The following is a 284,647-nucleotide window of genomic DNA, read 5'->3' on the forward strand; positions in this document are numbered from 1 at the left end:
AAACGAACAACTACCATTTCTTCAGTAGTTCCAAACCAAAATAGGAATCTCACCTCTTACAAAGACTAGGTGGAGCTACTGCAGTTCTTTGGTGGACAGTCCATAAACAACAATCTGAAGGTTGATTTATTCTCACATGGTAGCCCAATTGCTTCTTTGGAGATAAATCAACTGTCATTTCATACATCTTTAATTCTTCCACTCCTTCAGTCCCAGCACTCCCTCCTCTCTGCCTTTGGCATTCCTCTTTTTCAGTCCCTTTTTCCCACCCTCTAACCACATATTCCTCCCAGTTCCCCAGCTGTTCCTTATCACATTGGTCTACGCCTTGGTATTTTTGCAGGCTCCCAAAAACCTCCTTAACTTCAGAAGCTTTGTTTGTCTATGGGCGGTGTCCTCTTTACCCCTCATGGGCAAACTTTGGCCCTCCCTCCAGGTGTTTTGGACTTCAACTCCCACAATTCCTAACAGTTGGTAGGCCTGCTCTAGAGCAGTAGTTCCCTCCTTATAGAGGCCCAGATGGCTTCTTCTTGGATCTCTTTCCATCAGCAACTGATGGACTGGAGTGACTTTAAAAAACTAGGGCTGGTTCCACACAGGGAAAATCCACACAGGGGCCACAGCTGGAAAGACCCAGTCTTCTGAAAAACTCGAATCTTTCCATGTGTCAAATTAATTTGTTTTTACCCGAGGCATCATTTGGAGACCACAGATAAAAACACTGGAGCTCGCACAGTTTGCGAGCTGTTTGGAATGTACCCTAAATGGGATGGGTTTTTAATCATGTGTTGTGTTATGGTTGTATTGCCTTTTAATGAATGTTAATGTTTTAACTATCAGGGTTGTTGTATGTCTTTCAGGCTGTGTGGCCATGTTCCAGAAGTATTCTCTCCTGACGTTTCGCCCACATCTATGGCAGGCATCCTCAGAGGTTGTGAGGCATGGATAAACTAGGCAAGGAAGGTAAATATATATCTCTGGAGATTCCAGGGTGTGACAAGAGTCCTTTGTCAGTTGGAAGCCAGCATGAATGTTGCAATTAATCACCCTAATTAGCATTGGAAAGGTTTGTCTCTTGCCTGGGGGGCATCCTTTGTTCAGAGTCATTAGCCGTCCTTGGGCTCCTCTGCCCTCAGAGTGTTGCTTCCCACCTACTGTTCGGATTTTTGAGTTTTTTAGTACTCTTGTCACACTCTGGACTCTCCACAGATATATATTTACCTTCCTTGCCTAGTTTATCCATGCCTCACAACCTCTGAGGATGCCTGCCATAGATGTGGGTGAAACGTCAGGAGAGAATACTTCTGGAACATGGCCACACAACCCGAAAGACATACAACCACCCTGTGATCCCGGCCATGAAAGCCTTCGACAACACATTTTAACTATCAATTGCTCAACTGATTTAAAACGAGTTTCGGATACCAGTTTTTATTTTTAAAAATTGATTACTTATTAATCTGTCTTGTTTTAATGATGTAAGATGTCTTGTTATTACTGGGATAAAGTTGAGTTATAAATAAATACAGTTGGCTCTCCATACCCATAAATTCAAGCATCCAAAAATCTAATACAGCAAACCTGGATTTTGCCATTTTCTACAAGGCTCACCATTCTCAAGGACCATCATTTTACTATGCCAATAGATATAATGGGATTTGAGCATCCATAGATTTTGATATCTTGGGGGATACCCTAGTGGGTCTACTTTAAAATCAACATTATCAACATAATCCATGTATTGTTGAACTTGGGCACCAATAAGCCTCTCGTATTATAAAAAGGGCGGCAGTACAATTTTATAAAGGTCACCCCAGAAGTAATCCCCTTTGAATTTTAATGGGACCTATGTTCAGAAAAACAAGAAAAAGAGCATTATCCCTGGAACAGATTTGTGAACGCCAAGCTGAAGCTCATTATAAATATATGTTTCCTTAGATATCAAACTACTGTAATTACCCACTCTTAAGTAAGCATCCTGAACCCTTGTCCCTTTACAATAATCATTGTAGGTACTTAAAATGTTTTCTTTGCCTCTTTTGAAGAATAAGTAGGAGTGATCTTCAGAATGCCTTCCGATAACAGCAGAAACAGTGTGTTGATTATAACAGAATGGAGTTCGCACAGGCTTTGTTCATTAATAGGATCACGATAAATGTTCAGAGAACAGTGGGGCTTTAAGATCTTTTTTTGAAGTATGTTATTTAATGCATATGTTTACTCAGTAATTCCCTGGGCACTCTTTTGATAAGACGTTTTTAAATTGCATGAAGTGTTTGTACATAATCCTGATGTATTAAACATTGCATTACTTTCAGAATTGTATTACATTTTCTGGATTGCTTCGAGCTGTCTGTAAAACAGACTGACCTGCATACTATTGTATAATAATAATAATAATAATAATAATAATAATAATAATAACTCCTGACCTCACGATCGTGTTAAAAAACAAAGTATGGATTGTCCATGTCGTAATCCCAGGTGACGGCAGGATTGAGGAGAAACAACTGGAAAAGTTGACACGATATGAGGATTTAAAGATTGAACTACAAAGACTCTGGCACAAGCCAGTCAAGGTGGTCCCAGTGGTGATCGGCACACTGGGTGCAGTGCCTAAAGGCCTTGGCCTGCACTTAAACACAATCAGCGCTGACAAAATTACCATCTGCCAGCTGCAGAAGGCCACCTTACTGGGATCTGCTCACATTATTCGCCGATACATCACACAGTCCTAGACACTTGGGAAGTGTCCGATGTGTGGTCAAATTCAACAGCCAGCAGAATGTCTGCTGTGGACTCATCTTGTTGTGTTTATAACAACAACAACAACAACAACAACAACAACTTTATATCCCACCACCATTTCCCTGAAGAGACTCAGGGTGGCTTACAGAAAGCACACAATAGTGCTATAAAGCACATAAAATGCAAACATCATACATCAACATTGCAATAAAACATCTTCAAAGAACATAAAATAGCACTTATAAAAATAAAAGCCCAACTCAGTTTGAATAAAATAATTCAATAAAATGCAGCAATAGCTACTCGATAGAGAATGGGCAGCTCTAGTTTACAGATAGCATAAAGTACAGAGTCAAGATCAATTTAATTGACCAGACTGCCCCTGGGCAACGTCCTTGCAGACGGCCAATTCTCTCACTCCAGAAGCGACTCAAGTTGCTCCTGACATGGAAAAACAAAACAAAAACAACCATACTTGAGATGAAGGTGGGATCGAGAGGAGGGAGCAAGCTTGTTTTCTGCTGCCCTGCAGACTAGGACACGGAACAATGTCTTCAAACTACAGGAAAGGAGATTCCACCTGAACATCAGGAAGAACTTCCTCACTGTGAGAGCTGTTCGACAGTGGAACTCTCTCCCCCGGGCCGTGGTGGAGGCTCCTTCCTTGGAGGCTTTTAAGCAGAGGCTGGATGGCCATCTATCGGGGGTGCTTTGAATGCGATTTCCTGCTTCTTGGCAGGGGGTTGGACTGGATGGCCCATGAGGTCTCTTCCAACTCTACTATTCTATGATTCTATGAGAGGAGGGCCTCCTCGGCAGATTTTCGTGCCCACACAGGTTCATAGGGGTCATGAAGATAGGCTGGACCCAAACCATGTAGGGCTTTGTAGGCAATAAACTACACGTTGAATTGGGATCAGAAAGTTGTAAAGTCAACCCATTGGTTCAAATCTAAAATACCATGAGATAATATAGTAATATTTGATAGGATGTCATATTGAAAATAGAACTGGCTTGTTATTCTCTTGTTCCAGAGATGAATACAGAACAATAGATTCAAAGTACAGGAGAAGAGATTCCACCAAAAAATTAGGTAGAACTTCCTGCTGAGAAGAGTGGTTCAGCCATGGAAGAAGCGAATGCCTTGGAGAATGGTGGAGTCTCCTTCTCTGGAGGTTTTAAAGCAGATTGGATGGCCATCTATTAGGGATGCTTTGATTATGTCTTCTTCCGTGGCAGAATAGGGTTGGGCCGGATGACCCTTATAGTCTCTTCCAGTGTTGTGTTTCCTTAGTGTGCACACAGAGAATCTTCCAAAACTGTCTCCAAAGGGATGCTCCCAGACAAGGATCAACTCCAGAAGAAAGGGTTCCTGGAAGAGTAATTCACTGGACTAAATAGCCAACTATTATGTTTTCCATGTCTCTTGTCTGATGAAAAGGTTGTTTTTTTTGACAATTCTCCACAACTTGGCAATTGGCCATTGTTTCCTCACTTAGACGTGCAGGACTTAATAACCAAATCTTTAATGAAACACTTTGGGAATAGTAAACCTTACTCCTGCTTGCTTGCGGGGATCTCTTATCAGCATTGTCGTAACTCTTCCCAATTAGTGCTTATTTAATGCAGCTATCTGCCTCCCTATTTGTTTTAAGAGCAATGATGATTAGTTTCTATCCTTCTAATCAAGCTGTTAATGAGCTTCGGTGACTGCACATTCCCTTATGCTGCTTTGATGGGATTCTCCTTGCATGCTACCTCCACCTCAGTCTTCTATGCTCACTTTCAACAGAAGATATTAGCTATTTCCCTAGAGTTTTGACATCCTAGAGACATCCTAAGTTCACTATACCCAAATTGCGGCTTTGATAGCATATAAATGCCAATATCCAATTAAATGCTTGTCAAACATGCATTTACTTTTTTAAGAGATGGTTACTATATATACTTGAAGATAAGCCGAGTTTTTCAGCCCTTATTTATGAGCCGGGGGAGGCTTATAATCGGGTCAAGGTCTAGCAGGCAGCGGAACCTGGAGGCTGTTGCTTGCAATTTATGGTATATTTATCTCTCATCTTACCCTCCCTTATCAGTGTTTTCTTTTCCAAAGCCTCCTTCACTCTTAACCAAGGGAATATTTTGAGAAGGGAAAGTAGCCATTGCAAGTCAGGAAGAATAATATATATATACCCATTAATCTTATAAAAGCATTTTCCCCTGAAATATTTGTTAATTTCTGCTACAGATATATAGGCATTTCTGCAAGCCTTTGCAATCCCTATGTACCTTTATATTTGTATCTATCTATCTATCTATATACATTAATTTTTTATATAAATTTCCCCCTCATATGTTTGCAAGTTTTTGCAAATCCTATAAACATATAGATATCTAGAGATTTCAATGTACCTGTATATCTGTATCTATGTGTATACATTATTTTATATATGAATTTTCACCTCAGAAGTCTTTGCAAATCCTATACAGATATAATTATCTATATATAGAGAGATGTCTAGGTAGATATATATGAATATAGATATGTAGGGCTTGCAAATATTGCAGGGGAAATGCACAAACACACATAGAGATTTCTAGATAGATATAAACATAAATATATAGGGCTTGCAAATATTGCTGGAGGGAAATGCACACATATATAGAGTGGATTTGCAAACATTTCAGGGGAAAATGATATGTGAAATGAGTGTATATAATTATAGATCTATATCTAGCTCTGCATTGTTTATGTAGGCATTGAATGTTTGCCTGTTACTATGTTGGAAGCTGGCCTGAGTCTCCATGGAAGATAGGACAGGGTACAAATGAAGTTGTTGTTGTTGTTGTTGTTGTTATTTTATTGTTAATACTACATTGCTTTTGTTGACCCTATTTTTCCACTAACAGAGCTAGTTTACTGTTTTTCTTTGAAATACGGTAAATATTGAAAAACCTTTAACCTACTGATGCCTCAATATAATTTCATTGGGATCTATTTTCATTTTGAAATTTACCAGCAGCTGCTGCATTTTCCACCCTTGGCTTATACTCGAGTCAGTAAGTTTCCCCAGTTTTTTGTGGTAAAATTAGGTGCCTCGGCTTATATTAGGGTCGGCTCATACTTGAGTATATACTGTATGTTTTTTTTTAAAAAAAGAGGAACATAAATCTTGTCCAGATTCACATAAATACCTAGGGACTGATGGTAGGAGTAAGCTTCACTTCTGTTTCTCTATGCATTTTCACTCCATAGTTGAATTCAGACCTTTTGCTGCTGAATTCAGACCTTTTGATGCTTAAGGCACACCAAAAAGTAGCACTCTACCCAAAGTATTGAAAGGAAAGGCTGAAGATTGATCAAGGGGCCAAAATCGAGCAAAACCATGCTAAAGGGAAAGTATTTTGAACCAAAGTGTGGTGGAAATCGAAACTGTAGAGTTCAGGTGCATCTACATTGTAGAATAAATGCAGTTTGATGCCACTTTAACTACCTTGGCTTATTTCTGCAGAATCCTGGGGTTGTAGTTTGACAAGGTCTTTAACCTTCTGATGCTGCAGCAAACTACAAATACCAGGATTCCATAGTTTTGAGCTATGGGAGCGAAACTGGTGCCAAATTGCCTTAATTCAACAGTAAACCCTTAGGAATATCAAGTTAATCATTACCAGGCCCTACTAATGGCATTTTTTAATCATAATAATCAGAAATGTAAGGGGAATGGTTAGTTAACTTGGTAATTTTCTATTATGGTTTCATGACTTGAGTGTTGGCTTCCAGTGCCACCAGTATGTGGATAACAACCACCTGAGGTATTTTAATTTTTTTATTTTAAGTGCAATCGCGCAATTCCAGCATTGAGGAAAATTCACCATGATTTATAGGAGTTGTAGGTATTGATATGTATAGTCCACCTTCAATCTAAGAGGACTGTGAACTCCACCAATGATAAACTGGAACTAACTTGACACTCAAAACCCTCATGATCAACAAAAAATACTAGAGGTCTTTGGGGAAAATTCACCTCGTTTTGAGGGAGTTGTAGATTGCCTACATCCAGAGCACATTATGAACCCAAACAATGATGGATCTGGACAAAACTTGTCATGCATACCTGATATGCCCAAATTTAAATACTGGTGAGTTTTGAGGGGAATTGGCCTCGACATTTTGGAGCTGCAGGTGCCGATGGATCTGGACCAAACTTGGCACACACACCTGATATGCCAAAATTTGATTACGGAAGGGGTTTGGGCGGAACTGACCTTCCTTTCTGAGAGTTGTAGTTCACCCACAACCAGAGAAATCTTGATTTCCTTCGATCATGGACCTGGCCCAAACTTGGCACACAGAACCCGCATGATTAACTCAACCTACTGGAGGGGTTTGAGAAGACTGACTCACCACAGTGGGAGATGTAGTTTACCCTACAACCAGAAAGCACACTGAACCCCACCGATGATGCATCTAGAGCAAACTTGCCCAACATCACAAACTTTAACCTGGCATGATTGTAGTCAATTGTAGTTAATCCACAACTTTATGTAGTTAATCCACAACTTTTCAAATAACTCAGGCTGTGGCACAGCTGGTTAGTAGCCAGTTGCAATAAATCACTACTGACTGAGAGGTCATGAGTTCAAAGTCCGGGTCGGATTGAGTGACCAACCATTAAATAACCCCAGCTCGTTGTTTACTTAAGCAACCTGAAAGTCAGTTGCATCTGTCAATTAGAAACATTTCGGGACCGCTTATGCGGAGAGGCTAATTTAACTAATTTACGTCACCATAAAAATGTCCAGCAGCATGCATGCCAGAAGATGAGGAAGTACTCCATCAAGGACTTGGTGTCACAGTGGATGATGAAACAGCAGCTCCCCCTGTGGCCGGGATCAAGCATACCCTCATCAAGCCAGAAGCTGGGAATGTTAAATAACCTCTGTGTCTCTGTCTCTGTGTGTCGTATGTCTATGGCATTGAATGTTTGCCATGTATGTGTACATTGTGATCCGCCCTGAATCCCTTTCGGGGTGAGAAGGGCAGAATATAAATACTGTAAATAAATAAATAAATGAATGAATGAATAAATAAATAAACACCAGGTACCCAAGGTAGTATATATATATATATATATATATATATATATATATATATATATAAAAGAAAAGGAAAACAATCAGCTTGGAAATAGGGAGAGGTAGTATGGAGGGGAGAATCCCACCTCTTGATGTCAATTTGCTGTCAGAACAGAAGTGGAAGGGACTCATCGTAGCAAGACAAGTGACAGGAACATTGTGGGATTGTGAACTATTGACAGGTTTTCTCATGAATCGCTAGGGAAGGGAGAATCATGGGGAGAGGCAGACAGGATGCACATGCCTGCCTTGTGTGAGAACGTCTTTCATCTTTAAGGTGCTACAAGATCCCCTTTCAGGCACAGAATCCCGTTAGAATGGTAAAATTCCTCAAACAGATGAGATTGGCATGGATAATTGGTTAAGTGTAAAATGGCGAAGAATATGATGAGGGACAAGATTGTGAATATGTGAAAGCCTTCAGGAATTGTCTGCATAATGACTTAGCAGGCGGTTTGGATAACTGAGTGATTAAGGAGAACCTGATTATAACCATACAAGGAGAATGTTACATGTTAAGTAGTTTGGAAAGCTGATGTTCTTACATGTATTAGTTATTGCCAAGCCTGTTAAAGAGCTGAATAGAGAGATAAAGTCCCCATAAATGGCCCGAACAATATGAGATGGGTATATGAATGAATCTAAGATGCCTTGTATTTTATTTATTATTTATTTACAGTATTTATATTCCGCCCTTCTCACCCCGAAGGGGACTCAGGGCGGATTACAATGAACACATATATGGCAAACATTCAATGCCAACAGACAAACAACATACAGTATAGACAGACACAGAGGCATTTAACATTTTTCCAGCTTCACGATTCCGGCCACAGGGGAGCTGTTGCTTCACCGTCCACTAGTGGCTGTACTTCCTCATTCCTTTCCTCATGTTTTGCTGGCAGTTTTTTTATGGTGTTGTAAATTAGTTAAATTAGCCTCCCGCATAAAGCGTACCTAAATTTCCCTACTTGACAGATGCAACTGTCTTTTGGGGCTGCATAGGTCAACAGCAAGCCGGGCTATTTAATGGTTGGGGGCTTAACCCAACCCGGGCTTTGAACTCATGACCTCTCGGTCAGTAGTGATTTATTGCAGCTGGTTACTAGCCAGCTGCGCCACAGCCCGGCCCTTGTGTGCATCACAATGGGATAATAATGCCTTGCGTATAACGCTATGTATGGAATATAATTCAACTGAAGTGCCCAGGCAATGCTATGTCTGTGATTCTCCCCGAAGGAACTGTTTATGTACATTTATAACGAACAGCTTAAAATAGTACCAAATGAATCTGTTCCTTCCCCTATAAATATCCTGGAAATCCAAGACTTGAAAAGATTTAAGGGAAGTGTTGATCTTCATCTGGTTTGTCTGACTTAATATAATAATATAATAATAATATAATGCATTGCACCTTGTTAACCTTATTCCTCACCCTTAGTCTGAAGATTGAAGTACCAACTATACCGCTCCAGGGCATTGAACATGTTTTAATTGTTTTTAAATTGTTGTTGTTGTATGCTTTTTCTTGATGCATTTATTGCTGTGTTTGGATTTGTTTTTACTGTTGTATTTTTATATTGTTTGGGCATGGTCCCTTTGTAAGCCGCCCCGAGTCCCCTAGGGGAGATGGGGCGGGATATAATAATAATAATAATTATTATTCTCATAAACTGGGGACTTTGGTGACCAGAAGTTGATAAAATCGACCCTAGATTGGACCCAGAATTAGCTGGCAAGTAGCAAGTGTCAGTCTAAGAGACAGGCGTGTGGAGCCATGCCTATTTCATTATTATAGGGACTCCACATTAGAGAAAAATGTCCAAAAACTCCCAAAAGGGAATGTTATGCCTGTATTTGTCAGCAACAGGATACCTGGATTGTGGGTTATTAAAACTGAACTTTTAACAAAAAGTTAATTAAAAAGAATAAAAAATGGATCAAACTGGTATAAAGTTATTCCTAGTGATAATTCTGTATCAACTTCTTAGCTTACTTAAATATAGTTAGGTAAGTACACTATTTATTTATTTATTTATTTATTTATTTATTTACAGTATTTATATTCCGCCCTTCTCACCCGGAAGGGGACTCAGAGCAGATCACATTGTGCACATATAAGGCAAACATTCAATGCCATATAACAGAGACAGACGTAGAGGCAATTTAAACCTTCTCCAGCTTCCATCTTCCTGAGGGTATGCTTGATTCCGGCCACAGGGGAGCAGCTGCTTTATCATCCACTGCAACGGCAACTTCCTCATTCCAATGGCGGCTGGATGATTTTTTTATGGTGTCATAAATTTGCCTCCCCACATATAAGTGGTACCTAAATTTCCTACTTGATAGATGCAACTATCTTTTGGGTTGCTTAGGTCAGCAACGAGCAAGGGCTATATTTTTAATTTTTAAGTGCTGGGTGCTCACCCCAACACGGGTTGGCCTCGAACTCATGACCTCTTGGTCAGAGTGATTTATTGCAGATGGCTGCTAACCAGCCTGCGCCACAGCCTGGCCCCTAATGGCGCTCCATGCAGTCATGTCAGCCACATGACCTTGGAGGTGTCTACAGACAACGCCGGCTCTTCGAATTAGAAATGGAGATGAACACCAACCCCCAGAGTTGGACACGATTAGACTTAATGTCAGCGAAAAGCCTTTACCTTTACCTAAATACACTAAACTACGGTAAGTAACTTCTCCTGGCCTGATCTCCACCAACCTGATGGAAACGCCATTCATTTGCTCTCTAATCAGTGGTCAAATGGATCTCTTTCTCTCCATGCAGCTGATGGAGTAAAGTAGGCTTGCTGGAAAGTAATGAGAACTGCAATAGTGACACAAGCATGACTGATTAGCAAGAGTGAATATCTAAGAGCTACCTAGCTTAGTTCTCTGTAACGGTTTCATATTCATGGCTGCTATTTAGATATGATTTTAGCACTATTGGCATGATCATAATGCCCTCAACAACATACTTTGATGGGCATCAGCTACATTGGAGAAGAAGGTCCATTCGGACAGTGATGAAAACGTGGGTCAATGATGATTCCATTGGGTTTCACAGAAGTTTGGCCAGAAGTTACTTAGTTGAGTAATTATCCAAAATGCTTGAGACAAGACGTGCTTTGGATTTGGGTATATTTTTCCGGCTTTTGGAATAACTGCATTTTGAATAGGTACATAACTAGATAACCTAGAGATGGGACCCAAGTCTAAACACAAACTTCCTTTATGTTCTACGTACAACTTACATATATAGCCTGAAGGTAATTCCATACAATATTTTTAGTAATTATATATAGGAGGCAAAGTTTGTGTCCTTTGAATTCCCAAAAAACAAAGGTGTCAGTATCTCTGTGAGGACAGTTTTGGAATTTTAGATTTCAGACTTCTGGATAAGGAATGACATTATTAAGTAGCTGATACAAGATTACAGCCAATATCAATCCATTTATAATCTTGTCTATGGCTTTCCAAGGGCTCGTGTAGAGGTTTATTCATACTGTGCTCTAGTTTTAAATGTTATTGTTATGTTTTTAAATGATTTTACATTTAATGGTGTTTTAATAATAATAATAATAATAATAATAATAATAATAATAATAATAATTATTATTATTATTATTAAGAAGAAGACCTGGCTATGGCTCATGAATGGGACCCTGAAGAAGGAGACAGAAGGCCTGATCCTTGCAGTCCAGGAGCAAGCCATCAGAACAAATGCAATTAAGGCCAAGATCGAAAAATCAGCTGATGACTCAAAATGCAGACTGTGCAAGGAAACAGACGAAACCATTGATCATATCCTCAGCTGTTGTAAGAAAATCGCACAGACAGACTACAAACAGAGGCACAACTATGTGGCCCAAATGATTCATTGGAACTTATGCCTCAAGTACCGCTTGCCAGCAGCAAAGAACTGGTGGGATCACAAACCTGCCAAAGTATTGGAAAATGAGGACGCAAAGATACTGTGGGACTTCCGAATCCAGACTGACAAAGTTCTGGAACACAACACACCAGACATCACAGTTGTGGAAAAGAAAAAGGTCTAGATCATTGATGTTGCCATTCCAGGTGACAGTCGCATTGACGAAAAACAACAGGAAAAACTCAGCCGCTATCAGGACCTCAAGATTCAACTTCAAAGACTCTGGCAGAAACCAGTGCAGGTGGTCCCGGTGGTGATGGGCACACTGGGTGCCGTGCCAAAAGATCTCAGCTGGCATTTGGAAACAATAGACATTGACAAAATTACGATCTGCCAACTGCAAAAGGCCACCCTGCTGGGATCTGCACTCATCATCCAAAAATACATCACACAGTCCTAGACACTTGGGAAGTGCTCGACTTGTGATTTTGTGATACGAAATCTAGCATATCTATCTTGTTTGCTGTGTCATACAATGTTGTTGTGATAATAATAATAATAATAATAATAATAATAATAATAATAATAATAATGTATTTTTAATTCGCCCTGTCTCCCTGAAGGGACTCAGAGAGGTTTACAGAAAAAAGTAACAGAGTGGCAAATATTCATTGCCAAAACAAACAAACAAAAACAACAACAAATTAACTGGAGCCGTGGCGGCCTAAGGAGGGGGATGACAAGGCTCTCCTAGGTCTGTCGATGCTGTGACATCAATAAGATGATCAATAAGATGATCAATATTTGGGGAATAAATGCATAAGTGAATGGATAGATAGATAGATAGATAGATAGATAGATAGATAGATAGATAGAACCTTTCTGAAGCTCTCTATTTCCTATATGAGAATTACTTTAACAGGACATTCCATTTTGAGCAGTTCTAGAGATGATTGTTCCTCTCTTTTAAGTAGATATGAATATTTAATGTATATCTGTGTGATATTGGGTCCAATAGTCCTTCAAAAATGAGGCGAGAAATGCTAGGCATCTTTCCTTTATACAGCACCACTTTAGGTAGTTGCCGGAGTGAAATTTGTAGAAGCTACTTTAAGCAACCAATACATTGTCATTTATCCAATTTCCATAATTATATAACAATGACTTGATGGACATAAATAATTTGCCATGATTCATAGGTCTGACCTTTGTGATGAAGGGATGATAAATGAGTCTTCTGGGCTTACATTCATGGAAAAGGGGCCCTGGAAACAACTGCGGAGGAGAAGTCTCCATCGTTGTTAATGATATGGAAGAAGTTAATCGGGGTTGAAGAAAAAAATAATATTGATTCATTCTAGAGATACAGGGAACACATCTCAGTGAGAAACAGTGATTAAATAAAACAGGAAGAGGCTGAATAGAGTGGTTTGTGGTTGTTGTGCATCTTGCAATTGTTTTCAACTTACCTCTATCATTAGGTTTTTTTGAGGTCAACCAATGGGTTTCCATGGCTCAGCGGGGAATCGTAGCAGAGCATAATTTTCCAGTAACTGATATAAGTATTGTTTGCTCTACACAGGTCTTATATCTGATCACATCACTTTCACAATGATCATGTATCTGGAATAATGTGAATGCAAACTTCCGTACTGGAGTATAAACTTCCACTTGTTTTAGGAGATGTGGACATAATGTAGCATCTGAGATTCTATATCAAGGTTGCACAATAGTAAATGTAATTGCGGTATGCAACCCTCATGTTGAATGGCAACATTAGACAACTGAACCATGACAACATATATATATAGCTGAATGTACATCCATGTACAATACATGCTCATCTCCCATTTTGGCAACTTGTCCATTATATATTGGGGGAAAAAAACCTCTCCAACTATTTCAGAGTTTCAACTACCTTCTCTTGCGTATCCTGCTCTTTATCTGAAGATCTCAGTACAACCTACAATAAAATCAATAAATAATTACAAAAGTTTTTAAAAGATTAAAAATGTAGTAAAGGTAAAAGTTTTCCCCTGACATTAAGTCTAGTCGTGTCCAACTCTGAGGCTTGGTGCTCACCTCTCTTTCTAAAGAGCTGGCGCTGTCCGTAGACACCTCCTAGGTTATGTGACCGGCATGACTGCATGGAGCGCCATTACCTTCCCGCCGGAGTGGTACCTATTGATCTACTCACATTTACATGTTTTCGAACTGCCAGGTTGGCAGAAGCTGAAGCTAACAGCAGGCGCTCACACCGCTCCCCGGGTTTGAACCCGGGACCTTTCAGTCTGCAAGTTCAGCAGCTCAGTGCTTTAACACACTTTGCCACTGTACAATCCTGTTATTCCTTTAGGCAGAAAACACAGTCACCCATGACCATCCCTTTCCTTGCCACAACGAACCCTTACACCTAACTCTGAACCCATCTCTGGCCAGCAGGAAGTGTCATGGTCTTTGCCTTTGCTTCTTCCTGAGAATCTATCCAGGTGTGCCGACACTCATTGTTTGGTCAGCCCAGAACCATTACCTCACCCGGACTGATAGGATTAAGGTCATTAGCACTCATCAATCTAAACCCTACTCATTCCTTTCACTCATGTACCTTCTATCCTATATAAGCATTTTGTGGACCTGAACCATAGCCCTGAATCTTTTCAAGTACAGATTTTAGAGGTGGTTACTCCACCCAGAGACATGGATTTCCAAACTAAACTCTTACAACGGGAATCCTTCTGGATCTTTACCCTGCAAACAGAACATCCAAAAGGGCTAAATAACACCAATTCATATGAATGTTTTTTTGTAACAGAGTAGGCTTTACCCCTAGGTAAAAAATTATTGAACCAATAATATCATCATCACCTGACCAATGGATTAGCTACATTAACAATGGTTTGAGCCATTTCTACCCTATACTCGCCACAGAATAAAACTCCTTGCAGAGTACATGGTTTAATAAAGACAAACTGTGAGTATCATAGCCTTCTTTGGGTTCACAGATTTTATATTCTTCTATATATGTTCTATTATTCATGTCATAATGTAATACTACCTTTAGCCACTATCTATGTCCCCTTAGGATCCACCTATTCAGAAAACTGATGGTGAATTTCTCACCTCAAAAGTTGAACCTTTGTTGATTATTGAAGTAAGTAGAGTGCCTGAATATACTTTTTTGTAAACTTTTTCGTAAACTTTCTGTATAAATTTTTTGATTGCATGTATATATTTATATGTATTATTTGTAGACCCAACCGCCTGACGAAGACTCCTGTGAGTCGAAACCGGTTGCAGGTTTGAGTCAAGTTATATGAGAACTGGAGTCTACTCATACGTAATAAAGAACAGGACATTTACTTACATGAAAAACTTGGCTTTATACTTCAAGAGAAGAACCGTTGGTTTCTACTTCTATGCGATTGGATCAGTCCTGTTTTTTGGATATATGTTATTGTAATATATACATTGAGTTTATTTGGTTATTTTCATATTACCACAAGCAGTGGATTTTGGTCTCCACAGTTTTAGGGGAACCCATTGTTCTTTTAGGCATCACTCAAACTTCTATAAATGCCTTTGCAATTATCCATTGCCTTTATGTCTGATTTGAGAGCGCAGACTCTCCTGACATCCACTTCGACCAAATGAACAAAGCCTCTGATCCTTGCCTTCAACCCGTTTGTGTTTCATTTGACCTTTGAAGAATAGGCATGTCGGGACTCTGAACCTGTGGTTCTTGCAAAGCTGAAATCACACATCACTTGAAAAACTACAACTCCATCATGGTTTCAAACTGCAGTCTTTTTCTAGTGCATTTGCACTCTTAGATGCATATACAGTCAGCCCTCCATATCTGCTGAGGTTAGGAGCTTATGAAGGAGAAAAATCACAAATTGCCTTTTTGAAATCTGAGATAACACTTCCGTAGAAATTTCTAGATCCTCAAGATTCCTAGATAGAACATTTTAAATCTGCAATGTACAAGAGAAATAAATTATTTTCTAAAGATGTTTAATTTAACTAATTTTCAATATCAGGTTTTCCTAAAACGTCTCTGTTCTTTCTTGGCTTCAGATCCCAAGAGTTCTTGTCAAAAGGAACACTCAGGAATGAATCTGTTGGACAGTTTTTACTGCAATGGCCATATATCTGGCTGTTCAAGATAATTTTATTTGCTTTTCTATTGCAGCTGGACATCCCGTTGGGTGAAATCCCTGGATTGAGAGATCATGGGGTTTTAGCAATCACCATGGGAACCAGGGAGGCTCTCAAAACGTGCTGGAATCATCCAATTGAAAGATAATTTGGTATTCAGTGGTTACTATAGAGACTGGAAATAGTATCGGAAACTAGAGTATGTGTTTTGTGTGTCAACCTGATTTTTAAAGAAAGCAAACTTTCTTTTTATTTCTTTTAGAAAACTAAAAATAAATAGAAGAATCCAACAGCATTTAATAAAGTGTGACATCTTCCCATTTCTATACAAGGTTGTGAAAGCTGGACAGTGAGGAAAGCTGATAGGAAGAAAATAGACTAATTTGAAATATGGTGCTGGAGAAGGGTTTATGGATATCAAGGATGGCTAAAAATATAATAAATGGGTCTAATAAACGGATCTAAGAGAAAATCAAGCCTAATTACTCTTTAGAGGCCAAGATGATTAAATGGAGATTGTCATACTTTGGTCATTTCATGAGAAGACAGGACTCATACTTGTTAAGAAAAAAGGCAGTGGGAAAAGACCACATTCTAGATGGAGAGACTCAATCAAGAAACCTATCGTCCTTGGTCTACTGATAGGGTTGACTTGAGTTGAAGTCAACATGAAAGTAATCAAGAAGAACAAGAATAGTCAATTAGAACCTTCTGAATGTAAGCATTTGTGAACACTGGACATAATAATCTAAAATATGTGATGCTCTAACCTTCAGGTTATCTTTCCCAAGAGAAGAAACATGGAAGGAGGATATGGGCTGGGCCCATAGTACCATATATGCTCACATAGAAGTCTACTTCATATATAAGAGAAAGGTAGGTTTTGGAGTCAAAATTGTGGATTTCGCTTTGACTGCTGGGTAAGTCGAGGGCAAAACTTAGGGCCATGCATTCATAGTTTCCTCTCCTTTTAAAAATACATAGAGAGAACATAATTAAGAAATGCTATAGAGAAGGAGAGGGTTTGAATATTTTAGGGGTTGCCATGGGGATGTAAATGGCATTGCTGATCTTTTAATATTAGCTATAATTAGACAAACACCTTACCTGCTTAATTGCTTATTTGAAATGGTTGCTGCTTCTTTTTGTTACCTCAGTTGCCCCAGATGGCTCTCTCATAAAGCTGTTAACTCTAGTTAGGACAAAAAAGGCAAGGAAGAATACAAGGCTGCCTTTTGTTTTTTTGGCTTGGGCAAGGAAGGCAAAATAGCTGGAAGCCCTTCTTGCCTCTGCTTCTTCTGCTTCTTCTTTTTTATTTTATTTTTAAATGTATTTTTATTGAGATCTTTTAATACAATGCTTAAAAACTGGGGAAAAATCACATTGCTTCTTCTGCTTCTTCTTAAATTATTTCTATCTCACTTTTCTCCCACAGTGGGACTCAAAGCCGTGTATCGCATGTCAAATCAAGATAATTACAAACAAAAATATAAACACGAACCCTAACGAATAAGAAATGAATAATATAAGACAGTAGTTCTCAATCTATGGGTTCCCAGATGTTTTGGCCTTCAACTTCCAGAAATCCTAACAGCTGGTAAACTGACTGGGATTTCTGGAAGTTGTAGGCCAAAAACATCAGGTGACCCCAATTGAGAACCATTGATCTTGCAGATGTTCTAGACTCTTCCCTAGCCCTACTTTCCAACACTCCCAATCAGTTCATACCTTCTCCATAGCATCAACTTCTCTCTGGTCTTCTTCATTAATCCTTCAATCTCTGTATCTCCATCTCCAACAGCCCAACACTCTGGCAACAAGGACTCTAACAGAGAATCTTGTGCTTTTTTATTACTCTTTCAGCTACTCCACTCTGGCTGTAAATTACTCAATGCTAGCCAGGTGATTAAATCCTTAATGCTTGCTGCTGGGGTGGTCCTGATCCTTATAATTACTTATTGTCACTTTAGAAATGATGAAATGTTGCAAAACTCTGACAGAGATGATCTCAGAAAAAGTGGTTTCTTAAGTCTGATGCTTTAACCAAGGTCTAGATGAAGAATATTAGAGAAAAGGATTCCAGAAACAGTGGTTTCTTAAGCCTGATGCCTTAACCCAGGTCTGGGTATGAAGGCTTGTGGCTTCTATGTGTTTGTGCTCTTTCTCTAACACAAGAAGCCTGAACCTCCCTCCACCCCCCCCCCAATATGAAAAGAGAGATATAGATATCTATATATATATCTATCTATATATATCATTATAAGGTGTAGCTGTGGTGTGAGTGTTGCTGGGTCAAGTGGTCAGGCTTTCAGAGGAGCAAAAGCCAGAGGAAGATGCAGAGGGAGATGTACTAGTTCTGAATATCAGTCAGATCCTCCCATTGCATACCTTTAGGGGTTTTTTTCTAGAAAATTTAATAATGTCCTTAAAATCAGGGGATGACCCAAACATTTTGAAACTGGGGGGGGCTGGCAGTGATAAATATGTCCTTCAAATGTGGCCATTTTCATCCCTATAGCCTTAAATATGACAGAAAAGGAAGCCTTGGAAGCTTTCCCCATTGCTGTCAATGGGCTGGATCTTCCCAGAAGTTTCGGCTGCTAGATTGAAAACTGCATTTTGCCCTCCTGAATTCCAGAAGCTCCCAAAAAACAGAGGCACCAAAACTGGGACACTGAAAATGGCATGGGGTTTACCCAAATTGCACACCTCTATTCTCTACTAGCAGCATATGGATGTTTTTATTGATGAAGTTGTTTTGACCAACATAGATTCTGATTTTTGTACCACAATTGAATCCCATTTTTGCTAGACCTCTAAGGCTTTGGGCATGGGATGGATACCAATAGCTGCAAGTCAAAGCTATATTTTTCATTTTAAAGGGTTTTCTAATCTCTGTAGGAATCTTTATTTCTCTGGCATAATCCTATGGTCAACATGTGGCAGAAATTGCATTGGATGATCTAGAAATTCCTAGAAAGAACATATTAAGCTAATATATGAATAATCAAGCTTGTGAAGCCCTATTTTACAGAATACTTGTGAACAATAACTCCAAATATACCAATACAAACCAACATAACATCACTGTTAAACCCGTATAAAATAACATAGAACCCTCTTCCTCCATTAACCACACGTTTAATAGAAACCAGTGTGATTCTATCACTGTATGCTCAGAATTACTATTTTTCAATGATATGGTGTCTTGACAAGTTTGGGAAGAAAACATTTTTAAAAAGACAGCAAGAACAAATTGGAAAGTTACCAAAATTCAATTGAATATGGACCAGCTTATTGAGCATTAACTGTCCAGCTCAAAAAGAGAGAAAGCATTAAGCAGAAAGATACCTGGCATTCAGAAAGATACCTGGGATTTGGCTGCGGAGAAGAGACCTGGCAAGCTGCATCCCTAAACATTAGCAACTGAGTTTACGCCAGAATTTCAAAAAGTTTGAGTAAATCAGTGGGAGCACAACTCTGTCAAAACAAATGTTCTCCGTGGCTTTTTGCCTCCTCTCCCCCCTTTTGGTCTTTCCATCTGTCATTTTATTTTGATGGGGTGGTACATCAAGCCATGATGTCCCACTTATTCCACGACTGGATATGAAAAACACTTCATCACATTTTAAAAATACAGTCGCTAAAAGTGTAAGATTGATAGCAACTTGTCTTGTGCTTGTCAGACAGTCTCTTTCACAGAACTCCAAGTTTGATTTTGGGGAGGGATTTTTGGTGGGGTTGGGCAGGCAGAGTTCTTTTAATGTAGCTCCTCAGTGTGTAGCCTGAAGTTGTTTTGTTTGCCAAAAACATGCTAAAACAGCGACACAACCAACCGCTGGCTGACTCAGCAGACTAATAAATAACATTTGCCATTTTTGCAGTAGACTTTGGTTCCTGTAGGAAACTGTTAATGGGGCTGTGTCACAAACATATCTGAAATTATCAACTTAGACGTAAATGCATTTGGTACAGGAATTTGTGGACTTCCTTTAGGATAGTTTTGTCCTTTCTCCCCAATTTCATTTTTCCTGTGTGTATCTCTGGATCTCTCCTTGCCACCACCACAAATATTGTGAATTTAGGTGAATTTGTGTTCCTGTAACATAAATTCACACTCACAAGTTATATGGCAAGAGTGCTATGCCATACTTCTGCTGAATGCTGATGGTGTTGTCATTGTGTGCCTTCAAGTTATTTATGATCTATGGCAACCCTAAGGTGACCTTTTTGAAAGGGTTTTCTTGGCCTGATTTTCTCAGAAGATTATAGTTATTACCTTCTTCTAGGGCTAAGAGAATCTGTGATGCCCAAGTGGGTTTCATGCCAAGCAGAGATTTGAACCCTGGTCTCCAGAGTTATATTCCAACACTCAAACCACTACATCACATAGTGCTGGCAATTGTGTAGCTGTCAAGGTACCTGCTTATGATCTCATTGTGAAATGGGAGATGCATAGTGGCTGGTTCTGCAATCCCAGTGAATTAAATGATACATTGAAGGCACTGATAAATAGTTATGCTACATCCAAGAATATGAAACTGAATATGTAATGGTTGGACTTGTGAAGCTTTACTTATGCAACACTGAACTGAACATAACCATTATGCAATGACCAAAAGAGTACTGTCAAATGTAGAAAGAAACTTACATGAGCATAAAATACCAAAAGGATTCCAGCCCCTGTTATAAAATCACCATTACAAGATGAGATCACCCAGTAACTAGGTCTTGAAATTTTCCTGCAAGGACAAGAGAATTTGGTTGGAAGTTTTGAGATCCGAATCAAGGAGATTTGCAAAGTAAATTGACAGGTACATCTCCAGTTGATGCTATCAGTCTCCTCCAGTTGTGCAGCCAAGCTGTACTTATTAAACCACCTAGGGGTAGCTACGGTGTTGTATATAAAGGCATCCAATGGTAGTGAGTGGAGTGACTGGTGTAATATTGTCTGATGTACAATGGGCATAAATGCACATTGGGTTCTTCCATGATGTGAACTTGGATAACATCTAGGAGAGTGGTTCTCAACCTGTGGGTCCCTGGATGTTTTGGCATTCAACTCCCATAAATCCAAACAGCTGGTAAAAGATTTTTTTTGTTTGGGATATCTGGGAGTTGTAGGCCAAAACACTTAGGGACCCACAGGTTGAGAACCACTGATCTAGGAAGTGCTGAAGAAGAACTGAAACACCCAATGGGCCTCAGAAGTACCTAATGCATGCTAGAAATACTTTATAAACTTTGAAGCATTGTTGCCAATGCTCGGATGCATATCTTCACCATTCACAGATCCCTCACCTGTTACTCCTGCACTGACAAGGGGTTGGATTGGATAACTATCAGGACCCCTTTCAACTCTACTGCATGTGTAAGGGAGATTGCATATACAGTAGAGTCTCGCTTATCCAACGTTCGGGATTATCCAACGCATTTTTGTATTCAATGTTTTCAATATATCGTGATATTTTGGTGCTAAATTCATAAATACAGTAATTACTACATAGCATTACTGCATATTGAACTACTTTTTCTGCCAAATTTGTTGTCTAACATGATGTTTTGGTGATTCATTTGTAAAATCATAACCTAATTTGATGTTTAATAGGCTTTTATTTAATGCCTCCTTATTATCCAATAGGTTTAATAGGCTTTTATTTAATGCCTCGCTTATCCAACATTCTTCCGGCCCGTTTATATTGGATAAGTGAGACTCTACTGTACTCATCAACAGGATATATTGGAAAAATATGTCCTATTTTTCCTCTATATTGGTTTAAAGTCTTGCACAGCACATATTATAATTGCTCCTGGAGCAACCTTCTTTCTCATGGTGTCAGAAACAAGATTCTTTAATGCTTGTGCAGATGTGAAACTTTTAGGAAGAGCTCAAACTATCCCAGATGATCTTATTTATAGTCTAGAGTATAGACAGATTAGCTAACCTTACCACTTCTATTGACATTTCTTTTAAAGGATTTTAATCAATTTAAGTAAGCTAGACATACAATTCAATAGCACAGCCATTAACTAGAATTTCAGCTGGAGACATTTAGCCTCAGAACATTTACTGAAGAAGAAAGAGTCCTCAGAGTATAGCAAGATGCTTGCTTGAGAAGCCTGAATGATACTGATGGAATGGTTGAATCCATGAATCTGAGAAAATAATAGATATTTAATTCAGACATATAGCCGGATAGGGACCAGTGAGAAGAATAGATAAATAGGGTTAGTGGGGAATGTCTACTGAGGATGCTCAGAATATGAACTCATGTGTCTTGAAAAATCTCATGAAGTCAGTTGCAGTCCACTTTGTATGGGACTCATTGCAAAACTGGGGTTTATACCCCATCCATGCCTTGTTGTGCCCATCACAAATAGTTTATCCTATTTTCCTCAGAGACCTAGAGAAAAAGAGAGTTGCCTGAGGAAGAAGGATATAGCTAAAGGCTGTGAGTATGACTCCTGATTAGACAGTACTAAACATTACAGAGAATCTTCTTAATGTCTGGATCATTGTCTCTTCTGAAGATCAGGAGACACATCATGATCCATGGCACGATTTCTAGGAGAGAAGTCAACTATATCTCAGACAGTGATGGCTGGTGGCTTCAATGTCAATGAGGTTGTGAATAGGTTCTGGGGTTCAGTCCAAAAGCTAAAGCAGCTGTCTATGGTCTGAATCTATTCTAGGGTCTGTTTCATCACTTTGTATAGCACTTCAGACATTTGGATTGAAAGGCAGAACAAATTCTCCACCCCATTCATTTCAGATCCAACAGTTAGTGCTGACAGTGGTAGCACTATGTAACAGTGACCCTTTCATGTTGACCATTGCCCCTTCTTCAAGAAAAAAACCTCTCTTGTTTGGGGAAAGCTGGGAACTAACTGGAAGATTTTACAACTTTGCTTCTTGAATTTCTAATATTGGTAGTTTTTTTGTATTTTTTTTCAAGTGCTCCAACTCATGCTGGTGTCTCATTGCTTGTACCAACAAGACAAAACCTGTTGAAATGATTGCTGAAAGGTTAGTCAACACTTAAATGAATCCTATTGATTCTTGTTGGGACTAGTAGTTGGGTTTAGGCCAAAGTGGTTATCAAGAGTCCTTAAGAACAGCTCAAGTAGGTTGGAGGGGCATGACTCAGTGAGAAAATTGTTTTCTAATCATAGAGCCATGGTACTTGGAGAAATTGCATTCCCCCCAACCTGAGCAACAGAACCCCATCCATTCCACTGGCTACAAAAGTGACTGAAATCCTTACAAGATGTGTTGTTTCAACATAAACTTTCCTGTTTTCCTTAACTCTCCTGGAGTGAAAAATGCAAGATGTCGTTAATCAATAATAGCCAAAATGCTTTTGATATCCTTCATAACATCTGACTAATTTTACAGGAGATTCTTTGCCTATATTTCTGCTTTTGTTTGTGATCTACCAACTTACACACCACTCCTCAAGGTCTCCTGGCCTGCAATAGGACTCTACTTCTCTCTTTCATGTGAATAGTCATGTGGAAAAGAGAACTAAATCCTTCAGAATCATTTTAACTTAGGGCACATCTACACTGTAGAATTAATGCAGGTTGACACTACTTTAACTGCCACAGCTCAATGCTAGGAGATCATGGAAGTTGTAGTTTTACCAGGTCTTGGATAGTCTCTGTCGAATTCTGTAGTTCTAATGCCTAACAACAACAACAACAACAACAACAACAATCTGCCTACAATGTTCAAACTGCTGACAGGCATAATGGCTGATCAAATCCAGGATTACTTGGAGGAAAATAACATCTTGCCAGTAGAACAAAAAGGCAATAAAAGAAGAACTAGTGGCATGAAAGATCAGCTTCTGATTGACAAAATGATACTGGAGAATTGCAAAAGCCGCAAAACAAACTTCTATACAACTTGGATTGATTACAAAAAAGCATTTGACAAACTGCCACATTGCTGGATTATCAAATGTCTAGATGTCATCTGGGTTTTTGGAAATATTAGAAAGTTCACTGAAAATGCAATGAAACAATGAAAAACTGAGTTGTTCATGGGCAACGGAAGCTATGGAACTGTTGATATCAAGAGAGGAATTTTCCAGGACGACTCACTATCACCACTGCTATTCATCATTGCAATGGTCCCTCTGTCCGTAATTCTACAGAAAACAAACCTGGGCTACCAAACAGCAAGAAATTCACCAAAATTTTCCCACTTGCTGTACATGGATGACCTAAAGCTTTACGGAAAATCAGAAACAGAAATCCAATCACTGACCAACGCAGTCAGAATCTTCAGCACTGACATCAGTATGGAGTTCGGCCCAGATAAATGTTCTACAGTGGCATTAAAGAAAGAGATAATTACTCACAGTGAGGGCATAGAGAAGCCAAATGGACAAACCATAAAATGCAATCAGCCTGAAGCCTATAAATATCTGGGCATACTACAGTTGGACAATATCAAGCATGGGCATGTGAAAAATGTGGTCAGCAAGGACTATATCCAAAGAATCAGAAAGGTGTTGAAGAGCAAATTAAATGGCAGAAATACGGTCACGGCTATCAACACCTGGGCCATACCTGTCATTAGATACACTGCTGGAATTGTGAACTGGACACAAGAAAACTGATGACAATCCACTACTCATTACACCCATGGCAGAAGGGTTTAACCCATTTTGCCACCACGGTCCCTTATCAAACTACAAACTGGGTGAGAGGAGTTAATTAAATACACATTGTTTTTGTAGTTTGATCTCAGTTTGCAGAGATTGATATAAATTGAGGACTAAAGAGAAAAGTGGGAGAAGAGAAACAGGGGCATATAAAAAGCTTCTGAAAAAGTGGGATGAATCTTATGCCTGAAAAATTGGGACAGGCTATCTGTGTGCTACATTTTAAGAGTATGTAGTCTATACACATAGCAATTCATAAACAAAATGAGATCATATAGGACTCTCTTTTTAAGGGCTTGCAATCTATAAATAGACTGAAAAGAGATTATAGAAGAAAGGGAAAGAAGAAAAAACTTCAACCACGAGAATATAAGCTTTATGATGTCAAGATATTGGGACAGTAGGCTGTGATCTTAGCTTGAGGAATGACAGTATAGCAACTACTATCACTAAAAAATTGCTTCCTGTGAGGCACTAAATTCATTGCTAGATTACTCCCCCTTTATACTTAAATGCAATTTTCATTTCCTGGGTAGAAGACAGCCTATGTGCTTAATTTGTTGATGAACATGTAGCAAACAGTCTTGTAAGGTTTGCAAACAACATGCCGAACGCAGAAGAGATGGCTGTGAACTTACAGGGAAAGCTCCTTCCTCCCCTTTTCATCCCTCTGAAATATCTTCCAACCCTGACACGCTGCCTCTTTTGAAGACCTTTGGAGTGAAAGCCGAGGGATGATGTCACCCTTCCTGCCACATGCCAGCTCTACAGGATGATGAAAAAAATGATACAGGGTTATAAAAATAGAACAGGAGAGACAATTCAAGCTGGACCAGATGCTCCTCACTGCCTCTACCTCGGCTGGTTTGAGATCAGGACCTGGCATCAAAGAAAAAGCATGAGAAATGCTCACTCTGGAATGGGTTGAAGACTTAAAGTTGGCAATAATTGAGTGATGAGAAAGAAAGAGCCCTACTCTCAGTTCTATTCATTCATAAACCAATGAAGAAACATCGTAGGGACAGCTGCTTGTTCAAGTCTTCGTCTCTGAGCGCATCTACACTGTGCAGTTAATGTAGTTTGACACACCTTAACTTCCACGGCTCAGTGCTATGGAATCATGGGAAGAGGAGTTTCAGAGGTTTTCAGCCTTCTCTGCCAAAGAGTGCTGGTGTTTCACCAAACTACAAATCCTATGATCCCATTGTATTGAGCTATGGCAGTCAAAATGGTATTAACTGGCATTAATTCTGCAGTGTAGATGCATCCTATTTGCATCTACACTAACCTTCCCTTTGGGTATATCTATCTACACTAGGTGGAGCCCCTGGTGGCGCAGTGTATTAAAGCGCTGAGCTGCTGAACTTGCAGACTGAAAGGTTGCAGGTTTGAATTTGGGGAGCAGGGTGAGCTACTGCTGTTAGCCTCAACTTTTGCCAACCTAGCAGTTCAAAAACATGCAAATGTGAGTAGATCAATAGGTGCTGCTCCGGTGGGAAGGTAACAGTGCCCCATGCAATCATGCCAGCCACATGACCTAGGAGGTGTCTATGGACAATGCCGGCTCTTTGGCTTAGAAATGGAGATGAACACTGACCCCCAGAGTTGGACACGACTGGACTTAACGTCAGGAGAAACCTTTACCTTTACTTATCTACACTAGAGAATTAATGCAATTTGATAGTATGTCTACCACTGTGGCTCAATGCTATGACATCATGGGAATTGTAGTTTGGGCAGTTATTTTAGTCTTCTCTAACAAAGAGGGTTGGTGCCCCACCAAACTAGAATTCCCAGGATTGAACCATGGCAATTAAAGCAGTGTCAAAATGCATCCATTCTACATATAGATGCACCTATTGACAGAGAAGGCTAAGGATTTTGTAGAACTACAACTCCTGTGATTCCATAGCATTGAGCCAAGGCAGTTAAAGTGGTGTCAAAGTGATGACTGCTTTTGAATCTGTTTCATAGCAAAGGTACTGGTAGTTACTGCAGTTATAAATGACTGCTGGCATTTGGGAAGGTATAAGTGTCTATCGCATGCGATGTTCAGGGTTTCAGTTGTCACCCTGTTTAGGATATGCAGCTTTTCAAAGGCAACATGAGGTAGCAAGTGCTGCATAACCAGCACAGAGTTCCATCTCAAGAGCAATTGCTGATAGTGAAGTATCCTCTTCAAGAGGTGAGTAACGTGGTGGTTCAACTCAGTCATTCAACTTAAATGATCTCTGGTAACAAGGTGTAAACATCCTCTACTGTAGAGCTTTTGAAGCTAATACTTAGCTTAGCCCAGAGAGGTTGGTTAAGGATATTTTATCTTCATATGAAAGGAAAATATTGCCACTCTATTCTCCTTTGGTCAGACCTCACCTGGACGCCACAATTCAAGAAAGATATTGACAAGCTGGAAAGTGTCCAGAGAAGAGCAAACAAAATGACTGAAGGTTTGGAAGCCAATCCCTACAAGGCATGGTTGAAGGAGCTGGGGATGTTTAGATTGTAGAAAAGAAGACTGAGAGGAAACGTGAGAGCCATCATTAAATAGTTGAAAGGCTGTCACATTGAGGATGGGACAGGCTTGTTTTCTGCAGCTCCAGAGACTAAGACACAATGGAGGAATGGGTTCAAACTGCAGGAAGAGAGATTTCACCTAAACACTAGGAAGAATGTGTTGTCGAAGGCTTTCATGGCTGGGATCACAGGGTTGTTGTATGTTTTCCGGGCTGTATGGCCATGTTAAGGAAGTATTCTCTCCTGACGTTTCGCCCACATCTATGGCAGGCATCCTCAGAGGTTGTGAGGTATGGAGAAACTAAGCAAGGAAGGTTTATATATATCTGTGGAAAGTCCATGGTGAGAGAAGAACTCTTGTCAGTTGGAGGCAGTGTGAAAGTTGTAGTAAATCACCTAAATCAGCATTGAATAGCTTCATCTCCTGGCTTCTTCCTACCTGGGGGCATCCTTTGTTCAGAGTCGTTAGCTGCCCCTGATTGATTCACGCTGCCCTCCAACTGACAAGAGTTCTTCTCTCACCCTGGATTTCTCACAGATATATACAAACATTCCTTGCTTAGTTTTTTCATATCTCACAACCTCTGAGGATGCCTGCCATAGATGTGGGAGAAACGTCAGGAGAGAATACTTCTAGAACATGGCCAAACAGCCTGGAAAACATACAACAATACTAGGAAGAACTTTGTGATGGTAAGAGCTGTTTGACACTGGAATTTACTGCCTTGCTGTTTGATGGAATCTCCTTCCCTTGATGATTTTAAACAGAGGCTGGATAACTATCTGTCAGGAATGTTTTGATTGCATGTTGGATGGCAGGGGATAGGACTGGATGGCATTTGGGATCTCTTCCAGCTTTATGATTCTAAGTCAGTCTACATTATGGGAACATTTTCCATGGGGTTGTTGTATGTTTTCTGGGCTGTATGGCCATGTTCCAGAAGTATTCTCTCCTGACGTTTTGCCCACATCTATGACAGGCATCCTCAGAGGTTGTGTCTAGGCAAGAGACCTCACAACCTCTGAGGATGCCTGCCATAGATGTGGGCGAAATGTCAGGAGAGAATACTTCTGGAACATGGCCATACAGCCCGGAAAACATACAACAACCCTGTGATCCCGGCCATGAAAGCCTTCGACAACACATTTTCCTTGTCAAGATTTATTCAGAGAAAGGTTTATCATTGCCTTCCTCTGAGGCTGAGAGTGTGTGACTTGCCCAGAAGCATCCAATGCTGAACGGAGACTGAAATCCTTGTCTCCTGGGTTTCTCACTCAGCTCTCAAACCGCTCCGTCACACCGGTTCTCCTGGCAGTAAAATGACCTGCTGGCGCGAGGAGCGCAAAGCCTACACTATAAATCTATGATTAACCAATTACGCTGATTGACTGATCAATGCATTTCGCTCTGGGGAAAGAAGAAAGAATCTTGTGCTGAGCTTTGAAATCTAAAAGAGCAGAGCAAGAGCAGAGGGAGAGAGAGAGAGAGAGAGAGATGTCAAAGCTCTGCTTATATATATTTTTGTTTTTCTTTTTCCAGGGAAAGAGGGAGCGTTTATTTCTAAGAGGGAACATACTGTGCCATATAGCATTGGGTGATGCGGATCGGCCCCCTCAGTGGCGTCTGGGCCTTGCTTGCGGGACATGTTTCATCCCAGGAAAGAAAAGTGTGTGTGGATAATCACTCAGGGGGACATTTTCATTCCAGGCTGATGCCTGCAGGTTGCATTCTCAGGCCTGAGTGCTATTTTTAGCTCGGCTCCTTCGTTGCTATTGATCCCAGTCACCCTTTGTTAATTAGATACACACAACACACGCAGCATTTCCAACTCATTTATCAATTCTCCACGGTGCCTCCATCCCCTGAGATGCAATTTCAAGACCTCCTTGAGACAGGCTATTGATCGGCTCCACAACTTTACTCTGGGTTGCAAACTATTTATAGAATGAGATTGTAGAGCACCCTCCTCTTTTCTCCCTATAGCGGGACCAGAAATGGCCCACATAAATCAGGTGGTGCGGATTGAAAAGTGGGAAAGGAGAAGGCTTTGATTATAGAGGAAAAGGGCAGCAAGTCTCATTTTAAATTGCTTGCAGAACCTTCAGGGGCAGGAAATTGGAGTGGAACAGCAGGAGTGGGTGGACTGTTTGAACAGAAGTCTTAGAAGAAAATAAGGAGATGCCCTTGGATTGACTCAACCCTATGGTTCATTGAGTTTAATAGGTTTCTCCAAGATGGCAGATTCCAGATATGTTGGCCTATAGCCACCATCTCCAGACAGGATGATCGGGGAAGGCTGGTTTACTCCAAATTATCTATAGTTTCAGAAGTTGTTGCTGGACCTAAGGATTCCAGGGATTGATTTTTAGACCTGTGATATGTCAAACATGTGCCATTTCACTAAGCTTTTGTCTGTTGTCTTGCTGAGTGAATCCAGGTGTAGAGATTTCAGCCAGGACCACTGATAAGGAGGTCCTTACCCAGTGAGATTCCACTAATCCAGATCAGTCCAGATTGAAGACAAACACTCTGGGCTGAAGGCAAAGCTACAGAGGTTTGTAACAATTTGGCCAAATAGAATGCAACTACAACTTACTTAGGCGATCCCTTGTTTTCCAAGTATTATGGCCTTCTAAGTGCAGTGTCCTGGCAGTGGGTACATAGGTGACTGTAGAACCTTATTCTTGACCTGCACGTTCTTCCACAGTGAGGGCATCAGTTTCCAGGTGGAAGTCGGTCCAGGTAAGGGTTGGCTTGATGCAAGTATCTCCCTTTCGCCTTCCATTCATGGTTCTTCAAATTCCACAGCGCTGCTGGTCACAGTTGAATTCCAGCTAGAGCACTCAAGGGACAGAGCTTCTCAGTTCTCAGTGTTTATGCCACAATTGTTAAGGTTGGCTTTAAGCCCATCTTTAAATCTCTTTTCTTGTCCACCAACATTCCATTTTCCATTCTTAAGTTCGGAGTAGAGTAACTGCTTTGGGAGACAGTGATCGGGCATTCGAACAATGTGACCAGTCCATCGGAGTTGATGTCATAGGAGCATTGCTTCAATGCTAGTGGTCTTTACTTCTTCCAGCACACTAACATTTGTCTGCCTGTCTTCCCAAGAGATTTGCAGGATTTTTTAGAGGCAACACTGATGGAATCATTCCAGGAATTGAGCGTGGCGTCTGTAAACAGTCCATGTTTCACAGGAGTATAACAGGGCTGGTAGGACTACAGGTATCCCTATTGATGTCCCGATCCTCAAACACTTTCTGCTTCATTTGTAAAAATGCTGCACTTGCAGAGCTCAGACGGTGTTGTATTTTAGTGTAAATGTTGACTTTTGTGGAGAGGTTTCATAGCAATGGACCATAACAGCTAAAGTTGTTAAACTACATTATTCTACAGTGTAGATGCATCCTAGGTTTCCTGATGAAAGTGGTTGAACAGCCACAGTTGAGTTCAAAGTTACAGAAGCAGAGGTCCATATGGGATACTATCGCACACAGATGAACATGGTATATGGATGATAATGCACATTAAGCATGAATATGCATTGTGCAATCATACACATGTGCATTTGGTTGTGCATATTTGTTGTCTTGGTTCTATGCTATTCAGTTATCTAATTTGTGTTGACAGCTATTATTATTTCTGGTGGAAACATAGAGGATGCAGGAAACTTCTAGAGATGACATTTTGTTGAATGTGGATAAGAGAAACTGGGATACTGGTCTTATGTATACGGGGGCCATACTGTACTTCCTCTACCCATTGCAGCCTCCCAAAATTGCCCTTTCTTTCTCTGGTTCGTGTGCGCGTATTAAGGAAAGCATTATATTTGTCTTGTTTTGTCTTTCAAGAACCGCCTTAAAACACTGTGGTAAGTATATGAAAACTGCTTTACTTCAGCAAAACATAAAGTACAGCACACTCAGTGGAATAATGCAAAAGGAAGCAAGGAAGTCTTAGGGTAAACACAGTTCTTAGTCTCAGTTAAATACCCATATCAAATAGCAGTCTTACTTCAGACAAAGAAACAGCAATAAATCCTCAGGAGCAGTTTCAAAGATGCAGACTTGAAGCAGGCACAAGGGGAGCGAAGAGTCAGTTTGTTACCAGCAAGAGCTTGCTGCACCTGCTCCTGCTTTATAGCCCTGAGTCCCCTCACAGCTGCTAGGGCAGTTCCTAATTACTCAGCTGCATTCCTGGCGGCTCTTCTAGCTGAACAATGTCTCTGCTCTGTTTCCTTTCACCTCTCCTGAAATGTGGGTACTTGCAAAATCTCCTCCTCAGATTCCAACTCAGCCTCAGATTCATGAATTGCTCCCCTTCCTCTTCTGAAGAAGAGGAATCCCTAACATCATTGCCCTTATTTCTAATCTTATTTTATGTCCTTATTTTTGAACCTCTTTCTGCCATCTTATCCTCCACATATCAACACCCAAAGATTCTCATTGCTTAATTCCAAAATCTTGCAGCCTTTCAGCTTTGCTCATTTTGACTTATTATTTCCCTGCTGCAAAGTGCTCCTGCAGGTTCTTGTTTGTTTGTATTTTGCATGTACCGTTTGCCATTTATGATGCTCTACCATAATATTTGTGATTCCCCAATGCAATTATGGTGTATCTTGATTGCAGTGTATCCAATAAAAAATTCCCCTCTCAGAGAGCTCTGTGCGAATATGGTTTATGGAATCCAATTTGCTGTAGGTACATCATTGCCAGTGTCATAAGATATCCTAAAGGCCTGTGTACTCAGAATACACATGAATTCAGGTGTGCTCAGAGAGCATACCAGGTCATGCTATAGTGTGGTGTTTTGGTGTTCACAGTCTCTCTTTGCATATGTGATTTTCATAGATAGGATGGGTCTAGCCCAAGTAGTCCATAAGTGTTTTAGATTCCCCCCTGTACATACACAATGAAATCTCTTGGAGATGGGACTAAAATACAAACACAAAATGCATTTATATTTCATAGACATCGATAAATTTGGGAACTCTGTCTGAATATCCAGCATTATAAGCCCAAGTGATTGTTATTTTTCTGTTTGGTGTTTTGATGCTGAGTTGTCAGCTTGTCATTGCCTTAGTAAAACCTTCCTCTCTTCCAGTCACTGCAGAAATTCATTACCAAATGCAGGATTCCAGCTCTGTATTTACCTAAACAATCTCCACTTGAAGATATCTGTATTTCCTTGGTGGTCAGTGCCTCCTTCCTTGAAATGAAAAGCCTTTAGCAATCTATTCATAGTTCGTGATATTCTTTAAAGACATCCTCCTGCCATATGTCTCTGGCTCCAACCAAGAGGTCTTTTTTGGTCCATCAATAGCTGTCTGGTACTTCAAATCCAGTCTATATTCTGGACTATATTCTGGACCTCCTGTCTATATTCTGCACTTCCTAGGTCAATGTGTGGACCTTGTGTCTACATTGCCTTTATTTCTTAAAGAGGGAGGGAACGAGTCTGTGTGGAAGTATTATGCTGGTACAAAACCACCCACAATTAACTGGCAGGGAGAAAAGTCCTCTTTGAACCACTCTTCCTTTGTTCTGTTCCTTGATATAGCAGTGGGTTTATTGAACCTATCTATGAAGTGGAGCATCAATTGTATGGCTACCACAAAACTTCAGACTCTACTTATATAAAAAGGAAGAAAATAGTAAGGTGGGAAATCTACTTGATTTGCCAGGGAGAGTATGAAAAGGAGAGAAAAAATATGTGCAGAGAGATAGAACATATGAGACAGGGTTAATCCATATGTGAAGGTACTTTGATATGGCTTTTGATGACTCCCTTGTGATTTGAAGATCCCCATGCGTTGTTGGGCAGAAAGAAACAACTGCCATTGCCTCGTTCATTTTGCTACCATGATCGAGGAATGCTATACTGAAAACATGGGTGGCTAAGATTATTGGCCAGTGTCTTCTTAATTGCTGTTAAATCAGAAAATGAGGACTTAGAAGGGCAGCTATGAAGGAATGAGACCAGATCCTGAAGTGTCAAGATATAGCATTACTAAAGCTAGGATTATCCATACCACCATACTTCTAATTTCTATGTATGGTAGTAAAAGCTAAACAGTGAAGAAAACTCATAAGAAGAACTTCAACTCATTCAGGAGCTCCCAGTGGCACAATGGGCTAAACCCTTGTGCCGGCAGGACTGATGACCGAAAGGTTTGAGGTTCAAATACGGGGAGCAGGGTGAGCTCCCACCTGTCAGCTCTAGCTCCCCATGCAGGGACATGAGAGAAGCCTCCCACAGGATGGTAAAACATCAAACAATTGGGCATCCCCTAGGCAACGTACTTGCAGATGACCAATTCTCAAGTTCCTCTTGACACAAAAAAAAACCCCTCGACTCATTTGAAATGTGGTTCTGGAGAAGAGTTCTCCAGAATCAAATAAACAGGGCCTAGAGCAAATCAAACCCTGAATTCCCTAGAAGTAAAAATGACCAAACTGAGTTAAGTCATGACATGATATAACTCACAAGAAAAGACACAATGCTTTTCAAGGCAGAAAGCAAGTGGGAAAAGGAAGATTGCTTCCAGACGGAATAGACCAGACATCGGCATGGGCAAACTTGGGCCCTCCAGGTGTTTTGGACTTCAACTCCCACTGTTATCGGCTGTTACGAATTGTGGGATTTGAAGTCCAAAACACCCGGAGCGCCCAAGTTTGCCCATGCCTGAAATAGACTCCATCAAAGGAGCCACATCTGTCCTGAGTCTGCAGAATCTGAGGAGACTTTTAGATTTCTCATTTATGGGGTCGCCATAAGTTGAAATTGACTTGACAGCAGTTAATTACAATAAATTGCTTGGAAGCTCTGTTGTAAGTGGGACCAATTGTACCAATGTGTTCCGGACACTGCCCTCCCGGTGGCGCAATGGAAGTTATGCCAATTAAGGAAACAACAGAATTTTGTTGAGTGTTTCCCATGAATCTCAGATTAGAGCAATTAATGGGGAAAATAGTAATAAGTTTTTGTCTTATAAAGCTGCAATTGCACGTGCATCACACAGTATAGAATATGTTACTAGTAGTGTGGAATACACAGAATAAACCACTTAAAATTCACCTGACTTTGGAATGACAGCAGGGAGCATGCTTTGCTTTAGTTGTTTCATCAACTCTTGCAAGTTGATATAATAGGAAAAGAGCTGCATAAACCTTGGGTTCATCTCTGCAGTGTTTTACACTTCTACAGCTTTCTTCATGTGTGCCACTCAATGGAGATGAGTGATGAAGGCACATGTCCAGAATGCCCTTGCTGGCATGACCACCATGTTCTGCAGTTAATCCTTAAAGCACTTGGAATGGCTGTGAGTTTTGCCCATCTCCTTCCCTCCAGGGCAAAGGTGCGGGATCTTTCTTTAGCTCATGCTGTGTTTAATATCTGAAAGGATAACATATTGAGCAGGGAGCAAGCTGGTTTTCTGCTGCTCCGGAGATTAAAGCATAGATCAATGAATTCAAACCACAAGAAAAGCAATTCCACATAAAATTGGGAAGAACTTCCTGATGATAAGAGTTATCTGAGAGTAGAAAATGCTTTTGCCTGGAATCTAGTCTCTCCTCAGGAGGTTTTTCAAGAGAAGCTAGATGGCCACCTGTTGGATTGTGTTATATCTAATGCTTTATTTATTTATTTGTTTGTTTACAGTATTTATATTCTGCCCTTCTCACCCCGAAGGGGACTCAGGGCAGATCACATTGTACACATACAAGGCAAACATTCAATGCCATATGAACATAGAGACAGAGACAGACAAAGAGGCAATTTAACCTTCTCCAGCTTCCAGCTTCCTGAAGGTATGCTCGATTCCGGACACAAGGGGAGCAGCTCCTTCATCATCCACTGTGAAGCAGACTTCCTCATTCCTTTCCGCACGCTTGTGGTAGTTTTATGGTGTTGTAAATTTGGTTAAATTTGGTTAAATTTAGATACCACATAGTGGTACCTAAATTTCCTACTTGATAGATGCAACTATCTTTTGGGTTGCTTAGGCCATCAACGAGTAAGAGCTATTTTTAATTTTAATTGTCGGGTGCTCACTCTGACACAGGCTGGCCTTGCCTTTGAGTCCCTATATCAGGGCTTTGAGTCCCTATATTAGGTGTAGGCAAACATTGGCCTTCCAAGTGTTTTGGACTTCAACTCCCACATTTCCTAACAGCCCACCAGCTGTTAGGAATTGTAGGAGTTGAAGTCCAAAACATCTGGAGGGCCAAAGTTTGCTCATGCCTGATCCACACTGTAGAATTAATGCAGTTTGATAGTGTTTGACTGCCATGGCTCAATACTATGGAAACTTGGGAGCTGTAATTTTACTTAGCCCATGCCTGCCATATATCAAGAGAAAAGTGGGATGAACACAAAGTAAATGAATGCAGAAATACATATGGCAGGAGGTTGAACTGGATGACTCTTGAGGTCTCTTCCAAGTCTATGGTTCTATGATCACTCTTCGGAGCATCACTGCCAACATGAAAAGTGTCCTACCTTGTCCTCCAGATTTTGGATTTTGTCAGGGAAAACTACCCAAAAATACAGCAGAGCATCCAAAATACAAACAGGATACTTATAGCTGAGCATTCAGCTCACAGCAAGCAGAGCTTGAAGTGTTGTGGCTGGAAAAGAATTCAGAGCTTAGGAGGCAAAGATTCAGAGTTCACTCTTTAAAGTTACAAAAGGGTTATTTACAAAAATAATAACTACATTTCTTAATAGTAAAGAACTGGGTCTGAGCTTCTCTCTAGGGTTCAAAAGAAAGGGGGAAATCTCCAAACACTACATCTCTCCTGTTACACACAAGCAGAAAGCGGTCTCAATACATTAAGATTGGTTTCTACATAACCAATCAGAATGAGATTTACTTATCGTGTCAGAAGCAAACTGAGGGTACACTGCACTTTAGTCTGAACTCATGCATGTAAGAGACTCAGTCAATCTGGTCGACAGGATTAAGCCTTCTTAAAATTTGGGCTATTTATTTATTTATTGTATAAGAAGCAAAGTGAGGGTACAGTTGTAATGTATTTAAAGACAGAAACAAAGTTTTAAAACTTGGCATTATAGTAAATGTTCTTTGACCAGTAGCTGGCCACTTAGAGTGCCTCTGGTGTTGCTGTAAGAAGATCCTCCATAGTGCATGTGTCAGGGCTCAGACTGCATTGTAATACGTGGTCTGTGGTTTGCTCTTCTCTGCATTCCCATGTTGTGGACTGCACTTTGTGGCCCCATTTCTTAGTGTTGGCTCTGCATCTCATGATGCCAGAGTGCAGTCTATTCAGCGTCTTCCAAGTCGTCCAGTCCTTTGTGTGCCCAGAAGGGAGTCTCTCATTCGGTATCAGCCATGGCTTGAGGTTCTGGGTTTTAGCCTGCCACTTTTGGACTCTCGCTTGCTGAAGTGTTTCTGCAAGTATCTCTGTAGAACTTAGAAAACTATTTCTTTGGCATGCCAGCTTTGGCATGCTGGCCAGAGCCAGGGAATGGGCCAGAAATGTCACTGCCTTGATCTTTTCATTACTGGCTGCTACTTCCCGGCGAATATCAGGTGGTGCAATACCAGCTAAACAGTATAATTTCTCCAGTGGTGTGGGGTGTAGACATCCTGTGATAATGCGGCATGTCTCATTAAGAGCCACACTCACTGTTTTAGCGTGGTGAGATATATTCCACACTGGGCATGCGTATTCAGCAGCAGAGTAGCAAAGCGCAAAGGCAGATGTCTTCACTGTGTATAGTTGTGATATAGTGCATCAGAATGAGAGCAGAGAGAGAGAGACCAGAACAAATAGATGCATTCAGGACTCAGGGGGAAGGGATTCCCTTAGCCTATTCCTAAACTAACTAACTGTTCCTCGTTGAGGACTGCAGACTTGAGCAGTGTGGAATTGAATTCCCAAACTACTTGTCCGAACGTATCTCCTCCTATGAACCAACTAGGTTGTTAAGATCATCTGGAGAGGCTCTGCTCACAGTCCCACCTGCCTCACAGGCGTGGCTGGTGGGAACGAGGGACAGGGCCTTCTCGGTGGAGGCTCCCCGGCTGTGGAATGCCCTCCCCAGTAGTGTTCGACAAGCTACGACTCTCCTAGGTTTCAGGAAAACCGTGAAGAAATGGCTATGTACTCAAGCGTTCGAGGAGTAACATCTGAGGTCGATATGATGTGAATCAAGGTGCACACGAATGTATTAGTGGACGAATTTAACTATACATGCATTTTAGATTTTATAATTCATGGTTTAATAGAGTCTAATTAGAGTTTTACTTGATGTGGTATCAGGGCCGTAGCCAGAAAAAAATTTCGGGAGTGGTTTTGAAAATTTCGGTGGGGGGGGGGGTTGAACCCCTGACTCACCCCCCCCCCCGTTCAGACCTGTCAATATCTGCTTGAGATAGTGCCTGGAGAGACTCTTAATTTTTTGCGTCTCATAGACTTAGCATGGGGATTTGATTAACCAGTTAAAATTCATGAGTAAATCAAGTTTTTTTTTTTAACCTTAAAAATTTCGGGGGAGGGGGTTGAACCCCTAACCCCCCCCCCCCCGGCTACAGGCCTGTGTAGTATTGTTTTATTGTTATTGATTCTGTTATTGTTTTATTGAATGTATTTTGGGCAATGTAATTTGCTGACTGTTGTACGTCGCCCTGAGTCCCTCCGGGTGAGAAAGACGGGGTAAAAGTAATGCACATAAATAAATAAATAAATAAATAAATAAATAAATTTCAACAAAAAGAAGGACAGAAAGGAAGGAAGGAAGGAAGGAAGGAAGGAAGGAAGGAAGGAAGGAAGGAAGGAAGGAAGGAAGGAAGGAAGGAAGGAAGGAAGGAAGGAAAGGGGATGGTCCTTCCCTCCCACCCAGCTCAGCCTTTCCTCGCAGATTTCCCCTCCCAACAATTAGAAGCTTATTTAAAAGAGGGAGAGCCGAGTGGGCTTGGCCTTCGCGAGAGGTGGGCGGGGCCAGGGTCTGGAGAAAGAGAGGGAGAAAAGGAAGGAGTGAGGTTGTGGACGCCAAGAGAGGAGCTCCGGGTGGAGGGAGGGAGGGAGGCAGCAGACGGCGGGTCCGGCTCTGTTTCCAGACAAGGTGGGTGGCTGAGGAAGGGATCTCTCTCATTCCTCCTCTTTCCCCTCCTTCCCTGCCTTTCTTTCCCTTTCTCCCCCTTTCTCTGGGGCTGCTGGGCAGGGATCCCAGCAGACAGACCAGCAGGCATCCACAGCCCAGACTCAGACTCAACTCTGGCGCCCATCCCATTGCTAGGCTTGGAAAGGGGTTGGAAGGCAGGGGAGGGGGCTCCCTAATCACCGCTCCTTCCTTCCTTCCTTCCTTCCTTCCTTCCTTCCTTCCTTCCTTCCTTCCTTCCTTCCTTCCTTCCTTCCTTCCTTCCTTCCTTCCTTCCTTCCTTCCTTCCTTCCTTCCTTCCTTCCTTCCTGGGGATCTGATCAAGCCTTGAGAAGGAGGTGGGGCTGCTGCTTTGTCCTTCTGCCCAAGGTAAAGAGGAGCTTTCCCGAAAGCCAAGCCTTCTCCTCGTTCCTGCCTCCCAGGGACCCCTCCCCGCCCCCCTTCCCTTGTTTGAGCCTCATGCTTTGCTTCTGCTTCTCCCCAGGGACTTGGGAAGAGCTTCTCCTCCTCTTCGCCCGAAAGGACAGAGAAAGAGAGACACCCTTTTCCTCGCACCTTCGGCAGCCTCGCGCCTCCTTTCGCATCTTCTCTCTTCAACTGCGGATTAACGGGACCAAGATCCACGCAGGAAGGAAGGCAGGGAGGCACACCTGTCTCCGTCTCTCTCTCTCTGTCTTTCTCCAGATGCAACGCCTGTGGCTTTTGCTTGGGAAACTCCCGCAAGGAGTCAGCCGGCGAGCCTTGGAAGCGGGGCCATGAGACCCCGAAGCGCCCCTCTTGCTTACCCCGCTCTTGCCTCCCCAGAAAGCAGTCGGATCTCAAGGAAAGAGCCTTGCCTTCTCCCCTCCTCACGCCCGAAGCGATTTCCCTCTTGAATGAATGAAGGCATCGGAACAAAAGACCCCAGAGGGAGTCGGATTGGGCTGGATTTCCTCTCGGTCTCTACGAAGTCTTCATTCTCTTCATTCCCTTGGATCGCGCCTAGCCTTCTCCAGACAGAGAAAGAGAGAGAGAGAGGGGGAGAGAGGGAAAGAGAGAGAGAGAGAGAAAGAGAGAGAGAAAGCAGCGCATCTCCTCGTGCTTGCCTTTCCCTTGTCTGCTCTCCGTCTGCTCCCTTTCCTTTTTGAGGAGCGGGATTGAGGGGCAAGACACCCGTGGGGTTCGCAAAGGCTGCCTAGTTTCCTTCCCTACTTTCTGGAAGTTCTTCACCAACGTCCCGCCCTCCCCTGGAAGCCCGACCCGGGTTGGAGGGGGCGTGCCGGCCTCTCCTCCCTCGGATGGGGCCCCGCTTTCCTCCCGGCTCCTCCCATAGCCCCTTGAGCCCCTCGGATGGGACCCCGGCACCCTTTCCCCCCTCCTGGGTCTTGACAAGAGACCAATAAGACATAGAAAAGGATTGGGGAGAGAAACTTGGGACGGGGAGGGGAGGAGGAGGAGGAGCGGGGGACTGGGCAGCGTGGGACCCACCCGGGGCCGTGGGTCCCCTTCCCTTCCACTCCAAGGTCTGGCGGGCGGAGGCGGAGGAGGCGCCGTTGATGGCCCTGCGCGCCGGGACAGCTTGGTTTGGGCAGGTCTTGCTCCGCGTTTGCCGGCTGCACGGCCCCTGGTCCCGGCGCTCCAGCAGCCTCCTCTGCCTCTCCTCCTCGCAGGAGCCCGACCAGGGCGGAGGCGGGGAGCCACAGACGCCGGCCAGGCAGCCCTTCTCTTGCCCGGGGCAGCATCAGCCCTCCGAGCCCTTCCCACGGCGCTCCGTGGCCGGACGCTCTTCGGAGGCGGCTCAGCACCCTGGACAGCAGCATCGCCTCTGCTGTTGCTCGGAGGAGTTTCAGGACCCTGGACAGCGTCCCCGCCAGCAGCAGTCCTTCCCAGGCAACTCCATCCCTGGCCTCGCTTTGGAGACATTTCAGCACCCTGGACAGCAGCACCTTCCAGGCAGCTGTGCAGGGACGTTTCAGGACCCAGGAGAGCAGCCTCTGCTAGGAAACTCCATCCCTGGACCAACTTCGGAGCCCTTTCCTCACCCTGGGCTGCATAACTCTTTGGAGAGGGTAAATAATCCTTCTGAAGAGGCATCCTTCCAAGGCTGTTCTTTGGAGGCCTTCCCGCACCCTGGAAGCTCCATCCCCGCCCGCCCGTTGCCCTTGGCCCCGGTGAGCGGCTGCCTGTGTTGCGCCCTGTTGAACCCGCAGGCGGCCGGGAGGGGACATGGTCCCTCCTGTGGGCCCTTCCTGGAGGCCATGAAGAAGCAGAACGTGCGGACTCTCTCTCTGATCATCTGCACGTTCACTTACTTGCTGGTGGGAGCGGCCGTCTTTGACGCCTTGGAGTCCGAACACGAGATGCGCGAGGAGGAGCAGCTGAAAGCCGAGGAGACTCGGCTCAAGGGGAAGTACAACATCACCAACGACGACTACCAGCAGCTGGAGGACATCATCATGCAGTCGGAACCGCATCGGGCCGGGGTCCAGTGGAAATTCGCAGGGTCTTTCTACTTTGCCATTACAGTCATCACCACCATAGGTGAGTAGTCTACCACCCAGGATGGGACTGGGTTGTGAAATGCTGAGGAGGAGTTATATAGAGTATAGGGTTTGGCCCAAGACCCTAAAATCTGGGTGCTCTTTGATTACTTCTAAGAAAAAAAAAACACCCAAAAGTGATGTGTGTGTATATACCTGTGTGATCCATTGATTGCAAAAGTAAATGTTGGACTGAGTTGCAGAGCTGCAGTGAGGCCCGATCCCAAAACTCACGGTGTTGTGGGTTCTCAAGTGCTTTGCCTGTTTTCTACTCCATTAAGTAATTTCCTACACTTGTTGAGCTTTGAGACTGTTTCCTTCCCACCTTTCACAACTTCTCCTTGGAAAAAGTAGATTCAGTAGACCGTCCCAGGACAAGGAACTCAGTGAGCATCCTTCTGGTTTCTGTGTTTATTTTGAGCAGGGATTGAATGGACCCTGTGGCTTTCCTTGGCAAATCTACAAGGAAAGCACAGGTGTCTGCATCTCTCTTTTTTGTTGGCGGCTCATAGTTTCCTCTCTTCTCTTTGGAAGCAGGAGTAGAGAGTCCCTTAAGCAAAATCACAGGGACTCTCTCCTCCTTAGTCACCGGCTCATTTAACATGAAGCTGTCAACATTATTTTAGAGTGACAGCTTTGTTGACAAAGCCAACTGTGTTATTTTTTGGTGGTGTATTTGGCTCTTGGAAAAATGAGCGAATCCTATAGAAAAATGCCCCCTGATTGATATAATATATAGCATACTTCATCTTATGTTGAGTGATATAATATATAGTGTACTTCATCTTACAGTCTTGGGTACATAGGAATAGGCAACAGACTTGAGCCTAAGGAAAAAAAAAAACATTTCCTAGACTTCAGACTTCATGTGGTCCCAAGCGGCATCTCTGTCACTTGCTAGTTTGTATATTCGGGTGCATGTACTTGCTGTGGAAAATGCAGAAGTCCTCTCCAGGTAGGAAACACCTGTCTGGAGATGATTGAAACACCTGTGGAGGAGAAAGCACAACATGCTCAATGTAATAGCTGGCAATACATTGACTCCGTTCCGTTGTATGAGAGGCCAAGAATCAGAACCATTTGATTCATCAACATGGCATTGTTGCTTCGGGGCTAGATCTTGTTACCACCAAAACAAACACGACCACATAAAGCTTTTGTCAGACTGCCCATTTCCCTTGGCAAAGAGTGTTTCTTTCATCTTGATTTTGACTTCTTAAAAAAACAACAACTCTGCACCAGTAGATTACTTGCTTGAATGAGAATCTGACACTTTTGCAGATGGCTTCATTTTGTGTTGCCAAAAGCTTTGACATGTCAGTAACGGTTGCTTATTTTCTGAAGTCTCTCCTTTCATTCCTATTTCAATCTACCTTACGCCTTATAACAAGACTTTTCTGGAATCCAAACTTAAATGTTTTGAAGCTGACTCTTCTTTTTTACTCTTGGTAGTAGGGAAGATAGTAAGGTAATTTTCCACTCTGTTCCCCATAATTGCAGTAATATACCTTCCTTTAGTGAGGTTTCAATATAGGTATCAATATGGATTTTACAGTCAATCTATCATATGTGTATTTGTATTTATTCTTTCAACACATGGCAATCCCATGCATTTCATTAAGCTTCCTTGGCAGGAAGGTGTTGTTAATTCCTTTCTCTGAAATATAGCCTTTTAGCACCTGATATTCATTGGTGGTTTCCCATGTAAGTCACTATGGCATCCATGGTCAAACTTTGTCCCTCCGGGTGTTTTGGACTTCAACTCCCATCATTCCTAACAGCCTCAGGCCCCTTCCTTTCCCCCCTCAGCCGCTTAAGCGGCTGAGGGGGAAAAGTAAAGGGCCTGAGGTTGTTAGGAATGATGGGAGTTGAAGTCCAAAACACCCGGAGAGCCAAAGTTTGCCCATCTCCAAAGTTAAAGGCTTTGGTTACCTGTTGATTATAGTTGGACAAACTCGACACAACTTTAGTAGCATTAATTTCAACCAGACATTGCTCCCGTGATAACAAATGAAAATATTTCAGCTAGGTTGCTGTGAGTTTTCCAGACTGTATAGCCATGTTCCAGAAGCATTCCCTCCTGACATTTCGCCCACATCTATGGCAGGCAGCCTCAGAGGATGTGAGGTCTGTTGGAAACTAGTGAGGTTTATATATCTGTGGAATGATGCCCAGAAAGAACTCTTGTCTGGGTTGCTGTGAGTTTTTCAGGCTGTATGGCTATGTTCAGAAGCATTATCTCCTGACATTTCACCCACTTCTGGAATGTGCTTCTGGAACATGGCCATACAGCCCAAAAAACTCACAGCAACCCAGTGATTCCAGCCATGAAAGCCTTTTACAACACACAAAACTCTTGTCTTTTTGAGGCAATGAATGTTACACTTGGCCACCTTGATTAGCATTGAATGGCCTTGCAGCTTCAAAGGCTGGTTGCTGCCTGACTAGGTGAATCCTTTGTTGGAAGGTGTTAGCTGGCCCTGATTGTTTCATGTCTTGAATCCCCCTGTTTTCTGAGTGGTGTTCTTTATTTACTGTCCTGATTTTAGAATTTTTGAATACTGGTAGCCCCAGGCAGGAAGCAGCCAGCCTTTGAAGCTGATAGGCCATTCAATGCTAATCAAGGTGGCCAATGGCAACACTCACACTTTCCTCAAACAGACAACAGTTCTTTCTCCCACCCTGGACTTTTCACAGATATATAAACCCCACTTGCCTAGTTTCCAACAGACCTCACAACCTCTGAGGATGCCTGCCATAGATGTGGGCGAAACGTCAGGAGAGAATGCTTCTATATTATACCTCACAACCTTTGAGGATGCCCGCTATAGATGTGGGTGAAACGTCAGGAGAGAATGCTTCTGGAACATGTCCATACAGCTTGTAAAACTCACAGCAACCCAGTGATTCCAGCCATGAAAGCCTCTCTGACAACACAATATTTGAGCCGTTTCTTATAAACATGGTTGAAAATCTCCATTTCAACAGTGTTAAACCTTTTCTTCAAATCATTCCAAAAAGTTATTTTTAAATATTCTGCAGTGATAGAAAGTGTGTTGCTTTTTTTGGGATGTTGTTTCTATTTTTAAACTAACCTTGAAGACATCATTTGCTCAGACTTTGTTCCTTTCTCTCAAACCACCGAAGTACCCTTCAGGAACGAAAGCTCATTTTGTGCATTAATGCAAAGGCACACTTTGCCCCACTTGAGGGGTGTTAGTGGGATTTCTCCGGCAAAAGCCATTTGAAATTTCCATATTTCTCCCGGTATCAATGAATACAGCAATTGGTCACATTTTCTAGAGAGGTTTGTTATCAAGGTTTCGGGACAGAGAAGAGGAAAAAATAGCCTGTCTCGAGGATAACCACGTTGATGTGCAGAATTTGAGATTTAGCAAGGAGAGCAATGAGTCCTGACTCCTGAGTATTTGTTTAAAATTATTCAATGCTATTAGTGCATCCAGAGTGAAATCCTCCCCGTTGATTCCAAAGTGCTGCCTGCATTTTATAACTCTTTCTATGATAACTAGATTTCTGCTAACATCCATTTCTATTTATCAGCACCCACACTGTAGAGTTAATACAGTTTGACATGACTTGGATCAGTGCTACAGAATCCTGGGAATTGTAATTCAGTGAGGCACCATAACTCTTGGGCAGAGAAGACATGGGGTGCATCTACTCTGCAGAATTATAATGCAGTTTGATACCACTTTAACTGCCATGGCTCAGTGCTGTGGAATCCAGGAAGTTCTAGTTTGGTGAGGCACCATAACTCTTGGGCTGAGGAGACACAGGGTGCATCTTCACTGCAGAATTATAATGCAGTTTGATACCACTTTAACTGCCATGGCTCAATGCTATGGTATCCTGGGAGTTGTAGTTTTAAAAAGTCTTTACCCTTCTCTGCCAAAGAATGCTGGTGTCTCACCAAACTACAACTCCCATGACACTGAGCTATGGCAAGTAAACTGGTGTCAAACTGCATTACCGGCTGTTAGGAATTGTGGGAGTCGAAGTCCAAAACACCTGAAGGACCAAAGTTTGCCCATGCCTGGTTTATAATCAATGGGGTTTCTCTTAGTAAAGTTAACTAAAGTAGTTTTGAGAAACTATTTGGAGGAGGAACGGAGTAGGTGCAGCACCAACTATAGACACTTTACCCAAAGTTTTGAAATCCTTATCTCACAGAAATGACACAGTTGACTTTCACTCATGGAGTTCGTCATTCGTCAACCAACCCTGGTTTTTTCACAGGTAATGATACCATCATATTCCACATGTTTTCAAATCCAGGTGACAATTACACATTTTGCTTTTTAAAACTTGCTTTGAGAACTGTAGTCTGTGATCAGCTTTTAAAAAAATCTATTTCCACATTAGCTTGGTATAGGGTTTCCAAACCTAGGTGTGTTTTATTTGCAAGCTTCGCACCTCTTGGCATGGCTCTAATATACAAGCCACAAATTGCTTTCATATCAACTTGGCAGGGGTGGTTATCCATCGTGCCAATTTGCAGACAGGAAAGCCGAGACAGGGCAGCATTATCACAAACTGGCAAACAAACGTTGTCACTTCTCCTTCTTGGGAGAACAGAGTTTGGAGGGTGTGATTTTATGAAAGGAAGGATGTCTAATCTTTTCCGCAAATGCTTCTTCTTTCCCTTGTTTTTCCTTCCTTCAGTTCCCTCTCTGGTTTCTTTTTTCCAGCAACGGACTCTCCATGCCAATCATTGGTTTGAAATCTCTGCTGCACGTTTTACGGAGAAAAAACAGCAGGAAAAGTTAAGGGTCCTTTACCCTGACAGTTGCTTTCTTTCTTGAAATTATTTTCTCCCATGCTGTTTGGCAGCAAAACAAAAGTACCTGGACACTGTGGGATGCATGAGCTTGCTGGTAATGTGTAATTTTGGACTGAGAGCTAATTGCCTGTTTAGGACTACCTTGGCATCAGTGCCACTTTGTCTAGCGTGATGTCCACCTTATTGGAGGTGATCTATGGCTTTGGACTTCAGTGCAACGTTTGCTAATGTTTAGGGGATGTAGGGGATGTAGAATGGGAAAATCAATGCATTCCCAAAAAATAATAGAAATGAAAGAGATTTCCAGGGGCACCCAGTCTAACTCCTTTCTATGCAAGAAAACACAACCAAAAACCAGTATTAAAAAAATCTAAAATCAGGACAATAAATAAAGAACAACACTCAAAAACAGGGGAAACCGAGACATGAAACAATTATAGACAGCTAACACCTCCCAACATAGGATTCCCCCAGGCAGGAAGCAGCCAAGCTTTGAAACTGCAAGGCTATTCAATGTTAATCAAGGTGGTCAATTGCAACGTTCACACTTTCCTCAAACAGACAAGAGTTTTATCTCCCGCCCAGGACATCCCACAGATATATAAAACCCACTTGCCTAGTTTCCAAAAGACCTCACAACCTCTGACTTTCCATAGATATATAAACCCCACTTGCCTAGTTTCCAAGAGACCTCACAACCTCTGAGGATGCCTGCCATAGATGTGGGTGAAACGTCAGGAGAGAATGCTTCTGGAACATGGCATACAGCCTGGAAAACTCACAGCAACCCAATGATTTCATCCATGAAAGCCTTCGACAGCACAACTAAAAGAACTCCTGACAAATGGTCAGCCAGCCTCTGCTTAAAAATCTCCAAAGAAGACGACTCCATCACTGTCTAAGGCAGCATATTTCTCCAGAAAGTTCTTCCCAATGTTTAGGTGGAAGCTCTTTTTTTGATATTTGAATCATTGCATGAGAAAACAAGCTTGCCCCCTCCTCAATGTGACATCCTTTCGAACATTTAAACATAGTATTATGCCCCCGCTTTACCTTTTGTTCTCTAAGCAAAGCACACCCAGCTCATTAAGCCACTCCAAACCTTTGATCATCTTGGTCACCTGTCTTTGGACACCTTCCAGCTTGTCCGTATCCTTCTCGAATTGTGGTGCCCAGAACTGGGCATAACATTCCTGGTAATGTTTCACCAAAAGCAGAATAGAGTGGTATTATTACTCTCCTTTTGAATCTCATTTTGGAATCCTTGCATTCGAGTGTAGATGCTGAACAAGTTGGACGTCCCTGTTTCTTTGCTGTAACAAAGCTATACATTCAGCCAAGTGTTGACTCTTGAAATTACGAAATGCCTTGTCTTTATTGGAAATGACAAAGACTCTGTAATAATATAAATGAAACAGTGGGAGAAAGAACCAAAAGATTTCCAAGCTCAATTGCGCTAATAACACTTGGCCAAGTTTAGAGTTTCAGCTTGATGGAGCTCATTCTTCCCTTCATTAACCAGCAAGGGTTTTTTTTTGCTGGGAAGGTGAAAGGTCTGCCTAATTTATCAGTTTTAGCACCAAACACAGGCCTAAAGTATTTGTTCCATTCCTGTATGATCATTCCTGACTCCCAATCACAATATTCTTTCACTTTGAATATGGATTCCTTTCTCGTAACTAAGGGTGTTTGTACAGGCAGGCAGCCAATTTCTCTCTCTTTCTCTCTATAGGAAATATATCACTGTATTCCAATGGGAGTTTTGAGATGACTTCTCATGAAACTTTCATTATTTGGTGATTCAAAAAAGTTCTTAAGGGATGAAAGGAATTTGCTTCTTGACTTTTACTAGCCTTTTTGTGGTACGATTTCCAAGCACTCCAGTTTTATGGAATTTTTTATCTCTGAGCAAACTGTTGGTTCATTCTCTCCACACCATCACCCTGTCCACATTCTATTTTTGATCTGAAGTTCATTTTGCATGAGAATTGATGTGCTAAACTAGACCCATAGGTTTGTCTAGTATTTTTTTCTAACATTAGCAAGTCACGTGCTTCATTCTCTATTGGATGCAGAAACTCCAAGACTAAGGCTTGAAAAGGATTCAAAAGTTTGATGGTCCAATACATACCCAACATCAAGGAGAACCCTTAGCATTTGGCCTGAAGATATAACCCTTTCCTCAACTTCAGACCTTGAGAATGACTCTTCCACTGGTTCCTCCATCCCAAATATTAATGAGAACTTTAACAGTTACCATCAGACAACAGTAGACCCTTGAATGTTTGGGATGTGCCAGCCTTCCTAAGGCTTTCAGTTTCCAGCAGCCCTTTGTTGGGACAACAGCAATCTCAATGAATCAATTTCCTTGCTCTTCAGGGACAGTTCTTAACTTTGGTATGGACACCCTCTCCTGGACTGGATTGTGTTTTATGAGACATTACCCTGTTTAATAATATACGAGGGTTGAATGAAAAGTAATGCCTCCACCTTCATAACTCCAGTACTGGCATGTGGCAGGTCCTGGCTTGTTCAGTAGACTCTCCTCTATAGTTAGTTCCATTTGGTGGGAAGCCTTATCATTGAACGGCTGTGTTGTTAAAGTGCGAAGTATGGAACCCTGCACAGACGGTTGGTCAATGCAACTTAAGCAATGTGCAGTCACTTAATTCTTGACAGCAGAAGGTGTCACCCCAAAGGAGATTCACCAGAGAATGCAAGCTGTTTATGGGGATTGTGTTGATGTGAGTCCTGTGCGTCGTTGGGAGAGTAAGTTTAAAGATGTTGAGGTGGGAAATCTGACTTGCGTGACAAAAAAAAGAGTTGGACATCCTGTGACAGCAGAGCCGGCTCTAGGTATTTTTCAAGTGTAGACAAACAGAATTTTGGCGCCCCCCCCCCCCCAAACCAATCACTGAAAAATAAAAGTGTTGGATAAGCAAAAATGTTGGATAATAAGGAGGGATTAAGGAAAAGCCTATTAAACATCAAATTACATTAAGATTTTACAAATTAAGCACCAAAACATCATGTTTTACAACAAATCAACAGAATAAGCAGTCTCGGCTGAGCCCCTGTATGTTTTGCACCCGAAGCAACAGCTTCATTCTCCTCATTGTTGGATCGGCTCTGTGTGACAGCAACCACCGTGTTTCACAAGAAAAAGGTTGACAGATTGATTCAGGATGACCGTCGTATCACCCAGAGAGAAATTTCAAGCATAATCAGCATTTCACAAGAATGTGTGGGTCACATTATTGCTTTGCTTGGCTATTGGAAGATCTGTGCACGGTGGGTACTGTGAGATGCTGGTTGCGGAAACAGAGTGTTGACTTCTTCTATTATGGCTTCAGAAAACTTGTTCATCATTGGCAGAAATGTATCCAATTGTCTGGTGATTATGTGGAAAAGTGAATAGTGGTAGTTAAAGAGAATGTTCTAAGGATGATTTCTGCATTTGATTTATTAAAATATTCCCATCCAAACCAAAATAACAAAGGTGGAGGTATTGCTTTTCATTCAGCCCTCGTATGAACCTATTTTACAGGATTTGACTCCACTTTACCAGCCAGTCAATCAACTGAAGACTTGGGTTCTTGCCTGGCCAGGAACTCAGGAAATGGAAGTCAGTGGTATGCCTTGGTATAGGAATGTTCCATCAGGTTGGCACAACAAATATTCATTGATTCATACATCGACATAGATAGAAAAATTAGTTAAATGGCAAACAAATAAAATTAAAAGCATTATATTTCATTAACATCTACAAACAACAAAACATCACAGCACCCTGCTGAAACACATCCCAGTCTGTTTGTAAAATCTGGCAAGCACAAGAATATTTGGACTTGCCAATGGAAGGACAGCAAGGAGTGGGCCCAGCATGACCAAAGGAAGTTGACTAAAGGGTCACATTGGAGGACCTGGAGGTTCCCAGAGAGAACATTTTAATAATATATGTGAAAAATCAAATATGTAAAAGTCAAAAGTGCAAATGTGGAGGGACAGATGTATCACAATTATTTGTCCATGAAAGCAGGGACAACATAGTCAAGGATTTACATGCCTAGGCCCAAAACTGGGGAATTCAATGATCCAAAATAATGCCTCAACTGAATGGGCAGTCTACTTTCAGGTTAACAGCTTGCTATTTACTGATGTCCATGCATACAGATGACTATTGTATCACTCTTCAATTTTTTCTTCTCGAAACTAAGCACACCCATGTCCCCAAGCTATTCCTCAGTAATGATGGTTTGAAAAAGGGACTGCAATCCAGTCTAAAATGGGAAGAAGTCCTCTTCTGCTTCATAGTCCTTGTGCAAAGCCTTTTCTTAGTGTGCTCTTGCAGAAGTCCCCTTTTGTTCTTGTGTGTGACCAGGAAAATGTACACTATGAACTATAAGTTCAGCTTGTGTGGTGATATAAGGGAGTGTCAAAGAGAATGACTTGTGATCCGCAAGGCTGCAGCTTCATCAAACCTCAAGCCAACCATGAAATTGGTAGGCAACTTTAGGCGCAATGACCTCTCTCCACCTCCTCCCTGTCCCCACCCTTCATCTGCAGAATTGGGGAATAACCTCACTAGAACTTGGAAGCAATTGGTTAGAAATGGCAGATTACTTATCACCAGTTTTTTTAGTACCATTACTACGTTGCACTACATTATGATTGTTACTGAGTATTTAAAAATAGTACTTATTGGCATGGGCTTTAGTGCCTTTGATTTGAGGAAGTTCAGCACACGGCTATCTAAGAAGTCAGTTTTCAGTTGATTATATGTTTGTGCATAGATTTGATTATATATTAGTGCATATACAGTATGGCACCTATTGATTTACTCACATTTGCATGTTTTCGAATTGCTAGGTTGGAAGAAGCTGGGGCTAATAGCGGGCACTCACTCCGCTCTCCGGATTCGAACCTGCGACCTTTCAGTCTGCAAGTTCAGCAGCTCAGCACTTTAACACACTGTGCCACCGGAGGCTCCAGAGACCTTGTAAAACTACATAATTCCATGGCATAGAGTCATGGCAGTTCATGTGGTGCTGAACTGCATTAATTCTACAGTGTAGATGCAACCACAATAAAGAGAATATGGCCCACAGCAGACAGTAGGACCAGATCTAATGGTTATACATTAGGAGAGAGCGCTCCGGGTTTTTTGGACTTCAACTCCCACAATTCCTAAGAGCCAGTAGGAAGTCCAAAACACCCAGAGGGCCCAAGTTTGTCCATGCCTGGAGTAGATTCTGAATGAACATAAAAGCTTAAGAAGGAATATCTTGTTGATTAGAAGGGTTTGTCAATGCAACTGAGTGCCTAGAGAGGTGATGGGGGTTATAGTTTGACACCTCTTTAACTGCATGGCCCAATGCTATGAAATCATGGGAGTTGTAGTTTTACAAGGCCTTTAGCCTTGCCTATCAAAGAGTGCTAGTGCCTCACCAAGCTACAACTCTTAGGATTGAGCCTTGACATTTAAAGTGGTGTCAAGCTGTATTAAAATTAAAGTGCGGATATACTTGGGATCTCCTACCCTGAATACCTTCACAATGAGGTTAGAGAGCTAGTTGCTTTAGTTCTTGCATCTAGTCCTAATTGCTTACCAAACACTGGCATAAGGTTCGATTCTGCACAAGGTCTCACAATTTGAGACCCATCTCTCCCCCGCTGTTCTTTCTTAGCTCAGTTTCATCAGCCGCTGAAAATTGTTCTGTGTTATTTCAAATCCCTTCCGTCCTGCCCAAAACCGAATATGTCACGGATGCTCTTTGATTTTTCCACTTCTTTCATTTCCATATTAATAAAAACCCAACCCCCTGAAGTCTGCTATTAAATTATTACTCCCTCTCTGATATTTATAACTCCAGATGTACACTAATGGAAAAGCATGTGTTTATTTTATTAATTCCCAATGTACTAAAGATAGATATACACATATCCTATGAAAATTGGAGAGCGGATCCCCTATAATGCATGCTATTGCTTTGAGGAAGCTCATGAGTCTCCAAAGGTTGAAGGCTGCTGATTTAGACAATTTATTTAATGCTCCTATTTTCATAATGTATAATGATTGTAGCATCGATGGCCACAAAATTTAGCTTTTTTATTGGGAAATTGGGAGTATTTGGGGAATGTAGATGACATATTTTTTATATAGCTGCAACGATATTGTTTGCTTTCTCCTCGGCGCTTTGAAACGAACAAGCGTCATCATCAAAATGTGCTCTTACTGTGGAAATCACTCGATCATTTTCTCAGGCTTTTAGAGGTGATAGCCGTACTTTCTTTAACACCAAGGAACTCTAGTAAACACTGAATATTTCTGGAGATTTGTGCGAAGAATGCAAATAGTAGAGAGCTGTTTTCTCCAAGTTTAGGAGAAGCAAGTGATAGATAGTGCCCTTAGATCTTCACTATAAGATTGGGGTTCAAGGGAGGCAAGCAATATGGGGGTCCTAAAATCATAAAAACATAGAGTTGGAAGAGATTGTGAGGACCATCCAGTCCAAACCCATTCTGTTATGCATGAATACACAACCAAAGCACTACTGATGGATAGCCAACCAGTCTCAGTTGAAAAACCTCCAGAGAAGGAGCTCCATTGCACTCCAAGGCAATATATTCAACTGCTAAACAGCTATCACTATCAGAAAGTTCTTCTTAATGGTTAGGTGGAAACTTTTATCCTGTGATTTGAATCCATTACTCTGTGTCCTGGTTCCTAGAGCAGCAGAAACATGATATCTTTTCAGAAACTTAAATATAGCTATCATATTTCCTCTTAACCTTATCTAAGGTAAAGATTTTTCCCTGACGTTAAGTCCAGTCATGTCTGACTCTGGGGGTTGGTGCTCTTCTCCATTTCTAAGCTGAAGAGCCAGCATTGTCCGTAGACACCTCCAAGGTCATGTGGCTGGCATGACTGCATGGAGTGCCGTTACCTTCCTGCCGGAGCAGTACCTATTGATCTACTCACATTGGCATGTTTTCGAACTGCTAAGTTGGCAGAAGCTAGAGCTAACAGCGGCCGCTCCCGCTGCTCCCGGGGTTTGAACCTGGGACCTTTCGGTCTGCAAGTTCAGCAGCTCAGTGCTTTAACACACTTCGCCACCGGGGCTTCTTAACCTTATCTGCTCCATACTAAATGTACCCAGCTCCTCATAGGGCTTGACCTCCAGATCTGTAACCACATTCCTCTCCCTTCTTTGGACATGTTCTCTGGGCCTTCTTGAATTGTGGTGCCCCCAAAACAGATACAGTACTGCAGGTGAGGCTTGATCAAAGCAGAATCAAATGGTACTATTACTTCTCCCACTGATACATCCTAGAACAGTAGTTCTCAACCTGTGGGTCCCCAGGTGTTTTGGCCTACAACTCCCAGAAATCCCAGCCAGTTTATCAGTTGTTAGGATTTCTGGGAGTTGAAGGCCAAAACATCTGGGGACCCACAGGTTGAGAACCACTACATTAAGGCAAGGTGTTGAAACTACTACAGAGCATATCTGAAGGACCACAAGTAGCTTCTTCAAAGTAAGGACTACACCATGGAGTGGACTTTCTGCCTCCCTGACATGCTCCTCAGCCCCTAGTTTTTCAGTGATTGGTTTTGATGTGCTTCTAAAAGGATTACCCACTGGAAAAGTGCTATCACATTTTCTTATATCAACCTTTGTCTTGTACCAAGCCAGGAAGTTGTTCTTCTTAGAGAAGTTCAAGGAGATATCTAACGTTCTCTCTGTTAAATTAAGGCAAAATAATCTCAAACTTGTAAACTGTTGGTATTTAACTCCTCCTAGATTAAGTTATATTAAGAGGGATGTTCCAGATGAATATTGTGGTGGAACTATTGCATATAAATGTCTTGGCAATGTCCCCGAGTGCCAACACATTTTAATTGAGATATTCACCAACCAATTTATGGAATTCTCTCATGCTTTGGGTTTTTGTCCCTATTTATTAATGCTCAGACATCCTTATTAGATGAAGAATTTATCAGTTCTGGTGGTTTATCAACACAATTAGTACACAAAACTGGAGAAGTCAAATGCTCTTTATATTACGGTGGAGGAGCAGATTATGGCTATTTTATGCTTATAAAAAACCTACTTTCTGTGTGCATTCTTTAAGAAATTATACTGGACACAATGAAAAGCTTTGCATAATTTGGATTCCATTCATCTCTTATGTTGATAGCAGCACAATGTATAAATCCTCCATATAAATTTATGGAAAGCTCTGGTACTTTAACAACTAAATTTTATATTTAAATAGAGTGAGAATAACACTGAGAAATAGAAATTTCATGTGACACGTTTTTCAATGTCTTTCCAGGTATGGAATAATATTTTGATTGCTTACCTGATAAAGCTTCCTGTATGTATAATAAACTTTTGGTATTTTTCCATTATCTGGGCGGAGGCCACAAGGGGGTGCTACAGAGGCAAGGATAGTCCATTTTACGGGGGTGGAGGGTGGGTTGAAGGAGAAAAACAATTTATCCCAGTTTCCTGTCTCCCCCCCCCCCCCCCTTGTCTCTGTCATGGAAACAAGTTTATAAAATGGGAAGGGAAGAGGGAATAACCAGCAAAAACTGGGAGAAATAGTTTTCCTCCTTTAACACCCCCACCCCCAAATAGACTATCCTTCTCTGCCTAGTGCTCCCTTGAGGCCTCAACCCAGATAATGAAACAGTAATAAACTATATAAAAAGATATTGGGTCTTCCTAGAGCAAGAGTGGGTCATTACAGAGTTCAGAAGGGTTACAAACATCGTTTTGCTTCACTTCCAATTAATTAGAGCAGGAGCTGTTTTTGCTGTCTCAAGATGAGGGACTCCCAAAACTACATTGTTTACTATTTAAACTAGTAATTTCAAATATTTGTGACTTGAGCTGAAATCTTTTTTTGCAGGGTGCTTTTACCCGGGATTAGAAGATATCCCAAAGGTCACCACTTTTGTCCTCTCCCTAAAGTCCAGCAAGCTGTGATCCTTGAATTCAAGGGTAGGCAAATGTGAGGTTGAGGCAATTCTCCATTCCCCAGTTCCTTTCTTGGCTATATGCCCAATGAGTAGACATTCTACGTTTTCTTTCTGTTTTCCAAAGAAAATGATGTTGCATCACGTCTTGTGCCACTATTTCGAAGGAGAAATGGAGAAAAAGGAGATATTTGAGACTGGTCCTGAGTGGTTGTGGAGGAGGGGTTGGTATATTTGCATGAAATTGATTGTCTTTAGGTGCAATTTTCAGAAATGATATAGAAAGATTTATTGCAGTGGTACTGTGAAAGTTAAGAAACTGGTGTTGGGCTCTGAGATCCATCAAAATGAAGCCCAAGGATGCATGAAGTCTATAAGCTTTTCCCATTCCCGCTTTAATTGGAGAAATCCCAGTGCTTAAACTGCAGACCCTTACATATTCATAAGGTGTGCTTTGGTATTGAATATGTCTTCATAAAGTCTTCTGTTCCAACCCATACTTGAACAATCCCCAAGGATCTTTTTTATTTCACCCAACTGACAACCACAGTGGTGTGTTGTGCTCACTCTGATTTACCAGAATGATGCCATATGAAGTCATTTTGGAGTTGAATCTTAAATGGAGATCTAATGTCCCCTAATTAGAGCTTGAGAAAATCAAAGGTGATAATGGTCTCTCTCTGTCTTTTTAGTACTTTGCAATTTTGCATAATTGGGTGTATATCTCTTACCTTTCAGCAGCACCAGCTGCTGTTTTAGATGTCAGCAGGGCAGAGGAACCTCTTGAGATTTTAATCCAAAACTTTTAAAGATACTCAACCTATTTGGGGACCAGGATGGCTCACTTAAAGTTCAAACTAAACCATGGACTTGATTTGCTGCCACACTCACTTGGAAGCTACCAGTCACTAATTCTGGGAGTTGTAGTTTGGCAATGCACCAGGAATCTTTGGTAGAAAAGTCTATAGAACTTGAAAAACCATGACTCCCATGATTCCATAGCATTGAGCCATGGCAGCTAAATTGGTATCAAGCTGCATTAATTTGTCAGTGTAGATAAACCCTGAGATTAACACCTCTAATTCCCAAATGCTCGGCAGCCCTGCTCAGATCTCCTTTAGCTTCTGAACATTTATCAGAAGTTCAGAAAAGATCAGAAAATATCTATTTCATTTTCAGTATCTCCTCTGAAAACAGGCTTTAGCTTTTTGGGAGCAGCATAGGTTAGACATATTCACAGTTTTAGGGTGGATAATGACATTGCCTAAGAGAATGCTCTGGATTCTCTTTGTTATCAAGGGGCACGTTTCAATTGCAGAATTATAGCACTGTTATTGCCACTTCAACTGCCATGGGTCCACCCTATGGAATCTTGGGGTTTGTAGTTTGGTGCTCTTTGCTTAAGAATTCATAATAACGCTCTTTAAACTGCAATTCTTAGGGTTCCATAGGATAGAAGCATGACAGTCAGTTAATGTGGAATTATAGTGCTGGTGGGATCTGGGTTACAGACTAATCTGGCTATGCCTCTGACCAACTTGGTCCCTGTATATACACTTGGTCCTCCTCAATTGTTGATGTAACTGTGATAGTTCTAATTATTTGCAGATTTTAATATGTTCTCTCTAGAAATTTCTAGGTTCTTTAAGGCGATTCTATTGTCCACATTTGTCTGAAAATGTTGATAAAGTTACCCTGGAGGACCTAGAGCAGGCATGGGCAAACTTGGGCTCTCTAGGTGTTTTGGACTTCAACTCCCACAATACCTAATAGCGGGTAGGCTGTTTGGAATTGTGGAAGTTGAAGTCCAAAACACCAAGCTTGCCCATGTCTGACCTAGAGATTCTTAAAGAATATGTTGCACCCTTAGGCTGCAGAGACACCTTAAAACTACACTGGTACCCCAGGCTATAAGTAATGCAAGCTGCTTGTTGAAGATAATATGTTAGCAATAGCAAATCAAAGTTCAAAGTCACTAAAACAAGATTATAGTCCACAAGGTACAAGGCAGTTAGAAAACTTGAAGCAAGGGTCCATAGAAATCCAAATACAAGAATAAACTTCAATCAAGGTAGTCAAATTAGTCCAAGGAACAGAGTCATGAACTGGAACAAGAACAGGATCATGAACTGGAACAAGGCTCAAAGTACAAGACTTACAGGAACTTGGCATGAAAATCCAGAGGAACAAGGCATGAAAACTCACAGGAACAAGGCATGAAGGTCCAAAGGAAATATGAAACAAGAGTCTATGAAGCAGGATCAAACCTCTCGATGAGCAAAGTTACCACCTCTGAGCTCACTCTCAGAAGCGGTTCCTCTTAAAGCTAGAATCAAGGCCCCTTCCTGTGGGAAGTTTCTTCAAAACCTTTCTCATTAGTAACCATTTGCTCCTTCTCAAAACCTCCCTTTCTTTTCTCTGTTGACATAATGCTTTCTTTCTGTCAGCCTCATTACTCTTATCAAGACTGGCATGCTCATCTGCCAAGGGATAACTTGACCTTGACTCTCCCAAGGAATACGGTTCAAGCTGCTTGCTTGTAACCATTGTATGCTTTCTCCCAGAATCCTCAGGAAAAGCAGGCACATCTAACTCTGGCTGGACAGAATCATCTGCTTCTGGTTGCATGGAAATCCTAGGCCCCAGCCCAGATTTATCTGACAGGTCAGGTGCAGGTACAATCACAGGCTGAACAGGCCCAACCCCATGCTCACCTGACAGCTCAGATGCAGGCTGGAATACAACAGAATATTCTGTTAGGTTAAAAAAGCCTTATATTTTATTCATGGTTGTCCTATTTTTGTAGTGTCCTATGCCCCTAACCTCTGGGAAAGTGGAGGTCTAACTGTAGATGGCTTAGCTGAGATTCTCTGAGTCTCCACTCCACTTCTGACCATGAGAACCAAGGTAATATTTAACCTTCCAAATTCAGAACAGAATCATGAATTCTCATGATTATACGTTTGGTATATATAAATGGGAAAAGAAGGTGAGGGAGGAATGAAGCAAGGGAGAGTAAAGCACCAGCCAACACAAATGGGGTTGATCTATTTTTTTGACCACATAATGGCCCCAAATGCTTTTGAAGATGCATCTGGGCCTTTTGTTATTTTTTTTTCCAATCCTGGGTCAATTTACCTTCAGGAGATGCCTTTTTTCAGGAGATGCCTTTGTGTCCTTGAGTTCACAAATATGACCACGGAGGCCACATGTGGTTGGCAGACCAAGCTTGCCCCTTCTTGCTCTGTCTTGCTGGCATGTTGCACTGAAGATGATGGTGCCTTAGAGGGAGCTCAGATATCTCCCTTGGGTTGCATCCCTTCAATTCTTTATTGAAGCAGTGCTTTTGTAAAAAGGTTTCCATCTCCTATTGCATCATTTCCAAATAGTAAATGGTGCCAAAGGGCAATAGGGAATTCCTCTCCCTCCGCCCTCATCTAATTAACTAACAAATGCAAGCCTGCCTTTTCACAAAGATTTGCCATTTTTTGGTGTAATATCATCATCTCGGTAATGCAAGCGGTTTCTAAAACAGAGACTGAGCCAGTAGCCCTCGAGTCAACTTCACATTGCATAACCATCATATGGCAAACTTCCAAACATTAACAAAAAGTTTATGTAATGGTGCGGAAACAGAGAAAACAGGGGGATGGGGAACTCCTGGAGGCATTTTTTTTGGCTGACGCTGAAGTGAGAGAAGTTGAACTCAATCTCCCTTTAAAAAAAAACAACAACATCAAATTGAATCCAGAATAAAAATCTTTGCCATATCTCAGCTGAACTGAAGTGGGTGTTTGAAATCAATCCTGGAAATGGCTCAAAAAGCATGCATGCTTCTATCAAAACTGTCAGACTGCCTTCTCTTTTGACCAGCATTTGTTACATCATTTATGGTGTGAATTGGGTGCCTTCATTAGCCAATTTGTAGGCTGGAAAAGAGGCAGAATGTAATATGAGCAAAAAGCTGGCAAGCTTGTCTAGTGGCGAGTTTTATTGATGATCTGTTCATTAGCATTATTATGATGAGGTTGGTGGCTTAACTATACTTAACCTTTATGGAAAGATTTTTATCCAGCGGATATAACATCACACAGTTCATTACACTATATGACAAATGGCACTCACTCATCTATCAACAAGAGGCCGATTCTCCTACCAATGAAGTCTGTCAGTTGGTCCATTTCTGCAGATTTGAAGCCTTTAACCTGCCATCTATTGTCAGGGAATTCAATTGCCTACCTAAGAAAATAACCCCAATGTTCCATGTTCAGGATTTAGTTTATGCAGGGATTGAATGGCAGTATAGAAAGAGGAAGGCTGCATTACTGGTGGATTGCTTTGATCAAGGAAGGCAAGACCTGTGTAGGGCATTCATAGACTTGGAGAAGATCACAAGGACCATCCATTCTGTCATGCAGAAAGTCACCCTATGTTGAAGTCAACTTGATGGCAAATAACAACAACAAGGGATCTGGCCAATCTGCTTTCTACATTGTCAGGCAGTCAAGGAGTTGAATATAATAATGTTTAGGGTGCAGATTCTAAGAAGAGCAGGAGAGAGGAAGGAGCATTCTAGCTCTGCTCAGCTGTTAGGAATATGGTGTATCGCCAGAACTATTTTTGGCTCTTTCTTCTCTCCATGGGGTTTGCTTGTTTTGTAGAATGGGGAAGCAACACCTCTTAAGCAGAACTAGAGTTTTTCTCTTTCTCATGGATATGCTTGGAGAGGTGAAAGGCCTTTGGATTCAGCAGATCCAAGCTCTTTTCTTCTTTGGCCACTGTCACATGCCCCAAATACCCAAACATTCCTCTCTAAGGTTGGAGTGCTTCTCATACCTGTTATGACAACCTAAAGCAGAAGTGGGAAAAGCATGACTTGGACAAAAGCATCTGATATTTTAATAAATTTTGATTGTTTTAAAAGCGATTTTACAAATAATGTATTGTAATGTAATTTATTTCTTATTTATACTATATATGATGCTATGGTATTGTAAATAAAAAATAAAAAGAGAAAGAAGTTATCTCCTTGTGACTGTTGGCCTATCCTGTATATGTGGTTTAACTTTTTTTGGCTATGGTGTAGGTTCCATGGTCAATTCACAATTGCATAAGCAGAATTCCTTCAGTGTAACTTATAGGTTTTTTTTTAAAAAAATTACTGAAATATTGATCCAGAATATTGTGCTGCCTGATCTTTGTGCTTGCCCAGTCCCTCCTCTTTAAGATTACATTTAAGACTTGCTCACTTTTCATACAGTAGGCTTTGTTTAGTCCTTTCTCAAGGAAAAGCTGGAAAAGTAACTCCAATGATCACTTTTCGTACAGCAGCATTTATTTAGTTCTTCCTCGTGGAGAAGCTGGAAAAGTTACTTAACTGGATGGCAAGTCCCCAATGCCTCTAGCTAGTTTAGACTGAGGGATACTGGGAACTCCCTTCACAAGTATCTTTTCCAAATTGTAGAACAAATAATCATACCCAAACTCCCTCTATAAGCCAAGATGACTAAACTGGGGCTGTCATACTTTGGCCATATCATGAGAAGACAGAACTTGCTGGAAAAGATAATAATGCTCAGTAAGTTAGAAAACAGTAGGCAAAAAGGAAGACCAAATTACAGGTGGAGAGACTCAGTCAAGGAAGTCATGGTCCTGAGTCTGCATGACTTGATGATATGGTGGCTTGGAGGTCTCTCATTCATGAGGTTCAACATAACTTGATGTCAACTACAAGGCACTTAACAACAAGAAACCCCCGATAGTGCTGAAAAGCAGTTGGCTTGACCCTGCTGCATGACTATCTCAGCTCTGGGCAATAAACCACTGTTTTCTAAAGTTTGTTTTTTAGTTTTGATTCAAGATTACTAGAATAGCTAGAAGGTGTTTTGCTACCTCGAAACCCACCCCCTTCCTTCCAGCTGAGTTTGAAGAGCACACACTGCTGTGAACCTTTCCACAAATGGCACTGTCCCTGCATTATCTCTTTCTTACCATGTCTCCTCTTAAGTTTCCGCACCACTGAGCAGTTGCTATGGTTAAAACGAGATAAATCTTGTTCCAGACAACAAACAGTGGAAACATGCTGCACTTCTCTCTTTCTGCTTTGCAAGGGACATGGTTTCAATGCCAACTTTATGCCTGGGAGTTGCAAGCAAATGATGGAAGGGAATTATTTGCCATTAATACTTGGCTTGAACTTATGCTTCATGGTCTGCATGCTTACTTGGCAAATTGGAATTCTTTCTATCCAGATAGGCAGCCAAATTCTGTTCATATTTGTAGGGTGGGGCCAGCCATACATGAAGTAAAATTACTATCGAGATCAGAGGTGGCAATTGCAGTGTGACTGGAGTGAGTTTTCTGCCCTGAGGTCGTCCAGAAGTTGTGGATAGCCAGAAACATCAAAAGAATAAAATCAGCCCCCCGAAAGCCCATAAATCTGCTTCCAATGTTGAAAATCTGATACTTTTAAAATGTTGAACAGTGTGTGGCTGTCATCTTATATGGGCCAGTATAGTTTAGTAGTTCTGTACACAGACCAACACTAGGCTGAGCAATAATAATAATAATAATAATAATAATAATAATAATAATTTTATTTCTTACCCACCTCTCCTCATGGCTTGAGGCAGGTCACAACATTGCTGTTTTTTGTCTCAGGAGCGACTTGAGAAACTGCAAGTCACTTCTGGTATGAGAGAATTGGCTGTCTGCAAGGATATTGCCCAGGGGACACCCAGATGTTTGATGTTTTACCATCCTTGTGGGAGGCTTCTCTCATGTCCCCACATGGAGCTGATACAGGGAGGTCATCCACACTTTCCGTGGGTTGGATTCGAACCAGCAACCTTCAGGTCAGCAAACCAACCTTCAAGTCATCAGTCCTGCCAGCACAGGGGTTTAAATAATCTATCGGACAGATGGCAAGCTATTTAACCTCAGCAGACTGAGAGCCAAAATCAAGGTCACTACGACATCTGTTATAGAACTCCAATATGCCAATGACAACGTAGTCTGTGCGCATTCAGAAGAAGACCTACAAGCCACTCTAAACATCTTCGCAGAAGCATACGAGCTCGGCCTCTCATTGAACATCGAGAAGACCAAAGCGCTCTTCCAACAGGCACCAGCTAATCCCTCTGCAATGCCAGGAATACAGCTTAACGGTGTCACATTAGAAAACGTTGACCATTTCCGCTACCTTGGCAGCCACCTCTCCACAAAAGCCAACATCGACACTGAAATACAACATTGCCTGAGCTCTGCGAGTGCAGCCTTTTTCAGAATGAAGCAGAGAGTGTTTGATGACCAGGACATCCGTAGAGATACCAAGGTGCTTGTTTATAAAGCCATTGTCCTCCCAACCCTGCTCTACGCCTGCGAAACGTGGACGGTATACAGACATCACACCCAACTCCTGGAGCGTTTCCATCAGCGTTGCCTCAGAAAAATCCTGAAAATCTCTTGGGAAGACAGGCAGACAAATGTCAGAGTGCTCGAGGAAGCAAAGACCACCAGCATTGAAGCGATGCTCCTACGCCATCAACTCCGCTGGACTGGCCACATTGTCTGAATGCCCGATCACCGTCTCCCAAAGCAGCTACTCTACTCCGAACTCAAGAATGGGAAACGGAATGTTGGTGGGCAGGAAACGAGATTTAAAGATGGGCTTAAAGCCAACCTTAAAAACTGTGGCATAGACACTGAGAACTGGGAAGCGCTGGCCCTTGAGCGCTCTAACTGGAGGTCAGCTGTGACCAGCAGTGCTGCGGAGTTCGAAGAGGCATGAATAAAGGGCTTAAAGGAGAAATGTGCCAAGAGGAAGGCCAGTCAAGCCAACCCTGGCCGGGACCGCCTTCCACCTGGAAACCGATGTCCTCACTGCGGGAGAACATGCAGATCAAGAATAGGTCTCTTCAGCCATCTACGGATTCATCCCCAAGATAGCGAAGATGGAGGACCATCATCCTTGAACTACGAGGGATCGCCTAAGTAAGTAAGTTAACCCACTGCACCACTGGAGGGCTTCAACATTGCTAAAAACACACAAACATCTAAAAACATTCTACAAAATACACACATTAAAACATATTTCTAAAATACGCTCCTCCTTGGACTTACCACAAAACCTCTGGAGCTCCCCTATCATTATAGGGTTGGACAAGATTGGAGAAATGTTTGAGTATGTTCCCATATCCAGAAGCAAAGGGTCTACATCATCCACTGAGATCTGCTGGGATCTTCCAGATGTCTAGGCGCTGCTGTAATAGTTTTGCACCTGGTTTCAGGGAGATAGCCAGATGCTTCTATTCCAATTCTTTGTTATTTTCTGGAAGTAGTGTGTTGTCATCTGGACATATTAAGTATTTTAGACAGGATCCTACATGATTATGCATGGAGATTTCCATTACAGCTCTTCTGGTGGCAGGAATCCTGAAATAGTTTCCCCCAAAAACAACTGCAGGATTGCTGGGGAGGTGAGGGGATTGGGCTATAGCATGTGGCCAGACACATATTGTTGCTTATGTGACCCAATATCAGATGACAGTTATTTTTCAGTGTTCCTTAGAAACCATTAGTAAGACGAGGGTTGCTCATTTACATCACACTTTCCATGTTGCAGTTCCTTCATTTGTATTTGTTATCAAATCAGTTACTGTAAGGTCAGCACGTGGAGCCCACAGTGGATGGCTAATTCACAAAAACAAATTCAAAAACATACAGACAAGACAACCATTCATGTTTGTTAGTGATTTGGCACTGGGGAAGAAAATGCATTCTTCTTTTCTGTGTTGCATCTCTCAGCTCACAATTTTCTCACAACATGAATTATAACAGACATGAAAAGCAATTGGGTGGCTGTGAAGTGTAAGATTTGCGAGGCTGGAGGAGGCTATGAATCTAGGGCAGAATACATAACTGGTGGGTTGTGCTTCCCAGCAATGAAAAATTGCGCCAATTGGGTAAGGAGGACATGGGAAGCTGAGTGTAGATGTAGGTGAGATTGAAGCCATGAAATGGGATTTCAATCAGGGCTGGTTCTACCATTAGGGAAGGTGATGCCAGTGCCTTCACATTATAGATAATGCGAGATATTAATAAGCTGGAATATGTCCAGAAAAAAACAACCATAATAGTAAAAGGTCTAGAAGCCAAGACTTATGAGGAGCATCTTCTTAGGGAGAAAGTTTAGAGGGGACAGGATAGCCACGTTTAAATATTTGGAAGGATGCCATGTTGAAGATAGATCTAGCTTGTTTTCTTTTGCTCAAGAGACTAGAACATGGAGCTGTGGATCCAAATTACAGGAAAAGAGATTACACTGAAACATTGGGAAGAACTTATTAAATGAAAGAGCTATTTGACTTGAGGATTCATTGACTCGGAGTGTGCTGGAGTCTCCTTCTCTGGAGGTTATTAAAGCAGAGGCTGGATGGCTATCTGCTGGGAAGACTTGGATTGTGTCTTTCTGCATGGAAGGAGGCTAGACTGGATGGTCCTGAGGGTCTCTTCTAACTCTATGACTCTGAATATTCTGAATATTCTGAAGATTCTGAATATTTCATTTTCTGTCAATGAAGTTACTGAAGATAAGCATTCCATGGATAATATTCTGTTTTCCCTAAAATAAGACCTATCCCGAAAATAAGTCCTAGCATGATTTTTCAGATTTTTGACGGTGCTCAAATTGTTTGCCCTACTTAAAAAATAAGCCCTTGTTACAGTTCATAAACAGTCAATTTAAATAGTGTTCAGACCTATAAAAAAGTAAAATCAACTGGCAAGAGAATGCCGCAGGACATATAAACCCTTTACCAACCCAAACTGTGTTTGAGAGCCCTTAATGTTTTGGGTTTCATGGGGTCTTTTGAGTGCAATTCTTTTGGGGGTGTCTGCTTTCCTTGGCAAGAAGCCAAATGACTCCTAAGCAACTGGTTCATTTCTCTTTCATGTAGAAAAAGCAGCGATAAGGCACGCTATTTATAATGATCATTTGCACAGTGGGATACTAAGCAAGCTAATAATCTAAAACTGTTGCAGCCAGGTGTCAGCAATAAACACAGAGAAGTAGGCATGAAGTGGAAAAATAAACTCTGTGCACTTAACTAATAAATATATTTTTATTTGTACTGCTTAATTTTAAATGTGTAATCTTAGATACGTGTAATGGGTGATGAAGGAACTGAATGAGTTGTGCCGTCCGCCGGACAATAAAAAACTATAAAACTGAAACGTGCTGTCCTTTATCCGGGAGAACTGCAAATCCCTATAAGCTGTCCTATAGATATTGAACGACTGAGTCTGGATAACTTCAAAAAGGATGTTTATTCATACAAGGTTGTAAACCTGGCACAGATCTTAAAGTTGCAGAAAATGAAACAAATTTCTATAGGTTTTAGGTACAGAATTATCCCTGGTTCCAGAAAGCAAAGGTGATTATAAAACCACTATACCCTAATCACGCTGCCTATATTAGAAGGAGAAACTCTTTCCTTCCCTATCTTTACAGCAAAGATTAGTTCTAGAAGCGACAGAATAACCCTGCTCCTCTAACTAGATTTCCTATTCCAGATCAATATAATTCAATACTTATCTAATTTGGATAGGCTTAGATTGGCCTGGTTTTGAGGATGATTTGTCCCAGTTAGCCTTGCACAGCTCCAGCACGTTGGAAGACTATAGCCAGAATGAAACTCTAAAATGGAGACTAGACCCTGGTAAAAAGGGCGGTCCTAAGATGTTGCACTCTTTGACCAATCACTGCAAAGAAAACTGCAGCCAGCTCTTGCAGATTCCAAGCCACTTTTCCTAGGCTTTTGCAGCCAGAGGCTCAAACAAAATGTAAAGGAGGGAAAACAAACAAACGACCAATAGGTAAGGCAAACCATCGTCCTGGGGGACGGAACACTCCCCGCTAAATTCCCAGGATGTGGGAATTTACCAATCAAAAACATACAAACACCTTTGTATACACAACAATACAAACACTAGAACTTTAAACATCTCCAATAAGCAACACGAGGTCACTAATTGGTCTGTCCAAAATGGACACTTTGCCTCTGTTGCACGTCTTTAATTGAACTTTCCTGACCTTACCGTCCGGGCAAGGAAAGGTCTTTAGTGTAATGCCCATAGGCCAGGCATAGCGGGGCAAGTCTTTGTCCTTTAGCAACACAAGGTTTCCCACCTTGAAATTGTCCTCTGGGGTTTGCCAGAGTCTTCTGGTTGGAAGCTGGCTTAAGTATTCGGCCTTCCACCTCTTCCAGAAGTGGTTGGCTAAGGTCTGTACATGCAAAATTGGTGCCACAGTCCGATCGAATTGACTTAATTGGCCCTCTGAGGGCTATGAACCTTTTCAATGCATTTAAAAATGATGAAGTGTCCATTCCCTCTACATCCTCAATATAGACAGTTCGTTTTGACAAACAAGTAAACAAAACCGCCCATCTTTTATTATTTACAACACCACCCCTGGTTTTTCTGGTAACAATTTCCCAAGGACCAAACACATCGATTCCCACATGGGAAAAGGGTGGGTCTGTCAAAGTCCTATCCTGAGGTAGTTCTGCCATTAACTGACTTTGACAGTTACGTCTGAGTCGCCGACATTTGACACACTTAAAAATACAACTGTTGACCAACCTTTTGGCATTAACTACCCACAGACCTTCATTTCTAAGGGCTGCCTCAGTTAGAGTTCTACCCTGATGATGGATTTTCTCATGGTAGTGACGAACCAACAACAAAGCAATATGGCTATTGGGGGGTACAATGATGGGGTTCTTTGTACACACTTTGAGTTTAGCCTTAGCTAACCTCCCTCCCACTCTTAAAATGCCCTCCTTGTCTAGAAATGGGTTTAACTCACGCAAGAAACTCCGGCTGGGGGTGTCAAGCCCTTGTTCTAACCTGGCTATTTCTAAACTAAACTCATGCCTCTGAACTGACCTGAATATTACTCCCTTAGCCTTCAACATGTCCTGAACTTGCAAAGGCTGACTATCTTTGCAGACTAAGCGATGTATAAGCCTAGCAACTGCTCTAAGAAGACTGTGCCATTCCGAAAAACGTTCAAAATGGTGTCGTTCCAGACAAGATCTTTGGCCCATCTTGATTTCTGTGGTTGATTTGCAGGCTTTCACCTCTGCACTTCGTGAGACTTGAGCATTCATAATGTCCGAAAACCTTTGCTCATCTTTCGAGAGCGCTATGGCTTCGTCTCTCTCAGAGACTTTGAAGATGGAGGAATACTCTGGAGTTATTGCTTGGCAGTAGACCGAGATATGACTTAGGCAACTGCGCACAAGTGTAGGACGTCCACCTTTAAGCACCTGTGCTTGATTGGAGTCCAACGATGATGGTGGGTGCATCTTGTTTATGCACACTGGGCCTATGACTGTCCAGCCTAGTGGTAGCAGCTGAGCAATGGGCGCCCCTGGAGGTCCCTTAACTTGGTCGTTCACATAGAACAAGTTCGGACAGTCCGCACCAAGCAGAAGGGCAATGTCCACATCTGGACGGAAAGCAGGTATGGCATTCTTTAATCGTCGCAAATGTGGATGAGCCTCCACAACTTCTCTAGTTACAATTTGTTTTTTGTTCCGAGGGATGGAGGAACACTCAATCAGGTCTGGCAACTTGAACTGCCTCTTCTGGTCGCAAGAGGAGACAACAAAGCCAGATGCTATGCGACCCTGCAACTTCTTTTTTCCTGCACACGTAGTCATAGTGTAGTCAACCATCTTGGTTTTAAGGTCAAACATGCGGAAGAACTCTGGAGTAGCCAGGGAGGCGTCGCTCTGTGAATCCAGGGCCACATAGAGTCTCTTTCTAAGCCAAGGGCTCTTGGCTGGATATACATCCGCTAGGCAGATAGGATGACAAACTCTGTACTGGTGCGAGTCAGAACACAGCTCTGTACAGGCGACTGCTGAAACCTCCACCTGCATCTCTGGTACGACTGGCTTGTCGGTGTCTTCGACTGCTGACTTTTCTTTTGGTGAAACGTTCCCTTTGGGGTGGGAGATGACACTGGAGTTGTGCATTGCGGTGCAATGCTTGAGGCTGTTGCATTTCTCACACTTGACGTTTTCTTTGCAGTTGGACGCAAAGTGTGGAGTTGCTCCACAGCATCTAAAGCAGATTCCCTGCTTTTGAACTAGCTGTTGCCTTTCTTTGTATGACTTTCTACTAAACTCCCTGCAGTTGGCCAAGCTGTGAGGCTTTTGGTGGATAGGGCAAAGCAACTCTTTTACCTCCGACCTGGGTTCATCAGTCTTGTGTTGAGTTTCGACTGCCTTTACGCTGACAGGTCTATTGGCCTCTCTAGGTGGTTTCTTGTCCACTTCAGATGCCTTCCCTGGATGGGTCCCTTGGTATAAGGTGGGGAGGCCCGTCTGCGGATCATTCCTTTCTCTGGCCGCCCTGGTGATGAACTGGACCAAATGAGAAAATGGAGGGTATGCCTGGGAGTGGGCCTCCTTGTAGTTGAAGACCTCCTGTCCCCAGCGTTCTTGCAAAGTGAAGGGCAGCTTGATCAAGATCTGCCTCTGGGACAGGTGCTGATCGAGGCACTTCAAACCGGGCAGTTCTGGATTCTCCTTGGCCGACTCTAATTCCGTAAGGAGATCGCTGAGGTCCCACAAGAGTTTGAAGTCTTTGAGTTTCAAAGCTGGGAACCTTTGGAGCTTGTCCATAAGAGATGCTTCAATCTCTGTGCTGGCCCCATACCTCTGCTGCAACCTGGCCCAGGCCTTTTCCAGGGCTTTGTCGGGATCGGCTACGTGGGCTGCGTAGATCTTCTTAACTTGTGAGGATGAGGCTGGGCCCAACCATGCAGCCAGAAGAGTCAGTTCTTCCTCAGGCAATAACTTTAAGTCTCTGATTGCTCTCTGGAAGGTGGCCTTCCAGAGAAGAAATTCCTCAGGCTTGTCCGAAAACTTTTCGACACCCTTGTCCTTAAGATCTCTTCTGGGGCTTCTGATGATGGAGACAAGCTGGGACTCTGGCGTCGAAGGGAACAATTGAGGAGTTTGCTGTTGTGGAGTGGACTCCCACCGTGCACCTTGCGTCAACCTTTGGCCTCTTGGAGGGATGACATCGACCACTGACGAATCGGTGGCTCCCTGTGCAGCTGTCTGTAAGGGCCAACTAGCACTTGGCCTTGAGGCCCTGATTGACTGACCTAGGGATTTAGCAGGAGGCACAGGTAGCTCGGGCAAGGGTGAGCTCCCCGCTATGACGCTCTGCTCTGCAGGAAACTCAAAAGTGACTTTGGGGCCCTGCTCTGGGTAAGGAGAGAAGTCTCCCTGTTCCTCATCCGAAAACTGGCCGTTCATGCTGCCAAGGTGCGCAAACACTTTGGCAGAAGGATCCTGTATTGGTAACTGGCTTACATTTTCTTCTGTGAGTGGCTCAATTAGGGCTTTGGCCAAAGTCTCAGCCCTTACCCTTTTGGCTGCGGCATCCATCTTTATTCTAAGCATTTCTATTTCACATTGCCTTTGGGCCTGTTCTATTTGCATTTTGCTTTGCAGTCGTTGCTCTTCTTCTTTAAAGGGAAGGGTGAGATCAGCTGCCTTAGCATCAGCCTCCGCCCCCGCTACCTTGCTCTTTAGCTCCAGACGTGCAGCCTCCTTAATGTGCAAGGCAGCTAGGGAAGAGATGGCACTCCCAGCAGCAGAAGACTTGCTAGAGTGGCTATGTTTAGATGATGCACACTCCCTTAGTTTAGATACCTGGCTAGAGCGGTTGGACTTAAGACTAAGTGCCACAGCAGGTGATTTTAAAAGATTGGTCTCATGGCTGCATAAGGAAGACTGATTTCCTTTTGGCTCAGACCTTAGATTAACAGGTGGAGAACTAAATTCCAAGGCATCTAGAATTGCCCTCACCTTATTTTCTTTCTCATTAGTGTCAGCTAAGACACTCACTATTTCTAACTCTGAATCCTTGGCGTTAATGCGCTCGAGGACCTGGACTATCTTAGACACCAAACCCTTCCAGAGACCGAAGGTCTCTTCAAGGTCGGTCTGTAATATGGATGGCACCCTTGTAATACCCAAGCTCTCAATTCTGTCCATCAATGTTACAATTCGCTCCCATGCCGAACCTAACCTCACATGGAGGAGCTCCTTTTCATCTATTAGATGGGCTAGCATCTTGGCTGAAGGGTGCTTTATCCTTTGGGGCCTTTCATTCCTACTTTCAGCCTCAGAAGGAGGTATACCATCTGTATCATCTTGAAATTGCATAGACATTATGTATTCTTAATAGCAAGTAAATTTACAACAAAAGCAAATACAACATACCAGCAAGTAAATTTACAATAAAAGCAAATGCAATATATAATACAATGCACAACACTTAACCATAGCAATATATATCACTAAGTAACTATACTTTACAAAGATTGTGACCTTTGGTGCCAGATTTTAGTGGGCAAGCTGCAAAATGCCAACTGACAGCAACTTGCCACTTGATACCTCCCTTGCCCGAGTGACGTAAACTGCCAAAATGGCGACTTCGCCAAATTTTCAAGCACCTCGTGCTCTGCGGCTCGAGGCCTGCCGCCGAAGGAGCACCGAGGCTGGCTTTGGAAAGGAGGAGAGAAAAGACGCCTCCTCCCCGCTGTGAAGGGAGGTCACCACCGCAGGACGATGAAGCAGGTCACCACCGCAGGACGATGAGGCAGGTCACCACCGCAGGACGATGAGGCAGGTCACCACCGCAGGACGATGAGGCAGGTCACCACCGCCAGGCGATGAGGCAGGTCACCACCGCAGGACGATGAGGCAGGTCACCACCGCAGGACGATGAGGCAGGTCGAAGCCGGCCGAGTGCTCCGGCCGAACTCGCAGCAGCGTTGCCAGGCCTGTCCAGGTTCTAGCCTGGTTCTGGTGGGCTTCACGCCTCAGAGCCAGCCAAAGAACTGTCGCTGGTGCTCCGCGGCTCGAGGTCTACCGCCGAGGGAGCCCTGGACGTTGCTGGGAACTGCACAGCCTGTGCAAACCCAGAAAGCCACTGGGCCACGTGCGCACACGCGAGCCAAATAGCAAGGAACTAGAGCCCCACTATTTGACTCCTTCAGGTCTGAGAGCGGGCTCCACTGCCTCAGACGCTGGTAGAGTCTTTAGGTATGCAGACTGAGCTCAGGCGGAAAAGCCGCGGCCTAAACTAAACTTCCTAAACTATAAAAAACTATAAGCCGTGCAAGCTAGCTCAAGCGGAAAAACCGCTGATCTACCTCAAAACTGTGCCGTCCGCCGGACAATAAAAAACTATAAAACTGAAACGTGCTGTCCTTTATCCGGGCGAACTGCAAATCCCTATAAGCTGTCCTATAGATATTGAACGACTGAGTCTGGATAACTTCAAAAAGGATGTTTATTCATACAAGGTTGTAAACCTGGCACAGATCTTAAAGTTGCAGAAAATGAAACAAATTTCTATAGGTTTTAGGTACAGAATTATCCCTGGTTCCAGAAAGCAAAGGTGATTATAAAACCACTATACCCTAATCACGCTGCCTATATTAGAAGGAGAAACTCTTTCCTTCCCTATCTTTACAGCAAAGATTAGTTCTAGAAGCGACAGAATAACCCTGCTCCTCTAACTAGATTTCCTATTCCAGATCAATATAATTCAATACTTATCTAATTTGGATAGGCTTAGATTGGCCTGGTTTTGAGGATGATTTGTCCCAGTTAGCCTTGCACAGCTCCAGCACGTTGGAAGACTATAGCCAGAATGAAACTCTAAAATGGAGACTAGACCCTGGTAAAAAGGGCGGTCCTAAGATGTTGCACTCTTTGACCAATCACTGCAAAGAAAACTGCAGCCAGCTCTTGCAGATTCCAAGCCACTTTTCCTAGGCTTTTGCAGCCAGAGGCTCAAACAAAATGTAAAGGAGGGAAAACAAACAAACGACCAATAGGTAAGGCAAACCATCGTCCTGGGGGACGGAACATGAGTTTTAAAGAGGGAAAGAAGGAAAGACATTAATCACAAAAATGTTATTATGGTTTGGTGAAGTTAATGTTATGTTTGTTTCAACTTATGTTATAAACCTGATTTAATTAACAAGCTGAAACAAGTACATTTCAAGGCCTATTATACTTCTGCCCCTCTTGTCTTGCATTTTTCTCTAAGGGTGCCTCTACACACTATGATATGTGAGTTCAGCTCCACTAAAATTGTGGGTTTGCGTCCCGGTGTGCACAGCTTCAAGACCGAATGAGATATGAATGGGTTGAAAGCAAAAGAACAGAGGCTGTATTTGCTTTAGCCAAAGTCGATGTCAGCAGAGTCTACTCTCTCCAAATTGACATGCTGCAAAGAAAACCTACAGAAATATGTACAGGACTTTGATAGCAGTTCAAAACAAATGACCTTTGCCACTATGTGTGCTGATTGGCTCGGCCTGGAACTGGCTAGAATCCACACGTGATTGGATGAGACACGCTGTTTACTGCTGGTCACTGGCTCTTGGGTCTGATGGGAACTTTAATAAATTGGCATTGCTCAGTCTTGTAGTGTTGGCATGATTTGAAAGGGTCCCCAGGACAAGGACAGAGACAGGGCGTTGGGCAACTTGTATGACCTTTAGTTTGTCTCCATTGTTAGGTTTGCAGAAGCATTGTTAGGGGATTATGCCTAATGCCTGAAGGGGTGATGAGGCTTTCCTATGTTCCCCCTTGGTGAGTGTATGTGTGCTTATGAAACTTGTATGTCCAGGCTAAGAGTCATATGTGGAGGTTAGCCTAAACTACATTTCTGGGTGAAAAGTTGCCTTGGACTTGGCTATCAAGACCTTTCCATGGCCGGGAGTTTTGTGATCTTCTTTGTGGTCTAATGGTTTTTTGATAACAACTATAGAATTAATATAGTTCAATGCCACTTTAACTGCTATGGCTCAGTGCTGTGGAATCCTGGGATTTGTAGTTTCTGAGGCACTAGCACCCTTTGGCATAGAAGGCTAGTGACTTTGTCAGGTGACAATTCGTCTGATTCCATCGCATTAAGCAAGGCAAGTTAAAGTGTCAAACTGTATTAATTCTACAGTGAAGATGTACCCTAAGGCAAGTACAGAGGCCTGAATGATAAATGTGAAATACTCTTCCTAGACACTGGTATTATTTCATGTGTTCATTCTGATTCTGGAGAACCTAGTGCGTGTATCACATTTAATGTTTTGTTCTTCCACCAAGTCTTTCTCCTGAACCAATAACTTGACTTTTTCATTATTCTGTTCTGGGTTTGATTCAACAGACCTCTAGGAAATGGTTCAGTTTCTCATTATATTGGGGAAAAATTATAAGGTTTGCTCTGGTTGTTTGTGCCAGGTAAACATGTTCCCTGTGTAAAACTCTTCACTGCAACAAAAACAAAACCAGAAATATATCACCTTTGCTTCAATTGTTTTGCTCTCACTTATCCTTTCTCTTCCCTCCCAAAACTGAAGTTGTAACCTTAATATTGTAGCATAAGTTTCTCTCACTTTTATTTATTATCATTTATTTAGGCCAGTGTTTCTCAACTTGGAGGTCGGGAACCCTGGGGGGGTCGCGAGGGGGGTTTCAGGGGGTTGCCAAAGTGTGGCAAGTTTACTAGTTCCATCACCAATTTGGTACAGACTGCTTTCTGAGTGCTGGTGAGCTACATCTCCCAGAATTCAAAAACAGCCCCCTCAACCCCACCATTTGGGTATTCAATGTTGGTCATGTAGGTAGTGTACCAAGTTTGGTGTAGATCCATTGTGGACTGGTTTCAGAGTGCTCTTTGATTGTACCATGTTAACTCTAAATCCCAACAACTATAACTCCCAAATGACAAAATCAATACCCCCAACCCCACTAGTATTCAAATTTTGGTGTATCAGGTATTTGCGCCACATTTGGTCTAGATCCATCATCATTTAGGTTCACAGTGCTCTCCAGATATAGGTGAACTACATCTCTCCTAAATCACTGTCAATTCCTCCCAAATCCCTCCAGTATTTTTTGTTGGTCATGGAGGTTCTGTATGGGAAGCTTGGCCTAATTCTATCATTGGTGGGGTTCAAGGGGCTCTTTAATTGTAGGTGAACTATAAATCCCAGCAACTACAACTCCCAAATGTCAAGGTCTATTTTCCACAAACTCCACCAGTATTCAAATTTGGGCGTAGCAGGTATTTGTACCAAATTTGGTCCAGTGAATGAAAACACATCCTACATACCAGATATTTACATAACAATTCATAACAACAGCAAAATTACAGTTATGAAGTAGCAACAAAAATCATGTTATGTTTGGGGGTCACCACAACATGAGGAACTGTATTCAGGGGTCGCGGCATTAGGCAGGTTGAGAACCACTGATTTAGGCCATTTATATCCTGCCTTTCTCACCCCTGGAGGGGACTCAGGGTGGCTTTCTGTTTTCACTTTCTCATGTAAATCTTCATGGTGTCACAGATTTTGATAATGCTCAGAGCTTGCAAATATTATTCTTTTGGCTTCCAATTTTCAAAATAAGCAACCAGCATGGGCAATGACCATGCTGATTTGGTGGATTCTGGGAATCATAGGCCAAAAAAGTAACCCTTTGAAGCTGTAATAACCATAAGCATATTCTTCTAGTAGATGGAAATGTTCTTGGTGTACAAGTGTGCCAATAGTTCCTAGCTTATAGGTTGAAAACTGATACTTTGTGGATCTCACAGTCATAAATGAGTGACCATAATTCAGGAGATTTAGGTTCATAGAATCATAGAAAGAAACATGGTTCTAACAAAATTTCACTTTGAGGTTATTCAGTTTCCAGGGTTATATTCAGTTTACAGGGTTGATGAAAAGCCAAGAAACACAGTAAAGGACCAATGTGCAATTAGATAAAATCCCCAGGTAAAGTGCCAAAGGTACAAAGAATGTCTGAGTTTGACTCTCAGCACAAGGCTTCCAGAGGTGGGCTTTTGGGTGAGCTTGTTGCCTGACACATGTTAAACTTCAAAGGCACATGGCTGTTCCAGAGGACCTCAGTCACCGAACACAGTGAGAGCTGTGATTTCTTGTCTACATTGTCCTGCGGCTATTGGCATATGCCCTGGAGCATGGGATTTGATTATCCTTCTCATTATCTTAGCTACAAATGTTATTAGCAGCCATAAAATTATCCATTAAGCAAAAGGCATCACTTTGTTTCCACCACCATGGGAAAAAATAGATAATTTACCAAGCAGGTCTAGGATTGAAATTCATTATTTGAGCCTGGGGAGAAGAGGGCAGAAATAGTGAGATGGACAGACAGATAGATGCCCTCATTGTTTCTTTCTTTGTTATTGTTACTAACCTTTATTCAGATGTCAGGAAAAAAATAAGAAAAAACAAAGACAATACAAAGAGAACAGATTTTCATAGTATATAACACTAAAACTACTACATCTTATAAAACTAAATCTAAAACTAAATCTAAAACAAGTGAGTTGATATAGCACAAGCCTACACGAATATATACTAGGCTTGTGCATTTTGGCTGAACCACAATCCGTTTCTGCTTGCCGGATTCTGGTAGACCCCGTATCCATTTTTACATGCCTCCCGAAAACAGGTAGGTAGCCTGATAGCCATTTTCAGACATAACACACAATGGTGCTCTTCTATTCCGATTGGCCCAACAGGCAGGACGTACAGGGAAACCCTGTGCGAGCAGCATGTGGCAGCCTCTTCGTGTCCAGCGTGTTGCCGAATAGGGGAGGAGGAGCTGTGATTGGCTGCCATGTGGTCCTGTCATGGACGAGAAAATTTAATGGCTCGGCCCTTGCCATTATGGCCATGAGATAGAACCAAAGAAGCCCGATAGACTGGAGGGAATTGACCAGTCCAAATCAGTGCACAAGCCTAATATACACTTACTGTACTCATGATAAACCCATGTTCTATTGATCAACTTAATTTTATGAACCAGGGAGGCAGATATATCTTCTGTTGGCCAGTCTGTTCTTAACACAGATCTATCAGACTTATTCCAGAGTCTTACGAACCACCTGTGGAAGTTATAACATAAAAAAGGAATTTCTATTTAAGAGAGGCACTGAAACACAGATCATTTCTATATTATTTGTATGTCCTGCTAGCTCTAGAAAGAACTCTGTGAATATCACAAGCCAGGAAAATAGAAATAGAAAGATATCTACAAGCTTTAAAAATGGAAGTGAGGATGATAATGATGTGATGATTGCTTTTATCCCAACTCTTCTTCAGCTCTTGGACACAAACATTAAAACAGAAGTTGGCATTCCATTCAGTAATTATGGAATTACAAGTTTGACTTATGACTTGCCATTGTAATTCCTTTTAGTATCACTGTACATGTAGCTGAAAGTCTACCCGATACCTACTTTTTCAGCAGTTTCTGACATACTCCTCTCTGCATTGCCAGAGAGTATGTAGATGATAGGACCGCTGCAGGAGCTTGTCATGGCATATCTAGCTACAGGGAATCGCTACTTATGTGAAGGAATGAGGGAGCCATGCTGGTGGAAAGGTAGGTTTTCAAGAGTGGCATCAGGAGACAAAGCATCATCTCTATAGCTATATTTTCTGATGCAAGATCTGTGCCAGCTACAGCTACTTAAATAGATATAAAAACGATTAAAACTGTTCTACAGTGGAATACAGAGTCTCCTTCTTTGAAGGTTTTTAAATAGAGGCTGGATGGCAATCCATTGGGAGTGCTTTAATTGTTTACTCCTGCATGGCAGGGGTCAGACTAGATGGTATTTTAGATACAATATTCTGGTTTGATAGAAGGAGGCTGATGGGAGTAACACCATGAGTTAATGCAAGGGTGACTCTAGGTCTAGTGCCAAGAGGAAGGAGCGTCAAGCTAACCCCGACCGGGACCGCCTTCCACCTGGAAACCGATGTCCTCACTGCGGGAGAATATGCGGGTCAAGAATCGGTCTCTTCAGTCACCTAAGAACACACGCCCAAGATACCAAGGTTGGAAGACCATCGTCCTCGAACGACGAGGGATCGCCTAAGTAAGAGGCCACTGGTTCTGCAGAAACAAAATTGTTTTCACTAGCCTACAGAAAGGTAACAAGGAAAGTGTAGGTTTTCTTTACCACTTATTGGTTCTGTGTCCTTTCTCTTGTTCCATGGCACAAAATGAAATATTTCCCAAACTCCCCATTGAAACTTTTGAAGACATAGAGACTTGCCCATAACACTATGTAACCTGATTTTTGTTCCTGGGCTGTAAATGCCATTTCCTAATTGGTTCCATCATAAAAAACATGGAAAAGGTTTATTAAACTGCATTTTTTTGTCTTTACAGGAGGGACATCCTGCAGCACATTGTGCTATAGTTGTTCAATGAATATCACATTGAGTCTCAACCAATTCAACATATTTATTTATTTATTTACAGTATTTAAATTCCGTCCTTCTCGCCCCAAAGGGAACTCAGAGCAGATCACAGAACATACACATGTGGCAAACATTCAATGCCACTTATACACTCTCCAGACAGGCAATTGTGCATAGATAGAGGTATATATAGGCTTTTCCCATCTTTGTTATCTTGGAGGCTTGTTTTCGGTTCTGGCCATGCCAAAGAGGTTTTTGTTTGTAAACTTCCTACTTGATCAAATTGCCAGCATTTTTCCTGGCATTTCCTTATGGGTGCTATAATACCTCCCTGCTTTTAAGTGATATCTATTTATCTACTCACATTTTGCTTTTGAATTGCTAGGTAGGCAGAAGCTGGGCTTCGAACTATCAACCTTTCAATTGATAAGATTTATTGCAGCAGGTGGTTTAACTTGCTGTGCTAAACCAGTTTGTGGCATAGTTTGTGGCAGCCACAAAAACGAAGTTTCTGGAGTATAACTACTATTTTCAAAGTAAGTACCACCCAATTAAAGCAGGAAATAACACTTTCAAAATAGGAACAGATTTTCTTTTTCAAATTTTGTTTCACAGTGTAATCTACTAGGGTGGTATCAATTTGCAGGAAACAGGCTGAAATGGGCTCCCAGCTGTCTGCTGTCTTTTTGTCTCTATTTTGTTTAATTAAAAATAATTCAGGCGCTAGTGACAGGTCTTTAATAAAGAAGCCTCATCCTACATACAGTTTTTTGCTGTCTTGATGTGTGTTTCTGAAAAATTATGTCTCCAATGCAGTTGCAAACATAACCAATAGTTCTTTCAAAATCTTGCTTAAGAAAGCAAGAATCTAAAAATAACACTACAGAACAGAATTGGTTTCTAAAACAAGGATGCATACTTCCATCACACACTTTGTAGAGGCAAAAGAATAAATCTGAAATTTAATGCTAGCACTGATAAATGACTTGCTTGCATCTGAGTTGCACTGGAGAAGAGACAGTGGCTGTAACCTGGATAATGCTTAACATAATCATTGTGCATTTGCACTTTATGAAGGATGGTTTTGTGTTAATTTGATATGTTAGTGTTCTTATATTGATTAGTTGTTTTTATTGATGAGTATTGTTTATTGATTTATCTTGTTTCTGATGTTATGTAATGATTTTGCTTATTGTCTGCTCTATTATTGTGTGTAAGCTGTTTGGAGTCTTGTAGGGGAGATGGTGGCGGGATTATTAATGCTTAAAAAAGTATTTTTTCTGTACGTTGAAAGCTGAGCCACTAAGCTTTTGGAGATCAGAAGCTACCACTTATGTGGAAGCAGAAAATGAGGCTCAATTTGTCTACCCCCAGGTGGTCTGAACATGGTGCCTTTTGTCTGTGCTGCATTTATTCTCATTGATCTCTCCATGCATGAAAATTCCCCACCAGTGCTATCAACAAAGTCTCTTGTCGGGATATAGTGCTTATTTTAGACCTTCCCCATCTGGCCTTTAAGGAGTCTATTATTTCCTTGGCTGTAACCATGGAATAGATTCCTCTCCATGGTTAGATGTTCCTTTCACAAGTATGTGTTTCAACTTGCAATGGTTCTCAAACTTTTAAAGCAGAGGGCTGGTTCATAGTCCCTTAGACTGTTGGGAGGCTGGATTATAGTTTGAAAAAAGCATGAACAAATTCCAATGCATACATCTTCATATTTATTTTGCAGTGCAAAAAGCATGAAATAACAATGCAATATTGAAAAGGAAGAACAATTTTAACCAGACATATTTCAATGTGAAGTGTGAGCTTGTTTTTGTCTGTTGAGATAGTCAAGTTAATTAGGATTGTTGTTGTTGTGTGCCTTCAAGATGTTTCACACTTAGGGTAACCCTAAATCTAAAGTATATGGTGGGGGCTGGGTAAATGATCATGGAGGGCCCTTGGTTTATACCCTGAAGACATCTATACTATAGTAGGATGTGTGTGTAGAGCTTCTTAATAGTTGAATTATGAATTGTCCTACTGACAAGGAGGCTGTTAGTAGTTTGAACATTGAACCAAGAGTCTGGAGACAGGGTCTAAATCCCTGTTCAGCCATAGAAACCTGCTAAGGAACACAATCTTCAGAATACGAGGGTTGAATGAAAAGTGATGCCTCCACCTTCGTTACTTGGATTTGGATGGGAATACAGTAGAGTCTCACTTATCCAACACTCGCTTATCCAACATTATGGATTATCCAATGTATTTTTATAGTCAATGTTTTCAATACATCATGATATTTTGGTGCTGAATTCGTAAATACAGTAATTACTACATAGCATTACTGTGTATTGAACTACTTTTTCTGTAAAATTTATTGTAACTGACGTTTTGGTGCTTAATTTGTAAAATCATAACCTAATTTGATGTTTAATAGGCTTTTCCTTAATCTCTCCTTATTATCCAACATATTCACTTATCCAACATTCTGTCAGCCCGTTTACGTTGGATAAGCGAGACTCTACTGTATTTTAATAAATCAAACGCAGAAATAATCCTTAGAATGTGCTCTTTAACTACCGCTATACACTTTCCCACATAATCACCAAACAATTGGATTCTGCCAACGATGAACAAGTTTTCTGAAGCCATCACAGAAGAAGTCGACACTCTGTTTCCACAACCAGCATCTCATAGTACCCATTGTGCACAGATCTTCCGATAGCCAAGCAAAGCAATAATGTGACCCACACGTTCTTGTGAAATGCCGATCATGCTTGAAATTTCTCTCAGTAATATGACGATCATCCTGAATCAATCTGTCAACCTTTTGTTTGTGAAACTCGGTGGTTGCTGTCACAGGACACCCAACTCTTTGTTTGTCATGCAAGTCAGATGTTCCCACCTCAACATCTTTAAACTTAATTGCCCAACAACGCACAGTACTCACATCAACACAATCACCATAAACAGCTTGCATTATCTGGTGAATCTCCTTTGGGGTGACACCTTCTGCTGTCAAGAATTCAATGACTGCACGTTGGTTAAGTCACATTGACCGACCGTCTGCACAGGGGTCCATACTTCGCACTTTAACAAAACAACCATTCAATGCTAAGGCTTCCTGCCAAGTGGAACTGCAGAGGAGAGTCTACTGAACAAGCCAATACCTGCCTCATATCAGTACTGCCATCTGTTGCGGAGTTATGAAGGTAGAGGCATTACTTTTCATTCAACACTCGTATCATAACCATGCTGATCTGCCTTCCATAAGGAACTTTCCTAAGCTCTGGAGATAGGTGTGTAGCTGAAGGGGATACGTGCTAGTTTTGGATTCAAAATGAAGGCATTAGTGAATTGAAGACAGCTGTTCATTTAACAACATAGTACTGGTCCAGATGGCAGCAGTGAACCTGAGCAAACTGCCACTGAAGCAATCACACACCTTACCATTTATAGCAAATTTAGAAAATCTGCCTTGGAACAGAAGAAAACATATAGCAAATCACAAGAAGATGCTGGAAATATATTAGCCAGCCATGAAACAACAGTCATTAAGGCATAATGGAAAATTACCAAGCAAACGCTTGGTATAGACTATTCATGTTGAACATTAGATTATTATTCTTATTAGCAGAAAGTGATGGTTGAGGATAGGGTCAAAATGCTCTTCTAATGCTTAATTCATCTATTTCTGAGATTCATACGAGCTTTTCATTTATTCAGAATATTTTTCCTTTAGCATGGCTCTATTAGACATTGAACTTATAGTCAACTTCTGAGCTTTCTTTTCATTCTCAAGTGTTCTTGTTTGAATCTTGTGGCAATATATACTCTATACAGATTGAGCAGTACTTCCTTGGCATTCCAAAACCCTAAATACACATACAAAATTGTCCACATAAGTGACTGAGAAATGGCACCTTTGCTTTTTGATGATTCAATGTATGCAAACAACAACAACAACAACAATTTATTTATCTTCTGCCCTTCTCCCCGAGGGGACTCAGAGTGGATTACAGCATATAAACAAACACAGGCAAACATTCAATGCCTTGTTACAATGACATACAATGAGACACAAATGCACAGACAAAGGCAAAGGCTTCTCCTTTCATTTCCGGCTCTGGAGGGAGATGTTCTTCTCTGTTTCCAAGATGAGGAGCCTGTGTTGTCTGTAGACACCTTCTGCTTGTGTGGCCGGCAGGACTGCTTGGAGCGTCTTTTTGCCTTTTCCCGCCGAAGCGCTATCTATTTATCTACTCACATTTGCATGTTTTAGAACTGCTAGGTTGGCAGGAGCTAGGGCTAACAGTGGGAGCTCACCCCATTCTGTGGATTTGAAGTGACAACCTTCAGATCAGCAGCCCAGCAGCAGAAGGGTTTAACTCATTGTGTCACCATGGCCCCTTTACTTCATATGATGTTTTTAAAAGAAACAAATTGCATAAAATTACCTCTATTTCTATGCATAAAGTGTATAAGAAAGGTCAATGAATTTTGTGTCTAGACTTGGGTCCCATTTCCAAGATACCTCATTATGTACATTTATGCAAATGCCGATATTCCAAAAATATGAAACTAGATAAAATACAAAACATTTCTGGTTCACAGCATTTCAGATAACGGATACTCAACCTGCATTAGAATTAGAACAACACCACTGAGCATAATTAACATACGCAGCACAATGAAATTGATGCTTGTCGTACACCTTTGCTAAGATAGGAGGGTTAATTTGCTTTGGGAAGCTTCATGCATTAACTTTGTTTTGCAGTCAGGTCTTTCTTTAACATTCTGTTCCAAATAGAGAATAAAAAGAGACCCCAATCTTCTTGTGCCTCCATCCTCCATGCTTCTGGTTGGTGCGTTCTTCTCCATTCCAGTGATTCATTGCACCCCAATACTTTTGCTCTAAAATGGCCGGAAACACAGCTATGGATACATATTTCATCTGAACCCGACTTGCATCCACAAGAGGATTTGGGGGAGGATCCTCTACCTACGTTCTTCAGCGAGGTATAGCTGGTTGCCAACAAGGACAACAAGTCAGGAGAACAGCCAGTTCTTCCACAAGGCTATAATCTAATAAACCCAGAGGAAGGGAGAAAATTATAGATTGAAATATTTTGCTCCGTTGTACCCACACACTCTTCCTCATTAAAATTTATAGTTAATGGCAGATGAGGATAAAGCAGATAGTTGGTATATGTATATATAATTACCTGTGTTTCTAAAAATATCCCTGGTGTGTCAGATTGCTCCTACTGCCTCTGGCGAAGGATCTGGCTTTTTATAATCAGGGGACTAATGATTCTGCGCTTATGCCAAGACCTTATGCTCCAATGCGGCCAGCACCATATACTTAGACTGGCAGGGTGTCTCACTGGTATATTAGGGAGAGGACATTCCCTGTCCTCCATTTAGACTAGTGATGGGGAATCTATGGTCTTCTAGCACACTGCTTCCTAAACTATGGGTCCCAACAAAAAATGGCGTCCCCTTAGTTGGGGTCCTGAACGTCGCCAAGTGGCTGTTTTAGACATTTACATGAATCTGTTGTGCAGTGTTTACAGTGGATTCATCAGAAGATGCTTCAGCTGTACTTCATAAAAAGGAAAATCAGCCTGTTTGGTTTTTATACTTATGATAGACCTGCCTATCTTCGTGACCGTGTCATCCCCTATGAACCTACGTGATCTCTGAGATCTTCCGGGGAGGCTCTTCTCTCGCTTCCACCCTTCTCACAACTACGTCTGGTGGGGACAAGAGAGAGGGCTGTGGCCCCTCAACTCTGGAACTCTCTGCCCAGGAAAATTAGGTTAGCCCCCTCGCTATTGTCCTTCAGGAAACAACTAAAGACTTTGATGTTTCGGTTGGCCTTTGGTGAGACAAACACTAGATAGCTCACCCTATACAATATTATCCAGTATTTATTAGGTCCTTATTTTATTATCTATGCATTTTATCTCATTATTGTACTCTTGCATAGATGCTTCAGTTCCTCCACCCATGTAGATGACAGAATTGTACTTGATGGTTGATTGACATTATTATAATATCTCTGTTTTATATTGCATTTTGTTTTTATTTTGTTATATTGTAAATTGTATGTATGTTGTTTTTATCTGATTATGTTGTTCGGGCTCTGCCCCATGTAAGCTGCCCCATGTCCCCTTGGTAAAATGGTGGTGGGGTATAAATTAAGTTTTTAAAAAATTATTATTATTATTATTATTATTATTATTATTATTGTTATTATATACTTGGATCACATAATAAGTTCTCAGGCCAAATGGGGTGTCAAATGGAATAATTTAAGAAGCCTTGCCCTAGAACAGTGGTTCTCAACCTGTGGGTCCCCAGGTGTGTTGGCCTACAACTCCCAGAAATCCCAGCCAATTTACCAGCTGTTAGGATTTCTGGGAGTTGAAGGCCAAAACATCTGGGGACCCACAGGTTGAGAACCACTGCTCTAGAACATGTTGCTACTATTCCTTTCATCCTTCGCATGGACTGTCTAAGACTGATGGGAACTTCTATTGACAACATTTGGAGTCCTTCTGTCAACAGCATATTCAGCAGAGGGTCCCATATTCAATTCCTAGCTTATTCAGATGGAAAGGCCTGGAATTGAACATGGGACCCTCTGCTGAAAACCACAGACTTCTCTAATGTGTTGTAATTCCATGGTGAACTCCAAGAAGATCTGGATACCAGTGATGCTTCCCAGGTGAGTGGAGTGGTGGATCTGTTCAAGGATTTATTCCAGACTTTAAATGCATTATTTCAAGCACTCATGCTACTTGTGCAGTAAGATTTGGCATTTTGGATTACTCCTTTAAAGATTCACTCCTGGCTTGAATGGAAGCCTTTATTGGTCTATCTACCATATATCTTTCTGTCTGTCTGAGGTTATTTCATATTACTTCTGTGTGAGATCCACCCACCCACTTAGCAGAACTGTTGAGAACTTATGGGTTGTTCATGTATATATTAACTTTTCAAGAGAAATGGTGAATCACCAAGTAGCAAATATTGTGCAGGAAGTCTGGTTGGAGAGGGGAAAACCTCCTCATACAGAGCCTAGGGACCCTGTGAGTCAAGACAGCTGGAGAAAGTGGAGGCTGAAAGGCAGATCATCTTGGGAAATGGGGTGGGATGTGGAATATTGCTTCATTATAGAAACATTATGGAAAAGTGCAGGAAACTACAGGTTAAGACTCAGATAAGAGTTGGTGGGTAAGGAATTCAACAGGTGTGTTGGAGACAATTTCAATTTCTCAAATGTCTGTATTGCCTTCTTCTCTGCTCTAAATCCATGAAAAGAATTCCATGGTTTATGAAACCAGGAATCACAATGGATAAAATCTTGTTAATGTAAGTACTAATGTATGCAATTGAACCCAGCTATGTGTATGACTACCATGTGTGTGATTCAGTGACACATTGTTGAGATTCCTTGAGCTTAAGAATTACTTGGTATTTAGGGAGTCACAGAAAGATGCTCCTCATAAAGACCCCCAAAGATGGAGAATCCACCACCTTCTGAAGCAGTCCATTGCACTGTCAACTGTTCTCACGATCAAAAAGTTTTTCCCAATGCTTAGCTGGAACTCTTTTTCCCCTTGTAATTTAAATCCAGTGGTTTGTGTTCTGCTTTGTAGAGCAACCACAAAAAACGCTCATTGCTTCTTCTGCATGACATCCAGATATAAGATGACTGTCATATCACCTGCCAATCTCTTCTTTTTCTGAGCTAAATATACCAAGCTCTCTGAGCCATTCCTCATCAGATTTAGTTTCTACACCACCACGGTCATGTTTGTTCCACTGGACATGTTACAGCCTGTCAATAGTCTTCTTGAATTGTGGTGCCCAGAAGTGAACACATTATTTTGAGTGTGGTCTGATCAGAGCAGAATGGACTTGCTACTTCCCCACAACTACATCCATGATGCTGTTGCTTAAAGTATACAAAGTAGGGGAGGAGCAAAAATGGGGGGAGAATCAAGGTTCAAACTTGTAGGAAATCTTCCTTCTCCCTCATCATTCAAGTATTGCATGACCTATGGGCTCACATGTTTCATCTCTCATATTGAGGACATTCTCAGGAATGGATACGCCAAATGTGAATAAATTAGCTTTTCATTCAATTCCAATCCAAAATGCCTTCTCTTTGCACATTCATTCAATATCAAGTGTTCTGAAATTGTACTGTCAATTCAAAGCCGGGTTTACCTTACATTTCCTGGGAGACCAATATTTGCTTTCCAAACAACTCTAAAAGAACTAGAATGATATTTATAGCTCACAATGCTTTGCTTCTTTGCTGATGAAACACCAAAGATACAGTGTAATGTGTGTGCCTCTCTCCCTGTGCATACACCTGTCTTCTAATGAACTCTGGTTACTCGGTTGTCCCCCAGGGAGGTGAACTATGATTTCAGAGCTCCTCCTAGAGGCTTCAAAGAGAACGGCCCCATTTCAAACCGACCTGTTCAGATACCTGGGTCAGGAAGAGCAGTGCAAACACTCAAACATGAAAACAACAATAAATGTGAAGTAAGACCCTTCGCTTGCTTGTTCCAAAGTTACTCCCATTTAGCCCTGTGCAAGTGTGCTTAGGGCTTCACTCTCTTTTATCTAGTTTTACCTGTATACATTTGAGTTTTTGGATTGAACACTGAAAAAAAAGAAGTAGGATATTTTTATCTAAGAGCTTTAAAACATTTCTCCTCTCAGACTATGGCAAGGTCTCAAAACAATTCGCTTGCTTCTGGTCATCTTTGTCAACCCTGACCCTTCTCTTTCAGACAAAACATTGTAAGATCACTGGTAGGCTTAGAAACCTGCATTCTAAAGGAAGATTATATTTAATTGAAGTCCCCTACCCCTAATTGCTCTAGGAAGATTTATTTATTTATTAGACTTGTATACCGCTACTCCCAATTTGGCTCGGAGCGGTTTACAGAAATAGATTAAAACAATACAATTAGCTTTAAAATAACAATAAGAACAGACATAGCCCCGAGTTTTTCACCCATCGAAAGCTTGTCAGAAGAGAAAGGTTTTGCAGGCTTTCTGAAAGGCAAGTAGGTCTCGGATAGTTCGAGTTTCAACTGGCAAGGCATTCCATAAATATGGGGCTACAATCGAGAAGGCTCTCTGCCTAGTAGAAGACAAATGATAAGTCCGTATGTTAGGGACTTCAAGCAAATTTGCATATTTGGTGCTTGCAATGCCGCACGATGACTTGTATGTGCCAGTGGGTTGGGCAGAGCCTGGGTTGTAGCTATCACAGTTTTCAGGTCCAAGTCTCCTGAGGACTTTTCACAGCATCTTGAGATCTTCTGAAGATGCCAGCCACAGATGTAGGAGAAACCACACAACAGTCCAGCTTCATGTAGATTGTAAACAGTGTGAGACACAAGACACCATCACAGAATCTTTCCAAATGTCAAGCCACAACACCATGTCCTGAAACCAACCTTTTAGTGGAGTCACTAGAGTTGGTATCACCGAGTTCAGTAACTCATGGTGTCACCCCCACCTCCAACTGAGTACATAGTGTGGAGCAAAGAAAGGAACATTTCATGCCGAAAGAAAGCTAAGGCAGTTATTACAAGTTTAAGGCTACCTAAAGGCAGTCACTCGTGGATTAGTATTATTGTCTTTCAAGGGTAGAGTCTTGGCAGTGGGTCCATAAGTGACTGTAGAGACCAATTCTGGATCTGTATGGTCTTTCACATTGAGGACATAGATTTCCAGGTGGAAGGTGTTCCCGACAATGGTTTGCTTGACACGCCTTCGTCTTGGCATGCTTCTCCCTTTCGCCCTCCATCCATGCCTCTTCAAAATCTTGGTAACAACTGACCTCCAGTTAGAGCGCACAAGGGCCAGGGCTTCCCAGTTCTCTGTGTTTATTTCACATTTTTTAAAGGTTAGCTTCAAGTCTATCTTTAAATGTCCGTTGTTGTCCACCACCATCCCATTTATGTTCATAAGTTGAGGATAGTAACTGCTTTGGGAGACAATGATCGGGCATTCAAATGTGGCATTGGTTTCAGTGAAGTCAATGGTAGCGGATCATGGTGGCTTCAATACTGGTGGCTTTTGCTTCTTCCAGAATGCTGACATTTGTCCACCTGTTTTCTCAAGAGATTTGAAGGATTTTTCAAAGGTAGTACCAATGGAATCATTCCAGAAGTTGAGGGTGATGTTTGTAGATGGTCCATGTTTTGCAAGCATACAATAGAGTTGGAAGGAGTTGGAGTTTAAGGCACACCAGTAGAGTTAGAGAAAGTGACATTGAGGGTTACTGAAAGCCTATGTGTGGGAGAGGTACCTAGCTGGACATAGCACCAGGGATATTTTAAAATAAAGAATATATTATTATTGTTATTGTCTAATTATATAGGGCCGTCAAGTGTGCATTGTGCTTTATACAAAATCAACCAAGGACAGTGGGTCCTGACAAAGACATTCCATCTAAAATATATGTGTATGCACAGAAATGCAGAAAACTGTACAGTACAATCACAAAACAAATATTTCAGATAAAATGAAAACACATTTTTAGTTTCCAGCCATCCGAATCAAAAGCACTTGGTGTCCAACCTTTGGTCCTCCAGGTGTTTGGGACTCCAACTTCCAGTTTGTCCAATGGTCAGGAATTCTGGGAGCTGAGGTCCAAAACCCTGGAGGACCAAAGGTTGGACACCACTGATCTTAGGAATGACTTCTCTCCTGAAGTTCAGTGTGTTTAATATTGTCAGAATGTGTAAATTGCTCAGCATTTCTTTAAGTGCTGAGGAGACCACTTCACTACAAGAAGGCATTTAGCTGCCTAACAGAAGTAGATAATCCCTTCCACAATACAACAGGGAATTTCATGCTGATTTGAACTCCTGACATATACTACTTATCTCAGTTACTATGTAGATATGGCCACACTATCACTCCCTTTATCCTGTAATATTTATATTAGAGCTATTGAGTATCCCCATATCCAGAATTCCAAAATCTGAAATTGTCCAAACTTGGGGGTCTGGAATAGTGATATCTTAGCTTTCTGATGGTTTAATGTACATAAACTTTGCTTCATTCACAGAATTATTTGATGTATTGTGCATAAAATTACCATCAGATTGTATGTGTAAGATATGAATTCCATTTTTAGACTTCACGATATCTCATTATGTACATGCAAATATGCCAAAATAATAATAAACAAATACAAAATACGGAACACTTCAGATAAGGAATACTTATAAACTTGGACAAAAATCAAATCAACTCATAATTCTAGGGCTGGCTGGAAGACTTGATTATCTGCTTTCCTTTATGCATATTAATATTTAAAATAAGACAGGCAAGCAAATAAATGAGCATAAACTCCATTGGAGCGAGAAAGCCTGGGGTTTTATGGCTAACATCTGTTTAAGTTAAAGCTTGTTTGCTTCCTATAAAACCTCGAAAGAGAAAGAACTCTTATAATACAACTTGGCTATTTTTCTGATGTCAGCTTTTAAATGAGAATTAAGCTTGGTGACAGTGTACAGAAAAGTCGGTCAGTCAATCAATCAATCAATCAATCAATCAATCAATCAAATAGCTTGCAAAATTAACCTTATTAATGTGCATTTGCTGCTTTTAGGAGGCAGAAAATATTCTAATACTAAAATGAAACAAACAAGACAGTTTGTTACTGCTTGGGTTTAATGTTCTTCTAGTCAGATTCCTCAACATCAATGCCTGCCAAAAATTTCTTCTATTCCTTGAACATGACATAAGCTTTTTTTCATATTGCAAGATTTTATTCTTTTTTTTTCTTTGAGTCACATCAGTACTATTTCCCACAACTTGCCAATACTCGACAAATGAAGTTATCTCATGTCATGGATCCCATCCTTTGAATTATTCACAGATTCACCACTAGACTCCTTCTTTCTCTTCATGCCTTGATTTGACTATTCAGAGAACATCATTGTAGAGTCTTAAATCATGATGTGAATCGTTCTTCTGAGCGGATGACAAGTTGAGAGTTTGGCAAGCAAAGGGAAGTCAAATATCTGTGCCTGGTGAGGCATAAACATAAGAATTCCTTCTCTCCAGAGAGGCAAAATCGAGGAAAACATATTTATAAGCGAATGAAGGGAATATATGGATTTAATAATGCATACTTCTACAGTACTGCTTGAATCTCTTGCTTGCAATTCAGTTTATTAAACAGATGTCTAGCCCAGCCAGTTGTTTTGGAGTCAATTCACAGTCTGATTTTATGAGCTGCTGTTCTTGGAAAAAAAAAAACGGTGATGCTTGAGAAATTGGATCTTTCTCATTTTTGATATGGGTTCTCCTGAGCTTTCTGAAAAGAAATTGGAACTTGGATATGCAATGGCTTTATTGCTTTCTAAATGCATCCACCAAGATATTTTTTTTCCAAAAAAGTATCTTAAAAATAAATTAAATCCATATTTTGAGCAAAAGTATTGTAGGCATGTACATTCTGAGAGGAGTTTGGGTATGATGAAGTGTGGCTTCAAGTCATTTCTGAGCTTAAGGTGAACTTTTCAGACTTTGCTTCTTGGCAAGATTTGTTCAGAGGGTTTTTGCCATTGTCTTCCTCTGAGATTGAGAAAATGTGATTTGTCCAGAGTCATCCAGTGCGTTTCTAGGACTCTAGGTCTCCCAGAGTCTTACTCAATTTTAGTCAACTGAGAAGCCCCCGGTGGCTAAGTGGATTAAACCCTTGTGCCGGCAGGACTGATCACTTGAGGGTTGGATTGCTGACCTGAGGTTGCCAGTTCAAATCCAACCCGGGGAGAGTGCAGATGAGCTTCCTCTTTCAGCTCCAGCTCCATGCGGGGACATGAGAGAAGCTTCCCACAAGGAGGGTAAAAGCATCAAAACATCCGGGCGTCCCCTGGGCAATGTTCTTGCAGACAGCCAATTCTCTCACACCAGAAGTGACTTGAAATTTCTCAAATTTCTCCTGACATGGAAAAAAAAAAGCCAATCATTAAAACTACAGGCAGCCCCTGGGTTACAAGCGAGATAGGTTCTGTAGGTTTATTCTTAAGTTAAATTTGTATGTAAGTCAGAACAAATACATTTTAGGTGTAACTCCATATATATATGCATTCATGCTTTGGATAGCATAGGGAAGTAACATTTGCTGTCTGACCCCCAGTTCAGAATATTTCACCTTATTTTCTGCCACTGTGACAATTGGAATTTGAAAATTTTTGATTGGTGATAAAGCTTCAGTGAAGACATCCTTTCCCCTTAATGATAAGTATTCCAGGAATTAATTTACCTTCTTAGGGGTAGATTTCCTCTCATTTCCTGTTGTCTCAACCTCGCCATTTGCAATAGGAGGCAGATGTCAGTTGGATGTTTGTAACTTGGGGACTGCTTGTAGCAACCACTCTGACTGTCTTTAGAAAGATACTTAAATACCTGGTGGTGGTACAAGGGGAAGGCAGATGCACACAGTAGAAGATAAGCAAAAGAAAAGAATGGAAATGACACAGCTTGGGAAATGTAATTTTCTGGACTGTGATCTCTGAGAGCTTCTAGAAGTTATAGTCCACTAATTTTTCCCCCCAAAGCAATTGCTGTAGTGGTTTGAGGGTTGGACCATGACTCAGGAGACCTTGGTTGGAACCACTGCTGGGGATGGAAACTGTTGTGGTAATCTCTGAGCGGTTAGACTCAATTTAACCCTCTCTGTGGGAGATTCCACCAAAAATCAGCAGAGTAGCAAAAGCAAAAGCTTTCAAATGCAGCAGTTACTTACACGGGGTGAGCAAAGAGAAGCCTTTGACCATTTAGGATTGCAATGGACTGCAGAGTCTCAATAAAAGTTCAAAAAGTATTTATTCAGGTAAAAAGAACTCCATTGTAGATAGAAAGGCTTGGGAGCTGTCTAGTCTACTCTAGACTGGTTTCTAAGGGAAAAATAAGAAAAGAAAAATAACAAACATCTAAATAGTTACATCTTGCCAGGAGGGATGGCAAGACGTGTTGTTAGCTAGAAGAACAAAGGGAGAAGAGACTGGACCAAAATGGTTCCAACCTCATGGTCCAGTTTATTGGGGCCATAAAAGACATTCTGACCAATGGGAAGTTAGTGTCCCTAAAGATTCACATTTCTACTAACTTCAAAGTAAGGGATGTGACATAAACAGGATAGAGTGAAACACAGTAAAGCCTGTCTAGGCATGCTTTGGAAACAGGGAAAGGATTCCCTCAATCTAACTATCATCTATCTAACTACATTTAGACTTGAGTAGTCCAGGGTGATTCCCAACAGAAACCCCCTCAATGGCTTTAGGCATGTCACACATTTTCAACCTCAAAGAAAGGCAAGGTAAACCCCCTCTGATAAAATGTCAAAGAAAATGCTATGAAAAGTTTGCCTTAGGTTTGACAGACATTGAAAATGATTTGAAGTCACCCAACAACTTCCCCTCTCATAGTGTTGTGTAGTGAACATTTGCACATGTATTGACTTTAACTTTCCATCCTTGTGTTGAGTGGTAGCATCGTACAACTAAACTCAACCCACTATGGATTATTGTGTGTATCTGCAATGGTATTGTAGACACAAATCTGCTTTCACAATCTTGAACTCAGTATAGGCATTTCATATTGAACAAATATCTCAAACTATTGCTGTAGGAGAACCTCAATATACATGAAGACACCAACGTAGAATAAGGAAGGATGGGACTAGATTGAGAAATAGTTAGGAAAAAAGAAGGTTGATATTGGCAGGAGGATGGAAGCTGAAGTAGAAGGACCTTCTATGCATCTTCTTCTTTTTTGTGGTTTAGCTTTCTGCATCACAGCTTCCCTCAATGCTCCTCCAGTATTGTGAGACTTGGTTGCTGTGAGTTTTTCGGGCTGTATGACCATGTTCCATAAAGCCCGAAAAACTCACAGCTACACAGTGATTCTGGCCATTAAAGTCTTTGACAATACATTGTAAGACTTGTTTGGTTGTTATTTGAGTAGACTGTCCAGAGTGTAGAGCATGATGTTCAAGGATTAATTCTAAATATGAGCCACAAATGACACTCCCCCCATTGTGTACATTTATTTTTCTAGTGGATGAATTGATATTGGCAAATCAGCTAATGTCCAAAGCACTTCTTTCCAAAGGTTTTTGCTTAACTAAACATATAACTCAATGAAAGTATTGAACAAATGCCACCAAAGCTTGCATTAACATGTTGAATTGGAGTTATGTGTGTTCTTTTAAAATACCACTATACCATTATTATAATAAAACTCAATTACTGTTCTGGACTGTACCCCATTTTGCCCTCTCATTTCATTTAACTTCCCATTTTATTTTACTTTTGCCAGCTGTTTTTGGTTAAAGCACAGTCCTCCCACCAACCAACGCTATAAGGTGAAATGCATATATTGTTGAGCTACATAGAAGAAGCACACAGAGAGGACAGAATAATATAATAATATTAAAACTTTATTTATACCCCGCCACCATCTCCCCCAGGGGACTTGGGGCAGCTTACATGGGGTGAAGCCCGAACAACACAATCAGATAAAAACAACATACATACAATGCACAATATAACAAATAAAACAAAATACAATATAAAACAAAGGTATAATAATAATTAATAATGTCAACCAACCAACAATACAGTTCTGTCTGCATGGGAGGAGGAACTGAAGCACATATGCAAGAGTACAATAATGAGATAAAATGCATAGTCAATAAAATAAGACCTAATAAATTCTGGATAATACCGTATGGGGTTAGTTATTTAATGCTTGCCTCACCAAAGGCCAACCGAAACATCCAAGTCTTCAGTCGTTTCCTAAAGGACGATAGGGAGGGGGGTTATCTGAACAAGGTGTAAGAACTGAACAAGGTGTAAAAACAGATCTCACATAAAGCAAAGTTTAAAAGATTAGGAGTCTCAGTAACAAAAAAAGAGAGATAAGTTAACGGGGGAGAAGATGGAAGCATATGGCATAATAGAATCACATAATGGGAACTGGGACTTTTCAAGATTTCCCCCAGTGCTTGACCCCAGCGCTTAATCTTTCAGAATGAAGAGGCAGACAAAGTTTCATCTTCCTCCCACTGACAAATTCCAAATAAGTGGAGAAAGGTGTAGCAATTATCCGGTGGGGAGTGAATGCACTCTCTAGCTGTCTAAAGGGGAACTTCTTTTTATTTGAGGTATTCTTGCACCGAAGAATCATTGCTTCTGGGAAGATAAACCTTCCATGTGCAAATACCTCTTGGATGCATTTCCTGTTGCAGTTGTATGGTTTCCTCCTCCTCAATGTGGCATTTATTTATTTACCATACTTCTAACCTGCCTTTCTAATCCCTTGAGGGAATTCAAGGTGGCCTTACACCATGCAGCAATTGATGCCACACACACACACATCAAAAAAACAATTACAATTAAAACCAATAATGAAAACATGAATTATTAAAAATATCAATTAAAACATCAATTAAAATCACATCATCAGAAACAATCCATTTTGTCTATCACATTGTTTCATAGTTACATATTGCACTGCTCCAATTACTTGTCGATAGCTTGGTCTCAAAGCCATGTCTTGAATTTTTTCCTGAAGGTCAGGAGAAAGGTGGCAGATCTGACCTCACTGGGGAGGTTCTGACTCAGCCTTTGTGTGACTCTGATGAGGATTCTGGGATGCAGTTTCAAGATGATGGGATTCAGGTTCAGGATGAGCTTTAAGATGACTCTGATGGGAATTATGGGATTCAGGTGCAGAGTGTTCCTGCTGTGAGAGATGAGGAGCAGGGAGGCTTTCCCACGGGAAGAAATGTTGTTGTTAATGATGATGGTTTTCAGGTGCAAGAAGCAGAAAGGGAGAGCGGTTCCCAGCCTCAGCCTGATAACACTAACGAGCCCTGTGGCCTTGAAAGCGAAAGCGATTAGGCCGCTTCTCTAGATCGGGCTAGTTGTTTGGAATTTCGGGGGTTGCGCAGAAGTCTCAGAATAGCAAATAAGAGGGAGTTCAAAGGAATGCCTTCATGTAATGCTATTAAAACAGTCTGCTGAGAGGGAAATCTTCGTAAAAGCAATTTCCTTGCTTGAATCAAGAACCAAGTCTGCTTTCCTGTATTATCTTATAGCCTGGATGTATCCTCATTTCTGGGACTTTGGCTTCATTTTAAGGACCTTGTTTCATACCTAATGTTTCCATGGATTTGTTCTTTCAGCCTTGTTTTTGTAACTATCTTTTGGAACTGAACTTTTGCCTTTTATGAACTATCTTTTCCCTATTCCCTAATAAACTACAAAAGACTACATTTGGTGTGCAGTCTGGTGTCTTTAGCAAGGTGAAGCTAACCTGAGGTGCGACAGGGGAAGGAGTTCCATAGTTGAGGGGGCACCACTGAGAAGGACCTGTCTCTCATGCCCAAAAATCGTGCCTGTGAAGGAGGTGGGTCTGAGAGTAGGGCCTCCCCAGACAATCTTAATCTCTGAGGTAGTTCATAGAGGGAGATATGTTTGGACAGGTAAACTGGGCCGGAACAGTTTAGGGCTTTATCAGCTTTAAAGCCAGCACTTTGAATTGTGCTTGGTAGCTGACTTACAACCAATGGAGTTGGCGTAACAGTGGGGTTGTGTGCTCCCTGTACCCTGCTCTGGCAAGAAATCTGGCTGCCGTCTGTTGGACCATTTGTAGCTTCCAAACAGTCTTCAAAGGCATCCCCACATAGAGTGCTTTGCAGTAATCTTTTCTGGATGTAACCAGAGTGTGGACTATCATGACCACGTCTGACTTCCCAAGGTACGGGCGCAACTGGCACACAAGTTTTAATTGTGCAAATGCCCCCCTAACCACTGCCGAAACCTGGGGTTCCAGGCTCAGTGATGAATCCAACTCCCAAGCTGTGAACCAGTGACATCCTTTGAAATATTTAAACACCATTGTATGTTCCCTCTAAATCTCCTCTGCTCCAAGCTTTCATACCCAGTCCCCGAAGCTGCTTCTCACAGGGCTTTCCTTGCAATTGGCCAGAAAAGTACAATAAACTATGTTTCTTCATCATTCAAAGTTGGTTGCCTCCTTCTCGGACACAACGACCAAGATCTTACATTGAGCAAATAGAGCTTGTACAATTTTGTGTTCCTCCTTTACTTAGACAGTTGTTTGAGTGTCATTGCCACTGTCTACTAATACGTGAATGTGGGAGTCTGTTCAGAGGATGAAGTAGCTGTTTCTTGGCTATAAAGGGGAAACAAACAAGATCTTGCTCAAAACTGGAGTGCATGCTTTTCTCCCTGTTTCTTGAAGCCTAGAAAGTCTGTGTCTTCATAATTTGAATTATCTGCTTCTTTCTCCCTTTCCAGTACCATGCAGAGGTGGCAACCCTTCAGTTATAGTGAAAGTTTGGAGTCCTCATTGAATGGAAACAGATTATCCACAATGCCTGCTATTCTTTCTTGGCCACAACCCTTAACATTGAGCCATATTTGCTTCTTCAAATGAGAATGAAGTTGTCAGATTTTAATGTGCCACAATATTTTTTTGCTGTTGTTAGCAACAGGATAAGATGCCTGCCTAAGTTCATTTTCCTAATTAGAATATTGATGTTGAATATTCAGATAGTTTGCTGCATATTTCACATTAATGTTTCACATTCAATGACAGTCATTTTATGGTGACATGGAACGATGTTAATAGTTGGGGAGGCATTTGATGTATGATGGCATTTGAACTTTACCAGGTAAAGTTAATAGTATTCAGGACCTGGCAGCTTCCATAGTTGCCACACAATAATTTTTTTACTATTTGATTGCTAAAGACATTTTACATCTTATTCCTGCCAATACAACTGAGAGATGTAAATTTAAAACCATGAAAAAGGTATGTTTCCAACATACCTTACAACCTCTGAGGATGCCTGTCACAGATGTGGGTGAAACATCAGGAGAGAAAGCTTCTGGGACATGGCCATACAGCCCCAAAGACTCACAGCAGCACAGTGATTCTGGCCATGAAACCTTTGACAATACCATTAAAAATGTTTGGAATGATGGTAAATATTCATATTCAAAACCTAAGGGAGATTATATCCCACTTAGAAAAGTTCATTTAGGTTTTACCAAAAGCACAGCTTTACAGAAATTTCAGAGAAACCTACTGATCAAAAGTTGGCAGCTTTTTAACAGCTGCTAATGGTCAAAAAGGTAAACCAAGGTCATCCCTTGTAGTCTTGTGTTTGCAGTCCACACTTTCAACCAGTTCTTCCCATTCTGTTTGCCAGCAATATCAGACCTAAATCTGTTAATGAGAGCAAGTGTAAATTCCATTGGCTCAGTAAGTCCATTGTTGTTTATTCTAAATAACGGATTTACACTGAGGTGAGGATTCAATGTTTTGGTTATTTGGACTACAGCTCCCAGTATCATCAAGACTAAGGAATGCTGGAAGCTGCAGTTCATCTACTTCTGAAGGATCTCATTTTCTGCCTCTAATTTGGGTGATAAAGACAAGGACAAAGACTGAGATATAGCTTTTATCCTAGAACTGTGGCTATTCTGAACTCCATGGTTTCACATTGATGTGGTATTAGGGGCTGTGCAGTGGTGGTTGGGTGTGGAGGGATGGGCGAGGTTTTTTGTGATGTGTGCTGGGAAAGGCATTTAATTTCATTGTGCAATAGTACAATGACAATAAAGCTATTCTATTCTATTCTATTCTATTCTAGCATTCTTTTATTTCATACTATCACAGTAGATCAAGAATGGCTTCCTAACAATTGACCAAACTGGAAGCCAAAGTACAAATCCCCTGGAGGACCAAGGTTTGAGGACCACTGGCTTAATGATTGTCAGCCAGTCAGATAGGGAAGTCCCTTATAATAAAGCTGATTATTAAATGATGAAAGAAATGCAGAATACTCAAATATGTGCCTTGACAAGTCATATCCTTTCTTACTCTGGTAAGTGATTTGTGTCTTTCCTCCAGCTAATCATTCCCTAATACCTTGTTTCAGTTTTCCATCTGTGTCAGATAAGAGTTTCGTATTTAATCTCCTTCAAAAGGTTTTGTTTTTCTGGCGAGGTGGGGATGATAAAGCATCTTGCCAGAAGCTCTTTTTAGAGGTTTAGTAATTGCCAAGTGAAAAGGTAAACACAGCAACACATGTTAGAAACAGTGGTTAAGAGACAAAAAACAAACAATATAAGGAATAGCTCAATACCTACCATGGGAGGAGGTTAATAGAAAGACACCCACAGAGATCAGGGTAGTTAAGGCAAGGGTGAGAAGAGAAGAAGGCTGGAAATTCAGGATTCAAATGGTTGAAAGCCATCAATACTGAGGAAGGCAATGCAAGCCCACCTGAAAGGAGAAACTTAGGCAAGATGGTAGAAAGAGGGTTTGAGAGGAGCTATAATTCCTCTGGCCTCTTGGGTGACAGATAGCTCTTTGAAAAGATGCATTCAGATCACGGCATGAATGTGAAGAGGTGAACAAAATGGGTGGAGAAGGCAAGATAATGCATTACAGCTAACAATGCATCTTTTTTCCAAGGTTGCATTTCGGATTAAACCTTGGAAATTAATTCCTGGAAAATACAGAGAATAAAAAATTGCTTTCTGTTGAAAGTCATAATCTCTTTGGAGCAATTTTGAAATGAGTGGTTGCTCATATCTTTGCATTTTATGGTGTTGTATGTTTTTTCTTTCTTTCTGAAAAGCAGATAATCTGGATTCAGAAACTGGATTATATGGCAGTGTAGATCCAGCCTCAGTTTCTTCTCCTTATTCCTCCTTCTTCAGTTGGCCTCCAGAGATGGGACAGATTCCTTTAGTTAGACTCTAAAACTGTTGTTTCCAGAGGACTTTCAGAATGGACAAAGAATTGCATAAGACCTAGGAACACAAATGGTTCACTCCTGGTGTGGGATTTCAGTATTATACCCTTTTCAGGATTCTAAGCAGAATTCTGCTTAAAATGGTGCATGATATAATGTATTCAAAGGGATCAAAGGGGGCCGGGCTGTGGCGCAGCTGTTGAGCAGCTGCCTTAAATCACTCTGACCATGAGGTCATGAGTTCGAGGCCAGCCCGTGGCGGGGTGAGCACCCATCAATTAAAAATTAAAAATAGCCCCTGCTCGTTGCTGACCTAGCAACCCGAAAGATAGTTGCATCTATCAAGTAGGAGATAAGGTACCACTAAAGTGGGGAGGCAAGATTAACTAATTTACGACCTGGAATGAGGAAGTGAGGAAGTGCCGTCAGTGTGGATGATGAAGCAGCTGCTCCCCCCTGTGGCTAGAATCGAACATCCCCTCAGAAGAAGGTTAACTTGCCTCTGCGTGTGTCTCTCAGTCTCTGTTTGATGTGTTTATGGGCATTGAATGTTTGCCCTATGTGTGTTATAATGTGATCCGCCCTGAGTCCCCTTCGGGGTGAGAAGGGCGGAATATAAATACTGTAAATAAAATAAATAATCTTGTACCACCTTTGAGACTGACTGACTGACTGAAAAAAGTTGGAAATATAAGCTTTCTTCATCTACTTCATGAGATGAATGGAGAAAGGGCTTCAGAACAAATCTTTATGAATAGTTATAGAGAAGCAAAAATCTATGGGTATGGTGATAAGGTGACAAGTTCAGTTTTAACAATGCTCATGGTAGACAAAGGGAGGAAGAAAGATTCTGCTTAAAGTAAAAGTTGAATACATAAATCTGTAAAAGGTTATGCTACTAACTGCTCGACAGCCATCATGGTTTAATGGTTTGACCATGGAGACCAGGGCTCAAATTCTCACTTGGCTATGAAAACCCAGTGGGTGACCTTGGACAAGTCACAGCCCAAGAAAACCCTTTGATAAGTTCATTTTAGAGTCACCATAAGTTAGAAATGACTTGAAGGCAGACAACCACCACCACAATAAGTCAACTTCTTTTAGTTAATGCCAAAGATGCTATAAGATCACTTTGTATACTGATATAGACTAATATGGGTATGTCTTCTGTTCTATATACAGTGTACCGCTTCATGTTGCTAAACAGGGAAAATTATTTATGAGTTCACAAAAATAGGTCCAGACTGCTATAATTTGTGGTTGGCATGGATTTTCCTCCTCTCCCCACAATCCTTAGTACTTACTTATTTGGCGATCCCTTGTAGCCTGAGGATGATGGCCCGCCAAGTGTAGTGTCTTGGTGGTGGATGTGTAGGTGGCTGTGGAGACCTATTCTTGATCTGCATGTTTTTCTGCAATGAGGACATCGGTTTCCAGACAGAAGGTGGTCCTGGTCAGGGTTGACATGATGCATCTTCCTCTTGGCATGTTTCTCCCTTTCGCCCTCCATTCATGCCTCTTCGAACTCTGCAGCACTGCTGGTCACAGCTGACCTCCAGTTAGAACGCTCAAGGGCCAGGGCTTCCCAGTTCTCGGTGTCTAAGCCACAGTTTTTAAGGTTGGCTTTAAGCCCATCTTTAAATCTCTTTTCCTGTCCACCAACATTGTGTTTCCCATTCTTAATTTTGGAGTATAGCAACTACTTTGGGAGATGGTGATCGGGCATTCGGACAACGTGGCCAGTTCAGCGGACTTGAAGGCGTAGGAGCATTGCTTCAATGCTGGTGGTCTTTGCTTTTTCCAGCATGCTGACATTTGTCTGCCTGTCTTCCCAAGAGATTTGCAAGATTTTTCAGAGGCAACGCTGATGAAATCTTTCCAAGAATTGAGTGTGACGTCTGTAGACAGTCCATGTTTTGCAGGCGTAGAGCAGGATTAGGAGAACAATAGCTTTATAAACAAGCAATAGCTTTATAAACAGTACATGGTAGATAGAGAAGGTGGAGCAGTAAGCAGTAATAGTCAGATCTTCTATTCCTGGAGTTCAGAGTAAGAGAAGCAATGTCTGAAAATGCACTTGTACAGACATAACCCTTGGCTATGCTGGTGTATATTACGAAAAAGATTCAATCCTAAATCTTTGAATCCTGATATATTTTTTAAAGAATGGATTCAGAGGTTACTTAGGGTAAAGGGGCAAGAGAACCTATCCGAATGAACAGCTGGTGCTGGCTAAGCAGTGCACAGTAAGAGTTCAGCGATACTGTTCATTTAAAAAAAAAAATCAGTGATGTATTTTCCTCTCCTCTCCAGCAAGCCATGCTGAACTAATGCAATGAAGCAATTAGAGTCTGGAGCCATTCTCTGATCTACATACATCATAGCCTCCTCCCACCTCTCCCCTTTAAAGAGTTTTTGCCCTAAACTTGCCAGACTTATAGTGGAAGCCAAACTGCATTTAAATGAAAATGATGCTGGGTACCAGAGATTACTTTCGAAGTCAAAGCAGATGTTGAACTCCCTTCCCGTTTTCCACATTTCCCAAAACGGCATTTGGGTGGCGTCATTATTCCCTGTTTGTGTTTGCAGCCAAGCATCTGTCCTCATCTCTGTCCAGTGAAAAGAAAGTTTTCTGGGGATCCAGTTCCCTGATGTTTTAGTTCAGCCCTGAGGACTGGGGGGAGATGAATTGTTCACAGAGCCCATTGTTGGCCAGATTAAATGAATAAACTGTTCACAGACAGCTTAACTAGTCACAAGCCTCTCCCTGAAAGAGTAGTGCACTCAACCAATAAGCCTCAAAGCACAACTCGCTATGATAATGATGCCTAATGTCAATGGAGCGGATTGGGAGCGATTTGTAGTGATTTGCAGGTGTGCGGCCCAGTAAATGGGAAATGCTATTTTCACACGCATTCCCAGTCGTATGATGCTGCGAGGATAGCAAATTGAAGAAAAAGTGTCTCGGTTTTCGTAAGCAGCTGCGCAGCCAGGCAGCCAAGAGGATTTATTGGCTATTTATGCCGCATTATGTCATGAGATGAGCATTCGGGTTTGGTGAGGATGTTTCGCATTTGTATTCTGTCACAATTCATGTAATTAAAGCTGCTTCACCATGTCTCCCGTCTCTTGCACAATGCCTCGGACTGTCTCAAAATGTGACACATCCCTATCTATGTCTATATCAGGCTCTCTATTTGGAAGCATGCACAATCATTTCACGGCACTCCGGTTTTATTTAGATTCATGTCACAAAACCATATCGCCCTGGAAAGGTCAGGAGAGGATTCGTCCGACGGTGTTTAATAATTATGGCTCCTTGATAGATAAAATGGATTATGCTTGTGTATTCACAGTTTAGCTTCACAAAAGGCATTTCTGACAGCCGCAGCAAAGATTCTCAACTTTCAGTTTTTTTGTGGTAGAGGCTAGCCATTTATATGGAGAAGATTTATTCCACCTACAAAGGCATTTATACAACAAAATATCTTTCTTTTTAGAAATCTTTTTTTTCCTTACTTGTTATCTGTGTCTTGATGTTCACAGGTAGCTTTAGCTCCTTCACTATTTATTTGAGTTTCTTTTTGGAACCACCACTTTGCAGCAGGCTTGGGCAAACTTTGGCCCTTCAAGCGTTTTGGATTTCAAGTCCCACAATTCCTAACAGTGGTTGGGTTTTAGGAGTTGTGGAAGTTGAAGTCCAAAACACCCAGAGGGCCAAAGTTTGCCCATGCCTGCTTTGCAAGGTGTTCAAAAGGCACCTTTCCCTTGACACATTTCAGGTACAACATGGAAGGTCTTGGGATCATCTCAACCAAACACTCTTGCTTTGGGCTGACACAAATGCATGGCTTCATGCTCAGAATCTTTCTGAGGACTGCTTTGTTGATACTGCTGTTGTATCATTAAATTAACCCGCATGTATAGCAACCCTTTTATTGGCAAGATTCATTCAGAAAGGCCTTGCTTTTGGCTTCTTCTAATACTAAAAGAATGAGACTTGCTGAAAATCACCAAATGAGTTTCCATAACTGAGTGCATCCTCAGCTATTACTTGGAGTCCAGCATCCGAACTACTATATTGGAACAATCTTTGAAGCACTTCTCAGACTAATTAGGATTCCCATTTCCATGAATGAGAAGCCCATATATGCTTGTTCTTTTTAATGGTTTTAAGTTAACTTCACCTTATGATGACCCTATCTCAACAGCTCTGCTCAGGTCTTGCAGCCTTAGTGCTATGGCTTCCTTGATTGAATTTATTCATTTGTCATGCAATGTTCCTCCTTTCCTACTGCTCTCCACATTATCACGCATGTTTGTCTTTTCTAGTGAGTTATCACTTCCTCCAAAGCATGAAAGTGTAAGTTTATTCATCTTGGTTTCTAAGCAATGTTCAGGCATGATTTGCTCTAGGGCCCATTTATTTATCCTTTTATCAGCTCACAGTATCTGTAAAACTCTTTTCTAGCACCACATCTCAAATGAGTTGATTTTACTCCTATCTGTTTTACTAATTGTACAGCTTTCACAAACATACATAGAAATGTGAAATGTAATGGCATGGATCATGGACCACTTTAGTGACAGATCTTTGCATGTGAAGACTTTGGACTTCCCGTGTTGTCAGATCCACACCAACTCCATGCCTCGCCACTGGCCATCTGACAAAGTCTTATTCCTTCATATTGCTCTTTTACGTACCAGCTGTTTCCAAATTTCTTGATTGCAGTTGCCATTCTGATTAATGACTGATCTCTTTCAATGTCTTCATCATCTGCTTTGAAGTTATGTAAATTGATTGTGGTCATTCCTTTTGTTTTCTCATTGCTCAACTGTTAACTTACCTGTGAAAATTCTTTCTTGACTTTGTTAATAATTGTTTCAAGTCTCTGTTTTTTTCTGATAATTGTATGATGTCATCTATGTATCTTAGATGCTGAATGAGTATATGGTCAACCTGAAGCACTGCTTTGCCTCATATGTTAGGGTTGGTCCTAAGGGACACGTGTAAGGGAAACAAATGGAGCTCCAGAGCCTTGGAGGAGCCACCGAGAAGAATGCCCTCCTTTATTTTCCCACCAGAAGCATCTGTGAGGGTGGTGAGACAACGACAATAACAATGACAATAACAACTTGTTTGAACCCCTCTTGCTCTTCCCATATGGGATTGTAGCACTTGACTTTATGGGAATAACAGATTGAAGACTGGGAATTTTACCAGACATCTGTGACTGAGCTGTAACTGCTATGTTTGTTGTTTCTCTTCCTTTCCTTAATTAATTCATTTTATTGACAAAACAATAATCTTGATAGATTTGTGGCATTTTCAGAATGCTGAGTTTGGGCAATGTGCCTGAGCCGTTTACTTCTAGTTCAGACGCTATTAGTAAAACTCCTTGCCTTTCCCTATGCATTGAACTGGCTTTGCTTGTACCATTTTGCACCTCTGTAGACTGGCAAAAGGCATGTATGCATTTTTCTTTAGAAACCCATAGATTTCGGAGGCTTGCTATTAATTCTGAAGAAACAAAGATGCACCTCAAACCCATATAAATAATTGGAAAATGTGCCAACTTGTTAATACATACACAAAAATATCCAGAGTTTCCCATGGAAGTAGAAAAGAAAATCTTGCACAATAAATTCCAACCATGATGCTTGGTTCAGCTCTGGAACTGTAGAAGGAAAGGAGAACATGGTCAAGGGCAGCTAGGCCAACTGGGGGAAAGGAAGGTAGGGAAGATGATAGAAGAAGACACAAAGACCCTTCAACAGCTACTCTTGTCACATGGAGCAGGTGGAGAGCCAGGGATAGTAAACAAGACAGTCACTTTGGTATTATCCCCTCTGATAGTGTCTTCGAATCATAGATTCATAGAACTGGAAGTATGCACCCTCCTAGTGATGACACTGGCCACTGCTACTATATCTGACTGATCTTAACATAGGACTTCAGTAGTTGCAGGGATATCATAACAGCTTTCAGAGGGAGGCATTTAGTGAACAGAATTCACAGCAAAGTCACAAAGGATGCTTTTAGAGGAAGAATATTTTTCAATATTGCGAGCAAGGACAAGAACCTAGCATATATGTCTTTTCTTGTAGTTATTTTAAAACCTCACCATAATAGGCATAGAGGTGGAAGTATATGGAACATTTCCCTCTTTCCATCGAAGATGTGCTGTGTCCACACATGCTGAGTTACAGTAAGGTATTTTCATTTTGATTTACACAGTTAAGGGGGGAGAAGACAGAAGTGCCCGTGCCTTCCAGGGCCTGCAGCCCTGGCAGGCACGAAAATATTCATTTTTTAAAATCTTTTCCGAAACACCTATTTGCATAGGCACCCATTTTCGGAAGCAGTACCTGAAAATGAAAATGGGGCCATACAAATGGAACATACAGAAACGGATAGCAATTCCATACAAATGCACAACCCTAGTGATTATATTATTTGGATAAGTCTTTGGTATTGATAAATTCCTTCCAAAATTGATAGTTACTAGCTATTAGCTTTTGCTGTTGACTTTGCTCTAGTTTTGTTCTGCTCTGGCCTTTGAGGGCTATTCTTTATGCTTGTTTTTATAGTGCTGAATTTTTATTGTAACTTAATTGCCTTTTTATATGCTGCCTCAAAGGCTGTTGGGCAGAACTGTAGCTTATAAACATTAATCCAAACAAACAAACAAAATGCAAAATGTGAATTTATTACAAAAGCTAGACATTTTTTATTAGTATTGAACTGGAAATAGGAAAAAAAATCACTCAGGAATTTCTACTGTGGGGAATCCACAGTTGTTTCAACTCTATTGAAGAAAAGTAAAAAGGAAGAATGTTGGAAGTGTGGTTTCATTCAAAAATCCATTATGTGTGTATGAAATGGGGTAGTAGGTATTGTTGTCAAGCAAGGAGACTGAAATAAAAGCTGTGCGACAGGACATGCTTTACTCCCAGTTGCTATCATGTTTCCTGCTCTGCATGCTTTTATGATTGAACTTGCATTTTGGCTCAGTGGTGAAGCAACAGCATTTTCCAGCTGCTCTCAGTAGAGTTCAACAAGCCTTTGCTCCTTTTGAGCAAAGAAGAACTCAGGTCTGGATAAGAAAGGAAGGGAGAAAAGGAGCCGAGCTTGTTAGGTCACCCACCTGCGGACAGGGAGGAGACGGGGAAGGAACAGAGGGATGAAGTCTTAACCTGCGCAATTGAGGAATGCTAACATAAGAAAAATCTGACAATGGGTTCAAGCTGAAGTCCTTCCCTAGTTATGTATCACGTTTCCCAGAATAGTAAAAAATGAAGAGATCCATTTCAAATCTGGAGACTCCTCTTGGGGCTAACTCAGGCACGGACAAACTTTGGCCCTCCAGGTATTTTGGACTCCAACTCCTACAATTCCTAACAAACAATGCTTGTTTGAATGTTCCTTCAAGTTACCTGTTGACCTGTGAAAAACTCATAGGGTTTTACTCATGCAGGAATACTCATAGGTGGTTTTACCAATTCCTTCTTCTGAAATATAGCCTATAGCACAGTTGGCAATTTCCCATCCAAGTACAATAGAGTATCACTTATCCAACATTCACTTATCCAGTGTTCTGGATTATCCAATGCAGTTTGCCTCCCACCCCAATCCATAGCTGTTTCTCAAGGCAGCAAGGATTGAACTTTTTATAGATTTAATTTCTGACAATGTTGCTTCTGTAAGTTCATTTTTTTGCTATTCTGTCTTTATTTGTAGTCAATTTGCTAGTAGCCAGTTTTTTTATAGTCAATGTTTTCAATATATTGCAATGTTTTGGTGCTAAATTCATAAATACAGTAATTACTACATAACGTTACTGTTTTTTGGACTGCTTTTTTGTCCATTTGTTATAAAACATGATGTTTTTGGTGCTTAATTTGTAAAATCATAACATAATTTGACATTTAATAGGCTTTTCCTTAATCCCTTCTTATTATCCAACATTTTGGTTTATCCAACGTTCTGCTGGCCCATTTATGTTGGATAAATGAGACTCCACTGTACTGATTGGGACTGTTCTTGTTTACCTTCCAAGATACGATGGGATCTAGTGCCTTTTCCTGCCAACCTAGCAGTTTGAAAACATGCAAATGTGAGTAGATCAATAGGTACCGCTCCGGTGGGAAGGTAATGGCGATCCATGCAGTCATGCTGGCCACATGACCTTGGAGGTGTCTATGGACAATGCCGGCTCTTCGTCTTGGAAATGGAGATGAGCACCAACCCCCAGAGTCCATCATGACTGGACTTAACACCAGGGGAAAACCTTTACCTTTACCTTACCTAGTGCCTTTAGGATATTTAGGCCTTGTGTGGTAGCATTTTCAAAAGATAGTCACATGGTAGGGAAAATGGTTTGGTTTGTCATTTTCTGTCACCAAAGAGTGACCACCAACAGGGCAAGAAGACAATAACTGCCCCTTGATATTGGTTCTGGCTACTTATAGAGTGAAGAACAAGACAACAGCCCTTTCCATTATATTTACAAACATCAACTGTAGTTGCATGTGAATCTTTCTACAGCACCGAATAAATTCCTTATTTTTGTGTTGTCGAAAGCTTTTATGGCCGGAATCATGTCTGGTTGCTGTAACAACCACTCTTAACAACCATCATGTCAGACTACACAGAGAAGCCACTGAAATCTGCAAGCATGTGGACAATTTAAAGAGAAAGGAGGAAACCATGAAAATGATCAAAATTTGACTACCAGTATTAAAAAAACCCTCTAAAATCAGGGCAGTAAATAAAAAATAACGCTCAGAAAACAGGGGAATTCCAGACAGGAAACAATCAGGGCCAGCTAACACGTTCCAACATAGGATTCCCCCAGGGAGGAAGCAGCCAGGCTTTGAAGCTGCAAGGCTATTCACAGGCTGGGCAGTGGTGCAGGCTGGTTAGCAGCCAGCTGCAACAAATCACTCTGACCAAGAGGTCATGAGTTCGAGGCCAGCTCGTGCCTGTGTCTGTCTCTGTCTCTGTTCTATGTTATGGCATTGAATGTTTGCCTTATATTGGTGCAATGTGATCCGCCCTGAGTCCCCTTTGGGGTGAGAAGGGCGGAATGTAAATACTGCAAATAAATAAATAAATAAATATTTAATACCAATCAGGGTGGCCAATTGCAACATTCACACGTTGCTTCTAATAGACAAGAGTTCTTTCTCCCACCCTGGACATTATTCCACAGATATATAAACCCCACTTGCCTAGTTTCCAACAGACCTCACAACCTTTGAGGATGCCTGACATAAATGTGGGCAAAACTTCAGGAGATAATTCTTCTGGAACATAGCCTGACAGCACAGAAAACTCACAGCAATCCAGTTTCTTATTTTTGTTTGCAACAAAAGGAAGAACAAGGAAATGCATTGTGTGGAGAAGATTCGCCTGGCGTGACTTGCTTTTGATAAATCCATGCTGACGGTTAGCGATCATGGCATGCCTTTTTCCTTTCTAAGTGCTTACACACTCTGTTTAATGTTGTGGTCTATAATTTTCCCTGGTGTTGATGTCAGCCTGATTGAGCAGCAATTCTTTTTTCCCATTATGAAGATGATTCCTAGAAAGAACAATTCTCTAGGCATTTATAAGTCTTCTAGCATGATTCGATGGCCAGTGTCCAGCACAAGTTGACCTTAAAGTCACACTTGAGGCCCCAGAGAATCCTAGAAAGGTGTTCTCTCAGGGGAAAAATACAATTTTTATTTGTTTTATCCACTTTCTTGGGGATCCTGTGGCTCTAACCCAGGCATGGGCAAACTTGGGTCCTCCAGGTGTTTTGGACTTCAACTCCCACAATTCCTAACAGCCGGTAGGCTGTTAGGAATTGTGGGAGTTGAAGTCCAAAACACCTGGAGGACCCAACTTTGCCCACGCCTGGGTTAGAGCCACAAAAGTGGAGGGCTTTCTATAGTTTGGTTACATGCACTGAAGCAGAGTAATTTCTCTCTCAAAATATGGGGAAATGGTTTCTACTAAGATGATGTAAGCTGACCCAAGATATAATCTATTGAAGGAAGGGGCTATAGCTCAGCTGAAAAAGGGAATTATTATGGCTGGCGTGTTTTTGGCTATGATGTGTGCACAAAGGCAAAAGAGAGGCAGAAACTATCCTTGATAGTATGATGGATGGATTACTCAGCAGTCTGAGTCAGGCATGGCTCACCACAGCTGCCGACCAGACTTGCCACCTGCTCTTAAACTATGTCAGATATTATTTTTAATCAATAAAGTTAGGATGCCAGCTTAGCCGAGGGGGAAGAGACTGTAGTATTCTTAGCCAAAATAGACACCCACTCTTGATAGAATCAAATGTGAAACAGACCAGATTTTAATGCTCTGTTCTATTTGTCGTATCTCCAGCAATATAATCAGCATCCTCTAATTTTATATCCCTTTTCTGTTTCTTCTCTTTCTGCTTTTATTCTACAATTGCCTTGTTCCATTCTCAGAATTTTATCAGCTGTCTTGTTAAGGAGAGAGAGAAAAATATAGAATGTAATCTCATTCAGTTGGAAGCACTGTAAGGTCTCCATCTAGAAGCACTTTTTATCTTCTCCCATATACACATTTGTAGAAAAACTGGAATGGTCTATAAGGTCTGATGTTATTCAGATTATATTTTGTAGGTATTGATATGTGATAGCCAGCTTAGTGAAAGTCTGATGTAAGGTCAGAAGATTCTTTTCCTCTGAAAGAAAATATCTTATTGAATGTTGGAGCTGGAGTTATTGTCAAGTGTGAAACACCCTGTGCACAGAGTCAGCTGTGATGTTGATCTGAAGCAGAGGTGACTAGAGGTCTCTTGGCTTCAAAACAGTAAATCTATGGTCCCTTCTGCAATGCTTTGTATCCCAGGATCTGATTCCAGATTATCTTCTTATCCCATATTATCTGGCAGTGGGGACTCATATAATCAAGTTCAAAGCAAACAACAACAACAACAACAACACTTTATTTATATTCCGCCCTTCTCCCCAAGGGGACTCAGAGAGGATTATTACAGCATATAAAGCAGACAGAGGCAAACATTCAATGCCTTGTTACAATCACATACAATGATGCACACAAACACAGACAAAGGCAAAGTCTTCTTTCATTTATGGCTTCTGGAAGTGATTCTCATCTTTGGCTCTGTGGGAGATGTTCTTCTCCATTTCCAAGCTGATGACCCCGTGTTGTCACCTCCTGGTGGCTGGCATGACTGCTTGGAGCATCTTTATGCCTTTTCCTGCTAAAGCGGTACCTATTCATCTACTCACATTTGCATGTTTTCAAACTGCTAGGTTGGCAGGAGCTAGGGCTAACAGCAAGAGCTCACCCCATCCTACAGATCCGAACTGCTAGCCTTCAGGTCAGCAGTTCAGCAGCACAAGGGTTAATCCCATTGTGCCACCATGGCCCAGATAACCTAGGATCAGATCCTGGGATATAGGACAGTGTAGAAGGGGCCTATGTAAGCTTTTATGCTGAATGTCTCTAGATTTTTTGTGAGCTGTCCAAGGTGCTCCTGTGAACCTGGAGTCATTTGCAATTGCTATGCTGACCACAGATATTAGGCCTCTTTAAGTGATTTGGAGAGGCGTGTGTATTTCTATGTATAGGTAAAGGTTTTCCCCTGACATTAAGTCTAGTCGTGTCCGACTCTGAGGGTTAGTCTCATCTCCATTTCTAAACTGAAGAGCCAACCTTGTCTGGAGATGCCTCCAAGGTCATGTGGCCAGCATGATTGCATGGAGCGCTGTTACCTTCCCACCGGAGCGGTACCTATTGATCTACTCACATTGCATTTTTCGAACTGCTAGGTTGGCAGAAGCTGGGCTAATAGCAGAAGCTCACTATGCTCCCCGGATTCAAACTGGTGACCTTTTGGTCAGCAGCTCAGCGGTTTAACTTGCTGCGCCACCAGGGGCTCCTATGTATATATATATCCCAAATCTTATGGGGTTAGACTAGGGTAAACTCATGGAATTAATTGGATTTATCCAGGTTTTGATTCCCCATTCAACAACTGATTTAATGAATCTAATCTGGTCAAGAAAAACAACTGGATACCAATCAGTAAGCTAAGAGTATAAAAGCATAACATTCAACAATACAGTAGAGTCTCACTTATCCAACACTCGCTTATCCAACGTTCTGGATTATCCAATGCATTTTTGTAGTCAATGTTTTCAATACATCGTGATATTTTGGTGCTAAATTCGTAAGTACAGTAATTATGACATAGCATTACTGTGTATTGAACTACTTTTTCTGTCAAATTTGTTGTATAACATGATGTTTTGGTGCTTAATTTGTAAAATCATAACCTAATTTAATATTTAATAGACTTTTCCTTAATCTCTCCTTATTATCCAACATACTCGCTTATCCAACGTTCTGCCGGCCCATTTACGTTGGATAAGCGAGACACTACTGTATATGCAACCAATGGTTTATGAAAACAGTTTAGTGGTTTATGAAAAAAAAGGTGTGATCCTTAGACAATAGTTAAATTAATGATGCTACAGCTCATTAGGAGCAAAAACACACAAAATAACAAATCTGACTAATGGTGTTCAAGGCCTCATTTGCTGACCAGTTAATTAAGCTGCCAGAGTAGATGATGGTCCTGTTAATAATGCTGCTCAATTACTGCTATGCTAAGTATTATGAGTTGCGGAAAACCTTTATCTCCAGCTGATTGACGAGAACTGCCTTGGGGATGGGGATGGTGATGCGAGTGCCTATGATTGAAAGTGTAGCCTCAAACAGAGACTGCAAAGTACCTTGGGTATTCTCTGTAGCAAAAACTTGATGCAGTTTGCAAGCTAATAACACCAACACTTTCCCCTCTTTTTTTAGTGGTAAAAATCCCTTGTTTGCAATAAGTGGAAACTTGTTTTGACATTTGGGGTATGACATTCAGTTTACTGTTTTCATCACAATTATGGAACTCACAGGTAAGATACTATAAGCAAATCCTTAATTAGAGAAAACTGGAGTAGGTTTAGCTATTGCTGTGCGCTTTCATTTCCAACTTATGACAACCCTATCAGGGTTTTTTTGGCAAGATTTTGTTCAGAAGGCAGATTTCTTGCCTCACCAACATGGAAGCTACCTAACATACCATAGTTAAATGGAATTCATTGTATTTACTCATGTATAATGCATCATTGATAATAACGTGCACCGCAATTTTGAAGGTGCATGTTACAAAAATGGATTTGCCTGTGAATGTAATGTTCCCAATGGCATAGGCATAGCACATCAGGGAGATGGGCAGCTTGAATGAAGCTGTTTGGGAAGCTACACTCCTCCGTCAGAATGAGGCTGAAGAAATTGCCAGCCTTGCATAATTACCAACTGACCTCATTATGGGGCCTTCTCAATTGAGGGGGAGATTTTGAAGGCCTCATGAATGAGGACAGTTGGGAAATGCATGGGACTGAACCAGGGGAGTGGGTGAGAGATCCCAAGGGCCACTTGGGAGGCAGGATCCACTGTTAAGTGGCAGGAATGATTAGTTCATCAGCTGTGCTTTCCTCCTCCTTCTCTGGGAGTCATGGTGTGGAGAAGTCATAGTTATTATGTTTAATTTTAACTGTTAGAGTATGTATTTGTGTTTAGTTGACACAGTAGCTGAAACAGAAGCCATCTTGTTTCAATCCACAGTAGTGCTGTTACCAAGGAGACGGAGCTGGCTAGCTCACCAGAGGGACAAGTGGGGGGAGCCAAGAAAAGGAAAAAGTGGGAGTTTTAAAAGAAGCCAGAGAGTGCGTGGCTGGAGGCTTTTCAGTCAAGAAGGGCTGAGGAGACAGGCCTGGCCAAAATCTTTAGTCAAGGCAGACTAAAGGGAGCCTAGTCAAGATCTCTATTTGGGAAGGACTAGTGATCAGGAATTTGATCGGTAGTAGATCAAATTAAAGGCTTTTATTGTAGTTGGGACATTATTCACTAAGGAGCTCAGCTGAGGTTAGAGTTCACTACAATTTATATCATCAGTAGGAGAGTGAGAGTGGAATTACACCAGAGACTACTGGTGTGGTGGTTATAAGAGTTATTAAACCACTTGTTTACCTAAAGTTCCATAAGTAAATCAATCAACCTGCAACCATAAGCTTTGTACGCAATAAACTTGTTGTTCTTTGTTAACAACTGACTCATTTCATCTCATCTGCATCTGTGGAGCCAAATTTCATCGGTGATAATTCAAAAGCCTCACGTTGGTGGCAGTTACCTTAATAAATCACCTAATTGGGGAAGAGTAATAGTCACAGTTACCTCAGAAAGGGAACCACAACACAGAAATCCCTAACTACAGAGACAGAGGCTGGGATCTTGAAATAAAGATCACCCCCTGTAATCCTTCCCCTCATATAAAAGTGATATATATATAATCTAGAGGGATTAAAAGATTCAAAAATCCCCTCAGCAGTGGAAACAGGATTTACAATTTGCTTTGACACCATTACAATTGGCTTGAGTCTTCCCAATTGGCTTTAGCACCATCACAATTGGTGGCAGCATTGGGATTGAGTCTTCGTAATTAGATTAAACCATCCCAATTGAAGTAACGTCGGCGCACACGGAGCTGTGAAGCTGCTGCTATGACCAGGAACAGCCTCTTTGTACTCCTTCACCTCCCTGTCTGTTCTCTGGGGTTCTGGGTTGCTCTGGACCATTTCATACAGGTGGGTTTATGTGAACAATTCTAATGCACCACTGGATATAATGTGCATCTCGGTTTTGGCAAAGTAATTTAGCTCCAAAAAGCGAGCATTAGACTCGAGTGCATGCACACACACAGATAATGTTTGGGAAAAGTTATGCAAACAAGCTTTGTTTTTCTTGTGGAGTGGGGCATGACAAAGAAACATCTCAGACATTTTTTCAGGGGGAAAAATATTTCTGGAGACATGTTTTAGCTCTATTAATTGTTTCTCTTACCTGTCTTCAAGTTGACGATGTATCTATCAACCGAAAGGTGGCCAGTTCAAAGCCCGGTTGGGGTGAGCCCTTGACTTTAAGCACAGCTCACCGGGCTGTGGTGCAGGCTGGTGAGCAGCCAGCTGCAATAAATCGCTCTGACCAAGAAGTCATAAGTTCGAGGCCAGCCCGTGGCGGGGTGAGCACCCGTCAATTAAAAATAAAAAATAGCCCCTGCCCGTTGCTGACCTAGCAACCTGAAAGATAGTTGCATCTATCAAGTAGGAAATTAAGGTACCACTTATAAAGTGGGGAGGCTAATTTAACTAATTTACAACTCCATAATAATCATCCAGCTGCCATTGGAATGAGGAAGTGCCATCGCAGTGGATGATGAAGAAGCTGCTCCCCCCTGTGGCCGGAATCGAACATACCCTCAGGAGAAGGTTAAATTGCCTCTGTGTCTGTCTTTGTCTTTGTTCTATGTGTATATGGCATTGAATGTTTGCCTTATGTATGTATACAATGTGATCTGCCCTGAGTCCCCTTCAGGGTGAGAAGGGCGGAATATAAATACTGTAAATAAATAAATAAATAAATAAATAAATACCTAAGCAGTTCGAAAACAGCTTACAAGCTGTAAGTAGAGAAATTAGGTACCACAAATTGCGGAGGAGGTATTTTATGACACCATAAATAGTAAGACCAGAAATGCAGTGGTGGAGAGGAAGGTGGAAGGAGGAAGTCCTGATGGCTCTTTGTCATAGGGAATGAAGCAACTGCATCTCCTGTGACTGAATCTGAGCGCAACCTTAACCTTCAAGGCACCAAAAAACTGGACTTCAAGACTACATGCCTCCTTCTGTTTGTCTTATTCTGTTCTGCCCTGTCTCTAAACGGCATTGAATGTTTGCTGTGTATGTGTACTATGATCCACCCTGAGTCCCCTTGGGGAGATAGGCCGGAATATAAATAAAGTGTTTTGTTGTTGTTGTTGTTGTTGTTGTTGTTGTTGTTGTTGTTGTTGTTATTGTTGTTGTTGTTAAGACAACCCTTTGGTGAGCATTTCCTCAGAGGAAGCTTACTATTTCCTTCTTCTTAGGTTAAAAGAGTATGATTTACCCAAGATCATCCAATGGGCTTCAATAACTGTGTTTTCGTAACTGAGCAGGGGTTTGAACTCTGGATAGCCAAAGTCTGAATCTAATTCACAAAGTGCCCTACTATGCTGATCTGGTTCCCTTAATCTTTAGGTCTTTTAAGAATTAAAGACTGGCCTCCTAACACTATATCTCTTACAACAAAATAGAAATTTTGGCTTCTGAACTGAAATACATTTTTTCAACATACTGAGAACAAACGAGAAGAGCAAAAGGAAATGGTTATCTAAGTATTGCACTGAATCTGTGTATTGTTCAGTAGACTTCTACCACTGTATAAAGTGGAGGTCAACACTTTCTTTTGTAATGCAGGTAATAGATGGTCTTGATTCAAATTTCCTCTGTCTTAAATTGCTGATGTATCTAATGTAAAAAGTAGGGGTGGGGAGAGACTGCTAGGAAATGGTTTAATCTCATTTCTTCAGGCATTATTCAACTTAAATGTTCTTTCCTTCCAGGCAAGAAGCAAAGGGGGAATTGCAGAGTTTAGTAGATATTCAATCCCCAACAGTCTTGAAATATTCTCACTTCACCCTTTGACCACAGAAGTGTGAAACCTCAAACCTCCTCATTTAGCAATGTGTTTTTAAGGTTAGAATGCCTGAGGGGGATGAGACAGTAAAGAAAGGAACATATTATATGAATCCATTCCAGTGGGAAAAGGGAAGTCAGCAAGCTTTCTTTAATATCTTGTCCCTTGTTCCTTTTCCTGGGGAAAAAAAAGAGAGGTAATAAAAGTTTCTGACACTGATTAAGAAATTGGAAAGATTTTCAACAGGAATATCCCCATGGATTTTTCAGTATAATGACTGAAGGAAAGTTTTGATCTCAAGAGATTTTAGAAACAGTTTGTGGATTTCAGAATCCAGGGTCCCATTTACAGGTAAAGATAATTGTTTATTGCTATTGTTTTTTTTACCATTTATTATTAATATATTTTTTATAATTGTTGCTTGTTGTAAGCTGCCTGAGTGCCTTTGGGGAGGGAAGGCAGGGTATAAATAAATGTATTATTAATGCAATCTAGGCCACATGTGTCAAACTCAAGGCCCGTGGGCCAAATCTTGCCTGCCATGTCATTTTACTTGGTCCTCCAGATGCTGGACTACAACTCCTGTGCTTCTTCTCATTAGACAGAATGACTAGAATTGATGGGAGTTGTGATACAGTAACATCTAGAAGGCTGCAGTTTGTTCTGTTCTGGAGAATGGGGTTTGAATTTATATACAAAGTTTCTAGATATGATGTCTGAATTTACAATGTCATTGAACCTTTCTCCAACCTGAGCCACTAGTGCTGTTGGATCACAATTCCCATTATAGCTAGTTCTCATGGTGGATAATCAAAAGTGATGGGAGTTGTCATTCAATAACATTTGGGAACCCAAACTGGATAAAAACTAAAGAGCGTTGATCACTATTCAAAAATATTATTGTTGGCCCTCTGTATCCACAGATTCTCTTTCCATGGATTCTATGGCCCTTTCAAGCACTCCTGATAGATAGTCATCTGGCCTCTGTTTAAAAACTTTTAAAAAGCAGACACGACCACATTCCAGCATACAACTACTGAACAGATCTCACCTACGGGATGTTCTTCCAGTTTACATTTGCACAACTTAAGAGAAATGTATCAATGAAAGTGCTCAATTTGGTACATGTTTGCTATCAGTGTTAGTGTGACTAAAGTGTTACATTGTGCCGTCGCTCCTGGGGCTATACCTCTTAGTGAAAGAGGCATGGACGTGACATCTTTCCCCAGGAGATTGCTTCTTGCCCTCCTTTAGGGAAACTGGAACTCCCAAGGACCAAAACACTGTAGATAACTCAAAAACTGGTTTTATTGTTCACAAAAGGTTATCTGGAAGTTTCAAAAGGGTAAAGGAAAATATACATTACAGTCTTTGGTTGATTTAAGTCCGTGGAGCTTTCTAGCTGAGAAGCTTTTCCAGGTCCCTTTTTCTCAATGACTGTGGATGCCGGAGCAAACTCAGCCTCAGTCCAATGACCTATGTCTGAAGACACAGTCTTCCTCTGATGCCAAAGGACTGATTTGAAGGCGCTTGAGACTCCTCAACATCGTTCAGGTTGCCCCTGAACATGAAGCGTAAGTCTCAAGGGTAAGAACCTCAGAATTGGTGCTGAGAGGTAACTTAATCAAGGGCTTTTAGAGCCAATTCTCTCTCTCATGTCCATCTGGTAGAGAGCTTGCTGGTGGAATGAAAGGAGGAAATACTGTCCTACTCCAGGAAGAGGTGGAGCCAAACAGTTGAGCTGAAGAAGCAATATAACAGGTGCAAACCACATTGATTGACAGATATAAATAACCAATCCAACTACATTTACAGGGTAAAAGCAAAATCAGGCATGATACAATTCAAATCTTGCAACTTACAGTTTGACATATAGATGGTGCCACTCGCGCTGTCACATACATCCTAAGTGCAACAAAGTCTGAAGTGACAATATTCCCACGGGAGTGGAAGATGAAGTGGCTGGCTACAAATGTAAGATCTCTCTGCAATTCTGAACTTTTTTCTGGCTGCCCAAGGAAGCTAAATTGGACCCACTAAAACCAACATATCCATTTCTTAATGCCTTTAGTAGTTAAGGGCAGATTTCCTAAGTCCACAGGAGATGTTCTCATGGCAGTCATGGGAGTATTATTAGTGGACTTGTAACAGACAAGCCCTGCTTGCGACCATTTGGGTCTAATGGTGCATGAACGCAGTAATCTTAGCTGGTCATTATCACTCCCAGAAAAGACATAGGTTGTGATCATAATTGCTTAAATAACAGGAAGAAAATGGATGTGAGAAGGGCTTGGAAACCGAGATGCTTAGGAATACCACACCTCGTTGACTTTCCAGTTGATTTCATTGCAAAGGCGTGTGGTGTGAGCTGTTGGTTTGTGAAGCTGTTATGTTTCTGGGTCAGGTAGTGGGTTTAAGAAGTTGCTCATTTGCTCATTATGACATCAAAGGTCATGTAGATTAATCCTTGGCAGCTCATTCATTTCTCCTGTCACTCATGCTTAACTACCGTTGGGACTGTGATCATTTTTACAATATTTGTTCATGTGCATTTGAAGCACTAGTGTTTTTCAAAGGGCTTTCAAGATAGCCGTGCCCATTGGTTTCACCCACATTGCTTGCCATTGCACCGATTGTGGAGTCTGAGGATAGGATCCTAATGCTGGAATTCAAATGGCAGGTTCTTTCTGATTTCATCCAGCTTGGATAAATTCAACCATTCTTTGTTGCAACAGTGAGAAACGGCAGGATTTCATTTCTCCCCCTGCAAGACAGACAAGATATTTTCTATTGGTTCTAAAATTGTTCAACGTAAAGGATAGTCAGAAAGCATCTGCACTCTGCTAGGGAAACAGGTTTCTTATCTAGCATTTTCCACACCTTTGGGTACATCTATACTGTAGAATTAATGCAGTTTCATGCCACTTTAACTGCCAGAGCTCACTGCTATGGAAACATGGGAATTGTAGTTCTATAAGACTGTGAGCTATCTTTGTCAAAATTGCTCATGCTTAATCAAACTAAGATTTCATAGCATTGAACTATGGCAATTAAAGTGATGTCAAACAGCATTAATTCGGCAATGTAGATGTAACCTATGTTCATGGTAATGCTATCATTTCCACCAACTGTCCAGCAACAGTTCATGACTCTTTGGTCATTCCAGCTGTTTTTAAAATGTCCCAGTTCCTCATTATTCCTCCCAGGCCCCTTCTACACTGCCATATAAAATCCAGATTATCTACTTTGAACTGGATTATATGACAGTGCAGACTCATATAATCCAGTTCAAAGCAGATAATGTGGATTATCTGATTTGATAACCTGGATTATATGGTAATGGAGAAGGGGGCACAGTTACCCCCCTTGTCCCCAACTGACTTCAAATATTGCCAACTGAGTTGAACATACAAAAAGTAGTTTGGTTCTCAATGAACTCACCACTTTAACAGTCATGGCTCAATGCTATGAAATCATGGAGATTGTAGCTTGACAAGGTCTTTCACCTGTTTTGCTAAAGAATGATGCTGCCTTACTATAACAATAATTCCTAGGATTCCATGGCATTGAGTCATGGCAGCTAAAGTGGTGTTAAACTGTATTAATTTTACAGTGTAGATAGTTTTGGCACATTGACCTCACTGTGGCCTCCTTCCTCTTGGTCTCAGGAGATCTCAGGTGGCCACCTTGGACAAGGCTGGGCTCATGCAATGTGCTTTCCATGCTTAGAAGAAAGCTTTTAGAATTATCTGTTTTTGCACCAGCTCAGATGTGGAACTAGTTTTCTGAAAACAAAAATGATGGATCACCCCAATTATGCCTAGTCAGGTAGTCTAAATGGGATGCCTAACTCTGCTGCCTCTTGTAAATCTTCCGTGGGATGCATATGTCAGATGCTGGCATGGGGGAAAGGCTGCTCATTTCCTACAAACAATAGAGAAATGGGACTCTTGTAGAAAACTGGATATGCCTATTGATGAGATAAATTGTCGTCAGGATGACTAACTGGGATGGTGGTGGCAGCAAAAATCAATTTCCAAATTAAACAAGACAGATCTACTTCCTCAGCTGCATTGGCTCACTGCTTGCAACATCCTAATTTACCCGCTGTATTCAAATGCTTATTTTGTGATTGATGAAAAGTTGGGACTGAATAGTGTAGTTAGATATCTTGCAGGAAAAATTAATATCTGGCTCTGGGCCTTCATGGCATTACAAAAGTGTGGGTTTCAGTGAGGCCACCTCTCCTTGCAATCTGTCCCCATGCAATGAGTATGCTGCTTTTGAAACAATTACTGAAATGTCAAAACGTTTGACACAGTTCTAATACTAAATGCTCTGATGGTGAGGCTTTGCTGCAGAGTCTGCATCTCAAACCCAGTCGTTTTAGAATAATGATACAGGCATTAGGTTTGCTCATTTGAATCTCACCTGAGGAGTTTCATAGAACGTTGTTGAAAGCAGCAAGGGGGAAAGAGATATCTGCAAAACGTTCGACTTATGCACTCAAGCAAAAGTAAAGGGAGATAAATGCCTATGTGTATTTTCCTTTCTCCACATTTTCCTTCTGTTACATCACAGCTCCAGAAACCCCACTGTTTTTGAATGTCATATTCTAGGTCCAATGACTTTGGCCTGGAGTCATGCAGGAAAAGACTGAGTGAAAGACTTTGAAGAATGTGGTTAATAGGGAAGAACAAGATAGTTGTGACGGCTGGATGTGTGGGTGTATCATGAGGAATAAAGGCATAGCAAAGAAACATAATGTATTGTATGAAAAACATCCTAAGAGCAAGTTGCACCAAGTTCTGTGATACATTTCCCCAGGGATTGCTGTCGTGCCCTTCCATTCTAGGCATTTCATACAGAAGTATACTCAAGGAAATCCTGGGGTGTCTCAGTGACTTACCATAGAATGACAGAATCCAAAAGTTGGGGGAAAAAACCCACAAGGATCATGCAGGAATAAATCATTCCTTAATGAAGCCCATCCAACCTTCATTTAACAACTTCCAAAGGTAGAGTGTCCATCGCTCTCCAGGGCAGTCCATTCCATTGCTGAATAGCTGGAATGGCAAACTAGGTCTTTCTAATATTTAGACAGAATCAGCTATTTTGTAATTTTAATCCACTGGTTGGTCTTCTAATCTCTAGAGCAGTAGAACACAAGCTAGTTCCATCTTCTACATCAGTGTGGTCCAACCCGTGGCTCACGGTCTGCATGCAGCCCACCAATTCATTTTTGTTGGCCCTTGCCCTTCTTATTGGAAAAATATTTTAATTTAACATCTGGAAAAAATCGTTTACCCTTCTTACTGCTTTTAGTTTTTAAGAATTCATTTTCTTTATGGAATGTCTCTAGCCCTCACATTCCTATACTAAAGTTTGATTGGCCCTCGGGTAACTAAAGGTTGGACCACACTGTTCTACATGACATTCTTTCAAGTATTTACATATAGTATCATGTCACCTCGCTATCTTCTCATCTCCAAGCCATTGTCCCAATTGTTCCTCATACAGCTTCCTTTCTAACAACCACCCTAGCTTCTGAAGCTTTCCCAATCTAAAGTCCATGGCTGGTTCTATTAATAGCCAAGTTGAGGTGACTGTGACTCTCACTGAAAAGGTAGCAGATTGTTATTGTTATTGTGGCGTTTCTGGTGTTTTTTAATGGTTGGTGCAGGATAAAAGACACTTTTTGGCCCAAGATGCCAAAATGATTGCATCAACCTTATATATCCACTGTGACTTGTTGCATGCAAAGGAGTATTATGTAAGTGGGTATGCAACGGAGTATGTGGAAGAGGGCATAGCTGGCAAGAATTTTGAACAGCAGGGGAACAGGTAGATCTGTCACTGAGAGATGGCAAGAATTGTGGTTTTTTTTCTGCTTTAAGCTGAATATTTGGAGCTTTGCAGGTAGTGGACCCTAGTGTCTGCTCAGCTTGAAGAGCTAGGAAAAGAATGGCCATCTAGTTCAAAGTGGATTTGCTCTCCAGCAAAGCCAGATCTCCTACAGAACAGGGACACTCCATTCTGTAGCAGTTGCTAGTGTTATCATTGTTCCAAGTATTTATATTCTGTCTTTGCAGGAGACAAAACCTGTGGGAAGCGAGGTGGCTTAGACTTAGAGGGAACATAAAATAGATTCACACATAAAATAGTCATCACAGGGCTGCTGGTGGTAGATTGTCCATCTGCCTGGAATGGAAACAGGCTCCTAGGGTTATGGCTGCCTTTTTCCTTCTCTTTCCTGTAATCTGTCTCTCAGGGAAGTCGGTGATATGTGACTTTGTATATATAGTTGGGAATGAAAGGAAAGTCCAGCTCAGCAGTGAAGAAAGTTAGCTGCATGGGCTACACTCAGCCCTAGAGCCTTTGCTGTCTTCCAAGACACCAGTCCAATATGTTTTAAATTTTTGGTGTTGTTAATAGAAAATAGCCCTGTTGTTATTTTTCTTGTCATTGTTCTTATCGACATCATAGTCTATGTTGAGGTAATGTCTGACTTATGCCAACCATGAGGTGAACTTAGTGCAGGGTTTTTTTTGCCAAGACTTGTTCAGAGGGGTTAGTGCAACTTGATGAAGGTCATCCAATGGGTTTCCATAGTTGTGTGGGGATTTGAACCCCGGTCTCCAGTGTTTTAGTCCAGTACTCAAATGACACTGGCTATCATAGTAAACCCGGAGCGGTCTACATTGCTATATCTCTTTCATAATTCAAAAAGAAATAACAGAATCATAGAGTTGGAAGAGACTACAACGATTATCCAGTCCAACCCCCTGCAATACAAGAATCCATTCAAATTACCCTCCACCTCTCACAGTTGTTCAGTGTATTAATGCTGTATTGTATCTCATGGACTCCCTCACTTGTCTAATTGGTTGAATGTCCCTTTTTTGGGAAGAATGGATCACAATGTCTTTCAGACTGCCAGTGCAAGAACAAAGCAAGGCTGAACATCTTCTGTCTAGTACTGAACAGCAGTTTGTTTGCAATGAAGAACCCTGGTGGTTCTTGCTTTTGCATTGACGAACACCCATATAAATGAAGCCCTCTAGCCTTCTGTAAAGATACTTGGCAGATGCACAAGGGTTTCTTGGCAGGCCACTTGATGTAAGAGCTAGATGTCCTGAAGGTAGGAGGTTCAGAAAATTCTGATACACTGAATGTGTCTGTGATGTATAAGGAATGTGGCTGAAGGATGACCAGGTTAACACAGATACAATCTGTTCTGCCTGTGAGACTGAAACTTGTGCTGAGCATGACTTTTCTTGTGATGTACTGTTTTGGACAGTTTCTCAGGAGGGATTGCAGAGAAGCAAACAGGGACAAAAGGGTGCTGTGAGGACACACAAAGGCTCCACTGCCTCTGGACATTTGTGTGAGACATACAGTTGGATGAGATGTGAAATGTCCAGAGCAGGTTCTGCATCATTTCCATGCAATTACAAGAAACAAAATTAAGAGTCAGCAGTTTTAGTAGTGAGGACAGAACGAGCAGCCTCTAGCAAATGGTAGCTTCGGTCTCAGTGGCGATGTTGACTCTATCCAGCCTTAGCTGAAATTTTGAAGGAGCTATCCAAGGTAGGGAACTATCTATCCCCAAATAGATCCAGAACCTGGGATTCTATTTTTAAAACCTTGAAACCACTGCACACTCCACTGATATGGAGATCAGTAGGTACCACTGCAAGCAGCAACTCTGGATCCAAGTTGGACTGTGCCATTGTGGGCTGTAAGTGTAGGAGATGTGAGATACCAATCTGTCATTCATGTTCAACTTTATGGCATGCTAAATACATGATGAGGTGAGCAGTAAAATATAGAGGCTGGGATCCTCTTATTGCCATATGCATTTGTGAGTCCTTCTACAGAAAGATCTAGACATTTTTTCCAGTGCAAAGTATCTGCATTCAGTTCAAGATCTGTGTGTTCTGCATAGTGATGCATACATGGATGCCAATGCAATAGCTTATTTGTTTGTGCATTGTGGTGCACGTTCATTCAACACAAGGGTAGTATAGGAAGTCATTATACAACTCCACATATACAGTAGACCTCTGCTTTTACAAAGGGTGCAGGACCCTCACAAAAGTGGCAAAACTGCAAATACCACCAGGACCCTCAAATGTATATTAACATACATTTTTTTGTATTTCTGTGTTGTCTTTACATATTTTATTACTTTGGGTTTGAGATTTTTGTGTATAAGCAAGATATAAATATTTGGTGATAAATAAATTAAAATAGGATTTGGCACAGATTTGTGAAGAACATGTCTAGCAATGCCTTTTAATTACCATAACAAAACAGAACCACCATGTTCCAAAGCAGTATATCTTTAGCAAATAGATACTGGAGGACAATAATAGGAATTAGCTACTGCTTGGCATCGTGTGCTGTATATTCATTGGCACAGTTCTGCAAAGCTAGACTACATGGATTTTTTAAAGGAATCTGATCAAGCAAAGTGATTCTTATAGGCATCATTCAACCTCAGTTAAGTGCTGAAATTCTAGCACTTTAAGCATGCACTTTGAAGTCTTCCAAGTGCAATTTTGAGGCTTAGATTTCAGTCTCAGCAGTAAGTCCCATTAAGCTTACCATGGAACACAGGAGCTTGTACTGGCTGCCAATATACTTTTTGATCTGAATTTAAGATACTTGTGATTATCTCCAAAGCTCTAAATCACGGGTGGACAACTGTGTGGGGGCACAGGCCAATTGCCCACCAGACCCCCCATCATGAGAAAGCTCAAATGTCTCAATTTTAGTCTGGAGTTCTTTTCAAAATAGCAACAAGAAGTGTTTGGACATTTCACTGTTTTCAAAAACATTTTGGGAGTTTAGTGGGCTTTAGGAATGGGCTTCAGAGACCATGAAAGTGGGGTCCCTAGATCTCCAAGAGGCCTCAGAACTGTACTAAGCCCACTCCATTACCAATGAATCAGGACCTTGATAATTAAAGGAGCAGCTCTTTCTAAATAGGCTTATCTGAGGAATGAATTCTGGTGGAAAAACCTATGGGAGGTTGTGGGACAAAGCCTTGACAGCCATGGCTGGTTAATTGTAGGATGCCCTTGTCCCATAGGCCTGATGGGTACTAATGCTGATTTTATTGTGGCACGAAACAAAAAAGATTAGCCAGTAGACCATAATGGACTCCTTCCCAACTGTGCCAAGTTTTCACTTGTTTTAGTCTTTTGAACACATTGATTTGTTTAATATGCTTGCAATCTGTTTAAATTATCTTTATTGTTTTGAGCTTTAAATATTTCCAAACTGTTGAAATTGATTTGTTATGAATGTCCACTCTGGGATATAGCATGGAAGATGAACAGTTCAATGGACAGATAGATAAAACTAAGGGGACATTTTCTTGCAGAAAGGAATAGAAGATTGTGCAGTTATGTTTCAGTGGTATGCATGTTTCTTGAACATAAGGCACACTGTGCCTGGTGTTTCTTACTTCCAAGTGAAACATGAATATTCATGTGCCATTTTGGCTGCCCTTACAATCTATATAAAAGCTTCTTAAACTATGGGTTATGACCCCATTTAGGGCCACCTAATGAAATGTGGGGTTTGTGAAAATTGTGTATACAATAAATAAATAAATAAATAAATGTGGGGTTTGTGAAAATTGTGTGTAGCTTGCCACCTAGTGGCTGTTTAAGCCGTTTACATAAATCTGTTAGCAACTTTGTGTGGCAGATGCTTCAGCTGCAATTCATAAAAAAGGAAAACCAGCCTGCTTTGTTTAGAAAATCTTACAAATGCTGATTTTGTCTAATGGCTGTATTTTCAGTTTCAGCAATACATCCCTTCAAAATTTGATTCGAAAAAAGTCAGTTGGCTTCATAAACTATATTCAACTAATATAAAAAACAGCAGTCACCTGTCATTTAAAGTTCAAAAAGAATTTGCCTGCAGCCTGTGCAGGGAGGGAAGGATTAATACTACCTATTTTTTTTTGGGAAGGAAAGAATATGGATTGCATGTGTGTATGTGAATATACCATGATGGGAACAAAAGAGAGCTTGGGTGGTTATTTCAGGCACATAACCCATTCTGCAACTTGGGATCTTTTACATTAGAGCCTCCGAAACACCCTATTCAGGAGAAAGAGAGCCAACTTGAGGATGCAAACTAAGCATGCCAGTCGAATGTTGAAGATGCTTTCCATCCCACACTATCAAATATTTAACCAAGATTTAATTCTTTATGTAAAAGTAAACAAACATAGGCATATCATTAGTATGGAAATATGCTTTTTTGTTTAATTAATTGTGAAATTATATGCATACCAAATGATTGATTTCTTTACAATTTATTGTCAGTAAATGCTTAATTTATATACTCGTTTTATATATCTGGGATCATGCAAAAATTTCTCACAGTTGTAAGTGGAAAAAGTTGAAAAAGTTTAAGAAGCCTTGATCTAAAGCATGGGATTCAATGACTCCCCTCCCTGCATCCTCACACTTTTGTAGCAGTTGTGTCTTTTAGAGTGATGTGTTGTGTTTGAAGTGATCTTAACATTTTTACATTTGTATTATTTGGAGTTAATGTAAGGCACACTGTGCCAAGTATTTATACCCATAAACTAGATTATGGAAGGAACATAACTATGAGGGAATGGAAAAGAGGGAGATTTGAAATGGTCACCCAAGATATATATATATATATATATATATATATATATATATATATATATATATACACACATACACACACACACACACACACATACATACATACACACACACACACACACACATACATACACAGAGAGAGAGAGAGAGAGAGAGAGAGAGAGAGAGAGAGAGAGAGAGAGAGAGAGAAGGGAGGGAAGATGACTCCAACGTCAGTAAAGTTTTGCCCCACCAAAAGTACTGGGCAGCATTCTTTGCCATCACATGTAACTCAGTAGCAGGCAAGGAACATAACTGAATTGGCATAACGTTATCTACTCTACCTTCAAATAAAGGCAGGTGTCCATAATCCATAATTGCTTCCCAATAAGACGGGTTCTCTTGCATATCAACTTACCCTTCAGTCTTCAAATTTTGATTATTGGAGTATCTTAAGACTTCAGGAGAGCACATTTGTGGAGAAACAATCTAGAAATATTTATTAATTATAACAACAAAGCAGAGTCAACATGTTCTGTAAAAGAATACTTTGACAAATAGTGGAGGACAAGGACAGGAAATAGCTTCTGCTTGGCACCATGTGTTGCATATTCCTTTGCACAGTTCTGCACAAATAGACTAGATGGATTACTTTAAAAAGAAGAAGAAGCTGATCAAGCAAAGTGATTCTTATGGGCTGAAACCTGAATGTCAAAGTTGGGCTCATAAAATAGAAGTGACGGTGTCAATTTGTAACATATTTTACATTTGTATTTTTGGAGTTCACTTGATTGCACTTATGGAAACAATTTAGCATCCAAACAAAAGGTGCCAAGGAGAATGAGCAAGAGATGCAAAGGCAGCAAATGGAAGAGAGGAGTGGTAGGGGAGAAAAGGATTTTGAAAGTCCCATTCTCTGCAGTGGGAGATGAAGGAATTTTTTATTTTTAGTAACACTTTTGGATTGTGGATATATGCCTTGGATTGATAGATGTGTCCGATGATATCAGAGCCACCAGCATTATGCAAACCCAGTCTGGTCCTTCTCCTGTTTCTGAGTTTCCGTACAATGCCAAAAAGTGCCCATTCCGCTTCATGGGGCAAGGATTTGCTGACATTGGAGCCGTTCTCTCTCTGCCCCCCTCTCCCTGTCTGTTTGTCTTGAGTGACCCTTTCAACTCTGCCTCTTCACTGCCATCTGCTTGATTTGCTGACAGGCATTTAACTTACCAACATCCCTGTGCCAACGGGATAACTTTTCATGCTGAGGCAGCCATCCTTCTTCTGAGTAATGTTGCCCTGAGATGTAGCTTGGCTTTCTATCTTTCAGCATGAAAAAAAAAAGCCAAACAGAAAACTCAGGCAAGTCTCTGACCTGACAGAACTGAAGAGAGATGGGGAGACCTGTGGCTACTTCCATTAATCTCTGGAACAAAGTGATATTCTCATTCAAGGCAGGATAAAATTCGTTTGTTTTAAAGTTTATTCACATCAGCTGCTGTGCTCTGCTATCTATCAGGGATGGCGAGACAATCAGACATCACTCCCTGCTTCAGGATGTTTGGCTGGTGGTCTCAAGCCATGAGAGCCAGCATGGTATAGTGGTTGGAGCACTGGACTAGGACTCTGGAGACCAGGTTTCAAAACCCTGCTTGGCCATGGAAGCCTACTAGGTAATTTTGGCTAAAGTGTCCTCTCCCAATATCTGAGGGAGATCAAGGACAAACAGTATCTGAGTAAGCTCTGCCAGGGAAACCTCATAATAGGTTAGACTTAGTTTTGCCATAAAAGGCACTCATAGAATCATTGAGTTGGAGGAAACCATAAGGGTCATTTCATCCAACCTTCTTCTATGTAGGAATACTCAATCAAAGCACTCCCAATGGATGTTGAAAACCCTCCAGAGAAGGAGACTCCATCAGACTCCTAGGCAGCAGTGTAGTCCTCGGTCAACCAACTCTTACTGCCAGAAGTTCTTTCTAATGTTTATGTGGAATCATTTTCTTCTAGTTGCTCTGTGTCCTAGTCTCTGAAGCAGCAGAAGCAGCAGAAGACCAATCTTTGACATATTTTCAAATATTTAAACAGGCTATCATGTCACCTCCTAATTTTTCTTCACCAAGCTAAACATACCCACCTCCCTAGGACGGTTCTCATAGGGCTTGGCTTCCAGATCTTCGATCATTTTGGTTATCTTCTCTGGACATATTCCACCTTGTCAATATCTTTCCTTAACTGGACACAGCGTTCTTCTAGATGAGGTCTGACCAAGGCAGAACAGAATGGTACTATTACTTTTCACAGCTGGAATATTGTATTCCTATTGGTCCTGCCTAGGAGCCCCAGTCGTGAAGTGTGTCAAAGCACTGAGCTGCTGAACTTGCAGACCGAAAGGTCCCAGGTTCAAATCCCAGGAGCGGCATGAGCGGCCGCTCTTAGCTCCAGCTTCTGCCAACCTAGCAGTTTGAAAACATGCAAATGTGAGTAGATCAATAGGTACCGCTCTGGCAGGAAGGTAACGGCACTCCATGCAGACATGCCGGCCACATGACCTTGGAGGTGTCTATGGACAATGCTGGCTCTTCGGTTTAGAAATGGAGATGAGCACCAACCCCAGAGTTGGACACGACTGGACTTAACGTCAGGGGAAACCTTTACCTTTACCTTTATTGGTGCTGCCTAGAACTTAATTGACCTTTTCAGCTGCTTCATTACACTATTGCCTCATGTTTACCTTGTGCTGTTGTCAAGCCAGGTGTCATCACTCTATAACTGCAGTTCATTCATTTCCCCTTAAATGTAATATATTACCTTACCTTTCTTCCTGTTGAAGTTCATTTTCTTTGTTTTGGCTCAGCTCGCTAATCTTTTAAGCTGATCCTGTCTTCTGTTGTATCAGCTATCCCTCCCAATCTGGTGTTATCTGCAACTTTAATATTTCCCTCGTCCATGTCAGTAATGTTGAATAGCACTGGGCCCAGAACAGAGCCCTGTGGCACCTAAGAGTTTTCTCTCTCCATTAGTCACTCCTCAACAGTAACTGTCAGACAACCAGAAACCATTGCTTTTTAGAACTTTTAGCTGTTGCTCTTACAGCTTGGAAAGTTATTTTAAAAAGGTATATAGTTGCTATTATATTTCCAAAAAGATAAAAAAATTAAAGGAAATCTCAAATTCTCAAAGATAGCTGAGTAATAAACTTTTAGTTACTTGAAAACCAATTGATTGCAATAGCCTGAGGTACACCATAAATTGACACTTAAATTGTGTGACAGTTCTTCTCCAACATTTAGGAAGGCCACATTGGCATGATGTCATAAAAGGATTGGAGAGAGGTGAGCCATAGCTGGGTTTTGCCTCTGGGACCCTTATGCCACGCTGGGAAATGTTGGCTCTCAGCATGTAAGTGTTATTGAAGTGTATTGTTAACATCTTAGTCACTCTGTCGTGAGTTCCCTGTGGAAAGGCATCTCTTGTATGTTACTTCTGTCACCCCCCCCCCCCATTAAGTCCCAACTTCTGCACGTTTAGGTTTCAGATGCAATTACTTCTTTGTCGTTATCTGCCATCTCTGGCTGCCGCCAGCGTGAGTAAGAAGCTCTGAGTCATGGGGTTTGCGCAGTTCATTCCCCTCCATCCTTGCTCTTGTCAAAGGGAGATATGGCCTCTGAAAAGAAGGTGAATTTGTATTGCAGCGGCAGAATAAAAAGGGGCAGAAAAAGAACAGCTTCCATTCTAATGGAGTAATCACACAGATCCCAAGTTTGTTGGGAAAATGGTGTTAGAGGAAAGCAGATTAGCAGCCACATGCTTATTCAACCAAAAAAGAGAAAGACATTTCCTTGTCACCACTGATGTGGCTGATATCTGCCACCTTTCATTGTCAATACTACAAAGAGGAAGCCCTCAATTCACCTAACATCACTTTGCTTTAGCATTGCTATTCAACATGGGTTTCTATAGTACAATTCATTTGTAATCCAGCCATTTGGAAAAGTATGCAGATGTCAAGTTGCATGTTGTGAATGAGAATGGTGGAAATAGAGAATCCTTCTTCAGATGTCAGTCAAGGAAGCATTTCTACTCTTTTGGTATTGAAATATAGTGTGATATAGATATAGAATACAGTGGGCCCTTGGTATCCAATTGTCTTGTTAGAGACTAGCCCAGAGGGGAAGTAAAGGAGAGAATTCCAGGAGAGCAATAAAACAAGCTTTTTATTATCACAGCTTATGATAAGGCAAAAACAGCTGTAGGTACCCACATTTTGTGGGTCCGTACCATGCAAATGGCCATCGCAACATATGCGTAGCAAACAAAGAACTTTATATCTCAGCCTATCTAGAATTGACCAATGGCTGAGGATCTTCCCCACCTTCCACACCTACTTGGCACAAGTGATACCAATGACCTAACTTGTTTACTCTGAGCTTTCTTCTCTCTCTGGAACTTCTTGAAGGAAGGCACCAGCCCACAGGGGTACAGGGAGGGGTACAGGCCATGTGTTGCACATACTACTTTAGTTCATACAAAGTGCTTATATTATCTACCCAGTTTCCCCTAAAATAAGACATCCCCATAAAATAAGACCTAGTAGAGGTTTTGCTGAATTGCAAAATATAAGGCCTCCCCCGAAAGTAAGACCTAGCAAAGTTTTTGTTTGGAAGCATGCCTGCCAAACAGAACGCCAGAGCTTGAAGGATTGGTCAATGTACATACCATATACATGGAAATAATGGTAGTAATAAGAAATTCTTGATAGGACTCACAGTTTGTCTGGTTATGCTGGTTTGTGATAACTACTGTACAGTATATAATAAATGTTCATTTTTTTGTTCGACAATAAATGTGAATTCTTCTTCATGGAAAAATATGACATCCCCTGAAAATAAGACCTAGAGCATCTTTGGGAGCAAAAATTAATATAAGACACCATCTTATTTTCGGGGAAACACGGTATATAAAGGCTATATGATATATGCAGAGGCAAAGCTACATAGGCAATAGTTTACTATTTTCTGGCTTATGGTCCCTACAGTCTTTGGTACCAGAGCCCCCCAGGATTCCAAATACATTGATGCCAAAGCCCATTATATGCAATGGCATAACAAAATGGCACCCCCTATATCAAATAGCAAAATCAAGATTTGCCTTTTTATTAAAAATAAATTGGGTACAGAAAATAAATTGTATTAGATGCCTTAGTGGAACAAAACAGAGATAACCGGTAAGGTGCTTTGCATATAGAAAACGTTGAGTTTCATTCTTGAGGTTTCCATCTTAAAAGATTTCCACAGGATGGATGTGAAAAGGCCTTTGCCCAGAATTTGAAAAAGTTATTTTTTGGACAGCATGGTTGATGCTCCTTATGACCCCAGTGCACAGCTGTCCATTAGACCACAATGATCTGGATCGTAATGCTTTGAGCCATGGACTTTCTAGAGCAGTGGTTCTCAGCCTGGGTCCCCAGGTTTTTGGCCTACAACTCCCAAAAAATCCAGTCAGTTTACCAGCTGTTGGGATTTCTGGCAGTTGAAGGCCAAAATATCTGGGGATCCACAGGTTGAGGACCACTGTTCTAAAGCTTGATAAGTTAAAAGGATGAAAATTGGCCGCAGTTATGGTGTAGTTCAATAAGTAACTTTTCCAAGATCTGTTATTATCATATGATTTAAATGGATTAAATGTGACATCTTCTGCCTACAAACCACATAATCGATGTCAGAGCTACGGCCCCTTAGAGAACCCCATATCATAATTTTGTTTTTAACTGAAGGACTCTGTTGTGAAGTTTAATAACTGGAGTGTCTCTCTGCCTCAGTAGTCTAATCAGTGAACATCGTTGTCTGCCAGGAAGGTAACAGAAATCGCCAGGCATTGTGCTTCTGTAATGAAGGCTGAATTCCACTGTGGTGCAGATATGCTCCGGTCTTTTCCAGCTAGATATATTTGCAAAAACAAGAATGAGAAATAAATTCCAACCTATCTAGCAGGAGATTGACCTTACTCACTAGAGACAAAAGACTATTTGCAGGAAAGAAGAATAGTTTGCTGTGCTATTTTTAACAAACAAACAAACAAACAAACTAAACACACTCTACAGATATAGATTTCTTTTCTGCTTCCTACCCTTTGCTTCCAATTAGTTTGAGAAATAAATAAAATTGGTTTTCATGGCAGAAATAAATAGCATCACTGCATATACTGGAGTATACTGGGTTAATATATGATATATTTTATATTCATATTTTCAATTCTCAAAAAGGGATGCCTGGTCTGATAGTTCAGAGTGGGCATGCTGTTACCTCAAAATGGGATATTTTTTTCCTGGAGAATGATTGTTTGTTTGGGCATTTAACCAAGTTAATATTGTGATGTTACACCGAGCCTTGGATTCCTGTCTCTATGGTTCTTGCTTCAAGTTTGCTTTTCAGTTGAATGGATTTTTCTTTTGGATAGAATCACTATGAACTAACTGGGGTTTCATAATGGATTTATTTGATTAAATTTTTAATTGCATACTTTTTATTAACTTTGATTATGAAACAGAATTAAAAGCCAAGGAAGAAAATAAAATATTTTAAAACCCCAATGTGTAAGAGCTTCAGGTTATGCATAGTCACAAATCTCTTTCCCCCCAAATTTCTTTGTAGAAAACCAACTTCAGCATATGTTGTTGTCAGAAGGTACTCAAAGAAGAGAACATAGGGAAATATTTCATGACTTGTTGAAGGATGGCTTATGCATGTAATGGAGGGCATTGCTCATAGGATGAATAAGAGCACAGTGAGCCTAATGTATCCATGGGGGTTTGGTTCTGGGACCTGCTGAAGGTATAAAAAAGTGTGGGTGAACATGCCACATATTATTAAATGGCAGCAATGTGAGCACACATACTTCAGCATGTCAGTGTTCACATGACTACTATACACTAATACGGGGGAACATTGATTTGTGGCAGCCTGAAATCATGATACATTTTACGCAATTTATAATTATCTTGTTCATACAGGTTCATTGGCTACTGGTCTGTTTCTGAGTGCAATTCAAAGTGCTGGTTATGACCTATGGAGCCTTATATAGCTTGGGCTAACACTGCCTGAAAGATTATATCTTCCCATATAAGCCTGTTTTTGCACTCTTCAGAAGAAGACTTCCTCTGTATCTCATCATTCACAGAGACTTGGGTGGTGGGGAATGGGAGAGAGCTTTCCTAGTGGTGAAAATTCTATGAAAATTCCTCTGAAGTTCAGTGTCGCCCCTTCTTTTTATTGATAAGCAAATATATTATTTAAGCAGGCCCTCGTTTTTCAACTGATTGGGGCAAAAGGATGTTCGGTGGGTGAACTGTCGTCTGTGTTGTGTGTGTTTTAATGGTTTTCAATCAATAGCTTCATTATTTAATTTTTAAGCATTTTATTGTATACTATTTTAGTAAGTTTATTTCAACCTATATTTGTGCACCACTTTGGGAGGATGGAGGGACAGTGGCAGTAGTAAGCAAACCAACATGGTGTCGCGGTTTGAGAATTGGACTATGATTCTGGAGAATGAAGTTCAAACCCCTAATTGGTCATGGAAATCCTCTGGTTGAGTCATATGCTCCCCTCCAAAAGATCCATGAGTTGACTTAGGGTCATCATAAATTACTTGAAAGCACATGACAGCAGCAACAAATTAATACTAGTAGTAATAATACTAACAGTAGTTATAATTTTAATCTTTATCCTCTTTTTTTTGGAGCCTCCGGTGGCTCAGTGTGTTAAAGTGCTGAGCTGCTGAACTTGCAGACCGAAAGGTCCCAGGTTCAAATCTGGGGAGCGGAGTGAGCGCCCACTGTTAGCTCCAACTTCTGCCAACCTAGCAGTTCGAAAACATGCAAATGTGAGTAGATCAATAGGTACCGCTCTGGCAGGAAGGTAACGGTGTTCCATGCAGTCATGCCGGCCTCATGACCTTGGAGGTTTCTACGGACAATGCCGGCTCTTCGGCTTAGAAATGGAGATGAGCACCAACCCCCAGAGTCGGACACGCCTGGACTTAATGTCAGGGGAAACTTTTATCTTACTTTTACTTATCCTCTTTTTGTCTTCAGTTCTTCTCTTGCCTTGTAATTGTCACATCAATCACCCAAGCTTTCTCTTTTCTTTTCTCTTTAATTTTCTCATTTTAAATTTTTTAAAAATTGAGGTTCCAATGATGATAGACATTCTGGGAGTTATTCCCAATAATCTGACAAAACATCCAAGTGAAACCACCGTAAGTAGGATCATTATTACACAATTACAAGATGTGACCCTCCTTGGGATGTGCTACATTATTCAATGCAACCTCATTCATTCCTAGATTCTTGGACAGAGTCTGAGACAGTGGTAGTCCCGTCAGTCACATCCGCTAGACCAGGGGTCCCCAAACTAAGGCCCGGGGGCCGGATGCGGCCCTCCAAGGTCATTTACCTGGCCCCTGCCCTCAGTTTTATAATATAATATTTTATATCAGTTTTAATAATATAATATATTGTATATACATATAATATTGATAATAATATTATGTTATACAATATAATACTAGTAGTAATACCATATAATAATATTAATTATATGTTATATATTACATATTATATAATAGTATAGTGGTATAGTTCAATATAGTAATATATAATGCTAATATTGTGTTACACTTTCCATTGAAATCCAAATAGGTTTATGTTGGTTAAAATTGTTTTCATTTTTAAATATTGTATTGTTCTTTCATTGTTGTTATTGTTGCACTACAAATAAGATATGTGCAGTATGCATAGGAATTTGTTTGTATTTTTTTTTTAAATGATAATTTGGCCCCTCAACAGTTTGAAGGATTGTGGACCGGCCCTCTGCTTAAAAAGTTTGGGGACCCCTGCGCTAGACTGTGAAACCAATAATGCAATTCCTATCATCCTCCTCAGGAAGAGGGGCTCCAGCTCCTACTAACAATGGCTTCCTCCTTAGTCATTGTCCTCTTTTGTCTTTCTGTCTCCAGGTTATGGGCATGCTGCTCCAGGAACAAATGCTGGGAAGGCTTTCTGCATGTGCTACGCTGCCCTGGGCATCCCGTTGACCCTGGTTATGTTCCAGAGCCTTGGTGAACGCATGAACACCTTTGTCAAGTACCTCTTGCAACGGATGAAAAAGTGCTGCAGGATGAGGAGCACCGACGTGTCCATGGAGAACATGGTAGCCGTTGGGTTCTTCTCTTGCATAGGGACCCTCTGCATAGGAGCAGCGGCTTTTTCCCAATGTGAGGAGTGGAGTTTTTTCCAGGCCTTCTATTACTGTTTTATCACATTGACTACAATAGGGTTTGGGGACTACGTGGCCCTTCAGACGAAGGGAGCCCTTCAAAAGAAGCCGCTCTACGTGGCATTTAGCTTTATGTACATCCTAGTGGGATTGACAGTCATTGGGGCATTTCTCAATCTGGTTGTTCTCAGGTTGTTCATGAACATTGAGGAGGAGAGACGGGAGGCAGAAGAGCGGGCCTCCCTGGCAGGGAACCACAACAGCATGATCATTCACATCCAAGAGGACTCCCAACGTGGCCGGCCCCGGTACAAGGCCGAAGTTGCTGACCTCCAATCTGATTGTTCATGCATGTGCTACAGGTCCCACGAATACACCAGCCGGATGGTGTCCCACCAAAATTCCTTCAGCTCCAAGCTGAACCTTCAGTACTTTCACTCCATCTCCTATAAGATAGAGGAGATCTCGCCAAGCACATTAAAAAATAGCCTTTTCCCCTCTCCAGTCAGCTCCATCTCACCTGGGTTACACAGCTTTACAGATAGTCACCGGCTGATGAGACGGCGGAAGTCCATTTGAAATGGTTTGCCTTTGGAGGTTTTGATCTTTTATTCCTAAAGGTTTTGGTGTATGTGTTGTTTTTTTAAAAAATGACAACAGAAATTCCTTTTTCAGCTAAGAAAGGAAATAAGAATGCAAAGGGAAAGACCTTCGTCCATTGAAACTCAGCTCTGGAGCATGAAGCATGGATGAACCTTTTTCTTTTTTCCAGCAACGTATGCCTTACATGAATCCCCCTCCTCGGTAGTCAAAAAAGATTCGAGGTGATGGGAAGTGGGTATCCAAATTCCAAAGCTGCACACATCGCTGGGAGGTTTTCTGTGCCAGTCGGCATGTTTGGCCTAACAAACTCTTTCTCTTTTGTCACAAACAGGTCGCTCTGTGTGTGTGTATGCGTGTATGTGTCAAAGAGAACACGGGTGCGTCTCTGTGTGTGGAGCGTTTGGGTACGAATGCACACGCACAAATTCTACTACCAGTGCCATGTGACTAACAAGAGTATATATTTAAGCATCAGGTATTGGTTTCCTTTTATACCTTTCTTCCTTTGAAGAAATTGTTTTCTGGCCTGCTTATGGCTTCCAGAAAAATAAAATTAAATAATCGGGGTGGGGTGGAAGAAAAGCTGGGAATCCTTTTATTGTTTGCTGAGTCAAGCATGCGCCAGAAACAAGTCAATATAGCGAGTGTATCATGATAAGACTTTTTTAAAATGCTAGGTTTTATTAGATTGTATCAACCATTTTGTTAAAATTTTAAAACAAGTAACAAGGTGGGGGAAAGAAGGATTGCTTTTGCTTGCCAGGCCAAATCCTTGCAAAACTATTTTTTTAAATGAAATACAGCATGCGTTTTGTAAAACTGATATGCATTATAAAAACACAAGAGGAAAACAAAACCCTGTCAATGGAATTCATACGCAACTGCAAAGAACATGGATTTAAAATACATTTGCGTTAATTATGGTTGTTCTAAGTATTTGTCATGTCCATAGAGAATTTTTTCTGCATGTGTGTATATGTGTATGTATGAGTTCATCTGCATTACAAAGTTATATCAGTTTGATTCTACTTTGTTGCATTTCATCCTACAGAATCCTGGGATTTGTAATTTGGCAAGGTACTTAGAATTCTCTTCTAAAGAGTTCTCTTGTTCTCTCTTGAACCTCAGAACTAGAGTTTTGGAACAATTTTGAATATCTCATTAGGATTCCTTAGGATGAAGACACCGGAATTTATTGTTAGCTGCCCTGAGAAAGATGGGATGAAAACTGAGCAAATAAATAGAATAAATAATTAAAGTGCTATCAAACTGACACAACTTTGTATCGTAGATGCATTCTATGGCCTAAATCCCATTATTTCTCTGGACTAGAGCAAACCCACTGAATCAATTGGATGTATTCATCAAGCACCATTCAAAAATCAATCTGATGCATCTTCTCTAACTGGGAATTGTCAACAGGATCGTGGCCTTTGTATCCTATGATGGGAGAAAGGAACAGTTATTGTATTATTTCTTGATTTTTAAAATTTATACAGTTTTTGTATACAATTGTCTTCTATTTTATTTTCTCTCTGTGGGTATGTGTGTGTGCTCAAACATGTCCGGCTACCTTTATGTATAGGAAGTATATTTTGGGAATGTTTGGATGATATACAGAGGTGGATGTATATATTTTTTTTTGATTATATAAAAAAGCAGGGCATTCCTTGTTTTTTACATGTGAATAATAATGAGAATAGTAATATGAAGAGAGTGTCTCTCGAATGTTTTTGATTTGTAAATAACAGGAAGCCTTGGTTGGTCTCAGGAAGAACTCAAGATGGTATCCTTGTGCTTTGGCCTTCTAAGAATTTCATATGAAGTCTAAGATTGTTGTTTTTGATTTTTTACTTAGACTACATAAGAAAAAGGTACACATGGAGATGTCAAACCCAGTTCTACATCAAATTTGGATTGCTTCAAGGAGTTTAGGAAGTTTCACCCTATATGGTTGGACTGGCCTACAAAGTAATGAATCCACAAGCTCTGGCCATTTGTGAGCAGCCATCTGTAATATGTTTCTGGCAGTCCCAATCTTAGATTGTTCTATATATGTGAAGAACATCTGATTATGCACTGATTATGGCCTACCAACTTAGCTCAGTATTAAATGTTATGACTATCGGTTGTTTTCTAAAACCTCTAAAGTTATTGATCTATTGGCTTTGGTTAGTGGAAGACTGTTCTTACGTCATATCAATATTGTCCTCAGATAATATCTTATTTGAAATAATAGTATAGGGGTTATGAATGACATTGGCTGGTTCCCATCTTTCCTTTACTCTAGCAATTTCTACAAATCCCATGACTGCTTTTTCTAGAGCCCTGTGTTCCAGTACTATAAATAATATTAATGTCTGAAAATATGCATAATGCTGCAGGTTAAAGTTAAAAGAAATCTCAAAGAAGGGAATAAGAGAAGGAAAACGGAAGTTTTACCCATGTATTTAAAAATGTGGAGTTGTAAAGGATATAGACTAGATTATAGAATTGTGGAATATTTTTGCCTTCCATAATATTGGAAGCAAGATGGATATTAGGAACCTATCATGAGGAAGGAACTGGCAATGTCACTTCTCAGTACTACTTGCCCAAGAAAACTTATAAAATTCACAGGGTTACCTTAAGTTGACTGGCAGTTTGAAGACATGTATACACATACACACAATATTCCCGCTAACATCGAGAGTCTAGTTGAAACACTCATGCAAAGCCTTTTTGCTAGGGAAAGGTAAACAGAAAGGAGTATTATCATATCATAGAATCCTAGAGTTGGAAGAGACCTCGTGGACCATCCAGTCCAACCCCCTGCCAAGAAGCTGGAAAATCACATTCAAAGCACCCCAGAAAGATGGCCATCTAGCCTCTGCTTAAAAGCCTCCAAAGAAGGAGCCTCCACCACACTCTGGGGCAGAGAGTTCCACTGCTGAACAGTTCTCACAGTTAGGAAGTTCTTCCTAATGTTCAGGTGAAATCTCCTTTCCTGCAATTTGAAGCCATTGTTCTGCATCCTAGTATCCTGGGCAGCAGAAAAAAAAGCTTGCTCTATGACTCTCCCTCACATCTTGTTACATGGCCTTCATCATGTCTCCTCTCAGCCTTCTCTTCTGCAGGCTAAACATGCCCAGCTCTTTAAGCTGCTTCTCATAGGGCTTGTTCTCCAGACCTTTGAACATTTTAGTTGCCTTTCTCTGGACACATTCCAGCTTGTTGATATCTCCCTTCAATTGTGGTGCCCAGAATTGGACACAATGTGATTCCAGGTGTGGCCTGACCAAGTGCGATTAGAGAGGTAGCATGACTTCCCTGGATCTACTCTTATTTATGCAGGCCAAAATATCTCATTGACTTTTTTTGGCTGTCGCATCACATTGCTGGCTCATGTTTATCTTGTTGTCCACTTCACATGTTCTTTTGTTAAGCCACATATCCCCTATTCTGTATCTTTGCATTTCATGTAGTATCTTGCATTTGTCTCTGTTGAACTTCATTTTGTTAGTTTCAGTCATCTCTCTAATCTGTTAAGATCATTTTGAATTCTGCTCCTGTCTTCTGGAGTATTAGCTATCCCTCCCAATTTGGTGTCGTCTGTAAACTTGGTGACATGTCCATTGTGTTGATGTGGGCTTTTAAGGTGCATATTTTAATGGCTGTCTTTTATTGACAGGGATCTTAAATGAATTTGAGTCCAAGAGTCACCAATTTAAGCATCATTTCAGGATTTGAAGAAACATAAGAGAAACTGCCTTTTCAAAAGCACCCATCTGAATTTTCAACCTTTTAATTGGGGAATTAGACAAGATAAAACTTGACCACAATAGAAGAAAGCAATGGAGACAACACAGAGGGAAAATGATTAAAGACTGAATGGCGATCTATTATGATTTAATTCACCAACCCAACATCAAGCTAAAACTAAAATATTCAGTTCCTTTTAAGTGGAGATTATAATAATTTTATAATAATTAAAGTGGAGAAATTTAAATCAGATGTGTAATTTCTTTTACAAAGTGAGAGGGGAGAAAATCTGATTAAGGTAATGCATAAAATGTTATCGGAAATGCTGCTTTCAGTGAGAAGGAGTTCATATCAACATCATTCATTACCATGAGAGAGATACTGCCTTGGAGTATAACAAAATGAGTTATGAAGACATTTAGTTACAAAGATCCTTGTTTTTTGATAAAAACCATCCAGATTTCTAGTCCTTGTGGATTCAATGAAAAATGGAAATGCAATTGGAGTAAAGTTCTAAATAGTCACCGCAGTCCATTAAAAGGAATAATTGGCTGCAGAAAAAAATAATAAGCCCACCTGGAGGGAAATATTTTACAAGGTCTGTATTAACTATAAAAAACTTTATCACAAGTGTAGGTGAGGCCTCCAAATTTTAATGTCAGCTAAACAAGAGATTAGTGAAGTTGGTTTTTTGAACTGCACCTCTGAGAATGACCTAGCTAGCCATTTTTTTGAGCTCCGAATTAAGCTACACTTCATTTTCTTGACATTTTGATGGGATGAATAGGAGTGAGATGCTTTGGAACCAATTAGAGAAGCAATTTGGAGCACAGGAATGCAACTTCATTTTTATTTCATTTTCCTCAAAAGCTTACCATATTATAAACCACTGATGCTATGGGAGAGATTCATGGTTTTGTGGCCTCACAGAGAGATACAAGGTGGCAAAGATCCAAAACTATAAAGTTGGCGATGGGAAGGCAATGCTTGCAGTCCTTGCCTTCTTATTGCTGTTGTTTAATTACCATCAAGATGGCTTTTATTTATGATGATCTTATGAATGAGAGACTGCCATGAACCCCTCCCATCAGTAGGTCTTGCTTACTCACTTTCTCAGGACAGTGCCTCAGGTTTTGCAAGCTCAGGGCTAATGCTTTCTTATTGAATCAATCCACCTTCTTGTTTTCCTACTGCCTTCCATTTTTTTCTGAGCAGTATTGTCTTTTACGAAGACTTATTTTGGCTTCTCATGGGAGTTTGCACATCTTTGTTGTCATGTGAGTGTAAGTCCTTTCCAATACATGACAACCTTAGGATGAATCTATCATGAGATTTTCTTGGTGAGGTGTGTATGGAAGGGGTTTGCCTTTGCCTTCTTCTCAGACTCATCAATGAGTTTCTGTGGCTGAGCAGGGTATTGAACTAATGTTCAAATTACTGTACCATACAGGCTGTTTTGATTTGCTGTAGGATCCATTGATTTGTCCTTTTGCTGGTCCAACAATCCAACATTTTGATTGAGTTGTTCTTCTTGCTATCAGCTTTCTTCTCTGTGAACAAATACCCCATTTAGAGGTAACAGTAAAGATTTCCAGTGCTTTGCAGAGTAATGAAGGAGGGTCACGACCGACCTCCATGCTTGAAGGAACACTCATCCGGACTGTGCGCTCAGATGCCTTAAAATGTCTTGTCTGTTTATTCTCCTTTCTGAGAAAAATGTTACTTAGGAGAGCCTAGAGAAAATCCATCTTAGTAGACAATGCTGGGCTAGATTTCCAATCTGGTAGAAGGCAGAATCTTCTATGGATCCCAATAGTAACATAGGATCAGATTCTTTTATCAGATTCTTAGATTAATTGGGTTGCTTCATTTTCATTTGCCATGAAATGGTTTTGAATTTGGCTGTTGCTTGATTCAGAAACGTAACTGGCAACTCTGGACACGAAGTACCCTTCCATTCAGGTCAGAGCTTAGTGATGCTAAATCTATTGTATTCCCCTTTACCTCTTGGAGTTAGTAAAAACAGTGGTGGAAGGGGAGAGAGACATTTGGCCACTCCACTCTCAACATGGTTGCCACTCCTGGTGTAAAGGGTGTATGCATGCACCTAGGTCTTTCATTTCCAATGGTGTAAATGACAATTAAGCCGAACTTTACCTTTTACTCTCATTATACCATTTTCTCCAAGGCATCAAGGTGGAATGCAAGTTTCATCCCATTTATCCTCACAGCAAACCTATGAAGGATCTTCAGGTCTTCATAGCAATTTGAGCCTGGATGTCATAATCTTAGCCCAATACTTTAATCACTGAATGACAAGCCCTCTCCAAGGAATGTCTAGGCCAGTGGTTCTCAACCTGTGGTTCCCCAGACGTTTTGGCCTTCAACTCCCAGAAATCCAAACAGCTGGTAAACTGGCTGGGATTTCTGGAAATTGTAGGCCAAAACACCTGGGGACCCACAGGTTGAGAACCATTGCTCTAGGTCCTCCAGTGTAATTCTATGGCTGACTGATAGAGAACCCAGATATGCCTAGCAAAGTATCTTCTCAGGTAAAAATTAGCAATTTTAGTAGTTTTTCACTTTTTTGAGGCTCCCTAGCCCCAGTCGATATGGGCAGACTATAGTTGGAAATATCCTCCACGAAACTGGCAACAAAATCCTCTCTCAGCCTGTTTTTTCTGTGCTTCTTTTTATGGTTGTGACAAATGGATATTGTAATTAAGAACGATCTAAGCCAGTGCATTTCATTTTGTCTTAATTGTCTTGTCAACCTTTTCCCACCTTGCTCGCTGATCATGTATGGCACGCCAGTATATGTCAACACCCACAACAGCTATATTTCTTTCCTTTTTCGTTTCAAAGAAGAAGAAGAAGAAACCAAAATAAGATTAATGGCACCATCTCATTGGTAATTAATATTCATGGTAGCGAGCCCTGTTGTCTGGGCTGAGTTGCAGAAAAGCAGAACCAATCCAGGGGAGTGAAGGGATTTATCATTACTGGTTCTTTGTGAGTAGATTGAGTCGTGTCTCCAATAATTGAAAATGTGCTCCAAGATGCATTTTTTCCTTGCCTGACTTCTGATTGCACTAGTCTGGTGCCTTTGATAAATACTCCCATTCAACTATCATAGTGGAAAGCATTCCACAAACTTCATACATTGTTCCACATGGGCAAAAAAATCAAATTCCTAGTTTAAAAGTTGCTGTTATTGGTTTCATGCCTGGCTGTTTTTCAACCCGTTGGCTCTCTGCTTTGACTTGCCCCCAAGATTTGCCTTTCTAAAGCTCATAGATGGAAGAGGCCATGTATGACAGATGGCCATCTGTCAAGAGTGCTTTGATTGTGCTTTTCCTGCAAGGCAGGGGGTTGGACTGGATGGCCAGTGTGGTCTCTTCCAACTCTGTATATTCTATGGTTCTGTGACATGTCTCCTCCTCTTTATTCTGCATTAACACAAAATATGATAATGTTGAAAAGTGCCTTTCGGGCAAATCCAACAGCCCCTTAATTATTACAGGAAATGTGCAAATCTTTTAATAATGTTTAATAACACTGAAGAGAAAATAAAATTTGCACAAAGACCTTCATGGGCCATATTTGATCTGCCCAATTTTACCTCTCATAGAGACCCCAGAAGTACTTCTCTTAGAATGAAGAGTATTTGCTTCTTTTAATTTTTAATATAATTATTCTCATACTAAAGTGAATCACATATCTTGAAGAAAGAGGCTTAATTCCAAGGAGGGTGGCATCCACTATTCTTTGTTTTACCTTCAGATGAATTTACAAACCAAAACCAGATCAGTAATAATCTTTGGGCCACTTTGTACTTTGAGGGCCCAGTACCCAACAATCTTGAACACCCCTCATTTAGGTTACCTTTGATTCAAGGTTAGATGGTCTCTGGAAACTGAAATAAAGAAACATTTTTAAAGACTTCTTTGAAATCTAGGGATAGAGTAGGTGAGGTCCATTTTTTTCGAGCTCAGATTTGAACTAAGCTTGCTGTCAGGAACATGGGGACAATTACACGTGGCAACTTTTCAAAAGGATAAAGTCATAGTGTCACCCAATTTCAGTGCCAATCAATCCATCCAAGCAAGGATTCAATCCTAGTTTTGTCGAAGTCCAACATCTCATAGAATGGACAATCTATAAATGTTTATTATTATGTTTTTATTTATTTATATCCTGCCTTCTCTCTCCATACGGAGACTCAAAGCGGAGACTCAGTTTTATTCAGCTAAACCGTTAGTCTTTGAGGTACCACCAGATTCTTGCTTGACAGGCTTATCATCTTAGAAATTATATCCCAAAGAAGCTTTGCTTAGGTTGACAACATTACACTAGAAGACATTTATAATTTAAGCATTGGGTGATAGTGACTGGCTTGAAACAATTTTGTAAAAAGTCATAAATGAATGGAAAGAATTAACAGGTCAAAGAAAGTTCATACTTATCAAATTTACTACTAGATATTGCAATGCTGATCTCAAAGTGAGATGGGTGGTTTGTGAAAAAGTAAAACAACTGTACCAAAGGTTATTTAATTATGATAATCCAATGTAACATCCATTTTTGATAAAAATTTCTATTTTCACAGGAAGTATACAACACAAGACAGACTTCATAAAAAACAAAACAAAAGTAATCTTTGTAAGTTGCATGTTTTTGATGATGAAAACAATAATAGATTTTGGTCGGTATCAGCAAGGGAGGTTTTATGTTCTTATGAGTACAAACTTCGTATTTCTATAACTCATTTTCTTTTTTTCATTAGTGTTATCAAGCAACATATAAAGCACTTACAACTTTCTAGATAAAAGAGAAACTTGACTGTTTGGTCCAATAGTAAAATAAAAATTCGGAGTATTATCTTTATTGGGCTACCAAGATATCATTAAAATAATAATAATTTTTTCCAAGTCCTGAGAAGGGCTTATGAAGCTTGGGATGAGAGAGAAACCAGATACGATTTCTAAAACTGAGGTCTATAGAGAGAAGTTCAGACAGTTCTTCAAAATCTAATAGACACAGTATGAATGGAAACAGGTTTGGTCAGGGAAGAGGAATAGCAATTTTGATCCAGCTGTCAATAAACAAACAATAAAAAATTTGGAGGCTTCACATTCTGCCTCCCTTAATAGCTGGAAGCAACTCTTTTGCTATGAAACCAGACAGACATCATGTGGGCTTTGCAGTAGTCTGGCCATAGTCTTCTGATAAACTATTTTTGCTGCCGGATAAGAATGAATACACATAGCAGGAGTGAGATTGAGAAAGCACTCAAGATGTTATTGGACTGTATCTCTCAGCATTTCTCGCTGTTGGCTAGGGCTGCTTCAGCCTGCAGTGCAAGAATATCTAAAGAGTTGCATGACTATCATAACAACACAGAGTTTCTTTTCTTTTTCTTTTTTTAAATAATTTTTTTATTGATATTTCAAATAAGGTTTACAGCGAGAGTATGAAAACAAAGAGGTTATTAGGGGAAAAGGTGAGGGATGTGCATAGAAACAAAGAAAAAGGAATATGGGGAAGGAACAACCGACACACCAAAAAAAACCCCCAAATTAAAATGATCACCCAATAAAATAAGTAGGAAGACGGACAAAAGGAGACACAAAAAAAATAGCAATATATATATATATATATATATATATATATATATATATATATATATATAGACGTGTGTGTATATGTATATATATATGTGTGTGTGTGTGTGTGTGTGTGTGTGTATAAGTAATGAACCAAAGATACAAATAAAATAAAAAGTAAAATTGACTTCCATCTCATACACAGATACTTTACATCTTCTTGCATTTGGTCTGTTGCCACTGGATATTCATTTAAATTAACATTGTCATTTGTTTTTCTCTTTAGATAGTTTTTTATCAAGTCCCAATTTGTTTGCCTTTTTGGTATGCCATTATTATTTTTTAGTAAATACGTCAATTTGTCCATATTCATAATTTCCAACACCTTATTTAACCACAACACAGAGTTTCCTTGATGAACACATCTTTCTCCCTTGCTAGTAACAACACATATTTGTTTTCTTCTGTCTTGGTTCTCGCTCAGGATCTCTTAGGTGATGCGTAACACATATGAACAGAATAAAATATTTGTAAAAATATAATAGTCATAATCATAATAATCATAATAATAATTTCAAAACATTTTTAGAAAACATACAGGCCTAAATGTATTTTCTGTATTTGTTTGCTTATTGTTATTATTAAATCGTACTGATGTGGTCCAGCTAAAGTAGACTCAATCAGTTGTAGAATCAGGAACCAACATTTAAATAAAAGCCCCTCAGACAATGGGTCTACTCTAGTTGGGATTAATTGTACGATTTATGCATTACTGAAAATAGTCCCCACAACTACATCTTTAGCGGTTGTGGAACACTGACAAGAACATAGTTTCACTCTTGGTGAAATGATTATTTACCATTCTCTTTCTCATCATGGTAAGAGACGGATAATAATGTCTCTTTCAAGGAGTTTCCATCTCAGAAGGGCAGTTTTAGTTTATCGCTGAAGGATAGTTTTAGTCTTGGTAAGGGAATCACTTTGAATTTTATCTATTGAAGGACCGGTTTGTAATTCATATATCGTATATACTTGAGTATAAGCCGACCCGAATATAAGCTGAGGCACCTAATTTTACCACAAAAAACTGGGAAAACATTGACTCCAGTATAAGCCGAGGGTGGTAAATTTCAGAAATAAAAATAGATACAAATAAAATTACATTAATTGAGGCATCGGTCCAACTCTGATCAAATCATTATTCTCATCTTCTTCAATGTAAATGTGCTTATGTATCCTTTTAATAATAATAGAGTAAAATAATACATGTAATAATAGAGTAAAATAATAAATACAATAATAATAATAAGATCAGAGTGAAATAATAAATGTATTAATATTATTATTAATAATAATAGAGTAAAATAAATGTAATAGTAGCAACAATAATAGAGAAAAATAATAAATGTAATAATACCAATAATAATAGAGAAAAATAATAAATGTACCATATATTCTTGAGTATAAGCTGACCCAAATATAAGCCAACCAGGACCCTCACCCGAGTATAAGCCGAGGGGAGTTTTTTCAGTCTTAAAAAAAGGACTGAAAAACTAGGCTTATACTCAAGTATATAAGTATATACTAACTTCAGCAGGCCTTGTGAAGGAAACCCAAAGACCGATGCCATATTTCTCCTGAAGTTTCTGCAATGTTCTTCACTCCGAATTGATGCACATGAGCTCAGATTTCTCATACTTCATTTTGGACTCCATATATAATCGGCATTTTTTAAAAAATATTAGAGATAACAAGCTTTTGTCAGTCCAAAAGAGTACCTTTACTCTGGGTGGTTTCCCCTCACTTTATCTCTTTAACTAATGTTTAATTCTTAATTTCCATAGCTAGTGGTTTTATCTCATCAGGATATGAAACATCTGAGTATCATGTCCTAAGTCAAAGGATCCAGAGACATCCCCATTTATATTTAGCATAACTTTGAATTCTATTTATAACTTTTTAATGCTACTAATAGAGGGACAACCTATTCCCATTTCTTCTAAAACCGAGGTTTAAGGTGGCTGAAATCTTCTCAGTCTGGGCAGTCAAAGGCTGTAAAAATGTCAAGCAAGAGCAACAGTATTGGGTTTTTAAAAAATATTAATGAATGGACAAATCACATTTGAAATTTGACATGAGTTGATCCTACATGAACATAAGGCAAAATGAATTAGTTCAATCAGTTGGTCTGTATGGAAGTAAGCTTGTCCTGATCTTGCTGCAAAAGGTAAGTATGACCTGTGTTTCATCTCCCTCTGGTTTAAGAATTGCAAATAGTTTTACCATCTTTCAGCTAGGTGGTATCTGGATACATATAATAATGACTCCAGATAGTCAGCTAGATGGTTAGGTGAATATTCCTAGTAGGCCAAAAAAGCACAAAGATACTGTCTCATTAAGGTGCAATTTGTTCATTCAGACTATCATCTCTGAGGTTAAAAGTGTTCGGATTTTTGACACAGTGACTTATACAGAAATTCTTGGATTTCTTCCAAACCAAACACACAAAAGGTGTTCAACCAGACAGAATGCCAATTCTGAAGCCTGCATTTATTACGCTTGTATGTATTTGTGTGTGTATGAGAGACATGTCTTTTGATGCTGTTTCGCTTGTCACTTTGGTTGCATTTTTTGTACTTCTCAAAAAGACAACGGATTGGCATAGCACGAATGCAAGGCTGTATTTTAAGAAGTATTATCAGAAGTCACTTTTCCTAAGCCCAATTAGTAATATTTTGTATGTGCAGCAGTGACTGCAGTAGGGTCAAAGAATACGCATATCAGGCTAAGAGCACTTAAGAGTGGGGAATTCTCCTAGATATTTTGGTGATGAAAGAAGATCGTAACTCAGGGGTGAGGTTCACAATGGCATTCCTGTGGCAAAATCTAACATGTAGCTACGATTTCGGACTGTTAGATTGTGCAGGTAAAACAGCAAGAGATCCCATGACACATAAAAGACTATCAAATTCATTGTGGTGGAAGCTGTTGCGTGCTTTAGCTGAGAGCTTGACATCTGTTGAAATAGACTCTAGAAGTACCACAGAATATCCTTTTAAAACCAAGCCTGAGGGTGAATTTGGCATTTCCTGCTCAGGAAAAAATAAATCTGAGAGATTTCAAGGAATTTAACTTATTACTGATGAATGGCTTGCCACTGAGTTTCACCTTAAATGATCCTTCAAGGAAAGGGTGAAGGTTCTCCAGGCAGTCGAGACATCTACAGACTTTATCACACAGGCTGGCAAAGCAAAATTTCAGCAGGATAATATCATCTGTTGCTGGTAGATAACAACATGGTGCCATGCGTATCCTGCTATCATTTTGCCTTCCCTCCATGACTGTAGCACTCCTTTCCATTGATGGTAAAAGTGTCAATGGCTCTCAAGATAGCTTCCTTCCCACTACTTAGGTAAAGGTAAAGGTTTTCCCCTAACGTTAAGTCCAGTCATGTCTGACTCTGGGGGTTGGTGCTCATCTCCATTTCTAAGCTGAAGAGCCGGCGTTGTCCATAGACACCTCCAAGGTCATGTGGCCGGCATGATTACCTTCCCGCCGGAGCGGTACCTATTGATATACTCACATTGGCATGTTTTCGAACTGCTAGGTTGGCAGAAGCTGGAGCTAACAGCGGCCGCTCATGCCACTCCAGGAGTTTGAACCCGGGACCTTTCGGTCTACAAGTTCATCAGCTCAGTGATTTAACGCACTTCGCCACCGGGGTTCCACTACTTACTTTGATGCTAAATGTTCATTTTCTAATCCAATATGGCCAACATTCATGTGATATCAGTGGGCATGGTTTTCCTTCTCTCCCTCTCACTCTTCCCTTTGCTATTTTCAATCAGACTAGTATCCCACCTCCTCACATTTATTTTCTATTCTTTAATGTTTCCCCAGATTGCTGTTGTTGCAAAATTAGAATAAAGATAATAAAAATATATATAAATTGGAAGGAACACTGAGGGAAGTTTAAGTTGTGGAGGCTGTGTTGAAGATAGCTTGAGGGAACACACATTGCCAAAGCAATGCCATTGCACTAATGCAGAAAGGTGCAATACTGAACACTCTAAAAGCAGTATGTTTCTATTTCATACATGAACATAATTGGGAGCTCCCAGTGGCACAATGGTTTAAACCCTTTTGTTGGCAGGACTGCTGACCAAAAGGTTGGTGGTTCGAATCCAGGGAGCTCCCATCGAATCCAGGGAGCTCCCAGGTGAGCTCCCATCTGTCAGCTCCAGCTTCCCATGTGGAGACATGAGAGAAGGCTCCCACCGGACGGTAAAATAACCAGGCGTCTCCTGGGCAACGTCCTTGCAGATGGCCGACTCTTTCACACCAAAAACAGTTGCTTCTGACATGAAAAAATTGAACATGACTGTGGTGAGATAGCAGGCCAGTGTGATAGAATTGTAAGAAAGAAGTTTAGAGCACCCAGTCAATGAGATTGACAAAACTCACTAAAACCCCTTTTAGATTGGAGTCCCATACAGTGTGTAGTCTTCAGGATGCCATGGTGTTCTTACTTGGTTTGATCTCAAGGAAATATCCCCAGGTTTTTTTTTATTATTATTACCAGATGTGATGTCAAGAGATGGAAGAGCAGATTAAAAAGCATCATGTTGCAGGGAGTTCGATCCTGTTAGTTTTGCGAACAAAATTAAACAATCATCTTGTTTCAATGTCATTTTGCTTTTTTGCCTTCTCCGTGGTGGGAGAGGTCAACCTCACCCATGGCCTTCAAATGCCATACTTGATTCAGCAGAGTGGCTTAATCGTCAAATGAGCAGAAAACGATGTATTGCAGCTTACTTAAAGAATAAAAACTGTACCACACCAATGTTTACAACTCCAAGTAGACAGCAAACCCCTGTAAAATATATGTAATTTATGCAAGGGATTGCATCTTTCTTTTTGTAATGAATGCACTAAGCAACCCTGTATATATTTTACAATGTCTTTACAAAAAAGAGGGAAAAAATACACAGAGAGAATCATTTACTGTAGTGTTGTAAAATAAATGCACTTTTTTCTAATTTTTACATTAAAAATCCTATGGCACGTTTTCAAATGCGTGTGGCTTCTTTTGTACATTGCGCACACACATTTTTAATAAAGTCTGTGGGTATCACACTCCCTGTTCAACTGCTATGTGAAGGATCAATTCTTCTATCGTTAGAAGATGTTTGCAGTTATTTACTATTATTGAAATTCATTGGTCCACATATGTTGGACTAAACTGCTTAAAAGAAAAATGGGAATACTGGACATTGCCTTATACTGATAAGAGTGGTCTCAATCTGACTGAACAGAATTATCTGAAAGTCCCTGCTATTTGCTGGTACTCCTCTGTCCAATTATTAATGAAGCATAACCAAACTTGACTCTGCATAGCTTCCAGAGTCATGTTTTTACACATGCATACATGTACGTTTTTAATTTTCCTTTCCAAGGCTAGTTACCATTCACTTTCAACTGTTGCTGCGGAAGAAGGTTTTTCAGGGGAAGTGATCTTTCATGGATTTCTAGCATTTGAGTATGGAATGTCAGAGTATTTGTAGCGCAGCAGTAGTTGGATGGAAACAGTGGAGCGCAGAACGAAAAGACACTCAGAGACGTTGGTAAAACTATTTACAAAGTTTTACTCTATGCAGCAGTAATAAACACAAACAGACTTGCAGATGACAGACGAACACAGGACTGCTCTGTTCTCCAACAGAACTTGACTCGAACTCTAGGCAGACAGAACTCAACTGAACAGAACTGAACTGATGCAATTGTTATGCACAAACACTTGTGTCTGGATACTCCCTAGTTCCAGCCACACATCAAGGTCATCATAGCTTCTTGGCAATTAACTCTTTCCACACTATGGTACATTCTGGATGATACAATCAGTTGCAATACAAGTATGGCACAAATTGCATTTAAACACTCTCAATACACAAATCCCACATTAACATGGCAGTCATGTAAGTGAAAGGATGGATCAAGTTCCCCTTGGTACATTTTGATTTCATGTTGCCCTTTTGAGAACCATCAAGACTCCAGTTTACTGTTTACTGGATGCAATCTATGGTCAACATCAAACATCACAGTTACATAGCATAAAACCCAACATGTAGAGTTACACATTGGTTTGCACTCTGCAATCCTTGTATTTGAAATGTTGCATAACTTTGAACACCTTAATATGCAACTGAAAGAAAATGTACAATTGTACTGTATGTACAACTCTGCTTTTGCAGACTTGAACTGAATGCAGATGGATTTATGTGGGAAAACACATTATTAGTTTTTGGAAGTCAGCTTTTGACCTGATATTTTCTGTATATTATTATAAATGTTCATATAGTTCCCCAGTCCCATGTTAGGGTCTGAGTTTGCAGGGCAACTCTGTAGGGCATCGTTTCTATTAAATAAGCTAGTCCTGAGAAAAGCAATTGTTTTTTCTTCATTATGATTTATAATACTATGCATTCCCATAATAAGTACTCAATTCTGAGACGGCAATGTGCATAGTTCTTTCCCTGCAAGGGAATACTCCTTCCCCAAATCTGGTGATGTTGCCTAGCAAGGCATACTCTATGCATCTCATTCTATCTCTGCTCCTGATTCTTTAAGAGCAGCCAACAAATTCTCCGTCTGCCCCGTCTCTTGAATTGAAGTTGTATGATCTTCTCCAGGTTCTGATAGGTATCATTTAAAACCTGACTTGCCTGAAACTGCATTTGTGCATTGTTCTGCAATTTGGATAGATGGGGCAGGTGGTATCCAGGATGAGATTGATGCTACACAATTCCAAAGTAGGATCTCAGCCATTATAGGGATAAAACTGCACTCTCCACTTTCCAGGTACCTCGAGTGATGTACCATAAAACTGCAATGAATGGCTCATAACTCCTAGAAACACAAAGAGCATTTGAGCTAAACAAACATAAACACACCCACTCCCTCACAATAAGTTTTGATGCCGGCATTACCATTAGAAGGGAGAAGGAACAAAACATTTATATGCAGTTAAAATGTTCCATTCAAAACAAAATGAGGAGGGAGACAAGCTCTCCTCTTTTTTGGAAAGTATGCAACAGTTTTCTCTCTTTCTCGCTCTGTTTCTAGATTCAAAGTTGCTGGAAGGAACTTTGGCCAAGTTGAGGGAGAAGAATGCTTCAATGTACATGTCTTTTTCCTTAATGTGTTTAACTGTGTACCAAACAAATTTGAAAGTGGCATCTGCAATTCCGCCCACTTTTAACTATGTCCTCCTTTAGTTTTGTCCATGTTTGCTTCTTCAATGTGGGACCCAGGACGTTTCAATCCAGTTAATGTGGACCTTAGCACGAAACAAGATCTACATATCCATATTAGGCAGGATGCTGTTCCGGAAATATGTATGTATGTAGGTAAATAGAAAACTCAGATGTGACATGAAGAGCTATATTTAAATATATCATGCAGAAGTTGAAACAAATTTCCTTCTTGTTGCATCCTTGGGCAGAAATTAGAAGAAAGGAGATTCCACTTAAATATTAGTAAGAATTTCGTGGTACTAAGAGCTTTTCAACAATGGAATAAACTATTTCAAATAGTGTTGGACATTCCTTCTTTAGAAGTCTTTAACCAGCGTGGGATAACTCTGTGGATAGACTAGATGGTCTTTGTGGTTACTTCCAGACCTTATGATTGTAGGACCCACCATCCCGTTTTATTGTTGAACTCCAAAAGAAGTCCAGCATTATGTCAGACAAACTCATGACAGTCATAAATCTGGAATTCTGGGTTAGGAAGAAAGCAGTGCTCCAAAAAAAGATGAGAAAAGATTTTATGAACAGATGCTAACAAAGTCCATCCAATCCTTCTATATTAGAAAGGGACATTTCAAAGATTATGCTTGAGGTGGGTACCATTCCAGAAGGAGGTACTATTTATGGTTCACATGATCATCATACTGGTATGCTTCTCCAGAGCTGAAATAATATGATGGCACTTACTGCATGTTTGAGATTTTGAGTGAATTTTGATTGGTTTGGGAATTTCAGGAATCAGATTAGGTAAGGGATTTTTCTGTTGATGATTTTCAAGCTCAAAACTATCCAGTGTGGGCTTTTTAGCTGATAGGTGCTTTGGGCTACTCCATGAGCCTTAAAGGTAGCTGCATAGAATTTCTGCAGTGATGGACAATGACTTCCATGTCAGTAGGATGGTGAATTTGTTCCAGGTTTTGATTATTATTATTTTTAAAAATTATCGGGGATTATGAAACTAGAATAATAGAATGATATAATAATAGAGTTGGAAGAGACCTCATGAGCTATTCAGTCCAACCCCCCTGCCAAGAAGCAGGAAATCACATTCAAAGCACACCCGACAGATGGCCATCCAGCCTCTGCTTAAAAGCCTCCAAAGAAGGAGCCTCCACCACAGTCTGGGGGAGAGAGTTCCACTGCCAAACAGCCCTTCTCACTGTGAGAAATTTCTTCCTGATGTTCAGGTGGAATCTCCTTTCCTGTAGTTTGAAGCCATTGTTCCATGTCCTAGTCTTCAGGGCAGCAGCAAACAAGTTTGCTCCCTCCTCCCTATGACTTCCCTTCACGTATTTGTACATGGCTATCAGGTCTCCTCTCAGCCTTCTCTTCTGCAGGCGAAACATGCCCAGCTCTTTAAGCCGCTCCTCATAGGGCTTGTTCTCCAGACCCTTGATCATTTTAGTTGCCCTCCTCTGGATGCTTTCCAGCTTGTCAACATCTCCCTTCAATTGCAGTGCCCAGAATTGGACACAATATTCCAGGTGTGGTCTGACCAAGGCAGAATAGAATAAGGGGGAGCAGGACTTCCCTGTATCTAGACACTATTCCCCTATTTATGCAGGCCAAAATCCCATTGGCTTTTCAAGCTGCCACATCACATTGTTGGCTCATGTTTAACTTGTTGTCCACGAGGACTCCAATATCTTTTCCACACGTACTGCTGTCAAGCCAGGCATAGTCCCCCATTCTGTATCTTTGCATTTCATTTTTTCTGCCTAAGTGAAGTATCTTTCATTTGTCCCAGTTGAACTTCATTTTGTTAGTTTCAGCTCATCTCGCTAGTCTGTTAAGATCTTTTTGATTCTGCTTCTGTCTTCTGAAGTGTTAGCTATCCCTTTCAATTTGGTGTAATCTGCAAACTTGATGTTTGTGCCTTTGAACCCTTTGCCTAAGTCATTAATAAAGATGTTGAACAGAACCGGGCCCAGGACGGAACCCTGCTGATGGCACTCCACTCGTGACTTCTTTCCAGGATGAAGAAGATGCATTGGTGAGCACCCTTTGGGTTCGTTCTAACACCATGGGCAACTGTTTTACAGTCTGAACTAAATCTCGTAGGGGATTCACAATAACTGTAAGCATTGCAGATTGGTTACTGATTGGGGAAAGAGAGGGTGCACACACCCCAAGGACTGCACATTTGGAAAGACTGTTCAAAGTTAACAGTTTCTAATTTCATCGATTCTGAATGTACACAAGCTGTTGTGAGTTCAACAAAGCACTTCCTTTCAAAGTTTTCCCTCCCAAATAACATGAGTGGGTTTATTGAGGAAGACTCCACTTATAGGAGCTTTTATGTGCATCTACCATGCATGCATATTCTAGCGGAATTCACTCACTTTGTCTTCCACTTATTGTCTGCAGCACTGAAGCCTCCTTGGGAGTGTTATCTTTTGACTCTAGAAACCAGAGATAGACATTTATCATTCAAGATTGCAGAGTGATGGATGATGGAGCACACAAGACTTTTGCGCTTGCAGCTGCCAGTGATAAGCAGTTGTCGTGGCAGCAACTACATGTTGAGTATTAATGTCCCTGTCTGATTACACGATTACAACAGAAACAATATTGTACAGCAGAACCATTTTACAATAGCACAGAGACATCACAAGTCGGTCTATTTAGAAGCAGAGTCAAGCTGTATAATAGTTCTGGTTTGGGAACACATGGCCATACCTTTAGAAGAAGCAAGACCCTCCACCCCAATGCTGACACTTTTGTAATATTATGACATCTAAGGTCCAGAAGAACACTTCAGTCAAAAGTGTTTTGGATAGAAGGGACTTAGATGCCTTTGTCTATAGTTGGGCATCTTCAGCAAGGGTGAGAATCATGAGGTCCATCAGCTGATGCTGGCTTCACCAACTGATGATTAGCCATGCTAATTAGGGTATGTTAATGAGTGTGTCAGTCCTATATTTGTATCCCATGTACTTTCCTTCTTTTCTCACTTTTCTCCTTTCATTGTCATTGCACTTTACAAATCTACTGCATTATTTTATATAGTCAAGTCAATCTAAATGAATAAAAATGGCAAATGTAGTGGATATATTTTACATTTCAAGGCTAGGCTTCACCCCTTTGAAGAGCTGAGAAATGTAACTTATTGAACTACAATTCTGGTAACCAAGTCAGCATGACTATTGGTTATGCTGTCTGGGAGATTCTGAGAGCTCTAGTCCAAGAATTAGCTTTTCCATCCTCTTTTGATTTCATCCTCATCAAAAGACAATTGCAGCAAAAAGGAAAAGGTGTGTGATAATGCAGCAAACAAATGAAACAACAATATTTCCATCAGATAATTCAAGCAAACAAGCTATGTCACCTTCTAAAGAGGAAGCAGAGAAAAATGTAGTAGAGAAGAATCACCATCCACAGATCCTTGCTGATAATATTTTTTCTCCTGTCATCACACTGCCTTAGCTAAAGTTTCTTTAAACAGCAGTGAACTCATGTTTTGACTTCATGCCTTGATTGAAATGCTGCAAACTGGTTGCCAACATGTTGTTAGTGTCCTTGTTGTAGTTATTTGCTGCCAAGTTGACTTTGACTTATGGCAAATAAATATAATGCTAGAAGGTGTAAAAAAACAACAAATATTCCTGAACTTTGCATCCAATCATGAAGCTCACTTTTTCTTTTTCTTTTTTAAATAATCTTTATTGGATCAATATCTTTGAGTATACATAAAAAGGAAAAAAAGAAAAAGAAAAACAAACAAACAAAAAGAAAAGAGACAAGAGGCGAGGGCAAGAAGAGAAAGAAGAAAACACTAGTATATTAAAAGATGGGTAGTTTTCCGGTCAATTCCACTGGAGGTTTATCTTCTTTTCTTTTTATCTTGATTTCACCTCAACCTTTTCCAGGCCATCCTCCTCAGCCTCCTGACAACATGCCATATTATCTCATAAGAATTTACTGATTTCCTGACTCTAAGATAGACTCTGAATCATTGGTTGCCCAAAGCTCCACTCAGCAATATACTCTGAAACCAAGAATTGCACACACTGTTTTTCTCTCTATTTATATATCCCCAAATTCTGGGTTAAAAACACAGTAGGAAGGAAGGAATAATCTTGTTTTGAGTTTAATACTCCTATGAACATCCAACCCTGCCATCCCAAAAAATAAGAAAAGCAACTTTGCAGTTATTTCCAGATTATCATGGTTTCCATGGCAATGTCCCAGTGGAGAACCAAGAATAGATGCCAGAGAAAGAAATATTAACTAGTTTCTTTGGAGTAATGAAAATGTTACGACAAGATCTCTACAACAAAGCTTAAGAAATCATGCTGGGATACAGGTTGGGAGAAAGATATTCTTCACTAGTGGCTCAACCTTAAGCATTCAGAGGAAGAAGTTTTAAAAGAAGCAGCTCTCTTACCTTTTTAGAGCTCTTTTTTTGTTTAACCATAAAAGGCCATCTCCAGTCAATACAAAGAGTTCCAAATATAGGAAACTGCCTGATGTTTATCTAGATAGGCAGATTTGACTATGAATGGCTGGTAGTCATGATCTTCAACTTCTGAAATAGTTTGCCATAGGATATCTGTTGCTATGTGGACTTTTACCATTGAAACATAAGGAACTGTACTTTAGACAAACATTCTGCTCCTAATAGGATCTAGCAGTTGTTTAAAAGAAACTCCCAAGCATGGCATGAGTACATGTTCCCAACAGTTAGTTAATTTAAGTTGGAGATACTATATAGCCATTAGGGTTGTCCATATGTTCGTAATAATTCTCGTTTCGTAATTATTTCGTATTGTTCTCCTTTTTTGAAACGAGTATTGAAACGTTTTCCCTGGGCGCAACTGGCAATGTAATTCGAACCATCGTTGGCCCATTCTCTAATTGTTCCTTAAAATTTTTGTCAAATTTTTTCCTTCCAAAATTTTTTAAAAATATTTTTTAAAAATTATTTTTTATTTATTTTTTTGTTTCTGCAACCTAACATGAATGGGAGCCTAGCGCAGCCTAACATGGCTACCGCTCCCTGGCCAATCAGAGTCTTCCACGATGGCTGAAAAAGGTGGGGGCTAGCGTCCTCCGCATCCACGTCCTCCGCAACGGAGCCAAGCCATTCTGCGCTAGGATACCAAGGAGAGAGGGTGTTTCGCGCGCGCTGGGAAGCTGCTTGCTTGCTTGGGGGAGAGAGGGCTAAGTGACTGGGGTAGAGTGTCTGTTGTTGCTGGTTCAATATTGTGTTTCTTTTGGGGGAAATTGGCTTGGGGCAGAGTCCTTGCTGTGGCTGGCTTTAGGGAACTTTTATTTTCCAAAGGACGTCTGTGTCCCTGTAAGCGGTAGGGGTGCTTTTGCTTTCCTTTCCTACTCCTGAGGGAGACCCTTTGCCTTTTTTCTTTTCTTTTTTGGAATCATTCACCACATAAGCCCTTCTTTCCAATCCTGAAAGGGGGGAACTAGAAAATTATAGTTTCCTAAGGACGTCTGCTCCGTTTGTAATCCCAAGCCCCCGGGCTGAGTGTTATTGCAGCAATCACAAAGACACACATTGTTTTCAAACCTAAAGGGTACATTGGAAGAAATAGTTTCCAAAGGACGTGGGGCACCCGCCAAGGCATTGCTTCCCTTGCGCTCCATTTCTATTCCCAAGCCTTGGGCTGAGTTTTATTTCTGCAATCACAAAGTCAGACATTGATTTGATTCAATAGAGGGTCCACAGCAATTTATAGTTTCCAAAGGACGTGGGCACTCCTGCCAAGGCATTGCTTCCCTCGCGCTCCATTTCTATTCCCAAGCCTTGGGCTGAGTTTTATTTCTGCAATCACAAAGTCAGACATTGATTTGATTCAATAGAGGGTCCACAGCAATTTATAGTTTCCAAAGGACGTGGGCACTCCTGCCAAGGCATTGCTTCCCTCGCGCTCCATTTCTATTCCCAAGCCTTGGGCTGAGTTTTATTTCTGCAATCACAAAGTCAGACATTGATTTGATTCAATAGAGGGTCCACAGCAATTTATAGTTTCCAAAGGACGTGGGCACTCCTGCCAAGGCATTGCTTCCCTCACGCTCCATTTCTATTCACAAGCCTTGGGCTGAGTTTCCAAAGGACGTTGCCAATCCTGTCAAGGCATTGCTTGGCGTGTGCTGCATTTCTAATCCAAAGTCCTCAGCCAGAGTTTCATTTTTGCAATCACAAGGTCAGCCAGTGGCACCATTGATCAAAAGATTCAAAGGCAATTTATAGTTTCCAAAGGACAGTGGCACTCCTGCCAAGGCATTGCTTGGCGTGTGCTGCATTTCTAATCCAAAGTCTACACACGTAGAAGAGGGACTTTTACAGTGATAAGAACCCATTTGAACAGGAAATAAGACTTTCAAACCAGGAACAGGTTTCTTCAAATATTGAAAAATAGTGTATTATAAAAAGTTATGAAAATTCGCCAAAAATCATAGGAGACAGGAAATGTTCTGCAATTTGTTGAGCAAAGAGTGTTGAATGTGATCTCCCACTGTACCAAATTTGATGAGGATAGCTCAAGAAATGAGGGCAGGAGACCCCTAGAAAAGTCCCCCCCTGGTTTCCTGTTTTTTGGCGATTGCGCATGCGCGTCCGCCATTTTAGAAACATTTTAGAAACATTACGAATTTTCGGAAATATCCGAAAATTTTGGGTGAAACATTTCGAAATAATTTCTATATCGAAGAGCCGGCACCCCCTACTTTAGAAACGAGAATTGAAACAATTTTTCCATCGATCGGACAAGCCTAATAGCCATTGACGGCCTTATGATGGCCATAAGCTTGGAACTCATCTGGAATACTGTGTCCAGTTCTGGGCACCACATTCAAGAACAATATTGACAGACAGGGATGTGGCCAGAAGAAGGCAACCTAGAAGATAGAAGGTCTGGGGAAAAGGTCTTGCATAGCATGGGATCACATAGATAGTCCTTGTGGTACCTTCCAACCCTAAGATTCCATGATTCAGTGAAACAGCCCAACTCTCTCTAAAGCACTATTCACTCAATAATGAGTCTCAAGGCAGTTGACAGGATAGTTAAAACAATAAAGATAAAAGCTTTGCAAGAAATTCTATACAAGTATAAATGTTATTTAAAAACAATTGAACAATGTATAAAGTTCAAAATGCTATGCATTAAAATTCAATAAAAGACTACATTTTTTGTGTGTGCCTTTAAGTTATTTACAACTTATGTTCAACCTACGGTGACCTTAATCAGAGGTTCTCTTGGCAAGATTTGTTCAGGAGGAGGATGCCTTTGTTTTCCTCTGAGAGAGCATGACTGGCCTGAGGTCATCCAGTGGCGTTTCATGGCCGAGTGAAGATTCGAACCTTTACCAAAGTCCTAGTTCAGCTTGTAAACCACTGGCTCTAAAGACTTATAAGGCGGGCTTTAAAATAGCACTATGCAGCATTAAAAGCCCACTGCGTCCGGTTTCTAAGAGCACAATGACATAAAAGTGTTTTAGGAACTTCCGGGAAGAAGGAGAGCAAAAGAGAGCAAGGTAGAGAGGCAGCCCTTGAAAGCCGTCTTTCTCTTATTCCCAGCAAGCAATCCTGCATATTGCTCTTTCTTCACACACTGGATGGTAGCATGAATTTCCCCTGGGATGTTACTTTCCTTCATTTTCTCCATCTCTTTTCAAATAGTCTGAAATTACCGTGTTTTCTGATATCCAAAATAATAGAAAAAGAGAGCACATTTCTTATTCCACAGCAAGAAGCAAAAGGGTGATGGTTTCCCAGAGTCCCTGCAGGAATTAACCTCAGTCAACAGAGTCAACGCAATGAGATAAAAGCAAAGCTGAGTGAACAGTTCTAAAAAAAGCAATGCGCTGGAAGGTGCTCTGTTCCTGAGGTTTGCAGTTGGTACTTTCTTTTTGGCATGAAGGGAATTGAGAAGGAGTGTGCAGGGATAAAAAAAGACAACAGTAGAAAGTTGGAGCATTTCTTGCTAGAGTGGAGAAGAGCAATTCGTCCTTTTCTTCTTCTGCAAGCTTTAAAAAAAATCAATACTCAAAACATTAACAAAGGTTCTACATGCATGGGAAATGTAGGGGTTGGGTTATGTTTCTGTGGCTTTGTGTGTGCCATAAAGCACCACAAAGATTTGAGAGATGTGGCAGCAGTACTGTTTCAAGAGAATAAAAGGGTGAAATTGTGTTGATTTTTGGTACACATATACGTTCAAATACCCATGCACACATTTATTTATTTATTTATTTTTCAAACTTATATGCCGCCACTCCCCTAGGGCTCAGGGCGGCTTACAAGACCTGTCTAAAATCAACAATTTAAAAACATCTTAAAACATCTTTAAAACATCTTTAAAAATATCTTAAAAACATCCTAAAAGCACATTTTAAAACATATACAGCATTTATATTCCGCCCTTCTCACCCCGAAGGGGACTCAGGGCGGATCACATTACACATATAGGCAAACATTCAATGCCGTTTAGCATAGAATAAAGACAAACAAAAAAAGGCTCTGAGTGGGCCTCGAACTCATGACCTCCTGGTCAGAGTGATTCATTGCAGTTAATTGCAGCTGGCTTGCTCTCCCACCTGCGCCACAGCCCGGGCCCACATACATTTTTGGCCCCAGTAGTTCACTGATAGATCTCATACCTGAGAATTTGTAAAAGACGTCTTCTGTCATCTTGGTAATGGTGCACAATTCCAGCAAACGAAATCACTAAAGAACTATGCATTGGGCAATAAATACTTCTTTTTATCTCAGTCTATATAACAACAATAACGACAACAACATTTCTTGTCTGCCTCTCCTCACGGCTTGAGATGGGTTACAACATTGTAAAAAATACATTCACCTAGAAACATAAGGAGCCCCCGGTGGTGCAATGGGTTGAACCCTTGTGCCGGCAGGATTGCTGATTTGAAGGTTGGGTTGCTGACCTGAAGGTTGTCAGTTCAAATCTGGGGAGTGTGTGGATGAGCTCCCTCTGTCAGCTCCAGCTCCCCATGCGGGGACATGAGAGAAGCCTCTCACGAGAATGGTAAAACATGAAAACATCCAGGCGTCCCCTGGGCAACATCCTTGCAGACAGCCAATTATCTCACACATAATGAAAACTGTTTGGGTAGGCCTGCTGGAAGAGATAGATCTTCACTTGTGTCGTAAATTGTGATGGTTGATCTAGCTGTCAGAGCTCTTCCAGCAGGTCATTCCACAGTTGTGGGGCAGCTGATGAAAAGGTCATCTGGGTGATGGTCACCAGTTGGGTTCTGGTAGGCTGGAGTAACTGCCCACCAAATTTGTTTTGTGGAGACTAGGTTATGTTACACAGAAAATAACTACAAGAACAACAAAATGTTTATGTCTTTATCTTCTGCTCCCTAAATCTCATGGTAAGGTACAACATAGAATTAAAGTACAATGGATGATGATGATGATGATGATAATTTCTTACCTGCATCTCCTCGAGGCTTGAAATGGGGCACAACACAGTAAGAAACACATCATTATAAAACAATATGTAAAATAAACATATTAAAATGTATTTCTATGAAATACATATATTAAAATATACAGACAAAGATTAATACAAAGATAAATAAAACCATATAAAACATACAAACAGAAGATTAAAATACAAACAATTTTGCATTAAAATCATTCATACCTATAAAAATGTCCATTTAAAATTTATAGCATAAAATCAACTAGGTAGGCTTTCTGGAAGAGATATGTCTTAAACACTTTAGACATTTAAAATTCAGTTTGCATGTTTAGCTGTTCAGTCTCTGTTGACAGGTCATTCCACAGTCCATATTTACGCACCTAGATATTGTTTGTCTTATAGTCCCAGCACTTCTGAAATCACATTTGATGGATTGATGGAGTTGTAAAATATAGCATGGTTTTATTTTGAAGAAAGAAATATTTTTATTGTGTATACTCACAGTGCCCAAATCAACAATACATTAAAGAAATGTAGCTTTATCATAGATTCACAGAGTTCGAAGAGATCAAAAGGGTCATCTAGTCCAACCCAGTTCTGTCATCAAAGCCATCCTGACAGATGTTCATCCAGCCTCTGTTTAAAAACCAGAAGGAGACTTTACCAGACTCCCAGGGAACTTATTATATTGTCAAACAGCTCTTATAGTCAGGTTATTCTTTCTAATATTCAGGTGGAATCTCTTTTCCTGAAATTTGAATCCATTGCTTTGTTTACAAGTGGATTTTGCATTATAATGGCTGGAAGAGGATTTTGATTCCAAGAGGTCTTAGAAGCAGTTTGGTTATGGATGTCAGAATCAAGGGTCTTATTTACAGATAATGCAACTTAGACCTTTAACTAGGAGTTAGCAGTTCAATCTCAGCTCTAAGGAGCTCAGGTTGAGAAGGAATTAAGAAATTTGGCATGTGCTTCTTCGGTGGCGGAAATGTTTTTCTGTCAATAGAACCTCTTAGACTCATAGACTCATAGAGCTGGAAGAAACCACAGGGACCATTAGTTACAATCCTGTTCTGCCATGCAGGAAGACACAGATCAAAGCATTTCTGAGAGATGGCCATCTTAGCCTCTGTTTAAAAACCTCCAAAGAAGGAGACTCCACCTCACTCCAAAGCAGCATATTCCTCTGTTATAGCTTTTACTGCCAGGAAGTTCATCTTACTATTCGGATGGGATCTCTTTTCATGCAATTTGAATCCATTAGTCCATGTCCTAGACTCTAGAGGAACAGAAAATCCATTGCTCCATGTCCTACTCCTGTGATTGTTGCAGCTGAAGTTAGCTTCACCTTGCTGAACACACCAGGCTGTACACATGTTGAAGTCTTTTGTAGTTTATTAGGAAATAGGAAATAAATAGTTCTTAAAAAGCAGAAGTAAAGATCCAAAAGATTGTTGCAAAACCAAGGCTAAAAATAATAATCCAAGAAAACATTAGTCATAAAACAAGGTTCCATGAAAGCATGACAAAGTCCCATGAACTTGAATACACAAAGCTGCAAGGTAATCCAGGAAAGCAAGAGCTTGCTTCTGAACTCAAAACGAGATGTTGCTTTTGACAAAGGTTTCTCTCTCAGCACACCCTTTAATATTCCCTGCAGAGCATGAACGCATTCCTTTGGCTTCTGACCTCTTTCTTGTTTGCTATTCTAACACTCCTGCGAACCTGAAATTCCAAATGGCCAGCTCGATCCAGAGATTCCGTTTCATCAAGGCCAGACAGCTTGTTAGCAGCAGCCTCTGTCTGCATGCTATCTAACTGGGAGCTGTCCTCCCTTTGCCCCTGGCTAGCTTCAGTATCATCTCCAGTGTGATACTCTAGGCTGCGAGAGCACTGGAAACCAGACACCAAGCCAATAAACAATCTAATATCTTTATTAAAGAATTGGAGAAATAGAACAAAAATAAGCAGAATATATAGTTCATCAATAGACCTTCTGGGAAAGGTCAAATATAGTCCAGTATTATAAAGTCCAATGTCCAATATTAGAGTTTAAAGGTGAAAATCCAGTTAACCAAAACTCACTCAAACTTCCAAGCAGTTTGAGTGGGGAATAATCCGGATCTTAAGCAAGAGTTCCAAGGCAGGGAATTCAAGGCAAGGCAAGGCAAGGCAAGGCTGGAGACAGAGGATCCAAACGCGATCCGAACTTGACTCGAAGGCGAGGCGTCACGCCCAATCTACACACGAGTAGAACGCCACAAGGACTAGAGGCGAAGTTAACACTCCAACTGACACGTTGACACCGCACTGGCTGGCCAGTGCGCAGAACTTTTAAGGGACTTCAAATCTCCCTTTCAAACAGGTGTCCAACACTTTTCCCAGGGGAAAAACTGACTGGAGACAACATCTTCAGCAGATGCAAACCTCCCTGAAAACTCCCAAGGGAAACTGGTTTAATTAACATTCTCTCTGGCAGCTAATCTAGCGCTTCGTCTCAGACTGGCCATCTCCGAGCGACTCGATTCCCAAAATAACCGCCTTTGGAAAGGAGGGGAACCGCTGGGAACAGACTTGGCTTCAAGGCCTCTTTTAATGAGCTCTGGGCTTGAATTGTCAACAGGGAACATCTGGAAAATGAGCTCTTGCTGAGCCGGCAAAATTCCCAAAATCCTCATTGCTCTGGTCCGCAACGAGTACCGGGTCAGGACCCGAAGGTCTCTGTGACATCACATCCAGTATCATCAACACCATTCCCTGCAGTGGGAATGCCTCTCTGCTCCTTATCTCTCACAGCAGGGACACTCTGAACCTGAATCCCATAATTGCCATCAGATCCATCCTGAACCTGAATCCCATCATCTTGAACATCTGGAACCCGAATCCCACAATCCCCATCAGAGTCACTCTGAGACTCCAGCTGAGTCATAACAGTGATGACGAACATTTTAGAGATTGGCGTGTGGTGACAATCGGGGATGGTGAGTGGGGTGGGTGTGATTGGGTGAGCGAGCAGGGGTGGTCAAGCAAGGGGATCATTGGGCAAGCAAGTGAGCAGGGGTGGTTAAGCAGATGAGTGAGTGGGCAAGTGGGGTGGGCAAGTGGGGCGAGTGGGGTGGGGAAGCAGGGGAGCAGGCAAGTGGATAAGCGAGTGGGCAAGTAGTGGTTGGTGGGCAAGCAGGCAGGCAGGCAAGTGAGGTTGAACAGGGGCAGGTGAGTGGGCAGGTAGATGGGTGGGGGCAAGCACGCTGGCAAGTGAGGGGTGGGATGGCGAGTGAATGAGAGGCAGTTGATGGTGTGCATGCTAGGAAAGACGATACTGCATATCCTTCTCTCCTGGCATGCATGCCATAGGTTTGCCAACCACTGTCCTAGTCCCTAGAGCAGTTCCATCCCCAATATGTCATCTTTTCAAATATTTAAACATAATATCCCCATTTGATCTTCTTTTCTCCAAGCTAAACATACTTAGCTTCCTAAGTCACACCTCATAAGCTTAGCTTCTAGACCAGTATTTCCCAACCTGTGGGCCATGGCCCATGAGAACTAAAATCTGGTCCACGAACCTTCTTTCTCTTTATTGATTTATTTTATTTCCACTCCTTTCCGCAGAGCTGACCATTGCATTGGATAGACCACACCAGCTCTAGATTATTAAATATGGTTCTCTGTGGGTGAGCAGATGGCGACTGCTGGAGGGCATACGTCCTGTATCAGAAACTAGAGCTGATGTGGTCTATTCAATAAAATTTTCTGAATAAGAACCCCAAATAACCAAACCGAATATAAAGTTGACCAAAAACTGATTCATAACCCTTTTTGTACTAAGGTTGAAGAGTGGTCCCTGTTCAAGTGGTCCCTGGTCCCTGGTTAAAGTGGGCCCTGGTCAAAGTGGGTCCTGGTCAAAAAAAGGTTGGGAACCACTTTTCTAGACCATTGACCATTTTGGTTGCCTTTCTCTGGACACCTTCCAGCTTGTCAATATCTTTCTTGAATTGAAGTGCTCAGAACTAGGTACAGTATTCCAGGGGAGGTCTGACCAAAACAGAATTGAGATGAACCTGGAGCCATTACTATACTCAGGCAAACCAAAGATAACACACTTTATCAGCCATCGAGGAGAGCCATATATGGAAATTTTGGGACCTTAAGAGGTTTACTGCAGGGGCTCTTTCCTTTAAAGGAAGAAAGGCAAGGGTCTAGCAAAATGATGTAATGTAACAATGCTTAATTGAAGAGACGTTGCTTTGGCAGAACCCACTGGGAAGAAAGCTTTGAAGGAAAGAACCAATAAAAATCATGTAGCATAGAACCCAGTGCAGGCTGAGTTTCTCCAAATCAAGAAGGATTCGATGTTCCTCTATCAGGAGAGAATAATTTTACCTTTTTTCCTGGGGAGTTCAGAAAATCTCCAAACGAGTGCTCAAGGGAAATTTCTTGTGAGAAGTTTTAAGCTCTAGCTGAGAAGTAATGCCTGCTGTGTTACAAAAGTCCTGATGCCTGGAACAGAAGTGTGGATGAGAATAACTCTTGCTCAAAAATAACATCAATTCTTACGAAAAAGAAAAGAAAAGAAAACCATTCCAGGAAGAAAAATATATACATATATAACCTCACAACCCAATTGTCAGTTGCAAATATTGCTTCCTATAACAGTAAATAACCTTCCGGAACTCCTTAGTGGGAGAGAAAAGATTAAAACATAACTCACAGGAAAGAATAGTAATAAGAGTAATAATAAAGCATCTGTGAAAAGGTTGCATCAAAGAAAATTGGATTTAAGGACAGATTTGGCCCTATAAATCTGAAGTAAAAATAGCTAGGCCTGTCTGCAAGTGGGGTGAAAAATGCTTTCAGTTTAGGAAGAAAAGCAGCAATGGCTCAATGAACCACTTTATATTACAAAATGGGATTATTATTCAATAATCCTTTTTATTAGCTATCACTAGTGAATAAAAAGGTTATTTTACAGAACCAGCTCACTGGTGACAACTAATCTAAAGGTGACCAGTGCAGTTGCATGAGAGACAATTCAAGGTGTTACAAAATCTTTCTGTTGCATTTTCTTTTGCAAGGAAGCAGTAATGGGGCCGGGCTGTGGCGCAGCTGCCTTAAATCACTCTGACCATGAGGTCATGAGTTCGAGGCCAGCCCGTGGCGGGGTGAGCACCCATCAATTAAAAATAAAAAATAGCCCCTGCTCGTTGCTGACCTAGCAACCCGAAAGATAGTTGCATCTATCAAGTAGGAGATAAGGTACCACTTATAAGTGGGGAGGCAAGATTAACTAATTTACGACCTGGAATGAGGAAGTGCCGTCAGTGTGGATGATGAAGCAGCTGCTCCCCCCTGTGGCCAGAATCGAACATCCCCTCAGAAGAACGTTAACTTGCCTCTGCGTGTGTCTCTCAGTCTCTGTTTGATGTGTTTATGGGCATTGAATGTTTGCCCTATGTGTGTTATAATGTGATCCGCCCTGAGTCCCCTTCGGGGTGAGAAGGGCGGAATATAAATACTGTAAATAAATAAATAAATAATAATTTAGAACTGTATGGATGTTCATTTCCATGGATCTTTCTTGCGTTTCTCTCAACTTGCTCCACTTATCTTCTATGTTCTCATCACATGGAAAATTCTGTGTTGATTCCATTTAGTGTGGGTTGAGATCACCTGTGGCTCTAATCTAGGAATCACAGTTCTGATTTTACATCACAACCATTTATTTACAGAGCTTGAGGTCCTACACTAAATGGTACTGACTTCCATTTGATTTTGCAAGCTAAGCAGAGTCATCTTTGGTAAGCTCTTTGAAGATGTTGGCCAGTGCTGAGAGTAGGTTGGACTGAAAGCCATTCTGAAGCAGGGTAGATCCTTTGTCCAAAGTTTTATGTTGCCTTCCTGCTGAATTTCAACTCTGTGTTTCACTTGGGAAAACAGTAGGGCTAATATTTCAGCTCTACTCAATGATGTGAGACCAGCAACAAATACCAGGTGATGTAGGCTATATTTTGGTGTCTGGAAAGAGCAAAAACACCCTCTGAACATTTCTTGCCTAAGAAAACCCCATGAAAATCATGGGGTCACCATGAGTTGACAAACAATACTTGTGGGATTTTCTTTCTCACAAACCAAAAATAACTGAGCCAGTTTGGGGTATTGCATGACTTTTTTTGAATGAATATTGGGGAATGATGTTTTCTTTTCTGCTTCAGGCATCTGACTATTTGGGGAGGTTATATAGGAAACGGATTTCTGTTTACAGCAATGCAATTTTGAGACTGTGACCTTTGTGCCCCTGTTGAAAAAAGTTGCATATTTTCTTCTGCAAATAAGACAAAAGGAGCATGCTTTCAATTAGTTAGGTAGAGAGCTTGTTCTCCATTTGTTCAGATGCCATTTTCTGCAATATATCTGTCTTAGGGACAATGGGAGTCGTCCATGAAATGTCTCCCACAATCGCCTACCTTCTATTGAGTCAAAAGTCTTTTCTTCCCTTAGCAGCAGCCTTACTTAATAATTAATGCCCAGCTCTTGTACAAACATTAGCTAATTAATCCTCACAACACTCAGGAGAGTTTTACTATCTCCATTAATGGAAGCTGGGAATTAGGGACTCAATGAGACATATATTATTGTTACTGAAGTATTTTTGTCTGAAAATAGTGAGTAAAGGCATAGAGCAGGTTGGCTCCCACAGGTTTTGACACTGTAACATGTGGAAATTGAACTGGCACTGGGTCCATACATATATGGAGGTTATATCATAGGGCGAAACAAAAAGAACACATTTTGATTCAGAGCTTGTCTGTACTGGTGAAAAAAGTGTTAATGTGGGATTTGTGTATGGATAGTGTTTAAATGCAATTTGTGTCATGCTTGTATTGCAACTGATTGCATCATCCAGAATGTACTATAGTGTGGAAAGAGTTAATTGCCAAGAAGCTGTGATGACCTTGATGTGTGGCTGGAACTAGGGAGTACCCAGACACAAGTGTGTGTGCTTATTGATTGAGTCAGTTCAGTTGAGTTCTGCCTGCCTAGGAGTTGCGTTCTGTCTGCCTAGAGTGTGAGTCAAGTCCTGTGTTCATCTGTCATCTGTAAGTCTGTTTGTGCTGATACAGTAAAACTTTGTAAATAGTTTTACCAATGTCTCTGAGTGTCTCTTCATTCTGCGCTCCACTGATTCCATCCAACTACTGCTGCGCTACAAATACTCTGACAAAAAGTTAGTTTCACACTGCATTTTTCCACACTGACCCCCATTAATGCCACATGTTCCTGGTGAGATTGTTATAACTGACCACACATTTCCTATCGGTGAACCCATCTTGGTCTAAGGGTTTGTGCTTCATCCACATTATGCATGTGAATATAATAATAATAATAATAATAATAATAATAATAATAATAATAATAATAATAATAATAAACGTTATTTATACCCTGCCACCATCTCCCCAACGGGGACTCGGGGCGGCTTACATGGGGCCATGCCCAGAACAATACAATATAACAGAATATAAAAAGAACAACAAATCATAACACATTGAACAATACAATAAATGATAATATACATTACAACCAAAATCAGAAGAACAATAAAAACAAGGGTGGGCCACATGAACACTAAGTTAAAACTTGGGATGAGAAAAGAAATAAGAATAAAAACCACAAAGAACAGGGTCATAAAATAGTGGTGCAATCTGGAGGATAGATATTGGAGGAGAGCAACAGAGAGGATGTATGTAGTAAATAGACTATGTATGTAGTAGTAGAATATACTTATTTCTTGTTAAGCAGGGATGTGCTAATATTGATATACTGTTGTACACATTACTGATTCAATAGGCTGCATCAGGGGTTCACAAACAGTGCTCCGTGGATCCTGTGGAGCTCCACAAGTGATACTCAAGGGCTCCACAGTGCCATGCTGCTTCCCGCTTCCTCCTCTTTTCTCCTCCTCCTGAGAAATGCAGGTAAATTAAAGTTTGGAGCTGCTAAAACAAGAGTAGCAGCAGCAGTAACATCCTCCTGGGTCAGAGTACGGGCTGAATGAAAAGCAAGAACAGAAAAGAAACAGAAATGAAGCTAAGCTTGGTATAGTTTCTGTGAGGAGTGGAGCTCACATTGCTAATCAGGAGCTGGTATTGCCCCAAAAGTCTCTGACACTTTTTTATATGCCAGTGACTCCCCAGTTCATAGACTTCACAATAAAAGTTGGAAGGGTCTCTGGAGTCATCTGGTCCAAGCCCTGCTGAAGTATGAAATTCAAAATTAAAGCTTGCTTGACAGACACTATCTATTAAAGAAGGCAGAAAAACGGAAATGCACCAACCCAGGATGAGTGACACCTGGATTGAAAGACAGGCATATAAAAGGATCTAGGACTCTAAGTAGACCACAAAGTAAAACATTAGTCAACAGGCGGAATGTAGCAAAAAGCCAATGCAATTCTGGGCTGCATCAATGAGAGTATGACAATCTACTGGATGGATATATAAGTGCCACTGCTTTGGTCAGACCTTACCTAAGATGTTGCATCAGGCTTTGGGCATCACACTTCAAGAGGTAAAGCAATACATTGGAATTTTTCCAGAGAATGGTGACCAAGATGATAAAAAGTTCAAAATTAAATATTTTTGAGGAATAGCCTAAGGAATTGGATACGTTTAGCTTGGAATAAAGAAGACTGAGAGATGACATCTTTAAATATTTGGAGGTCATGCGGGAGATGGAGGAAGCTTTTTTCTGCTGCTTCAGAGACTAGAACTAAAACCACTGGACTCAAATTAGAAACATGATTCCATCTAAAAATCAGGAACAGCTCCTCCTCCTCCTCCTCCTCCTCCTCTTTCTGTAAGTGCTCTTTGACAGTGGACTAGATTTTCTCAGTGTGTGGTGGACTTACTATCCTTTGAGGTATTTAAAGAAAGCTGTCTATACTTTCATTGTGTTTTCTATGGCAAAATGGGGTCATAATAAATTGCCCTTGAAGTCTCTTCCAATTTTAAGATTCTATAATTCTATGGTTACAGCTAAAATTAAAAAGAAAGAAAGAAAGAAAAAAGACAAATAGGTTACAGCTTTTGTACCACACTTTGTTACTGCCCACTTTGTTGATTTGAAATGCTCTCTGATCTTTCTGTGTCCTGACAAAAAATGTGACAAGGTACTGGCTGATTTCATTCAGTGTCAGCATCCCTAGAATGGGATGGGGATAGAAGTTGCGGCGAGTTTGACACTCTTGTTGAAAATTCCCTCTCATCTTGAAAGATGGCCCACTGATGATTCCTGTCCTCCTGCCACCATTTCCTTCCTTCTTTTGTTGCCACATAAAACCCACTTTTCTCTTGTGTTCTTCTCTCCTTCACCTTGACAAGAGCAGTGACAATATACCTGACTAAATAAATAAACACAAGCATCCTGTTGTGCAGGGCAAAGGAAGGGGAATCATTTGTCAGAATCTAAATGAGAGTGACAGGGAGGGAGGTATTGTTGGTCCTCCACTCGGAGTAGCTATGATTTGCCTGGAATGTGATAGAGACACACACACAACCAGCGGGGATATTCCACTAACCCTCTCCTCCCCCACCATCTGACAAACTTTTCTATTTCTGTGCTTTGAAGCCAAGCTCCTGAATGTCTTCCCATTGTCTTTGTGTGGAAGTTACTCCTTCAGAATTGACTTTTTTGTCAATTGGTTCCTTGCCACAGTTTGAGAATATCAGAGATCCTTTCCCTCCAGTTTATCTCACTCTCTGACATGTTTATTTGCCTTAAACATAGCTTTGCTTTTACAGATTGTAATCTGGTTTGAAAGCAAGATTTATCCAAAGCAGTCTACAGTGACTTACTGTTTATAATCCCCTGGATTCTATAAAAATAACCACGGCATTAGATAGATACCAAAAACTGTTGAAATTGCCCCAGAATGTAATGTTAACAATCTGTCAAGGGCACTTTTCTCCAGATGGGGATCAAAGGTTTGCTGTTCTTTGAATAGATATTATGCATTGTGAAGCCATCAAGCTTTTGACTTAAACTCTTTTCCCTTCAAAGGCCAGCATCCCATTATCTACAACTCGGTAGAGTTCTCATAGGAGGAAGCAACTGGGAGAACAAGCAATGACTGCTGAGTCTCCTCTCCCCTGAGTCTCTTCACTTCAAAACTGAAACCATGGAAGGTTTATAAAAACAGTGGGAGGGAAATCTCTGTTCAGTTCAGTTTCAGAGTAGTTCGCAAGTTCTGCATTTCTGTGGTGGGAAAGAGCTGGAATTCAAATAGCCAACCTATTTTAGTTTAAAATGCTTTGGGTGGAAGGAAGCATTCATGGAAGGATTTCAAAGTGTGGAAATAGCAAAAGAACTGAACAAATCCTGATGTTATGGAGAAAGAAATATGATCATCTGAGGAAACCCAGGAGGGCCACATTAGGGACCTCATTACACCAATGAGCCCCTCTCTTCTATCCTATTTCGCTAGCAATTGCCTGCAAAACAGAAGGCAGATGTGGTCACTCACTGTGAGCTGAGTGCCTTCCCCCCTTCCCCTATCACATGGGGAAGGGTGGCAGAATTGGTACAAGGCATGGTTGGTTAGCACCAACCCTTATTGTCTTCTGGAAGCAATTAAAAACATGGCTGTTCTGTTGCGCTTTTGAGTAGACAAGTCCGTTATAACCTGGTCCATATCTACATTGAAACTTGCCCTGTTTACTTTTTAGTTTAATTCCCGTTATATTCCCTACCTGTTGTATCTATTTGATGTATGTCCTATTTGTAATAGACACTCCCTAAATCAGTTTTGATTATCACCCAGACGTTATCCTATATTGGACCTTTAATGCCTGGATGATTGTTTAACATTTTAACTATGCCAATTTTAACTATGACCTGTTTAAATTGTTTTTAAATTGTGTTGTCTGATGTTTAAATTGTTATTTTATGATTTTATGTGATTATATTGGGCTTGTTCCTAGTGTGAGCCGCCCCGAGTCCCCTGCTGGGGAGATGGAGACGGCATACAAAAATAAATTATTATTATTATTATTATTATTATTATTATTATTATTATTGACACAGTGACATAGTATGACACAGCAAACAAGATAGATATGCTGGATTTCATATCACAAAATCACAAGTCGAACACTTCCCAAGTGTCTAGGACTGTGTGATGTATTTTCGGATGATGCGTGCAGATCCCAGTAGGGTGGCCTTTTGCAGTTGGCAGATCGTAATTTTGTCAATGCCTATTGTTTCCAAATGCCGGCTGAGATCTTTTGGCACAGCACCCAATGTGCCGATCACCACCGAGACCACCTGTACTGGTTTCTGCCAGAGCCTTTGAAGTTCAATCTTGAGGTCCTGATACTGGCTGAATTTTTCCTGTTGTTGTTGTTGTTTTTGTTGTTGTTGTTGTTGTTATTATTATTATTATTATTATTATTATTATTATTATTATTATTATTATTGCCCTGTCACTTTCCCCATCAGACAGGGAAAAGCATCAAAAACACGCATAGCTCCATTGGAGCTAAACAAAAAGATGGGAGACTCACCATGGTGGTGGGGAAGTGTGAAGATGCAACCAACAAAAACTCAGAGAGGAGACCTTTTACTTTTCTTCTTCTTATTCTTATTCACTTTAGATGGTAACGCAACTTGGTTTATAATATATGTGACAGAAGCTTAGATGTTGGAGGAACAATAACAAGTTTATTCAGGCACAGAGCTTAGTGGTTACAATGTTGTTTCTCACTTAGAGGCACTTTTATTAACAGTTACAATACTAGAATGAGGTGAGTCAAATTCCCTAAAGTATCACTTCTTTTATTTAAAGTAGTTAGAACTTCTTCCTCTGCTACTTTTAAACCGCAATCACCTCTGTGATATACGATCACAGATTCTCTGTTCCTTACCAGGACACAGACTACATTAAATAAGTCACCAAACTTATTTTAAACCAACTCAAAATGAACAATTGAGTCTCCTTGATCCCCTCAACCTAGGATCTATCTTCCCTGTGCCTCATCGAGCACAGACTGAATCCCTTTTTTAAACTCTGCACTTCTTCAACAAAATGGCAGTTGGCTCCGCTTACTTCTCTATGGCAACCAGCCTCTGAGTGCTGAGATGCAATAACTGTAATACTTACCCTTTTAAAACACAAACACACAATTAAACATAACATCTGTAAACCAAAAATTCGTACTTCATTACAGGAAGCTTCTTGCAATGCTTTCTTGCTGCTTCACCCACTGATGGGGCAGGGCCTCAGGCTGTGTCATCTGATGGGATGTGTCTGGATCTGTGGCCGAAGAGAAGCCCCAGATATGTAAGGGGCAACCCCCCCCCCCATTTAATGAGGTAGCAAGTCTCCAGGAGTGCTAGATTTGTCCCCAGCCTTGGTTTCTAACAACTACAGCAACAGTAATTGAAGCTTTATACAATGTGCCTCCTATATCAATAGAACTGGTGCCCGTGATTTCCACCATGTCTGAAAAGATATATTCTCTTTAGGCATTTTCAGGTCCTCCAGGGCAATTCCGTGATATGCTTGCACTGTAAGTGGTCCATTTCAACATGATTAGTCATTATCCTCAGTTCTGCATTTCTACCGTTAGCCTAGTCATATATCCCTTGTGGAAATGGGAGTCATAGTATACATGCATTTGAATACAACAAGGAGTTTGCTCCTACGGTAATAGAAATAACACTAAGTGCAAAAATTGAAGGTTATTTCAGAATCTGCTCTGTTGAAAATAGTCATACAATTGTTTTAAACGTACAAAAGTATTCTGGGGAAGTTACAGATGTAAGTATCCTAGTGAATGTAGGAATGTGAGTCATATGGCCTTCCAAATGTTGTCGCTCTCCAGCTCTCTGTAGCCTTAGTCAGCGCAGCCTTAAGAAGGAATTAGGGTCTGCCAACACCTGGAGAATGCCTGATTCTTAACCCTGAGCTAATAGGTGAACTTCTCCGTGCCTTTTTCTTCAAATGAAGCTCTCTGCAAAATTGCAGCACTTCTTCATTGCCATAAATGCTTCACTCTGCTGTCCGTTTCTGGCTGTAGCATCAATAAAACAGGCACATGGTTTGTTTAGCATGATTTAATTTGAGCTGGGGGAAGCCTGGTATGCTTCATATATAGACTAGTGTTCATGTCATCAGAATTCACACATGTGATATCATGTATTTGATATTGTTTAGGTCACCCTAGGATTTTAATTCATTTCATTTGCTCCTCCTAATCTCTTAGTGTGTATATGGAGTAGTGAAAAACTAGATAAGAAGTGGAATGCAGATCCATCAACAAAACAGAAGTAATATTCAACCTGTTTGAAAGCAGTGTTGCATTTACTCCTAAAATAAAAGTTGGGAAAATGCAGCCTCTGGACCATATGCAGCCTCTCAGAGTCACTTTTGTCCTCAAATGCCCTGAAATAAACTCTAGGTTTGTGCACTGTTTTGCTGACCTGGGTTGCTTTCCAGTAGGAAATGATCAGGAAGAAATTTGGTGCTTCTTTCTCTTTTATAACATGTCCCAAATCAATCAGGCGTCATGTAGATAGCCTATGAAATGGATATATGATAGATATGCAGTGCTTCGACTCAGGGGCCTGGGAGTAAAGGAAAAAGGCGTGTCTTGCTTCCTCTTCCTCACTACCTCTTGCATTTCTTGATATTTCTGTTGCCATTTGTATTTTTGTGTTATGTAAGCAACCAAGTAAAAAAGTTCATTGTACCAAACTATTGGTCTTAAAGCAGTTGCATGGCTGAACATGGTTTTATGCACAACATTTGTGTGTGTGGAGCCCCCAGTGGCACAGCGGATTAAACCGCTGAGCTGCTGAACTTGCTGACCGAAAGGTCAGTAGTTTGAATCCTGAGAGTGAGGTGAGCTTCTGCTGTTAGCCCCAGGTGCTGCCAAGCTAGCCGTTCGAAAAAAATGCAAATGTGAGTAGATCAATAGGTACCACTCTGGCGGGAAGGTAACAGCGTTCTATGCAGTCATGTTGGTCACATGGCCTAGGAGGTGTCTATGGACAACACTGGCTCTTTGGCTTTCCAGAGTCGGACATGGCTAGACTTAATGTCAGGGAAAATCCTTACCTAACTCTTTGTGTGTGCGCTTTGTTGTCTATTGTGATTTGAAATGTATGCACTGTTTATTTATTCAGTTTCTAAAGGAGTCCCTATTTTGAGGGTTCCAACAACTTTAAGCCAGCCTGAAGTCAATGGACAAAGTGCATTCTGAATGACAGGGCATTTTGCCCCTATTTGGAAGAACTCCTGAAAAATCACTGGGGGTGGTGGAAAGGTAGAGGATATTTTTTGCCATTGCTATTATTTTTGCACGAAGAGGACCTTCACTTGGCACTGGCTCTAGCTTATATGTTTCACTTTGCCTTTGAGACAATGTTTTGCACTCATAAGATTATAGGCATAGAAATGCAGTAAATAAACCACTGCAGTTCTCTGTTTCAAATGACTACTGGCATTTATAAGACAAACCAAGTAAGGTAATACTTCTCACTGAAGCTGTGCCTTCTGGCAAAAACTTACCAGTCAGCACAGGTTTCTGTCACTTTCTTCTCTGAATCTGATGGAAACTACATAAACAAATAGCAGGACGGAAAGTTTTCTGCATCTACATTTCCTAGCTTCTGGGCTGACTTGATGACATGAATATCTGAGACATATTGGAAAGATATTTTCCCCTTTCATGGAGTTAAACATAGATGAGTAATTCTTACAAGCTTTAAAAATAGACCAGGCATGGAAGTACCATCTGCACAAACCCATCACATCCTGACTTTGCTTTGCCTTTTTTCAAAACAGCCATTGTTGAAGCAATTTAAGTTCACGGTTAACAATAATTATGAGCAACATTACTGTGGATTATGGGGCAAAGTACCAGTCAGTGTTAAATTAGTCTAGACGTGGGCAGCCCTTTGGGGACATGGACCGTATGTCCAAGCCAAGGGAGGCAACAGTGTTGCCATAATAAGTACTATATTTTCACCCTCCATATGTCATTTCCACGGACATATAAATTTTTATAGTGGCTTACTAAAAACGTTCAGTTGGGGCCAAATGGGCAGTGCCAGAGGGATTCCGTCCTGGGCCCGGTTCTGTTCAACATCTTTATTAATGACTTAGAGGAAGGGCTAGAAAGCATGATCATCAAGTTTGCAGACGGGACCAAATGGGGAGGGAGAGCCAAGACTCCAGAAGACAGGAGCAGAATTCAAAACAATCTTAACCAATTAGAGAGAGGGGCCAAACCTAACAAAATGAAGTTCAACAGGGACGAATGTAAGATACTCCACTTAGCAGAAAAAATGAAATGCAAAGATACAGAATGGGGGACGCCTGGCTCGACAGCAGTACGTGTGAAAAAGATCTTGGAGTCCTCGTGGACAACAAGTTAAACATGAGCCTACAGTGTGATGCAGTGGCAAAAAAAGCCAATGGGATTTTGGGCTGAATAAGTAGGAGTATATTGTCTAGATCCAGGGAAGTCATGCTACCTCTCTATTCTGCCTTGGTCAGACCACATCTGGAATGCTGTGTCCAATTCTCGGTATCATAATTGAAGGGAGATGTTGACAAGCTGGAAAGTGTCCAGAGGAGGGCAACGCAAAGGATCAAGGGTCTGGAGAACAAGCCCTACGAGGAGCGGGCATGTTTCGCCTACAGAAGAGAAGGCTGAGAGGAGACATGATGTCAGGGATTCCTCTTCTTCAGAAGAGGAAGGGGAGCAGGAAAGTGTTCCTTAATCTGAGGGCGAGTTGGAGTCTGAGGAGGAGACTTTACTAGTACTGTCATTCCAGGAGAGGCGAAAGGAAACAGAGCAGAGACGTCGTTCAGCTAGATTAGCTGCAAAAAATGCAGCTAAGTAATTAGGAACTGCCCTAGCAGCTGTGTGGGGACCCAGGGCTATAAAAGCTGAAGCAGGTGCAGCCAGCTCTTGCTGGTAACAAACTGACTCTAATGCTTTCACTCTCTGTGCGCCTGTTCCAAGTCTGCATCTGGATTTATGCCTATTTCTTTGTCTGAAGTAAGACTTCCTGGCTTTCTTTTGCATTATTTCACTGAGTGTACTGTACTTTATGTTTTGCTGAAGTAAAGCAGTTCTCATTTACTTACCACAGTGTGTTAAGGCTGTTCTTGAAAGACAAAACAGGACACATGATGAGGGCCATGGATCAAAATGTGAGGGGAAGTCATAGGGAGGAGGGAGCAAGCTGGTTTTCTGCTGCCCTGGAGACTAGGACATAATGGAGCAATGGCTTCAAACTACAGGAAAGGAGATTCCACCTGAACATTAGGAAGAACTTCCTAACTGTGAGAGCTGTTCAGCAGTGGAACTCTCTGCTCTTTGAATGTGATTTTCCTGCTTCTTGGCATGGAACTTTGGTCTCTGGATTGTTCTTGGAAAACTTGCAGCAGATCCAGGGTGAACAGCCATTCAATCGAGTATAGATTCACCACCATATGGAGCCAATTGTTCTGCCTCTGGGTCCATGGCTTTCAAAGTTTTGCTCTAAATAATATTTAGTAAATATGGCCTTCTTTGGAGAAAAAAAGAGGACCTGGAGATGTGTAGGAAACAAACAAAACAAAACATATTTTCTATTTGGCATGTACTGGCATTTAATTTCTTACAGCTTCTGATAGCTGCCATGCTTTCTTGCTTTGCTTGCATTGACAGGAAGCAATGATAAAGATGTTGTGCCATGTGATATAAATTATGGTAAAGTGGTAAAGCCCATAGTTTTACATGAGGGATGGGCACAAATGTTTGTCAAAAACAATGTGTAATGTAAATGTTTAATATCACGAGTGTCTGAAGCCTGTCATTTTAAAAAGGTGAATTCGCTCTCCTGAGGATTTCTCTAGGAGTCAAACCACTCTTTGAAATGGGGAGCCTGGGGCGGGTTGAGAGTTAAGTGCAAACTCAAGATCATTATTTGCACATTCCTGCCCTGGTCAAACCCATCCATATAAGCAAGGGAGCGGGTAGCATTCGAATCGAAAATGATGGCCCACAAGGCATATCGAGATACAATTCTCAACTATGGACTTATCATGATGTAGTCCATGAATCATACATTCCCCTGGTTGTTCTACATGTTGAATGTCTCATGTTTGATTCCTGGAATCTCCCATTTAAAAGGGTCAAATGATGGAAGACTTGGTTTCTGCATGAGTCAAAGTGGACAATACGGTCTGGATGGGTTTGCCTGCTATGGTTTAACGCAGCTTCCAATTCACTATTTCACAGCATATTGGAATTCATCAGGCTCTGTGACTAGCTGGAGGATCTCTCCAGTCCTGAAAGACGTATGAGGAGCCAACTTAACACACACTGGCTTTGAGTAGGCCTGCAATAAGGAAGACAGTTTAATTTGTATCTGTCAAGGTAACCTTTTGAAAGTCGATTGTTATATATACCACTAAAATGCATGCTCAGGTCCCATAGTAATCCATTCTCTGTAGATGCCAGTGTAAGATGTCTGTGAGGAGACAGGAAGGTGGAAAGGATTAAAGGGATCTGGACTGCAGCAATTTAGATAAATATAGTTTAGACTAGCAGGCGGAAACAAGGGCCAGCCCTACCATTAGGCAGAGTGAAATGTGTATTCTAAAAGAACCAGCTTCCTTTGGCATTATAAGGCAAACCTCATTGTTTGGGTGGCAGTGTTTTAACTCTGTTAAAATGCATATTGATGATGAGTTTTCAGAGGCCCCTTGATGGCAACTTGAAATGAAGAGGCCAATCTGGCATTAAGAAAAAGCCAAAATGCAGGACACGAGAAAAATAGTACAGGTTGAGGATCTCTTACCCAGAATTCCAAAATACTTCAAAATCTTAAATTATCTACATGAGTGGTTGAGATAGTGACACCTTTGTCTTCTCAAGTGTAAATGAGTCAAACTATGTTTCATACATAATATTATTCAAACATACATACAAGATTACCTTCAAGGAATGTGTATAAGATGTATATAAACATATATGAATGTCATGTTTAGACTTGCTACCTCCAAGATATCTCAATATGTACTTATATTCCAAAATTCAAATAAATTTGAAATCTAAATCACTTCTGGAGCATCTTGGATGAGCGATGAGAGAGCTGTACTCTCTCATTTGGGTGCTGTAAAAACCTGGTATTTCAGATGTGCCAGTTGTTTTTGTTGTTATGCCTCTTCAAGATGAATCTGTCCTGTTGTTTCCTTGGTGAGATTTGTTCTGAGAAGGCTCTTCATTTACTTCTTCTGCAGCTGAAAGATGGTGACTTGCCCAAGGTTGCCCAGTGGGTTTCCATTGTTGAACAAAGAGTTACATCTCTAACTCTCCCATTCAAGTCAGTATCTTGTATTGACTCTGCTGCCACCTTTGTTACAGCATAGCTGTAACAGGCATAGCTAGTCTTATTTTCCATGAATTTGCAAGTTACATGAAATTGAGAAAATGATTAGTAACTTATTGTCAACTTGAATGATGCCCGAGAAGAAAGGGCAGGTATGACAAGACTAGGCAGGGACAAGTAGATCCATCATGAAGTGTGTTTGTCAGAAAATAGCATCTTTCTTTCTGTCTCTTTCTGCCTGTTCAATTTTGCTTGTTTTTTGCTGGCAAAACAGAAGTTGTTTCCATGGTGGAGAAGTGCCATTTGAATGTCATTAAAGATGACAGAAGAGGAAGAAGCACAGAAGACTTCTTGTGAGTGTGCAGAATTTCAACCTTTGGTCAGCAAAAAGACAAAGGACCTTGTCTAGAACTGGCCTACTTTTAGGGGTCATACTGACAATGTACAATCTCTGGGCCAAAATTGAGCCTTCAATGGATGCTGTTTACATTCCATAGATGAAATGGATAAAAACAGCCCTCTCTACCCGGGTTCCTCTGGATGGTTGCACTAGAACTCCCATCATCAATAGACAGCATGGCCCTAGGTTGCAGTTGATAGCAATCCTGTTCTAATACATCAGAATAGAGCTAGGAAGGGGAAAGGTGAGGCTAGAAGGCAAATGTGGATTTGAGGGCCATGGGCTCATGTTTGTTAAGAGGTCTTGGGCAATTTTATTTGATGTTATTGCCTGTTCATTCATACCATAATGATCATTGTGTTCTGAAATTAGAAAGTGGGCAGAAGGCAAAAGGAATGCCAATGCTTGTTCCTCTTTGTTCCCAACAGTGAAACTGACATTTATTGAATACGGTCCCATCTGTCTGATGTAAGGTAGCTTTATTCCTATCTCAAAGGGATTCTGCAACAACCGCTGTCCCAAAAAGCTAAATTGCTGCATAGCAATGAGCTCTCTTGGCTACTTGTTGCTTGGCAGTAATGCGATGGAATGATCAAGATAGACATGTCTCCGGGCTATTTTTGGATGTATCCCTCATGATTGGCAGTCACAAAGATCCAGGGTAAGTTACAAATGTCATCAGGCAGTTGGGAAATTATGGTTTAATGTATATGAAGTCAATATCTGATCTAAGACTGTGTTGTGTTTATTTTTGTCTTTGGGCACAACTCTGTGGTCAACTCCAACTGGAAGAAGGCCAGAAAACCACAGTGGAGCACCTAGAAATTCTTAGAGATAACATTTTACATTAACTCCATGAATAATCAAATGGATTGTATGGTTGGTTGGGATGGTTGTATTCAAATATATCTGTGCAGCAAACATTCCAGTTGTTCCAGGAATTTTTGAACAATAATTTATGAGAGTTGCACAGGTGTTTCCTAACTGAAAATTCTCAAGAGCCTTTTTCAAATGACATGACAGTACTTGGAATTCATGGCCAGAACCTGCAAAGAACTCCAATAAATTAGCTCTAGGGCATTTATTCTCAGTCTGGTTGGACTACAACTTCCACCATCCCTGACCAAGAGTCATACTGGTTAATGTCAGTGGGAATCATAGGGAGCATCTTGTTGCATCTTAGTGCTGGTTCACCTTGCTCTTACCACACACTCCACCACAACAGACTTGGTTTTTATAGTTTATTGATTAAAGATAGCAAAATCTTAATAAAAAGGAGTAAATAAAGCAGTAATCCAATTGTAAAGGCAATCTGCAGAATATAGTTCAAAGTCTTTGCAGAATATAGTCCTGAAAAACAAGGCAGCATGAACTCCAAAATACAACCCAAAACTCAGGAACTAAGCATGAACCAAAACAAGAAACCTTTTCCATGAGCAGAGACAAGGCAGGAGTTAATTTTCCAAAATCAATGTTGCTTCATCTGAAATCTTTCTCTGTTTCTCTCTATTTAACCATGCTTACATGCTAAGAAAGCATTTCTCTGTCCTTGAGTTCCCGCACATTTCCCAGCTGTTCTCAGAGAATGCCTGGGACAATGAACCTTGTATCTCGTTCTAAGGTAGACTCCTCTGGCTAGCTTCCAGAGCCACCTGCACTTTGTTGATGTTTAAAATCCCATGAAAGGTCACCCTTATCACTAACTTCAGCTTCCCTGCTAGCTTGCAACCTTTCTAACAATTCAGAGCCTTCAACATTTCTTTGGTCAACCTGCTGAAACCCAAATCCCCCTTCATCATCAGACTGAACCACAACACTTCTACTCAGAAAAATCAATGCATTTTGACAACACTTTACCTGCCATGGCTCAGTGCTGTGGAGTTATGGGATTTGCAGTTTAGTGAGGGACATGCACTTTTTGGCCACTCCCCTGATTCCATAGCATTGTGTCATGGCAGTTAAAGTGGAGTCAAACTGCATGAATTCTACACTGTGGATGCACCCATAGCCTAGAACATTGCATTGTGTTGGATCAGTCTGTTCTAGGAGGAAGAGATTGCTGACATGGCCCACAAGCAGTAAATAGGCTCTCCGTGTGCTACCATTTTCCATCTTGCAAATTCTTCAGAGATGGGTCCGTAGGGGTATTCCCTATGTGTGCTGCCAACACCTCATAAACATAAATGATAAAGACTAGAATGTTCTTGAAAGCACTCCCTGAACGTACATAGCGGAAAAAACGCTGTTGCTGGAGATGCTTAACTCCAGAAAGAATGGAAAGTGCACTGAAGGGAAGAATTGTGCACTGACAGTGAGAACGACGTGCCAGCTTTCTAAATCTGGTTCAGCTGGCCTCCAAAATTTATGATGATGGTATGTGGAGAAAGTGTACAAATGCTTGGCATCCTTCCTTTGGGTCCATATAAAGTTAGAAAGCATAGTGGGCTCAGGAAAAACAACAGCAGTTCACATTGACAGCTGCTTGGGAGTGCGGATGTCTTTAACCAGGAGCAGAAACTGGTGAAGAAGTTCCCTATACAGAGGATTGGCATCTGAGGCCAGGATCCGTTAGTATATTTAAATATCTGCCCCTAATAGAATTAGAGCTTTTTCCCTCTCACCTTAATAGTGCCAAATCCTTGTACCAGAGGGTGCCCCATATCTCCTGAATTGATTTCTAGATTGCATGGATAACTATAAAAGGAAGGGAAACATCCAGTTCTTGAAGAAACCGTTTCAACGGCAAATCCTTTTTGACTTCCGGCCTAAGGAATTTCCTGTTCCTTTAACAAGGAATTTGCAAATATTCGGGTGGCAGGAGGTAATTTTGCACATGCAGTCTCCTCTTGGGTAGTGGATTTTCCAACTTTATTTATTTATGTATTTATTTACCATACTTGTATCCTGTCTTTCTCAACCCTGAAGGGAACTCAAGGAGGCCTTACGAAGGCAACAATTCAATGCCACATGTATCTTTGGAAGTCTTTGAATAATTGTTGCTTGGGTATCTTTCAGAAGTGCCTGAATGGCACAGGATTGAACTTGATGGTCCTTGTAGTGCTTTCTATCTTTAAGAGTATATGATTTTATGATTTTATGGCCTTCATTCCCCTAAGAATGCTTTCAAATACCTTTGTCTTCATGTACTTGCTACCCAAAATGGCAACCAGAATAGAAGAACATATTTGGGGTGTACTGAGGTTTTAGGGGAAAACTGTGATGGGTCTGTGGTTGTTCTACTTTTGGAGACCTCCTGTATAGTTTTGGGGCAGTGGGAGGGAATACCTGAAAACTGTGTCATTTTTCCATTTTGATTGGGATTAGAGGGCTGTAGAGACCACAAAAGTCAGACCTGGTTCACATTGGCATGTCGCCACATTTTCCGCTCCACTACTTTAAGAATACATCCTCTATTGCCTTTTCAGGCATCGGGATGAAGAGTTGAGGTCTTCAGGATAAAGTTCTATGTGTCTGTTACAGTTACTAAGTGAGCAACATTATATGACTCCTGTATCTCTAATAGTTGTGAACAAAGGGGACTTTGGCAGGTGACTTGCCCAATAAACAGCATTTTCTGATACTGCCTTTTCAACACAACTATTCAAATTATAGGAGCCCTCCCCTGCTTTCCACCTGGCAACCGTTGTTTTGTTATCATCTAAGACCTGAACTTTTTAGTGTCTGATTCACTTGCAACAACATTGTTGTCCCTGAAATCATGGACTATTCCCATTTCAACCACCCCCCTCTCCACATCCCCCAACAGGGTCAGAAACATGACATCCCCTGAGATTTTAGTGGCCAAAGCAGAGACTTCAGAATGCCTCCTGCTTACATCAGTTGGTCCCAGGTGAGGTCATTAAGCATGAGACATTAATCATCAGCCACACTTGGCTCAGAGTACATCATTCAAATGATAAACAGCAAGTCTGATGAAAGAAGGGTGAATCTGGATGAAAATTAAGTTTTGCAAGCAACAAAGGGGTAGAAAGAAAGGAAAAATAATCAGCTGTTTTGAACACCTTTGCAAAGTGCTGCTTTTAAGAATGCATGGGTTTTTAGTCTAGCCAAATTAGTATAGGCTTGGCCCCAAAAAGAATAAAATAGCCATAAAGAATGTGGAAGCAGAGTGCTCCAAAAACTCGAATCTGGCCATTTTCAAGGTTCTGCTCTCCCCCTAAGATTCTTCCCCAGAGAAGAAAGGCTAAACCATGGATGTTGGAGATGGATGGCATGGGGCTTGGAATGGGTGGCTCTTGACCTGTCTTCTAGCTCTATGATTCTATTATTCTAAGTGACGTTTTCATGAGTCAATTCTATACAAAGGCAATGTGACAAGATACTGAATGCCATGTTAATTGCCTGGCAAATGGATAAAGCATTGGCTGGACCCACCAAGTGGCCTTTGGCAACAATTGAATCTCCAAAGGCAAATCAACCCTGCTAAGAGTCAGTAGACTATGCAAACATGGATGCTTACACTACCCTGAGTGTAACAGTGGACATTTAATCAACAGCACAGAAACTGAAGGAGAACTATACGATTCTCCACATATTCATTGGAATAAACTACATATTTCGATAGCATGAGAGGGAATCTTCTGCTAAGATGACTTTGAAGGCATCAGATTCCATCTGATCTTGCAAGATGGACAGGATAAGTATTTAGATCCTATCTGATCTTAGAAGATGAGTATGGTCAGGCCTAGCCAGTACTTGGACTAAAGACTGCCAGGGAAGACCAGATGCTCTTGACTATGTTCAGAGGAAGGCAGTGATAAACCACCCTGATATTTCCTTGCTGAACTTAATGAAATGCATGAGGCTGTCACAGATCCATAGGTGACTTGAAGGCACACAATCTTCTATTGTTTTATTGCTGATCTTTGCATGTTTAAGTTTTGCATTTTACTCCAACTCATTCACTTCCATTCCTTGTATTTTTAAAGAGTTACTGCTTAATTTCCACACCACCATTCTCAGTATAGTTCTTACATGTGCATAAAGCAGACTCTATTTTTGCTACTATTCCAAGGTTCCAGCCACTGAGATATTGAAACAGGGGTTGCATGACTATTTCTCAGGGATGTTTCATTTGTGCACTTATGTACTGGTTCTTGTGGTATCTTCTGTAATACTATGAGTCTGTGATTAATCTAGGATTTCACAAATCTTTGGGCTTTAAAAGTTTGACTCATGACTCAGAGGCCTATTTCTTCTTTCTGCATGCAAATATCTGAAGCTCCATTTGAAAGAATGTATTCCTAAAAACATTACAAGCTACAATTTTAATAAACGTTGACTCCCATCATGGTGTTGCCCAGTATTTATATTTTTGTATGCTACCAACAAATCCAATGGTTTTGTCTCTTTGATAAACATGTCACAGAATCATAAAGTAATTAATTTTTCAAACTCACCCCGGCATAAGTAGTTAAGCTGTCAGCAGACAGAGCATTGGACTTGGCAGATCTGCTTTAACAGAAAAGGTGAGTGAGTAACGTGCAGCCAACTTTGGATTTGCTGTCACTAGGCAACATGGTGGTTATCTTAGGTCACACTTTACTGGTAAAGTTACATTGAATGCAGGGATTATTTTTTAAAAAATCTTGGATTTGGCATCTGACATTTTAAATGTGCATGTGTTTTTTTAAAAGTCAAATCCTAAAAACAAGATGAGAGACTTCTGCATTGAACCTAAAGGTCCATGTAATTGAGCATGGTGTTGCCAAGTATGGTCATCTAGTTGGAGACCACACTGCTCAACACAAAGTAATATTCTTGTTTTTGTTTATAAAGGTTCCTTCACGCAGTTGTAGGTTAATAGTCTGTTTGCCATCACTCATTTCTTGATGTACTGTAAGATAGAACTGAAAGATCAGCCCTACAGTATCCTCTGAGGTAGGACATGAAGTTAAGATGAGCCCTGAAACTGAGCAGGAAGTTATACAGACAACAAACAATAACTTTGGCCAAAGGGAATAGCAAACACAGTACTGCTTTCAATCCAACATACTAACAGCACTGGTTGAGATACTTAAAGTTGATTTCAAACATCAGTATTTTATATGTAGACCCTCAGAGCTATGAAGAAAAAGACAAAAGTGTGCCTTAGCAATATCTAATGCATATGCAATAATTTTTATCCAAGGCTTATATGACCTGCACAGAATGTCTGAGCTCTGTGAGTGCAGCATTTTTTCAAATGAAGCAGAAAATATTTGAGGATTGGGACATTTGTAGGGATATCTAGATGTTTGTTCATAAAGCTATTGCCCTTCAAACTCTGTTGTATGCCTGTGAAACAGGGACCATTTACAAACTTAACTCTGAATTTCTGAAAGGGTTCTATCAGTGTTGCCTCCAAAAATTCCTTCAAATCTCCTGAGAAGAAGACGGGTGGACAAACTTCAACTTTCTGGAAGAAGCAAAAACCACCTCGGGGTTGTTGTGTGTTTTCTGGGCTATATGGCCATGTTCCAGAAGTAGTCTCTCCTGACATTTCGCCCACATCTATGGCAGGGATCCTCAGAGGTTGTGAGGTATAATGGCTGCCATAGATGTGGGCAAAACATCAGGAGAGAATACTTCTGGGACATGGCCATACAGCCCAGAAAACACATAACAACCCAGTGATTCTGACCATGAAAGCCTTCAACAACACATAGACCACCTCCATGATGATCCTCCGCCATCAACTTTGATAGACCAGCCACGTTGTTTGAATGCCTGATCATTCAAAGCAGTTATTTAATTCTCAAATCAAGAATGGAAAATGGAATGTTGGTGGACAACAAAAGGGATTTAATGATGGGTTTAAAGTTAACCTAAAAATTACAGAGAACCGAGAAATCTTGGCTCTTGAGTGTTTCAAGTAGAGGTCAGCTGTTACTAACGGTGTCATGGAAGAGGCACAAATAGAGAATGAAAGGGAGAAACTTGGCAAGATGAAGGCATATCAAGCCTTCCAGCTTCTACCTGGAAACCTATGTCCTCATTGTGAAAGGCCATGCAGATCTAGAATAGGTTTCTACAGTCACTTATGGACTCACTGCTAAGACTCTATCCTTGGAAGACAATCATACTCACCATGAGTGATTGCCTATAGATAGAGATTGCTTTATTGTTTACAAGAATGTTCACAAGGTTTGACACTGCAGCCATAACATCAGACCTTGGACACATTATATTGCAATTAAAGCATTTCTAACATAGCACAAATGGCAAAGTTTAACAAAACTGTAAGTTTTTTTTATCATGTCAGAAGTGACTTGAGAACATACTGGTGTGAGAGAATTGATTTTCTAGAGACGTTGCTCAGGGGATACCTGGATGTGTTACCATCCTACCGGGAGGCTTCTCTCATGTCCCTGCAAGCTAGAGCTGACAGACGAGAGCTCATCCTGTTTTGTGGATTTGAACCAGCAACCTTCAGGTCAGCAACTCAACCTTTAGGTCAGTAGTCCAGCCGGCACAAGGGTTTAACCCATTGCACCACTGCGGTTTCTAGACCACAAGTGAAATGCCAATTATTGTCAAAATGGAGTTAATCAGGCTAATTACAACAGAACATCTCAAACTATAGGTCTTATTTTAACACGAATAGAACCTTAATTGGCAAATGTTATGTACTTATCTCATTGTGAACATGGCATTACATGTTTCAAAATTCTTCACTTGGGGATAGGCTTTTCTTTCTTTGGCACTTTGAGAAAAAAGTGAATGAGACAAGTGGTCCAGATATGATCCTTATTATTTACAGTGGGTTTTTGGTATCTGCTGAGGTTTGGTTCAAGGAGCCCAGCCCACCTTTGTGAGAATGGGAGGGCACAGGTTGCTTCTTCTTGGGCCAGTATGAAACATCACTGCTCCAGTGTAGTTTATTCGTTTAGGCAGAATAAACTAAGCTCTTACTTGCAAACTGAATATATTTCTTCCAGAGCTATACTTCTTATAATGTGCATATCTTTTGGTGATTAAATCTCCCTATCTCAAATCTTGATTCTCCTTTGGAAGAAACTAAAACCGATGCATTTGTTTGAATAATGTAGCAGTCAAGAAATTGTGGCATTTGCTCATGACTAAACATTTTAATGTAATTCCCAGGCATGTATATATTAGAAATATTTTCTGAACCAGCTTTTATTGAAGTTACAAATACAAGTAAATCTGAGACACAGGAAATTCTGTCCAGATTTGACAGGAAGAAAAAATGGTATGCATGCAGGTTTATTGTGCAACATTTTCTCCTAATACTGGCTGAAGTTTTCAAAAAATAAAATCATGGTTGTTATAAAATTGTGGTTGTATATAAATCCACTTTGTTCCCCCATACAGAGTTCATATTAATCATGTCAGACACGTTTAGAGGCATATAATATACAAGCAGGCAGAAAGGGAAACAATAAATGGACCATATACATCTATAACACAGCAAAATAATTCCTGAGTTCCTAAATATCATTTCATTTTTATAATGATTTCTCCAAATGCAGCAATAATTTAAAGATGAATCACCGTAATGGTAACTTCAAAGCAAATTCATTATAAAGAAACCAGTGGGGTTTATGTACTCAAGTAGAAAATGAGCTAATGGGAACTTTTTAATTTCATTGTTCAGATTCCCCAACTCTACGCTATACATAGTAAATGAGAAATGCAAAAAAGAACTTTGTCCTGTTGTGATTTCAGCCTTTATTTAGCTGAAGGTTATGTGGGATGGCAGTAAACAGACACAAACACCTGTCAACTTTGCTTTTTGAAGAACTAAAAATTTTAAATCCCAAGATTTGTCCACTACAAATATGAGATGTGGCCAGATAAATCACATCGATTCAATAGAACTAACAAGACACTGCAGATTACTGAAACAAATTTTCCTCCATTTGAACTGGAGATATCAAACAGAGCTCTTCCCATCATAGAGTGAACTGTATCATACCTTGCCTGCCATATACATAGTTGTTAAAGATGAAAAGACTCTAAGAAAAAGTGTCAACCTTCATGTGGTACTCCATGAGTGAATATGGAGAGTGCTCTCAGACTATTCAGGATGAAGCTCTCAGAGACTTGGGCACGGATGAATGAATCCATCTCTTCTTGTTTTTCCCATCTTTACATTGGCTTGTTGTCATATTCTTTCTATCCTGAATATGCTAGCAAATTTTTGTAAGCTGTTGTCAAAACTGAACAGAAATAAAACCCAACCGTCCACAACTGTGATCAAGCTGAGTTCTGCTGCTGTCTGCCATCTTCGGATGAGGAATTTCTTTCAGCTCAATTCAAGGGCTCAATGCAATTTCAGCGTTCTTAAGGACCACATTCCAATAATGGATAAGTCTACACGATCTATTACTTTTATAGTCATGTGGATCAAAAAACCAAGCATATATAACTTAATGCTCTTAATGCTAATAACAAAGACTTAGAAAATATGAAGTCATGAATATCTGGGGAAATTAATATGTCCAAATTGGGTCCCCAAGAGGTTCCAGCTCCACCTCTGGTAGGAGGCTTTCTCACTATGGTCTATATCAGTGGTTCTCAACCTGTGAGGTGTTTTGGCCTACAACTTCCAGAAATCCCAGCCAGTTTACCAACTGTTAGTATTTATGGGAGTTGAAGGCCAAAACATCTGGGGATCACTAGTCTATATCTTACCTATGTTGACTACTGCAGAAATGTTTGTATGAACGCATTCATAGCACATAGATATAGCACTATGAATGCAGGGTTGTTGTATGTTTTCCAGGCTGTATGGCCATGTTCTAGAAGTATTCTCTCCTGACATTTCGCCCACATCTATGGCAGGCATCCTCAGAGGTTGTGAGGTATGGAGAAACTAAGCAAGGAAGGGTTATATATATCTGTGGAAAGTCCACAGATATATATAAACCTCAGGAGAGAATACTTCTAGAATACGTTCTATATAAACTAATTTGATCTACACACACACACACACACACACACACACACACACACACATATAATTTATAAATATATAATATATTGTATATACATATAATATTGGTAATAATATTACAATGGAATACAATATTATACTACTAATTATACAATATAATAATATTAATTATATATTAAATGTAATATTACTAATAATTTTACCATACAATGATATAGTACAACATAGTAATTTAATGCTTATATTGTGCTATGCTAGTAATATATTGCATGTTCATTTGATTTGTAAGCCGCTCTGAGTCCCCTTCGGGGTGAGAAAAGCAGGATCTAAATCTAGTAAATAAATAAATAAATAAATAAATAACCGTCAGGAGGGAATACTTCTAGAACATGGCCATACAGCCCGGAAAACATACAACAACCCTGTGCTTCCGGCCATGAAAGCCTTCGACAACACTATGAATGCACTTAGGCTGTACAATGAATACTTCACTTTAACCTCCATGGCCTGATGTTGTGGAATCATGGAAGCTACCATTTTATAAGGTCCTTAGCTTTCTTTGCCAAAGGGTGTTGGTGTACTGTTTTACCAAACTACAAATCCCAGGATTCCATACCACTGAGTCAAGTCAGTTAAAGTAATGTAACATATGTTACTTGTAGTTTGGTGAAGTATTGTTTCTCTCTCTAACTGCCAGATTCAAATACCACTCTATAAATTACAAATCCTAGGATGGAGCCATGGCAGTTAGTGGAATCATAGTGATATAACTGTGGGATGTGAAAATATAAATCTCCACTACCAATTACAATGATGAAAGAGTGTGAAAGAGGAGCACCATTGCCCAGCATCCCAGAGAAGCCAATGTTTTATGCAACAAAGAATCACCCTTGGCCAGGTTTGGAGATATATGAACTATTCACAGCCTTGGAAATGAGCCAGTGTTTCTCAATAGCCTGTGAACAAGCAAACATGGCCCCCAGTTTCCCATACATCTGTCTTCTTTTCTCCAAGGGGCTCTGGAAAAATAATTAAGCACAGTTGGCACTGGGTCTGTGCCCACATTTATTATTAAGTTGTACAATAAAATCAAGAGTCTATTAAAATGACACTCTTCAGATTAGCTCACAGTGATGGACCATGGCCTTGCTGGTGCTGGGTACTCTCCTGGTTTAATGTGCTTGCCCCAGCGAATGCCGATTGTCATTCATCATCTCTGTGCATCAAACTTGGCTTTTTTCCCAGCAGGAGGGTGGGAAGAAATAGGGCATTGAACAAGCTAGCTTTTTGTTTACTTGCAGCTTAGCACGCAAGGAGATATAAAAGGGACTCAAGTCTATATGTCGCAGGAAGCATCAGGTCACTCTTGATTGCTGCAATCCTCCTAGTGTGATGAGTGCCCAAGAAATAATGGCAATTATAGGTCTTTTACTGCTGGATGGGGTTTTATTTGTATTCCTCGTATCGTATTTAGATAAATATTTTAAATACGTAATTTTAGGTTATTGTAATTGTTCATTTTCAACCAATTCTCACTTATGACATATCTGTCCTAGCCTAGGACAGGACTCCCAGGGCTTTTCATGGAAAATTTATTCAGAGGAGCATTTTGTCCTCATCTTCCTCTCCACATGGACACGTTGCCTGCCCTTTACTTTGGATGCCTGAACTTTTCAAGTTATGGAAGTGCAAGATATTTGGAGAGTGGAAAGTATTTCATTTGAAGGGTAGAATTCTTATTTGAGGTCTTCACTTTACCCCTGCTTTAGCTATATCCCTGCTTTCTATCTCTCTTTTTCTTCAAATTGATTATGGTGAGTCCCAATCCCACACACACCCCAAAAGCCCAAGCTCCCCTAAAGGTAAAGGTAAAGGTAAAGGTAAAGATTTTCCTCTGACATTAAGTCAAACCATGTCTGACTCTGAGGGTTGGTGCTCATCTCCATTTCTAAGCTGAAGAGCCAGCATTGTCCGTAGACACCTCCAAGGTCATGTGGCTGGCATGACTGCATGGAGCACTGTTACCTTCCTGCTGGAGTGGCGCCTATTGATTTACTCATATTTGCATGTTTTCGAACTGTTAGGTTGGCAGAAGCTGGGGCTAACAGTGGGAGCTCACCCCACTCCCCAAATTCGAAACATGGACCTTTCAGTCAGCAAGTTCATCAGCAGTTTAACTTACCGCACCACCAGGGGCTCCCCTAAAGGTTCCATTGAAATAAATGAGAACTTTATATGAGCTACAGAGTAGGTATTCTGCATACCCAAGAAGCCCTTTCAATATTGAGATATTCAACAGAATTGGACCGAGCTCTAGAATTTAAACCAGGTTCAAAGGCTGAAGGAACAATGGCTTTCTCAATGAGTTGCAAGACTGTGAGTGCAAATTTCATGCCTTCTCGGCATCCACAGCCATTACCATTTTCAAATATGGAAGGATAAGTTCAATGGCAGAGGTTAGACCTTTCATGGAAAAGATCCTAGCTTTTGTCCAGTGGCACCCATGGCTGTCTTCTTGTTGGGTGGTCCCCACTAGAATGCAGGAATATTCCATCAAAGCACTCTCAACCAATGATCCCTTCAGTCAGTTGTTGAATGGTGAGTCAATACCTAGGCAAATCATATGGATTTAGTGGTCTGCCTTAGTCAGGGTTTAAATATAATTCAGATTTAAGTTAAAATAATGAAATCTTTAAAATGCTGCCCAAGGTTCTGAACACATTGATGTCAAATGAAAGTTTTCAGTGGCTTCACTACTTTCTTGACCCCAAAATCATCAAACACTATAGCATATTATTTGACGGGGACAACTGCACCAGAAAAGGTGTATTTAAATGGATAAGTCTTGATCCATTCTTTCTGAGTCATCTCTGTGACTTAAAATGAAAAGGAATCCATTGCCTTCTCCAAGGAACACCAGCATTGCAGATTTGCCTATCTGGCTTGACAGCACATATTGTTCTTCCTTTAATATTGCATTACTGCAGCTTTTTGCGGAGTGGTTTGCTGACGGTTACACCTAGGGCTGAGACCTGCCTTCCTTTTGCTCTGCAAAGGCCTTAGTAATAAATGCCTTCTCTTAATCTACGAGCCACCGTCACATCTGCCATATAATCAGAGAGTGCTGAAAGGGATAATGTATTCCCTGGCAAGATGAAGGCCCACAGTAAATTAAGTTACACACTCCCATTACATCCACATCATTGGCATCCTTAGTTCTGCTTCCACCGCTGGCACTTTGTCATTGCTTCTTATGCCTATTGCTTCCCCGTTCCTAAATTGCTTTTACCTAAAAGAAAATATATACAGTACTAGCTGTGCCCGGCCACGCATTGCTGTGGCGAAGTATGGTGGTATGGGAAATAAAGTATAAATGAATTGGTGGTAGTTAAGGTAAAGGGTAAAGGTTTTATCTTACATTAAGTCCATTATAAATGGATTATATAGCTGTGTGGAAGGGCCTTGAGTCTACACTGCCGTATAATCCAGTTAAAATCAGATAATCTGTATTTTATAGGCAGTGTGGAAGAGGGCTAAGTGAGGCCTAACTCTGCCTGTCCCCTGGGCTGAGTGGGTTGCTAGGAGACCAAGTGGGCGGAGCTTAGCCTTCTAACTGGCAGCAATTGGATAAAAACAATTATTCATCTCGCTCTAATTAGGACTTTATTTTTCTTTTCTTTTTGTTGTATGAACGTAGAGGCATGGATGAGGGGTTGTGCTGCCAAGTTTAGTATTTCTGGGATGTGTAGTTTTGTAGTTTTGTCCTAGGCCAAAATTTCATTACCCTTTTATATATATAGATTTTCAGGTACTTCAGTCATTCTTTGTAAGAGGAAGCTGGAGAACAGACACATTTAAAACACCATGTTCAAAGATAAAGTCTTTGAATTGGCCCCCAGGCCAGAGGACATCTACCAGAATCAGACTGAAAAGATGTCTAAAAAATCCTTGGTCAATACCTTTCTAACACATCTGAAAAAGAAGCTTTTGCTTCTGTCTCATTTTCACATGGGATACTTAAAACTCTGTACAAAAGGAAGGGCAAAATATAGTGTGTGGATTGCATATGACTCATGGCCTATATGTTCTGAAACATACATTAAGCCCCCAAAGAACCCAAAGTACATTTTTTAAATCAGGTGGATCTTTGGCCTATTTTGCATCCCCAAAGTTGTCAAGAGCCCTCAAAGCAATCCACAAGTATAGTGGGTTATTTCTCCCTATTCCCAGAGTCTCATAAATAATAATGAATAAATAAAAATAATAATAAATAATAATAATAAATAATAAATAAAATAATAATAAATAAAAATAATAAATAATAAATAAGCTATAATTTGACAAAAGGGTGTCAGACTGCACCAATGTGGACTTAGGATAGGCATGGGGGTGAATAATCTCTCCTTTCTCTGCAATTGCCCATTTCTGTCCTACAGAACACAAAAATTGTTGTAGCACATTCAACACAAGGGAAATCTTGCTATCATGTCATGCATAGAGATAGCGTGTGGGTTTCACATATGCGGGGTGATCAATCCAATTCAGGTTTTAGTAAATATCCAAGATGGTCTTTGAGGAATAATATAAAACACCTTGGATAGCAGATTTAAATTTCAGGCTAGAAGCTGGAGATGATTTGCTATTCTATATGAATGCTACCAGCCTTTAAAATTCATACATACCAAGTCTAAACTTATAGGCAAATCACTTTTTGGTGGCACAAAGGACAAATTTGTTAAGATAATGTCCTCAAATACTTTTAAAAATCTTTATCAAAAACACCTCTGAAATACTCTGAAAAATACTTTACTGGGTAAAGAAGGTAAAGTGAAACTCCACCTCAAAAACAATGTGAGAAGTAAAATGCAATACTCTCCACCTTTTATTGATATAATAAAGACTAATTTTTTATTACTTTCAGAAATTACTTTCAATGTATTTCAGAGGTGTTTTTTTGATAAAGATAAAGTATTTGAGGACATTATCTTAACAAATTTGTCTTTTGTGCCACCGAAAAGTATCAGAAAGTGATGGAGAAAAAACAAGCAGTACTACAAAGAAAACTGACAATCCATATGATACCAGCAGCATGTTTTCAAACAGTGTTATGAATAATACTTAACTCTAATAAAGTCATGTTCTAAGGCAACAGTGACACGATAGCATATTGAAGTAAAACACCACTTTTCTGAAAGAAAATCCTCCCTACTGGTAGAAAATGAGTGCAATTAAGGCAGAAGTTGGATGCAAGTCATTCCAAATAAGCAATTACTTGCAATTAATAATCATGTATACTTGGATTAGGGTTAAGTAGTATAAATCTCCAGATGTGGAGTTTTCCATCAGTTGTGCTACACAACGCTTGTGTTGACTGGCTGTGTCACAAAATGGAATCAAGTCACCAGATATGAAATTGAATGCACAACCAAATCCATGTCCATGTGCAAGATACAAGACATATTCATGTGTGATATGGATGTGAATTCATGTGTAATTCATACAAAAAAAATCATTGTATGCTCAATTCTCTTGAATAGAATGCAACAGTCGCTCAGAAGTAACTACTTTGGCAAAGGAAGACACTGATTGGATTCTGACTAATGTCTTCTATTTTGCAGCTGTGCTCAACTTGTTTTCTTTCCCAGAAATCATATGTATTAGTTAACTTCAGTGGTGAAGAGTTGCTTTCTTAATTAGAATGTCTTTATTGATGAATACTTCTCTGGAGATTTGTGAGCCAGTATGGTGTAGAAGTTTGAGTGCCAAACCACGATTCTAGAAGACCACGGTTCAAATCCCTATTTGGCCATGGAAACCTATTAGGTGACCTCAGGCAAGTCACATTCTGTTGTCTGCAAAGGAAGGCAATGGGCAACCCCTTGTGAATAAATCTTAATAAGAAATTCCCATGACGGGTTTGCCTTGTGTGGGTGTATGTGCCTTCGGGTCATCTGTTGACTTATGGAGATTTTAGTTTTCTTAGGCAAGGAATACTCATATGTGACTTTCCTCTGAAATACAGCCTGCACCACCTTAGGGTTACCATAGGTCAGAAAAGACTTGGAGGCTCATAACAGAAATAGCTTGGAGATTTCAGTGTGCTATACAATAACAAAACATACCTAATAGAAAACTGCATACCATCAAGACAATATTGATATTATCCATAAAATAGGCCATAAGCTGAACGGATTTCAGAAAGAGACAAAGCTAAAAATAGATGACCACATGGCCTTTTCTGCCTACCATGAACTGGCCAACACAATCTCATGACCTCCTTAGCAATTACAAAATGTCAGCATGTGAATTTGGCACAGAGGAGGTGGAAAAGCAATAAAGCAGGCACAGAAGGTACCTGTCCGACTGTCTTTGCCATGCCCGCAATCTGACCCTTGGCATGCTGCCACTTTTCTCCTTCTACAGGAAGGCCATCTATAATTGACAAACTTCCTTTTCCACCTCATTATTAGTAGTTGCCTTCTTAGCCTGCTTTTAACTCCAAATAACAACTGCACAATTCCACAAGGTTAACGAGACCAGCTTTAAAGAAGGATACACATGCTCACTCCTACGCCTTCATGTAAAACAGAATATTTTAAATCTATTATTATTAGTTTTCTTCACTGGAATCTCCATGCTGGAATATGGTTTAAAATAATCTTCTGCCTCACTATTTTCCTGGCTTTTTCCTCTTTCTTTCTTTTTTTTTTATCTCCCAGCAAAAGCGGTATCTCTGAGGCACACCAGAGTTGTTCATTTTATCTTTTTTTCTTTTTTTTGCAGAGATCTATCCTTTCCATGCTGCATATGAAACAGATAAGAAATGCTTTGGTCATATTTATGAGGGGCTTCTCAGCCAAGGTAATGGAAAAGCCCATTCCAACATTTGCCTCAACTCAGGATGCTTCTCAGGAAGCTTCTGTTTCAGTTTGTCCTAATGGGAAAAAGGCCATGCTTGGCTAATGGCAGTTGGCTTATTCGACATCAGAAAACTAGAGTGGGCTGGCAATGGAAGCTTGAGCAGCAGAGAAGGCACAAGAAGTAAAACTGAGAATATGAGAAAATCAGACAGAATTGTTCTCCCTTTTATGAAATGCTTGAGACTAGAAGTGTGTTGGACTGTGGATTTAAAAAAAAAACATTTTGGACTACTAGTATTTGCACATAGATACATAATCTGACATTTTGAAGATGGAAACCAAGTCTAAACAGGACATTTCCTATGTTTCATATATACTTTATACAGAAAATTTGTGTACACAGATCCATTGGCTAGCAAAAGTGTCACTGCTTCAGCCACCCATGTGGAAATTTTAGGATTATTTTGGATTTTGAAATTTCAGATGAGGGACATTCAATTTGTACCAACAAATATATAGTGAATAGTTTCAGACTAATCTCATCCCGGACTGTTCGCCTTAACTGGCTGCATCTCTCCAGGATCTCAAGGGGAGCTTATGTCTAGAGATGCAGGAAATAATCTGGAAGTTATTATACACAAAGTACTCCCCATCCAGTTATCTATGGACTGTCAATCTGCCTGGTTCATGAGTATCAGCGTTGAATGAGTTCATTGGCATATATTGGTCAAGTACTATCAGCTTCAAGTGGCAGTATTTTCCATGGTTTCCTAAGATTTCTCTTATTGGCGTATCTCTGATCACTATAACCAAAGATGCCAAAACTGAATATGAGTTTTGGCACAGGCAAAGGTCATGTTTTACCACTGCTATTGCCCCTCATGGATAGCACTTGTGGAAAACTCCAGTTCGAAAACATGCAAATGTGAGTAGATCAATAGTTACTGCTCTGGCGGGAAGGTAACGGCGTTCCATGCAGTCATGCTGGCCACATGACCTTGGAGGTGTCTATGGACAACGCCGGCTCTTCGGCTTAGAAATGGAGATGAGCACCAACCCCCAGAGTTGGACATGACTGGACTCAATGTCAGGGGAAAACCTTTACCTTTAACTATATATACACACAGAGGCACACACACACACACACACACACACACACATATACATATATATAATTCTCAAGGAACAGCCTATGGGGCAAGTGGAAGTAGAAGTTAAATATTTGGCCTTCCACATCCCTGTGCTTAGCAGTGGATTTGGACTAACTACATGACAGCTGAAAGTCCCCAAAGTTCTTTGATCTGATGAGTCATTCTTAATCACTTAGAAAAACCTATTATGCTCTATTAGATGACTGACTTCAGCTAATGATTAATATGTGGGGGGAGGGGGAGGAGGAAGAGGCAGAGTAGGTGGCAATTTTAATTGTACTTCTGACAAAATACAAGGCTAAACAAGAGGGCAAAGTATGCATGAAAAACACCCAAAGTATTTTGATTGTGGAACTCGTAGTGAACAGTGAAGTGGGAAAAGAAGAGGAAGACAATGTAGAGGTGGAAGGGAAGATTGCACTAGATATACTAACATGTAAGTCTGCGTGTAATATTATCCTACTTTATGTTGGATTTAACTTTTATGGATTTTGGTTATTTATGGATTTGATTAATATCTTCTCTTCAGGCATTCTAGGTCCCCTTAAGTGACTTTATGATCAACAACTGCAGGAATGAAAGGAAATTCTGAGATCTCTTTCAGGATGAGATTAGTCTGAAAAGAAAACTGTTTGCTGTAGGATCCTTGGTTTTTTGGAATTCTTTATTCCAAAATATTCCAAAATTGTCCACCTGGGTGGCTGAGATAGTGATACTTTCCCTTCCTGGTTGATAAATATGCACAGCTTTTGCAAGGTCAGAATCCCGATCAAAATTGTGCACAGTAATGAACACACAATTTGGACCTGCATCCTGTTGGTAGTCCCAATTAAAGACAGCTGGTTACATCAATGAGATGTACATAGGTGTTTCCCCTCTTTTATCAACATATAGGTGTGATCTAGTTTGTACTACTTAGTGTTTTAGATGATTATTTGTCTTTATGGCTTTTCAGTTTCCCAAGTTTCCCACCTTTTCAAGATGTACTTCAACATGGACCATGGACAAGTGTGCAAATGGTTGACTCTGATTTGTTAGATGTTCATCACTCGGATTAAATGCTTAATAGCTAGTGAATGGGCTTTAACCACTTCCTTGACTGGATGGCAGGCATATTTCCCCCCTCTCTGCTCTTTCAGCCCCACTAGTTAAATTAATTAATGGAAACTTTACAGACCATTACAGAGGATTGTTTTGTATGAACTGATGGTTTGTAGTTTTTGTTGACTGCTTGTGTAACAAAGGGATGACCAGCATGGCTCTCTTGGGGAAGAAATTATGAAGTGAAGTTGGCTTAGCCATGTCAGTGCCAAGTTTATTTTTCATATTCATCTTAAGCTAAGCAAGTTAAGGCCAGCTCAAGTGTGATTTCTTACCTTTTCTTTCACCTCTGGCCCTAACTGGTCTCTTATGTTGGTAAACTATTGATGAGGAAAGCATAATGTATGAGCCTGGAACCTGCCCAGTACATTTTGATGTTTACAGGGTGTTGCAGCAGTTTTCGCTCTTTCAAAGTGCTCTTATTCTATTATTCACATTTGAATTATATAACTCCCTTCTTGCAACAGCTTCAATGGCTACTAGTCCTGTTTTGTAAAGAAATCGAAGTGCTGGTTGTGGTCTTCAAAGCCACAGGTGGCTTGGATCCAGACCATCTAAAATGGACTTTTTCAACACATGGCTTAGATAAATCTCAGTTGAATTACTATAACACGCTCCACATGGGGCCACCTTTGGAAGCTATTTGGCAACCTCAACGAGTCCAACTGATGCTTCACTGGTCAATTTGCAGACAGAATTTGAAGTACTGATGATGACTTGTGTTCAAACTATCTGAAATACCATCTCTTCCTATATGAACCTGCCTGCAATGTAAGATCTTCTAGGGAAGGCTTTCTTTTGATCTCATTACAGGTCTAGTTGATATAGACAAAGGAAAGGGACTTCTCGGGGGCTGCTCCCAAGCTGTGGAACTCCTTCCTTTTAATATTTGGTGCCATTTCTCCCATTGTTATCTTTTCTCCAGCTCACAAAAAACTTTATGTAGGCAGGCCTTTGGCTTTTAACTTGCTTCAGTTGATGAAGCATGTGGGATGTTTTATACCTGAGCTATGTTTTAATTGTTTTTAAGCTTTCAGTTATAGCTTATGCTTTCTTCTCTAGTTGTATTTCATTTTAAAAGGTTGCAAGCTATACAGTGTCAGTTCTGGTTAGTACTTGGATGAAAAAATGTCAGTGGATATTCAAGTGTTAGAACTGGTAAAACCAACTCTGAATATTCCTTGCCTAAGAAAATCCAATGGAATTCATGGGGTCACCTAAGTCAATAGATGACTTGAAGGCAAACACACTGCGCACAATATTCTTGCTAACATCCAAAGGCCGAGTCATTCATTTAAGACCTTTTACTGGGGAAAGCAAATTGAAAGGAACATTAGAACATGTCCATTGGGTTAATGTTATGGGCTTTTAAAGTGCATATTCTAATTATTCTCTTTTGCTGGCTGGGATCTTAAATGAATTTAAATCAAAGTGCTGCCAATTTTAGCAATGTAATACTCTTTGCCTAAGAAAACCCTATGAAATTCATGAGGTCACTTTAAAGTGACAGGCAACTTCAGGGCACATAAAGCTGCCCTGAATCCTCTGCTGCAGGAAAATTGGGATATATATGTGTGTGTGTGTGTATGATGACTTTTATTTTTTATGGTTGTCAGTATGCCTCCTGGTGACTCAAAGGTTGCCTCATGGTAGCCATAATTTTATTTCCCCAGATATTTCAGACATTACATTTTCTTAGGGCTTTATGGAGAAAACGGTTCTTCCTTAGGTTTGACAACCATTTTCTACTAGAATGTCCTAGAGTTTGGGACTTCAACTCCAGGAGTTCTTCTCCAGGAAATCTGGGATTTCAACACCTAGAACCTCACTCAGTTTGGTCAACTGTTAGGACAAGTGGGAACTGTGTCCCAAAAACCTGGAGAACCAAAGTTGAGAACCATGGTCCTAGAAGGACAATTCCCCCATTTGTGGGCAATATACCCTGGCATTTCTTGGAAAAAAAACAGCATTGAATGTAAATTCAGTGTTGGATGCCAAGAGTGCAGTTTTATTGACACTGAAAGACAAAAAAAAATGACAATGAATTACAAAGTTTGGAAGTGCCTCACTATATACAATATGTTGTGTACCTTCATGTTGCCTGTCAATGTATGGAGATCACATAAGAAAACTAGAGAGTGAGGACTAAGCCCTGAAATCTGCAACCCTAGTTCTAAATGTGGGCTTGGTCTCTATAAATACAGGTCCCACTAATCTCCAGAGCAAGAGCAATTTAAATTGACATTTAATTTGCAAAATGTCTGTGTTCCTTTTTTTTAAAACCCCCCAAACTTGGAGCTATTTAAGCATCAAAGGTATGAGAAGTACCTCATCCTTTACTTAATGTAACATCTCCTGGGGAAACTTTGCTAATAGGATTTAACAGTCTGTTGCACAAAGGAGCCAATGGCATTTGCAGGAGGAGGAGGGAGGGGGGAATAGAGTTGCTTCGTCTCCTGTCTTTCCCTTTGTACAAAACTGACAGACCTTAGTTGACTCCGTAAACAGACAGACAGGAGGATGTGAATGAGCTCTCAATTAGCATGGGCTGAGATGGTTGTCACCCTTTCCTTTCCTCCTCCAGCAAGGAACTGGACGTGGATCAGCAATGATTCAACACAGGAAAGGGATTAATGGATTTCAGCTACAAGAGAGCTTTGATGAGTTGTTGATATCTGCTAGTTGTTGATATCTGCTGCACTAACTTATGGACCTCTTCCTCTACCAGACCACATTGCAATATTGAAGCTAAAATGTCAGATTTTTTTGACAAAACCAGTAACTATAAAAGGAGTCTCCGGTGGCTCAGTGTGTTAACATGCTGAGCTGCTGAACTTGCAGACCAAAAGGTCCCAGGTTCAAACCCAGGGAGCAGAGTGAGTGCCCGCTGTTAGCTCCAGCTTCTGCCAACCTAGCAGTTTGAAAACATGCAAAATGTGAGTAGATCAATAGGTACCGCTCCGGCGGGAAGGTAACGGCGTTCCATGCAGTCATGGCGGCCACATGACCTTGGAGGTGTCTACGGACAACGCCGGCTCTTCGGCTTAGAAATGGAGATGAGCACCAACCCCCAGAGTCAGACATGACTGGACTTAACGTCAGGGGAAACCTTTACCTTTATAAAATCTCAGAAGCAACAGCAACTCACAGCTTGTAATTGAAACACACACAGAATGCATGCTCTCGTTTGGAAATGAAGGGTGCATTTTGACTGGCCAAAAATTGGGATGCTGATCCAGAGTGGGATACTCCAGATCAGCATCACTGGAGGCTATACGCCACGCACTTGAATCAGTTCAGGAGCTAAGCTGTGTGGCTCCAAACTGCCCTGATGGTTAGTTGGTAGCTGCATGGCAGAATGGCACCAGAACCAGCTCAGCACTGCTTCACCTTGCTCCCCTTGATCTGCTATTTGCAGTGCCCATTGTGCATGAAAATGTTGCTGTTCATTGCTCAGCAGTTGGAGTGATGATATCCTGAGCTACAGAGCAACATGAGAGAATTGAGGAGAAACTGCTTTCTCCTTTCCCCACCCTTCTCTGCCTTTCTCTCTGGAAATTATCACTCCATTTACTGAGCGACAATCAATGCCATTTTCTTCTCTGGTGGGCACCACAAACAGTAGATCAAGGGGGGGGGGATGTATGTGCCATTCCCAGGCTGCTCAAGCCCAGGGAAAGTGGGATGATGCTGTAACTAATCACAGCCATTTTCTGAATAGGAAGTGGCACAGCTGATTATACATGACTGAAGTGTGAGTTACTCTGGAGTTTTGGGAAAGCTCTGGAGAATCTTGCAACTTCTATTACTACAGTTCAAGGCTGTGTAAAACTGAATCATCATCTGCATGCATTGTGCAACTGCTACATACCTGATTTAGCCTCCCTTTTGGTAAAGTGCCAGTGAAGACATACGCTAAGACATAGAATCATAGAATCATAGAGTTGGAAGAGACCTCACGGGCCATCCAGTCCAACCCCTGCCAGGAAGCACGAAATCGCATTCAAAGCACCCCCGACAGATGGCTGTCCAGCCTCTTCTTAAAAAGCCTCCAAAGAAGAAGACTCCACCACACTCCGGGGCAGAGAGTTCCACTGCTGAACAGCTTCCACAGTGAGGAGGTTCTTCCTGATGTTCAGGTGGAATCTCCTTTCTTTCCTGTAGTTTGAAGCCATTGTTCCGTGTCCTAATCTCCAGGGCAGCAGAAAACAAGCTTGCTCCCTCCTTCCTATGACTTCCCCTCACATACTATGTCTCCTCTCAGCCTTCTCTTCTGCAGGCTAAACATGCCCAGCTCATTAAGCCGCTCCTCATAGGGCTTGTTCTCCAGACCCTTGATCATTTTAGTTGCCCTCCTCTGGACACATTCCAGCTTTTCAACATCTCCCAGTATTCCAGGTGTGGTCTGACCAAGGCAGAATAGAATTGACAGGTAGCATGACTTCCCTGGATCTAGACACTAGACTCCTATTGATGCTGGCCAAAATCCTGTTGGCTTTTTTTAGCTGCCACATTACATTGTTGGCTCATGTTTAACTTGTTGTCCATGAGGACTCCAAGGTCTTTTTCACATGTACTGCTGTCGAGCCAGAAATCTTAAGGTGAAACGAAAATAATATTCTTTCCTAACTATTTAGAAAGATGATTATATTCAGTCTAGACTACTTGTTTTCAGTGGAGAGTGAGCTCTGGCACCGCAGTCACTGGGAAAGAAAGTGCAGCTAACTAATAGCTGAGCTCCTCCAAAATTGGAGAACTTGAATCTCCATCTCTCACTTGGAGATGAATCATGAAAACTGGAAACTCAGGGTAATGAGTCTCCTGTTTTCAAGATATGGTAATCCAATTTTGGACACAGGTCTTAAGAAGTGAGAACATGTTATATTGGTTGAGTCCAGGAATTCTTACAGCTCCCATGATTCTATATCATTGAGCCATGGGGTTAAAGTGGTATCAAACTTCATTCATTCTACAGTGTAGATACACGCTGACTTTAAAATATCAGTGGATAATTTCCAGTCCTCTTGGAATCAAAGGTCCATTTACATTTTGCATGATCTGTCTCTTCCAAGAATTGGAAACCAGAATGGAGATAAGTTGCATTCTTGAAGTAGGCAGCAGGCAACTATTATAATGCAGAATATTTTAGTTTCAAAAGAAGAGATATATATTATTATATAATTTGTTGAAGAGTGTAAATGTTGATTGATTGATGATTGTGATGGTGACAGGGAGGAATCTTTTTGATCCCACCTTTGCCACCAAATTGCAAAGATGAGGTGAAAGCAAATTGCAAATGCTATTTCCACTGCTGAGGGGATTTTTGAGTCTTTTAATCCCTCTAAATTATATATATATCACCTTTATATGAGGGAAGGATTACAGGGGGTGATCTTTATTTCAAGATCCCAGCCTCTGTCTCTGTAGTTAGGTATTTCTGTGTTGTGGTTCCCTTTCTGAGGTAACTGTGACTATTACTCTTCCCCAATTAGGTGATTTATTAAGGTAACTGCCACCAACGTGAGGCTTTTGAATTATCACCAATGAAATTTGGCTCCACAGATGCAGATAAGATGAAATGAGTCAGTTGTTAACAAAGAACAACAAGTTTATTGCGTACAAAGCTTATGGTTGCAGGTTGATTGATTTACATATGGAACTTTAGATAAACAAGTGGTTTAATAACTCTTATAACCACCACAACAGTAGTCTCTGGTGTAAATCCACTCTCATTCTCCTACTGATGATATAAATTGTAGCAAACTCTAACCTCAGCTGAGCTCCTTAGTGAACAATGTCCCAACTACAATAAAAACTTTTAATTTGATCTAATACCAATCAAATCCCTGATCACTAGTCTTTCTCAATCAGAGATCTTGATTAGGCTCCATTTAGTCTGTCCTGACTAAAGATTTTTTTTGTCCAGGCCTGTCTCCTCAGCCCTTCTTGACTGAAAAGCCTCCAGCCACACACTCTCACACACTCTGGCGTCTCTTTTTTTAAAACTCTCCTTTTTTCCTTTTCTTGGCTCCGCCCACTTCTCCCTCTGATGAGCTAGCCAGCTTTGTCTCCTTGGTAACCACACTACTGTGGATTGAAACAAGATGGCTTCTGTTTCAGCTACTGTCAACTAAACACAAATACATACTCCAACAGTCAAAATTAAACACAATAACTATGACTTCTCCACAAGAGTTTTCCTTATTTTAAAGAAACCAGTGAGAGTTTGCAGACAAAACTCTCCCTCCTCATCTATCTGTTTACATCTCTACAAGCCACTCAAGGTAGTATGCAGCAAGAAAAAAACCCCATTAAGACTAATTAAAATAATAATAATAAAACAACTAAAGCAAACAAATGAATAAAAATAAATAAAATAAACTACCACGAGAGTTCAAACAACCATTAAAAAAGACGAACATTAAAGTAAACAACATTGTGTTGTGTTGCCAAGGGAATATTCTTTCATGTAAGCACTGCAGTATTTAGAATATATTTCACGTCTCCTTGTTAATTTGTTGTTAATTTTGTTCTGAAAGGAAGTAACAATTTTATTCCCACTGTGAAAAAGTCTTGCAACGCTGCATAGGTTTTTAACATGATTCATAGTCTTGATCTTTCTGTCTGCAAAAAGCACACTTCAGTATTTCTATTGTCCAGAAAACAGCATTTTCTGCACAGGAAATAATACAGTTGAAAGTTCATAAACTGTGGTTTCATTGTGAGCAAGGTAGTTCATATATTTTTGTGTGTGCAGAAAAGAGCATTGCCTTTGCAGGAAACAACATTTTGAGATGTTATATTATTCCAGTTCTCAGTAAGAGTTTTCCTTTTACATATGTTCCAACTGCCCCAGTTTGGTAGGGACAGTCCCAGAGTCAATCTTCACTGTAGAATTAACGCAGTTTGACACTTCTTTAACTGCCATGGCTCAATGCTACTGAATCTCAGGATTTGTAATTTGGTGAAGCACCAACACCCTTGGCCAGAGAACGCTAGAGACTTTGTAAAACTAAAAATCGCCTCATTCCATAGCATTGAGTCATGGTTGTTAAAATAGTGTTCAATTACATTTATTCCACAGTATAGACACTCCCCCAGTTAATCCTCTGTCTTCCCTCCAATTCAGATCCTTCTAAAATGTCCCTGTTTCCCTCTTTTCCTCCCACTTTTCCCTTCAATCCTTGCTTCAAGTTGGTGTCACTGGGGGAAGGTGATAAAAAACAATAAAAATTAGTATTTCAGAGTAGATATAACTCAAGAGCCTCACAGTTTCCACCAGTCTCTACCAGCTCAGATGTCACTTTGAAGACTCCCTATTTTAATGGATTCCAACATTTTCAGCTTTGTCTATGAAATGCCAAAAGGGAATGGACATCTAGCTTGATATGCGACCATTCCACTTCCCAGGGAGTTTGGACCAAAACCTGTCATTTCTTCGGAAAGAAATAACTCAGATTTTGCTTGCTGTCATTTCTCTTGGTTTCTCTTGAGTTTTCTGCATAGTTCAAATTAATAATTGGTTTTCCTGCCAACTTTAGGTTTCAAGTATTTCTGTCACCTCGCTTAATGGGAAAGGATATTTATTTTGCATTCCAGAATGCCCAAATAAAAGCCCAAATGCAACTCTAAGATTAATGACATCTTAATGTTCCAATATGGTTCAGTCTCTAGCTCTAAAAATAGCTCTTCTCTCTGTTTGCAAATCAATACAGCTCTGTGCTAAACAGCTCTGTTTTCTGACATTTCTTCAAAATATTTCTCTGGAATTGCAAATGGCTGTCATATCTATTAATAACCCATATATACATCTCCAACTATGCCCAAACTATGTGCTTTCCTTGCTGTTGAAGTTTGGGCTGCACATAGATAGAGGAGCTGGTGTATTTATTCGGCTGTATATATTTCTCTTCTTTTCCACCTAATAAACACACATACTTAATTTATGCCTCATTCAACACTAACATATTCTCAAGCAGTAAATAAGAATCCAAGCCTGATTTGTTTATATTGCTGAAAAATTACTTTTTTGTTTTCGTTATAAGTCATAAAGATAGGATGACAAAGTTGGAAGGGACTTTATTAACAGTGGAGTAGGTTATCACTGATGGCCAAATACGATGATCTTCCAGGGATTGAGCCTTGGACGTAGGTTCATAAGTGACCTGGATTCACATGGTCTTTCACAATGACATAGATTTCCAGGTGGAAGGTGTTCCTGAAAAGGGTTTGCCTGATGCATCTTCCTCTTAGCACGTTTCTCCCTTTTGCCCATTTTTTGTGCTCCTCAGAATCCATAACACTGTTGGTAACAGCTGACCTCCAGTCAGAACGCTCAAAAACAAAGGTTTGCCAGTTCTCTGTGTTTATTCTATTTTTTGCAAGGTTAGATGTTCCATGTTCCAAAATCAATTTGTCTTTTTTGACCACAAGGTCTGGATGTGGCAGTCCAGTCAGGGATAGATAAAAGAGGCAGACTATGTTTAGGGCATCTTTCTAGCCCCCTCTCCGTGTGGGGTAAACAGAGTGGATACAGCTGCCAAATTGCTCAATCACCTTGGACCTTGCATTAGAATGACTGAATCCATAGCCACTGTCTATGTGTTTTTGCCATTTTAATTTGTCTTGGAAGACACCTGTGCGTGAATTGGTTTTATGAGTGGAGATCAGTGCACAGCAACCAACACACAGTATTCACGGAAATAGGTTTGGATTCAATGGCCTGGTTAACATGATGAAAAGTGGTCTTTGATCTGTTGCAGTCTTCACCTGCTGTCACAGTCATTGTAATATGTATAGTGTTATCATTTATCTGCTCTGCCATTGGATCTTTGGTCTTCAGGTTGTCTTGTTCTGTGACCTTTGCTAGATAATTGTTATGGTGAGGGGGCTTGTGAGTTCCAATAAACCTGTGAACAAAGCCGTCAGAAGTCATGTCCTCCCAGGGGCAGACTTTCTTTCTTAGCAGATCTTTAAGACCGACGCTGGACAACCATGGGAGCATCTGTTGGGAGTGCTTTAGTTCTGCATTCCTGCATGGGAGGGGTATTGGACTAGATGGCTCCTGTGGTCTTCTCCAACTCTATGACTTGATGACTGTAGGTGTAACGGCAGTTTAGAATTCATGTAGTTTGACACATTTTGGCTCAGTGCTATGGAATCATTGGAGTTGTGGTTTTACAAAGTATTTAGCTTTCATGCTTCACGAAACAATAAATTTGAGAATTCCATAGCACTGAAGAATGGTGCCAATCTGCATGAATTCTTCATTATAGATGTACTGACAACAGTCATTTACTCCAACCTCTACTTTGCAGGAATATAAAAGCACTCCAGATAGATTGCTGTGCAAGCTCTGGTTAAAAACTTCCAAAGAAGATGATTTCAATACTTTCCAGATCTCATGGAAGTAGTTTATACTGTTGTTGAATCGCTATTATCACCAGGAAATTCTTCATAATCTTAATTCATAATTTATTTTTATTTGAGCCCATTAGTTCATAGCCTAATTGCTGGAGCAGGTGAAGACCATCCATGTTCTACATGACATCCCTCCAAATATTTAAAGATAGCTGTCATGTCACCTCTCCATCTTCTCAAAGTGAGACAGTCTTATGTTGTTCCTTAGGGCTTTGGTGCAGTATTCTCTATTGTTTTGATAACTCTTCTGAGGACATAGTCCATCTTGTAAAATCAGATCCTGTTTTAATCTTTGAGAGTGCCTATACTGTGGAATTAATGCAGTTGACATCACTTTAACTGCTATGGCTCAATGCTGTGGAATCATGAGGTTTGTAGTTTTACAAAGTTTTTTCTGCCAAGAGATGTTGGTATTTTACCAAATTACAACTCCCAGGAATGGCATTGGGTCATGGTGATTAAAGTGGTGACAAACTGCATTAATTCCAAAGTGTAGATAAATGGGGAAAATGAGTGGTTTTTGAATATGCCGATGATCATTCGGCACAACTTGATGGCACAGTGACTGGCAAACCAATATGCACAATGCACAGTCAGCCCTTATAAGAAGAAGGAAAAATAGGTTTAACTTGGTCATGAAGTTTTACTTCCTATGATGACAAAATCAAAATGAATCCTATGGGGCAGGGAGAACAGAAAGCTGAAGTTTAGCCTGGGATAAGGTGGAAGGGATTTTCATGTGTGGAGTACCTTCCCAGAAGCCAATACCAAGAACAAATGATTCATTGGCATTTCATCTGTGCCCCTCCTCCTTCTGGCTCAATGCATCATCTTCCAATATGTCATCATCTGCCAATTTAATTAACATGCTGTTTAATTCCTCATCTGGATCATTAATGAAGATGTTAAATCTGCTTTTCATTAATCAAAGTGACCTTGATAAGGGAGTGTCTGACAGAGAGGGCTGGATATCAGAAGGGATCAAGAAAGATCCTAATAGGGAATGCAAATCAGGGAGCAGCATTTATGCAAGATGCAAACAGCACACATATGGACCTGGATGGAAAGGAAGCTGCCTTAGCTTGGGGGAATCCAGCAGTCTAACTAACTCAGCAACCTGAGGAATTCTGTGCAGTTTCATTCTCCAAGTGTATCCACTTCACTATCCTTCTTTCTCAGGGCCAGGCTGTTTCAGTAGCACTTTTCCCAGGAAACTGGAAGAGCCTATAGCTGATCTTGGCCAATATATAGTTTTCTTAAAGGTTCTTTAGCTGGATTGTTGTGAGACTGTATGTCCATGTCACAGAAGCATTCTCTCCTGATGTTTCACCCACATCTATGGCAGGCATCCTCAGAGGCTGAGGATGCCTGCTATAGATGTGGGCAAAAAATCAGGTGAAATTGCTTCTGGAACATAGCCATACGGGCTATTCCAGCCATGAAAGCCTTTGATAGTTCTTTAGCTGTGCTGTTTCCTTTGCTTGTAACCCTGCACCAGAACTTGAGAATGTTATTATTTTGGACTAAAATTCCCTGAATCCTCCAAAATCTATTGAGGGATTTTGGGAGCTGTAGCCCAGAAAAGTAATATTCCCAAACTTGTACTTGAATCAGTCTCTTCTCTTTGGTTTTTCCTGCCTTTCTGTGTAGGTCCCTTCCTGAGCTTGTGATTCACCGTGGATCACACTCAGGTCACTGAATGGTTTGTGTGGCATCCAACAGGCAAAAGCATAGCAGTTTCTTTCAACTCCTGATGAACAAATGTTAACCTGATGTCCAGAATTAGCCCTAGAGGAATATCAACCATAACTGGGAAGGATTCTTAGACTGTTGTCGCCTTCTTTCTTCTTTAGAAAAAAATCTAATGAAATAATCCAGACTTCATCTATAATAATGTGAGTAGAAGAGAGCCAATATGGTTTATCCATTTGAACATTGGACTATGCCTTTGGAGGCCAGGGTTCAATTCTGCAGTTGGCCATGGAAACCTATTGGATAACCTTGGACACATCACACATTCTGCCCTAGAAACCCATGTGATAGGTTTGCTTTCAGATAATCATAAATCCAAAATAATGTGAGGACATACAACAACGACAGAAGCAATAACAAGTCTAGAAGCAGAGTGGGCTAAGGAACAGAAAACTGCCACTTATCTATGGACAAACTATTCAGCTATCTAGCCCCATATTGTCTCTACTTGCAGAAGTTCTCCAACTTTTCAAGCAATACTCTCATTTAGTCATTTCTTGTCTGGCTGCTTTTGCATGGTATGCAGTAAGGATACCTTGGAACTTCAGCCCTTCTGGACATTGACAAAGTTACCATACTGGTTGGTGGATTCTAGGACTTGCAGTGTGGTAAAAAGAAGTGGAAGTGGTAAACCTACTTTTACCTTTTTAGCATGCCCTGAGTTGTGTGGGAACAATCCCAGTGCTAAACCTCTGCCAGGATGAAGTCCAGCCCTAGGAGAGCTTCAAATATTCCTCAGAGCAATTGAAAAGTCTGTAAAGTTGAAAATTGATCCATTTCTCCTATGTAATATATCTACCAGCAAGAATGCTAAACTTGGGAGGTGAGGATATATAATTTCTGATTTACTTAGTTGACCCAACTTCCAGCAAGTAGACGAAGAACTACCTTGATTCCTAATCAATTTAGATTCAAAATATATCAGGCTTCATAGACATCTACAGTTCTCCCTCCCTCCACTGATTTATTTGACAGATTGTGAGACAGCAAGACTCATTAGAAAAGATGATAAGGTTCAGTAAACTGGAAGGATGTAGAAAAACAGAACCACATTATAGATGGATTGACTCAATTAAGGAAACCACAGCTCTGAATTTGCAAGACTTAAACAGGGCTGTAGATCACTGAGGCCCATGGAGTTATCTTATTGAAAAGGTTTCCTGAGGTCAAAACTGACTTCATGACAAATAACTACAACAACTGTAGCTTATTATTATTTAAACTAAAGCATCATAAGGCAGACTAAATTTGTGTGGAAAAAAGTTAAAGGCCGTCTCCTTAACCTTCTCCTCTTTGGTCTTCAAAATTGTGTTTCCCTTGCTATGTTTGAGAAACCGGAACTGGCAAAACCAACACTGAGCAATCCTTGCCTAAGAAATTCATGGGGTCACCGTAACTCGATAGGCAATTTGAAAACATAGGCACAGAAACATATCTCCCACCTGCAGTTCAGAAAAGGCAATTCTGTGCAGAAGAATAATAGGAAATGAAATGATTAAACATCTTCACAGAGGCTGCTGATATTCTCTTCTGATGTAGACTGTTTCCATACTGCTTTGGAGCCACAAGCAATACAAGCGATACAAAACACACAAGCCGAAGCCTGTGGAGCAAAGAACCAGAGAACTACATTTAATGGATAGTTTGAGCTGCACCATAGCCAGTGGGTCTTCCGATTTAAGTCTACTCAGATGGAAAAGTGGAGCTACATAATTTCTCCTAGGGTAAAAGCACCCTCTCTCAATCACTCCTTGTTAACAATCTGACTGCAGCAGTTTGGGACAACTGAAACTTCAGAGTACTCTTCAAAGGCAGCCCCCTGTATACTGCACTATAGCAATCCAAGTAGGATATACAGTGTTCCCTGAATTTGCTGTTTTGCAGTTTTTCAATAAACTCTAAAAGGCTATTATAAATCATAAAAAATTACAATTTACAGCCTAAGGAAGGGAGGAAGGAGAAGCCAAAGGGAGAGAAAAGGAGACAAAGTGGCAACAGGAGAAGGACGCGATTTATCAACACATGATTGGTTGATAAAGATGTAAAATAGTGTATAACTACTAAAATAATGTATAAATATTAAAAATAAAGATAGCTTCCCTACTTTGTGGATTTTCACTTATTGCAGGTGGTCCTGGAATCTAACCCCAGCGATAAGTGAGGGAACACTGTAATCAATACAAATATTATTGTTGCCAGATCAGATTTCTCCACTTCTTTGAACCAACAGTTTCACATAGAGTTATACATGGGATGTAACTAAAGGATGTATCACCATGCTCAGATTTGATATCTCAGGAAATGGGAAAAGCTGACACACTAACTTTAACTGTGCAAATCAATTCCTGGTCTCAGCTGAAAACTAGACCTCCAGTTTTAGGCTGAATTCAGGAGTTCATGTAACATATGAATCAGCATCTTCAATAGGAGTGTGACCCCATCCATTAGAAGTGAAATCTTTCTTCCCAGAGTCACCTTCTGACTAACCAGGAACATCTTTGTTTTGTTTTGATTATGCTCCAGTCTGTTCATCCTCATTCTGTCTATTAGAGATGGCAGGGACTGGTTTAGCCCAGAAACAGCTTTCCTGAAATTAGATAGAAAGAATGAATACAGCTGGGTATCACGCTAGACTCCGAAACTCCAGTGGGTTTTTGTATAATTTAAATAGTATAGGAGACAAAGGGGATTTAGAAATCTTAGGCCTCTTCTACACTGCCATATAAATTCCAGATTACCTGGTTTGAACTGGATTATATGGCAGTGTAAACTCATATAATCCAGTTAAAGCAGATAATGTGGATTATTCACTTTGATAATCTGGATTATATGGCAGTGTAGAAGGGGTCTTAGTAGACCACAAGCAGAACCTGAGTCAATAGGGTGATGTGGAAGCTAAAAAAGAAGCATAGTGTCAAGATTTTAAGTTTTAAAGATTTTTTTTTTAAAATTAACCATTAATATTGAATTATATTTTAATGTTTGTATATATTTAGGTTTTAAATTGTATTGCATTGGTAGGGAAGTAATATTCCTACTCTAATCTGCTTTGATCAGACCTCTCTTGAAATATTGTGTCCAGTTTTGGGCACCACAATTCAAAGATATCGCTAGGCTGGAATGTGTCTATTGGTCTGTAAACTATGTATCCCTGTGAGGAGCAGGTTAGAAAACTGGGTATATTCAGCCTTAAGAAGATAAGTTTGAGAAGACATGATAGGCATGTATAAATATTGGAAGGGATGCTATATTGAAAATTTAGCAAGCTTGTTTTCTACTATTCCAGAGACTAGGACATGAAACAATAGAGTCAAACTACAGGAAAATAGATTACACCTAAACTTTAGAAAGAACTTCCTGATGGTAAGAGCTGTTCAATTGTGGAATATGCTACCTGGAAGTTTGGTGGAGTCTCCTTCTCAAGAGGTTGTCAGGGTTGAACATTCTTCTGGTTCCTTCAAATTCCATGGTTCTATGAAGCAGAACCCTTAGTAATTTCACAAACCAATGGTGAAGGAGTTACAGGAATCCCTTGATACTCTGAGACTGGGTTTCTTAAACTAAACCCAACTGGGGTCCCCTTTGCTCAATGTTAGGATCCTCAAAAATTTGGCAATGGTCAGTTTTCTGAATGTCACCTAAGATGAGGTCCCGTGTTTTGATTCTCCAGCCTTTGTGGCAAATCAGGGGGCAGTGGGGTAATCCCGCCACCCCATCTTGCCATCACATGTGGGAAAACAGTGCCGTGTGCTCCCTCCCATGGTAGCCCTGTTGTTCCAAATGGAACACGTGGACCCTCCCACGTTGGTGGCACAGTGTCTTATAATGCTTCTGCCCCAATTGACTCATGGAGTCCTGCCGCAAGTGTGGCTATGTTGTATGTTGGGCTCCGTGGGGCTCTGTGAGTTAACTGGGACAAGATGTTGAATTTTAGTCGTGTGGATTTTCATCGTTTTAGACATTTACACAAATCTGTTGTGCAATATTTACAGTGGATTCTGCAAAAGATCCTTCAGCAGTACTTCATAAAAAGGAAAATGAGTATGTTTATCAAGCCTTGCAAAGGCTGATTGGTTATCAGTAAATGTTTGATTTTTATACCTATTTTATATGGCTACATACTTGGGGTCATGTAAACATTTTTCAGGCCAAAGGGGATTTAGATTGGGAAAGCTTAAGAAGCCCTTCTCTAGAAAGGGAGAGCCTTTGTAAAACAGTGCCTCCAAGTCATATCCTAGCTAGCTGATCTGGAAAGATAACAAGGTTAATGGTACTGAAAGCCAGGAAAACCCATAGAGACACATTCCTGCTGTTCAGTGCCCAGTACCAGCCTTTATCTGGCTACAAAAATATAAAGAGCTGTGTGTCTGATCCCCCAGTCTCTACCAGACCATGAATGGCTAGGTTGGCAGGGAGGGACTGGGTCACAATGGCTAAATCGTGAATGGGGTAGAAGTGGTTTGGGGACAGTAGCATAGCTTGGTCTATTGAACTGTTATCCTGCACTATGCCATGCAAGATCTCAATGAGATTGCTACAGTCTTGAATACTTTATTCATTTTTGCAATTCAATCTGGACTATATTCTTGGGTAACCAAGTTCCACATTCTTGGAGGAGAGAGTACTAAAATCTGTTGGGTTACTGGAGGTCGATGGTCCTTCCTGATATCCCATAATGCACACTTTAGTACCCCAAGAGGAGCTTAGTATGGTGGCTTTGGGTCCACAAAGTTTGGCAAATGGCAACTTCTTCCCCAGCTCAATTTAAAAGTAGTTCAGCCTAGCATTATGCCAATTCATATTATAGCCAGTTCCATGACTTCTTACAGTATTTTTGCTTCTTTTCATTATGAGTATAAATGAAAGTGCTAAAAGTTTTTCCATGCCAAGCCTGAAAATCCCATATAAATCTTTAGTGGCTTTTAAAAACTACTTTGGGAATGTGATTCAGCCTGAGGGAAGCCTGTTGAAGGTCCAGCACAAACAAGAACATTAGATAAATATGTCTCCATTGACAAAGTTACCTGTTCTTTAGTACTTAGCTTTATTTTTATTCATATATATGGGGAGAGGGGGATTGTTGTGATCTGAATGTTAACCGAATATAAAAGCTGGCTGCCATCTGTTCTGATCTGGCTGCCAACATATAGTCTCTGTCCCTGAGAAATGGATCTCACCATTTTGTAAATGTGAACTGCATTATGTTCTTCTGAATATTTTAGTATTTTGGAAGTGAGACGTGAGTGGCAACCCAATTGGGTATGCTCAGGATGTTTAAATGGGTGGAAATGTAGTGTCTGAATTACCTTTAGCAACCATTACATTCAAAAACAGTTAATATAGGTCCCTTTCACACATCCCTATATCCCAGAATATCAAGGCAGAAAATCCCACAATATCTGCTTTGAACTGGGTTATCTGAGTCCACACTGCCATATATTACAGTTCAAAGCAGATAATGTGGGATTTTATTTAGGTGTGTGGAAGGGATCTTAGATGTTTGTTTCACCACACCTACATTTTGCATCATTCATACCTACAGCCTTTTCCTTTCTCTCATCCATTGGATCATGCATTTGATTATGGATGCCTATTGTTAAGTATTACTCCTTTGATATGTTTTTCAAAGAGGACAAAGCTTCCTTCTTTTCTCTGATAGACCATGTGTGTATGTTGAACTGATTGTTCAGCTTCTGCCAGTTTGATTACTATGCTTAAGAGATCCACTACAATATCTCGCATTTCCCAAAAAACATGCCTCCCATATTAGACCCACCACCCATAAAGTTCTGGGAACATGGGTGCATCTACACTGTAGACTTAATACAGTTTGACACCCCAGTGCAATGGTTTGAATCCTGGAAGCTGTCATTTGGCAGGCTACCAAAATTTCTTGGCAGAGAAGGTGAAAGAAGACCTTGTAAAACCACAGTTCCTGTGGTTCCGCAACACTGAGTCATGTCAATTAAGGTAGTGTCAAACTGTGTTACTTCTAAGATGCAGATTCATTCTTAGGTCTTCTTGATGGCTGACATTTGCATGTTTTTGAACTGCTAGGTTGGCAGAAGCTAGGGCTAACAGTGGAAGCTCATCCTGACTCACTGCCTCCAACTGCCAACCTTTAGATCAGCAGATTCAACAGTTCAAGGGTTTAACCCATTGAGCCACCACAACGAGTTAAATACATTGTTTAAAATACAATGTATTTTAAAATTGCTTTCAGTGCTACGCATAGTTTAATAACATGTTATAGTTGACATTAAGTATGTTTTGGCTATATTGTATCTGTTTGAAGCTATAGGCTGCCTTCAGCCCCGGTTTTGGAATTGTTGTTGTTGTTGTTGTTTATATGTCTTCAAGTTGTTTCTGACCCATGGCAACCTTAAGGTGAACCTATCATAGGGTTTTCTTTGCATGATTTACTCAGAAGGGAGATGACATTGCTTTCTTCTGAGGTTGAGAGTATAATTTGCTCAAAGTCACCCAGTAGGTTTCATAGCCAAGCAGGGATTTGAACCCTAGTGTGTTCAGAGAAAGCTGAATGTAAAGAAAGTTCACTACTACTGCTATTATCAGCCCCCTCTTTCCTGTCCTTCAGAAAGATGGTAAAGACCTGGTTGTGGGACCAAGCCTTTGAAGCATTGTTATAATGGCAGCAATAGGAAATTTCACACTGTTGACCAGATACGGTGCAGCTGACTTGTGATGGTTTTAAATAATGGTTTTAATGTGAAGATAATTGATTTTAGTGTTTATGTATATTTATGGTTTATTTTATGTTCCGGCATTGAATGTTTGCCATATATTCATATGTTGTGCTCCACCCTGAGTCCACTTCGTGGTGAGAAGGGTGGAATATAAATGTTTTAAATAAATAAATTATAAATAAATACTATTCCTATTACCCCTACATCTGCGTTTTAAAAAACAGCTCCCAGAATCTCCCAGCCAGCAAGTTTCCTTTCACCAAAAAGTAGCTTTCCCAGTTACGTCCACTCTGAAGCTCCACTAGGAAAGTTCTGGTTATGTAGACTGTGCTTATTGTCTTATTACCACAAAAGGGTTAAAAAACAATACGGTGAAAGTCTTTAAAATAAAATAGGAAGACAAAAAACTGGAGGAGTAATAGCCAGAGTAATAGAATATATTTTTCAATGATTTATGGGCTGGAACAAGTAAACCCGGTAGCCAGATGGATCTGCAGCTCAGTCGGCCAAAGCTGTTTTCTCCAGGCAAAAAAATGTCATGTCAATCAGCAGGGTAAGAACTGCAAAAGTTTTGCTAGGCTGAGTTTATTCTACAGCAATGGTATGACATTCTATTCAGTTGTGGGCAATGCTGTTAATGTTTTTTTTTTTTTGTTTTTCCTGTAAACTCTCACTGTGGACTCTCCCATTTGATATTTATAGTTTTAATGCTCTAGAATTCATATTGTGTCCTCTCTAAAGGGGAAAAAATAGTGTCAAAAAACGTCTTACTGATGACAAAATCTTTTTAATGGGCCACGTTGAAGACCAAGCTTGGTATGGAGGTTTGAAAGCTGGATTGGGATCCAAGGGAACATGATTTAAACTGCAACTCAGTCTAAATAGACCGCTGAGTGAGCTTGTGCAAGTCACAGCCCCTCAGCCTTAAAGGAAGGCAATGGTAAACCTGAATAAATCTTGCCAAGAAAACCCTATAATAAATTAGAGTTGACTTGAAGGCACATAATAACAACCACTGCTACAACCTCATGTTGAGTTAAGCCAGATACTGAAAGAGAGGTCTTCCAGTGAGTGTTGAGTCCTCTAGCTGAGAACCAAAATTGAATCTAAAAATTATCTTCTACTTATGTGGGTCTAGATTTTATTGATTAATCCCAGCTAGAGTATACAACTGAATCAATTATTGATTGATTAATCAAAACATGTATAAATTCCAATGACTCTATTTCTTCAGGAGTACCAACAGAATTCAGACCAGAATGTCCCTTCGCTTGCTTTGGGAAGATTTGCCTCTCTATCTTGAGCTCGAGCTCTTCCATTCTTCAGTGACTCTTAACCCAAGTCATCTGAGAATTGGAAAGAAAAACTGGTTATGATTGCTCATAGTGCATTGTTCATTTTTTGTTTACAACAAAAACTTCAGACAACAAAGCTGGGTCAGATCTAGAAACCTTTCATCTTGCATTCTATTCTCAACAACAACAATTCATATATCTTTAGAAAGCTATGAGGCTTTAACCTTTTAGTGCTATTTGTTTTCAGCCTTTGGAAGTATGAGGCAGACCAGAAACAGAAATGGTCCATTTGGTTTTGACACAACCACAACAACAACAGCAACAATAACAAACAATTTTATTTGCAACCCGCCCTATCTCTCCAAGGGGACTCAGGGTGGATTCCAACAAAGGATGGCAAACATTCAGTGCCATAAAATACAAAATGAACAAATAACCAATGAATAAAACATTTCTAACAAATTATAACAACTACTCACAAAGTTTAAATAATTAAATAACATATAAATCTATTAAACCTAAAAAGCAACAAAACTAATCAATTTTAAAAACAATTCAAAACAGTTAAAAGCCATTGTTATATAATTCATCTGCCACCAACAAGCCAAGGAAAGGTGCCATGTTCTAGTCAAGGTTGTAAAACATAATATTCTAATCCTCCTCTCCATAAGCTAAAGAACAAGAATCAGTTTTAAGCAGTTTTTAAAGGAAAGAAGGGAATGATGTTTTTTTCCATGGGTTTTTGCCATTGTTTCAAAAACCTATTGAGGCCATAGGCAGAATTATAGCTATTTTCAGTCATTAGCTTATGTGAAACAATAAATTAAGCAATGTGTATGCAAGTACATGTGTGGGGCTGGCTCTACATATCTCTAACCTATAAGTATTCATTCAGTTATCAGTGGAGGACCTTTGTATTTACGGCAGCAAACAATATGTGTATTTATTTTACATCAGGGATAAGACTCAAGCAGGTGGTAGGTCACCCGTGTCTCCCTCCATAATTATTGCATTTCCATTTTCCCAGTCATTACCTTTCTCCCACAATACGTAGGAATCATGTTTCCATTTTCCTAATAAATCAAGGTATGCTTATTTATTTATTTATTTATTTATTGCAATACTTATATCCCGCCCTTCTCACCCATAGGGAACTCAGGGCGGCTTACAATAAAACACAATATAAAAATATTACAGACAATTCAATCAATTAAAATTAAATACATTAAACATTGATACATTAAAATTGCTTCATACCTTCTTTTAAGAGAAAAAATATGTTCTAAAAGTAGTGGTTTTTAAAAAAAATCATACTGGAAATATAGCATATTGAGGATGGAGGTACTCAATACCTTCTCATGCAATTTTACCCCAAAACACTGGAACTTCAAAGGGTTGGGAAATACTTCCTTAGCTATATACTGTAGTAGCCTAGAGATTGGGAGGTCCCTGGGCAACATCCTGCTGCAGAACTGACTTTGCCCACCTTGATCTCCAGCAAACAAGTAGATATTTCAGGGAAGATAATGTTTGCCTTGCCTCAATAGCACAGACAAATCTGTTGCTGTTCACGTTAAAGAACATTGCCCGAAGCAAGAGATGAGGCATAAATTATTTACAATAACACAATCAGTGGTGAGAGCTTTCAGCCAGGGCATTGCTCCAATTAAGAACTAATTGAAAGGCCACATTTAAAATCTGTGTGTGATAAGTAAATTGGTTAATCATGCCAACTAATTGATGAATACATTTATTCCAGATATAATATGAGATCCATCAGGAAGGTGGGAGAAAAAAATGGAATGGAGCAAAGTGTCAATGCGAGGGAAGAAATAAGAAAGGAACTTGAATAAAAACCAGTCAAAACAAGTAGGGTCTGGTCAGATACTTCCTTCATTGTCACTGGTGGAAGACCAATAGAAAGATTACAAGGGTACCCTTGTATCCACAGAACTGTTACCTGTGGTTTCATGTATTCATGTCTGGAAAAAATATGTCCTCTATAGGCATTTCTTAGGTCCTTCAGCATTTCTCTATAGCAGGGGTTCTCAAATATTTTCAGCCATGAAGCTTTTTGAAGCAAAATTTTCTCATGGGCCCCCAATAAATGTTTGTGTATTATATTATAGTCTATATTATGTTCTATATAATGTATGCGTGCGTGTGTGTATCTATCTATCTATTTTTCTATCTATCTATCAGGCATGGGCAAACTTTTTGACCCACGTAACCGTACATATTTCAGTCGAGGACTCCAGGGGTGATCCAGTCCAACCCCCTTCTGCCATTCCGGAAACGCACAATCAAAACACTCCGAGTGTTGGGAGGGAAAGAAGGTATTGGAAGCAAGTAAAGCGAGGGAAAAAGGATCTGGGCAGCAAGGAAGGTGAGGAAAAAAGGCTTTTGGGGGCAAGGAAGGCAGAGGGAGAGGTAGGAGTAGGAAAAAGGAATAAAAGCTTGTGGGAGAGGAGGAAGAGGGAGAATGAGGATACTACATAGCCTTTCGGTATGCTTCACGGAGCCCTAAGGGTTCCGCAGAGCACACTTTGAGAACTGTTGCTCTATAGTACACTTTGGCAAAAAAAAAAAAAAAAACCCTTCATTTCAATGGGGTTTGCTAGTATTCCGTTTTGCGTATCCAGAATGTATCTCTCATGGACACAGGGGTCATACTGTGCTAACTTTTCCCCATAGTAATATAAATTGTCAGCTGAAAATGCTTGTAATTCACAGTTAAGATGCTGAAGCTAAAAGTAGCAAAGCAGCAATAACATTAGAGAGATATGTCATAAATGGTTTAATAACTATCTCTGGAATCAAAAGCTGAGATTGCTAATCCTTATTGTGCTAACACTTCAAAGAACCATCTCGGGGGAAGAGGTCTACAGTTAGCTCCAGGACACATGTTGGATTAGGAGACTGGCAAATCGAGTGAGGTAACACGAAGGTCAGCCAAACTTACTGGGTACAGCCCAAACACTTGATAAATCGATGATATAAATTCTCAAATGGAAACCATAGAATGGGGTAGAACACATAATATGAAACAGGTGCAGGCAACACTCAAATAACAGAGGACCACATTACTTCCCATATGTGATTTTGAGGATCACACCTCTGTCACAGCCTCTCCTGCAAAAACATTATTTTCAATAGATCCAAAAAGGAATATAGAGAACATTTCCATTATGCTTACAGGCCTTTCTGAAAGCAAAAAGGGATTCTTCTGGGCATAACTGGGTTTGGGGGACAAAATGTGGAGGAAATGCTCTGCACACTTTTTGAGGGCAGTGAGGGATACCCAGCCTCAATTCTATTAGTGCTAACAAAATTATGCATAAAAACTCAAAAAGAGATGCAAAATTGGAGGTTTCCAAACCAGAAAGCTTTGTAGGGGCTTAGCTGGGAAGAGGAATAATATGATTTATATGAAAACAGGTTGTGCATTCACAGCTTCTTAAAATGAGGGTCCTGACCCCAAATGTGATCCCCTTGGCTCAATGATGAAGTCTCAAAAATGTGGTAACAGTAAAAGTGTTCTGAATGCCACCTAGATATTTACACAAATCTGTTAACAACAACGTGCAGCATTTACAGTGGACTCTGCAGTTGTACTTAAGAAAATGGAAAATCAGCCTGTTTAGCAACCCTTGCTATTGCTAATTTTTTATAAGTGAATTTTTTATTTTCATATCTATTTTATATACCTATATACTCTGGTCACATAAAAATTTCTCAGGCAGAAAGGGGTCACAAGTGGAAAAGGTTTTAGAGCCCTGATGTGTACTAGTTAATTATGTTGTTCTGTGATCTAGTTTCTGCCTTTTGAACACTATTAAAATCTTGTTTGCAATGACCCCGATATCCATGGGAGCAATCTCCAAGATCCCGCCTTGGATAGCTGAAACTGTGGTGAGGGGCTTGTAGTCTGGCAGATAAGGCTAAAGCCCTTATAAAACTTCAACTACCATGATTACATAGCATTGTGCCATGGCAGTTAAATTGGCATCAAATTGCATTAATTTTGCAGTGTAGACATATCCATTGTTATATAGAACTTGTACCTCAGGACATTTATTCATTCTAGACATTTATTTGTGAGGTTGAAAGATTTCCAGCTCAGCTCATCTGGTAAATCCAATGCTGCCATTAGGATGAGATTTTTGAACTGGTTGGCCAAATTATGGTTCTTCTAGATGTTGTTGGATTACAGTTCTCATTAGTCCCAAAGAGCATAGTCATCAGTGGGTATTGGAGGAAATTACAGACCTACAACAGCTGAAGAGCAGCAAATTGCCCAGTCCTGTTCTTTAACAGCCAAATTGAAGTTAGTCTTTTGGATCTTCTAGAAATTGAATCTGCCTAAGGCTGCTTCTTCATAGTAATTTAATCTGAGTCAGGATGCGGATTAAAGAAAACTGGTGCACTTCAGAGTGCCTACACAGGCGCCCCAGGAACCAACTGGAAGAGGATCAATTTTTTCTCCTATCTTGTTTGATGGGATACACTGATAGGAAGCAGTCTGTTTGATAAATCCAATGCTAGACAAAAGTAGGGCAAAGCAAGAAAGGTAAATGAAGTGTTGACGTGGGAATTCTGGGGAGATGTTTCTGGTTCCTTCCCCCAAATTCTCCAGTGCTAGTCCTGTCCTCACAAGTGCCCCCCATTTTGGTTTCAGGTTCTTGGTCTGTATTAAGTACACATTGACCACCTGAAGCTGATTTCATGGAATTTCTGTTGAATTTATTCATCTAGTTGGATGCATATTGCAGTGCACATTGGGCCATATGTTTTGATGACACCCCACCCTTGAGGTAGCTGCAAACTATGTTATATGGCCTGTGTAGAAGGCCCCTAATCTACAAGATGCAAGCAGATGAAAAGGAAGTATATCAATCTCATGTAGACAAGTGATATCCCGATCAATCTGCAAGACTTTTCTGTGATGCAAGAAATGTGGTTTTTGTTGCAAGAGACTAACATGCCATATTTTCTAGAATACTCTATCACAGAAGAGGCAACTGAATATTTTAAGATAAAACCATTTTACAGAAAGGCAGTTGAAAGCCTGCCAGATGAAGGGTTCACTTTTATGGGTTTTCTAGTGCACCCTGCCAAAATATTTTACAAATATTCACCTCATATTCAGCTGGTACACTAAATGAGAAAACACAACCTCCTTTATTAAAATAATCCATCTAAAAGGCATGTGTTTGGTTTCCATCATCAATCAGTCAGATTGCTGTCACAGAAATGTTGACAAATACTTTGGCTTTCACGCCTGTGTTTTTGTGCTCCTCTGAAAGTGTCCTTGTCATTCCAGACTTCCTCAATTTTGCTGTTGTCATTGTTGCCATCGCATCAACTTTGACTTATGGTTTCATGTAGGAAAGACCTCCAAGAGCCCTGGTCATCAACTGCCTTGCTCAGGTCTTGCAGACTCTGGACTATGACTTCCTTTATTGAATCAATCAATCTGTATGCAATCTTCCTTTTTTCCCTGTTACTGGGCTTTATTACACCCCCCCCCCCCGCCCAATGAGTCATCTCATCTCGTGATGAATACAATACCTCAATTTTAATCATTCCAGCATTTAGACAGAGTTCAGGCTTATATTTTTCTTGAACTCATTTATTTGTTCTTTTTTGGCAGCTCATGTTATTTCTAAAATTCTTTTCCGGCTTCATTTTCTTCCTCAGCTTTTGTCACTGCCCAACATACATGGAAACTGTAAATGTATGATTCTGACTTTGCTTTGCATGTACAGGCAGTCCCCAAGTTACCAACAAGATAGGTTCTGAAGGTTTGTTCTTAAGTTGAATTTGTATGTAAGTCAGAACAGGTACATTTTTAAGTGTAACTCTATCTATCTATCTATCTATCATCTATCATCTATCTATCTATCTATCTATCTATCTATCTATCTATCTATCTATCTATCTATCTATCATCTCCACACACACACACACTTTGGATATCATAGGGAAGATTAACACCCCTGTGATGTTTGTTATGCTGTTCAGAAGATTTCCTTTCACTTTCTGTCCCTGTGATAATTGGATTTGGAAACATTTGGCTTATTGTGGAAAGGATTTGTGATAAAGCTTCAATTGAGACACTTTTCCCCATGATAAATCTTCCAGGAGTGAAGTTCCCTTCTTAGGGGTAGATTTCTGATTCACCTCTGTTCTTAACTATAAGTCATTTGCAAGTTGGATATTTGTAACCCGGGGACTGCCTGTATGTGTTTACCTGTGCATTATCTGTGTATAATATATACATGGAACTAGTATTGTGTAGTGTCTGAGCATGGTGTCAGGATTTTGGAGAACATCATCCATATACTCCATTAATCCATGGAAACCCACTGTGTGACCATGGGAAAATCACATGCTTTCAGGGGAAGGCAAAGGCAAACCCATTTTGAACAAACTTGGGCAAGAATACCCTGTGGTAAGTTTGCTTTAGGATTGCCATAAATCAGAAGTGACTTGAACACACACAGCACACAGACATAACACATATGGTTTGATTGTTGAACTATAAGTACAAACAATGACATAATAAAGAGGTGTCTCTTATATAAAATGCCCAATTCAGGTTTTGCTTTTGGGAAATTTAAAATAGTTTAAAGCTCTTGTTGGTTGAATCTGTGAGTGCAAAATCTGTGGATTCAGGGGGTTTGACTGTATCAGCTTCTTCAAAGTACCCATTGAATCTCAGTAAGAATCAAGAAAGTTTGCCTGAGCTTTAGTTGCGCATGCCTGGAGGTTGGACTAGACAGTCATTGCAGTTCCTCCCGGCTCTATGATTCTGTAGGATATTAACTTCCCTGTCTGAATGCCAAAGTTGTAATACTTCTCACCTTGAGGTCTGATATTACTGTTGGCTTTAACACTCAATGCTGGGTTTCCCCTCTGTAGTGCCTTATACTTTTTCCCAGCTCTGTTTGATCTGTTGGTCCCTTGGTAACTGATGTAGCAAATTGATTCAACAATTGCTGAATGCAGAGCTTTAGCAGCTATGCCAAAACAGCAAATCAGTGTGTCATTCCCAGTTTGATAGACAACCTATTATTGGCATTATAGCTTCTTTTTATATCCTGAAAAAAGGAAGTTTCCTGTAGTTAAATGCCTTGGCTGCCAGTGGCTTCCACAGTCTTGAGGTAGTGAATCCACTCTGTGTTTCAGGACTTCATCAGACGTATTGTAAAAAGCCGGGGGGGGGGGGTGTAGCATATTCTTAGCAAGGTGTATCATTCCCTTCCATTTTAAAAGATATTGTTTCGTTTTATAAATCTCACCAGATGCTTTATGTTACCCAGTCTTTCTCCTGGTCTGTTAACCTGATTTCAAGTTAAGAACTGAGGAATAAAGAAATAAAATGAGATAACAGAGCACAGGCTAGTGTATTTTGCACAGAATCAGTATGCAAAAATATGATCTGCAATTCTAGATCCCTATCACCTGCAGCAGTTGCTGTCCAGTAAGTCCACATTGGGAGACTTTTATCTCCCTTTCTGAATATGTACAGATCATGCATTTGTAACCACAACTGTGAATTTTGGCTTTTTTTTGTTCAACAATGGCTGTGTTATTTGCACAGATGAAATTCTCACAAATACTCCCATAATAAGGAAAATACTTGCAAAATTATCATGACTCTGCATTTTATATAGTTTTAATCTGTTTAATTGATTGATATGTGTTTTAATTGCTTATATGTTTAGATTGTTTATATTTTGATGAGATGTGTTTTATTGTTTACCTGTGCATCATTGAATTTTTGCTGGATTTGTAAGCTATATTGAGTAAGTAAATAAATAAAACTCTTGTCTTAGCCAGTGGTACAAAATTCTTGAAATTTGTTTTTTTTCTTCCATGCAGGAATGATACAACAAAAGATTTGTATTCCTAGTGCATGTGTGATTAATGCTAGAAACTCACAAGCAGAGGAGAAATCACATTTTTTTCTGTTCAGCAGCAAAGAAGCATTGACTGAAGTGACTTAAGATGAGTCATGGCTAACTTGTTTGACTGATTTAATGGGACCTAAGTGTGATTAATCTAATCAAATCTGATGACTTAGATCCAGAGTTGTTCCTTTGTACATGTAAGGAAGAACAGGTTTTCTTACCCCATTCCTTTTTTATGTCATGGCTAAGATCGTTCATAAGGGATCCCTAGTGTTAAGCTATTCCAGGGAGAACTATGTCACACCTGCTCCACTCATGCACATTTAACCTGATGTACCCACTCCCTCAACATTTCCATTTACTGACCAGTGGAGAGCAGGGTGGTATTGAAGAAGTGACCAGCTATGTTCATATAACTGGATGCCCAGCTGTGGAGCATCCTCTGTGACCTTCTGAGAAGGAATGATTTGAATGACCTAGGTACTATGTGGACAGCTGCAAGAACATAACTGTATATATCTTGCCTCCTCATTTCTCTCCATTGGCTAATAAAAGGCCATAAGATGAGAGCAGGTAGAATGTGGTTTGGGGTAGGGAATTTGGCCATTGCTTGAGGTCAGTAGAGAATTCTTACTTCTGCAACAACCAAAATGAATTCTTACCTGCTTAAGTCACTAACAGGATGCCAGAATTTATCTCAACTATTGCCAGTGCCTTCTCTTAACCCTTAGAAATAGCCTGGAGAAAATCAAGATGCAGAGATAAGTAGGAGACAGGAAGCCTATGAATAGAATAAAGCCAGGATTCAAACTGGGTAGATATAGTGAGTTGATATGGAAACTTTGCTTTTAGCTTTGATCTGTGATGGTCTATTCACATATCAGAGTCAACACCTGATGTTTGAGCAGAGTCAACACCCAATAGAAGCATCAAGTGGTAAAATGCCCATTCATGAAATTTGGATAAACCAAAAGATGCCTGTATATCAGGCATGGGCAAACTTTGACCCTCCAGTGTTTTGGACTTTGCCACAATTCCTAACAACCAGTAAGCTGGCTAGGATTTCTGGGAGTTGAAGTCCAAAATACCTGGAGGGCCGAAGTTTGCCCATGCATGCTGTATATGGGCTTGGGTCCCAGGTCTTCTGAATTTCCCTCTAGTCTTTAAAACTTTGAGCTCAGCAAAGAAGTCCAACATTAAATGAGGTGTCAGATAATCTGCTTATTCAGATGGAAAGACTCTTCATGGATAATTAATGTAGATGAAGCCTTCAGCTGGCAAGGTGTCAAAGCTAAGGAATGAAAGATAAAGAGATAAAATGAGATAACACAAAGCATGGACGATTTTCAGCAGGCCAGGAACAGAGCCTGTCAAATTTGGTTGTAGTGGTTATTTGAAAAGCCAAGATGAGAGAAGTCAAATCTAATTTAAAGCAACAAAGAGGGGCAAGGATAGGGACATGTAAGGGGCAGTTGTGAGCACGGTTGATTCTACGAGTACACCATGCCTACCTGCAACACCATGAGCTGAAGGAAATGCCTGCCAATTAATTAGTTGAATGATGTCCATTCATTTTGATCTCAAGAAGAGGAAAGTGGCCTAGGTCTCATATTTTTTTTCCACTGACCTTCTTCAGACTTGAATTAAAAGTGGTGTTATTTTGCACAGCATCTCAAATGCTTAACATGTAGAGATAAAGAAAAACCTGATTTTCTTATCTGGATTCTATATACTCAATATTTCCAAACACTGCACTCTTCTCATTTGAAGCAAATAGATAAGCAATGCTGATCCATATTGTTGTTATATATTCAAATGTCCTCTAGTTAAGTTTCTTGGCAAGAGTAATTCAGAGGAAGTTTATCAATACCTTCCTTTAAGGCTGAGAGAGTGTGTGATCTAACTAAAACTGAATGGAATAATACAATTACTTTCTTTGAAATAGACACTGTCATGGGTGATCACTCATGGCTGAGTATGATTGTCTTCCAGAGGTAGAGTCTTGACACTGGGTCTGTAAATGACTGTGATATAGGCACCATACTCCTATTGATACAGTCTAGAATTGCATTGGCTTTTTTAGCTGCTGCATCATACTGTTGGCTCAGATTTAGCGTGTGCCTTACAAAGACTCCTAGATCCTTTTCTCATGCCTTACCATCAAGCCAGTATTTTGCTGACATTAATGGTGAAGCAAGGCCAAATGGACCTAGTACTCTTGCTCACTGTTGTTTAAATGTTGTGCTACTTTTAGTAAAGGATTTTAATGAGAACTATGTTGGTGAACTGTTAGGCATATTTTAGCAATAGACTTCCTGCATCAGCAGAGAGGATGACCTTTGGGATCCCTTCACAATTATAATTCTGTGATTTTATGTCCCTTCCCATATAAAACACTCAAAGGAGTTCAGATTAACATAAAATGCTTCCAGAAAAACAATGGACATTTCTGAGGGATTCTCCATATAGTTTATTTATTCATAATTGCTGGAATGCTACATTGTCTACTTAGTTAGTATACTAAACTAAGGATCTTCTTGGTGGGGAATTTGGTAGTTTGGCATGTCTGCTTCTTGCTCCAAGCAGACAAGGCTAAACAACAGAAGAGTTGAGCAATTAGCAGTTAATTGGCCAACAGAACTCTATCCAGGCAGGGAAGAGAGCATAAGGATTGCCCAAGAGTGCTCAGAAGCATTGCTCCTTGCGAGGAAGTCACTAAGTTGTTGGCAGTTGGAAGCGAGTGTAGAACAGTGAGGGGCCATGGAAGGAACATCAGAGCCCTGGCTGCTTAGCAAGCCTTAAAGGACACCGACACCGCAAAATCCTCACTTTCTTAATTACTTGTTAATGGCTTAATGGCTTAGTTTGTACACAAAGTCTTCCAAATGGCAGTAAAAACAAAAAAGCTCTGTTGAGTAGCCATTTTTTTCTGTAAACAACATTGGAAAAAGAAAAGGACAATTTTAGCTAAAAACAGGAAGCGAAAAAGTAATAATGCTAAGATGTAACTTAAGAAACTTTTACAAGGAATAAAAGAAACAGCAGCTTAAAAAATAAATCATTTTAATGTTACCACTGAATGTAATTTGAACCAAGAGGACATTTCACCATGGGAAAAGAGGTTTTGCTTACTTTGGAATATAATAATGTTGGGAACACCGAGTATAATCAGACAATGGTGTTGCAGCTATTGAGAATAGATTCCTGGCCAAATGCAAAGTGTTGACTATTGCTTTTAAAGTGCTATAAGGTTTGGGTTCATGATACCTGCAGGATCACCTTCTCCCAAACAATCCACCCTATACTTAGGTTTTCTAGGAGACACTTACTTCAGCCAGAACTCAACTGGCAACCATCACCCAGAGGACCTTTTTGTCAGCTGCCCCTGGACTGTGGAGTGATTGCCAGAAGAGATTCGACAGCTAATCGTGCAGTTAGAATTTTAAACAAATTAAAGACCTTCAGGCAGGTTTTCTCAGTCAGTTTTAACCTATGAATTTTAAATAGATAGTTTCCCACCAGAAGTTCATATACTAAGCTTTCCTCCCCCTTCACAGCTGGGAGAGGAAAGAGATTTGCCTCCTCCTCCGAAGAGGAGACTGTTGGAAGTAGTCCCGGCCGGGAACACTTTAAGGGGCGGAGCTTAAATAAGTCAACAGCCGGCCCCCTCCAGCTCATTCTTCTGCAGACATTGACCCACCACATGCGCCCATTAACAGTATAATCAATTGGTTGTCTTTGGGGACTGAGTAGGAATTTTTCCCTCCTATGTTCTAGGAGGGTTTTTTACCTACCCTATACTGTTCTCAGAGGGCAAATTGGGATTGTGTGGTCTTAAATAGGCCACAACGGAAAACAGCTAAGGGAAATTACAATTTGGTGTACACCCAAGGCACCCCCCCTTTGGGGTGAAGACCATGAACTGAAACCCTCACCTGTGGTTCATTTAGATGAGGTGAGGGTGAAGGTAAATGGCCTAGGTCCATTTGATTTTATTCTTTTTTTTTTTACTCATTTTATGTTTTAAATGAGTTTTTATCTCTATTGTATTGTTCTTGCACAATGTCAATTTTACTGTGTTTTTATTCATTGTAATATGTTTTTATTTGTTGTACTTTGTTACTGCTTTCGGGCCTTTGTCCCATGTTAGCTGCCCCAAGTCCCTCCGAGGAGATGGTGGTGGGATAGAAGAATAAAGTTGTTGTCATTGTTGTTGTTGTTATTATTATTATTGACACAAAGACAAAGCAAACAAGATAGATATGCTGATTTCATATAACAAAATCACAAGTCGAACACTTCCCAAGTGTCTAGGACTGTGTGATGTATTTTCGGATGATGCTCGCAGATCCCAGTAGGGTGGCCTTTTGCAGTTGGCAATGTCTATTGTTTCCAAATGCCAGTTGAGGTCTTTTGGCACGGCACTCAATGTGCCCATCACCACCGGGACTACCTGTACTGGTATTATTATTATTATTATTATTGGAATGGGGAGAGTGTGACCTCAGCAACCTTGGGGCAGACTTCTCTGGCATGTTTCCTTTAAAGGTTGTCCCGGTGACCCAGGTGTTTCGCCATAATTAGCCGAGTGGTAGGCCAGGCAGGGATGCTACCTCGGTTCTATCCACATCAAGTTCATGACACCCTTAGAAATAGATACAAAGTTAAATAGGTAAAGGTTGCCCATATTTCAACCCATAAGTGTTGTGTGGTCTCTTTTTCTTTGGGGGGGGGGAGGCGGTTGACAGGCAAAGATAGGATAGCCCAAAGTTCTTTCCCAGAACATCCACTAACACAGTTAGGATAATAGAATCTATCAGATAATGTCGATCTTACCCATTATAGAGTTTTATAGGTCATGACAAACACTTTGAATGTGCCTAAATACTCCCTCCATACATTAGGTCTGCACATTTCAGAATTACTTTGCACAGTTAGAAGCGAGCCTCTCTTCCCATGAACTGTGAATCTTCACAGCCTTACTCTGCATGTGGAACATTTACAGCACTAACTTTGATCTTCCTTGCTAGACTTTTTAAAGTCATGTGACAGCCCCCTGGATTTGTTCTGCTTTGTGGGTTTTTGCAAGGAAAGTACACTGTCAGCACCATTAAAAGGCCTCTTTTTCAGGTCGCATGCGCTGAACTCTTTAGTGGCCATAAATATCCAGAGTAAAGCGAAGTAGAAAGGGAAAGAGTTAGAAAGGAAGGGTTTGATGTATGCAGGAATATCTGGGAACTGAATTCTTAAAAGCATCAGAGGACATTAGTCCAGGAAAAAAATAGCTAGAAAATGGTTCTAACTATTGGTTAGTATACAGTTGCCACTTCTCAGGATTTGAACTGAAGTGTCAGGATGTTCACTCCCCATTTAATGTCTCCTGAGAAAAGAGTAAAATCTCAGAGCAAGAAGCCAGAACTGGTGAAAGGGGAAGTAATTTTCAAGAAAGCTTCATGCTAAACATTCTTTTCTCCCTGAAGTTAATCTAACCCATTTTGGCGTATTATTCAAATTCACTTATCATTCATGCCAATGGGTGAGTGCACCTGAGAGGCATATTAAATGTGTTTGAAAATTCATGGGGGGAAAAAAGGCAGGGATCATGCAGAGGGGAACAGTTAGAAGAACACATGAAACTTTTCTTGACAACATCAGAGCATTGCTTTATCCTTCCCCTGACTGGCACTGACAATGCAAGTTCTTTCTCAAAAGTCTTCTCTGTGATTCTTTTTGAACTGGAGATGTAAGCAAACATATGACTTTCTAGTTTGGTTTCCTCCTGTGAAGGACAGATTTGAGATTTCCGTAATATACAATCATACTTTCCTGGCTTCCATGAATTGCACGATAATGTGTCACCTTCAGCGCAACTTCGAACTTCCATATTATTGTGTTGATGAGCTAATTCCAGGTTTCACCCTGCAATTTTAAAGAACTATCCAAGGTGCTGAATCCTCAACCTCACATGTTGGTCCAGTGCCTTTGACGGCTCATGTTGCACCCTAGGGCTACGGGAGCACTCTGAAAACCACACTTGAGCCAGTATCAAAATCAAAGCAGTTTATTGAAGATTATACATATATATGCAAGCAAATATTTAAAAGTCTCTGAAGTATATAGTCTATAATAAAAGGTACTTGACTGTGCAATTATAGTCCAACAAAGTATTTGAAAGTTACACAGACAGAACTCGACAGCAAGTAATCCGAGGTTGCAGAGATCCAAACAAGACGTAGCGATTTCAACAACTGTAATCCGCATGGAAAACGTCCACTAGGAGTAACGAGAAACAGGAGCAACAAGGCAAGGTCTACTCGAGAGTCAGCAGGCTCAAACTCTCTCCAGGTATCTTGGGAAACAGCACGGGAAACAAGGCAAGAAACAGGCTGGAATGGAGATGCTTCTCCCAAGGAAAGCAATGTTGACACCGCAAGGAAATCAGGAAGCGAGGTCCCTTTAAGGGATTCTCAAGGCTACCTGCCCTGAGAATCCAGGCATCTCCCGTTTCACAAGGGAAAGTTGACTCAACAGCGTTTGAGAGCTAAGCATCTGCTGCGCCTTAGACATTCTCTTTCACTCCTTTCTTGTGAGATAGATTGTCTGCAGTCAAAGAATGTATCCTCCCCAGCCGCCTCCATCTGATGAATCCAAACTTGGATGATCATCGGAATGTTCCCCAATTAACTGTTTTTCTGAAGATTCAACAACAGGCAGCTGCAAGGTCATTGGGCTCAGATCCCAGTCCTGCAGAGACCCATCATCTGATTCAGCCTCTTAATCAACCTCCATCTCCTGTGGAGGGCCTGATCCTGACAGCTGGGCTACAACCGCTCATTTAAAGCTCAGAGTAAAACCTGGTGAGGCTTCATTGGCCAACTGAGATAGAAAGCACTTACTACCACTAGTAATTTTTGAATGTTGAATGTTGAACATTGGAAATTAATTAGCAAAAAATTGTAGGCTGGAACAATGCTGCTGTTGGGTGGATTTGTAATTGATTGACTAACTGAAACCAAAGGGTAGTAGGGGAAATGTGACTTTTAGGGTACCACAGGGCTCTGATGTGGGTCCAGTGCTATTCAGCAGCTTTATCAATGATTAAGATAATGGAATACAGGGCATGCTTATCAATTTTTCAGATGAAATAAAATTAGTAGTAATTAATACTCTTGAAGACACAATCAGAATTCCAAATGGCCTTAGCACATTGAAAACCTGGCCCAAAACTAATGAAATAAATTCAACTGGAGAGAAATATAGAGTAATTCATTTTGGCAGAAGAAATGGAACACACTGGTAGAGAACTGACAAAACCTAGCTTGACAACAGTATATATGAAAGGGCTCTAAGAATCTTCGTAGGCCATAACAGTGTGATGCAGCAGCTTAAAAACCTAATGTGATTCAAGATAGAATCCATCTTTTTGGTTTTCTGCCCTCTCAACCACAGAATATTCTTTGCCTCTCAATTCTTCTGTATTTCTAATAAGATATCAAAAGTCCACCCAGTCCTGCACTGTCTTTAACTACTGCCAATTTACATGTGTGGGAAGTTACCTGAAGACTTTCATTCCTTGTCTCTGAATCAGAAAGAGATGGCACTGAAATGTGGCAGTTGCATTTAGTGAGAGCATAGATAATTTACTCTTTGGAATAATAGCTCCTTGGGCTTTGGCAGCATGCCGGGGGTGTCGTAAGAAGGGAAATTGGCCCACACCCTTCCATAGTTGCCTACTCTGACCTACACATTGACTCAGCATTCAACAATTAATTTAATGGGTCTCCTTGAGTAGGACTAGAAGATGACAGCTATTTTGTTCCGAGATATTCAGATGGGTCCATCACTTCAATATGGCTTACTTGGGTGGCAAGCTTGCTAATCACACTCCTTATACCAACTACCTTTTTTACAGTCACTGGATGCCTTCCCTCTCCTTTCTCTGCTCAGTGCATTTGTACAAAAGGAGATATTATTATGTCTTTCTTGATTATAAAAATAGCCTCGGTCTTGTTTTATCAGGTTTTATTCAGCAGGAATGTAATTCAATTCTCCATTTCATTGGGTGACTCAGATAAAAGGGCACCTGGCTTTTTATATAATTGCATGGCATAAAGAGGAGTCAGAGAGGGCTGCTGGATGCTCCCTTCCTTGCTAACTTTCAGACTGCCACTAGCAATAAGCGCTGCAGCAGGGCAAGCGAACAGCTAACCCTCATGGGAAAGTGTGAGACATCATGACCCACGAAACCATGATTAGAGCAGTGTACTCTCTCTGAGCACTCCCACCACAAGTACAATAAAATGATATGTCAATTTGGGATAAGAAAGAATCTAATATTTTGCAACCACTGAAAATCCTCTGGTGAGACTCAATTCTGACTATAAAGTAGAACCGGACAAAGTATGCATCACTTTTCATTTCTAAATCACTTTTCTGACCAGAAACAGACTGAGAGGGAAGCAAAACAATATTTAAATGTCAAATTGTATCCCTCAAAGCCTTGTTTCCTCCATAGGGATTGCCAGAGGGGGTATGCATACCTCTGAGGCCCAGGAAAGGGGAAAATGGCCATTAGACCTGTAAATGTGGCCCACTTCTATTGTTAAAAAAGCTGCATTTGTCATTTGTAACAGCCAAAGCAGACATTTTTTATGTGTGGCACCTGTACAGTTTCTTCCCACTGAGCCTCATTATGTAACAATGTTATGAATAACTTTCCAATAACTTTAAGGCATAGGTTATTTATTTTATTTTATTTTTTGCAATTTTTCAGTAAGAGAAAGGGTATTGGAACTTTTACATTTTTATACAAAGAATGACATTGGACATACAGACATACAGATTCCGTGTAACTACATTGAATCCACAACCTACAATTACATTGGCTAACAAACAAAGGTGTCAGGACCCATGCTGCAGAGCACCAATAACCTTACACAGAGGCCAGAATCTATCTAATATCTTTATTAAAGAAATATATAAAGTCAATAAAAACAAGTGAAGAATATAGTTCAGAAGCAGACCTTTCAGATGAGGTCAAATATAGTCCAGAAATGTATTGTCCAATATAAGATATTAGAGTTCAAAGTTTTAATCCACTTGACCGAAACACACACTTTGCCAAGCAATAGTGTGGGGAAATGACAGAGTCTTTAAAGTCCAATGTAGCTTGATAACAAGGCTGGAAAATAAACTTGATTCTTGGCTAGATCAAAGACTTGAAACGAGGCAAACATGAAGCATGAAACAAGGTCCGTGGCAAAACGTGAAACAAGGCAGGCTTGAAACTTGATCCGGGAAGCAAGAACTGGGGTTACGAAGTCCACACACGATCTCTCTCCTCAAGCTGATCAATTGACTCCGCAAAGTTCCCCTTGCGACAAACACCTATATTGGGTCTCGTTTTCCCGCCAACAGAACACTTTCCCTAGAGAACGAGAAGTGAAACCCAACTCTGTCCAGATGCATGACTCCTTAGAATTTCCCAAGGGAAGCAGACCTAATCAGCTAGTTGTTTGGCAGCGATTCTCAGGCTCCGGCGATTAGCCTCTCTGACTCCTCTATCTCTAGTATAATTGTCCCTCCGGGAAAACGGGGGGGAGTTCTGCCCAAGGCCTGTTTGGCTGAATTCTTGAGGGCAAACATCCTCCAGGTGGAGAGGCTCCGGCTCTGGCTGAACCGGCGAAAATCCCATGTTTTCCTCTTCGTCTGCCACAATATTACTAGGAACAGGACTACAAGGCCCATGAGTCATCACAAAAGGGGAATTACATTTTATTCAGCATTCACATTACACATGCACATTCATTCATCCACATTCATACATCACCATTTCTCCCGCTGTCTCCTGAAGAAGAACCTGATTAGGCCAGACCCTGTTTTCCCTGCAGCCTACCAATGCATAGTTCCAAAATGCCAAAATGCATCCTCTTCCCCTAAGAACAATGCCAAGGATCAGATTTCTGTTTTCCCTACTGACTCCCTGCAAATGTATCATGAGTCCAAAATCGCACTACTTTCTCTTCCCTTGGGAAAAGGAGGCAAGTGTCCAGAATCCTGCTTTCCTATAGCAGATGTGACACTCCCAAAGTACACCATCTCTTTCAATAGGGCATGGCGGGTGAACAGCACAGCTGTCTGTCACATATGAGAATTATTAGATTGAGTCTTTTATAGGAATATTCTGCTGATGTTGTTTCAAAGCTGTAAATGAAAGATAGATGTTTTTCCAGCCTGAAACATGTTGATCCCATCTTAGTTCCTGGCAGATGTTGACTCTCCATAATTGGTGTTGATAAATGTAAGGAGCCTTGTGTTGACTTCCTTTATAATGTAAGGAACCTTCTAAACATTTCCTTAACTTAAAGAGCCATTGACTTTGATAATGTAAACACATTGTTTTTCAGCAAAAGTTCAAGTTACTCATTATCACAGTTCTCATCAGCAATTTTTAATTAAAGTCTACGAATTCTTCATCTTCTTCTTGTAGTTTTCCAGGCTTCAATCTTAGGATGGCATCTCTAGACTATATAGACCGCAACCATGCATCTTTCATAAAATTCCATTCAAACCATACATCAAATATTTTTATGCATCACAATAAGGCTTGCCTGCCTGCTTTTCTTTCTTTCTTTCTTTCTTTCTTTCTTTCTTTCTTTCTTTCTTTCTTTTTATAGTAATAGAATCTTACAGTTGGAAAATGGTTTCTGTTGGCCAACTCTACATTACCTTTCAGGATGAAAATGAGATATAAATAAAATAAATAAAGGAATGGATTTAAAACTCTCAAATGAGCATCATAGACAGGGAGGACTGGTAAAAGTGTTTGAAAAAAATACCCACTCACCCAACATGGTTGAGAAATATGAATCTCAAGTTCCAAGAAATTCTATCATGAAGAATCCTAGATTGAAGAAAACATTTGACACAAATAGCTGCTTTGAATAGAAAACAAAATTTGTATTTATTTGTATTGTTATCCTGTCCTGTTTTGTCTTTCAAGAACAGCCTTAAAACAATGTGGTAAGTACATGAAAACTGCTTTACTTCAGCAAAACATAAAGAACAGCACACTCAGTGGTATAATGCAAAAGAAAGCAAAGTAGTCTTAGGGCAAACACAGTTCTTATGTCTCTGATAAATTCACAAACCAAGTAGCAGTCTTACTTCAAACAAAGAAACAGCAATAAATCCTTAGAAGCAGTTTCCCAGATGCAGACTCAAAGCAGGCACAAACGGAGTGAAGGCTTAGGCATTAGAGTCAGTTTGTTACCAGCAAAAGCAGACTGCATCTGCTTCCGATTTATAGCCCTGAGTTCCCCCACAGCTACTAGGGAGTTCCCAATTACTCAGCTGCATTTCTGGCAGCTATTCTAGCTGAACGACATCTCTGCTCTGTTTCCTTTAGCCTTTCCTGAAATGTGGGTACTTGCAAAATCTCCTCAGATTCCAACTGCCCCTCTGATTCATGAACACTTTCCTGCTCTCTTTCCTCTTCTGAAGAAGAGGAAGCCCTAACAATTCCTCTTATATCCCACTTTCCTCCAACAAATGAGATTCAAGGAGTATCATGTTCTATACAGGAAAGAGCAATGTTACACAGTAGTATTATTTTCTGTGTAAAATAAATGCTTTTTCTTGCACAGAAAATATAAATATAATATAATGTGTGAATTTGTGCAGAATAAATCCCAAACAGGATAGTTTTCAATAACTGTGAAGTTTCTGAAGACTTTTCCACAGCAAGAAAAAAATTGATCAAACTACCTCCTTGTTGTTAGAGAAAAATTACTTCCATGCAACCAGGAGATTAATTGAATATCAGGTGAGCCACCATCTGTGCTGTTTCATCTCTGTGGATCACAAGTTCTCAAGTCTCGCTTTAAATTAAATCATATTGATGAGAATCCTGCTTTTTTCTAAAAGAGAAATGAGCAATTTGCACAGAATTAAAAGATAGTTCCCTGTCTTAATGATCAGACAACCTTATGAAAACAGACAGCAGCAGAGGAAAGCAGGGAAATTAGAAGAAGGTGTGATGTTGATAGATACACACCCAGTGGCACACAGAGAGACACACAGAACACAGAAACAGACATACAGAACACACAACCACCCAGTTACTGGCCTGCTTGCAAGTATAGCTCTTTTCAGATGTTCACTCTGAATATGGGAAGGTGGTGAAGCAAAACAATGTAGAGATAGACCCAGCAGACCAATGACTTCCTACACTGTGGTTCTAAGTTCATGTAAAATTGACTCCTTCTAAAGACATCGGCTTCCATGAGCTTTCTTCCATATGGGCAGATCATTTGAAGACTTGGTTAGATCATACATACGCATGTACAGATCTGGTTTGTAGCTATAACAACTACTGGTTGCTGTATTAAAACATTAATTTTGTATTTACATCACTTCCACTTCTGTTGCACTTCAGTTCAAGGAAAACGGCGTCTGGGGCTGTTTTCTTTTGTTCTTTTGTAAATGCTTGATTTTTGGAGCTTTACGTCTATTACATTTGCTGCATGATTTTTGTATATAAATCCCCTGCAACATGTTTGCCTTCTTCTTCTCATTGTGTATTTGCCTGGAGATACCTTTTTTCAGAAATCCAGCAGAGTGCCAAAATCCACTTAAGTAGCAATTTGCATTTTGTCTTTAAAATGCAGAGGCATAACAAACTGTGGGCTCTGTGAGCAAGCCATCTTAAATAGAAGGGGAATTGGGGTGAAAAAAGAGAGAGGCAAAGCCAAGATCAATAGAGATCCCTACAAAGGAGCACATCATTTCCTTCCCACTAGTGGTTTATTAAATTTTCTCTTTTGATTCACATTACAAAAAAGGATAGTTGTTTTATCAACACTAACAAAGGTATCATAACACAACAACCAAAGAAAAATTACACCCAGCAACATAAGAACTCACAGCAAAACAACACTACAAGTGCCACTTAAAAAGAAATTCTGAAAATATCAGGTAAGGTGCAGGACTCTACAAAGAAATCTCTTTCTTTGCATATACAATAAAGGGAAACCAAATATGTTCAAAACCACCCATTGTTGTAATAAGTAAAAACACATTAATAATACTAATAATAAAAATATAGTGCTGCCGACATCAATTGTGCCTTATAAATAAAACAACAATAAAAAGCAGCCAGCCCTGCCATAGGTATACTATACAGACACACAAACAGAGGAAGGATGGATTAATACAAATAAAAAACTACAGAATACAATTATAAAACAGATGATCAGAATAGAATATACAAAACAAGATAATAAAACAAGATACACAAGGTAATAAAACAAAATTAAACTAAATCTCTAAAAGCTTTGGAAAATAAGAAAGTTTTCAACCAGGATTTTAAAAACAATGAGGGAAGGAGCACTGAATATAACGAGATAGTGAAAGACTATAGTCATATGTCACTCCACCCTAAAACCAGCAGGGTATGGGGTGCAGTAAATGGATCGTTTTATTATTTTACCTAACAATAGTGGAAGTTTTATTTGCATAAACCTTCTTTCAAACAATATTTTGGTTCTACTTTCGCATATTATGAGACAAAAAGATGTTTTCAATTTAGTCAGTTTATGGTGACCCTATAAATGTTTCAAGCATCAGTTACCTGTCAGGGAACCGGCGACCCGGACTGATTGATGAGTCAGGTCTCACCTCTGCTCACCTGTCAGACCACTTAGCAAATGGTGAAAGTGGCACCAACAAAGGACAACAACTTTGTTGCTTTCTTCTGCTGATCCCAGTGGCACTGAAAGCTTTATTTACATTAATATTTGCAGTGCTAATTACCAAAGCTGACTGGACACATCTTGCCTCTGCAAGATCAAACATGGAGCTTCTCCGTCTCTCTCAGAGTCCATTATCAGAACACTGAAGCACCTCCCTTGCATTCCATAGCCTGTGACATATCTTCCTGTCACGTGGCTCAAACGAAAGTCTTTGTCCTTTGCCCTTCTAGTAATCAATCAGGGCTCACTGCAATTAACCTCTTGACTGCTGGAATACTTGCCGGAACAAAATACACACACTTTCACAGCAACAATAGATTAAACATTTCACCACATATTTCAAAAAACTCTAACATTACCCTGCTCATGTCTTGCAAATTTAGGGTCATCTGTAGGGGGCTCCCTTTCCCTCAATGCTTTCTAAGTAAGCATCAACATCTTTTCAGAGGAGTCACATATTCTCCTGCTATATCCAAAGTCCAGCTTAGGTTAGTCATCTTTGCATCTACTGAGAGATAAGGTTTGATTTTCTCTATTACTAATTTGTTTGCCTTTATACCAGTGATTTGATTTTCTTCCTGTTAGCTTTCTTCTTTGACATAACTGGGGCCTGGATAATTTGGACTTAGGTATTTAATGAAATACGTTTACACTTGAAGAGCTTATCCAGTTCTTTTGTAACACCCATTTCAAGTCTAAGTTGTCTTCTGATTTCTTAGAACCTTATCACACACACTTATACCCCATCTCTGACTCCATTTGCCTATTGATGCCTATGGGTCCTGTAACACAACACAAGATCCATTTTGCTGAGCATTCATAGGCAAATAATTTTTTTTTTAAATGGGAAAAGTTGGCTTCATTCATCATTAATATGTCCATTCATGTCAGAAGCAGGTTTCTTTTATCTGTGTGATGGGTAGACCCTTCTATAGCTCATCTACATCTCATCCTCTGTCTTTGACATGTCTTTTGGGGGTGGTTTTCTATTCCTGCTCGATTCGCCTTTGCTGAAGTGGCTGGCAGTACACTTCTAATGGCAGTAAAAAAAGACCATAAGTAAAGTTGTTATTGTTTCCTTTTTCTTTATTTTTAATTTTGAAACTGTTCATCTCCGGAGGAACAAAATGATGCTACATTTCTCCATTTGAATGGAGGTTGCAAAATTCCGTGGTTGTGAAAGATCTGCAAAAAAAAACAACCCTCACAGAAGACAGTGACATAGTGGAACATGGCACGGATTGAGAATGTGTGATGTTTCTGACATGTGAGATGGGGTAAGTAGATACCCAGTCCTCACCAAACATTCTTAAACAATGGGTTGCCTACTTCAAAATATATTTTCTGAGATGTGTTTCATCTGTCCCAAGTGTATTCGATCAGAAATGCTGAACCTCTATTACTTAAATGAATCATATAGCACTGAGCTGCCTCATCATCAGTTTGTGTTGAGAGACGTAGACAGGCACACTTACATTTTGAACTTTGGCTGTCTATATTTTGCCATTCTAAGGAGATTCTAAAGAGATATTAGTTTGGGGCTATGATCAGCATAACATAAAGTTAACCTGGAGAACTTGTTTTGCTGACACTTGCTTGTTCTGTGGAGGATAGTGATTTGTTTTAATCGCTTAGAAGTGTTTGCAGTGCATGATGGAAGAATTTCTTGTAAGTAAAATGTACATAGGGGCTCATTTATACCAAATACAGATGACTTAGCTAGCATATCTTGTCATGGTCCCTTTTATGTAAATTCTGTTTTATCCTGAAGGGTCCAGAATAATCCATCTTGCTATGTCTGTCCTGTTCTTAGGTTCCATTTTATACTTGTTCCTGGTTGTAAGTCATCAAAATGACTTTGTGTGTTTCTCCATTACAGCCCTACAACAATTTGATCTCCCACAGAATTCTGGTTTTTTATTTTGTAATTTGGTGATTTCCTTACAATTGTCAGCTAGAAGGCTGTCACATCAATTACTGTAGACCAAGGCTGAAATGTTGCACTAGACTGGTAGTCACAATATTGTAACTATGGTCTAACTCTCCATCTAATGTCCAAAGCCCATCTTAAAACAGTTGGCCATCTAGAATGAAGTTCTGTGCTGCTGCCATGTGGGGTGGTGAAGGATTATGTGACAATTCCTTCCTCTGAGTATCTGACACTGCAATGAAGATTTGTGAGAGATCCTCATGCAGATTTCTGTTTCTGCTCCACACAGTGTCACCTACCAGTGAGAGCAGGTTGGTCTTGTCATCCTGAAGCACCCCACTCAGCAGCAGCATGGGTCTGGATGTCTGACTGGATTTTAAGATGGTTTTGAGCGATGTTTGCAGTTGCAGCAATATTGTCTTACTCACAAAATGAGTATACAAAGCAGCAACAATGTCCTAAGTCCAATTTAGAACAGATACTAGCTGAAGTTCCTATTAGAGAATGCTAAGTATGTCACCAAACATGAGACCCCAAGATGGAACCGTGACAATGAAAGTGGTATAAAATACCATAAATGTGTCGTGCAGGTAAATTCTTGGTTTTGCCTGTTAGGCTTGCTAAATGAGATATTCTAATCTCTATGGCCTAGGCAGATGCTGTATGGCATTGGTCAAAGTATTAATATATATCGGATAGAACTATCTTTTATTTGGAGCAGTTTGTGGCTTAAAGGCCAAAAGGAATTCAATAGTTCACTCAAAATTCATAACAAAATGAATTCATTGACATAATGAACTGTTGGACAATAGCAGAGCGAACGTCCTGAGCTGTGTCTCAGTGAAGGGAGAACAGATTTGGAAATGTCATGAAATCATATATTAACCCAGTCTTCCCTTTTCTCTGAGAGAGCAGGATGGGATGGGTGTGTTTCAAAACCCACAGTGACTGTTCTGTTATGTCACCCCATCCGCCCTTTAACCATTTTTCTGAGATAAGAAAAAAGATGGAAGAAGTGGAAAATAGGAAAGTTGCAATTGGAAGATACCATTTGGGCTGCACTGATCAATTAGAGCAATACTCAATATCACCTAAACTGTCATGGTTCCATTGAATGACATCTTGGGACTTGTTGTTTTGTAAGTTTGTAAGCATTCACTGCCAGTTAACTCTAATGCTGCAGTTCATGGGAGAGCACTAGAGAATTCCAAGTACCTCATCAAACCACAAATAGGATAAAGCCATGGCATTTAAAGTGCTAGCAAGCTACTATAAACATGAAGTGAGGATATACCCTTGAATCCTCACATAATTCTGTGGATGAGGCTGTGCAATTGCAGAATAGAAACCTAGTTTTAAAATGAGGCATATAGGAGCATGTCTTTTAAAGAACATTACTTGCCAGAACACAGTAATGATTTCAGTGAAGGTGCAAAATCCCCACACACTCTTTGGGGAAAGAAAAAAAGGTTGAATAACATTGTAATAGCCTTGTGAGAAATGTAAGTAAAATGTGACAATTTGGTTGTTGGCCCACCACTGAAATATGGTCAAAAAGAGGAGTTGAACACAGTAGCCACTTGTGAAGTTAGCCGCTTCTGCCCTATTGCTTCTTACCACTCATGAATGTGGAGAGCAAGGTACAAAATGTTGCACCATTTATGTGTTTTAACTGACAATGTCCTGCTACTTTTCATTTTACAAAGAAAACTACTATTGTTCTCACTTTTGAAAACTTCCATGTTTGGGACTTATTCTTGCAAAGTTTTTATGCACAAAAACTGTATTCTCTGTGCAGAAAGTAACACTTTTGTAGAGAAAACAAGGTTTCTACACAGGGGAAAAAAGCATTTTTCTGTGCAGAAAAGTTACTGTTTTCTGTAGAGAAAATACATTTAACATTCAGCTTATGTGCAGAAAATGCTGTTTTCTGTGCAAATAAAATTTTCTTCTCTCCAAAAAATGAAGAAATCCCAAACCCTGAAGAATCTCACCTATCCATGATTTTTTTCATAGGGTTGGAGAAAATAATTCTCTCCTGATGTTTCACCTGCATCTGTAGCTGGCATCTTCAGAGATTTTCAAACATTATTTCTGTTCTTGTTTAGAGAGCTGGTTGCTTAGCAGGGATCCTAGTTTAGATTTGATATGATAATATCTTGGAAGATTACATTTCTGGGCTGTATGAAGGAACTCTGCAATGTCTGATACAGAAATACAACTTTTCTAAGTTCTGACTGTAGGCTTAGATTCAGCGCAAGATATTACACAAGTCTAACTTTGAGGTCAATTCTGGGTAACACCTCCATTTGCTACACAGTTTTTCAATATCCTCTGGCACCAATTAGAATGATATCCCTCCCACTCATTTGGCAACAAATCCAATGCTGCTGATCTCATATTTCCCCCCTCCTGATTCTGAGTCACCCTTTGATTTTCCCCCGGTAGGGCAACCAAATATTTGTATTGCAGACTGGTAATTAGAAATGTCACTTTGGCCTTAGCTTGCAACAAGAAAAGAGAAGCTATTTGTTAATACAGCAGGTAAAATTATGAAGGTCAGCGAAGGAGGTGATGGATCGTTCTAATAGGAATTAAGTAGCAAGAAGCTGAGAAAGACGTATGGATGGAAGACCTTGAGGAAGGAGGCAACAACCCCCAGATGGAGTTTTACCATGTCAATATTCCCCAAATCTTTGTACTTCTCTCTTGCTTATCCCAGTCTGATCTAGAATTGAACTAGAAAGCAGTTAGTCTGACCATACCAATAGAAAAAAACTTATAAATAGCGCAGATAATTGCAAACCTAATGCTGAATCACAGGTTTGAAGTCTGCTAAATGTGAAATTAGTGTGGAGGATTTTCCTATTCTACCATGAGCCTTTATTCTTGCTCATGTAAACTGAACTAGAATCCTACACATGATGCATATTGCAGAAAACACAAAGTCACCTGCAAGTATATATTCCCAGGGGTCTGGTACACTTAGTTGTACATATTTAGATTTCCTGGTCTTGAAGCTATAAAGCTCTGACAGGCAGATGCAAATACATGCCTAAACACAAACACACTACGATTATTAATAGAAAAGCATATATAAAACCAGTCATACAATGGCAACAATAAAAGAGCCGCATTTCTGGTGAATGTTCTACCAATGAGGCTAATTCCTATTATGCAGTGTATTTCACACTCTCTTGGCACTGGACAGATTAGCACAAATTGAATTTCATCCTAACCTGCCCAAGGCAATGCATGCTCTGTTTCTATGAACCATTACTACATTAAGATAACAATTAAAAGATATTCACACTTCTAAGTACATGGAAACAGCAACAGTTTTCATCCCAAACAGACGGCTGTATGAAATCTGACTGTTGATTGGAAACCCTGAGCAAACTTTTGAAAATACAATCTCCCTTATGGACTAAGCTATCCTATATTGACATGCACCCTGTAATATAATCAAAACAAGTATTCCAAGATGTATTGTATATACTCGAGTATAAGCCTAGTCTTTCAGCACTTTTTTTAGGACTAAAAAAGCCCCCCTTGGCTTATACTCGGGTGAGGATCCTGGTTGTCTTATGTTTGGGTCAGCTTATACTTGAGAATATATGGTACATTTATTATTTTTCTCTATTATTATTTGTATTATTACATTTATTATTTTACTCTATTATTATTACATTTATTATTGTACTCTATTATGGTTGCTACTATTACATTTATTTTACTCTATTTATTATTACATGTATTATTTTACTCTATTGTTATTAAAAGGATACATAAGCACATTTACATTGAAGAAGATGAGAATAATGATTTAATCAGAGTTAGACAGTCTTATCTTAAATTAGAGCTTGATTTAAATATTCAAAAACATTTAACCTACTGATGCCTCAATTAATGTAATTTTTGGTATCTATTTTTATTTCTGAAATTTCACACCCTTGGCTTATATTTGAGTCAATGATTTCCCAGTTTTTTGTGGTAAAAGTAGATGCCTCGGCTTATATTCGGGTCGGCTTATATTCGAGTATATACGGGTATATCAAGAATCAAAGAAAATTTCAATTCATTTTTTTAAAAAAAATTAGTAACTTTTCAAATATCTAGAAAACCAGGCAACTCACTCCTGACAACTATATTTGGTTCTCATGTTTTTGAGTTAACATCTACAGTAGGTGCATTGTTATTTATTTATTTAGTCACATCCCACTTCCAAGGAGCTCAGTGCATTGTACAACCAAATCAGTTTAACAAGATGTGGATGCAGATGGAGATAAATAGCCAAAATCTTGCATTAAACAAGTACCCACATGTTACAGCTCTCATTTAACTACCAATCTGTCACAAGGACTCCCTTAAAAGCCAGTGAGCCATATGGAGTGATAAGATGAGGATGCTGATAGAGATAAATGGTTAAGATCCGGTTTCAAACACAGAGCCACAAAGTGGCAGCTCCGCTTTAAGTCCCCATCTGTTCCTAGAACTCCCCTGAAAAGCTGGTGAGTTATCTGAAATGATGGAGGTCTTTGCTATACTTAGGTGATTGGTGTAGAATGATGTAAGCAGTCCTCTTTCACCAGCAAGAGTTGTGAGAGATTTCTCCAGAAGTTTTCTGCTTTTATGTCCCATAGCATCACTCATTGGGACTCCCATTCTGCAGTGTTCTCCATTGCTGAAGAGGACTGGTGGGCTTCTTAAGGTGAGTTTCGGGGTCATTTGTGGTCATGACAATAATGCTACAATAGGAAAAGATAACACAAAGTCTAACTTAACAACATCATAACTCAACAGGATAGCATACTTTATTGATTTATTGTTGTGTGCCCTCAAGCTCTTTCCATCTTACAGCAACCTTAAAGCAATTTTTTCTATTCTTGGCAAAATGTATTTGAAGGAGATTTGCTTTCTTTGAATTTAGCTTACAGCACTTTATATTGCCTAGCAATCTCTCTTCCAGGTACTAACCAGGTCTGACCCTTCCTAGCTTTCTGTGATAAGGCAGGATCAGAAAGGATTTTGTAGCTTTAAGGCAAAAATCTAACTCTCAGTTCCTGCACTCTCTCTTTATATTTGGCCCATGTAATTCCATTGATTGGTTAATATTTTGTGTTTTAGTCTTATGAAATGTACCCAACAAACGAACATTAAGAGATCAGAGTATGAATTGAATAGTAGCATGCTTCATAAAAACAATACAGCACACACAATATTTAAGGAAAATATTCAGCGCCTATTTGACCCCAATGTTTCTGCATGAAGAAATTGTGAAGTGTTTTACAAGTGAAGGGTTAAGAAAGAGAAGATGGAAGAGGAAGGCAGGAGGAGATTATCTCAAAAGAATCCACAAGGTGCTACAACCAAGAAAACCTGCAATATCCTGAATATCAAGATATGGGTAAGATGGAGCCCTGCAAGTTACAGAGCTCTCTTTTTGGAGCAATATGTTGGCATTTTGCTGTACTTGGATAGTATGGAAGCTCGTTACATCCCAGTATTATGACAGCTTGTGGATTTGGGGTTTACACCGTAGGATCAAGACTGTTTTCTTCTTGTTTTCTATGCTTCTTGTCTCACTTTATTAACTGGTACATGATATTGCCTTTACTGCAAAGAATATGGATGCCTAGTGCAGGCAGTGCAAGAATGAACGGTAGTGTCAACAAATTTTTCATTAATGGCACCTAAAAGTTCCACAACATGTGTAGATATGACTATGGACTTAATACTTTATTTTGCCACAGCAATGAATTGTGGATTCTATGTCAGTAGAGCAGTGAATCTATTTTGGGTTTTTATCTCATCACAGAATCATAGAGCTGGAAGAGACCACAAGTGCTATCCAGTCAAACTTACTGCCATGCAGAAATACATAAGCAAAGCAATTTAAACAGTCTCTGTTTAAAAACTTCCAGAAAAAGACACTCCACCATATCCAGGTAGAAGCATATTCTACTGTTAAACAGGTCTTACCAGTAGGAAGTTCTTATTAATACTCAGGTGGAATCTTTTTCCCTGGATTTTGAATCCATTGCTCCATGTCCTGGTCCCTTTTCAGTATGGCATTATTTCTAATATTTAAATATGACTATAATGTTACATCTTAACCATCTATTCTCCAGGCTAAATGTATCTCCTCCTAAAAGTTGCTCCTCAGAGGGCTTCATGGTTCCAGACATTTTTATATTTTTGTCATCCTTCTGTGGATCTATTCCAGCTTGTCAATATCCTTCTTGAATTGCATTGCCTGGAACTGGACAGAATATTTCAGACCTAAGCAGAATAGAGTGAGATTATTATTCTCTTGATTTTAGCACCGTACTCCTATAGCTGCAGCCTGGAATCACATGGCCTTTTAAAGATGCCACATAACACTGTTGATTCATGTTCAATCTTTTGGACTACTGAGGCTGGATCTACACTGCCCTATATCCTGGGATCTGGACCCAGATCGTCTGCTTATCCCAGATTATCTGGCAGTGTAGACTCATATAGTTCACTTCAAATCAGATAATCTGGGATCAGATCTTGGGATATAGGGAAGTGCAGATCCAGCCTAAGGCCTCATCTACACTGCTATATAAAATCCAAATTATCTGTTTTGAACTCGATTATATGGCAGTGTAGACTCATATAATCTAGTTTAAAACAGATAATTTGGATTACCTGCTTTGATAATATGGATTATATAGTAGTGTAGAAGGGACCTGAGACTCACAGATCCCTTTCACATGTACTGTTGTGAAGCTAGGTGTTACCCATTTTATATATGTGCATTTCATTCTATATGCCTAACATTTCTCCCTGTTGAAATTCATTTTGTCGAAAGAAGAGGGGACTAGAGGGTGTGTGGCGTTCGGAGCCGAGCGAGCCAAACCGAACACGGCTGTGTTCCTATCTTAGGGCATATGCCGCGGCAATAGATGCTGCAAAGAACATTTTCTTTGCAGCTAATATTGCGTCTGCAAAGAACCGTCCGGCGGAGCTGTCCCGAGTTGTCAGAGGTTTGTTATATCCCGTCCCTCAAGACGGGATCCCTGACAACTCGGCAGCCCGCTGTGAAGCATTTGCTCGGTTCTTTGCGGACAAAGTCGCTTTGATCCGTTCTGGCTTTGACACCATATTAACGGCAGTCTCCGAGGATGTAGCAAGAGCACCTGCTTGTCCTATTTTGATGGATTCGTTTCAATTGGTTCAGCCTGAGGACGTGGACAAGGTGCTTGGAGAGGTGAGGGCTACCACATGCATCCTAGACCCCTGCCCATCCTGGCTAGTGAGAGAAGCCAGAGGGGGATTGGCCGAGTGGGTGAAGGTGGTGGTGAATGCCTCCCTTCGGGAAGGCATATTTCCAGCGAGCCTTAAATTGGCTGTGATCAAACCGCTGTTGAAGAAGCCATCACTGGACCCCACTCAATTGGATAGCTATCGGCCTATTTCCAATCTCCCCTTTTTGGGCAAGGTCGTGGAACGTGTGGTGGCCGCACAACTCCAGGCATTCTTGGTTGACACTGATTTTCTAGATCCGGCGCAGTCTGGTTTCAGGCCGGGGCATGGTACTGAGACAGCCTTGGTCGCCTTAGTCGATGATCTACGCCGGGAACTGGACAGGGGGAGTGTGTCCCTGCTGGTTCTGCTGGACCTCTCAGCGGCCTTCGATACCGTCGATCACGGTATCCTTCTGGGGCGCCTTGCCGGGATGGGTCTCGGAGGTACTGTTTTGCAGTGGCTCCGGTCCTTCCTGGAGGGGCGTTCCCAGATGGTGTCATTGGGGGACACCTGCTCGGCCCCACAACCATTGACTTGTGGGGTCCCGCAGGGTTCAGTACTGTCCCCCATGTTGTTCAACATATACATGAAGCCGCTGGGAGAGATCATCAGGAGTTTCGGGGTTCGGTGTCATCTGTACGCAGATGATGTCCAGCTCTGTCACTCCTTCCCACCTGTCACTAAGGAGGCTGTTCAGGTCCTGAACCGGTGTCTGGCCTCTGTGTCGGACTGGATGAGGGCGAACAAATTGAAACTGAATCCAGACAAGACAGAGGTCCTCCTGGTCAGTCGCAAGGCTGAACAGGGAATAGGGTTACAGCCTGTGTTGGACGGGGTCGCACTCCCCCTGAAGACACAGGTTCGCAGTCTGGGGGTTCTCCTGGACTCATCGCTGAGCCTGGAGCCCCAGGTCTCGGCGGTGGCCAGGGGAGCCTTTGCACAACTAAGACTTGTGCGCCAGCTGCGCCCGTTCCTTGGGAGGTCTGACTTGGCCACGGTGGTCCACGCTCTGGTTACATCCTGTTTGGACTACTGCAACGCTCTCTACGTGGGGTTGCCTTTGAAGACGGCCCGGAAGCTCCAATTAGTACAACGGGCGGCAGCCAGATTAATAACTGGGGCGGCTTATAGGGAGCGTACCACCTCCCTACTTAGCCAGCTCCACTGGCTGCCGATATGCTACCGAGCCCAATTCAAAGTGCTGGTTTTGACCTATAAAGCCCTAAACGGTTCTGGCCCAATCTACTTGTCCGAACGTATCTCCTCCTATGAGCCAGGAAGATCCCTAAGGTCATCTGGAGAGGCCCTGCTCTCGGTCCCGCCTGCCTCACAGGCACGGCTGGTGGGGACGAGGGACAGGGCCTTCTCGGTGGTGGCTCCCCGGCTGTGGAACACCCTCCCCAGAGAAATACGGCAAGCCCCAACCCTTTTGAGTTTTAGAAAAGCCCTGAAAACATGGCTATGTGCCCAGGCTTTTGAAGATTAAACGATAATGACGACCCGGACTGATTTACGGCTACAGCACGAGGATTTTGGAGGAATGGATTTTAATCATATGTTTTTATACTTTTTATATTGTTTTAATTGTTTTATTGGATTTTTATAGCTGTTTTAATTATGTATAGGCATCGAATTGTTGCCAATTTTGTACACCGCCCTGAGTCCCTTCGGGTGAGAAGGGCGGGATATAAATGTTGGAAATAAATAAATAATAAATAAATAAAATAATAGTTTTTGGCCTAGCTTTCTAACCTGTTATGTTCATCTTGGATTCTGATCTTGTAGTAACTATTTTGTGTTATTTGCATATTTGATCCAATATATTGAAGAGCACTGGGCCTAGTACAGAATCCTGAAACATGTCAGAAGTCACTCCTCTCCAGGACAAAAACAAGAAGTTTCAGATTCTATAGAGTTCAGACTAAGGACTTCATCCTTGGATGCTTGCAGCATAGTTGATCCACAGAGCCCCATGTCACCAATCACGCTAACTTCTGGTGGGGCTCTTCAATCATCTGTGATGCAAGGCATCATATGACACTTTGCCCAGAACATAGGAGGCTTCCCGTATTCCATTGTGAACAACAGGACCAGTATAGTGTGAAGCCATATGGTGACTCTTCCCAGTATGTGATGGGGAAGCATTGCTGTGGGCAAGGCGAGGTGCAGGGCACTGGGATTGCCCCGTTGATTGGCCATGGAGGCTGGCAAATCGCCCCGCGCACCCTCATTAATGTGTTGAGGTCCTAAAACTCAGAACAGGTTTATTATTCCATTAACACAGAGTCCAAGAGAAGCTGCTGTTTGGCTGTAGTACAGAGGTTACACACTGAAGGCCTAAACATATCATGGTTTAGATATCTAGTATCTAGTCTGATCAGTTTTATGAAGTTAGGATGAGAGGAGAACTGGGGAACACATCTTTTCTCCCTCTGTCCACCCCTTTGTTATTACCTTCATTGTTCTCTGCTCAGTTATTTACACTGGTTTGTAAACTTCACAGACACAGAGGTAGGTGGGGAAAAGGAGAAATACAGTATAGTCTCACTTCTCCAACGTTCTGGATTATCCAATGCATTTTTGTAGTCAATGTTTTCAATACATCGTGATATTTTGGTGCTAAATTCGTAAATACAGTAATTGCTACATAGCATTACTATGTATTGAACTACTATTTATTTATTTATTTATTTATTTACAGTAGTTATATTCCGCCCTTCTCACCCCGAAGGGGACTCAGGGAAGATCACATTACACATATAAGGCAAACATTCAATGCCTTTTAACATAGAACAAAGACAGAGACAAACACAGGCTCCAAGCTGGCCTTGAACTCATGACCTCTTGGTCAGAGTGATTTGTTGCAGCTGGCTGCAGCCGGCTGCTCACCAGCCTGCGCCACAGCCCGGGCCTGTCAGTTTGTTGTAAAACATGATGTTTTGGTGCTTAATTTATAAAATCATAACATAATTTGATGTTTAATAGGATTTTCCTTAATCCCTCCTTATTATCCAACACATTCGCTTATCCAATGTTCTGCCTGTGTCAGAGACAGAACGCCACCAAAATAAGGTTCAACACAGTTTATTAAAGTTACAGAACCAAAAACGCCCGTAAAAGACAAAGGGCAAGGCAAACACTTGCCTTCAGAGAAAAAGAAACTAAAAAAACGTTTCAAAAGATTAACCGGATTAAACTGGAGTTTAATCCGGGTTAAACCAAAAATGCTTACTTCACCCTGGCACTTTAAACAAACAAAAGCTGGTAAACAAGATTCAAAGAAACACAAATAACTGGCAGCAGATTCCTCTCTGCTACCCAAAAGCTGTGATTGAGTAACTAAGATGTTACTCCTCCGAGCAGCGGCCGAACTCCGGGTTCAAACACATCAATCAGGGCAGCAGCGGTCAGCGGGGTCTCAATCCGGTCCGAGGTCGAAAGCCAGGTACAGATGTCTTCGGTTCACCAGTTCCACCGATAGCCACAGAAGGGATAGTCCGAGGTCGTAGTCAGTCAGTCAGTCAGTCAGTCCAGAGTAGGCAATTAGTGTCCCTCAAAGGAGTCTTCGTCAGTTGGTTCTGCAAATAAGTCCCGCAGCCGTTTCCTTTCTCGCTCCTCAAGAGAGTCTGACTCCTGAGGAGTCTTACGACCACGTCTCCCAGTATCGGAGCCATAAGGCTCAACCATAACAGCCTGCCCGTTTATGTTGGATAAGTGAGACTCTACTGTAACATTGAATCAGTATTCAGCAGATCCAGAGCTCCGGACAACCAGAGCTGAGATCCCTGCACAACTATGGAAACCCACTGAGTGACCTTGAGCAAATCATGTTCTTTATAAAGATGCTAATCCAAACTTCCTCTAACCCCCCCCCCCCTCAAAATACATGTCATAGGGTTGCCATAAGTTGGAGCGCATTTTAGTGCACTTAACAACAAAGTTACTCTGCATTTCGGTTAAATAAATATGGGTATCAGCTCTGAAATGTGAACTTCACGAAGCTGGAGTCCACTTCAAGACACTCAACAAGAATGTTACTTTGATCTTTGGCTAAACAAATGTGGCATCAGCTTTGAACTGTGAACTTTGAGAAGTTGTCCTTGCACAGAATGGGGACCTTTTCTTTGCTCTTTTCTCCTTCCCTACATTTAGGGATTGAAATATTTAAGTTCCAATAAATCTCTTTCACATGTTGATAAATGGCCACAGTTTGGGAGTGTCACAGAGGGGGAAAAAGGCTCTGAGTTTAGCTGCTTGAAAAATGGCTTTGCAAACTGACTTATCTTTTCTTGCTGTGTCCTCCCTCCACTCCTCACTGAACTGAACGAATGACCTTGTAAATGTGAAATGGATACTGTCCTCAGAAGCCTGTTCTGATAGACAAGGCTTAAATCATTTCTGAGGTCTCATGTTATTTACATCAACATCTTGGGCTGCAGCAGGGAAAGTGGGTGAGTAGCATTTATTCATTCCATCACTCACTCATTCCGTAACTGGTAGTATTTTTCCTCAGGAGGAGGTACATTGGTCTGGACTGTAGCAAAAACAAAGTCTTATAGCATTTCTGGAACTAACAAATTAAACATGGCATAAGCTTTCATGGATTGCTATCATTTATTCAGATGTAGAAAATGTTTTTCTAAGACGCAGGTGTATCCAGCCATGTGGGTCACAGCATGAAGATCTTGGCCATGATTGTTTTGATGACCTATGTACATGTAAGGGTAGATTGATGTTGCTGTGTGCCTTCAAGCAGTATCCAGCTCATAGTGACCCAAGATGAACTTAACATGGTTTTTTTTTTCTAAAGCTGAATCTGTGTAACTTGCCCAAGGTCACATAGTGGGTTCATGGCTGAACAGAAGTCACAGTCCAATGATCAATCCACACTGGCTCTTAAGGGACACATGTAAGTCCCTTTTCGTAGAGGGCAATTTTCTTGCCTTGCACTCTGTCTAAAAATCTCACATGCCTAGCAACCTTAAAGCCCTGGGATGATCTGCTGGAGATTATTCTTATCACAGGAAAAGAGAGAAAAAAGGGATTTGATTCAGACCATGAAGATCCAGCTGCTCTAAGCTCCTGGGGGAAGGAATGCTGGCCAATACTGACATTTTTTCTTCATTTCTAGTTTGAGCTGAGATCAGCTCTATGGTATACTAGTCAAGGTTTTTGATATTTCTAGCCTTATTGAGCTTGATGTTTCATATAATCAACTGAAGAGCATCTCAACAATAAACAAGTACCTTGAAAACTATTATCTTCAAATCAACCAGATCAACAACGTGCCAGTGAACAGGCTTTGTAAGGTTGTTGAAGCACTTGCTTATTCCCGGGTCAGACATCTAAGTTTATTGTAGATAACAAGATCCAGTCTTCCCCAAGAAATGTAGCACTGTCTCCGAATGGCTGCTGATATAGCTCTTTGTGCCTCATTTCATTTCCTTACTTGTAATTGGTATTCTCAGGGAAGGAGATAGAGAATGTGGAACAACAGAGCTACACATACATGTAAGATTTTGATCATACTACAATTAAAATTAAATATACCAATTTAGATTACAGGTGATAGAACTGAACTCCTTGATAAATTGTAGTTCAGTGGACACCAGACCTCAACTGATCTTGGAAGCTAGGCAGGATCAGCCTTGGTTAGCACTTGGATAAATAACTATCAAAGAATACCAGGTGTTGTTGGCTAGATTTCAGAGGAAGGAAATGGCAAAGAAAACCCTATGCAATTCATGGGGTTGGCAGTAGGCCAGTGACTGGAAGGCAAATATACACACATTTTGAAAGTTAATCAGGGTCAGAGTAGGTGACCATCAACAAATAATGGTGGTGCAGACTAAATTTCAGAGGCAGGACCAGGAAAAACCATCTCCAAGTATTTCTTGTCTAATAAAAAGTATAAGCTTATCATAAATCAACAGGTATCTTGAAGGCACACACACAATGCACACATACCTTGGTAAGACTGCACATCATAAATTTCAGCATCGTTATACAGTTTTTCCCTTTACAAGATCTGGTTGTATTGTGGTTTGGGTATAATTTCTCTTAAAATCCTTTTATTAACTTGGAATTAAAAATGGGAAGCAGAGAATGTGCACCACTTTCTTGGGTTCTGTGGGGCCAATTATCAAGGAACACTCCAAACATAGTTTCAATTCACTGCTTTAAAAAAGAACACATAAATACCAGTGTAACTCTGCATAATCCAGCACATATAAAGTATTCCAAACTTTTATGTATTTCACAGAGCATCAGTGTAAACTTCCCAAAATTGTACAGCTGAAAACTGGAACATGTGAGGCCAAACAACATGACAGTGTGGTCAAGATAGCCCAGGTGGTGCAATAGTTTAAACCAGTGGTTCTCAACTTGTGGGTCCCTAGGTGTTTTGGCCTACAACTTCCAGAAATTACAACCAGTTTACTAGCTATTAGGATTTCTGGGAGTTGAATGCCAAAACATCTGGGGACCCACAGACTGAGAACCACTGAGTTAAATCCTTGTACTAGCAGGACTGCTGACAGGTCGACAGTTCTAATTCATGGAGAGTGGGGTGAGCTCCCCTCTGTCAGCTCCAGCTTCCCATGCAGGGACATGATGAAGCCCCCCACAGGATGGTAAAACATTAAACATCTGAGCACCCCTGAGCACCATCTTTGTGGACGGCCAATTCTCTCATTCTAGAAGCGATCTGCAGTTTCTCAAGTTGCTCCTGACATGAAAAAAGCCAAAGTTTTTAATGAGGAAAACACACAAGCTGTGAGAGGTTTCAACAGTTGGTGTTTGCCCGAGTCTATAGGGAAGGGCAAGATTCTGCTCCCTTCTTTCTCTCATCTCAGCTGAGTTAATGGAGTATAGCTCTTGAAGTAAGCTGAGAACAAAAAAAAAATGGAAGAGAAATGGAGATAGCTGGAAAAGTGGCACAACAAAGGAATAATTAGGACTTTCTTTGCCAAATCAGAACAGTTGGAAGTTATGACAATTCACGGCTGGTTTACATAGAATTATTGAATCATAGAGTTGGGAAGGGCTCATGGGTTGTTGCAGCCAGTTTACTGCTTGACGCAAGATCTTCAACTAAAGCTTCTCCAGCAGGTGTTTGTCCAGTCTCTTTTTGAAGATGTCCAAAACAGGAGACCCTACCATCTCTCTGAGCAATTGATTCCATTGTCAAACTGCTCTAGATGTCAAGAAGTTCCTTCTAATGTCCAAATCAAAATCAATCTTTCAGCAGATTAAAACTATTAAACCTAATTCAGTCTTCTGGGCAGCAGAGAATTGGCGTGCTTTCTTATCTCTTCGAAAGCCATTGAGGCATTTAAAGAGTGCAATCATTTCACCCCTATATATTTTATATGTATTTATTTTGGTTAATGGCCAGCAATACATTTCAAGAGCTTAGTCTTCTCTTCACCAATAATAAAATGATAATAAAACTTTATTTATAACCTGCTTCCATCTCCCCGAGGGGACTTGGAGCGGTTCACATGGGAACCAAGCCCAATCAACAGATAAAACAATACGACAACAGCATATATAATTAATACAATAACAGTAAAATAACATTCATAAAATACATCAGCAAGCATCAGGACTAAACGGTGGGGCTATTAAGAAATTACAGAGAAATTACCAAGCTGAACATGCCAGTTCCTTTTCTTATTTTTTCCTCCTCCATTCCTTTCATCATCCTTTGTTACCCTTCTCTAAACCTGTTCCAGCTTGCCAATATCTTTCTTAAAATGAAGTCCCTGGAACTGAATGCAGTAGTCCAAATGAAGCCTGACCATTGCAGAATATAGTGGAACAATTACTTTCCTCAACTTGGAAACTATGCTTCAACAAATACAGACTATAATAGCATTTGCTTTTTTTAGCAGTAGCACCACAGTGCTAACTCATATTCAGTTTATGTCAACAATAATCCGAAGGCCCTTTTCTTATGTAATATTGTCGATCTATGTGCTGATCCAATGTGCTATGACTGCATTTTGCTTTGGCCTAAGTGTAGAATTTTACACTTGTTTCTGCTGAATTTAATTTTATTAATTCTTTCCCAATTTTCTAGTTTACCAAGATTCTTTTGAATTCTGTTCTTGTCTTCCAATGTGTTAACACCCCTTCCAGTTTTATGTCATCTACAGATATCTTGCTGCTCAAAAAGTCAACGTAAGCATCATCAAAGCTGTAATGTAAGTAAAAATGCAAAATATACACAAATAAATAAAACAAAGTTTATTATAAGGAATTTACATTTTCATTCCCCCTGAAATCCATACATTAAAATGACCAAATTCTCATTTGCAAGGTCTTATTTCTTATTCTTGGCAAACATAACACCTCTGCTGTCCAGATCATTCTTTCTCAACTTAATTCTTCTTTAGGTTTTCCAAATATGTTTAGCCAAACCTATAGTTCATACAGGTTACCTACATTCTATGGAAAGTAAATTTTAAGTTTCTGAGTTCCAGTGGAAACCAACAACAATGAAACTTTTCCGTCCCATAGCTTTGTGACATTTCAACCCACAATGTGAAGATTTTCCAGAAAAGCTGTGTAGCTAACCCAGAAAACTGTAAAATGTTCCAGAAACTGTGCAGCTTCAGAATTATGCAGTATTTCTTCAAAATGGCAGCTTTTGATATGGCAAGAAATTGTGCAACTCAACTTTTGTTATGTTATTCTTCCTACATTGGTCCTTTGATATGCTGCTTTTTCAAAGAGGTTGGGAACTCCAAATATGATCCCAGTCAGAAAATGGGTGGATTTCTGTTCAGCCTCTAATGTATTCTCAGTATTCACTTCAAAGCCACTTGCTATAAGTCCTCATGTTCATAAGTTTTTAAAATGGCAATCCCTTATCTTAATGAAACACTAATTGATTGCTATGAATTTCCATTTCCATACCAAGTCTTTTGTTTGAGGGGTATTTTCCCCCTTCTATTCATGGCTGTTCTCCCTGATGTATCACCCACCTGTGAGTCAGAGGTGCTCAGTAATTAAAATGTGTGTATTTAATAGAATAATTTATACCCTACCTTTTGCTCTAATCATGAGAGAACTCAAGGTGGCTAACAACAGTATAAAACATAATAGCATAGCCATTTGGAATTAGAGCAGTTAAAAAACAATTAAAGCCTCAAAGGAAAGCAACAGCATGGCAAATAATCAAAACATCCAAATCAGCTTAAAATCCCAGGGTTTCGAAAAAGGCTGCCTGAAAAGAAACGCTCTTTAGAGCCAACAGAACTTATGGAAAATAGGCTGTAAGAGAGACATTTTCCATGCAAGAGAATTATCCACATTGGATGCAAACAAGGTTCATCTACACTGTAGAACAAATGCAGCTTGATGCCACATGAACTGCCAGGCAGCAGAACTTTGGCAGAGAATGATAAAGGCCTGGTGAAACTACAACTTTCATGTTTACATAGCATTGAGCTACAGCAGTCAAAGTAGTGTCAAACTGCATTAATTCTACAGCATGGGAACTGTAGTTTTTGGAAAAACATTGAGACTTCTCCTTCAGAGAATGTCTGGTGCCTCCCCAAATTACAGTATTCCATAGGATGGTACCATTAAAATTAAAGTGCTCTCATAGTACTACAACTACATATAAGCAACGGCAGAAAAGTAATGAGACTGCCAATGGTGTGCATGAACCAATAATGCTGCTACCTCCCCCTTCGTATGGCAGTTAGGTCAAGCCCTGCCATAAACTCAGTACAAGTTTGAACTTGCTACAGTAGCTGTGGAATTGTTGAGAGCATCTGATATGAAGCTGTGTTTGTGAGTTGTGGTGCAAAATGGACTGGCAAAAATTAGAGCAATGTTGTGCCATCAAATTTTGTGTAAAGCATTGGTGAATTTGCTACTGCGATTTATGAAACGTTAGAAAGGCCTTATGGAGGACATTCATTATTCAGCCACAAGTCATCATAATCATAGGTGATCACTCTTAGAATCATAGAATAGTAGAGTTGGAAGAGATCTCATGGGCCATCCAGTCCAACCCCCTGCAAGAAGCAGGAAAATCTCATTCAAAGCACCCCCGACAGATGGCCATCCAGCCTCTGCTTAAAAGCCTCCAAAGAAAGAGCCTCCACCACACTCCGGGGCAGAGAGTTCCACTTCTGAACAGCTCTCACAGTGAGGAAGTTCTTCTTAATGTTCAGGTGGAATCTCCTTTCCTGTAGTTTGAAGTCATTGTTCCACGTCCTAGTCTCCAGGGCAGCAGCAAACAAGTTTGCTCCCTCCTCTCTATGACTTCCCCTCACATATTTGTACATGGCTATCATGTCTCCTCTTAGCCTTCTCTTCTGCAGGCTAAACATGCCCAGCTCTTTAAGCCGAGTATGATTGTCTTTCATGGATAGAGTCTTGGCAGTGGGTCCGTAAGTGACTGCAGAGACCTGTTCTGGACCCACATGGCCTTTCACATTGAGGGCATAGATTTCTAGATGGAAGGTGGTCAGAACATTCTTGACTTGTGAAAAATTATTCAGATGTCAAAAGGCAATTTTAGAAGACTGAGAAAAAGTGGATGACGGACCTCATGTAGGGAGAGGTTCAACCTCAAAAATGAACAACAATGAACAAGGAAAGAACAAGGACTCCTCTGATGTCAGATCATCAATTGGCATTGAAAACTATTAGCAGTGAGTTAAATTCGAAACTGTTTAATGTCCATCAGATTGCAACACAGGATTTGGGTATGATAAAAATATAATCCAATTGTCAGCTCACCACAGCCGCTCCTGAATGAACACACGAGACTCTCTGTGATATCACCAGAAACTTTACTGCAGGAAACATAAACATCAGAAAAGCCAAGAATGGGAGACTCCGGCCAACCATCCTTTATATACCCTCCCCCTCATTTGAAAAGTCCCTTCCCGCTCAGTAAAACCCCGCGCAAATTCCCCGCCAAGTCCAGCAGCCGTTTCTTCTCCGAGTCCTTAGACGCAGGTGTCTTATCAATGTCAGTGACCCTGAAACTCAGAGCCACATACAGGCTCTCATACAGGTTCTGACATGGCGTCCTCCTCCCCTTCGTCCTGGAAGGAAAAGATTAAACACAACTATTGTTCTCCGCTGTCCAGAGTTCCTTTATACTTTTTTAACAGGCTGCAATGAAATACCGGGTGTACCTTTCCTAGGTCTTTGGGTAACCTCAGCTCATAGGTCACTTCGTTTATTCTTTTCGCTACCCTGAACGGCCCTATATAGCGTGGAGCCAATTTCTTAGATGGGAACCCCAATTTCAGGTTTTTTGTGCTCAGCCAAACCAGATCTCCTTCGCCCAATTTGTCCCCCTCTCGGCGCCTACGATCTGCAAAGAGCTTGTACTTCTTTTGTGTTTCCCGCAATGCCTCCACCACGGTCTGCCACCCTTGCTTAATTTTGGCCGGCCATTCCTTGTCAGTCTGGCCCTCTCCTTCCTTCCACTCGGGTAGCCTGGGGAAAGGTGCCACCTCCTGTCCGTATACTATTTCGAATGGGGCACGACCTGTGGCCGAATGTACGGCCCCGTTAAAAGCCATCTCAGCAAACGGAAGAAGGTCCGCCCAATCGTCCTGTCTATAATTGGTGTACATCCTCAAGAATTGGCACAGTGTCTGTTGGGTACGTTCTACCCCCCCGTTGGTTGCGGGATGAAAAGCCGAGCTCAGATTCCTTTCCGCTCCTAACAGCTGTAAGAATTTTCCCCAAAATTTCGCAGTGAATTGGACTCCCCGGTCGCTAATTATTTTGTCGGGACACCCATGTAGGCGATATACATGCTTCACATACAAATCAGCTAGCTTTTCAGCCGAGGGGAGTTTTGGCAGGGCCACAAAGTGTGCCTGTTTTGAGAATAGGTCCAATATTGTCCAAATGTATCTGTGGCCTCTGCTGGGGGGGTAGTTCGCCTACAAAATCCATTGCCACGCATTCCCATGGCCTCATGGGCTCCACCACCTTCTGCAATAGCCCCTGGGGCTTCCCAGGTGGTGTTTTTCCCTCTGCACATAATTCACACTGCGTGACGTACCCCCTGGCGTCTTTCCTCATTCCGGGCCACCAGCATTGTTTGGCCAACAGTTTAATAGTCCTGGTGGGGCCTAGATGACCTGCACCCTTGTTATCGTGGCATTTCCTTAACATTTCTTGTCTTAAACATTCAGGAATATACAATTTCTTATTAACAAACACCAAATCCCCACACAGTTCTCCCTGTTCTTTGTTCGTTTGTAACCATTTGTCCATTCCATATGCTCGCTTCAACTCTTCCTCCCATATTTCTCCTCCCCCCGTGGAAATGGCCGTATGTTTGTTTTCTTTGGCCGCTTGTGCTCGAGTCAGTACTGCCAGGCCCCATTGCTTATCTAGGAAAAGGCTCCCCTCAGATTCCTGAATTCCTCCCCCGTGCTGAGGCATCCGAGAGAGAGCGTAAGCGAGTATGTTGTGTTTCCCCTGGAAGAACTTGAGTCTGAAATCAAAACGGCTGAAATATTGGGCCCATCTAATCTGCTTCGCTGATAGTTTACGAGGGGATCTCAGATACTGTAAATTTCTATGATCAGTCCACACCTCAAACGGTGTTCCACTTCCTTCCAGAAAGTGTCTCCAGCACTCTAGTGCTTTCAGAATCGCTAAGGCTTCTCTCTCCCAAATCGGCCAGTTTTTTTCTGTATCGCTAAACTTTTTCGACAGATAGCCACATGGCTTCAGGTTCCCCCCCTCGTCTTTCTGCAGCAGAACTGCCCCATATGCCCGGTCTGACGCATCGCAATGTAGTACAAAGGCCTTAGACATATCAGGGTGCTGTAGGACAGGCTCCTCAGTAAAACGCTTTTTAAGGGCTTCGAAAGCTTCCTGGCATTCTATTGTCCAGGTCAGTTTGGCCCCTGGGGCCTTCACTTTGGCTGTTTCTCCCCTGCCTTTAGTCTTTAACAAATCCGTTAGCGGCAAAGTGAGGCGCGCAAAGTCCTTGATAAATGTTCTATAGAAGTTTGCGAATCCCAGGAAGGATTGCAGCTGCTTCCGTGTTCTGGGGGCTTCCCACCCCCTTACGTCTTCCACCTTCGCAGGGTCCATCGCCACTCCCTGGGAGGAAATCCTATACCCCAGAAAGTCTATCTGGTCTTTATTGAACTCGCACTTGGCAAGCTTCGCATACAGCTTCGCTTCCCTCAACTTTTGTAGGACTTCCCTGACTAGTTCTACGTGTTGCTCCTTAGTCCGAGACATTATCAATATGTCATCTAAAAAAATAAAGACTCCCTTGTACAATAATGGATGCAACACTTCGTTGATTAATTGCATGAACGCGGCCCCTCCCCCGCATAAACCGAATGGGAGCACACAATAGTTGAATAATCCGAAGGCGCAGGAGAAGGCCGTCTTCCACCTGTCCTCTGGTTTGATCTGCAATTTATGGTAAGCCTCAATTAAATCCAATTTAGTGAATATCCATCCCTCCGATAACTGGGCGATCAAGTCCTTCACTAAGGGTAGAGGGTATTTATTTACAGTACTGATTGCATTCAGGCCCCAGTAGTCAATGCAGAGCCTCAGCGTTTGGTCCTTTTTCCGCCTAAACAACACAGGTGCCCCTAAAGGGGAGTTCGAAGGTTCTATGAAACCCCTCGCTAGGTTTTTATCAATGTACTTTCTCAGTTCCTCCTTTTCCCTAGCCGACATCGGGTATATCTTTGCCTTGGGAAGCTCTGCTCCTGGGACTAGCTCTATTTTCACTTCAACTCTCCGCTTCGGTGGGAAATTGTCTGCTTCCTTCTCGTCAAACACGTCCACAAAATCCCGATACTCTGGGGGTAATTTATCTGCCAGTTCTGCTATTCTGATAGAGTCTTCCTCCCCCCTTTTCCCCGGCTCCCTCTCAACTTCCTGGCTCCCTTCTTCCAAACTCATCCCGAAAATCATGCTCTTATCCTCCCAGTTGATTTGCGGGTTGGCCTGCCCCAGCCACGGCATGCCTAGTATAACATTATAGCTGGCTATTTGTGATATCACAAATGACACCTTTCCTTCCCAACTCCCTATCTTACACTTTACATCTTCGGCACTGTATCTAGCTAACGATCCTGATGCTGTGGATCCGTCCAACTGCGAAAATGCTATTGGGGATTCTAGGTTCGTTCTTTCGCATCCCAATCCCTCGGCTAATTCAGGGGAAATGATGTTCCTGGAACATCCACAATCCACAAACGCTTTGCAGGTTGCTTGTTTGCTGCCATTTTCAAGCTGAATGGGGACCACTATCATAGCTTTGTCCTGACTTACCAACCCCCCCGAATGGTGCCTCATCGGTGTTTCTTCCTCGGCGCGTTTTCCTGCCACGGCTCTTGGTTTGGGCTGGCCTCCGCTTTCCCCTTTTCTCTGCCAGCACTCGGCAGCTCTGTGGCCCAACCGGCCGCACACAAAGCAGCCACTCCTGCTGGCGCTCACGTTCCCTGTCGGCTCCGCTCTCCTCCCGGCTGGGGCTGATCCCTCCTTCCGGCTCCCCTCTTTCATCTGCGGCCGTTGCTGTAGCGCTCCTCGGTGCCTCCTCGCCTGGGCCAGCGATGTCTCGACGCGCCCCGCCAGCTGAATCCATCCGCGCAGCGTGTCAGGCTCATCACGATGCACCGCCCAGGAGAGGATCTCCCGCCTGAGCCCCTCTTTGAAGAGTTCAATCTTTGTCACTGCAGACCATTCCGGCACCTTTTCAGCGAGGCATTGGAACTCCTCCGCATACTCAGATACCGACCTCTGCCCCTGGGAGACGGTCTTCAACTTCTCCCTCGCCCGGATCTGCTCCAATGGATCTCGGAAACGGGTCTCCAGGGCCCCCATGAAGCGTCGGACTGACCCCAGACATGGGTCGCGCCGCGCGTGCAGCTGAACGTACCAGCTAGCCGCTCCCCTCTTCAACACTGCACCAATGGCCTGTATCCGGCTGGATTCCGTTCTAAAAGTGTGAGCATTGTCCTCCATATAGCCCCTCACCGTGGTAAGGAAAAAATCCAGTTCAGAGGACTCTCCCCCAAACTCGATCCTTAGTTCCTCTCGTCTCGGTAGGGGTCCCTGTGGTGGCAATCCCCAATTCTCCGCCCGTCGCAAGCCCCCTTGCGGACCAGTGGGCCCCGCTGCTGTTTCTCTTTGCCCTGTGCCACGCCCGGCATTCGCCAGGGGCACTAGGGTCTCAGCTGGGAGCATAGCCGGGATCCTCGGAGGCTTTTCCCCTTCGTCGTCACTCTCCTCCACCCGCGTCAGGCTTGTTTGGGTCTTGGGCCGGGCGCCGGGCTCCTTTCGCATTTCCCTTCCCTTCGGTGCTGGGAGGTCTGCAAAGCCCTGGCTGCTTCCCACGCTCACGTCCCACATTGAGCCAGCCCGAAGTTCCCTTCCTCTCTCTGGCTCCGCCAAACACGCTAGGCGCTCCATCGCCCTCGACATTACTGCCAGGGTGGTCTCCATCGCCGACATCCTCTCCTCCAGAAACACCATCCTTTGTGGGCCTGGGGAAGGTGAACCTTCCTCTCCTCCGGTGCTGTCTCCCCGCACCACTCCACGCCTCTGGGTTACCCCATTTGGCTGGGCATAAGCGGTGGATGACGCCAGGGCCGCCAGCTGGTGGAACTCAGCGTCCGGCTCGGGAGTGGCCCTTCCCGACCTTCCTCCTCCTGCGCCCAAGAGCTCTTCATCCTCCACTTGCATGTTACACCTCACCGCTACAGCGGGATGGTGTCTATATTCTTGGCTTAGTGTCAGCTCACCACAGCCGCTCCTGAATGAACACACGAGACTCTCTGTGATATCACCAGAAACTTTACTGCAGGAAACATAAACATCAGAAAAGCCAAGAATGGGAGACTCCGGCCAACCATCCTTTATATACCCTCCCCCTCATTTGAAAAGTCCCTTCCCGCTCAGTAAAACCCCGCGCAAATTCCCCGCCAAGTCCAGCAGCCGTTTCTTCTCCGAGTCCTTAGACGCAGGTGTCTTATCAATGTCAGTGACCCTGAAACTCAGAGCCACATACAGGCTCTAGTAGCAGGGTTCTGACACCAATATAGTTCCAAAAAACCTCACAACTGAGCAGATGGCCAGTTGGAGGAATCTTCTGATCCATCTTGAGAAGAAGCCAGAATTCTTCAGTCATGTGATCACAGATGATGAATCATGGATTTTTGAGTATGATCTGAAGACCAAGCCCCAAAGTCAGGAGTGATACATTGCAATCTCTCCTCACCCCAGGAAAGCAAGAAATGTTCATTTGTGTTTTGGACAAGGGATTGTCCACAAGGAATTTGTACCTCCAAACCTTTTATTAGGAAGTTCTTGAAAAACTCAGGAAGAGGGAAGCACGTGTGAGACCAGTCATTGCATGTACTTAGATGTTGCACCATGACACCACTCCATGTCACATGGCAGTCTACATCAATACATTCTTGGCAGAAAAGCGTTCCTGTAGTTCCCCAGCCCCCTATTTGCCAAATCTTTGTACCTTTTAACTTCTTTTTGTTCCCCCAGCTCCAAAACTATCTGAAAGTTTGCCATTTTAGTACTTTGGATACTATCCAGAAGACTATAACCAAGGAGCTGGAACATTCCTGGAGAATCCTTCCAGCACTGCTATGAACAACAGAAACAAAACCCCCAACACTGTGTAGCTGCCTAAAGGAACTACTTTGAAGGGGATAACCTTGATTTGGACAGAGAACAAAATTCATACTAAAAAAAAGTCAGTTTCATTACTTTCTGCCGCACTCATAGTGTGAAAGAAACCCAAGAGTGAGATCCCGATGTCATTAAAAGAGTTTAGGTTTGAGAAAAATATTTAAAATGCCCCAGTTCCCTGTAGTTTTAAATAGCATACATAATTCTGTATAAGTTGACCCATGTATAAGTTGAGGCAGGGAGGTTTTGAGGCCAAAATTAGGGATTGTGTTTACATAAAGCTTTAAAATGTGTACAGTTATTTGTGTGTGTGTGTGTCTCCTGCATTGTGTCTAGTTGGGCTGGTTACACCCATGTTTCTTGTTGGCATCAGCACACATGATAATCTGCCTTTTCCAAAGCCATATGAAAAGTTAAGAGAGCAATGAGAGGCAGCAAGGAGATCATTATCTTGGGCTTTAAGGCACTCTGGCATTTTTGCAGCTGCACTTCTAAGCAAGAATTGAGTCAGTGGGAGTCACTTCGGAGTGAGTCCCTTTATCCATCGGATTACCCCAATAATTAAACTGTCAGCCAAGGACTTCAAGCTCTTTTGAGGGGGGCAAAGGAGGGGGAGAAAAGGCACTTGGCATCAAAGAGTGGTGTGATTCTTTCTTCTATTAAGCCTGTAATTTCTTTTATCTTAATCATTATGTTTACATAAGACCTTGGATGGCACATAGAGTTTTTTTGTTTGTTTGAGAAATACTTTTCTATATATTTTAAAATAACATGATCATTATTTAATCACTCGTCCTTTGTTCCTGGGATTTCTGAGAAGCAATTATGTCAAGTATTATCTTTTCTTGCTTCTTTGAAAAGTGAACTTAAGTAGGCCATTTTTGCCAGGTTCTAGAAGGCTGATTTGAACTTTGAGGAGTGCAGCTGAATTGAAGAACCTGGAGTGCTTTAATGGATCAAAATTATTAGTTTGAGTTTATGCTCTTGCACTTCGGTGTATTCATCTGTTTTGCAAATATTATGATTGTATAATCCTAAAACACAAAAATTCAAAGAGGTAAGCCATCATCACCACCATCATCACCATCACAAATGGATGGATCAAGGCCTAGAGGCTTTTCTTAAGCCAACATTTGAATCCATGAGAAAGGCTAGACTCCAGACAGTTTCTTTGTTTCCCTACCTTTCTTTCAGTAATGAGACTCAAGGCAACTATAGTATCAACATGCATTGAGCCCTTGGTATCTGCTGAGGTTTGGTTCCAGAACTCTCTATAGATATCAGAAACAGTGGATACTCAAATCCAGTTATATCCAATGGTGTTGTAAAATCGCATCCCGCATATAAAATAGCAAAATAAAGGTTTGCATTTTGAAGTTTTGAATATTTTGAAGTCCTGGATGACTGAATCTGCAAATGCAGACTCCATGGACACGGAAGGCCAACTTCACAATTTTAAAGTATAAAAATATTTAAATGAAAGTATAAACAAATACGGTATGTCATGGTGGTAAGAAGGGGAGTGTCATTTGCCTGTACTGGAATCCTTCAATTGACAACAGTAACAATTGGGAAAGAATATGGATATATGACTTTAACATCTTCAACTTTCCCCCAACCCAATATGATTTTTAGCATCTGTGTCTAATGAAGGCAGTGAAGCTTTGGAAGCTATTGGACTGAACAGTTGTGTTGCTACTGTCATCGTACTTGTAGCAGATTCCTGCATATTAAATGTAGTCAAAACCTTTTAACAATCCCATATTTAATGCCTCAATTCTTTTTATGTGCCTGGGAACAAATGTAAAGCAAATATTTGACAACCTGAGCCTACGTAACACATAAATCCTAGAATGCAGAATCTATTGTGACCCAGCCAGGGGCTGGTCAGATTCATGATGAAGATGAAGGGGATTCTGGATTTGAGATTCAAGAGCTGCCAAAGGCAGAAGCGGGTTCAGAGATGGAGTCTGGCTCAGAGGCTGGAGATTTGCAGTTTCAGTTTGAGCAGGATGACCTGCTGAACCCAGGAGCCATAGATAACGCACAGACTGACATTCCCTAGAGAAATAATGAGGGAGTATATTCAGCTCCATGCCAGGTGCAAGATAACGGTAGCACAAGCAATGAACTATCCAGAGAGGACCGTTTGTCTTGGATGGGTTCCCAGGTTCGAAGAAATGAGCGTTTGGCACGCAAAAGAGAAACCAGCTGTGGGAAAAGAAACGCCTTTCTAAGTTGTTATTAAAAGGATGCTTTGCAGACTGCTCTTTGTCAGAGCAATTTCCTCGCTTTATCTAGGTGGATGCTCTCTTCATCTGTGTTCTTGGATCTTTGGATTTTGGGCCTTGTTCCTGGACTCTTGGATCTTTGTATCTTGGACCTTGTTCTTGGACTCTATTGGACCTCTGGATTTTGGATCTTGTTCTGGGACTCTATTGGACCTCTGGATTTTGGATTTTGTTCTTGGACTCTATTGGACCTCTGGATTTTGGATATTGTTCTTGGACTCTATGGACTATTGCTTTGCCTTGTGGATTATTGTTCTTGCCATGCTCTTTGGACTTCTGGATCTTGCATCATTGATTAATGGACATTTCTTTGCATTGTGAACAATTGGATTCTTACTATTTCCTTAAAACTTTGAACTACCTTTCGATTGCTTGCTTGAATTATATCCTGCTTTGCTTAATAAAAACCTCAAAAGACTTTCCTTGTGTCTGACTGGGTATCTATAGCAAGGTGAACTTAGCCTGAGATGCGACAGAATCCTATTTGTACCAATAAAAACAGATTTCTCTTTGCTAGTAGAATGTTGTGACCACCAGAATCCTTTGGCATTCTTGACTGTGAGGTCATTGCTGCGGTCTGTTGTGCTGCAGGAAGATCCTTCTAATTTTCCCTGTATAGGACTATAAGCAGTAAACGGGAGTCATGGAGTCTACCCTGCACTCTAAAAAAGTTCAGGGAAGCAAAACGAATACACCTATCGAGATGCACCCCCGAGCAGATGCCATTCGCTCTAAGCTGATCTATACTTTCTACTTGATTGATCACCTGCGAGGCCTGAGTCATGCTGTGCCTCGCCACAACATACAAGATTTCCTAGACCCCAAGAAAAGGATGAAGCTCATGCTCACAGACCACCACCAGCTGGTTCGGTTTAATGTGATGCCTGTCCGGAATGTGATGGTCACTAAAGAGAAACGCTGGCGCAACCGTATTGAGGTACGCTGCAGTCACTGGCCCCCATTTGCCTTGTGGGCTTCTTGGCTCTTGAACACCAAAATATTCAATAATTTCATCATCTTTCTCATTGTTTTAAATATGGTCGTGCTCATGATTTCATCAGAAATAGTGGAGAGGAAGGAAATCCATTTTGTAAAACTGAATATAACAGTGGAGGTGATTGTTTGGGTCATTGTGTTGGTCTTTTGGGGTGAGATTATACTTCATTGGACTGTCAGTTTTCAGCAATACTGGACAAACCCTTGGAATGTCTATGACTTCACAGTCACCTTCATATCCTTTGTCCCTGAGTTTTTTTACATGTTATACAAGACCCACAGCCCAACAGCCACGAGGCTTCAACAGGTTTGCCGTGTGTTACGCTGCTTAAAGCTTTTCTCCAGAGTCCAACAGTTCAAGGTCCTCATCATGGCCATTGCCAAAGCATTGAAAGCCATGACCTTCATCCTTGTGCTCCTACTCTTCTTCTTCTATGTCTTTACAGTATCAGGCATTTTCTTCTTTGAAACATTTAGTCGCTCAGACCTAGAGGGCCTTGAGTACACGATGTATTTTTCAGACATACCAAATTCCTTTGTGACAATTTTCATTCTTTTCACCATGGATCACTGGTATGCACTGTTGCAGGACATGTGGAAAGTCCCAGAGGTAAACAAGGTTGTCAGTGGTGTCTTTATCTGTGTGTGGCTTCTCATTGGGGCATTCATCTTCAGGGACGTCCTTGTGGCTAGCATGGTCACTAATTTCCAGAACATTCGAGGTAACCTTACTGAGGAAGCTAAGGAGATTGAGACCCAGCAAAAAGCGAACCGATTTAAGCTGGAGCTCCTGGAAATGAGATACAATCAATACCAGGGACAATCCTATAAGTGCAACATATTACCAGAAAAGACGAGCACAGAGTCAGGATCAGCAATTCCATCTGCAGAGGATCCGGAGTACAGTTTACATGACTTTCATACTGGGCCATTGGATTGGGAGTCCTATGTACATAGGAACCTGGCAGGTCTATATGATGCTGATGAGTCTGAGAAAGTAGTTTGGCCTCAAGATACGCTCTTCCGCTACTTTGAGCTGCTGGAGAAGCTGCAGTACAACCTGGATGAGCGGAGACAACTTCAGGACTATGCTGTGTTAGCTTTGTCAAACCTTGCAGATAAATAGAAGGAATATTGGATGTACCAAAATTTATTTCTTAACTAATAAGAAAGCCATACTTTGTTGTGTTCACCTGATCCTACCCCATCACCATCCTGCTGCACTCCTGCTCTGCCCCAACATTACAGCCTCGGCATGATATGGACATCAAGATCGGGTCTGATTTGTCTGGTCCATTATCCACACAGTCCGCCGAAACTAATCCCTTTCCCCTGCACTCATCAGTACAGGGAAAAGGGGAACAATCAGATCTATTTTACACCTCAGCTGAGAATCTAGAATTGACAACATGCTTATTCCATCCCAAGTTGCTCCATTGCTTTTGCCCTTGGGAGCTATTTTCACTGCCTGGTATAAATGTGTCCTAGGTCACCACTATGATACACATCCTTTTTTTTTTAGTAGCCAGCACATGACTTTATGGCAAAGACCAGGTTCTAGTTCTTTCTTAACTACCCCATCTTCTTAACTATTATATTAAGCCAATGCTACTAATTATACTATTACAATTGCCATTTGGATGTCTGAAAGGATCCACAAATGTATTTTTAATTTGTGGCCCTGCAATGACTCCTAAACATAATATTGAAGGGACACAAGGGGCCTGATTTAATTTGATTCAATCTGATTCATAAGTAGCAATGGTATTCAGAATAGTTTGATTAAATAAATTGTCTTCTTAATAGTTATAAGATGTCAGTAAGAAATGTTTGTGACAAACACCACCAAATGGCCAGCAACAAAACAAGCTCATCGCCTTCCTGGGGATGCAAAGGAAATCAATTGACCAGGAACTCACACATGCAGGCAGGGCAATAAAACTTTAGAAACAGTCCTAGATGTGAGGATCAGAGATGGTGTTTTGTTTCAGTTTGATTTTGATAGATGGACATTTGTCGTTTGTTGTTTTTTCATAAATTTCAGGATGAAACAAGATGAAAGAAAGAGGGGGCATGAGAACAAGGATGTTTGTGAAATTAATTGTACCTGGAAGAATATTATAAATACCCCATGTGAAATCTCAATCGGTGTGCCACTCCTTTTCATGATAGTCACCCGCAGCTCTATTTGCAAATAAATCTGTGTATTTCTATCTCCTCTGCCTCCTAGTTCCTTTATTGGACAACCGGCACTAGGGGGTTCCGCAAGGTTTGCCTTCTTTAAAAAGGGGTATTGCATCTAAGCCTCAACAATACAAATAATGAGATTAGAAAGAAAAAAGCCTGCAACATATTTATTTTATTACTGTCATGAAATTTATAATGTTTATAATAATAACCATATTTATAAATTACCATTTCTGCTAAAGGTACTTTAAGGTCATACATAACTTAAAAAATGTAATGATTAAGTGAAGAACAGAGTGAGCCACCTTTAAATTATCCAGAGAGCAGAATAAAACTATTTAAAACACAAGAAAATCTATTTAAAAACCATTGAATAATTAAAACAACCGCAACAGAAGAGCATAAAACAACTGGGTCAGTTTAAAAATACACTGTAAAACTCTAAAACAGATTAAAAGTGTGGTGAAAGAAAAGAAGAAACAGTTACAGTAATCAACGCAGCTGGAAGAGCCACTTTCTGGAGAGAATTCTGAAGTTTGGCTGCCATGATTGAAAAGGACTATTCTTGTATTATGTTTAATATTCCTAATCATCATTTGTATTCAAGAAGTTGATAGAAAGCATACAGGATAAGAAAAGGCTAAATAACTCATCCCCATGCAACAAGGTTTTAGCTATTGAGAAAAAAATGGGAAACCTGTGAGCCAGCTGTGACCATACCTTGAGAAGCCAGACTTGACCATGGTGGTCCATTCCTTGGTTACATCCCACTTAAACTACTGTACCGGGCTCTGCGTGGGGCTGCCCCTGAAGAGTGCCTGGAAACTTCAACTAGTACAGAGATCAGCAGCCAGATTTGCTTGCAGGTGCTGGATCCAGGGAGTGTACCACCCCTCTGCTACAGCACCTACGCTGGCTGCCAATATGTTTCTGGACTTGGTTCAAGGTGCTGGTTTTGATCTTTAAATCCCTAAACAGTTCAGGCCCAACTTACCTGTCTGACCACTTCTCCTCATACCAACTCACCCGAATATTAAGATCTTCCAGAGAGGCCCTTATCTCGCTATCACCATTGTCGCAAATGCAGTTGGCAACAACAAGATAGAGGGCCTTCTCAATGGCCGCCTCAACCCTCTGGAACTCCTTATTTATTTATTTACAACATTTCTTCCCCAAGGAGATTAAAACAGCCCTTCCCTGACATCTTTTTAAAAAACAAACAGCTGAAGACCTTCCTGTTCAAGCAAGCAATTAATGAAGAAATCTAATCTGAAATGACAGGAATGGGTTGTGCGAAGTGTGTGCTATTGTTGCCCAAGGCAGCATGAATACTGGAAACCAAACAGAGACCAATAATCATATAATATCTTTATTAAAACAATAATAAATTCAGGAAAGAATAAGTGGAAAGGATGAGTGAGCAATAGTCCTTTAAGGAATGGTATGAATTAGTCCAAAGAATTGAAGAGATATGTCCAATATTATTGTCCAAAGTCCAGAAACCGAAACACGCTCAAAACTGTTGAGAAGTTCTTGAGCAGGGAAAACAACAAGAAAGCAGGAGTGAATAGCAAGGTCCAAAGTCACTAGGAAGTCTTGGATTTCAAGGCAGGCAGAAGATGAAGCTAAAAGCAATCTGGATTCAGTAACAAGGCAAGGACGTGAATTTACTCCGGATTAAATCGGGAGTCGCGGCTCGGCTTGGCTGTCAGGAACAGGAGACTCGGCTTGGTGAAATCAGGGAACTGGAAACGGTGAAGTGTTGTCAGAAGTCGCTACGTTGACACCACACATTGTTCACAGTGCAAGACACTTTTATAGAACTTAGATCTAATAACAGTGAACGGAAACCAACTCCCCAAAGGTTCCCAAGGCAATCCGCTATCCAATATCCCCTCTAGATGCCAATCATTGACTCCTCCGAAACTCCTGTTTCTGAGATCTCTGTTGATGCAAAAACTCCCTTCTGTTAAAGGATACATTCCCTGGGGACATCTGGTTCTACCATGGGAGTAATGTTATCAGTATCTCTTGCAATTAAGGAAACATCGGAGCTATCCACAGCTGGGGTCTGTAATTGGAAGGAGCTCGGAGAACTGGGTAAAAAGTCAGAATAAGTTTCATCCTGGTCAAAGTTTATTTCTGAACCAGGTTCAGATCTCAAAGGTGGCTGGAGTATAACAGCTATTTTAATTGATGAGTCCCCGCAATAATAGTAACTGTTCAACGATTTTAGAATGTTTCTTTATGTCATTCTTATAGATGGTTTTATTGTTGTATGTGTTAGTTGTTTGTAATGTTTTTAAAATGTTGTGAGCCCCTTTGGGCCCCATTCAGGGAGAAAAGCAGGATATAAATTAATAATAATAATAATAATAATAATAATAATAATAATAATAATAATAATAATGCATGCATCATCCAAAAATACATCACACAGTCCTAAACACTTGGGAAGTGTTTGACTTGTGATTTTGTGATACAAAATCCAGCACGTCTATCTTGTTTGATGTGTCATACTGTGTCGTTGTGTCAATAATAATAATCCTATCTTTGTGAAGGACAGGATGAAACTTCTATTCATGGCATGCTGTCATAGCCAAGTATATGCATAAACATCCTCATGAAAATATCTACAGCTTATTTCATGAGGTCCATCAGCATAAATTATTGGATAGAGCTAAGCCTCACACATCCCTATCTGCATTTCTGAGTTTTCATAGACTATTTTTCAGAATTTTTCAGAATTCCCTCTACATGCACAATATTTTGTGTGTGTTTCAATGTGGCTTTGTAGTGTAATCTTTCTTGTGGGGTGAGGACTCTATTGAGTCATCTACATGACTCTATTTTAATCAACTGTTCTGCATGAGTCTATCTTATGAAGTCTATGGCCCATTAAGGAGGCAGTGGGAGGCAGCACTTAGCTAGAATACTGGTAAGGAGTCATCTGGCTGAGGCTTGAAACAAAAAGGTGGGGAGGAGAATGGGCAGAGACATTGGGACTTAGTCCCTTCCATAATAATAATAATCATAATCATAATCATCATCATCATCATCATCATCATCATCTTTATTTTTATATCCTGCCCCATCTCCCCGAAGGGACTCGGGGCGGCTCACAACAGGGACAAGCCCGAAACAACAACACAACACAACACATTTGACAAAAACTTAAAACATTCCAATGATACACAAAATAAAATAATGGACAATACATTAAAATCCAAGCAGATAAAATCAGAGTAAATAAAAGCAAACCAGCAGGGACAGGTTTCATATAGTGCTGTGTCCTTCTCCTTTTTCTCAGATGTAAGATAGGTATTAAAAAAAGAAACAGCGAATATAAAATGTCATCAAATCTAAGACACACCCCATTTTGAAATTCCTTAAAGGGGAAAAAGTGCACCGTAGATTGAACGAAATACCTCATTTTTAAATTATAATATTGTGTATTTATATGATGGTAGAGGAGACTGGAGAATTACTATGTTCTCTACTCAGCAGCACCCATTTTGGATTTCACAAAAGTTCTTCTAGAAATCTCTCCATGAAGTGATATTTCACAAAGGAGAAGCATCATTCAGGATTTCCTTAATCAGTTTTTTTCTGAGATGGAAAAAAGGTAGCAAAGTGGGCTTTTAGGACAGTTTGCAGTAGGTTAGCAACTACAGTAGGCCCTTCACGTTTGTGAGACCTCCAAGAAAGAGGGAAAACTGTGAATAAAAATCCCACTGCTTTTTTACCTGAGAGAGGACACATTTCCTAGGAATCTCTAGACCTTCAACCGTGACTTTATAATTCTTTCACACTGAAAATGGAGTATAGAGTTGAACTAGAGGGTCTAAAGATTCTTAGAGAGTATATACCCAGTTTCCCCGAAAATAAGACAGGGTCTTATATTAATTTTTGCTCCCAAAGATGCACTAGGTCTTATTTTCAGGGGATGTCTTATTTTTCCATGAAGAAGAGCTCACATTTATTTATTTATTTCCAACATTTATATCCCGCCCTTCTCACCCGAAGGGACTCAGGGCGGCGTACAAAATTGGCAACAATTCGATGCCTATACATAATTAAAACAGCAATAAAAATCCAATAAAACAATTAAAACAATATAAAAATATAAAAACATATGATTAAAATCCATTCCTCCAAAATCCTCGTGCTGTAGCCGTAAACCAGTCCGGGTCGTCATTATCATTTAATCTTCAAAAGCCTGGGCACATAGCCATGTTTTCAGGGCTTTTCTAAAACTCAAAAGGGTTGGGGCTTGCCGTATTTCTCTGGGGAGGGTGTTCCACAGCCGGGGAGCCACCACCGAGAAGGCCCTGTCCCTCGTCCCCACCAGCCGTGCCTGTGAGGCAGGCGGGACCGAGAGCAGGGCCTCTCCAGATGACCTTAGGGATCTTCCTGGCTCATAGGAGGAGATACGTTCGGACAAGTAGATTGGGCCAGAACCGTTTAGGGCTTTATAGGTCAAAACCAGCACTTTGAATTGGGCTCGGTAGCATATAGGCAGCCAGTGGAGCTGGCTAAGTAGGGAGGTGGTATGCTCCCTATAAGCCGCCCCAGTTATTAATCTGGCTGCCGCCCGTTGTACTAATTGGAACTTCCGGGCCGTCTTCAAAGGCAACCCCACGTAGAGAGCGTTGCAGTAGTCCAAACGGGATGTAACCAGAGCGTGGACCACCGTGGCCAAGTCAGACCTCCCAAGGAACGGGTGCAGCTGGCGTACAAGTCTCAGTTGCGTGAATGCTCCCCTGGCCACCGCCGAGACCTGGGGCTCCAGGCTCAGCGATGAGTCCAGGAGAACCCCCAGACTGCGAACCTGTGTCTTCAGGGGGAGTGCGACCCCGTCCAACACAGGCTGTAACCCTATTCCCTGTTCAGCCTTGCGACTGACCAGGAGGACCTCTGTCTTGTCTGGATTCAGTTTCAATTTGTTCGCCCTCATCCAGTCCGACACAGCGGCCAGACACCGGTTCAGGACCTGAACAGCCTCCTTAGTGACAGGTGGGAAGAAGTGACAGAGCTGGACATCATCTGCGTACAGATGACACCTCACCCCGAAACTCCGGATGATCTCTCCCAGCGGCTTCATGTATATGTTGAACAACATGGGGGACAGTACTGAACCCTGTGGGACCCCACAAGTCAATGGTTGTGGGGCTGAGCAGGCATCCCCCAATGACACCATCTGGGAACGCCCCTCCAGGAAGGACCGGAGCCACTGCAAAACAGTACCTCCGAGACCCATCCCGGCAAGGCGCCCCAGAAGGATACCGTGATCGACGGTATCGAAGGCCGCTGAGAGGTCCAGCAGAACCAGCAGGGACACACTCCCCCTGTCCAGTTCCCGGCGTAGATCATCGACTAAGGCGACCAAGGCTGTCTCGGTACCATGCCCCGGCCTAAAACCAGACTGAGCCGGATCCAGAAAATCGGTATCTACCAAGAATGCCTGGAGTTGTGCGGCCACCACACGTTCCACGACCTTGCCCAAAAAGGGGAGATTGGAAATAGAGTGGGGTCCAGTGATGGCTTCTTCAACAGCGGTTTGATCACAGCCAATTTAAGGCTCGCTGGAAATATGCCTTCTCGAAGGGAGGCATTCACCACCACCCTCACCCACTCGGCCAATCCCCCTCTGGCTTCTCTCACTAGCCAGGATGGGCAGGGGTCTAGGATGCATGTGGTAGCCCTCACCTCTCCAAGCACCTTGTCCACGTCCTCAGGCTGAACCAATTGGAACGAATCCATCAAAATAGGACAAGCAAGTGCTCTTGCTACATCCTCGGAGACTGCCCATAATATGGTGTCAAAGCCAGAACGGATCAAAGCGACTTTGTCCGCAAAGAACCGAGCAAATGCTTCACAGCGGGCTGCTGAGTTGTCAGGGATCCCGTCTTGAGGGACGGGATATAACAAACCTCTGACAACTCGGAACAGCTCCGCCGGACGGTTCTTTGCAGACGCAATATTAGCTGCAAAGAAAATGTTCTTTGCAGCATCTATTGCCGCGGCATATGCCCTAAGATAGGAACACAGCCGTGTTCAGTTTGGCTCGCTCGGCTCCGAACGCCACACACTCTCTAGTCCCCTCTTCTTTCGCTTCATCGCTGCCAACTCCTCGGTGAACCAAGGAGATGGTTTAGCTCGGGTACTTGCGAGGGGACGTTCCGGAGCGACCGTGTCTATTGCCCTAGCCGCCTCCTTGTTCCAGAGGGTGACCAGAGCATTGACAGGGTCACCAGTCGAGGTGGCGGGAAATTCCCCAAGAGCCGTCAGGAATCCATCCGGATCCATAAGCCTCCTGGGGCAGACCATTTTGGGTCCTCCACCCCTGCGGAGGTTGGGGGGCGCAGTGATTTTAAACCTGATCAGGTGATGGTCGGTCCATGGCAAAGGAGCGATGGTGAGCTCCTCCACACCGCCACCTTCCTCCCATCCCTGGCAGAAAACCAAGTCAAGTGTGTACCCTGCTCTGTGGGTAGGGCCAGATACTAACTGGGACAGCCCCATGGTTGCCATGGCACCCATGAAGTCCTGAGCCGCACCGGAGGGAGTGGCCTCGGCATGGACATTGAAGTCCCCCAGCACAATGAGCCGTTGTGACTCCAAAGCCAGGCCCGAGACCACTCCAGCTAGCTCAGGCAGGGAGACTGTAGTGCAGCGGGGTGGTCGGTACACTAACAGAATCCCTAAACTGTCCCAGCTCCCTACCCTCAGATGAGCACACTCAAACAAGGTAGACTGCGGGATGGGGCACCTGGTCAGGGGGATGGACTCCTTATAGACCACTGCAACCCCTCCTCCCCTCCCTCCAGATCTTGGTTGGTGCTGCATGGTATATCCTGGTGGACAAAGCTGGGTGAGGTTAACTCCCCCAGCCTCGTCCAACCAGGTCTCCGTTATGCACGCCAGGTCTTCCCGCTCATCCAGGATGAGGTCCTGGATGATTGCAGCTTTACCGTTGACAGACCTGGCGTTCAGCAGCACCACCTTCAGATCGGAGGGTCCGCCAACCTGGGCACCCAACTTTACTATGTCAGGAGGCCGTTTTAGATCTACAAGCACTCTATTTCTCACCCTAGGCCGAATGAAGTTATGCCTCCCTTTCCCATATCTCCCCCTCCCCTGGATAACTTCGATGGGGGCCCCCCAGCTGCTAAATGCACACCCTCTCCCTACATGGTCTACCATAGTTGTAGACTCACTTTCACACGTGAGGATCATATTACCGCTGCTTCCTACTCCTACCTCCTTTGAGGGTTATACTGATGTTCTGATTGGAAGCAGTAGTATACTCAGCGTAGGAGTTAAGATGTTAATTTCTTTACCCCAACCCTATAAGAGTGCTCCAGTGCTTCAGTGTTGTTTATATTGTTATCTATGGATGGTAATTGCACTGGCCCAATGGCCTCTAACCACTGCCCTCCCTTCCCACCCTCCTATTTGCGTCCCTGACCCTTAATTAATACTCTAGCTACTAACACACCTTGATCACTACAGATGTTGACTGTGGTTGTAACGACCTCAGTGCCAAAGTGCTATAGTGCTTAATTCAAGTCCAAAGAAGGGTCCAGCAATAGGTATTTGATGTTATCATAATAAATATTGGTGTAATATAGGTGGTAAGCGGTTTAGTTCATAAAGTGCAGTGCAGCATTTCAGTTCTACTGGAAAGTGCTTATTGGTGCCCCTTCTACACTTAAAGGTGCATTAATGACGACAACACTGTCCCTACAAAGTGTTTGACGAACATCTGGTTTTTAAAGTGCTCAGCAGGCAGCAGCTCAATAGGACAGAAGCTATACAAAGTTCTTTCCCCTGTAGCCAAAGGTTGGATGGTCCCTTAAGTAAGTTCCACTGCCCTCTTCCTCCAAGGTGTTTCTGGAGTTTGGCAAGTTCTTTCCCCTCCGTTCTTATCCACTCACCGTTGTGGCGTGGGGGAGGGAGGCTGCAGAGCTGTAGCCAAAGGCTGGTTGGTCCCTTAAGTAAGCTCCACTGCCCTCTTCCTCCAAGGTGTTTCTGGAGTTTGGCAAGTTTTTTCCCCTCCGCTCTTATCCACACACTGGCGTGGAGTAGGGGAGGGAGGCTGCAGAGCTGTAGCCAAAGGCTGGATGGTCCCTTAAGTAAGCTCCACTGCCCTCTTCCTCCAAGGTGTTTCTGGAGTTTGGCAAGTTCTTTCCCCTCCGCTCTTATCCACACACTGGTGTGGAGTAGGGGAGGGAGGCTGCAGAGCTGTAGCCAAAGGCTGGATGGTCCCTTAAGTAAGCTCCACTGCCCTCTTCCTCCAAGGTGTTTCTGGATTGGCAAGTTCTTTCCCCTCCGCTCTTATCCACACACTGGCGTTCAACATTTATTGTTGAACAACAAAATGAACATTTATTATATACTGTAAAGTAGTTGTCATCACAAACCAGCATAACCAGACAAACTATGAATCCTATCAAGAATTTCTTGTTACTACCATTATTTACATGTACAACAATCTATGGTACCTCTTGCAATTTAGGTTTCACAAGGTTTCCATGCTGATTTCTCTCTATTCTAGTTTCAATGTAGTCATGAATGATGAATAATATAATATACTATAATAATAATATGATAATATAATAATAATATAATGATATACAATATATTAATGAGATAATATAATATAGGATATAATAATAACAGAAAATGATAATAATATGGTATTAATAGGATAATATAATAATGGGATATAATAACAGAATAGCATAATAATATAATAATAATAGGATAATATAATAGAATAATAGAATGGAATAGAATGATATAAAATATATTAATAGGATAATATAAAATGGATTATAATAATAATAACAGAATATGCTAATAATAATAAAATAATAATATGATAATATAATAGAATAATAGTATAGAATATAATGATATAAAATATATTAATAGGGTAATATAAAATGGAATTTAATAATAACAGAATAATAATATAATAATATGAAAATATAATAGAATAATAATAGAGTAATAATATAATGATATAATAATAATAGAAAAATATAATATAATGATTTAAAATATATTAATAGGATAATATAATAATGGGATATAATAATAGTAACAGAATATGATGATAATAACATGGCAATAGAATAATAGTATAAAATAATCAGTTTCATGGCATAGGATAGGAAGATGAGAGGAGAATCCCAATGCGTCCTGTACCTTTAAGGAGCAAAAGCAGCAGGACGAAAGCCCTCTTCCTTCCCTCCCTCCCACCCTCCCTTGCCCTGGCTCCAGGAGCCAATCAGAAGCCTCTGGGAAGCAAGGCAGCATGGCTAGGACGGAGACGGAAGGAAGGAAGAAACGGCAGCGCAGCAGCAGCCACGGAAGGTTCTTCAAGCCTCGGCTGGGGGACAGGCAAGGCAAGGCAGGGAGGGAGGGAGGCACAGAAAGCAAGCACTTTCCCTCCCTCCCTCCGGTGTATGAATGAGTGCTGCTTCTGCCCTGCAGCCATGCTTCCCAATGGAACTCTGCTGCAGCCTTAGTTGCTAGGTCTTACTTTCAGGGGAGGCCTTATATTTGGCAATCCCCCCAAACCCCTGCTAGGTCTTATTTTTTGGGGAGGTCTTATTTTCGGGGAAACACGGTATTAGTCAAATCCACAAAAGTTAACCCCACAAGTGAGGAGTGCTGACTGTACATTGCAACTCAAGAGATAGTCAATCGAATATCTGTAGAAACATTCTGGGGGTGACATTTTCATTTTGCAAATATGTCAATTACCCCCATCCACCCCAGCAATCAGTTTGAGAAAGATGTGAAGAAAATCAGTTTTGTCCTTGAACCCTAATTATCTCAGCTCTTGGATGTGGATGGGACCATGTTTAGACCCCTGAGCTAGTTTGGGGAGAACATAGGGGTAGGTGTAGTGGAGAAGAAGCCTTTTCCCATTCTTACTGAATTCTGCCACTACTTGACACTTTCCAAGGAGTTATCTGTAACATATTCCATTGATAAATGAATAAGAGAAAATGTGTGTGTATATGTGCCTGTGTAGGGAAGTAGGGAAAGCAATTTAGAAGAAAGGACAAAATGTAAACAAAGAGGGATCCAAAAATTAAGTGTACATTTTGCTTTTGCCAACAGTGAATGACATGTCCCTCATTTTCCCATCAAGGAGAAATCAAAAACTTGGGGAGAAATGATGACTTTCAAAATATTTTTGGCTGCCTTTGCTTGTTTAATTAGTAGAAAAAATTGATGCAGGGCTTAGTACAGAACATCTGGTGGGTGATAATGTCTTGGGTTTTATAATTCATCCATTAGGAGTAAAACCCAAGGCTGTGTCATGGGTTTGGCAATCCATTTATTTTTGGTGCAACTGAAACTTCATAGAATCCTGAGAGTAATAGTTTGGTGGCAGAGAAGGTTAAAGACGTTGCAAAACTACAAATCCCATGATTCCATAGCATTGAGCTATGGTGATTTAAGTGGTGTTGAATTGCATTAATTCCACCATAGATTCACCCTTGAATTCGAAACCCAACTGACATTCACTGCATGACCTTGAGGGTTCCATTATGTACACTACCATGCCACCACATTATTTTGTCTTCCACAGTTTCTTCTGCTTTTCTGTTGATGGTATCCACTCTTAACAATGTGACAACAGTCCCTCAGTCTACTGAAGAAGTGTGACCTCTGCCATATAGAGTTGAATCCTATTGGTGATGTGTTCTTGGATAAGTGGCCTGCTGAAATTGTTTGAACATTTTTGTTCTAGATAGAGTGGCCACATTCAAGCTTGGGCATCCAGTTGTACCAGCATTGCAGTTTATTAATGAGATGACACTGAACAATCACTGCATAATTCAGTGACTGAGGTCCTATGTGCTCAGGATCTTCCTCATGCATAGTCCCTTGTCTCCTACTGCCTAGTAGCTGTCAAGTTCTGCGACAGCTCCTGCTGCTGTTACTTATTGAAGGGGAAAGAGGGAAGCCATTCAAACCACTAAGCCTGGTAGAGAGAGAAGGGATGAGGATGTGCCTTTTCCTTCTCCCTGATGCTGAAGGCAGCTGGGTCTTCATAGTCTGGATCATGCCCTTCCCTCTGGTAAGGAGTACCAGCAATTATTCTTGGGGCTCAACAGCTTCCAGCAAGGGAGGCTTTTCATAGCGTCATAGAGTTGGAAGAGATTGCAATGGCCAGGGAACTGTTTCCCATTGAAAAATGGACCTAAAGTTACATAATTCAGTAACACAAATCCAGCCCATGAGTGTAAGACCACGCTCCATATGCCTTACCCTGGAAAGAAAGTAACCAAAATCAAACTATGGAGTCATTATTAGGAGAAGAAAGCCTAAAGAAACATCTTTTCTGCAGCTGGGATGATGTTAAGTGACGAGATGCTGAGCCACACTTGGTAGGGGAATAAGTGGAGAATTGTTTTTGTTGTCCCCGCTAGCAAATTGTAAGAAAGAAAGTGATAGAAGAGGAAAAGTATCCAATTGAGTCTGTGGGATTATTGGACAGCTACCTTCAAGAAGCACAACTCTTAAATCGGTTGGACCTTGTGATAATCAGCAAGAGCCGGAGGACTGCATGTGGTTGCTTGTCAGAAACACTTTGCTCCTTCATTTGCTGCAGTAGCCTTTGGGTTGTGTTTCTCCAGTGCAACATATATAATCTCTCACAGGGGTTTTGTTGTGAACTCGTAGCATTTCCTTTTACCAGAGAAAAGAGATTAAAAACAACAATCACAAAGTCTTTGCCCTCAGTGGCAGAATTTTTTTTCTTAGCTTCCAGCTTTCTTGATGTACACGTTACATTCCAAACTAATAAAAATCTACATTGTTAAGAGACAAGGTGAATGGTTGTAAAGCTTTCTATGTTTGCTTTATCACTTTGGACTGTAGACTATGTATTTGGAAATTACTTCACTGTTGCATAAGTTGTCTTTCAACAAGCCAGCACTGAAAACATGGTGAAAGCTTCAAGATGGATCCATCAAGTTGGATGTTCTTTTGTATTCAATCCTGCTATGTGTTCCCCATTATACAGAACCCTTGGGTAAACAACAGCATAAACTTCCTTAAGTGGTATCAAGAGATACAATCTGTGTTCTTGGGCAACTCCCCCCCCCCCCCCTATTTTTCAATTGTAAATGAGATGTTGCCAGTGCATGGGGCATCTTCATGTTTTAACAGCTCTCAGCACATCTCAAGAGCCAGTGTTGGACTAAGAACACAGAGACCAGAGTTTGAATTCCTGATCACCATGGTAACCCACTGGGTGACTCTGGGCAAATTACACTTTTGCAGTCTTAGAGGAAAGCAATGGCAATGCTCCCCCCCCCCCCCCCCGCCCTAAATCTTGCCATGAAAAATGAAAACTTATGATGGGATAGACATAAATCTAATTCAACTTGAAGACATGTAGCAACAAGAACTGCTCAAACTCACAGATAGTTGCAAGCTTTAATATTTCACCTTCTATAATATTCCAGAACAGATTCTTTTGACCTCACCAATAAAAATATTTTGTTGGAGCCTTTGAACAGGTTGTCTTGTGAGAGATCATAAATCCTCCCCTTTTGTATATATTTTAGGAATATCTTGGCACTCTAATGTTAATACCTAAATTGCTAATTTCATCTGAGCCACAATGTAAAAGTGATTTCTATAACAGATTATACTGACTAATTCTCTTTGTATATTGTTATATAGTAGCTTGGGGACCTAGCGGTGCACGGGTTATTAGAAGAAGGCATTGTTTGTTTTGGGATGCTAGGTAATATCACTTAACTTTGGTCCAGATCTGTCGTTGGCTGGTGTTGCACCCCAAAGGTACGAGAGCACTCTGAAAACCATACTGAGGCCAGATGTTCAAGCAAAGCAGTTTATTGAGATTATATATATATATATATATATATATATATATATATATATATATATGCAAGCAAACAGCGGAAAGAGTCAATAGAACAAGTAGTCCATAATATAATGTCCACAATAGTTCAAAAGATAGTTCTTCAAAGTTTTTCAAAGTTGTAATCCACAAACAGAACTCAAAGGGTTCCAGTAAAGAGTCAAAGTCAGTAAGCACCCAGGAATTACAGGAAACAGGGACAAGACACAGCAAAACGATAACTGTAATCCACCTGGAGGGTATTCCTTGAAAAGCAGGGAAACAAGAGTAACACGGCGAGGTATACTCTAGAGTCACAAGGCGCAAACTCCAACAGGGTATCCTGGAAACGGCACAGGAACAAGGCAAGGATCAAGAGACAGAAATGAAGATGCTTCTCCCAAGCATGGCAATGTTGACACCGCAACGAAAACAAGGAGCGAGGTCCCTTTAAGGAAACCTCAAGACTACCACTCAATGAGATCCAGGACAATCACAGCTTCACATGGAAAAGTTTATTAATTACAGTGCTTGAAAGCCAAACGTTTAGTTCTTCTCAGCACTTCTCTTTGACTCCTATCCTGTGAGATAGATTGTCTCTGATCAAAAGACACATCCTCCCCTACAACAACTCCATCTGGTGAATCCAGCCTTGAGTTAACATCAAAATGTTCCCCAATTAGCTGTTCCTCTGGGAGCACAACTTCAGGCACCTGCAAAGTCATCGGGCTCTGATCCAAACCCTGGAGAGGCTCAAAATCCAAATCAGCCTTTGAGTCCCACT

General features: G+C 40.9%; 2 protein-coding genes across 4 annotated transcripts; both read left to right on the top strand.

Annotated features, from left to right (window-relative positions):
- Positions 1 to 38,012: 38,012 nt before the first annotated feature.
- Positions 38,013 to 149,292, top strand: kcnk9 (potassium two pore domain channel subfamily K member 9). 3 transcript variants are annotated; one of them, XM_062979975.1, is made up of 3 exons: positions 38,013 to 38,191; positions 38,712 to 40,747; positions 134,015 to 149,292. In XM_062979975.1, exons 2-3 carry the CDS (start codon positions 39,763 to 39,765, stop codon positions 134,851 to 134,853), a joined length of 1,824 nt encoding a protein of 607 aa, XP_062836045.1. In that variant the 5' UTR covers positions 38,013 to 38,191; positions 38,712 to 39,762; the 3' UTR covers positions 134,854 to 149,292. The 3 variants fall into 3 exon arrangements, with proteins under 3 accessions (XP_062836045.1, XP_062836046.1, XP_003219520.2); XM_062979976.1 differs by lacking the exon at positions 38,013 to 38,191 and adding an exon at positions 38,369 to 38,596; XM_003219472.4 differs by lacking the exon at positions 38,013 to 38,191 and having other exon boundaries at positions 38,626 to 40,747.
- Positions 149,293 to 267,367: 118,075 nt separating this feature from the next.
- Positions 267,368 to 270,992, top strand: LOC100555851 (cation channel sperm-associated protein 2). Its single transcript, XM_003219473.4, has one exon. It carries the CDS (start codon positions 268,423 to 268,425, stop codon positions 269,899 to 269,901), a length of 1,479 nt encoding a protein of 492 aa, XP_003219521.2. The 5' UTR covers positions 267,368 to 268,422; the 3' UTR covers positions 269,902 to 270,992.
- Positions 270,993 to 284,647: the final 13,655 nt, after the last annotated feature.

Source organism: Anolis carolinensis, chromosome 4 (assembly GCF_035594765.1).
Source record: "Anolis carolinensis isolate JA03-04 chromosome 4, rAnoCar3.1.pri, whole genome shotgun sequence".
Classification (NCBI taxonomy): domain Eukaryota; kingdom Metazoa; phylum Chordata; class Lepidosauria; order Squamata; family Dactyloidae; genus Anolis; species Anolis carolinensis.

Excerpts from the sequence above, each read along its gene's own strand:
- kcnk9 (XM_062979975.1), top strand. The coding sequence starts at position 39,763 with ATGGCCCTGCGCGCCGGGACAGCTTGGTTTGGGCAGGTCTTGCTCCGC. Across the intron at positions 40,748-134,014 it reads TACAGTCATCACCACCATAG|GTTATGGGCATGCTGCTCCA; the intron begins GTGAGTAGTCTA and ends TTCTGTCTCCAG.
- LOC100555851 (XM_003219473.4), top strand. The coding sequence starts at position 268,423 with ATGGAGTCTACCCTGCACTCTAAAAAAGTTCAGGGAAGCAAAACGAAT.